At 41.8% G+C, this 234079-nt stretch overlaps 1 protein-coding gene across 19 annotated transcripts; it reads left to right on the plus strand.

The window, feature by feature from the left end:
* Positions 1 to 71233: 71233 nt before the first annotated feature.
* ENAH (ENAH actin regulator) lies at positions 71234 to 215289 on the plus strand. 19 transcript variants are annotated; one of them, XM_070602464.1, is made up of 16 exons: positions 71473 to 71773; positions 141234 to 141399; positions 149620 to 149797; positions 151831 to 151938; positions 174677 to 174761; positions 191309 to 191622; positions 192851 to 193645; positions 195911 to 196215; positions 197418 to 197563; positions 197723 to 197780; positions 198558 to 198606; positions 202624 to 202690; positions 205423 to 205485; positions 208888 to 208966; positions 211710 to 211767; positions 212323 to 215289. In XM_070602464.1, exons 1-16 carry the CDS (start codon positions 71769 to 71771, stop codon positions 212358 to 212360), a joined length of 2514 nt encoding a protein of 837 aa, XP_070458565.1. In that variant the 5' UTR covers positions 71473 to 71768; the 3' UTR covers positions 212361 to 215289. The 19 variants fall into 19 exon arrangements, with proteins under 19 accessions (XP_070458584.1, XP_070458580.1, XP_070458565.1 ...); XM_070602473.1 differs by lacking the exon at positions 71473 to 71773 and adding an exon at positions 71849 to 72134; XM_070602465.1 differs by lacking the exons at positions 71473 to 71773; positions 151831 to 151938 and adding exons at positions 71850 to 72134; positions 169785 to 169841.
* The last annotated feature ends 18790 nt before the right edge of the window (positions 215290 to 234079 follow it).

The raw sequence follows: 234079 nt of genomic DNA on the forward strand, positions 1-234079 counted from the left end.
GGGTGGTGTGAGATAAGGACAGGAGACAGACGAAGGTCGGGTTCTAAATCAGTGACACCAAAGTGCTTTTGGAGATGTGAGGGAAGAGGGATCAGTATGGGCTGCACTTTTGGGAGAAGCTTCCTGAAGAGAATGGGGCTTGAGTGCTCTCTTTTTTCGCCTTCTCAGCAGAATTAGAACATTTCTCTCTGGAGTCGCAGTGTCTAGAAAGATGCTAATGCGTATTGTTTGTGGGAAAAGGGGCGTGGAGGAAGGACAAATCAAGGTCAAATCTGGGACCTGCTGCATACACTGTCTTGAACTGATTCCTAGTGCCCTTCGGCTCTTGAAGCCTCTACAATAAAGACACCTGCCCACGTTGTATACTTTGAACTCACACAGTGTTATATGTCCTTCACATCTCAATAAAAAAAAAAAGAAACCTGCGTGTCTCCTGAATGTTTCTGGCCATAGAACACTCTTTTCATTGAACTTGTGACAAATTCATAGACTTCAAGTTTGGAAACCACTGATGTAAAGGAAAGCACCTCATTGGAAATAGAAATAGTTTCTAATCTTCAAGCAACTTAAAACCAAACTCCCTGAACGTCCAAAGTAACTTTCGCCTTTGCAAAGCCGGCGTTCATCACTATTGCTCTTTTGACGTGTGTGGTTTTTTCCTGTGGTACCATGTTACTACCCTAGCCAGCCTACGAATATCTCAGATGCAAACACTTGGCTGGTGTATCTTTTGATGCCCCAGGGCTCCTAGCCCACATCTTCTCTAAAGAAGGTCAATCAATATATGTTGATTTAAAAACAGAGACGGAGAGCAGAGAGAAGAAAATGAAGAAGAAAAAAACCCACCGTTGAAATGACGGCAATTATTGGCAATTTACAACTGACGACTTCGTTGTTAATTGCTACTCATCAATCAGTCGTCTTTGCAAGAAGAGTCAATTGCTTAAAATGCAAAATAATGCAAATTTTTGTCTTGGCCTGGGTTGGAGCTGGATCTGTAGTTAAAGGGTGCCAGCTTTGGGGCGTGGCCTCTAAAATACGTCTTCCTCTATTAGCTTTGGCTGCCTTCTGCTGAACTGGGAGTGCCTGCGGTGGCTCCAGCCATGGGAGCTTTGATGCCTGAACCTAGCTTCGGATAAAGCCCTGAGGACCCCCGGGTCAGTATGGCAGCAGGTGGCAACCGAATGGCTGCTTGTGATGCCACTACTGGTGGAACAAGTAACCTGAGGGTGGTAGGGAGCCTGCAATTAAAAGTGCAGGTGACACTTTCGGTCTCAGGCATGGTCCCCAGTCTGAACATGCCTCCCTTCCCCACTCTTCGGACCCAGCGCCCATGGCTGGAGAGGGCATTATCTGAGAGGTTCGTGACTTTTAGTCTCTTAAGACCTGTCAGTCTTAAAGGTTCTTCCCACCCTAACTCCCTAACCCACACCAAGTTTTGAAACTAACCCCCCCTGGGAGAGGGAATTCATAAATCATTTGTTACTGATGCCTCAGAGGGGTTTCCGTGGGACTGGACAGGGGCTTCTCTCTTTTTGCCAGAAGGGAGAAAAGAAGAGGGCTCCTGAGCGGGACCTGCACAGGATAAAGATGTCTCTGGACGTTGGTGGCTTTGGCTTACAAAAATTCTGGTTCCTGTGGGTGGAGAATTGATCTTGTTTGTTCTTTTTCTTCTTCTTGGTTGAATTCCCAGCGTGGATCTTGCAGGTTTTGTCCTTGGTGTCAGAGTCACCCAGGCTTGGTCCTCACTGGGCCTGGAGACTCTCTCAGATTCCTCCGTCTCCCTGCACCGAGGAAAGCCAGGGCTGCCCCCTTGGCACAGACAGCAGGAGCTGGGTGGGGGGCTTGGCAAGATTCCTGTGGGGCACTGTGGGGGCCTGTGGCCACTTCCCCTCTAGGGGGCTCCAGTTCTTGCAGCTATTTAGAAAAGACTGGAAGGAGGGGGTGGAGAGACTCAAAGCCTTGAAATAGGATCTGTGGTTGTTTTTCCGCTAAAACCAAATGGATCCCTGCCCACCACCTGGCCTGCCAGTGCCCTTCAAGTCAGTGAGCCCTGAGGAATTGCTGCTGGTGGCGGTGCAGGATGACCACATCCAGGCTCCATCCTCTTTGCTTCGGAAGCACTCATGGGCCAGTCTGGAGCCAATGCGTCCTCGTGACTTCCTCCCTCGCTGGCTTGTGCTGTGGATCAAAAGGAGGCCTCCACGGCCAAGGTGGAAACCTGTCTTCAGTTTTCCATTTAACCTGCCACTGATTCCCACAGGCCTTTGCACACAGTGGGCCTTCAGTGAATGCTGCTGGGGGAGCATCACTCCAATGGCGGACGTGGGGAAGGGTTGGGAGTTAGGAGGCCGTTTTTAAATCCATTGTTGAGGGGCAGCTGTCAGAATCCCCATCCCTATCCTTAATTTCTCTGATGCCTGCTAAGGAGCCAGGGTGTCCACAGTTCTTAGGCGCATTGCCAACTGTCACACCCACTGGAGCAAAGAAGAGCTGCCCTCAGCAAGGTGTGTTTGGACGGCTTGGCCTATGAGGCTTTGGCCCCACCCATCTGGCCACAGGCTCTCTTTCTTGTGACTCTACTCATCACTACCCCTCCAACCATCTGGTCACCCCCACTTCTCCTACCTGAAGGGGAACCCCTATCTGGCAGAGGCAGCCTCTCCCTACATTAAAGCTTGAGGTCAAGGGGCAGGGGAAGCCGGGAGCCGAATTGGCAGGGTTCAAACAGCACCATCAGTCTGCTGGAGGGGCCTGGCTTTCCCCACAGGAGCCCCACGGTGATGGGACCATGCAACTTGCAGTCAGCTGTTATAGCCACACACTTCCAGAGACTTTCCAGGCTGAGCAAAAACTTTTGACCACTGCCTCGTCTTGGAATTCCAACAGTTCCAACTTTGGTAGTGTAGTTAACTGGATGTCTTTCTCTGAATTCCTTTATTCCTAGCATACACAGAGGCCAACATTTACTATGATCTTCCTACGCGCCCAGCACTACGCCAAGTGCTTTCCATGTGTTATCTCATTTAATCCTCACGACAACTTGACAAGGGAGTTCACTTATCACCCCAAGTTTACTGATGTGCTAACTGAGGATAGAGAGGGTAAGTACCTTGTCTGCGATCATAGAGCCGGTACGTGGCAGGGCTGGAAGTCTGACAGAGGCGCCAGTCTCAACAACCACACTACCGTCTCATGTGTGTGATGACTTTCCTGTGTCCTGCAGGGAAGTCTTTCCATCTCACCAAATCTGGGTCTTGTGTATATTGGTCTAGCACGGGGATCAGCAGACTGTGTTCCATGGGCCAAGTCTAGCCTCGCCTGTTTTTGTAAGGCCTGCGCACTGAGAATGCGTGTTTTTTTTTTTAACATTTTTAAAGCAATGTTAAAAACACAAACACACTGAATTGTACACTTAAAATAGGTAAGATAGTAAATTTTTTTTCTGGCTGGGTCTTTAAAGCCTTTTTAAAAAGATTGTAGTAAAAACACACAACATAAAATTTACCATCTTAACCCTTTTTAAGTGTACGGTTCAACAGTAAGTGTATTCACGTCGTTGTGAAACAGATCTCCAGAATATTTGTCTTGCAAAACTGAAACTCTATATCCATTAAACAGCATCTCTCCGTTTCTCCCTCCCCCTAGTCCCTGGAAACCACCATTCTACTTTCTGTTTTTATAAATTTGACTACTTTAGACACCTCATATAAGTGGAATCTACCTATATTTGTCTTTTTGTGACTGGCTTATTTCACTTAGCATAATGTCCTCATGTTTCTACCATGTTGTTACATGTGACTGGATTTCCTTCCTTTTTAAGGCTGAATAATATTCCACTGTAGGTACATACCACATTTTGTCTATCTATTTATCCATCAGCAGACATTTGGGTTGCTTCCACCTGTCGGTTATTGTGAATAATACTGCTATGAGCGTGAGTGTGCACCTATCTCTTCAAGGTCCTACTTCAGTTCTTTCGGGTGTGCACCCAGAAGTGAGATTGCTGGATTTATTTTTAATTTTTTGAGGAACCACCATATTGTTTTTCATAGTAGTTGCACCATTTTACAATCCTACCAACAGAGAACAATGGTTCCAGTTTCTCCACATCCTCGCCAATGCCTGTTATTTTCTAGGTTTTTTTTTAATAGTGTGAGGTGATATCTCATTACGGTTTTGATTTGCATTTCTCTTATAATTAGTGATGTTGAACATCTTATCGTATGCTTGTTGGCCATTTGTGTATCTTCTCTGGAGAAATGTCTATTCAAGTCTTTTGCGTATTTTTTAATTGGGTTATTTGATTGTTGTTGAGTTGTAAGAGTTTTTTTATATATTCTGGATTTTTTTTTAATTTTTTTTTTTTTTTTTTGAGGAAGATTAGCCCTGAGCTAACTACTGCCAGTCCTCCTCTTTTTGCTGAGGAAGCCTGGCCCTGAGCTAACATCCATGCCCATCTTCCTCTGCTTTATGTGTGGGATGCCTGCCACAGCATGGCTTTCCAAGCAGTGCCATGTCCGTACCCGGGATCCGAACCGGTGAACCCTGGGCCACCAAAGCGGAACGTGTGAACTTAACCACTGCGCCATCGGGCCAGCCCCTATATTCTGGGTTTTTAACCCCTTATCAGATATGTGACTTGGAAATATTTTCTCGTATTTCGTAGGTTGCTTTTTAATCTGTTGATTGTGTTCTTTGATCCACAAAAGTTTTGAAGTTTGATATAGTCCCATTGTCTGCTTTTGCTTTTGTTGCGTGTGCTTTCAGTGTTATATCCAAGAACTCATTGCAAATCCAATGACGTGAAGCATTTCCCTATGTTTTCTTCTGGGAGTTTTACAGTTTTGGGTCTCATGTTTAGGTTTTTAATCCGTTTTGAGTTAATGGTACAAGGTAAGCATCCAACTTCATTCTTTTGCATGTAGATATCCAGTTTTCCCAGCACCATTTTTTGAAGCGACTGTCCTTTCCCCATTGAGAAGATAAATTTTATGTTATGTATATTTTAAGAAAAAAAATTTTTAAGTGAAAAAAAAGCATATGCAACAGAGGTGGTATTTGGACCATAAAAACCTAAAATATTTTCTATTATCTTTCTGGCCCTTTACAAAAAAGTGTGTTCTCCTCTGAGCTAGCACAGCACAGCATCCTACCGCACCAATGTGGTCTGTGCTGCCGGTGAGCCCCCGCAGGGCGTCCGCCGTTCTGTAATTCTCTGATTCACTTTGGACTAGGCCTGTTCCAAGAGTGTGCTTAACAGCTAAAAACTCAATGGATTTGTTCTGTACATGAAGATGGAGGTGCCAGTGGGGATTTTAAAACCCTCAGCTGCCCCTTTGAGTCTGTGTAAACCTGAGGCCCGTTGCCTGGCAGGCCGGCCTATAGCCTGTTTCTGGACCTGCCTGGTTGTAAAATAAGGATGAGAAATTTCGGCCTTGGGATGCAGGGAAACCAATGAGGGGAATCTGACCAAGGCTCACCGAGATATTGACGCGGAGCTCTGAAGCCTTCTTAGAAGGAAGAACCAGTATGAAGCATGGGCAACATTATTACCTTAGCAAGTCTTTGAGCTCCTCATCTAAATGTGTAAGATAATCTGCCTAGGCTCAAGGAAATATCATTTCTCCTTTCACACTGGATGTGTGAACGCACGGCCAACAGGGGCTCTCTAATTTAATATCTTCTCTTGTCTTGCCTCTCCGCCGGGTGCGAATCCCCGAGGCCTGGTCTGGGTCTCATGTATTTTACTTGGATCTTCCCTGCACGGAGCAGCACACAGCAGCTCTTTCTACTTGTTTACTGCCTGACTCATGTTCTGAAAAGACCCTAAATGGAAGCAGACCTCCAGGAAGAGTCTCTGAGCAAACAGGGCTTTCTCTCTGTCCCCCTAGAACTATCTGGAGGCCCAGAGAGCAGGTCTGAGCCGGCTAGGAGGGCCCCACTGCCCCAGGTGAGGGGTGCCCGTGGCCCAGGCCTGGCTGCCCCGGTGTTCCCTCCCTGCCCCGTCAGAAGCCACGGCTCCAGCACTCCCTGCTCTTCAGCATTCAGCTCTCCTCCGTGCTCCAGGAAACATCATGAGGGTTAATTATTTCTCGGGGCTGACTCAGACAGCGTTTTCCTGCCAAAGAATTCTGTCAGCCAAGCACCGTCCTGCTGCAACCCCCAGCGAGGGAGCCTTTGTAAGCGTGTCAGGGAGGAAGCCCCACTGTCAGGGAGACCCACAGCCCTGCAGCTTGGAGGGGGGGTCCAGACCTGAGCTCCCAGGGTGGGTCTGGCTGCCAGGGAGGGGGCTGTTGCTGGGGGACTGTGGGAGGCCCTGTGTGAGAAGCCAGCTCCAGAACACTCTCACCACCAGGCTGCCTTTCAGCCAGTCCCTGTGGGGCCACTGCTCACCTTTCAATTTGTTGATTGGAGATTGTGTCCCTGAATACAGCTTAATGTCCTTTAGAAATTATCTGTTCTTTTTTTCTCTTGTTAAAATTTCTCCTGCTTTCTCCATGTGGTTTAGATTGTCACTGTGTCCCTAACGGCTGAAGGTGGATAATGGGACATCCGGAGAATAGGGATGATCTTCCAACACAAATGGTCTGCCCTGTGAGGCCAAACTGGGGGTGTGTGGAGGCAGGGAGGGAGAGTCTCTGGGGGACCGAGCCTGGGAGACATTGTCTCAGGGTGGTGTTGGATGGGAAGGGGATGAGCCCTGGGGGAGTGGGGGCAGGGCCTCAAAACCAGAGCAGAAGAGGTGGCGGGCCTTGGAAGCAGGTGAGCCAGGAATGGCAGGCTGAAAGGATGGGGACGGCTTGGGTGGCGGAGGCGGGAGAAGGGGAATTCAAAGAGGCTGAACTGTGCTTCGGAAATCTGGGACCAGAAGCCAGGTGAGGAGGAGGCAGATGAACGAGGTCAAGGACTCCGGCCACGGGGGCCATCACCTTCCACCTGCCCTCTGACCAGGAGGATGTGGGCAGGAAGGTATCCGCAGGGAGGAGCAGACGAATTGTCCCCTCAACCAGCCTGTGCTGTGTGTATGGTTCCTGCTGATGGGCCAAAGCTTTGCCTTCATACAGAAAGAAGAGTACTTTGAACAAAAGGATCCAGGTGAAGGCAGGGCTGTTCTTGTGTGAGAAATGATAATTATACTAGTCAATTCCATCTCCTCTAAGAACCCAAGACCTGCAGTAAATTACATGGTTACAGTTCGACCCTATTCCCCCGCACCCCAAAACGACAGAAAACCCAACAACCACGGTTTTCAAGAGTCAATAGATATTTACAGAACAGCTACTACATACAGGGAAGTATTTAATATATTACATCGTTTAATCTTCTCAATAATTTTGTGATCATATTTAACAATAAATAAGTGAAGACTTCAGAGATGCTAAAAGGTAGCCAGGAATCACGGGACCGGACGGGTATTAAACCTAAGCCTGTCGATGCTGAGAATGCGGCGGGCTTGGCGTCTGATGAGCGCTCTATAAACCCTTGTTGAATGAATGGACGCGTCTGCTCGGCTCCAAGCTCGGGGCTTGCCTACTGCTCCATGAGCATGTCCAGGGCCCAGAACCTGGGTCGGTCAGTGCCTACAAATATGTCTCAGGGATGTATTTTTAAGATTCTCTTCTTATCTCCTCTCTTGTGCCCTCCACTCTGCAGCTGTCATCCTGTCCCCCTGCCCTTTCCAAGAAAGCATAGAATGGGAAAGTTAATTTCATTATTTGATGTACCAAGTAGGTGAGTGCCTACCATGGCGCCAAGCCTTGTTCTAGATGCTGGGGTTAAGAGCGAGCAGAACAGATAAAAATCTCTCCCCTTGTGGAGCTCGCATTCCAGCCAGGGTACAGACATGTGTCTGAGAGAGGTTCTTCCGTGACTTGTCAGTCCATGCAGGGATCCGGGAAGCTTTGGGGGAGATAGGCCAGAGTTCTGGGACTCCTGGGCTGCTGTGCACAGACTGGAGTAGGCACCTGCTGGGCTGCCTGCCGACCCTCCCTCCCCAACACTGCCTACTGCCATCATCATGGTTGCGGGCGTGGGCTCCACAGCTCCATCTCTGCTGTAGTCCCCTTCCTGGGCCATGGTTTTCATCTCAGGACGGGCCTCTAAACCAAGCTGGGCTAATTAGTGCCACCACATCTGGAATTCAGACTAAAACGTTCAGTCTGGGCTGATCTCTTTTTTTCTTTCTTTTTTTTTGGTGAAGATTGGCCCTGACCTAACATGTGTTGCTATTCTTCCTCTTTTTGCTTGAGGAAGATTGTCCCTGAGCTAACATATGTACCAATCTTCCTCTATTTTGTATACGGAATGCCACCCAGCATGGCTTGATGAGCAGCGTGTAGGTCTGTGCCCGGGATCCGAACCTGGGAGCCGTAGGCCACCAAAGCAGAGCACACGAACTTAACCACTGTGCCACCAGGACGGCCCCTTGGCTGATCTCTTGAACATGTGAAAAACCAGAAACAGAGGCACAGCCTTTCGTTTATTTTTTCTTATTTTATTTTATTTTTCTTACCATGTATGAAGACATCGACATAGAGATGAGACATGGAAAGACGCTCCTGAGAGCTTCTAGTCTCTGATTTGGGGATCTTCCTGAGACACAACTGCTTTCCCGACAGTGGGTGCAGAAAGAAACCCTCTGCCCGTTCAGTGATTGATCCTTTGTGCGTAAGCTGGCTTGAGTTGGTTTCGGCTACTTCCAACGAATCCAGTCTCATCTTCAACATAAACAAAAGCAGAAGCAGGAGCCCCGGAGCTGCCTCGATACTATCAGGTCCGGGAGTGACAGTCAAACCGGGTCCCTAGAGACCACTGATGACGGGGACGCTCCCCTGCCCTGCCACCACCTCCCTGCCAGGGCCAAGGCCTCAGAGCACACGGTGAGTGTGCAAATTGATCTGGATACAGCCAGAGTCCCACTTTCGCTCAGATCTACTCCCGGTACAGGATCAGAGTTTCTGATGCACATGCATTTTTTTCCCTTGCTCTAGGCCCTAGAAGGGAGTAAAGACTGTGTTGTAAAAAAAAAAAAAACAAGAAGAAGAAGGAAAAAGATGAACTACCTTCTAAACTGTGGGGACAGTGCTGGAGTGGCTGTCCACATTGATCATGGCAAGATCATTGCAAGCTTAGCAAGAACCAGCTGCCGGGTCACGGCCTGTTTGGAAAGACAAATGCAGTCCATTAAAGGGGATTGTGTATCAGCTACAGAAAGCTCCTCCTTTGACTGCCTTTATTCAGCACCTGACTGGCTCCCACGTGCCCTGCAGGCCCCAGTTTTTCCTGGGAAGCCTTCCCCAAGGTCAGCTTAGGGAACTCCTCTCCATGATGGACCTCCTTACTACACATGTCACTCTGTTTAAATTGCCTGTGAACGTCCTAAGAGTAGAGACCAGCATCCAGTTCAGTCGCTGGCACATGGTAGATGTTCAATATTTATTTATTCAACAAAGGATTGAATTTCGGCATTAATTTAGCACTACCTAAAAAGTCCCCATACCTAAACTTCTGCAGATGACCATATACTTGGCGCTTCATCACACTATAAGGTAGACTCAGGTATGTGTGTTTAGGAGGCAGAGAGAGCACATAGGGCTCAGGTGCCCTTGACTAGTGAGAAATTGCGGGACCCTCTATCAAATAGAATCTATCACTTAGGATTAATGGAGACTTTATACAACAGAAAGCAAGGGTTTATTCTCTCATGTCAAAGAAGTCCAGGGGAATTCAGTCCTGGACGGGAAGGCGGACCCCATAAAGTTATCAGGAGCCCCAAGCTGCTCTGGCTTTCCAGCACTATGCTTAGCACTGGCCTCCATCCCCAAGGTCACCTCATGGTCCAAGAGGGCTGTGGCATGCCAGCCATCACATCTGAATTTCACACAGCAGGACAGAGGAAGAAAGGCAAATGGGCAACAAAAGGGTGACCTGTCCATCTGAGTCTAAGCAGACTTCTTGAAAATTGCACATATAACATCCTCTTATATCTCATTGGCCAGGAAAGCTTGAAAATGTAGACTGTAGCTGGGTACACTGCTACCTCAAATAAACCTGGAGTTTTATAAGTAAGGGGGAAGAGAAGAACAGGTGTTATGCAGGAACCTGCCGTCTCTGCCCTACTCCCTGAGCAAAACTCTCAGAAAGAGCCTTTTTTTAAATAAGTTAAAAAATCAATAGGTCTATAGCCAGCTCCACTTAGCTGTACGTCTCAGCTCCCTTTGCTGGAGGGGATGGTAGTCAGTACTTCCATCTCTACACAGAGAACTAGGGAAGTGTGGGGGGCCACTGCCCGTGTCTGCTTCTCCTTTGCGCTCATCGCTTGCACTCAGTCAAGGCGGGACCACAGGAAGAGCGCATCCTAAAAAAGCTGCGGAGGTGCCAGCTGCACCGAGGCTCTTCAGCAAGTGAGCCTCTCTCACGAGGCTGGAGGAGTTAGCTGAAATGGGGCTGACGGCAACCTTGAAAGAAACCTAGTACCCTGGGGCCCTGCTAGAGAATGGACAGCCTGGATGCTCTGCATTTCGATCCACAGCTTGCAGGAAAAGCCCTGACAGCCCGCAGGCCTGTGTGCTGGTCTCCAGGACCAGGAGAAGGAGGAGGGACCCCTTTTCTTTCATCCTCATCCCCTAGGGCAGATGGTCCCCAGTAGTCACACTTACAGCATCTTCTGCATGACATGGCAGATGCCTCCACGACCTCAGGCCAGTTAGTACTTTCTCACACTGCAACCTGATTCTCTCTTAAATTGGGTCTGTCTGAATGTAGGATGACTAGGCTAAGGGAAACGTGGGAGAGGAATGATGAGCCCTGGGTTGGAATCTGGGGCCTGACCCTTGATTTCTGTGTTGCCTTCCTGGCTTGTTCAACTCCCCCAAGGGTCCATTTCCTCGGTTAAAATAGGAATGGTAATGACAGAGCTGCTCAGAGGATTAAACAAGATAATGTTGGTGAATGCATTTAGCATAGTGCCTGGAGAAAAATGGGTTCTCAATGAAAGATAGCCAAGTTTACATCTGAGAAAACAGAATGGAGATAGACGGCCAAAGCCGTTGTCAAGACTCAACCCCTAAACAAAGCTTCCTCTGAAATTAGAGAAATTTGCAACCTTGGCACCTTGGCTGGAATCCCGGGAAGGGATGGGTACTTACAGCAGCCAAACCACCCCAGCCTGAGACGCCAGGCTCCAGAGGGCAAGGGCCACTCCCCATCCCAGGGCAGGCCCAGCTCAGCGAGCGGATTCACGTTTTGTCCTGTGGACACTGCACTTGGAAAAACATTATTGATTCTGTGGTTCAGGTTGCAAAGAGAGGAAGAAAGACTAAATTTCATTACAGAAAGCATTTATGCCTCCCTGTACTTTCTATTGAGAGGGACTTGGCAATCATTTTCATTAGTGTCTCTTCTTAAAACAATCTCAGAGATAGCTTATCCCCATTTTACAAAGGCAGGACAGACAAGTAACTGAAGAGTGTGCAGCCAAAAAGCAACAGTTGGCGTTCATGACTCCAAAATTTCTCGCATGTTGTGTACCGAGCCAGCTCCAGCAATCGGCTCCGTGAATGCCTGTGGGGGCCTCTCCAGTCCTGTACTTACTGCTCAAATCGGTCCCTCGTAATCACCAGAGAAATGCAGACACGTAAATCTAGGGCATGACTGTTTTCCCTTGCAGCTTAGGACAAGAGGTAAAAAGTGATTTTTCTTCCCAAATCACAAATGGGTCTGACTGCCAGCGAGTTGTGGAGCAGGGATGTTGAAACTCTTTCAGGACAAACATCACACTATAACCTCTGGAGATGGGAGTGTTGGGGGGGAGGGTGGGGTAAGACAACCCGATGCCTCCCCTGTTTCCAGCACCTGAAAGAAATCATGCCTGGAGTGTGGCCCCAGTGGGGCTGAGAGGGAGGTTGAGGCATGGAATAGAGGTGAATCCAGGTGTCAAGGTAAAAGCAGCTCACACTCACGCTGTACCTCCCCTGTGCGGGGCTCTGTTCTAAGATTTGCATCTATTAGCATATTTCTTCTTTGCAAAGACTCTGTGAGATGGGTTTGATCATTCTCCCCTTTTACAGAGGCTTCAACTTGAACTCAGTCTGGCTCCTGATTCCGGAATCTCCACCGTTCTCCCCTAAGCTGCCTCCCAGGACAGTATGAAGTGTGAGTCCATCTAGTTGCCTGTTGGGCCAGCCTCTGGGGACCAGCATCCCCTCACGGAGGAGGCCTGGCCAGCTCCCAGGGTGGCTCTCACGCCTCCAATCACAGCAGCATGGCAATCTGTGCCCGCTACCAGAAGGAAAAGCGCTCTTGGCACTTGCCCTCCTGAAGGGGTCAGTTTTCAGAGGACGAGACATTTGGTGAGCTTGTCTTGAACTGCACAGAGCACATGGCGAACCGACCAGGGCTGCTCACCGAGGGGAGTCAGGAGGGCGGCTGGCTGACTCTCCTCCTTTGCTGAAGCCACTGGGCATCTGGAACCAGCCCCAAAGCTCAGGCCTGACTTCGGCCTTCCTTGTCCGGCGAACAGGGTTTATCGATTTCAAAGCATGTATTTCATTCCCTTTTCATTCCAGCACTAAAGCGGCTCCCTTTGCTCGTTGAGGCAGAGCCCCTTCCTCTCTTCCAGAAAAATCCTGAGTCACAACTGTCTTGGATTATTTAGTTGATCCAGCATGGAAGCTGCTTGTGTGGCCCCATTTCATAGGGGCATTCAGACAAGGAGACCACCTGACCCGGAGCCTTCGGGAGGATTACGGGGGGGTCGCAGGTATGCATCCACTGCATGGTCATTAACTGCTAGGGAAAAACCGGCTAGTCACAACTGTCTACTGTCAGTTTTCAAAGCAAGTCTCAGCAAGCAAGTGGCTTGGTGGGAGGCGTCCTTAGTCAGCTAGGAAAGTGAAGCTGACGTGCTGCCCGACCCAAGTAAGGCATGGGTCATACTCTTTCTGTTTTCTGGTATTCTCTGGTTCTTCCTAAGGCCTTTTCTCACTCAGGTGGTTCATGCAATGCAGACAGCAAAAAGACAGGAGGATGAGAGCCACTGAGCAGAGCTGGCAGTGGTCACTCACTCCCTAACGTCGCACCCGCTGGCTTCCAAGTCCAGACGCAGGTGCCTGCGCCCCGCTGGGGCTCTGCCACATCTTTTGTAACATTTTAAAACAGGCTTTGAAATGCCAGATGACAAAATGTCCCTTGGAGATGGAGAAAGTACCATTTGGGTGATGACAGAATTCTGGGACTTGTGACAGATATGCCTCCCAGGGGCCAGAGCAAGAGGTCAAGGCTCCAGGCCCCCATCCCAGTTGAACCAAACGACCTCGTCTTTTTCTGGTTTTATATATTCAGGTTGGGTACAGATTTCACTTGAAAAAGAGTTCTATTTCTTCAAAAATGTTTACGCAGCCCCCACCTGCATTCTCCTTATCGTGTCCATTAGCAGCTGTAAAGAGTTTTGAAGAAGGAAAAATCGGAGAGGGTGAGGTCATTATTCCTCGGGTGTTAGAAAAGTCTACTGAAGTCATCTGGGCCTCGGCAGGACATCCGTGAATAGATCTCTACAGCAGTAACACCACCTGCTGGGTTCCACAAGAGCCAGATCCTGGCCTCCTGGGTTCCTCAAGCTCTCTTCTTTGGGATGTGAGAAGATCACAATTCAATATGTTAATCCGAGGTAATAATCACATATAGGAGATTCCTACATAATCCAGAACTAAAAAAATGTGAAAGTAAGTCCTGAGTTGCCTTCAACATAGGAAGATGCTTCTAACCTCTTCCAGTCCTGGAAGATGTCACCAAATGCCGCTTCAGAGTCAAGGCCAAGAGTAACCAGACGCTAATAAGGCTGATCCGCCCTTTCCTCTCCTCTCCCGGGCAGTGTGAATCTCTGACTACAGAGACCCTCTCAACCCATCGGGGGATGGCCTCTTTTAGATGAAACATGAGGCCAGGGCTCCAACCTGCTGCCGTCCTGAGAGGCCCTGGGAAGGAAGCCTTCTGTGCTGTACCCTGGAGGCCCGGCCAGATTGCCCCGGCTGGTGCCCACACTGCCTCTCCCTCCCTAAGGGTCCTGCCGCTATCAACTCACTGCTCACATTTCCTGTCACTGCCTTTTTCAAACTGCTGAGTGACGCCAAGTACTCGCTTTGCAGGGTTCCCTCACCCGGGGCTGGGAGCTCTCCAGCAGTGTGGGAAGGTCATGTGTTCACAACCCAAATCAGCATAGTAGGGCAGAGTGATTTGGAAGCCGGTTCATTTTTTTAGTTCATCAAACTCCTACTCACCGGGAAACTCTAAACCCGAGGCATAAACCCTCTCCGGAGTTGTGACACCCTATTGTCACTCATTTTACTTCATCAAACACCCACCCCTCTTAAAAATGCCATGAGGCATGTATTTATTTTTAAGATGAAAGTGAAGTAAAATTGGAAAATTACCTGAGAATTTCCTGGCACTCTAGCAAAAAGGAGATTTACCAGGGATGTTTGGAAATCAGAAGGAGAGATCAGTACTCCACGCAGGGAAGACGTTTGACCAAATCGAGAAGCAGGAGGGAGTTTCCTTTGTTGCCTCCCCCATCCGGCCACACGGTGCCTTTCCCCATGGACATCCCTGCCCCTGGCAATTCTGTCCTGTACGTCCCCTCAGAGTACCTCACACAGGACGGGCCCTCACCAATGGCCCTCGGCTGCTGCTCTGGACCTGTCTCCTTCCAACGTCCCTGGTAACTCTTATCCCAGGCCAACCCCTTCTGCAGGTGGCCCTTGTGGGTAGCTGTTGCTTTGGAAAGGAGCTAATGACTTCTAAGTTCCCTTCCAGCACAAAAATTTTAGTATGCTTAACTGTGGTGAAAATACCTTAAAGACTCGCTCCTTCCCGGGGCTATTTCTAATTTAACCAGAAGTAATATCGTACCCGGAAGAATTAATTTCCAATGGAAATTCAGCAGGTAGCAGAAACGGCTGCTGGGGAGTTGGTAGATTAGCCCATTCTGCCTCATGGTAGCTTCCATCCTAGCTGTGCAAGCCTTTGCTTTGGGACAGTGTAAAAAGGCCTGGATAAGAGTCGGGTGACCTGAATCTATTTGTGACTCAATCTAATTCAACCAGTATTTACTGAGCGCTATATGCCTGGCATTGGCTGAGGTCCTAGGAAAGATAAATGAGACACATTCCAGGTCCTCAGTGAACTCCTAGGCTATTAGGAGGCAGCTAAGACCGTGAGAAACGCTTTCCCCGCAGTATCGACAAAAGGTTATGGAAACACAGAAGAGAGGATGATTCATTCTGCCTGGAGAAAGCTGCAGAGAATTAATATTTGCGTTGGGCCTTTAAGGATGAGAAGGACTCAGCAGACTGAAAACAGAGTGAAGACGGTGAGGGACCCAACACTGGAATGAAAGCATATGGAGGCGATTGCTGGGGAGGTCCACGTATCTGGAATACAGGGAGGGAGGTGGCAGGGAGGAAGCTGAAAAGCAAGGATGGGGCCAGATTTTGGAATGGCTGTCAATGCCTTACCGAGGAAGGGAAACGTTACCCAGCAGACTGTGTGGAGCCACGAGGAGTTTTCAAATCTTTATGGAAAGACACATTCAGGAGACTGCCGCCTCCTTGCAGGCAAAAGGCAATGGAAGATGGAAGTTTCCCCTAGGGCTGTGAAGATGGAAAGGAGGGGATGGACAGAAGAGACACTCTGAGGATAGAATAGATGCAAATGATCAGCTGCTTAGATGTTAAAGGAGAGGGAGAAGTCCTGAGCGACAAATGAGTTTTCTTGCATAGGCTGCTAAGTAACGGTGGTGCCGTTAATTGAAGATAGGGGTTATGGGTAATATATACTGCACAGGAAGTAATAATGAGCTTGGTCTGGGACCTGTTGGGTTAAGAGACTAGGGTATGACATGAAGGTGGTTGTTGATGTTTCTGCAGAGGATTCTTCTGCTGTTTACGGTTTCGGTCTTTTTAAGAGGATACCAAGTGCCCGCCACATGTCCATCTCTGATCTGGCCCTTCTTTCAGGGCCATCATTTCTTCTGCCGGCCAGCAGGGTGAAAATGTAGACAGAGCATAAACAAGAGCCTTGGGGAACCTCCAGACTGTTTTCCATACTGGCTGCATGAGTTAACATTCCCACCAGCAGTGGATGAGGGTTCCCTTTTCTACACTTCCTCCCCAACACTTGCTATTTTTTGTCTTGTTAATTATAGCCGTTCTGACCAGCACAGAGGTGATATTTCACTGTGGTTTTGATTTGCATTTCCCTAATAATTAGTGATGTTGAACATCTTTTCATGTGCCTGTTGGCCATCTGTATATCTTCTTTGGAAAAATGTCTGTTCATATCCTCTGCCCATTTTTTAATTGCGTTGTTTGTTTTTTATCGTTGAGTTGCATGAGTTCTTTATATATTCCTGACATTAACCCCTTATTAGGTGTATGATTTGCAAATATCTTCTCCCAATTGGTAAGTTGTCTTTTCGTTTTGTTCATGGTTTCTTTTGCTGTGCAGAAGCTTTTTAGTTTGATGTAGTCCCATTTGTTTATTTTTCTTTTGTTTCCCTTGCCTGAGGAGATGTATTAAAAAAAAACTTCTGCTAAAACCAGTGTCAAAGGATGTACTACCTACGTTTTCTAGGAGTTTTGCTGTTTCACATCTTACATTCAAGTCTTTAGTCCACTTTGACTTAATTTTTGTATCTGGTGTAAGATAGTGGTCTACTTTTATTCCTTTGCATGTGGCTGCACAGTCTTTCCAACACCACTTATTGAAGAGACTTTCCTTTCTCCATTGTGTGTTCTTGGCTTCTGTGAAAAACAGTATGGAAATTCTCAAAAAATTAAAAACAGAACTATCATATGATCCAACTATTTCACTTCTGGATATTTAACCAAAGAACATGAAAACACCAATTCAAAAAGATATGTGCACCCCTATGTTCATTGCAGCAATAGTCACAGTAGCCAAGACTTGGGAACAACCCAAGTGTCCATTGATAGATGAACGGATAAAGATGTGGTGTATATATATATATATATATATATATATATAAAATGGAATACTGCTCAGCCATAAAAAAGATGAAATCTTGCCATTGTGACAACATGGATGGACTTCAAGAGTATTATGCTAAGGAAATAAGTCAGGCAGAGAAAGCCAAATATCGTATGATTTCACTCATATGCGGAAGATAAAACAACAACAACAACCACCCAACATAAATACAGAGAACAGACTGGTGGTTACCAGAGGGGAAAGGGGTAGGGAGAGGGCAAAAGGGGTAAAGGGGCACATGTGTATGGCGATAGACAGCAACTAGACTTTTGGTGGCAAACACGACGTAAGCTATCCGGAAGCTGTAATATAATGATGTGCACCTGGAACTTACATAATGTTATAAGCCAATGTAATCTTGATTAAAAAAGAGAGAGAGAGAGAGAGAAAAGAGCTGTGGGACTACCGCCACCATTAACCAGAGGCAAAGCCAACTGGAAGATTCTGGAAGCTTAGGTCCTTCTTATGTACAGGTTTACTTCTTCACTTTCTAAGTGTTAAGCTATCCTTCCTCCATTTGTCTCTTGTTTTCACTGTGTCTTTCTCAAGTAATATCCTTGCGTAGGGAATGAATTATTTTTCCAAAGCGAACTTGGGTCTTCCTTCTTGCTTATTTTAGCATAAACATTGTTAAGTGAAAGAAAAGCAGTGTTCACTTATGAACTAGAACCCTGTTGTGGAGAGAAAGTGGTTTGGGAAATGTTTGGAAAATTAGGGGTACATCCCCCAAACCCTAAAAATCCATGCTCTTTGACCTGTAACCTCACTACTTAGAGTGTATCCTTGAGGAATAGTGGACAAGTGCACAAATATGTATGCACAACATTGTTGATCTTATCATAGTAAAAAACTAAGAAATAACCTAAAAGTCCAAAGATAAAGGATTTAGTAAATTAATTAAAATTATTCTTACAATAGAATTTTATGAAAATTAATCCATTAAAAATGACAATGTAGATCAACATTGACTGACAACTAGAAGCTAGAAAGACGTTAGAGATTTATTAACTGAAAATAATAGCTTATATAAATGCATTATGTAGAATTTTTAATAAAAATATCTGGAGCCCAAAATCAGCAAAATGTAAATCACAATTATCTGAGAGCACAGTGGGAGGAATTTCTGTGGGTTTAATTATTTTTCTTTCTGCTTGTCTTTATTTCCTAGTCCTTCTGCAACAACTATGTATTACTGGCATGACTACATATCTATACTTCTTTCAAATGTGCCAGGGCGAGTTTACCAGCTGTCCTCCAGATTAAGCAGAGGAAGACAGAAAAATTGTTGAAAAAAAAGCTATTGGAGGGGCTGGCCTGGTGGTGTAGTGGTTAAGCTCACGTGCTCGGCTTCGGTGGCCCAGGGTTCATGGGTTTGGATCCTGGGCACAGACCTACTCACAGCTCATCAAGCCATGCTGTAGTGGCATCTCACAACAAAGTGAAGGAAAGTTGGCACAGATGTTAGTTCAGTGACAATCTTCCTCAAGCAAAAAGAGGAAGATTGGCAACAGATGTTAGATCAGGGCCAATCTTCCTCACACACACACAAAAAAAAGCTATTGGAAAAAACAGTAGCTAAGTTGAAAATTATGACCCACAAGGTATATTTTACAAGGGGACGTCCATCTACACTCCCATCTTCATGGTCTCATCCAGTTTTAAGACATTCAGTAATGTCTGGATGCAGATGATTCTAATGCGTCCAGACCTCGCCTCTGAAATCCAGACTGGTATTTCCAACTGACTACTCAACATCTTTATTTGCTGTCTCCCAGGCATCTCAAAATTAACATCCTTATTTTCACTCCCCCATTTGCTCCCCACATAGCATTCCCATCTCAACTCCATTCTTCAAGTTGTTCAGAACAAAAACCTTAGAGTCATCCTCGCCTCCTTTCTTCCTGTCGTACCCACACCCACTCTCTCAGGAAGTCTGTTGCCTCCACCTGCAGAATATATCCAGGAGCAGATCAGTTTTCACCACCTTCACCACTACCAGCCTGATCTGAGCCACCATCCCGTCTCGCCTGGATTACTGAAATAGTCTCCAGACTAGCCTGCCTCTGACCATCCTTGCCCCCCACCACTCTTTTCCCAAGATGGCAGCTTGACTGATTCTTTCACATTTTGAGTTATAGTATGTCACTTTTCTTCTCAAAACCCTGCTATGGTGCCTACTTGGAGAGAAGAGCCAGATCTCAACGATGGCTTTCAAGGTCCTACGCCATCTGGTTTCCTGTATCGCTCTGGTCTCCTCGTCCCCCACTCTCCCCGCTCACTCCCTCCACTACAGCCACTCCGGCTTTTTTACTGTTTCTTGACCACACAGACGTTCTTGCCTTAGGGCTTTTGGACTAGCTGCGCTTTTGCCTGGAATGATCTTCCTTCTTATGCCCTTCAAGTCTGCTCAAATATCCCTGTGACAGATTGGGTGTCCCAGGCAGCAGCCTTGGAGCTGGCAACTGGCATGCGGAAAGTTTCAGGTGTGCTCTTGGGGTCAACTCCTACAGCAGGGAAAAGGAAGCGAGATCGGTCTGTGAAGCGGTCTCAACAAAGTGGTCAGCCAACCCCACGAGGAGCTCTGCAGCTGGCAGGCCTTTCAGAGCCGTGCTGAGTTACGGTGGGGGGCCCCTGCCGTCCTATCGCTGTTTTGACCAGTCGTAGGATGAGGCAGCCCCACGGGAGGGGCTTCAACGGAGGCAATTCTAAAGGCAGGCTGAGCCGAGGGCTGTCGGCTGGCAGCACTCCCAAGCACTTGGGGAAAGAAGTCCATCCGTCGTGATGGGAATCACAGATGGAGCATTACAGCATCCACTGCGATCCATCTCTTGTGTGCGCGGATCTGCTGCCTCATATCGGTTCGGGGAGCAGCTCCTTTAGAATTCCAGGGGGCTTCTTTCTTGCGAGAAACTTGTAAGAGGAAGGTGAAGAGGATGAACCACAGCCCCCGACATTGCAGACTGTTTGGGGGCTACAACTGATATTCATTTTCCCCCCTTACCCCTATTTTCCACTCTGGATTCCCCTCACACACAAATGGCACCTCTACTGGCACAGGTGGCTTACCTGGCCAGGCGACCCAGACCCTCCTCTCTGAGGGATCTGTTCCCTGGTCACCATGCCCTTCTCAGACACGGCGGTTGTACTTGCCCATTAGCTGTCAAAATTGGGGGAGGGAGTACCAGGAGTCACCCAAACAGATCACCAGCATGCCAAACATGTTCCTTCTTGCCCCCAGTGTGTAATAGCAGTCCCACCTTCTCTGACTGCCCAGGGTCCATTACCCCTGCCAAAATGGTGACTCTTTCTCTTGTCTGCTGGTCATTTAGCACAAACAGCCTGAAGTACCCAAGTGGCAGCCATAGCTTATAGTTCAGTGAGTCTTTTGCTGTGGCCTCTGGTGGAAGCATTTCTCCTTTTGTAACCGGGACCTCTAACCCCGCGGAGCCCCGAGTTGCAGAGACAGGAAGCACAGATTCCCCAAGTGGATCGTTGAGAGCAATGGTAAGTGGAGTTATTCATGCTTCCACCTCTTGGTGCCCAGATGGAAAAAGTTTGTTGTCATTCTTGAAATGCCTCGGAGTTGATGCTTCGACAGGCTATTCCACCCCTCTCTCTGACTAGAGAGTGTGGTGTATGTATCGTGCTCACGGGCCTCCTCTTGTACCTCTTGCTGTGCCATGAGCCACTTGGTCTAACGCAATGTGACATGGGATCCTACGCTGGCGGGTTGTACACTCTGTAAGCACTTGGATTGTGGCACTGGTTGAGGCCCTGCACAGCGAAGAGGCAAAGCCACCCCTGGAATATCTGTCTCGTTCTTGCAAAATTAATCGCAGAAAACCAAACCAAAATGAAACAAAACCTTAGTTAAGTAAAATAGGGCTGTACTTTCTCACCAACAAAATACTTTGCAACCACTGAAAACTAAGTTTTAGAAGACTAGTTAGTAACGTAGTCTGTGCTGTTATGTGAGAAAAGCTGTTTACAAGACGTTCTGTACACAAAACCATCAGTGCAATCTGATTTTGTAAATCTATGTGGCATTGAAAAATAGTCAATAAATGCTAGCTGTTATAGTCCATTTCTATTAGGGTCCCAGCTCTTTTCTTATACATTGAGGGAGCTATATATCACAATCATAACACATGTTAATCACTTATGTGACACAAATTTAGCGCAAACTTTCCGAGTCTGTTGACGCTTCATTTGCATAGAAGTTTTAAATTTTAAAATATTCAAATCTGTTCATCTTTTCCTCACTGGTAGCTTCTCTTGCTTTAAGGCCATGAAAACTGTCATTCCTGCACAGACCTAATAAATGTTATATTTGCTACTAGTTTTTCTATTAAAAATTTTTGGTCGCTACTCTGTGCAAGGTGGCTGGTTGGTCTCCTCAAGGGACGACACCAAAGAAAGGACTCAGAGTCGGTCTCTGTTGCTGGCAGGCTGGAGGTGCAGTGGCAGGAGCTGGGTCAGTCTCGGCCAGTGGGAGCCCATGTTGGCGCATCCATAGCCTCCATCCCTCCCGCCATGGCTATTCCACTCATGCACCCGTCATACTGGCATTTGACGGCCAATGACAGAGGCGGGTTGACTTCACCTGGCCGAGTCATTTTTGTCTACCTGGTTGTTTACGATTTCTTCTTCAGTGGGCACTATCTCACAGGCATTATCATGATAACCAACTGTCTTTACACTGCTCGCCCAGTTCCCTATGTCCATCCAAGTGCCCCTACCGCAGACTTCTTTGTCCCAATCTTCAAATCTTTCTCTTTCAAGGCCATTGACCAAGCCATTCACTGGTACCCGTAAGTCTTTGTTTAATCTAAACCCAAGCCACTTCCTTTTTCACACGAACTAGATGACAGATTTGCTGCCTGAAGGTCTAGCCATTGAGAGGATTTCTGCTTACCACTGTCTTTCGAGGTCACCCAGAGTGATACGGTAGTGCAGCTGCCATCCACTTTCCGTCTGCACCCACATATCAAGACAACCCATCCAGGAGCCACACTTAGGATTTTCCCTCTTCTGTTAATTGGTCATAACTAGTTATCCAGGGGTGCACACGGAGCCATAGGAGTGAGCTGAGAGAGAGGCACTGGTGTTACAGCGATGGGTGGCAGGTGTGTCTGGGCTACCAAATTGTGCAGATCGCTTATGCACTTCAGCCCTGCTTGTGGTTGATCCTGGATGTACCATTTCCATCTTATGGTGGACTACTTCTGGGGCAGCCTGACCTTATTCCAACAGATCTGACAGAACCCAGCTCATGACAAGCAGTTCTGGCAGCCTAGTCATTTGCTGTCCCACGGTCAGTGTTCTGTCTCTATTAGGGCCTAACAGCATGCCAAGAGCTTTCTAGAAAGGTATTTAATTCTCTGCTGCAGATGGCATGGCCTTGTTCCAGAACCCTGGAGATTTGCATTGTGCTTCTCCCAGTGGGACTTGTCATGCATTCCACACAACGTCTTTTCCTACCACTGATACCTCTAGTAACATGGAGTCTGCCAGATCATATGGTCCAAGCAGCAGGACTGCTTGCACTGCAGCCTGGACATTCTCGGCACAGCCCTTCCTGCTCTTGGCCCTGCTTAAAGTTGACAGACTTTCATGTCACTGGGTGTAGGGGTCAAAGTGATATTCCCAGGTTTGGAATATGCTGCCTCTAGAATCCAAAGAGACCCACAAGTGTTGGGCATCCTTCTTTGTGGTGGGAAATGCAAGAGCCAACAATGTATCTTTTACTTTGGGGGGCTATCTCAGTATGCCCCAGACCACTGGACCCCCAGAAACCTTACTGACGTGGCAGATCTCTGAATCTTTTTTCTCCCACTCTCTGGAATGCATGTGTTAACACAGGACTGGAATGCACTAGTGACTTCTTTCTCAGCTGATCCAATTAGCATGATGTCATCAATATCCAGCCAGTCCAGGTCTCTTAGGAGCATTAACATAGTCCTGGGGCAAGACTGTAAATGTGTATGTTGTCTGTTCCAAGTGAATCAACTGTTCTGATCCTCTTTTCGGTGGGATAGAAAAGAATGCATTCATTGGCTCAGAGGCCACGTATTATGCACCTGAGGACACATTAATTTGCTCTAGCAAAGTTATCACCCCTGGCACAGCAGCTGCAGATGGACTACTGCTTGCTTGACCGTAATCTATTGTCATCCTCCAGGATCTGTCTGACTTTTGCAGGGTGCAAACTGGTGATTAAATGGAGACATGAAGACCACCAGCCCTTAGAATTCTGAATTACTTTTGTAATTACTTTGTATGAATTGCTGTCATTCCCCCTGGGATGTGCTATTGTCTTTTATTTACTATCTTGGCTGCTGGAGCAGGAGCGATGAAGGAAAGGAAGTATCAAAGCCTTCCACTTGGCCTTCCCACTAAATAGCTTTTATTCTCCAGGCCAAGAAACCAGGATATGTCCATTCTAATTACACCTTCAGGGACTGGGGAAATGACCACCTCATGGGCCTGTGAACATGGTGGACACACTGGGGGCCAGACCCAGGCCAGCCTCCCTTAACTAACTGGCCCCCATACGCACTCACTCTAACAGGGGTCTCATGATGATGCTTCGGGTCTCAGGGTCTCAACTCGGACTCCAGGCCCAACAGGCCTTGAAAGAGCATTCCTTTTCCCAGTGTATGGCTACCCAAATAAAGGGGCACGGTTCCCTCTGGGGAAAGACCTGGGAAATGCCGACTGTGTACAGCAACGTGGTATTACAGGGTACTTCCTACTGGGGCCCTTACCTCTCTTTCAATCCATGGGTTCTGGGTCTGAAAACGACCTCGTTTCTGGAAACTGACAAGAGCTCATGGAGTTTTATTGGGGTGGCTATCCTTGGCCTCCTGATCGGCCATTCTTGATCTGTTGTGTTTGTTGTTGGACAGACTGAGCAGAACCCTTTTGCCCAGTTACTTTTGTGTGCAACTCTCTGTGTCCCAGTCCCCCGGCTGCCACTCCAACCTTGCTGCTTATTATGATAACTGCATCTACCTGACTTCCGAGAGTTAACGGCCACATCTGCTCCCTGCCGTTTCAGGGTCCAATCATGCCCATTGTCATTAATGAGACTAGTTCTGTAACGGCATCTCCTACCATTGGCTCTGGCCTATGGACTCTTAGTGACCCTGGCGCCCCTCTCATACCCGCCATACACTCACTGCTTCGGGGTATTCTCCAGGCCCTTCTACTGAATATAGTCATCCGGCAGGCTTTTCTGCTGCACAGAGTACATCAATTCTAGGATGGCCACTTCTCCAGGCCTTTTATCCCCTTCTTCCATCACCTGCCGTGGTGATTCTGGCATTTCCACCTCACACAGTGTAGACTGTCCTTTTTTCATGCTTCTAAGAGCCAGCCTAGCAGTGTGTTCACACGGTCACTCTGGAATCTTGCCATGGTGTTAAATCCTCTGTCCCGAAAGCCAGCTCCCAAATTGGGAATCTCTTCCTCTTCCAGCTGTACGTTTTGCCCCTGTTGATCCCACACTTTCAGAATGGGTCCCCTGTGGACTCTCCCAGCAGTTCCTGGTGTCTGTGTTGGTGGGCTTGGCAGCTCTTTGGGGATAGAAGTTCTTTCTCCCTTATCAGGCCCAGCATGTCCTGGCCAGGTTATACTGTGACGTCACCCTAGTTATTGGCCTAGTGGTCGGAAGGCAGATGGCGGCAGCTTCTACAGGGGTGTGTGTTGTCTTGTAGAGGCGAGTCCTCTGTATCATCTCTAAGCAAGGAGGCGGTGCTAGCCCTTCACAGGGAGAGCTGGGCCACTTCTGCAGGCTCAGAGGGCTCAAGTAATCTGGAAATTCAAGATTTGGGGGAACGTCAACTCAGATATTCATATTGCCTGTGTCAGGGCCCCATTTTTTCCCAGTCAGGGCCCCGTCCTTGACATAGCAGGCCTGTCCAGGTTGGGAGTTTAACCATCTTTGTCTCTCTGCTACTCTTGTGGTCCAGCCGTGTGACTGCTCCTCAGCTTTCCCAGCCTCCAGGTACAGGCGATGAGTGTCTCCTTAAATGCTCCCAAGGAGGTCCTCTGCCTTTCACAGGAAGTTTTAAATGGCTGATTAACCCTTCTCAATATTTCAAAGGGCTAATTATTCCTAGCAAAAGCCACCCAGTTCCACTGTCCTCATGGTTATCATTTCCCCCGTATTTCTCAAATGCCTGATATACTGCACCCACTCGTGCATTCCCTTCCACCAATTCCAGTTCACCATCAGTGAAAGTTTTAACAATTTCATGGTCACCTCGTACAGGGACTATCTGTACGCCACCGGCTACCATCAATGGGGTCCTCATTGCCGGCTGGAAGGCAGGTGATCTAACGTCAAAATCCCACCTCCACATCTGCTTTCTTGGCCCACTGCTGGTGCCAACAGGCCTGGTTGAATTCCCAGGGAAGCAGACGCTGAGGCAGATATTAGCACAAGAGAAGTCTCTTAGGAAGGGCTCTTGATGTCAACACCTGTGGAAGGGAAGTGACGAGGGCAAGACTGCATTCAGGGAGAAGCTGGTGGACCACAGTGCAGTTGCAATGAGGCCTCAGCCTTGCCCATGCGAAGATCTGAAGCTGGGATGACCCTTCGGACTAGTGTCAAGATGGGGCAAGGGAGCAGGCCCTCGAATCTCCACATTGACCAATCATCGGATGTGGGCTGCCCCAGCAGCCAAAGTGATCTTAGGCAAAGTGCCCTTCTTCATCCAAAGAGGACTGACTGCTGAGGGCTGTCAACACTTCCAGCAGCTGGGGGAATAGTCTTCAGTCCTGAAGGGGTAGCCAGACAGCGTCAGAGCATCTACTGTTATCATGATAAACAGACAAATAGACCCGACTATCTACTACTCAATGAGTAGCAAACCTCTTCTCCAATAGATAGCACTTATCATCTTCTAACATAGTATATCATTAACCTACTTATCACATTTATTGTTTAGTATTGATTCCCCTTGCTTAAAAATATAATTCTAAGAAGATAGAGACTTTTGTTGATTTTTTTTTACTAACATATTCTAAGCACCTAGATAAGGACCAAATGACCACATGACAGGGGCAGAAAAAATATTTGTTGAATAAATGAACAAATAAATAAATACCTAACTCATTGGGTTATTGAGAGGGTTTAATTGAGTTGATGAATGTGAAGTATTTAAACAGACCAGACGCACAGTAACCGCCATGTTACTGTTATTATCGTAGAGTTCAGAGTCTTAGACCGACATGGTAATAGTGATTGTCTCTGACTAGTGGGATGATGGGTAATTTTAATTTTGTTCTTTGGAATTTTGTATTTTCCAAACTTTGTATGATGAGCACATTTAACTTTGGAATCAGGAAAAAAATGGTAATTATTAAATTAAAAGAATGTTTAGTTGGGATTTTCTAGACAGTAAAGAGAATGAAGGTCCCCAATGGACATCATCTCTCTGCATCAGAAAGAACAATTGATGGGACAGCAAGTTTCCAACGGTCTTTCCACTGGACCTTTGCATTGCTGGGTGCCTAGGACTGTGCTGGCCCGGAGCAAGCCCTCAGTAAATGCTTGATTGAAAATTAAAGACAGGGACGGAGATTGGCATGATGAGAGTCAGGAGGTATCTATGCTACTGTTGAAATCAGAATTGTCAGACCAAAGGGGATTAAAAATGAACTGTTCTAGTCTCAGTTTTATCTATATCTGGTCTCAGTTTATATCTCTGCCAAACAGATAATAAATACCTTTTCAGGAACCCTCATCCACTGCTGGTAGAAATGCAAACTGGTGCAGCCACTATGGAAAACAGTATGGAGATTTCTTAAAAAATTCAGCTATCTCACTACTGGGTATTTATCCAAAGGACATGAAATCAACAATACAAAGAGATCTATGCTTCCCTATGTTGATTGCAGCATTATTCACAATAGCTAAGACGTGGAAGCAACCCAAGTGCCAACCAAATGATGAATGGATAAAGAAGACGTGGTATATATATATATACAATGGAATACTACTCAGGCATTACAAAAAAGACAAAATTATTCCATTTGCAACAACGTGGATGGAGCTTGAGGGTGTTATTTTAAGCAAAATAAGCCAAAGACAGACACTCATATGTGGAAGATAAACAAATACATGGATAAAAGAGAACAGATTAGTGCTTCCCAGGGGGAAGGGAGTGGTGGGGAGGGAAGAGGTAAAAGGGCACATATATATGGAGATGGATAAAAACTAAGACAACTGGTGGTGAGCACAACGCAGTCTATACAGAAACTGATATATAATAATGTACCCCTGAAATTACACAATGTTGTAAGCCGATATGACCTCAATAAAATAATAAAAATAAATAAATAAAAATAAAAATTTTAAAAACCTGAAAAAAAAAGGATAATAAATACCTTCTCCCCACTCTGAGCTGTTAGTGACCTCATAGAACTGCTTCAAGAGAAAATGACTTCAGTGCTATCAAAATCCCAGCTGCCTTTTTCATGGACGTTAACAAGCTGATCCTAAAATACACATGGAAATCCAAGGGACCCAGAACAGCCAAAACAATCCTGAAAAAGAACGAGGTTGGAGGACTCACACATCTGGACTTCCAAACTTACTGCAAAGGTACAGTAGTCAAGACAGCGTGGCACTGGCATAAGGATAGATGTATAGATTGATGGAATAGAATCAAGAGCCCAGAAATACACCCTCACATATGGTTAACTGATTTTCCAGAAGGGTGCCAAGAATTCAATGGGGAGCAAAATAGTTTTTCCAACAAATGATGTAGGGACAACTAGATATCCTCAAGCAAAAGAATGGAGAGTCAACCATATAAAAATTACTTCAAAGTCGATCATAGACCTGAATGTAAAAGCTAAACTATAAAACTCTTAGAAGAAAACATAGGGATAAATCTTCGTGACCTTGGATTAAGCAATGGTTTCTTAAATATGACAACCAAGCACAAGCGACAAAGCAAAAAAATAGATAAATTAGACTTCATCAAAATTAAAAACTTTTGTGCCTCGAAGGATGCCATCAACAAAGGGAAAGGACAACCCACAGAATGGGAGAAAATACAGTTGGCCCTCCATATCCCCAGGTTTTGTTTACCCAGATTCAACCAGTTTCAATCTGGGTTGGTTCAATTCACGGAGGTGAAACCTGTGGCTGCGAAACCCGCAGACATGGAGGGTCAGCTGTATTCATCGTACTACACCATTTATGTAAGAGACTGGAGCACCTGTAGTTTCGATATCCGCAGGGGTTCCTGGAACCAATCCCCCAAGGTTACTGGGGATGACCGTATTTACAGATCATATATCTGGTAAGGGGCTTATATCTAGAACATGTAGAGAACTCTTACAACTCCACAATAAGAAGACAATCCAATTTAAAACGGGGCACGGGATTTGAATAGACGTTTCTCCGAAGAACATATACAAATAGTCAACAAGCACAGGAAAAGATCTCAACATCATTGGTCTCAAGGGAGATGCAAACCGAAACCATAATGAGGTCCTTCTTCCCCCCGCCCCCCCCCAGGATAGCTCCAATGAAAACGAGAAACAAAAACAAGTATTGGGGAGGATGTGGAGAAATCAGAATCCTCACACACTGCTGGTGGCAACGTAAGATGGGTCAACTGCTTTGGGAAACAATTTGACAGATCCTCAAACCGTCAAACATAGAATTACCACATGACCCAGAAATTCTACTCATGTAAACACCCAAGAAAATTGAAAACCTATGTTTACACAAAAACTTATACACAAATGTTCATAGTGATATGATTCCTAATATCCAAAAGGTAGAAACAACCCAGGGGCCAGCCTGGTGGCATGGTGCTTAAGTTTGCGTGCTCTGCTGCACCCCAGGGATTCACGAGTTCAGATCCTGGGCGTGGACCTACACAGTGCTCATCAAGCCATGCTGTGGCAGCACCCCATAGACAAAATAGAGGAAGATTGGCAACAGATGTTAGCTCAGGGCCAATCTTCCTCATGAAAAAGAAAAGAAAAGACAAGAAACAACCCAAATACCCACCAACTAACAATTGGATACATAAAATGGATTAAGAAAAAATTTATACAATGGAATATTATTCAGCCATCAAAAGGAATGAAGTACTGATAGCTACTGCAACATGGATGAACCTTGAAAACACGCTAAGTGAAAGAAGCCAGACACAAAGGCCACATGTGGTATGACTCCGTTTACATGAAATATCCAGAATAGGCAAATTCATAGAGATAGGAAGTAGATTGACAGTCGCCAGGGATGGGGGAGAGGGATGAGGATAGCGGTGGAGGGGAAGGGGTAGTGACTCCTGTAGGGTTCCAGTTTCTTCCCAGAGTGATGAAAATGTCCTAAAATTAGACAGTAGTGATGGTTACACAACTCTGTGAATATAGTAAAAGCCGGTGAATTGTACCCTTTTGAAAGGGTGTATTTTAGGGTATATGAATTTCATGTAAATAAAGCTTTTTTTTTTTTTTTAAAGTTAATGACATAGAGCTGTCTCTTGAACCAGAGCATTGGAGGCTGGACTAGTGCAAACCTTCAGGGGGCCAGGAAGTCCCTGCAGGGCCATGGGGCAGCCGAGCCTTTTCCTTCCTCACAGTGCTGGTGCTCACGTCCCGTTTCCCCACATGACATTCTTGCCTCTGTGCCCTCTATCAGGTTGCTAAATGGCTTTCAGAGCCTGAATTAGCCCGCAGCCAGAAGACCTGCCAGCCACGCTGAGTGACTCTTCAGAAAGGGCCCGGCTCCTCCATTCCAACAGCCCGTCCAGGAGGCCTCTATTCTCTTGCCTGGAGTGTCTCCTCCACCCACCGCAGTCCTCAGCGCCTCCTTCTCCTGCTGCCTCCACGTAGGAACTTCCCGGTTCCTGCAGGCCCCTCTGTCCCCCACAGAATTACAAACGTTATCCACTTCACCAAATCTCATTCATCAAAAATACCACGCTGGGTGATTTTCTTTAAGAACAGATTCCTGAGGTTCACCTGCTGAAATTCTGAGTCAGTGGGTCTGGGGCGGGCCTGGGAAGCTCAAAGTGCCCTCAGGTGATTCTGATGAGCAGCCAGATTTGGGAACTTTTGATCCAGTTCACCCTACAGCATCCCCGCCGAGCAGTTGACTCAGCTTTGCCAAGGGATGTTCCCTGACTCACAGAGCCTGAGTTAGGTGCTCCACCCAAGGGCGTGGAAAATGCTGTGCTCATCACTACCCCCATCACCAGGCGAATCACGGGTCATCATCGCCTGTTTAAACGTCTCACTCCCCCACTAGACTAAAAGCTCTTTAAAGAAGGGGACTGTGTCTTGTTTAATGTTTTACCCCCAATGCCTGACTCATAGCAAGGAGTCAATACATTTGTTGAATGAATGAATGAACACCACCAGCAATCTACTAATATAGTCATTATCTAAGGTGTAACGATTGTGCTTGTAAAGCATTTGGTACAAAGAATTTTGCAGGGACAATATTTATTTGGATATGATATAAAGGGAATCAGAAATTGATGGATATATCAGCTCTGAAGATCTGACCGAAAGCAAGCTGCCCTTTGGAGAGAATGATCCAGCTATTCTCTCAAGAGCATCATTTAGGAAGACGGACCATTTACTACAAGGGTTTGAAGTGTTTCCTACGACCGAGAGCAAGCTGTGAACTGGACTCTGTTGCCTGTAGGTGCCAGGAGAAAGGAGAGTAGGAGCGGATCGTTCCCCAACCCTGAGAGGCCGCAGATTCAGCCATCCATCTGGTGAAACGGAGGTTCAAGTTTTGAGGGGCCTGAAGCTTACACAATTTTAGAGGGCCTCTTAAAGAAAGATCTTTTTTCTCTATCACTCACAAACATCCAGTGCCAGGACCCAGGACATGCTCATTTTTATGGTGCCACATCTGACCCTGATCTTTTGTGACGTGCCAGGTGAGTCTTCACAGAGGGTAGCAGGGGTATTCCCGGGAGTGAGTCCTATACTGGGACAGCCAGCGATAACTTAGCTCTACACTTCAATGACAGCGTGCCCCATAAACATGTCCCCCACACCCCATACTAAATGTATTTCCCATGCAACTTCCTCTTAGCTGGATCCCCAAATGCCCAGGGCCACTTCGATGTCACTTGATGTGAGGGGAAGATGATGGAGGGAAAGTTTGGGTAGAGACAGAGATCTTAACTAGTTAAAATATCTCACTTTTGAAACTTTATAAAAACATTTAACCATGAAAGCACATAGTAGGGCCCTTCCCAAAGCCTTGAAAGGGGCAAGTGAAGCCCCAGGGAAAATGGGTGTATTGGCCACCAATGCCTAACTCTCAATAAATGTTTGTAGAATGGATCAATGAATGATAGAGTGAACGAAATATTTTAGAACCAAAAACTGTTATGCTACTGAGATTTGCTAATCAAAATGAAATTCAATGCAAATTATAAAGTTGCTCCAAAAGCGAATGAAAAATTACAGGGATGTTAATGACATGGGTGTTGCACCACAATTTTCCGGGATCCAGCAGGAGGACTATTGTTCTGACATGTATTAGCATTGGCAGGTAACCAGAGATTCCTCCTCCTTTCTGGAACTAAACTGGCACTCCAGCCAGTACACCTCCAAGGCAGGCCCTTCCTCAGGTCTGAAAGGTGAGAACAGGGAGAGACAAGCGAGAACTAGTCCCCAGCTCTGTGTCACCACCTCCTCTGCTTCTGCTCCCTGGCTCCCAGGAGCTGCTGGGGAGGTGACTTATCATGGGCTCATTTGTCACACCGTCCCTCGTGGTGGGCAATCTCTTCCTTGCCTCTAGCCCCTCCGGTGCCACCCCCATCTCCTAATTCACAGAGATAGAAGACCATGCCCAGTTTCCCATCACCAAATCTGCAGAGTTCCCTGCATCTGAGTCCATCGTCTCTTCCTCTGTTCCTGTTGAGATGAACAAGTCCCAGCTCCACCATTTACCAGCTCTGTGACACCAAGAAACTGAGGCAACTGTCTGGGCCTCAGTTAAAAATCGACCCCTATTTGCTGGCCCCGTGGCCGAGTGGTTAAGTTCACGCACTCCGCTGTAGGCGGCCCAGTGTTTCATTAGTTCGAATCCTGGGTGCGGACATGGCACTGCTCATCAGACCACGCTGAGGCAGCGTCCCACATGCCGCAACTAGAAGAACCCACAACGAAGAATACACAACTATGTACCGGGGGGCTTTGGGGAGAAAAAGGAAAAAATAAAACAAATAAAAAATAAATAAATAAATTAAAAAATCGACCCCTATTTAAAAATGGGAATAACTGTATCTACTTGTTTAGAATGTTGTGGGCATTAAATGAGAGGGACAACAGAGGGCCTGACACGAGAAACTTTCTGGAACTGTATTACTGTTATTATTTAGTCCAGGTTCTTCCTGAGTGTTCTGAATTCTATCCCATCTTGCCTAGTCAGGAACTCCATTCCTGTCAGTTATTCGCTCTCCCTATTTCTTCAACCTTTCTCCTATAGGCTCCTACACATTGACATTTAAGGAAATTCAATTTACTCCAATTTTTAAAAATGACGATGCAATTAAAAGCTTTCCTTGACCCCACCTGCCCCTCTATCTGTCATTCTATTTTCTCCTCTACTTAGTCTTCCTTAAAGAGTGGTCCAGTCTCATGGTCTCTCCTTCCTCCCTTCCTTTCTATACTCACCCACCACTCCTCTGAGCCAGTCTTATCGAGATCCCTAAAATCTCCCTGTGGCTGCCAGAGCCAACGGACAATCTTGAGTCTTTTCTTCCCTGATGTCTCAGCTGCTTCTGACATTGCCGATTGTCCCTTCCTTGAAATGCGTTTTCTTCCCTTGACTTCCATAGCATCACGCTCCTTAGTCTTTACTTCACACTTTTTTGGAGCCCCCTCCTGGGTCTCGCGGATGAGTCCCTCTTCCTCTGCGGGTTCTTCAGCCTCTGCCGTTCCCTAAGTGGTCATATTCTCTCCTGTTCTAGCCTCAGTCTGGCTCTTTTCTTTCTCTCCCCTCTCCCTTGGTTCACCCCTGTGACTCCAGGGCTGCCATTATTATCCAATGCTGGAGACCAAGAATTCAGTGCCTGCAGCCCAGATCTCTCATCTGGGCTCCAGACGCTGCATCCAGCTGTCTCCTTCCTTCTCCACTTACATTCCCCACAGGCCCCTCGAAGTCTAATCTTCAGAGATAGGCTTATCGTCATTCCCCATAAACTAGTTCGTCCTCCCGTTTCCCTCTTTTGGAGAATGGCACCACTCTTTACCCAGTTGCCCAAACTAGAAACTTGAGAGTCTCCCTTCACTTCTCTCTCCAATCAATTAAGGAGCCTTGTCAATTATTCCTCCTAGAAGTTCCTCAAATCCATTAACTTCTGTTCTTTTCCACTGTCACTACTCTCCTAATTGACCTCTTTGTTTCCAAACTCCCTCCCTCCCCACAGGATAAAACCCAGGCGTGGAGCGTGTTGGGTGGGGTCTGGAGGGACGGGCTGGGCTCCTTGTGGTCTGGCCCCTGCTTACCTCTCCCTCCTCCAGTCTTTCCCACTCCTGGCCACCTTCTCTTCCCTCTCACCGTACGGCTCCACTTTCAGTTTCCAAAAACGCTGAGCTCTTTCTTGCCCTTGGGCCTTTGATCCTGTCACTCGCCCTGAATGGAATGACCTTTGCAGCCTTTCGTTCCTGACTAGGGTTGGAGCCATCTCTGACAGCCCCCATATGTACCCCCATTATAACACTCCGTTTGTTGTGTTCGAACTGCCTGTTTGCCTGTCTGTCTCCCCTCCCCTTTACAAACTCCTCGAGGAGGGGACAGAAGCTCTCTTGTTCACTGCCGTATCCCCAAGGCTTTAAGAAAAGCCTGGCACACGGGAGGTGTTGGACACCTAATTGCCTGATGACCTGATGACCTGTTGGGTCTGCTGTGCGTCCGGGCAGCCGTTCAAAGGAGAGTCCTCAGAGTTGCTGAGTAACCTTTTTAGGCACGTCTTTGCTGATATCTCAGCACTTGCCCCAAACTTTCTTTCCACTATTATCAAGGCTCAAATTCTGACACGGAAACCCTGGGTATTCTGCCTCATCTTCCCCATCCTCCAATAAGTTTATTGAGGACCCAGTCTGTGTGCAGCCCTGTGCTGGGGGAGGAGAGGTGACCAAAAAGTCTAAGATGTGGTCCCTCAACTCAGAGATCCGATGAAAAGAAACACACATGAAACAGTACGGAAGAGTGGATGGCGGAATACAAGTAAGTACCGAATTACATGGCACAGGCTAGACTTCCTGTCAGGGAAGTGGGAGAACACCGAGGCTGGACAGCCAAGGGAATGTTCAAGTTTAAGGTATGAGCTGAGCTAAACTGTGTATAATGGGCAAGATTTTAGGGGGGACGTGAGGTTAGGGAGCAAGTGCCAGGTTAGAGTAAGACATGAGCAAGGGCTCCCATCTAAGCTCCCTTCAGATTTTTTTTCACACTAAAGTGTAAGTGACTGACAAGAGCTTAAAATGTAGCCTAGAAACTGTACTTCCATTTTACATCAGGGTCTTCAACTTAGAAGATGTAGTCCTAATGACAGAATTTCAGGCATCTACCCCGAGCTGGAGAAGAGTATTAGAGTAAAAAAATGATATACTCATTCCTCCCTCTCTATTTGGTTTGCAAGTTTTCCTATATAAGAACCAGGCACGAATACGCCAGCTCTGCTGTGCAAATATTTTCCTTGATATGAGGTCAGAGTGCGGTCTCAGCCTGCCTCAGGCACACGCAACCTCGCATCCTCCCCACGGGCCGTTTGTTCTCAGTGTTGTTCCACGTCAATCTCTGTTCAGAGTGCTTTTATATCCCAAGTGTTATTTTAATCAAAACCATGTTTCATTTTTTTTTTAAATCCTCTCTTATTTGGCACAGAAATGGCTCTCTTGTGTATTGTGAGTGATACTCCCAGATACCATATAGTGTCTCAAAATGCTTCGCATAGAGTCGCCCTGCTTAACCTTTCACAACAACATGGTGAGGTAGGTTCCACTATTGTCCGCATTTACTTAAACACAAGGACGCTGAGGCACAGACAAATTAAATAACGCACCCACGTTAAATAACTTGCTGTGAAGTTAGGGCGAGAGGATTCCGCTGCCAGCCTCTGCCAGTGGCTGGCGGCGGTGGGGCTCCTGCAGCTTTGGAGATGCTCGCGTTTGATTAGCCTAACGACAGTTTGTGGTATCGAACCTACAGCCATGCTTCTCCAACTGTCTGCATTGAAGGACAAGTTTTATTTTAATTTTTTGAGTTTCCAAACCATTGAGTGACAACACTTTCAAAACTGCTATAAAAGTTTCTAAATGCGCACTTGCAATTTCTATACTTATCTTGTTGCACGTTAACAACAGACAATTTGCAGATTTGCAGACTAGCACCAGTTTGAGGAATACGTTTTAGTAACACAAATGCATATTATCAGCAAAATTGGTTTCAAGCTTTTAAAATTTCATTTCATTCACTCAGTGAATATTTGTGAAGTGCTGACTACACAGCGTGCAGTAGGGCAATAAACCAGGTACAGTAAACAAGAACATTAGGGCCTGGACAAAGCTAACATTCCAGCAGGGGAAGCCAACTTGAAACAATTCACTGAAAATCAATTAACTTTTTAGATAAATGCTAAGAAGTTTAGAATACTTGGAGTTCTTATCAGGGGGCCCCAAGCTTGTCTGACAGGTCAGAGGATGTGGCTCAAAGGAATCTTTAATCTTAGAGCTGAACAATAAGTAGAGGGTGCTAGGCCCAGAGTGGGGAAAGAGGCTTCTGGGCAGAAGGAAGGGTATGTGCAAAGGCCCTGAGGCAGAGAGACAGATAGGAAATAAACAGGGACGGTGGCCTGCAGGTTTGTAAAGCCATGCATGCCAAGGGCTTTATATTTTGTCTTAAGAGCTATTGAAAGATTCTGGAGGATTTTGAGCAGGGGGGTGAAATGATCAGATTTACCTTTTAAAAATAACAGTCTTACTTTCCCATTAATTTAAACATGACAAGTTTCGTAACAATTGTAATGGGGAATAACAATCCATTTCAGACATTTTTACATTTGAACAAGAAGTTTGGAACTGCTCTCATGTAGCAAGGGTTCTTTGTGGTGACTGTACCTCTAAAAACACACGGAGACAGCCACTTACTTCTCCAAAGGGGTCAGTGTGTTCGACCTCTGTGCCCTTCCCTCAGCCCCGCCATCCTCACAGGAGCATCTTAAGGAGAGCAGCTTTGTGATGTGTCACTAAATGGCACCCATTCCTCCCTCTTCTGCACTAACAGAACCACTCTTTTGTTCAAGCCGGCGTACTCCCAGTTCAAATGCATTTTTCAAGCCTATTGAGAGTGATCATATGACACAGCTCTGGCCAATGAGAAGACAGCGGAAATCTGCTGTGGGTTCAGCGAAACCTTTTGCTTTCTGGATGAAAGTAACCCCATCTGGCCAGTATGGCCCTGTCCCCTTCTTCCTACCTTAAAAATGAGTCCCAGAGGTGCTGCAGACACTTTGCCACCACGAGGTGACAAGCACAAGGAAGAAATCCAACATGGTAAGGTTGGAGGAACAGAAAGGACCTGAGTCTCTGATGACTCGGCCTGGACTGCCCACTTCCTGTCCTCTTGTTATGCGAGAAAAATAAATCTCTGTGTATGGAAGACACTGTGCATCTGGTTTTCTGATTCTTGCAGTTGAAAATAATTGAGCTTTCCAATTGGAAATGGATGGTCCACAAAATCAGATCAAAGTGCAAAGCACAGTGTTCTCCCCCTGTGGCTGTTCCCATCTTTGGACATTCAGATATTTCAAAGGAAAAAGGTTTCTCTTTTATTTCTGACATCCCGCCACCCTTCTCATCGGGAGCTGTAACGGAATAAGTCACTCCGCCTTATATCCTTTGTTTCCTCAAAGGGGAAGGGCAGGCAAGGAGGCTTCGGGTGGAAAAGACTGATATACTACACCACATCAGAATGTGCTGTTCTCATTTATTTTTTAAGACAAACCCATCTTTGCATGTGGGCACTGGCAAAGAATTGATGGTTACGAAACAGTGGGCGACAGCGGTAATATAGGAGGTAAGTGACACACAGCAAAGGAATCTTGCGTTCCAATTACACAGAACGCAAAACCATTGTGGTTCATGACATAGCTCCCACATTTTTTCCCTATTTACCCAACAGGGCTCCCGTGAATAGATAGTGCACTCCGTTTGTCAAGTGAATATGTAAAAATACTGGGCTGGGTTGCATGAAGCAGCATGTAAAAGCCATAGGAGGAAAGGTACCAGGAAGGGCTCCTGCTGCCTGTTGGTCGTTCCCCTTGGCACCACTGAGTGCTGTTGAGAACCCATAAAAATGTTCTGTGCAGCATTCAGGGCTGAAGCTCGGGAAGTGGCTGTCCAAATTGATGCATGCCGCAGTTACTATATTCAGCGCCAAAGCAATGCGTCTACCTTCATGAACATAGACGAGCAGAAAGAGTGAATTCAAAGGTCATTCTCTAGGCAGAGAAGACATTGCAATTCCAGACACACACTGTCGAGAAGCCCATGCGCCTACAGTGTAAAGGGCTTTTTAAGATTATAAGCCGTCTTTCAAGCAAAGCAGCCTCTACTAAAAATAATTCCATTTGATCAAAGTAGGAAGAATGCTACTGGTTGGTATCTCAGGGGCAGAGATGGAATCAAAACACAGCGTGAGCTCTCCTCCCACGCAGGACCTCATGAGGGGCCATCTATCAAAGGAGAGACGTTTTAAAGGAGCGCATGCACTATTGGGGCGGCCAAATGAAAATATGAAATACTAAGACATACGCGTAATGAAGCCTCCTTGGTTTCTAATGAGGGGGACATCCCACTGACGGGGGCGGGCTGAAACTCTGAACTGGGAGAATGAGGCTGAAATCCCCATGACCTTGAGGCAGCTGCTGAAGACTTTAATGTATGTTCATTTTCAGTCACTAAATTTTTGTTAACTTCCGGAGCGTGATTAATGCCTAAAGAGGTTTAAGAACTTCTAATGACGCTAATAGCCACTGGTTACCACTGAAAAGCGGTCCTGCTGCCAGAACAACAAATGGCCAGGCACTTAAAGCCTCTAGCAGGGTGGAAAAAACATCTTGCCAAATTTAGTCCCCTCCTAGAAACAGCGTGGTCAGTTTTCTGAACTACACTTGAACTCCAGAAGTCCATAGATGCTTCATTGGATGAAATAATCTTCCCAGTACTTCAAGGAAATTTGAAAATCTTTGGAAAGTCTAAAAAGTTGCAAGATCCTAATTTTAGAAAAAGAGGAATATTAGAGGGACCGGCCCAGTGGCGCAGAGGTTAAGTGCGCACGTTCCACTTCGGTGGCCTGGGGTTCGCCAGTTCAGATCCCAGGTGTGGACATGGCACCGATTGGCAAGCCATGCTGTGGCAGGCGTCCCACATATAAAGTTGAGGAAGATGGGCATGGGTGTTAGCTCAGGGCCAGGCTTCCTCAGCAAAAAGAGGAGGATTGGCAGCAGATGTTAGCTCAGGGCTAATCTTCCTCAAAAGAAAAAAGAAAAAAAGAAGAATATTAGAAATATATACACAGTAAAATGCATTAGGAAAAATTTTTGACGTTAACAGCAGTTATATGAGGCAGTAGAATTGCTACTATTTTATGCACCTCATATTTTCTGAATTTGCAAATCTGAACATATATTATTTTTTTATTTAGACCATACGGTTTATAACTGTGAAATTTCAGGTGTACATTATTATTTATCAGTTTCTGTATAGACAGCATAGTGCTTGCCACCAATTGTCTAATTTTTATCCATCACCATATATATGTGCCCCTTTACCCCTTTCATCCACCCCACCCCCACCCCCTTCCCTTCTGGTAACCACTAATCTGTTCTCTTTGTCCACATGTTTGATTATCTTCCACATATGAGTGAAATTATATGGTGTTTGCCTTTCGCTATCTGGCTTATTTCACTTAACATAATACCCTCAAGGTCCATCCATGCTGTTGCAAATGGGACGGTTTTGTCTTTTTTATGGCTGAGTAGTATTCCACTGTATATATATATATATACTGCCTCTTCTTTATGCCTTGATCTGTTGATGGGCACTTGGGTTGCTTCCATGTCTTGGCTATAATGAATAATGCTGCATGGACACACACTATTTTTATAACCAGAAAAGTTTGTAAACCATTTTTTTTTAAAGATTTTATTTTTTTCCTTTATTCTCCCCAAAGGCCCCTGGTGCATAGTTGTATATTCTTCGTTGTGGCTTCTTCTAGTTGTGGCATGTGGGACGCTGCCTCAGCGTGGTTTGATGAGCAGTGCCATGTCCGCGCCCAGGATTCGAACCAACGAAACACTGGGCCGCCTGCAGCGGAGAGCGCGAACTTAACCACTCGGCCACGGGGCCAGCCCCCTTTGTAAACCATTTTTAAGAAGAAAAAAAATGCTTCAAGAGACTCATTGAAAAACCAGGCAGCCTTTTACAGAGGAGAAAGGTGAGTGGGTTTCCCCCCTGCCCATCACTAGCTGTGTAACCTTGGTATTGGAGATATACTTTGTAAGATTAAATGAGGTAATATACGAAAAGCACCCATAATACGTGGCAGTTTGCATCATTATTCCTGCTCAAATGATGTTCTGTGTTCAAAACCATATTCAGATAGCACCAGGTAGAAAATTCTATTTTGATGAGAAATTTACCTGAATTTCAAAGGGAAAGAAAACTGCCCTGCGAACAGGATAAAAGAACAGTCCCGCCCTAGCTGCAAAGCATGGGAATCCTCCCTTCCTGCCTCAGCCCCCGTGGGCTCCAGAGAGAGAAACAACAGGAGGGGACACGATCGTGTTGGCCGGGCGCCACCGTCGGGCATCAGAATCGGGCTCCCTTTCACCTCCGTGGGCTTCCAGACGGATAAAATGTGGGAGGCTCTCAAGACCATTTGTCAGGGCCCCCCACGCCTGGGGTCAGGTGCCGTGACGTGGGTCACAGCAACTGCCGTTGCCGCAGCTGTTGGCCATCAGCCCTGGCAGGGGCTATTTTAGGTTTCACTGAGTGTTCCTTGCCCCACAAGCGAAGCTTCTGAGAAATGCTTTGAACTATTCAAGGACCAAAAGGCCCTCAGGGCCTCCATTCCTGGGAGGCCAGCTTTCTGCGGAACTCGGCCACAGCGAGGGTCGAGTTTCTCTCCTGGGCTGGGAGACTGTCTTCGCCCCGGGCCAGAGCTTTCGGGGAACAGAACCATAACCATCCTTCCTCGGAGCCAAAGTCCTTGTGGAGATTTTCTGCTCAGTTTTTCTAGTCGTTCCAGCTGAATATGTCTCGAATGAACTCTTCCCTTGCAGTGCAGGTCGGGAGGCAGTGCCCCAAAGATACAGAAACAACGACAACAGCGAACATTAGTTACCACTGCCTTTGCGCCCAAAGTTGTGCTAAGCAACTTCTGCATTGTTGTATTTATTTCTCCCACCAACCTTGTGAGGTAACTACAGTTGTGACTATTTTATATATCACTGGCCTGGAATTACTATGAGCCCACAGCCACCTTGCAATGCATACAAGCTTAGGAGCGTCCTCTGCTTACCGTCTCTCTCTGTAAAATTCTCAAATGAGCCCCAGTTTAAAATGTGCACATTTGAGTCTTTATATATTCAAAGGAATAACCCTCATTAGATTCTTCTCTTTCTCCACATTCCTACCTCACTGACCCCAGATACTTCTCTAGAAGACCCTGCATCCAGGTTTCAAGTGTGCTTTCTTTGTATCCTGTCCCTCAAGACTAGTGCTCTGAGCTCCTGGCCTCAATTCTCTCCTAGAAGCTGTGATACTCTTTTTTAAGGCCTGAGAAACAAATGTACTTCCACAACGACCAAAAGATAGGATGGGATAGAGAACCGGCCAGGACCATATGCACTGAATTTTTTAGTGTAAGAAGAGCCCATGGAGCCCATTATTCATTTATTACGCAGGCGTCCGCTGGGCAACAGCTGACAAGTGCAAAATGATGCTCTGTGCGTTACCAGACTGTCGGGATTCTCAGCGCAGCCCAGCCGCGGCAGCCCCTTCCTCTGTTTTTCCTTCCAGCCACCTCTCAGGGCCCGCTCTCGGCAAACATATGGGAGCCATTCGGGCTTCCTCCTTCTTTTCCGATGTCCAAGTCACGTTGACAACGGGGGATTTACAACTGCCCAAAATGGAGTGTTTTGCTTTCGTTTGGATTATTCCAAGATTGGGGCCTGTTAAAAGTTTTGTAACTACGTAAATATTTACCCAGAGTTTTTGGTTACTATATAAACATAACAGACACGACCCGGGACCCAAATGCTGTAAGTTGCATAAAAGTCTTCCAATTAAGAAAGGGAGAAGCTAATAAAGGCCTTCGGAACTGATTATTTTTATCATGAAATATTTTACTGCTATTTTTATTCCAGGCTTTTAAAGTACCAAAATATGTTCATCCTTGACTCTGTATAAATATTCAGACCTCACACACCGACCATCAGCCGACGTGTTTCAGCATGTTCCGGATCACAGAGACATGGGGGAGAGAGTGGATGGTGCAACCCAGGACTTCACCTTTACACAAAACCTCATAACAACAGTGGGAAGCCGTGCGTGAAAGATGCTGCTTGGAGCCGTGTCACCTTTGAAGGCGAGAGATGTTACTTTCTGTTCAAATGTCACGTGTTTACATTTGTTGGAGGGTTCTGGTTGACACTTATGGGTGCTGGGTAGAAAGAGCTGAAATGTTTAGTGCCCCAGATGGTAATTACCAAGCATAGACATTGAAGTCCTCAGACCTAGGAAGGCACATGTTCACGAAAAATGTGGGGGAACATATTACTGCGCCTTCTTTTCTTAACCCCTCTGCTTGCCATGAAGTTAACCCTCCACATCCACGGTGAAGTTTCTGTTTGATGTTCTTCAGAGCTGTGGTCTCAGAAGGAGGTCACCGGCAGAGCTCCCTACTCTTCTGAGGAAAGCAGTTGGTCCCGGGGAAGGCGCATCTGCTCTGGTGAGACCTGCTTCCTCTGCCCTGGCCTGCATCCATCTCCTCCATCTTTCTTCGGCTCCCTGTCATCACTTCCAGTGGACAAGCAAGGCAGGTCCTTCTTCATTGCTTTGCAGCTGGTCGGACTGGACCCAGGAAGCGGATTGTGTTTCTGCGCTTGATGGTCCATCATTAAGGGAAACAAACCCTGTAGCTTCAGCTCCAGGTGAAATGGAGCAGCTTTGCCGGCTTCATAAACTCTGGCATGATCTTATCTGTTGTCCAAGAAGGAGATAAGAGAGCAGGCCCTGGAAACCTTGTAGAACCCTGCTCTGGGGAAGCTCACAGCTGCTCTGCGGGGGGCTTCATTTCTTTAAGGGACTTAGCTAGTGGGCAATCACTGTTGTGGGAATGTTCTTATCCCCACTCTGTATACGAGTGAACGTTCACAGCAAATGGTTTAATGACCTGCTCCAAATTTCCTAGCACACCAAGATTATAGTTAGAGAGGAAAATAGCTAGAATTTCTGACTTTCAAACCCATGCTTTAGCCGGGAGGCAGCTCTAAACCGACATACCTTAAATGCACTGTAGGTTAATCTGAGAGAAATAATGAAGCTTTGGATGGAAGTTATCAAAGCTCGCTGCTAACAGTTGAACTCCCTCACCTCTGCATGGACCTTCATGGAGCTGAGCAGCATTGTTCTCTTTCTCCCTCTGCGGACTTGTGGTTCAGAGAGGTTAAGCTACTTAGCCAAGAACACGTTTTTAGACGTGGAGCATGACCAGGGCTCCTAGGTCTCCTGACTCCAGATGAGGGCTTTTCCCGTGATGCCAGAAACTGACCGGCAGAGGTCTGAGCAACAGTTACATACCTGCAATGATTTTGTATTGTCCTGTGTCAGCTTGGGTTAGCAGGTATTATGTTTCCCAGAATTCCCTTCTTTGTAGACTCTAGGTTAGAGGTGGCCAAAAGAGAAATAGGGGCAAGATTTGGAAGGTGGAAGTAAAGGAGTAGCCACTACTCTGTGAAGGTCACTGTGGTTTCATGTGGTGACAGACAGATGCAGAAGTGCTGGTGGGTCCCAGCTTCCATTCCACGTCCAGAAATTCTTTCTTTCTTTTTGGAACCACTTTATTGGGGTATGATTGATATACAAAATGCTGTACATATTTAATGTATACAACTTGATGAGTTTGGAGATAAGTATAAACCCATGTATAATCACCACAATCTATGCCATTAACATATTCATCACTTCCAAAAGTTTCCTCCCACCCTCTTTACTGATTTATTATTATTATTATTTTGTGTGTGTGTTAAGAACACTAAATTAAGATCTACTCTCTAGGTCTCTATACTCTAGCAAATTTCTGAGTATTCAATATAGTGTTGTTAACTATAGGCACTATGCTGTACGGGAGATCTCTAGGACTTATCATCTTGTATAACTTAGACTTTGTATCTTTTGACTAATATCTCCCCGTTTTCCTCTCCCCCCAGGCCCTGGCAGCCACCACTCTACTCTATCCAGCAGTTCTTTCTGACTGCTGGTCCTGTGACCAACAGTGGCCCCAGACCCAACACCAGATGCAAAGGCTATAGCTTTCCATGGACTTCTCTAGAAGCTCTGCTTTCAGTCCCACTCCAGCAACTGGATGTGCCCGGCTTCCCATATTCCTTGGCAAGCTTTGACTGGTCCATTGACACCAGCGCTTTGGGAGGGCTGGTTAGTGACAGGTCCTCCAACTCCCCCGCGGACACCCCTACTTCCTCAGCTTCTCCCACAACTGCCTAACATACCCTGTAAGGCTTACAGTGGATCTGCTTTCCCAGGTTGAACTCTGACTGATAGAATAGCCAACATGGTAAAAGTATGGGACCTGCCGAAGAAATACAAAGGCGTCCCTGCCCTCGAGGGGCTCCCAGCCCATTGGGGAGATGGAGCATTTAAACACAGCCAGCTGGGGACTCCTGGCAGCTTATGGATCAAGTGACAAATGCACAATGTGGTCATTGCCTTGTAGTCCTTGCAGCCCGAGGTGTCCAGTGTCTTTTAGTGCAAGGCGTGAGGAGCTAAATGGGATAGGACACAGTCAGCATTCTCCACAACTGGTATCCACATTTAGTCCCAGGTGGATACAGACTTTTTCCTCCTCTGTTCCATCCAGCCTCTGGACTCCTTATCGACACAAGAATGGAAAGTTACTTACATGTTGGATGGAAATGTGGAGTGCAATTCAATGCAAATGCTGACATTGAAGATTTCCCATCCAACCAACAGAAATTCCCCTGGCCCACCACACTTGGGTAACTCGAGTTCTGGAATTCCAGCCTCGGTTAACCCAAATCCACAAATTTGCTGGAGTTATGAAACTTAGTGAGAGTACTCTTTTTCTATTATTCATTCCCAATATGTTGTGTCCTGACCCGACACCACGGAATTTATTTTCCCCACATGTTTAACCCTCTGCATGTTGATTACCTTTTGGTATCTGCCAAAGGAAAAACAGATAAAAGCATGCATTCTTGGTCTTTTTGCAAAATAAATTTTATTTCTAATTTGGCTGGAAACTTCTCCAGTCACTCGGTCTGTTGCCTCATTTCGTTGGCCTCAGTTTCCTTCTGTTAAAAACAGAGTTATGAATACCTGCGTCCTCGGGGAGGGGCGAGCATCAGTGCTTGGCTACCAGTCTAGGGAAGATCTCTGGATGAAAGGTGATATGGAAGGAAAGCAGCAACCTGGATGAATATCAGCTGAAAAAGTCCAGTACTCCGGCCACAGCAATGCCACAAGCTTCCGGAGGCTGCTTGTGAACTGACGCTTTATTTTGCAAGTGTGTATCTACGTGCCTGTGTGTCTGGAGTGTTCACTCTGGAGACCTCAGGATACAGTAAATGACATCATAGGTAGCTCAAGGAAAATGAGGATTTATTTTTAGCTGTTACGCTTGTCTGTTAAATGATCTGAATTTTAAAAGAAAGAGGAAAGGGGAGAAGGGAAAGAAATATAGAGGGCCATGAAAGAATGTGAGATTTCCGCTTGATCTTAAAAAGCACCAGAGTGAAACTCAAGCACAGCTTTCTTATTTCTTTTCAACCAGAAAGGTGTTGACAGGAAAAATGTATGAACAGTGGAGGATATGCCCTCTCATGAGAATTTGGTTCCTTCTCCAGATCATTCATTTTGAGAACGTGGCTCCAGGTGTCCACAGTGGAGGTGGCGGTCTTTGTCAGATATCGAGCCTTTGGCTTGTTACTCGTTTATTCCTGGACATTGTAAGATGGTACTTCCAAGCCATCTGTCCTGTTTGTCTTGCTGTCTTATGCGCTGACATCCGAAAGGTTCCTGCCCGCTCTTCGTTTCCGTGCTGTGCCGAGACCTGGCAAAGAGAGAAAGGCAGCCAAGGAGTGAGGTCAGATAGAAAGCTGGGTCTGCTAAGCAAAAAGAGGGGAGGAGTAGAGAGTGCTGGAGGATGGAGAAAGAGGACTCAGACAAGGACGGTGCTCTAGGGAAGAGAGTCTGGAAGGAAAGCAGGAATCTGAACAGTGGCACGAAAATAGACAGGAGACCAAGATCAAGAGACACAAGCGTTCGTTTCTGTACGAGCATGGTTGACTTAGACTATGTCGTGAAATGTGGTCAAACACTTTGTCCTGGTGCCCTGACATAGCTTATACTTCAGGAACATCTGGATTCTACTCCCAGCTTTGTTGCTAAATCAATGCGTGGCTTTGGACAAGTCACTTGGGCTCAGTTTTCTTCTCTATGAGCAGAAGAGGTTGAACCAGGATAGGGGTTCCCAAAGAGGAGATCTCAATCAGAAGAGATCTGACTCCCGCAGAGGAGTCAGAAGAGATCTCAGACTTGTTAGAGGACTTAAGCTGGTTGCTTCCAGCCAGCCACGCCTGGCCTGGGCCCCTCCTCCTGCCCTTCGGACACCCACAGAGTCGGCCGCGAAGCCTGGCAGTAGCCTTCTGCCCTGCCCCGCCTCCCAACTCCCTGTGACCTCAAGACCTCAGAAAGCCAAAACTAACTTCTCTACCCAAGTCCTAGAACTACTTTCAACCCCTTGAGACTTCTTTCAACTCTAAAATTCTTGCATTCACTGATTCTATTACAGAATAGCATTGCAGGCCACTTACATGGCAACTGACTATGGACTCTTAGAGCAGTCTGGAGGTGAGCTGTCCCAACTGGTGGGCAACTGAGCTTCAGGGACCCAGGCCTTTTCTACCTTGTTGCTCTTCCTTACCCCAGAGTTGTCCCTTGTCTGCATCGTGGACGCAGGGTCATTACCACATGAGTGCTCAGCTTGTGGGAGAGCGGAAGGGTGAAAGAAAAGTCCTGGATAAGCAGTTTCTTTTTAAGCAAGTCATGTGGGAATTACACACATCGCTGGCGCTTACGGTCCGTTGGTGAGAACACAGTCAAATAGGCATACTGAACCATAAGGGGGCTGGGAAATGCAGCCTCTGGCTGGGTGGGGATATGTGGGCTGAAACTCCATCACTGTGGAAGAAGGGGAGACATCCGCAGTCTGCTACAATAAGGAACCAGAAGACTACACCAATAGGGATGGGAGGAATTGCGGACCCTTGACTAGCCATCAAAAATGTCATGGGAAGGGGAAAGGAAAAAAAAGCTATCCTTGTTAGGAGCTGCGTGTCTGTTTGAAGGAAAATAAACCATCAGCAAACCCCAGCCTGGCCTTCCTCTTTAGCTACAGCCCGCTCTTCTAAGGACCTTTGCTTTAAGGTGAGTTGTTGTAGGGTATTCAAACTTTTTAAAAAAGAACTTGCATTTATAAAAATAAATTCTTACATCGGAATCTATTTGTAAAAAAGAAAACAAAAGCATTGCTCTGGTTGAAACAGAGGAGAGGGCTCAGAGCTCTGGCTCCCCCTTCATCCTCCCTGCTCTTGCTGTCTTGGCATCCTAGAGGCTGACACTCAAGGGATGTGATGTCAACTCAGAAGTCTTCCCCCAGAACAGCGGGGCTCCAAGAACCCAATCTGAGAACCCCTGAGCTATGGGAACCCCGAAGCTGCTACCAAGGATAATGTCGTCCACGTCAAACTAGGACTATCATGAACCTCGTATTGACGCTCCAGGTCATATAAGTGGCAAACGTGAAGTTTACTCATTTTCTGGGTCATAACTTTGTTATTATGGAGACGTGTATTATTTGATTTTTGTTTTATGATATTAGGTGGCTATATTTATGATTGATTTAGTTAATAACACAAACCCCAGTTTAACATGGTTACCATGGAAAAATATCACCCACTTTATAACGTGGTTTCATAGATGGCACAACTGCCAAAAGCCCTCCTGGGACAAGGCCCATCTTGACCCCAAGACAGCTCCAGGACAGCACCACGCAGACCTGGGCAGAAGACACAGACAGGGGCTCCCTGCTGACAGCGCCGTTACTACCAGCACCCAGGGACCAGCGACTCTCTACCTCTTATGGTGAAATATCGAGAGAGGGGCATGTGAAAGAAAAGACCTAGAAGTCCAACTCAAGATTAAATTATGGATGACATCAAAAGAAGCCTCTGGACAGTGAGGAGCCCATAATCCCAATGTCACATGAACAGAGGAGCAAGATGTTTGACTGGGCTAGAAGAGATATGGGCTGGGGAAGGGGGAGGCGGGCTGCTGTTCCTCAAGCAGCATCAGCGAGGGATGATTGACAACCCCTCAGACTGTCTTCAACAGCTACTACACTTTCAAGAAAGAAAAAAAAAGGCACTGGACCTGGCTGAGAGAGACACTGTTCCTGACGCAGGTTTATTCCTGACAAGGGTAAGCAGAAGGCTTCGGAAGTAAAAACAAAAACTGAGGTGCCAGTTTTCCTCTTACACCCCTCAGAGCAGATCAAGTTGCTTGACTCCCAATCCAGCCCAAATGGAGGAATGTCCCCATTTAAGCCCTGGGTTAAATGAGCAAAACGCTACATGATGCAAATTGTTCAGTAAGTGCCTTGTTAAAAAAAAAAAAAAACCTAACAGAAAAATGGGAAAAAGACATGAATAGGCATTTCACAGAGAAGGTGAATAAACAATCCCAAAGATATCAAGCTGATCATTCCTCAGGGACTCACCAACACAGTGAGATGTCATTTGACACCTACCAGCTTAGCGAGAATTAAGAACTCTGACAATACCAAGCGTGGAAAAGGAGGCAAAGCGACAGGCATCCATTCACATTCCTAGTGGGAGTGTAAATTGGTATAATCACTTTGGAAAACAATTGGGTATTTTGTTGTAAAGCTGAATGTGCATATAATTAGGACCCAGCAGTTTCACTCCTGCATAGATATTCCAGATCAGGTTTTTCCAAACACGTATCTATTAGTGAGTCATGAAGCCAATTTAGCGATACACAACCAACATTTTTAACAAACAAAGGAGAATGCAGCAGAGTAGAAAAACTTAAAAGGACACTGTCTGTAGTAAGGATAAGTTTGTTTCATAAATCGTCTCACGTATGTGTATGCTCCCACCTGTGTGCAGGTTGTGATGTAAAATTTTTATCGTACCTGTAAAATGCATTTATTATGTGTAGATAAAATATTACTTTTTTTTTTGAGGAAGATTAGCCCTGAGCTAACTACTGCCAGTCCTCCTCTTTTTGCTGAGGAAGACTGGCCCTGAGCTAACATCTGTGCCCATCTTCCTCTACTTTATGTGTGGGACGCCTACCACAGCATGGCGTGCCAAGTGGTTCCATGTCCTCACCTGGGATCTGAACCATCAAACCCTGGGCCACTGAGAAGCAGAACGTGGGCACTTAACCACTGTGCCACTGGGCCAGGCCCAAAATATTACATTTTTTATAAGTGTGGAAACCAATGCCCTAGGAAACCTTTTTGACATATGTACCAAGAGATATGTAGAATGTTCATTATTCACAAGAGCAAGAAATTGCAGACAACTCAAGTATTCATCACCAGGAAGATGGATACATAAGTTGTAGAGCATGAACACAATGAACTATTGCATAGCAATGAAAAGGAATGAGCTCTAGCTACACGCAACAATATGGGAAGATCTCAGAAGTACGATATCAAAAAAAAAAAGAGGGCCGGCCCCGTGGCCGAGTGGTTAAGTTGGTGCGCTCTGCTTTGGTGGCCCAGGTTTTCACCAGTTCGGATCCTGGGCGTGGACCCAGCACCAGTCATCAGGCCACGCTGAGGCAGCATCCCACATGCCACAACTAGAAGGACCCACAACTAAGAAATACAACTATGTACTGGGGGGATTTGGGGAAAAAAAGCAGAAAAGAAAAAAAAGAAATATGATAACAAGAGAAAAAAGCTGTGCAGAGAAGACTGTATCTAGTGTGTTCTTTTTATAAAGCCCTAAAACAGCAAAACAAAACAAACCGTATTACATACATGGCAAAATTGCTTTTTTGAAGCAAAGAAATCCCAAATTTAAGATAGTGGTTACCGCCGGAGGGGAGGGAAGGAGAGAGTTACTGGTAAGGTTCTGGTTCTTAAGTTGGGTGGTGGGTTTCACATGTGTTTATTTATTATTATAGTTCAGAATTTATAGATCGGTTTCATATATGTATACATGTATGTAATATACGAATGTGTGCAATGTTACGTAAAACCAAAATCAATGTAGCCATAAAAATGTCTAATCCGCTAACTCAAAAAACATCTGTTTCCAGTAAGCAAATATACCTTTCCCCCTCAAAATAGAGATTTCTATCAAAACCAACAAAAAATGGACTAAACAGAAGAAGAAAAAGAATAATCCCTTCAGGCAGTCTTCACCAATCGCTTTAAAGCATTGACCACACAAATCCGTCCTTATTTTCATAGTTGGTAAATGAATCAGGCCAGACTCTTGTTAAGGAGTAGAATGTTTTCTCCTGAGATCAGCCTTTGAATGTTAAAGCAGAAAAGGTTTCCAGAATAAATCCACTGAAGTTAGTCACAGACCATGTTCCCTGCCTACTTTTCTTGACTACAATAGATTATTTTCTTCAAACTGTACTTTTGCACAAACTCATTTTGCCAGTGGGAGTACAGTACGCCCCAGACTGGAGCCGGCTCTTTAGTGGATCCAATTCATTTACTGCTCTCACTCTCAAAACACAATTGAAATGGCTGTATCCTTTAAACTGAACACAGGCAATGGCTTCTAGGCACGCATTTGACTCAATAATTCATGAAGTATTCATGATTGCTTATTACTGAGAATAGAGGAAAATTAGCCGCAGAGCAGCCCAGGAAATGGATCCGCCCTAAAGTATTAAGTGTCACTACATTATGGCAAACTTTGCTGTTTTAAAAACCATCCATAGTCCCAAGGACCTACTGGAGTAAAAGCATCAATTATGAATTGTTGGGCTTGCAAAGGTGGAACAAGCTTTCATATCTTTGTGTTATGGGGTGGATTGTTTCTCCTCAAAATTCAGGTGCTTAACCCCCAGGACCTTAGAATGTGATCTTATATGGAAACAGAGTCATTGTACATGGAATTTTTTTACAACAAAGTCGTACCAGAGTAGAGTGGGCCCTTAATGCAATATAACTGCTCTCATAAAAAGGAGAAATTTGGATAAGGACATGTGCACAGGGAGAATGCCATGTGAAGAATGAAGGCAGGCTGGAGTGACGCAGCAGAAACCAAGGAATGCCAAAAATGCCAGAAAACCACCAGAAGCTGGGCAAGAGGGGTGGAATAGATCCCCCTTACAACCTCCAGAAGGAATCAACCCCACTAACACCTTGATCCGGGGACTTCTGGTCTCCAGAACTGTAAGGCAACGGTGTCTGTTGTTCTAAGCCACGCAATTTTTGGTACTTTGTTACAATAGTCCTAGCAAACTAGTACACTTTGGTTCTTTAAGATTTAGAAAACATTTTATCTCCTATTTAAATGCTGAATATTGTAATTATGACCTCTGTAGGCTTACAGTTAGCATTTGAAATCAGGAGACCTGGAATAAAGACTCTGCTCTGCCTTTTAATTGGCTGTTTAACCTCAAACAAATCATTTACCCTCTTTAGTTTGTGTTCTCGTGTGTGAAATGGTCGTGATCCCAATATTTACCCTACTCACCTCTCACAGTGGTAAATGGACCCAGTGAGATAACACATGGGAAAGTGTTTTGTAAATTGTGAAGCATCCGATTACTGTGTAAAATATTCTGGTTTTCATCCATTAAAGTGACGGTAGTGATTATTGACCAACTTTGTAAAGTATTGTGTGTGTTAGTATGTCATATGCTGGCTTCCCAAATAACGCCAGCAAACCTGTTGATAAGACATAGCTGAGTTTATTGCTTACTGCGGGAAGGGAGAACACCACCTCGACCGAACTTTGGTAGTGTCTTAGTGACAAGGTTGGAGTTTATTAAGAATTTGAAGTTTGGTTTAAGGCAGGTCTTTCCATATGGGGGCTTGAGTACGATTGGTAAAGACTGTCAGATAATGGTGCGAATAGCAAGGCAAGGATTTTGAGACAGGGTTTCAAAGAGTCTTTGGACGTAAACTGTTGATGCTTTCTGTTGAAAGAGTTGAAAGTTCCTGTGATGAACAATAAGGTTACTTGCCTGTGAAAGTGTCTCCTGGAGCAGTAGTGCAATTCTGGTAAACACAATGGAATAATAAAGTGATGCTAGTGTAGACAGTAGATGGTTTTGGTCCTCACGTCCAAACTGGATGGGAGTGGGGAGAGAGAGTTTCAGTTCTCAGGCACAAAATGTGGGCAAAGTGCTTGAGTTAGTGGCTAGTGTCGGCCCGTTCTCTCTCTTTTGGGCAGGCTTATCTTGCTGTTCTCCATCCGTGTTCTTTCTCCCAATTTATTCAAATTGGCTCTCTGCCAGAATTGTCCCTCATCATTACCCCAAAACTCATTTCTTCCTACCTTAAAACCCAATGCTAATTTTGGTTAATAAGACTCTATAATACTACAGATTTCTCATTGTTATAAGAGATCCCCGAAGAGAGTTGTTTTATTTTAAGAAGAATTCAACCCAGATGAACAATGCTGGGTAGACAATTCTGCAGCAAGAATTATCTTCTGAGGAGCATCAGTGAGGGCTTTCCTCCTTCCAACACCTCTGTGTCTGTCTCCACCGCAGCCTCAAGGCAGAAGGCAGAGGGCACTTGGCCCACTCAGCTTCTGCCCCTTCTGCTGTGCTGATCAGAGAGACTCCATTAGCATCAGCTGTGTTCAGTATGATGCCCATTTCTTTGCATTAAAAACAGGAGCAAGGCCCAGGGTTTAGAACTCAGATAAAAGATCTCAGTTTGAAACTGGCTTCTAGGTCCTGGGTGGCCCAGGTTGAATTAATCTAGACCCCATTTCCTACCCCCTACCTGTTTCCCAGACTTCCTCACCCCCACCAAGCTAATTTCTTGTTTTAAAAAGCTACTGTGAAGAACTGGTAATTCTCTCCTTCTGGTGCAATCACGAGCGAATGAATGGTTCATTGTTAGAGAAGTCATTCCGCTGAGCAAGGCAACCTCTCCTTCGAACAAGGTTAGGAATGCCGGACCCAACCTTCTAATTAAGGCGAGGATTTGTGTACATTTCTCGTTCTGTAGCCCAATGTATCATAGGCATTTCAAATCACTGAATTTTGGGCGTTGCATGAATGTTATTTGTCTACAAATGAATTCATAGATGGGTATATCTTACTTTTCTAAAAGGGTTCAAAGACGTGAGATTTTTGAAAACAGACATTTTACAGGGAGCGAGAAACGTAGCTAGCAGTTTGCTGGTGGCTAAGAGTGTTTGTGAGAGTTCAGGTTACCAAGACAATTATACTTTCACTAGATGCCCAAATCCTACTTATCCGCTTATAATTCCTGTTGATTTACGAGTGAGAAATGAAGATACAATTTACTGGCTAAGCCAGTACTATAATGAGTGGAACAAAACAGGATATTCTAGAAGAGTAATAAGCACTCATCTTTGATTTCTAGCACCGTGGTCAGGGAATTTGAATTGGTTGTGAGTTAGATCTTTCGGAAAAAAAAGTGTCACTAGGTGGTCCCTAAAATTTCTGCTGGGAGATGTTACTTTTTAAAAAATGTGGTAAAATATACATTACATAAATTTTACCATCTTAATGATTTGTAAGTGACAGTTTAGTGGCATTAAATACATTCATTCACATTGTTGTGCAACCATCCCCACCAGCCATCTACAAAACTTTTTCATGTTGCAAAACTGAAACTCTATGCTCATTAAACACTAACCCCCCATCCCCTCCCGCTCCAGTCCCTGGTAACCACTATTCTAGATTCTATGTCTATGAATTTGGCCACTCTAGCTATCTCACATATTTGATCTCTAGGTATCCCAATATTCGTCCTTTTGTGACTGGCTTATTTCACTTAGCATAATGCCTTCAAGGTTCATTCATGCTATAGCATGTGTCAGAATTTTTTTCCTTTTTAAGGGTGAAGAATATTCCATTGTATCTACATACCACATTTTGCTTCTGCGTTCATCTGTTGGTGGACACTGGGGTTGCTTCCACCTGAGATGTTACTTTTCACATCTGTTCATTTTCTGACATCTCCCATCCCTGGCTCACTAGAGAGAGCCGGCCACAATCGGGGAGTAGGGGTGGGGGGCGGGTTGGAGGTGAGGCAGGTGAGGGGGGAAAGATGAGGCAAGTGGGGAGCCAAGCACATGTGCAGAGCGAGGCAGAGAGGGCCGCGCCGGCTTCCCTGGAGGCCAGGCAGACAGCAGCAAGACCTCCCAGGAAAGTTCTACCAGCAGCCATTCTTCACAGTTTTAGGTGTCCTTTGACCCTATGTTTGGAACCCCCTGGTCAGGTGCAGCCTCTGGTAAGTGACTGTAGAATTATACTAACATTTCTACATAAACGTTCACTGAAGCCTGCTAGAAAGACATTTACCAGAAGCAAGCCAGTGATCATTTTGACCCAGTCCAGAGGAGCAGTCAGGACGTGTGAGTTCCAACCCCCCTATTACCTCCGGACAGCAGTGTGTTAAACCTGAGTTTTCAATTTGACCAAAATGGAATCATCTTACAAGTTCTTCCTGAATTAAAAAAAAAAAAAAAAAAAAAGGAGGCCTCTGGCCTTGGGAAAATTAGGCTGTAAGACATTCTGTAAGTAAAAATATTGATAATTTCAGTACTTCAACACATTGGACATAAATATTTTAAAATCAATTTGAACACAAAAGCTGGGTCATTTCATTTGATTTTCACAATAACCCTGAGGTGGAGGTTGGGGCAAGTATTAAGAAACATTTTACATGTGAGAAAAGTAAATTTCAGAAAAGCCATGTGACATAGCTAAGGTTACACTCCTAACAAGTGACAGCTTTGGAACTGGAAACCAGGTCTTCTGAGTTTCAACGCTATGCCCTTTCTTTAAGTCAGGTGTATTTACTCCTGGGAAAAGAGACAAAAGGAGACCGAGTTGCACTGGGACTGGGTGAACTATGGATAATTTGCAAGCTGTGAGCCCTGGCTTTGCCACCAACGAGTTCTCTCACGTAGCTAAATAACCTTATCACAGCCTCTCCTCGGAAACTACGACTCAACGGCTGACTAGCCCGGGGACCAGCCAGTGCAGGATTTTAGCCAAACGGTCTCATTTGAACAGTCCTCAAATTTGACCTCCATTCTAGATCAGAAACATGTCTTTATTTTTGATTATGATTTTCCAGAGAAAAGTGCACTCAGAGTTTAAAATGAATGAAGGCAAAGCTGCGCCGATTGAAGCGGGTGGGGGTCCAGAAGCTCCCCTCAGGAGAGTGTCCACAGGTCAGCCTGAGGAATCCTGGGGGGAATCAGCTGCCAGTCAGTTTGACCAGAACTTTTCAAACCTTTACAGGCCTTCCTGAAGCACACCTTGACATCTCGCTCTCCTCCAGCCAGAACTGTGGCATTTACACTGTGTGAGGTAAAGCTGGGCGTTTCTCCCCCAAGACTTCAAAACCGATTTCTCTAAGACAGTCACCCAACCCTGAATGGGGTGGCCTCTCTCTGCTACTGGTGATGGCTGTGGGACCAGCCAAAAGGGATGAGGAGGGCTTCTTAATGGAGAGAAAGGAGAAAGGACAGGACTCCCTTTCAAGGAGAAGCTGAGAGGTGGCCTATGCAGTTTGCCGTCTCCGCACGTCCGCGGATCCCCCCCAAGGGCCGGCGCTGTCAGCGGACGTCCCAGACCCGCCCCGCGGCTGCAGCCTCCGCCCTCCAGAGAGGCCGCGTTGTTGCGGGGAGAGCGTGTGTGTAACCGGTCCGAGGCCGAGATGTGCGCGCAGAGGCACCCGCCTGGCGGGAAGGCGGCGTGGGCGAGCGCTAATGAGTGAAGCTGGGCCCGAGAGACTGTCACCAAGGCGATCGCCAGGCCGGCCTGGGTGTGAGGTCACTCAGATGACTGCAAACATATGGGCAAATAACACCTCCTTTGTCTAGCACTGGGGAGGAGAGTGAACTCCTAGATACTGGAGCATGTTGGTAAATTTTCCAGGTGACCGGAACTTAGAGGAACCCAAACTGCAAATTTTAAACATTTATTGCTGTTGTTTTTTGAAACTTTCTGAATGTATTCGTTTTAATGGGTCCTCATTACTAGGACTCCCTTAATGTTCCCCGTTTAGGACCCCCGAGGTTCGTGGGTTTCCTATTCTGCCCCAACAAGTTCCCACCACCCTCACCTCTGTTATGAGCCTATAAGGTGCCTGCCTGCTGTCACACCCGTCCCTGCCTTGAGGCCTCTTTCATTTTTTGTTAACTTTAATTTGTATATGGTTGGGGGAGCCAGAATGTCAAACTCAGAACCGGTTAATACATAATAAATAAGACTGAAATCATTCTCATATGAATTAAGTGCCCTAGCTTTTGTACATTGATTTTGTTTTTTGAGGAAGATTAGCCCTGAGCTAACATCCACTGCCAATCTTCCTCTTTTTGCTGAGGAAGACTGGCCCTGAGCTAACATCCGTGCCCATCTTGCTCTACTTTGTATGTGGGACGCCTGCCACAGTGTGGCTTGATAGAAGGTGCGTAGGTCCTCGCCCGGATCTGGGCCAGTGAACCCCAGGCCACCGCAGCAGAGTGCACAGACTTAACCACTGTGCCACCCGGCTGGCCCCAGTACCTTGATTTTTAAAACAACACAAATGTGTTTTTTTAATTATTCTTTTCAGTTGTGGTGAAACACACATAACATGAAATTTACCATCTTAATCAATTTTCACTGTCCAGTTCAGTGGCATTAAGTACATTCACATTGTTGTGCAACCATCACCACCATCCATCTCCAGAACTCTTTTCACCTTCCCAAACTGAAACTCTGTACCCATTAAACAGTAACTCCCCTTTTCCCCTTCCTTCCAGCCCTTGGCAACCACCGTTCTATTTTTCTGTCTCTATGAATTTGTCTACTCTAGGTACCTCATATAAGTGGAATCATACAGTATTTGGCCCTTTATGACTGGCTTATGTCACTAAGCATAATATCCTCGAGGTTCATGCATGTTGAAGCATGTGTCAGAACTTCTTTACTTTTTAAGGCTAAATAGTATTCCTTTGTATGTGTCTACCACAATGTGTCCATCCATTCGTCTGTTGATAGACACGTGGGTTGCTCCCACGTTTTGGCTTTTGTGAATAATGCTGCTATGAACATGGGTGTAAAAATATCTCTTTGACTCCTTGCTTTCAATTCTTTTGAGTATATACTGGATTGCTGGAACACGTAGTAATTGTATTCTTAATTTTTTGAGGAACTTCCATACTGTTTTCCATAGCAGTAGCACCATTTTATATTCCCACCAACAGCGCACAAAAGTTCCAATTTCTCCACATCCCCGCCAGCACTTGTTACGTTCTGTCAAATGCCTTTTTTGCTTGCTTATTGGTTCTTGGTTGTCTTTTAGATAATGAAAACTACCAGCTTTCAGACCTCTGCATCAGTGGGGTGTTTCCTGTAGGAAGCAATAACAAGTTAAGTTTGTCTCCTTTTGCACAGCAGTTGTAATAATAAAAATCATATTTTAAATATATAGAGGAGCTAACCACTAAAAAGAAGCCTATAATCAATTATTTTAAACAGATCTTTCCTAAAATACATTTTTTATTATAAAGTAATATATATTCACTGTAGAAAAGTTAGAAAGTATAGAAAAGTAAATAAAGGAAAATAATGCCAGTGTCTAAAGATAATTTCAGTTAACATTTTTGTGCATATCCTTCCTTTCTATACATCCCCACACACCTGTAGATACAAGTATTTATGTACATACATATATTTCCTGCCACTTTTCTTCCCTACATTTTCTCCCATGACCTGCACATCCCCCACACTTGCACCTTAGGCTGTTGAGCATTCCCTAATCCTGCCATACATGCAAATGGGTTTGTGGCTTTTCTACTCTTCTTTAAGAACATTGGCCTCATTCTATTCTTACAGTTTGGTAGCCTGGTTTTCTCACTTTATAATATATTAAGAGCATTTTCCCATGTCATCATATCTTTAAATCATCTTCAGATATAAACTTTTTAATAGCAGTATGGTAAGAATCCTTAAAAAAAATAGTCACCTCTTCTCATCTATTTGGGAGGTTTTCATGTTCTGGACTTTCTTGGGGATGCTATAGAGTTTAAAAAAAATAATTAGGGGCCAGCCCCGCGGCCGTGTGGTTGGGTTCACGCACTCTGCTTCGGTGGCCCAGGGTTTTGCTGGTTCAGATCCTGGGCGCGGACATGGCACCGCTCGTCAGGCCACGTTGAGGGGGCGTCCCACATGCCACAACCAGAAGGACCTACAACTAGTATATACAACTATGTACTGGGGTGTTTGGGGGAGAAGAAGAAGAAGAAAAAGATTGGCAACAGATGTTAGCTCAGGTGCAGTCTTTAAAAGAAAAAAAAAATAATTAAACCTGTTTTTACCGGAAACTCTCTGGGAAGACTCTTTCTTGAGATTGTTACTCCCATTTTATAGATGGTGAAAGACAGACACCCAGAGAGGTATTTTTGGTCTGGTATTTTTTCCTAAATGGCAGGAATATTGACCTGTTGCATATGGGAAAGAAGTATGCAGAATGGGCCAATTCAATCAGGCACTCAGACTGTCAGGGGAGGAAGAAAATCCCTAATTTGGACAAAAACTCCTAAAAAATACGAAGGAGTTCTGGAAGATTATTGTTGTGTGATTCTGTGAGCAGCTTCGCCTCAGAGTTAATTGACAGTCAACAGTAATCCCGGTGATGCTCTGGCATTGTCAGAAGTTTGCGGCTCATGCCTCCATGTGTCTTTTTAAAGAGCAATTAATAAACGTTGGCAGTGTGTTTGTGATTCTTCTGAAATGCTTGGGAAGGATATTGTTGCTGCTGTAGCTTTGTGTATTTTGGGTCTTACAAATGATTTACCACTTACTAAATTTGAATTCCAATTTGTGGATTTGGCTCTGGCTGTTGCCAGCCAACAAATGTTATAACACTGGGAAGAAGTTAAGAAGCTATCATAGATGGCTTCAATTTCTAACTTTTTCCAGTGTAATCATGTGGAAAAGAAACTTGTGGATTTATAGGTCAAAAAATATGACAGAGAATTTGCATTATTTAAAAAGATATTTGTGATATCCTATATGGGAAAAATTTCTTTGTCACATATTTTTAACCTGATATACTTGAGTAAACAACTTTTTTTAGATTATGAATAAATGCTACAAGTTAGAATTTAAGTAATAATTACTAGATTGCTTTAATTGTGACTATTCTGCTAAATAGTAGACTGTATTTTCCTAAGTATTTATCATTCTTCTTCCTTTTGTCTTCCCTCATGGTGTAAAAGAAGGAAAAACACGACATATAGAAACATAAAGGCAGAAATTTATAGGAAAATCTTAGAAGGTGCTGTTGTTGCTGCATTGTAGATTTCCATTAATATAGTGCAATTCTTCATTATCACATCTGGCAGCAAAGTTAATTGAGACAAGACCCACTATTTTCACCTTATCACTTCATAGTGAACACGATGTTGCTCCTCAAAGCAACAAAGTTGACAATAATGCAGCGTTATCTAATTAGCACCATTTGCTCTGTCATCCGGTTTTGGAATATGTTGAAATATACTAATTTACGGGATTTCAAATAATAAATATAGAATTTTAAAAACATTAGAACTGGAAAGATACTCTAAATCAGCTATTCTCACTCTCTATTTACAGATAAGGAAATGGAGATCTGGAGAGGGTAAACAATTTGGCAGGTTCTTTTTCATTTATCCACTCAGTCATCCATCCACATAGTTAGTCAACCAATTTACCAAGCAGGAGTTAATGCGAGGCCCTCAGTAGGCAGGAAGCTGTAAGACACCATCACTGTTCTGGAGGAGTTGAACTCCAGCGAGGAGAGGCCGGCAGGCAGAGCCCCACCCACCCACTACAGCAGATTATGACGAGACCTCGTTGGCAGCATGGGCTGAGTGCTACCAAAGCACAGACATAGCTGTTAATTCTACCCGAGGAGGTCAGGAAGGCTTCCCAGAAGAGGAGACTTTTGAGCTGGACCCTAAGGAATGAACATTTTATGTATTCATGTGGAGAAGTGCAAAGGGCAGCCGAGGCGGAATATACAGCAGAAGCAAAGCCATAAAGCCCTGGGCGTGCACGGCAGGATCAGGGAACGGCCAACAGGCTAAGGTGCAAGGGTGTGGGGTAAGGGAATGAGAAGAGGTAGGGAAGAAAAACGGCAGAAGGTTGGTCTTAAAAAGTCTAGTGTGGCTAAACTGGTAAAAGCTTTGAATGCCATGCTGAGAAATGTGAACCTTATTCTGAGAAAACAGGGCTCCGAGGAAGGCTTCTAAATAGGGCTAGGATGTGGTCAGACTTTGGTTTACACTGGAGATGAGTTAGAAATTTACATTCTAAACAGGAGGTGATGAGAGCTTAAACGTGGAAGAGTGGCAATAATGAGGAACAAGGAAGATAGATGGATGGCCAATAAGCACATGAAAAGATATTCAATATATTGGTCATCAGGGGATGCAAATTCAAACCACAATGAGATAACACTACATGTCCACTAGAATGGTTAAAACTAAAATGGCTGACCATACTAAGTGTTGGCAAGGATGTGGAGCAAATGGAACTCTCATATTCTGCTGGTGGGAATGTAAAATGGTACAATTTTGGAAAACAGCTTGGCAGTTTTCTATAAAGTTAAATATATACTAACCATGTGATCCAGCCATTCCAAATCTAATTATTCACCCAAGAGAAATGAAAACGTATGTCCACACAAAGACTTGTACATGAATGTTCATATCAGCTGTATGCCTAATAGCCTAAAAACTGGAAACAACCCAAATGTCTATCAACAGATAAATGGATAAACATATTTAAACAAATTGTGGTATATCCATACAGTGGAATACTACTTAGCAATAAAAAGGAATGAACTATTGATAGCTATAACATGGAGGAATCACAAATAAATTATGCTGAGTGAAAGAAGTTCACACAAGAGCACATACTGCTTGATTACATTTATATGAAACTCTAGACAGGACTAATCTAATCCATAATGACACAAAGCAGACCAGCAGCTGCCTGGGGCTGAGAGTGGGGGGCAGATTGATTAGGAAGGGTCACAAGGGAACTTTTCAGGGTGATGGGGTTGTTCTATACCTTGATTGTGATGGTGGTCACACGGGTGCATAAATTTGCCAAAGCTCATTGAAGTAATGTAAACTTTAAGTGGATGCATTTTATTATATATAAATTGTACAATAAACTTCATTTAAAAATACTAAATTGAACTTGGTGAATGAAATAAATGAAAAACATGCTAGTTGATCTGATTTTAAAGGCTTATCTCTTGGTTCTACTTAATTATGAATTGATGTCTTAAAATAATCTAAACAGACACAGAAACAAATACAGAAGGGACCTCTCATTCCATCCGGCCAATCAAAGGGAGAGACTTACACAGTAAAATTCAGTAGCCAGTATGATACAGAGACCCAGTTCCACACGTTAACAAAAAGCAACTCAACTAGATATTAATGGAGTATTAATAAACTCCACTAGAATTGGAAATAATGTATTTTAAGGATTCCTGCACCACCTTTCATCCATTTGAAAAGTTACGTTCTTCTATGTTTTAAATGCATCTCTGCTCTATTTATGTATTCAGGCTTAATAAAATAATTGAGTTATCTTTAATACTGCTGGTTTTAAAAATTCCTTTATTCCTTTGTATTTTCATTTTTATTCTAATTAATTTTTAATTAAAATCTTTTTCATTTTATTGCGGTCACATTGGTTTATAACATTATGGAAATTTCAGGTGCACTTCATTATATTTCAGCTTCTGTATAGACGGCATCGTGTTCACCACCAAAAGTCTAGTTTTCATCTGTCACCGAACACATGTGCCCCCTTTACCCCTTTCACCCTCCGGCTGTCCCCTTCGCCTCTGGTAACCACCAATCTGTTCTCTGTGTCTACGTGTTCATATTTACCCTTATCTTCACATATTTTATTATACATCCAGGGGAAAAGAAATGTGGAGAAGTAAAATACGGAGGGAGGTAAAGTGAAAGAGGCATTGTCCAGAACTTGTTCCATAGCTGCTACGTCATTGTTTAGACTTTACTCTTTTCCATCTTACTCCTTAAAGGAGTGATCCACTGGGAAGCAGCAGAACTTCGTAGGGAAGCCACATGAATTTAGAACTGTCTTATCTCCGTCTTCGGGGGGGGGGGGGGAGGGGGGGGAGGGGGGAAGGGGGAATTCCCTCCCTTCTTTTGCGGAGCCTCTCTTCCCTCCCTCCGGGGGCGTGATTCCAGGAGGGCACTCACGCTGGGTGGGGGACAGAGCTACATCCATCAAAGTACTTTATCCAGCTGGCCGGCGTTCTGGTCAGGTAGGGGCACGTGACCCAAGAGGGTCAATCCGAGCTTTTCTCCGTTTTCCCCACCTACAGTTTATTGGGGTAGAGCATGTCCTTCTCTGATAGCCAAGTAAGAGGTGAGCCAAGAGCAGCTGGCAGCTGCAGTTACAGCCTTGTGAAGAAGCCAATCTGAGAGAAAGAGAGAGATACAAATAAAAGAGAGAGAGAGAATCTTGACCATTTGAGACGCTGGTCATCCCTGTCTTTCCAGAGGTTTTATTACATGAGGAATAACTCCCTTAGTTCAGGCTGGTTTCTGTCCATTACAAGCTTTCAAAAAAAAAAAAGAGATTAATATATGTCTCTTGTCCTCCCGTATGGACGACAATACAATCAGCCTTTCCAGGGCAGCAGAGAGTGGTGTGGGGTGCTAATGAAAAAAACATTGAGGGGTCCTCCAGCGAGGGCATATGTATATTGACATGCAACCTAATTGGTTTCTAGGACCCCTTCCAGACCACTGCACCCCAGGTATTTGTAAAAGGCTTCCCCTCCCGCTACCGTCCATTCCTCTTCCCGACTCAGACGTCCACTTCCACTCAGACCTAAGTGTCTCAAGCTCTAAGTTCCCTTCTTGGAGCCTTCTGGATCTTTCATACACTCTAGCTTCCCTGCACTTCTTCCTCTGGACCGCTGCCTAGTAAGTCTGGAGGCCAAGATCTAAAATATGGCTCTGAGACCTCCAAGAATATCTGCTCCTCCTCTCTTCCCTCCTTTGAGAGAAAGGCCTTCTTGAACTTCTGAGGGATGACCTCGGTGTCTTTTTCAAATTGGAGACACATGGGTTTCATCCCAGCTCATGCCTGGCTCCTCAGCCATGACATCCAGACAATGGTCCCTCACTGAGAACTTTGCCGGAGAGCTGATTCCTAAGAGTTTAGTGGATTAGGGGAGTATCTTCCTCATATTTACCTCTGCCACCAACTTGATGGCCTAAGAGGGGTGCTGTTCCTTCTAGAAACTTGAACTTGAACATGGACAAAGACTCTTAATATGTGGTGGAACAACTGAGAGCAGTTTGGAGCATTCAAACAGGACTTTACTAAAGATTTGTGGATAAAAAAAGGAAAATAAGCAGAGAGGGAAGCAAGAATGTAGATCACTGGGTTGTAAGTTACAGTTCTTGCTCATGACCTCAAGAGCTCCTGTCTTATCTGCATGTAATGTGGTGCCCTAAGAGGTTCTGCCTTCTTATCATTCTGCGCATCCTTCCCCATCTTGCATTTCCTGCCCTCTTCTGGAGGAGGAAGAACTCCAAAGTACATTAACCAACCAACCAGTGAGGAGTTGTGGTGCAGCAAGGCACACGGACTCTGAGAAGTTCTCAGAGCATCCCTTGATACGAGAACCTAGGTGAAAGTGGACCAAAAGCTTCAACCACAGATTTCCCCCTCAGTGCAGCAGCCATTGCTCTACTCAAAGACTGTGGGAACTTCTTGAAGGAGAGAATTGGTTTATTAGTTAATTTTGCTGTATAACAAACTACCCCATAACTTTAATGGCCTTAAAACAATATCCGTTATTTCTCATGATTCTGTTGGTTGACTGGGCAGTTATTTTGGTCTGGATCAGCTCAGCTGGGGTTGGATGGTCTCGAACTCTCATTCACAACTGGGGGTTCACAAGCTGTTGGTCCAGGACCTCAGCTTGGACAACTCTCTTTTATCCATGTGGTCTCCCATTCTTTGGCAAACCAGACTAGGCTTCCTGACATGGCCATCTCATTTTCGGTTTCCAAGGAGCGGCAAGTAAGGGCAGGCCCCAATGTGGAAACCATTACAAGTCTCTGCTTTTGCTATTTGCTATTGTCTCATTGGCCAAAACAAGTCACATGACCAAACTCAGAGTCAACTAAAAGGCATGAATATTGAGAGAATATTTATTATAACCATTTTGTAAAAACTGACCACGGGGTAGGCCCCTGACTTGGTCCTGGCCAATTAGAGAACCTCTTCACTCTGGTTCAGGATGGTCATGTGGCTCAAGCTGGTCCAGTCAGAGTCCTTGCTGGTTGCATGGGATTGTTCAGCTTTGGGATCACCGTGCTGGTAGAATGTGAAATTGGAACTATGTATAGTAGGAGAGAAGAGGTCAAAACACAAAGGCAAAGATAAGCAGAACTCTGAGATGGAGATGGTGACGTTGTTTGCACCCCTGAATCTAGCTAGTCTGAAGATCATACTTGAAATATACAGATAAGTTCCCTTTTTTTTTTTTGCTTAAGCTACTTTGAATTGGGTTTCCATGAGCTGCAACCAGAATCCTTATGAAAAGACTTGGTTAGACGGTCGAAGCAAGAAAATCTCCTTTTCTTTGACAGGTTAATGGTCATGGTGGGAGTAGTTACGTTAGGTTTAGCTTCAGGGCCCCTTGTTACAATATTCCTCTTAGTGTCCTCCCACTAGAAACCCTATCATGACGAGAGGGTTAAATGCCTTATATTCTATGGATTGACGCCAAATGAGTGGGAGTTAACCAAAAGATCAAATTGCCCCATGTCAATAACTTTTATGCATTTACGCTCACTGCCTAGACTGCTTTAATGCTCCCTTCCCTACTTGTATCCTCACATCCAGTCTTAGAACAGAGTCACTATGGAAAGCATCATTGAGTCAAACCTGATATAAACTATGAACTTAGCTGGTTACATCAACTTTCAAAATTAAACAGACCGTTCAGTGCTTGGGATACCAGAAAAACATGAAGAATCACAGGCCAGCTTTCTTAGGAATTGTTTCTTAACTTAATTTGGGCATCATTCAGTAGGAAAGGAATGCCAAACCAGCCTTGATATTAGACAGAGGCCTGAAGATATAAATAACTCATATAAAGCAAATCAAGATCACCATCTCATTAGTAACAGGAGAGAAAATAAAGGGAAAAATAAGAAAAAGACCAGACCGTGAAATTTTGAAGGGAAATATTATTTGCAAGTGAGACACACTGAATAAAATCAAGTACAATGAGATGCTTGGTGAAGGCAACATTACAGAAAACACACAAAATAGGAGCTATTTAAAGAAAAATTAATTATGAGATGCTTGACAGATATAAAATGCCACCTGGCTTAGACAAGAAAGCCTGAATGGGAAGCTAAGAGACTAGGGTTCTATTCAACGTCTTTCCCTGAAATATTGTAACCATATGCATTGGTGATAAATTTCCAATGAGTACTTAATACCTAAAAAAGTCCTTCACAAGAAGATAAGTGAAGAAATAAATGAATCTTTTCCAAAGATTTTTGTTAAGTTTCATCCTACACTAAGACTTTTATGTCCAATTGCTTTGCAAACAACCAAAGCTCAAGATAGCATGGGGTCACCTAGGGGCTATGATGTTCCCTATTTAGTCTCTCTGATACTAATCAGAACATTAATAAAGAGAATATAGACATTTTTCTAAACACCTTTGGGCTTGGCTTCGTTTTGTTTATTGACCTGTATTCAACAAAAAATGTTAGCTAATACACTCCAACCATTTGTATACGCGTTTTTGGTTCACTGAGTTGCTTTAAGAAACTCTACCCCTATAAGGTCTAGAAACCCCTGCTAGCTGTATGCCTGGCATCTCTAAGGTGAAGGAGTGGTGAATGACTGAATTACCATTGGTCACTTCCCGGTAGCATTATCATCCTGGAGAAAAACCCAACATTAATTGGAGTTCCCTAGTTTGGAGACTCATTTAACTCATTTATTGAGTCCCTACATTGCACAAGGTACCAGCCTGGGCACCCAAGATACAAATCTCCACTCAGGGGTGGGGTTTATTTATAGCTCGGGTGATCCGAATGTCATGATTTATTGGATACACTATTGTTCCAGCTACCTGTGGCAGAATCACGAGTTAAATGCCTTGACGGTGTTTTGCTTTCAACTATGCGAGTTCCATTTCCTAAGTGGAACTTGAGTCTCTTTTTCTTTTTTTCTTTCTTTTTTTAACCAGAGGAAGTAAAGTGAAGTAGAAGAGGCCATCTGGTGCAGATGTTAAGAGTGTGGCCTGTGGAACCGGCCTTTCTGGCTTTCTCAGTTACTAGTTGTGTGGCTTTGGGTAAGTCTCTTAACCTTTCTGTGCCTCACCTTCATGAGCTACATGTGTATCAAGGATGACCATAACGGTACCCACTTCCTAGGAATGTTGTGAGGATTAACTGAGTCAATGTATGTTAGTGCCTAGCAGGTTAGCAAATATCATTACTGGCTAGTCAATTACTTAGCTACATTCATCTCTTACATTCCTGTGACTCAAAGAACACTACGTTTCTCAATGTAAAGCTTATCTACGTTGGCTACCATCTAAAGCAGGGATTAGTGCAGAGAGGAGATGGGAATGGGAGACTAAATTCTGCCGTTAATTATCTTAATTTTTGATTTGCACTTCATTTCACTTTAGACCAAATAAGAGTATTTAACCACTGACTACCTTGATCAAAGGACTCATTCTCTTCATATACAAGATGAGTACGATATCACCATTTTATTTCATTATAAGTTGGTACTAATGATAAATGAGTTAAGAATATTAAAATGTTTGGAGGCCAAATGGAAGTATTACCACTAATGACACATAATGGAATCTTTTTTCTGATAATTGCTGCTTTTCTTTCGACTTTAGGAAGGCTTGATTAGAGATTGAATTTTGACGTTAAAGCCAAGAAAATGAAGATTTGAAGATAATTTCTCAAACTAGAATCTGGCCAGGTCACCATGCTTAGCAACGGTTTCAGAGAGAAAGATAATTGGGATTTTTAATGAACTTTGAAACTTACCTGAGCAGTGGGGAAAAAAGCTAGAAAAGACGTGGTGTTAAGCAGTGTGAATTAATTTTAGCTTGTTCAGGATACATCCTAGTGGTAATTTCTTTCTTCTCTACTGTGATTAGCCGAAAATAATCTTTTCTTTATTAACTTTTCTCCTGATTTCCTTTGAGGAAAGACTCCAAATTCAGTTGTCACCTGATCATAATGTCCCTAAAAGAAAAGACTGGTATTCTCAAGTTTGATTACAGTAAATGGGGTTAGTAAATCAATCCGGTGGAAGAAAAAGGGCAACTACTCGTTTTTCTTCCCAAGCTACCAGCTTGATTTTATAAAATAAAAGATGAAGAGTTCAGAATTAGATTATGGTGATGCTTCTTTTCAATCCAATTTCTAAAGGACCATGATTTGATTGCTGTCTAGAATTGGGGCCCACCTGCTGAATTCTTTAAATGGCAGCCATGGCTGAATTTTGTGGAAATAATGCATTGCATTTTATAGAATATGGCCTCTACCGACTAATGTTACTTCAATGCTGTTCAGGCTTTATGAATCTTCTGCCAAGTTTAAACAGGGTAGTGCTAAGAAAAGAAAGAGACACTGGGGAAGAGGAAATGAAATTAACTGAATAAATCCTAATTTGGAAGGGAGAAAAATGACAAATGGAAGAAAAATGCAAATGGCAGAGGCAAATAGTTTCCTCTAATGTCTCTGTCTCTTGATAATATTTTAGAACCGAGGTTATATATGGGCAGCTAAAGCTGAAAGACGAGTAATAAAAATATCTTGAATCCTACTGGAATATCATGTTCTACATTATTTTTCTTCCATTCTTGGAGAGACAAAGAAAAATTACACTGTGAATTAATTGCCACAAAAGAAAACAGGTACTGTTACAGATAAGTAGAAAATGTATAATCACATTCGCTCCAAACTACCTTCTCTTCCTCACCCATCCCTAAGCAACTCCTCATTTTTCAAGGGAGAATCCTTTTTTGGGTGATGGGGGAGATAGTGCCTACAATCCTTAGCAATGATTTCCTGACTGCTGAGTAGCATTAGTCATGCATCCTTCTCACGCCCATAAATGGAGGACAAGCCCACACTGATGCTATCAGACGAATTTAAACAAGGCATGTTCTGAGAGAACCCTGAGAGCCAGACTGACAACACTCCTGCAGCAAACCCATCTTCAACAGAGCACGTTTTGTTTCTTCTTATGCCTGGGTGCACACAGCTAATAGATGCGCAGGTCAACTTGGGATGGCTGCGCGTACCCAGGGCGTGGAGCAGGCCTACTATTGTGGTGTTAAGCTGGGCTTGTACTGTGAGGGAAGATTGAGGTCCATATGCTTAGTGTTAAGGAGAGTGTATTTCTTTTGATTAATTGTTTCCTCATCATCTTAGAGCAGTCATTCGTTGATTCATTCATTCACCTTTCAATCATCCAGGTACCTACATGAGGGCCGGGTATGGGGCTTCAGGTGGGGCAACCCCTATGAGAGAACAGTTCAGTGATTTTTACCATTCAGCCAAGCCAACACAATCTCAGCTAATTTTTTTTTCCTTTTTGTGAGGAAGATTAGCCCTGAGCTAACATCTGTGCCAATCTTCCTCTATTTTTTGTATGTGGGATGCCTCCACAGCATGGCTGATGAGCCAAGTATGTCCGCACCCGTGACCCGAACTGGTGAACCCTGGCCGCCAAGCTGAGCGGGTGGAACTTTAACCACTCAGCCACGGGACCAGCCCCTCAGGTAATTTTCAAGCAGAGTTTATGAGAAGAAAATCAGCTTAAATTTTTACTGCCTTAACCCACTCTTACTTATGTCATAGGAAGGTAGCATGGTGTGGTAGAAGGGGCAATGGACCAATCATTGGAAATCCTAGGTTTAAGTTCCGGTTCCACCACAAAGGGAACGCATGGCTGTGGATAACTCATTGAACCTCTCTGGGCCTCACTTTCCTTTTTTGAAAAAATGAGGGGGTTGGACTTGAGATTCCTTCCATCTCTAAAATTCTTTTATTCTATATGGCAACACATTCCACAAAGTTTCCTTTGTGACCAGAATTAGTCTGTGATTTCCTAGCTCACATTTCCCTTTTGCCCTCCTTGACTGTTAAACCAAATATGAACAAGAAGCAATAACATTTGGTCACAGCCAACAAATTGCCCTTCCACAGAATGACCTTTGGCGGTCAGGCCACCCATTGCAGTATCTAAATCCAAAGGCAAGGGTATGACCAACTTGTGAGCTGGCGGGCTGCCATCCAGAAGGATGGAAATGGTTGTAGGCAGCCAAAATTCTTGGCTGGTACATTCTTAATAAACATAGAAAATAAGAACAGCATTTTCCACTTGGATTGCTTAATTTGGTACCCATACCACTGGAACATTTGCTGTTAGGATAAAGATGATGTGATATATCACTTATTTAGTGCAGGATGGATTAACTTTCACGAATGAGAAGTAGGTTATGGAGTCATCTGTAAGGAATTCTTACCCTTGCCTCTTGTCTCTGGCAGGAGATAGTTTGAGTCATTACAGCAAACTCTCCACCCCTTTTGGCCCTTTGTAAGAGTTTTCCCTGAAACACAAGCTCTGCTGGATTTACTGTATTGCTATGAATGGACTAAGGCAAATTGGTGTGAATTCTTTGTGGTCGAATATGTCTTATTAACACTTTTCCAAGATGGTTCCATATGTCCTTATTACTTTTCCAAGAAAAAAGCCTCCACAGCAAATGTTCTTTGATTAACTTGGAAAATAATATTTGAGGTGCCTGTGTTTTACTTACATAAATGACAGTGTTTATGACAAGACAATGAACCTCCTAGTTAGTAGCTATGATTTTTAATCATGCCTATTGCACTAACTCATCCATTCTTCAGCTCTTATATTCCGTCTTTACTTGTAAGATGGCAACAAGGCCATTTGACTGGCAAGGGTGTTTTGTCTCTAGTGCTTGGAGATCCTTGAATAAAATACTCTCTGTGACGGTGAGCTGTAATTAGATATGTGGGTGGAAATTAGTGTTCTTCAAGTACACCATGTTTAAGCAGAGGTACTGTGCTTTTTACTACCTGAGGCCACCCTGGTCCTGTGCCATAGCTCCAGGTCACTTGCTCCCACAGGGCTGTGGGTTTGAGACTTCAGGTTCCAAAAAGAAAATAACTGGGTATTGAGTCTGAAACCGGGGAGCTTTTTATAGTTAAACTGGGCCACACCGTTCTATTACAGACAAGTCAGGCATTGACCAAATATGACTATAACTTGTCCACTTTTGTTTTGGAAGTGTAAATGATCTCAACTGTCGCAACCATACGTAATTCGAATTGTACTTCCATCTTAAAATAAAACAGCCAAACTTATGAATAGATTCCTGGAGTCACAGTCGGTCCTCCATTTTGGATTAGATCCTCTAGTAATAGCAGCCCAGAAGCAACAGACCTTTTCCATCCTAGTCATCTTTTATAGAGAAAATACATCCCCTACCTCGAGACTACAGGAGGCCTGCAATTTGTCCAGTTTAAATTTTTGATTATTGGATTTGCTTCTGGATACCGAAAAACTCCCCCAACTCTAAATTCTGGCTTCCTCGATGACCCCCGTACGCCCCCACCCCCCAGTGAGTTTGCTTCGCCAGCATTTCACAATTACCTTTTAAAGGAGGTGATTTCAAGACCGTGTGAATGACGGAAAATTTAAAACCACCATTAGTTCGCAGCCCTCCCCGCCCGCCGGCCGGAATTCCCTTTTTGCTAATGACGAGAGAAAGCGGCTTCACTGGCTGCGTTTCTCTCCTCCACTCCCGCGGCTGCACACGTTTGAGCGCGCGTTTCCCGGCGACTGCGTTTCCCCGCGAGCTGGCTGCGTTCGTTTGGGGATGAAGTCATCCCTAAACATAGCGTGTGCATATCTGCTCGTTAAATCGGTCCAGCAAGCTGGGATTCCTGGGGAAGAACGGGAGCGCAGCGAACAATGATGACCATATTTTACATTTGCACGCCACCCCCTCCCCCCTTCCCGGAGGACTGGCTGGGAGCCGCCGCGCGGCGGGGGCGGGCGGTGGGGCCGGCCGGGATGCCCACCGACTCGCGGTCCCGGGCCTGAGACAGCAACGGGGCGAGCTGAGGACAAGCCCCGCGCGAGGGCACCCGGCCGCCAGCAGCTCCGGAGTCCCCCGGCCCGGCCCCGTGCCCAGTCACGCATCCCGCTCGCCGCCTCCCGCTCCCCACGCCGGTGCCCGCGCGTCCCGCGCCCGGGAGGTCCCGCGGGTCCCCGTGCGGGAGGCCCGGGAGCTCCCCCAGCTTCAGGGGAGCGGGAGGCAACGGGGAGGGGGCCGACGGCCAAGGACAACCCGGGGCGAGGACCCCCCCGCGGGCAGCGGGCCGGGGGTAGGGGGGCGCCCCGATCCCAGGGGGCTGGAGGGGGCGGGGCGGGGAGGCAACAAAGAGCTTCCACGGCCCCGCCGCCGCCGCGCCCGCGCCCGCCCCGCCCCGCCCCGCTCTCCGCAGTCCGGCGGGGGCCCGGGCCGCCCGCGGGGGGTGCGCGCCCGCCCCCGCCTCCCCTCCCCCCGCGCCGCCCCCTCGGCCCCGGGGGAGGCGGGAGGAGGGCGGCGCCTGCGTGCTCCTCCGCGCGCCCCGCCTCCTCCGGGCTCCGCGCGGCGCTCCGGCTCTCCGCCCGGCTCTGCTCCGGCTGCCGCAGCTGCCGCTTGCACACGGCCTCGGGCGGGCGCGGCGGCGCGGGCCTGCGGAGCGGCGGCGGCGCGGGCCGGCGGCACCCCCGAGGGCGGCCGAGGAGCTCCGGGCGGCGGCGGCGGCGGACTCGCTCGGCCGGCTGTGCGCGCCCTCCCCGGCCCTGGTCTCGCCCGCTCGGCCGTTAGGGCCGGCGCCGCGGCTTTGTGCGCGGGCATGGTGTAGCCCCCGCCGCCGCGCGGAGGAGCCGGCGCGTGGCTCCGTCTCCGGCTGCGTCCCCGCCCCCGGAGGAGCGAACCCCTCGGCTCGGCGTCTCCCGGCTGCTGGGGACCCCTCGGCGCCGCCGGCACCATGAGGTGAGGGGCGCGCGGGGCGGGGGCCGGCGGGCCATTGTGCCGCGATCCCCGCGTTCCCCGACCCCGCCTTCCCCCGCCCGGCCCGGCGCGGCGCCCCGGCTCAGCGAGCTCTTCTCCCCCTCCCCCTTTTGTCCCTTCCAATTTCTCTTTCTTTCTTGTCCCCCTCCCCTGGCAGCCCCTCTTATGGGGGGGCTCTCTTTTCGACGGTCTCCCAATTTTCCTCAACTGCTCTCCTTTCGTCCTGGATTTCCCTTCCGAAATTTCGTTTGCTCCTGGCTCCCTCCCCCCCAACCTTGGCGAGCCAAACCTGGGAGATGGGGAGGGGTTCGAGAATGGAAGCGTGCATGTTGCTGGGAAACAGGTATTTTTCTGGAGATCTGTGAAAATGTCGTGCGCTTTTATGACAAAACTCTCGCGTTTCATGAAAAAAGGAAGAAAAGTTTGAAAGATCTGAAATCTGTGCGGGTCATCGAGTGCTCTGGGAGTGGGAGGGGAGGGAGCTCTGAAAGGTGAAATTTCACGATGGTGGGGGAAGGGAAAGGATTTATTAGGTTTATATTTGGGGGGACAATAAAGGGTGGGATAAGTAAGTTGTTTGGGGTGTGTAGACGGGAACGGGGGCGGGATGTGTTTGGAAAACCCTTTTCTCTCCTTCCTCTGTTGCAGCCCTCTGTTGCATTGCAGCATCTGGCTTTCCCCTTTCCTCTGTAATCAATAAAACAGAAGCTAAATTATCTTTTCAGTCCCAAAGAAAAGGATTGAATGTACTGTCGTAAAATATTTTTTTAATTGATACGCTGGAACATATGGTGTGATATTTTTCTTTGTCGTTTCTCCAATTGTGTAAGAGAATAAACCATGATGTGGTGTGTCATTCATTGGGAATTTTTTTCAGCCTTCCCTAAGCCTGTTTTGTGTCCATAACCTTCTCTTTTCGGATTGGTGCAAGACTTCGTGAGAACTGGGACTCGGGAGACGGAAGGCTGGTCCGTTCTGCGGTATCATCCTTGTGGGCCTTCCTTTTAGGTTAAACAATTGTAAATAAAGTAAATTACTCCATTTCTGTCTCCTGGAAGAGATAGTCTTACACTTACTTCTTTTGGATTTGAATCTCCTTTGTGTTAAAGATTAATGGCCAACTATTGCCAAGACCTTTATAATATAGCACAATGAGATTTGAATGATATAATCTTCAAATTCCTTCGCTTTGGCGAGAAAATGTCATGTCATTGGAATTCTTTCTCAATTTAAGTAGTTTCCATTTTAAACTTCAGGGTTTTTTTTTTTTTTCCTAACAAGGAAATTTTGTTGATTTATGTATTTTTTTTTGTTATGTAGCTGTGTGGGATTTTCACTTCAGCTTACTGTGAATTTGCATTATGTTTTTCTCTGATTCCAAGTTACAGACCTTTATTTTGATGGCCTAAAAAAACTGTGTTCAATGCTGTTTCTCTAAGTGACCCTTTTCCTTGGTGATTTCACACAAGTTACTTTCAATGTAGTGGATCAGTTTAAAATGTAATTATGGCATACAAAAACCATAATCTTTGTAAAATATGGCTTGAAAAACTTAAGCCAAGTGTTTGAGCATGGTTTTTTATTGTTACTAATGTCCTTGAAAACTCAGAAGATAGAATAAAATATTCGTAGTGTTATATCTTGTAATATTATGTATTGTGGATTTCTGCTTTAAAGATTTAATGCTGTATAGGGGTCTTGCAGACCAGAAATTACCAGTTTTTTCCAAACTTCGGGTAAATTTATCTCAACACTGAGAAATGTAAAACCGTGAAAGTGGGATATTTTTAAATGAAATGATAGTAAAGTTGTCTGATTCAGAGGTGACGAACCAAAAAAAAAAGTAGTTTTGGGTATTCACTGAAGGTTGATCACTATCATGTATAGTTGTCAGTCTGTCACAGGCATATTATGTCTTCACTTAAATCTTCACTGAAAAGTTCCTTTTCTAATGAAAAGTAGCTTGTGATTTTTAAGGTATTTTCCTGCTCTATTCCTTCTTAAACCCTGGGAGGGAGGAGTCACACTGATGCTTCCCAGCAACGTAAATGCAGAATGTGGCCCACGGGTCTGCAAAGTTCGTTCAAGTAGTCTGCAGTAATTCTTTGTAGGCTAATTTTGAATAATTTAAGAGCAGAAAAGAGGATCAGCTTCTCACTCTGGAAGGCATCGGGTCATTTGGGAGGTGGCGTGTGCAGCTCGTGCACGCCAGTTCCTGAGACACCTGTAAAAGCAGGGTGGTCTCCTGGGGGGTAAAAGGTTCTTGTGCTGGTTGCAAAAAGCTTTGGGATATTTTGGTGCTTAAGAAAAGGCTTTTCAGGTTATATTAATATTTGACTTAGTGATGCTTTCAAGTACTGTAGGATATAAATGTTATACAATTAAACTGAGTCTTTTAGTTATCTTAAGGAGTAGTTCTCATGTCTTCAAGGCCGTCCAGAAAGAGGAATTTCCACTTAAGTTAGTCCAAATTCTGAGGAGAGGATATGATGAATATGTTGCGGTTTAAGTATTTGCGATAAGATCTCTCACATGACTTTAATTTTAGGCATAGCATGCTCATTGTGCTATAATGTAATAATCCCTATGCAGAGGGAACTGAATAATACTTTACATTCCTGAAACAATCTTCAGGGCATTCTACACCTGTAAAAAGCTGTATGTAGAATTACTTGCTAATACTTGGCTTAAAGATGAGAATTAAAAAAATGAAAAAGTGTATTTCTTATACGAGACAGTGAAAGGGCTGACTCACAAAAAATTGGTAGTTTTATTAGTGTAATGTCCAACTTTTTGGTTCTATTCTTTTCATTTATGTAAATTTTCAAAAGTATATGATGATTTGTGATTGAGGTAGGTGTAATATTATAGAGTGTATGCCTTTTAAATAGTTGCTTTTTTTTTTTTTTTTTTTACTAGTTGGTTAGTTACTTAAGATCTTTCTTTATAGAAAGAGGAGCTTATCTGATCTAAAATAGTTGCATGTAGCCTAGTGGCTAAGAAGAGCTCAGAAGATTTTGGATTGACATTCTTGGGTGGATATTAAATATCCAGGTTCCACTCACCACTCTGTGGCTTTCTCATGTAAAAAGGGGTCGTGAGGTTGTGGGGATTCGTCCAAGCCACTTACTAGCTGGATGACCTTGACCTAATCACATTATTTCACAGGTCCATATTTCAAACTATGTAAATATAGGGATAATTCTTTCCTGGGTAGTGAGGGTCAAATGGTAATGGAAGAGAGGGTGCTTTGTATCCTTGTAAGCGTTACGCGGTTATGTTACCCTTGTTTCAAGGCTTAGTGCTCTCTTTAGACTAGTTACGTAAAACTTTTGGGTAGTTTGCTTCACCTTTCTGGGCCTTTTATCTGGTTCAAGGATGGCGAGTAGGTTACGTTTTGCTCATCTGCCTCCATAAAGGAAGCCATAGGCCTGAGTCTGAAGAAGCTGAGAAGGGCTGTTGAGGACGGGACATTGTAGACATCACTCATTCATAGGGTGGCCAGGAGTCGGAGCTGACTGGACAGCATGTGACAGCAAGCTCCAGCTGGTAGTGGCCGCCATGTTGGTAAGGACATGGATGCATTTCTGGGCTTGGTGAGAAAGCGTGCTCTGATTTGTAATGTTTGATTGGGATGTGGGTCCCAGAGAGGGGCAGTGGAGAGTGTTTCCTGGAATGCTACTTATTTACCCATCTCTGATCTCGTCCAGCCTTCCTGTTTTATAGATGAGGAAACCCATCTTTAATTTCCTTTCTGTGTGTATATTTAGAGTCTTCGTAAGACTTGTGATTTTGTTACTTTCATCTATGGTAATGCTAAGTTTAATATATATTTTAGAGTCTGGTCCTGTCAAAGCCCAGAAGATCCAGGTTTTATATGCTGGCTCGTTAATTGAGCAAACTGGTAAAAATGGAGATAATTCTATTATTTCACAAGATTGTTGTGTCAAGAGAGATATCTATGAATGGATACAACTAGTAGTCTCTGTTCCCATGTGGCTTCATTTCTACTTATGGCTGTTGGATGTGTGACTTTCCCACAGAGGTTCTTTTTAGGGACAGGAGCCAAATTTGCATTTTTTTGGAATGTCAGTGCCTTGTAATTAGGCGTTGTTTGGCATTGTAGGTATTTATTAAGTGAATAAATGTTGAATTAGTGAGGCTTAATGGAGAAAATCTCCTGAAATTTATGCAGTATTCAAGGTTTTGGATACCTTCTTGGCCCAGTTGGAATAAGCAAAATGACTCGGCAGGCCCCATTTGGCTGTTATGGAGGAAATTACCTACTGGACTGATGGTTTTGGTTACTTACCTACACCCAGCTTAAATCTGGGGTGATTGTATAACTTGTAGAGCGCCCAGTCTCTATCATAAGTGTAAGGAGGATTTGGAAACATGTGATTTCCATTTTTATGTGGTTGTGGGGGAGGGAGAGAATCTTAGAGTCTACCTGTGCCAACTTAAAATCTCCTTTTCCTTTACCCACCTCCCCTTTCTTTGAAATCGGTGGATGGACTTGAGTGGAAGTAAAAGTTCAGAGACTGAACTGAGGCTGTACCTCAGTGGATGCTTCCCCAAATAAGGGCATATGAAGTTTTCTGGAATAGAAAGCAGGAAGGGAATTCCTTGTTAGACCTTCTGGGAAGTAGTCTCTGATCTATTTACCTCCCAGCTATTCCTGTGTTCCTATGCACTCTGCGTATTTCTTTGCTGTTGCATTTATTACATTGTTTTATAATTATCTGGATCTGTCTGTCCCTCTTCATTGTAATTCCTTGAGGGCAGGGACTACGTTTTTATATTCATGGTACGAGCAAAATATTTGGCAAACAGTGGGTGCTCATATAAATTTCTGACTTTGACTGGAGCGTTCTTTTCCAGAATCTGTTCACTGACAATCACAGCCACCATTTTTGGAGCACCTGTAATGTTCTAGAAGCTCTGCTGGGTACTATAGGGTGTAATATAGTATTTCGCATATAGTAAATATTAAAAAAGTTATTTAATTTCAACAGCCAAACAAAAACCAGCATCCTGACCAGAGCAATAGATGTAGGGTTTGTTTCTTACTCAAACAAAGCACAGAAGTGGCCCAAAAGAGTCAGACTCAGGTTTGTCTAACTCCACAGCCCCTTGGAGGGTACCATGTTTCTGTAACTTTCTTGTTAAATCCTGAATTAATGAAGGGGCCATCCTTCTGTGCTTTAGTCTCTTTGATCATGGGACTTGTAAGTATTTTTGAGCAGCAAGTGTATGCATGTCTATTGGTTTAGCTTATTTCTGCTCCATCGAATGCCGCCTTTGTTTTGATTCTTATCAGTGTTTAAAATACCAATAATTTTTTCCCTAATTTTTTGCAATTATAAATTCTGAAGGCTGGAAGTCTGAGATCAGGGTGCCAGCATGGTTGGGTTTTGGCAGGGCTCTCTTCTGGCTTGTAGACTGCCATCTCGCTGTGTCCTCACACGGCAGAGAGAGAGAGAGAGACAGAGATCTCTCTGTTCCTTCTTAGAAGCTCACCAATCCTGTCAGATTAGGGCCTCACCATTATGATCTCATTTAACCTTTTTATTATTAGTTATTTAAAGATTTTGTTTTTCCTTTTTCTCCCCAAAGCCCCCCAGTGCATAGTTGTATATTTTAAGTTGTGGATCCTTCTAGTTGTGGCATGTGGGACGCTGCCTCAGCATGGCCTGATGAGCGGTGCCATGTCTGCACCCAGGATCCAAACTGGCAAAACCCTGGGCCACCGAAGTGGAGGGCGTGAACTTAACCCCTCGGCCATGGGGCCGGCCCCTCATTTAACCTTAATTACCTCCTAGAAGCTCTATTTCCAAATACAGCCACATTGGGGGTTAGGGCTTTGACATGCGGATTTTGGGGGGACGCAATTTAGTCCATAGCAGAAGATAGCCAGATTTTGTTGTCAGTGCATACCACTTTGATGGGAAAAGCTAATCTCTGTAATGCTTAGGTGAGTTATAGATAGGTTTTGTTTTAAGTAACCCTACAGGTAGAAATCATTTACTAAAGAAAATAAATGAGGGGGCTGACTTATGCAAGAAATCTCATTTTCTAGAAATTTCTCTACCATGGGAAGCTTCTTTTTTTTTTTTAATAATTCTAATAAATTTAATTAATGGGTAACTGTTCCAAAGAATCCCTCTGGTGTGAAGCAGTGTGCATACATCTGAGTGTGAAGGTTGCACGGTATGGAGGGTACAGCTGTGAAGTCAGCCTGAGTTTGAATTCTGTTTTGACATTTACTAACTAATTGATTTTTGAGTAGGTTACACTTTTTGAGATTTGAATTCCTTCTGTAAAATGGAGATAATTTTTGCGTTACAGAATTGTTGGGAAAATTAAATCAGAAATTACATAAAACCCTGGCATAACACTTGGCACGTAAAATGGTCTTGATAAGAGGAAATCCTTTACTTCTATGGAAGTCTGACATCTCTTAAGTTTATGTTAAGAATGTGAAAAATCATGTAAAGTGGCGCAGCTGCTTTAGAAGACAGTTTGGCAGTTCCTCAGAAAGTTAAACATAGAGTTACTGTGTGACCTAGCAGTTCCACTCTTAGGTGCTGCCCAAGGGAAATGAAAACATATGTCCACACAAAAACTTGTACACAAATGCTTATAGCAGCAATATTCTCAATAGACAAAGAGTGGAAACAACCCAAATGCCCAGTGACTGGTCAGTGGATGATCAAACCGTGATCTGTCACTACAGTGGAGTGATGTTTGACCGTTGAAAGGAGTGGAGAGCTGGTGCATGCCACAGCGTGGATGGAAACAGTATGCTGAGTGAAGAAAGTCAGATGTGAAAGGCCACGTGTTGTATGGTTCCGTTGATGTGAAATGTCCACAATGGGCATATCTATAGACAGAAAGGAGACTCGTGGTTGCCGGAGTCTGGGGAGAGTGAAGGAGGAATGGAAAGTGACTGTTTTTATGAGGATAGGTGCTTGCTTTCTGGGGAGGTGAAAATATTCTGGAATTAAACAGTGGTGATAGTTGTATAACCTCGTGAATAGACTAAAAACCATTGAATTTTATGCTTTAAAATGGTGAATTTTATGTTACGTGAATTGTATCTCAACCTCCACTGCCCCATCCTTGGTTTGTTATTTTCACTAGAATAGATAATATCAGAAGAGGCTCTCATTTGCTTTACATTGTTTCTGACATTTTTATTACTTTGCCTTAATGTTTTAAATTGACGTCTTCTTGTTTTCTGAAGAAGAGACTGAAGACAGAGCCACTGGGCTTTTCTCTGGAGGGAACCAGGAGATGGCAGTGCCCCAGGGGCAGCACTGACCCTGGTGCCTTTGAGAGGCCTGGACAGACTTTGGAGCCCTGTTGTCCTGCCAGGGTCGCAGCCATCTCTCTGGGAGCCCTGTTCTAAGTAAGGATGTCTAAGGTCGCTGATCAAGCCAACAAAGCAAATCCATCAGAATCTTCAGAAAACTGTTTACTCTGAGTGGTGATTTTTCTTGGGTCTGTTTACAATAATCTCAAATACCAAAGAAAGTTTCGTCTTTGGGGGATGAAGTGGCCTTGATGGCATTTTTAAACGGACTGAGTACTTTTCCAGTGGGTAAAGGCCTTCTAGAACATCTGGTCTTGGTAACCAGCACATCTGATGAGATGAAGTCAGAATGACTACCTTTAACTCTGGCTTCCAAGGTTCTCAGTCGCCTTTTTTTTTGGTGTCTGCGTTATATGTGTCAACGTGGTAGGGAAGAAGCTTCATAAAGGACCCTGGACATAAGTGAAATAAGATGAGTCGCTCTTGAGGGCAGGTCTCAGAGAGTCCGTATTGCTGGTTTCACAGGGAAGTGAAGGGGTCTTTCTGTGCAGGTTTTAGTAAATATTGGTTGTATTTGAGTGTCTGCTCTGTTCTGCAACCCTGAGATGTCCCTTCTTCTCCTCCTCCAGATTCTCATCTCCCGTTAGACTGGTATTACAAGCAAAATTGTGACTGGTCAATTTTTAACAATTTACGATTTAGGAATTAGAAGTTTTCATTTAAAACTTAGAGTTTTTATTTCTCTGTAGTCTCTTTAATCTTTGTATTTGTAGCATTTTACGAGAATGAACCAATTACTGTTGTCTGAAGAAATGTCTGGTCAATGTTTTGTCTTTTACTTTTTTCCTTCTATTATAAAGTGGTACAGGTTTTGCATAGATTTTAGAAAGAATGGATGGTCTAAAGATGTTAATAACTCAAATCCAAACCGTCTAGAGTTTTGACATTTTGATGAATAGCTTTCTAGACTTTTTATAATGCGTATATACAGCCGTAAATGTGCTTGTGTGTGTGTGTATGAATGTGTTTTAAATAAAAGTGAGATCGTACTCGGTAAAGCTGCAGTTATATATTTTGTAACTGGCCCCTTTCCACGTAATTCTTGTCACTAGACACAGATCTGTATAATTTTATGTAGACTGCACAGTATTTTCACTATGCTTTGGATGGCCTTAATCTACTTAATCATCTCTTAGGCATGGACTGGTAGATTTTTTTCCCATTATTGTGCTTATTATAAAAAACACTGCTGTGAACATCTTTGGATATATGTTTTTTGTGCACATATCTGATATTTTATATCTGCACATGTACTTAGATTTTAGGATAAATTCCCCCAAGTAAAATCAAGGAGTAGCATTTATTTCCTTCCTTTCTCTTAGTTTTCTCTGTCAGCAGGTCCTCTCAGGCCGACCTCCATTGCTTCTCTCCATCTCACTGCCACTGCTCAAGTCCAGGCCACTGTCACTCACCTGAACAGTTAGTGTCTCCTCATTTCCATTCTTGTCCCCCGTTTTCCATGCATCAGCTAGAATGATCTTAAAGAGGAAATTAGATAATTGTTATTCCCCCTGCTAAAGCCTTCAATGGCATCTTTGTACATTTAGGATAAAACCCAAATTAATAATAAAACCAAAATTATTAAAGTCCTGGCTGATCTGGCTATATTCCTAGCTCCCAGCACCAGTGTCTGTGAGTACACAATAAGTATTTGAGAGAATAATAAATGAAATTACCAGACCAAAGGGAATTTTATCAGTTTCTGATACATATAACCAAGGTAGCAGCCCTAGGTGAGTGTGCCAGTATCTTCACGTTCTGGCCAGCTCAGGACATTATCAGCCTTTTTAATCTTTACCAATCCGATAGGCAAAAGGTGTTATCTTGTCATATTAATTTATATTTCTTGGATTACTAGTAGAGTTGAATCATTTCTTCATGTGTTTATTGTACATCTCTATTTTTGTGTGAATCAGTCTGTTCGTGTGCTTTGATTTCTTGATGGGATGTTTAGTTTTCTTGTAATGATTTATAATATGTTTTAATAAGTGACCCTTTATAAAGTGCAGACGTAGTGTGTCAGTTCTCTAATGCCGTGTAACGAACCACCTCAGGACCTAGTAAAACGTGTGTGAGTTGGTTGGGCAGTTCTTCTGCTGGTCTGCCCTGGACGCACTCATGTTTTTGTTCCTTGGTTGGGTCCATGTGGTGTGTCTGTCTCTTACTTTGTCATAGCAGCCTTCCACGAGATTGTGCCCCACTGTGCAAGCTCTTCTTAGACCTCTGCCTGTGTCCCGTCCCCTTATGTCTTCTTGGCCAGAGCAAGTCACATGGTCAAGCCTAGGGTCAGCGTGGGAGGAGACAATACACGGATGTATCAGGAGGTGTGATTCATCGGGGGCCGTGATGTAAAATCTACCACATGTATCTCCTAAATTCGTCACTTTTACGTCTGTTTGTTTTGGTATAGACGTTTTAAAATTTCTTGTCAGATCTGTCAGTCTTTACCTTTATAGCTTCTGCCTTTCTTGTCATGTGTTCCCCAACCTAAAGTTATGTGCATATTAATCTACATTTTCTTCTTTTACTTTTATGGTTTCATTTATGTTAAAATTTAAGCCACTTGGAATTTATTTTGGTGTAAGGGGAAAGGTTAGTATCTAACTGAATATCAGATAGTCGTTTGTCAGTGTCATTGTTCAATAATCCATCCTTTCCCGTTGATTTGAAATGTCACGTTCATTGTGTAGTGAATTCCCATAAATACTTAGTTCTGTTTCTGGACTCTTTAATTATTTGTCTAAGTCTATGCTAGTACCTCACTATTTTAATTACTCAAACTTTATAACTTTTTAAATATCTAGTAAGGGAAGTTACTGTTCATTTTCTTATTTTTCAAAACCATATTTGCTATTTCATTAAATATATTCTTTTCATTTAATGTATTCTCTATTTTAATATATTCGTTTTAGGTTCATTTTGTCAATTAAAACAAATCAAGATGAAATAAAAAGGAAATTTACACCCTCATGCCTGTTGAAGTTTTAATTAGAATTGTGTTAAACTAATGGATTAATGTGAGTGGAGGAAGAATTGAGCCTTTTATAATACCAAGTTTTCCATTCTTTTTTTCTCTCCATATATCCGCATGTTTTCTTTGATCTTTAGTCAAGTGCTGCAACACAGTTTCTGGTTTAATAGGTTTGATATGATACTTTTAAAAAAGTTCTTACGTATTTAGAGATTAAACTTTTGGCTCATTTTCACTATGAGTACATCTGTTTTCACTTTTAATTTTATTTAAAATGCATGTGCTTGTAGTTAAACATAAAGCTTGTGTTTTTTTAAAAAAATTTTCCTTCACTAATGAGCTTAATTCCAATGTTGGCGTTTATATTCCTAAGTTTTCTTAGATTTTGAAATGTAATACCTAACAGTTACTGAGTACTTACTGCCTGAAGTATTTTGCATATCAACCATTTAACACTCCTCTGACAGCTTATAAGGGAGGAACTGTTGTAATCTCCGTTTTATAGGTGAGGAAACTGAGTCACAGAGGGTTAAGTGACTTACCCAGGGTCACCAGCTGGTTAGCAGTCAAACTGGGATCCCATCCCTGGTGGTCTGGATGTGAGCCCCATGCTTTTAGCCGTTGCACTTTAGGGCCCCTCTGTGATGGTTAACTTTTATGAACTGAGGTCTATATTTGAATTTTCTAATTGTTGACGTATGAGCAAATAGTTTATTTTTGTTTGTGATTTCATCATGTAAGAGTTCTTTATTTTCTGAAAATAATTAGCACAAGAACAAGGCCATCTAGAGTGAATTGAACTAGAATAGGAGCAACATTTCAGAGAAGCAGGGGTAGGGAGAAAAGGCTGATTTGGGTTTAATCTTGAAAAAGGAAACAAAATTATGAAAACATTCATGACATGGTGGCAACTATGTATTAAATTCTTAGAATGGAAGAATGAATCAACTGTTGGTTGCTTTCGTTTTTGCATAATTTTTCTTGAAAAAATGGCAAGATAGCATGAAACTATGTCCTTCATATTATGATGGACTTTTCCAGCATGATCCTTGCGAAAGTCATTTTTGCCAAAATATTCAAGGGCTTCATTCATAAAGCCCAGGGCTTTCCTTAGATTTTCAGATAATTTTCTTTTGACCTCCTGTTCTCTTGTCTTTGTTAGCTGTCTCCATTTTATTAGCTGATTGTATCCGTTAAAACGCTTTCAGCTGCAAGGAACAGACTTAAAGTGCCTAAACATTGAGAAAATTGACTATCATGTAATTGGAAGTCCAGAGGAAGAGTGGGCTACGCCACTCAGTGGCTCGCCGATGTCTTGAGAACTCAGGTACGTTTTGCTGTCTTTAGTGTCCGCTTCGTCTTCACACTGGTAGCAAGCAGGCCTTGGGATTTCTATGCTTCACATTCAGGAGCAGTCATTCTTTGAGAAAAGAGGACTATCTCTTCTTGTGTTCCTCCTCCCCACTTCGGGTACAATTTCCATACAGCTAAATGCATAAATCGTAAATGCATACAGCTTGATGAGTTTTTGCTATATATACACACCTGTGTAGCCACCAACCGGGTCAGGATACAGAACGTATTTATCACCCCATTAAATTCCCTCCTCCCTCGTGTTCCTTCCTGTCGGGGGCCCTCTCAAGTCTTCATTTTTGTCAGTGGCTTTGCCGGTGGTTGGAAACTGTTCTCATCATTTTCAGTGATTTCATAGAGACCTGCATCTTTTGGGAGGTTTGCACTTTTGCTTTGTAGATGATTTGCGTTGTGGTGCTTTGTGATTGAAATACCTGCCAGTCGTGGAGGAGAGACTGACAGGGCAAAGGTGAAATGGACCGACAGAGGCTAATGCTACCTTGGGAAGGATGTTGGACAGGAACTAATTTTCTAAGTGGTTAGTTCACTAGTGGATATTTTTATGGTGGGATTACTTCTGCTTCCCTGGGCAATCTGGCAGCTTATGGGAGTCTGGCAACGAATCATATTAGGACCGCTGAACCTATTTTGTCTTTATTGTATTTTTATGTGTGTGTTCTGGATTCTCTTAATTTATTGCGTTGGTTTATTACTCCATCCAATCTGTTGTCCATGCAGCAGTCAGAGAGATCTTTCTGAAGTTCAGATTTGAATGCTAAGTCTCACGTCTGAAGCACTTCCGTGGCTTCCCATTGCTCTTAGGGTTAACACCAAACTCCTTATCATGGCCTACTTCCTGCATGTTCTTCTTGTTCCGTGATTCCAGAGTTAGTAAAATGGCCCAAAAAGATAAATTTTCAAAAACCACTGATAAAAAAGTAAAGATGTGCATAGACACATGCCATTCCCTTATGCTCAGCGTTTAGTGGTGGAGGAGGCATCAGTCAATTTGCAAGAGCCGTGAAGAGCGCTACCTGGTCTCCTGAGGCTAGAGGCTATTTCATATATTTTTGTTTGATTCTTTTCTAAATAATGTCGTCTGCAAATAAGATTTAAAAATTTCCTCTGGTATGTGTGCCTTTTGGTCACAGCAGATTGCCAGCGTTCTTTTGTATTGCTTTAGTGTTGTTCTTTTCATCTACTATGTTGTTCAGATCATCTGCTTTAAGGGAAATCCCTCTCAATGTCACCTTTTTATGTTTCTCTGGATGTGGAAGTTTTTCTAGGTGCTTTTATTTTGGGAGGAGATAAGTTTAATAGAATCATCATTGGCTTCAAAGTCATTCTGCCATTTACTGGCTCTGAGGCCTTGGCTGTCGCAGCTCTCAGTTTCTTTCTCTGCAAAACAGGATCCATAATCCATTGCCTTGTTGTGCGGTTTGCCATAATGCATTTAGAGGATTTATGGGTTTGGTGTATTCTGTTTATTGTTTTCCTTTGTTGCGCCGTAAATAACTTTTTTTTAAAGTGAGTTCAAGCTCCTGAATGTTCTTTTGCCTTTTTTTCTTTAACTTTTAATATGAAAGGTGTCTTTTCTGTTTTAAAATTTAAGATGAACCTTTGCATTAAAAAGCAGACCCCCTGACCTGTGGAACCGTCATTTGCATCACGAGGAAGAAGTCCCCTTTCTCGCCCTGCGGCCACCCCAGTTCTCTCACTCTACTGTCCCTTCATGATGCTTGGTCCTGGCTTGGTCAGCTGTTGCTAGCCTTCCTCCTAAAAAGCCTGTGCCCCGTGGCACACAGAAGAGATGTCTCAGCTGGGCATTCAGGGCCCACAGAACATTCCAGCCTTGCCTTTCAGTACTGCCCACGTGAATTCATTTCAGATGGTGTTTATTGTTCCCCAAAGGCACTGAGGGATTTTGGTCTCGTTACTTTTGTTCTGTTTTCTGGAAAGCTGCCTTCTTTTTGCTCGCTCAGTCTCACTTTTGCTTTAATTTCCCCTTCTAGTTTATGTCTTTAGTGAGCACTCCAGGCTAATTCTCTGTCTTAGGGAACTCACAGCATCTGTTGACTGTCCAGTTCATTTGGTACTTCAGAGTAAATTTCCCCTCAAAACATGAAGTGTAAGCTGCTTTTACTCATGGCCCTTTTCCCTGAGCACTTTGTAACATATTGGGTACAATCAGGGACTTCCAATAGCTTTTTAAAAATAAATTAAGAAACTAAAGTGGACGGCCTAGTTGCAGAGTGGTTCAGTGTGCACAGTCCACCTCGGCAGCCCAGGGTTCGCAGGTTCGAATCCCGGATATGGACCTACACGCTGCTCATCAAGCCATGCCGTGGTGGCGTTCCACATACAAAATAGAGGAAGACTGGCACAGATGTTAGCTCAGGGCCGACTTTCCTCACCAAAAAAAAAACACGAAACTCATGATTATTGATTGTTTTAGCCCTTCCCATTTTAATTCTGTAGGTAAATCATCTAATTTTCAAACATATTAGGACAGTATTTTGAACGATTTTATATTAAACACAGTATGTTTTTATACCCCTTTAATGAAGTTATATAAAGGTATGAATAAATGAGAAAATGAAGATGTCATGGTGTAAAATCAGATTAAAAATTTTAGTATGTGCTTGAAAGTATAAGAAAAACACATCAAGTGTGTGTCTCTGTGTGTGTCTGTCTGTGTGTATGTATGTTTTTTCTCTGCCTGGAAATCTTGTACAAAATAAGTATCCTGTCACCCGATCAGCAATCCTGTTTCCCTTTAACACATTAACTGTTTTAGTTCTTTCTGTCTGAGTCTATAAAAAGTACTAAAATTAAAAGCTAATTCAGTAAGGTTTTTATACACATCATGGGTATACAGATTATGAAGTAGGCAGTTTATTTTTTGTGACCTCCACATTTACTCTTTTCCTGCCTCTGTTTTCCCAAATGCTCCCATAATTTCTGGCAGTCAAGGTCCTCCAGAGAAATAGAACCAACACTTATTTATTTATGTAAAGGAATCGACTCTCACAATGGTGGGGCCAGGAAGTCTGAAGTTTGTGAGGCAGGCCGGCAGCCTGGAGACTCGGACAGGATTTTTGTTACAGTTTTGAGGCAGAATTCCTTCCTTGCCTCTCTGGCTTCTGATGTTTGCTGGCAGTCCTTGGTGTTCCTTGGCTTGTAGATTCCTCAGTCCAGTCTCGGCTTCTGTGGTCACATGGCTGTCCTCTCCCTGTGTGTCTCAGTCTTCCCATGCTCTTCTAAGGAGACCGGTCATATTGAATTAAGGGCCCAACCTGCTCCAGTATGACTCATCTTAACTAATTACATCTGCAGTGACCCCGTTTCCAAGTAAGGTCCCATTCTGAGATCCTGGGGGGTTAGGACTTCTACGTTAACTCTTGCTTGAGTTTCTCATTGGAGTGTGGATCACAACTTTGGCCTCATTCACCTCTCACTTTAATCAGATGGACTAACTGCCCCAGGTGACAGATACAGAGGGAGATATGCATATGCATATATTAAATATAAATATATGCAAAAAAAATCTATGATAAAGCTACTGGAACTAATAAGTGAATTTAGCAAAATTGCACAGTACAAGATCAACACATAAAAATCAGTTGTCTTTCTATATACCAGCAATAAACAATCTGAAAAGGAAATTAAGCAGTTCCATTTATAGTAGCATCTAAAAGAATAAAATACCTAGGAATAAGTTTAACCAAGGAGGCAAAAGATTTGTATACTGAAAATTATAAAATATTGCTGAAAGAAATTAAAGAAGACCTAAATAAATGAAAACACCTGTGCTCATGGATTGGCAGACATAATATTCTTAAGATGACAGTATTACCCAAAGTGATCTGCAGATTTTTAATACAATCTCTGTCAACATCCCAAAGGCAATTTTTTGCGGAAGTAGAAAAACCCATCCTAAAATCGTGTGGAATTTCAAGGGACCCCAAATAGCCAAAACAATCTTGAAAAAGAACAAAGTTGGAGGACTCACACTTCCTGATTTCAGAACTTATTGCAGAGGTACAGTAATCAAAACAGTGTGATACTGTTTTGTGTGGCGCTATAGACCAATGGAATAGAGAGCCCAGAAGTAAGCTCTCACATGTATGATCGCTCGATTTTTGACAAGGGTGCCAAGACCATTCTCAGTGAAAGGATGATCTTTTCAACAAATGATGCTGGGAAAACTGGATATTGCTAGTTCTTTTGAAAGAGAGTTTAGCATTTCTTCCTACAAGCCTCCTTCTAAATCAGGGTTTCTCACCCTTGGGACTGTTGATATTTGGGGCCGGATAATTCTGTGTGTGGGGCTGTTCTGTGCATTGTAGGGTCTTCAGCAGTATCCTGGCCTCTGTCCACCAGATGCTAGCAGCTCACTCCTAACCGTTCCCTCTAGTATGACAACCAGATGTCTCTAGACGTTGCCAAAGGTTGCATTGGGGGAAAATCACCCCAGTTGAGAACCACTACGCTAAATTCTATGATTCAGGAACTACAGGATAACTTTTGTAAGTTTAAAAAATATGTTCAAATACTTAAAACATTTAAATGTTTGATGTTTAAATGAAAAAGGTGACACTTGTGCTGTTTCCTACTTTTATTACAAGAATCTTGTATCTTTTTGGTTACTTTGACTTTAGCCTGGTAACCCAACCACGATTTATAAACAGTGTTTCAGAAAAGAAAATCCTCCCTGAAAATCAGTGGATATTAGCCCATTTGTAAGTTAGGAACTACCTGAAGATGAAAAATACCGGCTTTTGCATTTTAACAAGTGAAATAAAAAAAAAAACACTTTCAAAGAAATTGTTGTATTTCATTGTTAGTTCAGTGTAAATATTTAAAATAAATTTAACTCATTGCTTTTAAAGATATTTTTGTGATTAACTTTTGTGTCACAAAGACCCTATAAATTTTCCTCATTGCTCCAGAGGCCCAATGCTTGAAGATCCCACACATGCCTGGCTTTCAGTCCCAGCATCTCTGATCAGGGCTAACCTTTGGGTAACCTTTGCGCACACTGGATACAAACCAAGTGGGCTAGCCAATTGCATATGACAACTTTTAATATGCTCTATTTATGTAAAATAAGTAGACATTTGATAAATAATAGCTGTTATTTGTTCTGCATTTAAAGACAGGCCAGGCAACTTGCTGAGTGCTTCACATGAGTCATTTCATTTAGTGGATTAGAATAAGCTGGGAGATTGGTGTCTTCATTGCTCTTTTCCACTGGGGTAAACCAAGACTTAGAATGCTTAAGTGACTTGGCTCCAGTCGCAGAGTTGGTTAATGACAGCTGAGATACAAAGTCCTGCATAATTCCAAAGGCCTCACTCTTAGAAGTCTGTCCGGCCTCTAATTGCTTTACCTTTCAGTGCTGTTCTCAGATTTCATCTTCCGTTCTCAGCATCGGTCACATCCAATGTTATCTCCACTCTCATCTTGGAGTTTGTACTGGAAGTGGTAGGAAAGGCTGCAGATTGGGCTGCATTGTGTAAGGCTTTGAATGACAGGTAAAGTAATGAAACTAATGTGCTATGTACTTCTTTACATTATTTTTTTCCAATCCTTACAGCTACTCTGCAGGGGGCCTGTTATTATCCTCATAAACGACCTTCCTTGAGAGTATGTGGCTAGTAAGTGATGGGCCCTGGACCTGAACCTAGCACTGTCTTGCTTCCATACCTCTGTGTGTTTTTGTCTTCAAAATGATTCAGCCTTTTCCGGTAGATTAATGACTTCCAGTTTGTGGGCTCTGGAGGCAGCTGTGGGATTATTTTAAAGAGTACTTGAACCCATGTGGGTTCATCAAGCTTTGTAATCCACAAACGCCAGCCTTCATATGCATTATATGTCAAGTATATGTAGATGCTGTTATGATAATGTACAGATTAATTTAAAAGTGCTTTTAAACCACTTTTTCTCAGTCAACCTATATTGAAAGTAGAATTCATGAATTTAAAGGGCCTTCTCATCTTCGAAAAGGTTGAGAACCGCTGTTGTAAATTGATCTTATCTCTGTTTAATCTATTTCTTAGGTGGGGCTTGGCAGTCATTTAACTTTCTCAAAAGAAAGGAGGAAATCTCAAAACAGTGAAAGCATTTAAAGCTATCACAGGAATAACTGCCAACTTTAATTTTTTGTTCTTTACATGAAGTAGAATTCTGTAAAAAAGAAAAGACAAAATTTGTGAACTGTTACTAGTTGCCTATATAGGCAATCCATAAAAATAGTAAATAAATTTTAAGTAGCAGAGAATTTAAATTGTTAGGAAATTATAGCCCTTGCTTATGAATTATGATTTTTAGAAAATAAACTGAAAGGATCCAATTACTTCTTTTAAATTATGAAACAAAAGATGTGTGGGTATGCTATTACCTAGGAGTTCTAAAAAACCAACTCTTGCAGATGATGCTTCTAAAAGTAATGTGTCCAAATTGAGTAGCGGTTTTTTGCTAGTACATAGAGAAACACTGAGAAAAGGCATACCTGTACCATTCAAGTTGTAAATAGGCTGGAATTTGGGCTTGTGATTTTATAGTTTTAGAATTTATATCGTTAGACTTCTGACGGTGGTGGTAGCCCATGGGAATTTGTTTTTGCTTACTTTCTCAGCCTTGATGGGGTTAATTGAGCCTTGGCGAATCAAGAAAAGGAGTTCTGGGCTGTTTTCAGACTGCAGAATCTTGTTGCTATGCAACAAACATTGTCAGTCAGTATAGGGTATAGTAAATTGGTATTCTCTGTCCCTTTTTACCACATGCTCATTTTGTAATCTGAGAAAAGTGGTTTTGGGCTATTTTGCAAGGTTTTATTTTAAAACAGGCATTTTAAAGATTTTTGTTGCTTTTTGTATTTGGTTACATTTAGTCTGTGGAGTCTCTCTGTTCTTCTGTAGAAGATAAACTAAAATGCTTGTGTTCAAAGAAAGGGTTTTATAGATCTGTTTCCAGGTTGTTTCAGGTTAGAGCAGTATTTTTGTTTTGTGACTGGAAGTGGGGTGATACTGCCAATTTCCAATGAGTGAACTTTTGCTAGAAAATTCAAGTTGAGTAACTTGAACATCAGAGCTTTACCGTAGTGCTACAGATTGTTTTGAAATTTCCTTTTGAAAAGCGTGGACCCAGAAGTTGCTATCAGTATCCCTTGTTTGATAAGATTATTTTTAGAGGAGTTCTGAACTTGTATGGCGTCTCATTTAGAATCTGGTAGTTTGTTTTCTTTCAGGAGAAATTAAAATGTTTTAATAGCAAATGGGTGTGGATAATAGCCCTTTTCTAAAAAATTGTGGTAAAATGTATAACGTAGAATTTACCAGCTGAACCCCTGTTGTGTGTGCAGTTCCGTGGCACACGTTGCGCGACTGTCAGCTCTTTCCATCTCCAGAACTGAGTAACAGCTCTTTGTATCCACTGAGTAGCCCAGCCCAGGCTGTCTTCTAAACGCTTTAGAGAAATGAACTCATTTGATCTGCATAACAGCGCTGTGAGGTAAGCACTTCTCTTCTGTCCAGATGAGGAGACTGAGGCACAGAGAGGAGCACACGCTGGTTGCGAGTGGAGCCAGAATTCAACCCCGGCCTTCCCGCTCTTCTGTGCTCCCAGCCACTTATGTTGTGTTGCCCTCTTTTGGAATTAATTACTTTCTTTTCTGTTTGGTAGTAAGAGCAACAATTAAAAAAATTTTGGGGGGTAGCTTTTTCAAGTAATGTTAATATACTTTAACAGTGTTGAACTGTTAATGAATTTAGTTTGGCCATAAATCCCTGTAATATTTTGGATATTTTTTCCCTAAGTATTTTAAAAGGATACAGTGTGTATTATTTAGTTTTATGCTTAATTGTACATAAAATGATATATGTTATGGTAAATCATATGAAAAGGATTTAATTCCCCTTTCAGTTTGTTTCTGGACCGTTTTCCACGTTGGTCCTTCCAGTAGAGTGTACAGAGAATGTAAGTTATTTTCTGACAGTTTCATATAAGTAGATAGTAGGGCACATTGTTATTAGAGAATTCTAAAGTGATGCCATCGAATGTCCAGAGCCCACTGGCATTGGATCATCTGCTTCTTCGTATGTTCTGAATTCATGCCGTCTTTTTCATGGATAGTCTGGAGTTAATTGTGGTATTGGCACTCCAGAATAAGGAGCAGTGGGCAGGAATGAAAAGGGAGAAAAGCAGTGCACGGTGTCATTTGAACTTTGAGTTGACGCAAAGGGATGGCTTTTTGCGAACTCCGCTTTCTTTCTGCTGGGTACCATATCCCTGTTCTCATTTTTAACTAGAGAACTTATGTTTCCCTCGACCCTCCCCTTCTCCCTGAATATTCTGGTAGATCTGCGGTGAGAACCCTGGACCTTGATCCTCCCTGAGTTTTCATGTTCCCATCCTGATCAAACAGATTTACTTTACAGTCAGTTTGCTTTTCATTTCTCTTCCCAGTTGTACCATCTTTTAAAAAAATTTCCTCTTTTTATTTTTGTGCGTTTGTATACACGTTTGATTATACTCCACACAGTTTTTGCTTTGTTCACTTGATATGTTTTGCATTTTCTATGCTTTGAAAAAACTCAGAATTTTATTAGTTGCATATTTCACTGTAATTTACCTATTTCCTTTTAAATGGCTATTTACATGGTCTGAAGTGATTTTGTATAATGAATAATGTTTCATGAACCCAAAGGGTTTTTTTCCTCCTAATTGCAGACTAATTTCTTAAGATAGATTTCCAGAAATAGTGTTAGATCTCTGAAGAAATAGAAACAGTTTTAAGAGCTCTTGAATCATATTGCCAAATGCTTTCCAAAAGTGTTGTACCAGTTTTCATGCCAGCTAGCAAATATATGGAGTGTCCGTTTCCCCACAGCCGGCAGCAGCAGTGAATGTTTTCACATTGACCTTTCAGTCTAAGACTTGCCTTGTGGCTGTGTTGAGCTTTATCTTGAATTACACCTAGAATTGTCATCCTGGTCGGGATGGGAGTGGAGAGAAGGGAGGCCTGGCTACTACGTTCTGCTCCTTAAACTGCTTTTCCAGTTCGGTTTTGGGACAGCCGCCGCCCAGGTAAGGTTTCACGAAACGCTCTACTCTTTTGGGTGCATGAAGTGACTTCCCTCCTCTGCATTTCAACCCCCTAAATTATTTGGTAAGTTGAATGGTACGGGACAAAGGAGAGTGTGTTTCAAATGACATTTCCCTTGAAAGTTGGGGCAGGAAAAGCATTGGCTCCCTCCTTCAGCCTGCCAGTGGGCTCCATGGGTCAGTAGAGGTGTCTGAAAGCAGGTCAGTGGCCACCTTGTCCAGGGCGTGCCTCTCACCTGTAGCCTGGGTTACTGCTGCTGCTTTAGCTAGAAAATCATTGTTTAGCTAGAAAATCATTAACAACTCTGGGGGTAAAGAGGCTTCTCCGTAAAGACTTGTCGTGGAATTCAGATAGACTGAGTACTGGTAGAAATTTTTTCCACCGAATAGAAGAGAGGTCAAGGGAGAGCATCCCAGAAAGGCGATAGTCTGGAGGCTTATCTGGCTGCCTCTGACCTCACACAGCCGTTCAACACTGGTCACCATCCTGGCCTCCAACCACTTTGACTTGAGTGGTTTGTGCTCTCCGGGTTCTCTCCTTATCTCATTGGCTGCATTGCTTGGTCCTTCCCTGCCTTTTCTTTCTTTTTTCCCCTCTGACTTTCATTCCCCCCCCCCCCCCACCCCGTCTGACTGAGCCCCTGGGCTTTCCCTGCTGTGCACTCCTGATTCCCGCATTTCCATTTCTGGCCAGCACTCTTAGGAGCTCCAACTTAATTAATTTTGTGTAACTCGTAGGCCCCTTATATATCCATGTCCAAATCTGAGTGTGTGATATGTTCATACAAATTTATGCTTACGATAAATAGGTATTTCAGTGAGAAGGTTCCCTCAGATTTTCAACTATAAAAATAACGTAAGGGGCTAAATGATAAATAATACCAATATAAGATTTTGTAATATTGAAATGAATGTCCTCTGCTCTCATTTTGTGACCTTTAGATGCCATTATTTTTATTCTGGTAAGCCAAAAGAAAGTTTACCTATTTCCTTCTGAATAACTGAGTGTGAAAATTATTGTTAAAAGATTTTACTCGTGTGAGCTCGTCTGTGGTATATATCTGTGCCATGAAATACCTCTCCTTTTCCTCAGTTGAGTATTTTGTATTCAGTAATTTGAACTATTGCATGGCGTACAGCCTGCTCAATCAGCAGTTGAATTTTGTCAGTATTGATGCCTTTGTAGAGCATTGCCTGCTTATTTGACTATTATTGTATTTTTGCCCTTGTAAAAATGAGGGGAAGAGTAGAAGAAATTTCATGTTAATAACACAGTTGGGTAGATATGGAAGTCTCTCGCTATTCCAGAAGAGGTATTTCTTCAGTCTCAGTGGGACTGGACCCTATTTGTGCGTAAGCCAGTTGTCTGTATCTTGTATCAGACGAGATAATTTTGTTATCACTGACGGAAACTCAAGTTAGCTTAAGAAGGACCCTTTTATAGCTTCCGTCATCAGAGTGAGCGCTCCCAGGGCCAGGGCAGCTCCAGGACCTCAGGGTCGACAGGAGAGCGAGCCAGTTTGGTTCACTAGGAGTTACTCTCTCTCTCATCTTTGCTCAGCTTTATTTGTTGTCCCTGCAGTCTTTCTTCAGATGGTTTTTCTATTCTTCCAGTTTTTGTAAATTGAAGTCAAAGACTGTTTTCTGTAGTCTTCAGGTAGAAAAATCCTGGATTACGACTGGTGACCAGCCCTGGTTGGGTCATTGTCCCTTCTTCCCCAGTGGGCGATGGGGGGTACTGTGATGAGCCCCAGTGGGTGGTGGGGAATGAACACTTTTCTGAAGTGAGGGAAGGAATGTTGGCAACAGATATCCGTTATGATATCCAACTAACAAGGACAGTAGCAAAATTAAGTTAAATACACAACATACAGGAAACATCTCTAAAAGGTGAACTCTGATGATGGAAGAAGTTGGAGATTAATGTTTTAGTGATCTGTTGGACTTATAGGACAGGATTCTAGAGCTTGTTAAGGGACGTAACTTGCAACACTCCTTTCCTTTACACTAATAAGAGAAGGCTGGGGTTCACCTTCATCCTAAGAAAATTGGTAGGACAGCGTCTCACTTCTTGTGAAGTCTCTGAGCAATTAAAAAAAAATCACTTCTGTCTACTAAATATTGCTGTAGGTAAAAACTAGAATTGGAGGCGAGAATTATTTAGAAAATTAATTTTATCTACACTTTATATTTACTTTATCTTGTTTTAAGTGATTGCTTGTACCTTAGTTTTTAAAACTAAACATTCATCCCCTAAGTAGGCATTTCATATTTTTTGGCTCTTGGAATGAACCCTAATTTTTAAATTAAGACTACTGCTCAGCTCCTCCACCTTCTGCTTTCAGGAACGGGTTCTGTGTGAGAGTAGGGACACTGGAATTGCACGTCTGAGTGTTCCACGTCCACATTGCTGACCAGAGTGCTCCCCCATCACATATCAGCCTAAGGGAGGAGCCACTGCACGTCCCTCCGGGTTAGGGGGCACTTACATCTCAGCTTTCTCCCTTATTTGGTGATGCAGAGCCATACACACCACGTAAGATTGTGGCCTGGGAACAATCGACCCTGTGACAGCTGTCACAAGTATCAGGATCCCAGAGTATTTCCTCTTCAGGGGACCTTAGTCTTGGCCTTTTCATTCCCTATAGCAGGGTCCAAATGTTGAGGAAAATAGAGCATCCTTTCATTGCTAGGACAGATTGTCTAACCTCCACTAAATTATGAAGATTTTTTAACATTTAAAGTTTCTGTATTTTCCAAGAGATTTGTTAATGGAAGTATCCTTGTCCTTTGGATTTACCGGTAAAATTTTGGGGTTTTGATTGCTGATAAAAAGACTTGTTATTTCCTTTCTTTTTTCAATTGTGGGTTAATAATACAGGTGTTCTTTAGAAAAGCTAACCAACTCAAAAGAGTTAACCCCCAGACTGAGCCCTTGAGGAAGTATTTTACTAATATGAAACAAAACAAAGAGAAACTGGGAAAGATAGTTTAGAAAACAAATCAAAGGGACTAACTTACTTTGCTAATTATAGGTAAAATATGAAAAAACTTTGGGCAATAGAATATAAATACTAAACACAAGAAGCATATGTCCCTAAAAACAGATAGAAAACCCCTCCCTTTTTGTTTTATCTTGTTCCTTTCTCTAAGCCTGTTTTTTCAGGAATCTCTTAAATCCATCCTAAGACCTCTAGTGTCTTGAAAGTTCTGGGCTGCTTTTCTTTCGGATTTTCATGTAATCCAGAATCTTTTCTGTAATATAAAAGTTCTTCTACTTCTAAAACTTAACTCGCAAGGTTTTTTGCTTCAAGTAGAGAAGACTTCCGTAAACTGGATGTGTGTTTGGGATTTCTCTTTAAAAGTGTATCTTTTTTTTTTTTTCCTCCTTTTTGTGGTTTCTTGCGTTTAAATTCACCCTTTGAGTGACTTTATGGAGCAGATTACTCTCGGTGTCCCTCAGCCTCCAGCCTTTTCCTAAAGGCTCTCCTTGCATGTTTGAGGCTTGTAGTTATGTCATTCTGCCATAGTTTCTCAAACATGGCATACAACTTAGACATTTTAACAGCTTCATTGAGGTATAATTAACATACAATAAATGTCACATGTTTAAAGTGTATAATTGGACAAGTTTTGACATGTATGTGCTCATGAAGCCATCATCACAATCAAGTTAGTGAACCTATCCATCACCCCCGATTTAAAATGTAATATACACATGTCAACAAAAATTTGGAATGTAGGGGAAAAAAGGGAAGTCACCCATAAACCCTAACACTTAATTTGCATAATTTTCGGTGTCCTTTTTCATTTAACGTGGTATCATGAACACTTTTCCCTGTTGTTACGGGGTCTTAATAATAGCAAGACTTTTTAAAGAGTTGACCAATGGCATGTTGAAACACCCTCTTTACACATCTAACATGACAGTACACAGAATGTTTCATGTTGGGGATAGAAACAGATTTTCAGCTGCTTTTGAAGTAAGAGAGAGGAAGAAGGTGGCAAGGAGAGCTTAAGTGGTTCTGGGTGTTCTGCTCTTTTCCAAAGCAAGTACTCCTGTCCCCAAGGGCTGGGAGTGGGGTACAGGTATGCCACCGAGAGCTTGTACGTTGTAATTGAGTGAAACTGAAGCTGTGGGTAAGGGACATGGTAAATGAGAGTGCCTAGTTGGGATATATTCAGTTGTTAAAGGCCCATGTAGCTTATGGGAGAAGTTTGAATTTTGAAATTCAATTTAATTCAAATGAAATAATTTAGGAAAAAACAATGAAGAATTTGGTAGGTGGAGTGTCAGGAGCCTCATGGTATATATGTAATCTCAATGATTGATGGAGATAGATTTACTTATTTTTTACATATGCACATTTCTTTCTTTTTTCCCAGCTTTATTGAGATACTGTTGGCGTATATGTAACTTTAAGAGGTACACTGTGATGATGTGATGCATGTGTGTATTGTGTGAAATGAATACCACAATAAAGTTGGTTAACACCTACATCCCCTCACATAAGTACCTTTTTTTGTGTGTGTAGTGAGAACATTTAAAATCTGTTCTCTCAACAGCTTTCAAGTATGTAATACAGTGTTGTTAATTATAGTCACCATGCTGTACATTAGATCCCCAGACCTTATGCATCTTATGGCTGGAAGTTTGTCCCTTTTGACCAACATCTCCCCATTTCCCCCACTCCACAGCCCCTGGCAACCACCATTCCACTCTCTGTTTCTGAGGACAGCCTTTTTAGATTCCACGGATTAAGTGAGAAGATACAGTATATTTGTCTTTCTCTGTCTGGCTTATTTTACTTAGCATAGTGCTAAGAGGTAGATTTAAAGAGATAATGCTCATGGCCATACCAGGAGGGTCAGAACGGTGATAAATGTAATGAGAATGGTTACTAGGACAAGTTTAGATAATTGGTAGGAATACGAAGAAATGTTTGGGAAGATGTTTTTTTTGAGGAAGATTAGCCCTGAGCTAACTTCTGCCACTCCTCTTTTTGCTGAGGAAGACTGGCCCTGAGCTAACATCCGTGCCCATTTTCCTCTACTTTATATGTGGGACGCCTACCACAGCATGGCTTGCCAAGCGGTGCCATGTCCGCACCCGGGATCTGAACTGACGAATCCGGGGCCGCCGAAGCGGAACGTGAGCACTTAACCGCTGCACCACCGGGCCAGCCCCTGGGAAGATGTTTTTGTGAGTAAAGTAGCATTAGTCTGGTGATGACTCCAGTATGGTGAGATGAAAGACCGTGAGGTGTGAAGGTTGCACCAGCGTTCTGGAATTGGTAATAGGATGATGGCCTTGTCACCCTCCAGAAGAAGATTTTAGGCAAGTTGAAATGCGGCAGGGATTTTCTGGAGAAGATTGGTTTTAATTCAGGACACATTTTATTGTTTGATAGTAAGAGACTGTGCGGAGAAGTGGATTTCCAACAATTAAAAAGGATTGTCCCCACCAGTAGGGAGCTTATCATCTGTTGGCTTAAACCCAACGCACTTTCAGAAAATGAGATAGGGCTGATGGGGGAGTGGGCAGGGGTGGAGGCTCCAGATGGGTAACTGTGAAAACAAGAATGAACCAGGATCCCAGGTTGCATGGGAGGGTCGTGGGTTTTTAATAGGGGCCTGGGACTTTTCTGGTGGGTAAGAGGAGAAACCAGGAATGGTCACACTGAAAAAGCTTTCAGAGATAGTAGATCCCATCACAGCTTAATTTCAGACGGTCCCAGCTTTTGAAATCACTTGTTTGTTAGGAGCTCAGCACATGCCTTTCAGTGGAAACTGTGGTTTTATGAAGGCTGATTAGGTCCTCAAGCCTCAGGCCATTCAATGCATCGTGTCCTTGAGGTGTGTATTATCTTATTAGGTTAACTATATGAAACGTGCTGGTTTTGGAGGTCAAAAAATCATCAGGTATTGGCGATTTAATATGGTTTAACCCAGTACATTTGCTTATCACCAGACTCTTTTATGCTTTTTTTTTTTTTTGGTGAGGAGGATTGGCCCTGAGCTAACATCTGTTGCCAGTCTTACTCTTGTTTTTTTCTCCTCAAAGCCCCAGTGCATAGTTGTGTATCCTAGTTGCAAGTCCTTCTGGTTCTTCAATGTGGGATGCTGCCACAGCATGGCTTGATGAGTGGTGTGTAGGTCTGCACCCAGGATCCGAACTGGCGAACCCTGGGCTGCCGAAGCAGAGTGCGTGAACTTAACCTCTACGCCACTGGGCCGGCCCCTCACCAGACATTTTTGATGTCTATAATTTGTTTGCTTAACAGTAACAATATTGTGCTACAAAATTGACCTGATGGATGTGTCTTACAAACATTCCTCTGGGACCACCCATTCAGTGTTTCAAATTGGGATGCCCAAGTTTGAAGATTCCCCCCTCCCCTGGGTGTTGCTCCCTAATCTGCTTTGGGAACAGGGTTTCTCCTAAGTCTCAAGGTTCTGATGGGTCTTCTAACAGTCGTGCTCCTTTCCTCTGTCCCCAGAATAAAACTTACGGAGTGCGGGAGGAAGAGAGGCAAGGCGGGGAGCTGTTTTAGGGTGGTTGTCTTCAAACTGTGCATTTTTAACAGCATTTATCAAAATCGAAAGAATAGAATAGAAAACATCAGAATGTGTTGCACATGGCAATGGCAAGTACTGTTCCATGAAACTTTCAGGTCTTTGTGTGCATGTGCACTGGGTTGCAGTATATGCGGTGTGTTTATCACCAGACTCAAAACTTTGACGAATGCTGTTGTGGGGGATGAATTGGTTTGGGTCGGGCATCTCAGGGATTCACAGTATGCCATTGTAGGGGTCCTGGGACTTCCTTCTCCTTCTCCCTTTCTACTGGGGGCCGGAATGATAGGCCTTCTCTCCTTCCACTGGTGCCCCAAGCTCCCCCAGACTCCGGCTCACGTCCCTCCTTTACCTGCTATGTGATGAAATATCGTGTAGCACAAGGGCAGAATCCTTTGTTTGTTAGTTTTTAAGGGGCTTCCTAGTATTTGCTGGGGTAAAGGTAGTTAAAAATAGAAAACGTAAGGCACAGAGGCACCTTTCTCGTTTTTCATTTCAGTGTTGTGAATAGAACATAGAACTTCCTAAGTTGAGTTTTTGTCCAGAAATCCCTGAGGATTCGTCTGTGATTCAGAGAAAACAAGATGGAACAGTGCCTGACATTTAGTAGGCACTCAGTAAATATTTGTGGACTGGATGAAGGAATGGAGAGAGTCCTGAGTACTCGTCTAGGATCCGTGAACTGCTGCTGGTGAGTGAGGATGGTAGGAACAGAGAGGCGATCATCTTCCCCTTATTTCTGTGCTGTGCTCTCTTGGAAGGAGAGCGATAAGGAGAAAGGAATCCCAAATTGGCAACTGGTTGATTAACAGCAGTCCCTGTGGCCGGCTTTGTATCTGGATGGCCATTCGTTTTTAGGAGAGCTGGGTAAGCCATTCATACAGAGCTGCTGCTGGTTTTGTTTTTTAGGGATATTGGCCCATGATTCACTTTTTCTTTCTCCCTAGTTACCGGGGAAGTTGATTGCTGGGGAGGCTGATTGCTTTCAGGGAGCTGTCGTTTTCCTCCTGGGGGATGTTTGGATGAGCGTGAGGCTGCTTTGGCAGGGCAGCAGCTGCTCAACAGTCTGTTTGGGGATTAGGTGCAAGTTGGTATGTCGTTGAAATCTGCCTCCTGGTTCCCGAAGTTATGTTCCTTTGCCTCAAGGATAAATGTTTTCCTGCCCAATCCAGTCATAGTCGCTTAGTTTTGTCTGGTAATGTTTCTAACTAATAACCTTTCGCTTTAAGGGAGCTTCCTTGAAAGAGCATTTGATAGCTACTCTGAGCGAATTGAAAATGTTGCTTCTGCCTTCCCTTAGTTTTTGCTCAGAATTTAAGCAGAAGTTGGTGGTAGCAGGATGTTTGAGTTAAAAAGTTAGCTGTTTATTATCTAACCACTTTGGTAATGGCGGAGACTGAAGATGCCTTCTGAATGTTTCGATGGCAGTACCTAGCGAGATTTGTCCATGCCTTGTAGTGGAATTGAAGTTCGAACAACCTTTCGAAGTGTTAGTAGTAGAGTTTACTTACCTGGTTGAATCCTAAGCTTGCTAGTGGGTTGGGGTTGCATACATGGGTCCCTGTCTGACCGGTTCTGGTGGTACTAATTACGCCAAGAGATTACAGAAGAGACTCAATTAATTGCCAGCCTCTGACCATTGCCCACTTAGCGCTGTTCTGTTAAGATTGCTCTGATTATCTGAGTGAATACTTATTTAATACTACAGAAATAAGAACCTGCAGTATGTGCTTTTAATTTGGGTGTATGCTGACCTTTATGTATCAGATAATGTGTCTCAATCCTGAGCCAGGATCTTAACAACCCCAATCTCTATTTAGGCTTTGCTTTCAAGCTCAGTATGCTCGAAGGTCTTTTGTTTTATCTGGAAGGTTTTTTGTGATATCTCTGAGCCTGGAAGAGTAAGGTCCAAGGATTCGGAGGTGTATTTGCATGTTAAGTTTGGTGGTATCTTTGTGAGTAGAATTTAAATTCATTTTTAGAGTTGGTGACACAGTCGTCAGTGGACTGGTAAATTTCATCTAACTAGAGAATCACAGACGCAAATGTCCTTTTGTTTCTGATGTCCCAGGTTGCATTTGGTGGCCTGAGCTCAGCGGATTTTCAGCACTTAAGCTGGGCAGTTTCAAACCTTGATGGAGTGGGTGGGCTCCGTTTTCCGAATCACTAGTAGAAATGTGACAGTAAACTTTGAGTGCTTGTATTTTATTGGAGTCTGGAATTATCTCCTCCAAAGAGTGGTATCACTTTTGATTCTTGAACATCTCAACCAACTCTTCTCTTCAGAAAAGGATATTTTTCTCTTCAATTTTTATATATGGATACCATGTAAATATAGCTGTAAATACTATATATAGTTATGTTCTTGTGAAACTGCATTTCAACTACAGATCAACAGAAGAGTAAATGTAGTTAGGCTGCTTTTCTAGTGTATTTTAATTTGAAATCACTTATATTGGTAAAATTAAATTTATTTAGTTTTTTTCTAAGTATTATTTAATATTGGCATACTGTTTCCAGTGAATTCTGAAATAATTCTCATGCCTTAGATGTGACTCTGTTAACATATTACAGGGTTTGTGTGTGGGGGGAAGGGCATGGGGTGATGGAAGGGGGGAAGGTTATTAACTATCTTATGGGAGCAGAAATTTGAGACAGGTGTCTAAGCTTCTGAAAATAGATAAGATGTGCCTCATAGGGTATCTTCACTTCGTAGTGGGCTGGAGCATTATCCTTTGTCAGGAAGGATTTATAATTAGTGATTTTTGTTGTTATGACTGAGAACCAGACCCTTGTCTTGACTTTAGGGAATACCCAGCAAAGTTCTATATTTTCTTTGGCTTGATAAGTGATATTTGCCCATTGAAGTAGTTTTATATTTAAAATAGCATTAAAAATATAAAAATGGATGTGCTTATTATAGAAAATTGACGAAGCATGGAAAAGAAGGAACAAGTGAATAGGTCAACTAGTATTTATTAACCTTACAAATACTTGTTATTACTGCCAGGCACAATTTTCTGGCCTGGGGCTCTGTAGGTCTCTGTACTCAGGAGGCCCACGTTCTGGTAGGGGATGGAGGGGAAAGATGTACCAATAAATCAGTAAGTCTGGTAGTATCAGGTTGCAATAAGTGCAAAGAAGATAAATGGGTGGTGGGAAAAGATGGGGGAGGGGGTGCCCCAAGACCTGACTTGATTGGCATGGTTAAGGAAGTCCCTTCTTGGGGATGAGGTCTGAGTTGACCAGAAAGATGAGGAGGTAGTCATGTGGAGATAAGGAGGAAGAGCATTCCAGATAGAAGGTACAGCGGGTCCAAAGGCAGGGTGATGAGAACGAGCTTGGTTTGTCCAAAGGGGAAGGAAATAGAGCGTCCGTGGCAAACCCACAGTAAACATACTTTGAGTCTTTTTTGATGTATAGTTTGGCCTGTGTTCATAGAATTTGTATTCTGCATTTATCCCATTTGCTTCGTAATGTAAATGTTCCCCCATTTCACACTGAAGGCCTTTAGTATACGGTTTTAGTTTTGGCATAATTGATTTTGTAATTGTGTCATGATTTACTTACCCATTCCCTGATAGTTTGGCATTTAGATTTTCTCTTTCTTTCTTTTTTTTTTTTTGTTATTATAAATGTTATAATTTGAGCACTTTTGGATCTAAAGCCTTTTTTTTCTTAGGGTTGGTTCTCAGAAGGAGAAATATGAACTGGGGCAAAGATATGAATATTTATTATTTATTGCCAAAATAGTTTGCAAAATGGATTGTTTTTAGTTTGTGTTTCAGTTACCAATGAATGCTTGCTGTATCCTGACCTGCATTATCATCTTTTTCTTTTGAAAACTTTTTTTTTATTGTGGTAAAGTACATACAACATAAAATTTACCATGGTAACCATTTTAAAGTGTACAATTCAGCGGTGTTAAGTACATTCACTGTGTTGTGCGCCTACTACCACTGTTTGGTTCCAGAACTTCTTCATCACCTGGAATGGAAGCCTGTGCCTGTAAGCAGTCACTTCCCCCTCCCTCCTCAGCCTCTCAGCCCCGCAGCCCCCAGCCCCTGGCAACCACTAATCTGCTTTCTGTCTCTATGGATTTGTCTATTCTGGGCATTTCATATAAATGGAATCACGGCCGATGTGGCCTTTTGTGTGTGGCTTCTTTTGTTTAGCTGAGGTTTCAAGGTTCACCCATGTTGTAGCAAGTGTTAGTACTTCATTCCTTTTTATAGCTTCGCCCTTTCTATTCCATTGTTTGGTGTGTCTGTATTTGCCACATTTTGATGATCCGTTCATTTGTAGGTGGCCATTTGGGTTGCTTCTTCCTGTTGGCTATTGCGAATAGAGCTGCTATGAACATCGATGCCCAAGTACCTGTTTGAGTGCCTGTTTTCATTTTCTCTGGGCGTTTACCTAGGAGTGGAATTGCTGGGTCATGTGGTAGTTCTCTGTTTAACTTACTGGTGACCCACCAAACTGGTTTCCACAGCTGCACCATTTTACACTCCCGCCAGCAATGTATGAAGGTTCCAGGTTCTCCACATCCTCTGCCAACACTTGTTATTTTTGTTTTTCCTGAGTGAAGTGGTATCTTATTGTGGTTTTTGATTTGCATTTCCCTAATCACTGATGATGGGCATCTTTTCATGTGCTTGTTGACCATTTGAGTATTATCTTTTTTCAATTTGAAATTTTTGTTGAATATTACATGTATAACAGGTACAGAAGAGTACCCCTGTCGTAAGCGTTCCCCTCAGTTTTCACTAACTCAGTAGACCGGTGTAACCACCACCGACACCAAGAAACAGAATCCAGCTCCTCTCGTGCCCTCCTACGGTCTCAGCCTCTCCCCGAACGGTAACCACAGCGCACTTTTAGAAACATAGTTGAGTTAGTTTTGTCTGTTTTTGCACTTAGATAAATAGAATCACACAGTATGTATTCTATAGCAAGCTGCTTTGGCTCAACGCTGGGTTTGTCCTGTTCGTGCACGTCGTTCCTGTTATTCCATCGTATGAACTGCTAGTTTGCTGATGTAGTCGGCTGTTGGTGAATATTTGCATTGTGTGCAGTTTTGGGATCTTGGAATCTTATGAACATTCTCGTATTTGTTTTTTTCTTGAGTATATGTGTGGGGGTCAGATTTGGCTTTTGTAGTGGTTATACCAGCTTCAGTTTTAGTCTTATTTTTACAACGTTGCCATTGGTCTAAGTATTTCCTCTACTTTGTTGGTTGGTTCTTTTTTTCTTTTCAGTTCTCTTTTGGATATAGAGAAGTTTTAAGTGGTTTTGTTTTTCCATTCTTTGGTTTCTTTCAAGTTTAGAAAATGACTCCTCCATCTAGAGTTTTGAAATTGGAAGGTAGCTCTCTGAGCCAGATAATCTTGGTATAAAGTTGAAGACTAATGAAATGTAAGCATACTTGAAAAGAATGAGAATATTTTCTGACCCAGGGACCTGGGGTTGTTTTGTTTTCTTATTAGATTTTAAGAATGTCCTCCAGTGTTTTTATAGTAATTGTAAAAATCACAGATTTATTTTTAATCCCACAGTGGCACCGAAGTGACTTATTGGGGCAGGAATCAATATTACTTTAATTCTTTGGTCTTTGAGCTCTACTAATGTTCTACTCCTTGAATTACTTTCTTTTAAAATTACAACATAATGCATATATGTTATACAAAATTTGAAAAATACAAAAAATTACAGTTACGAATCGCTTAATGTTGTTCTGAGAAATGCGTTGTTAGGCGATTTTGTCGTTGTGCGAACATCACAGAGTGACTTACACAAACCTAGATGGTACACCCTACTGCACACCTGGGCTCTATGGTACTAATCTTAGGGGGCCGTTGTGTCTACGTGTTGTATGTTGATGGAAATGTGGTGCATGACTGTAACACCTCTACTCCAGAAAAACCACTTTTGGTGTGTTTACTTTCTATTTTTTTTTTAAGCAATATTGGTTTTCTGTTAAACATAATCTTCTGTGGTGTGATTTCCCCCTCAATAATGTACTGTGAATACTTTCCTCTGTAATGAAATACTATTCTAAAGCATGATTTTTTAAAATAAAAGCATGATTTTAAAATTTAATTTTGATCAAAGTAGTACAGAGTTTATAAAGTCAAATAGTTCTGCAAGGCTTAGAATTAAAAAAAAGAAAAGTCCCCAGCCGTGTTCCTTTCCCTTGTAGAATCCAACTGTCCAGAGGGACCACTGTCCCCTTTTACTGGTTTCTTCTGCAGTCTTTTGGTCTTCCCAGATAGTGTGCTTAAACCAACATTTCTTGACTTGCTCCAATTTTTAGACTTTGTCTCTTGACTTCCCATTATGGAAGATACAGGATTAGTTTGTTAACGTTGCCTCCTTCCCCATCATGCGTACTTTTCATCTTCTGGATGTGGTTATATGACAAATTTTGGTTAACCAAGTTTGCATTATTATGATGACATAAATATTATTTACATCAGAGGCACGTTGCGTACCATGACTGCATTTTCTCTTGAAACAACTTTTTATTTTATCTAGATTTTATGAATCTTTATGTTCATTTACTTAGTTTTCCATGCGTTCGTCACTTATTCAGTTCCAAACTCTCCTAGTGATGTTTAGCTTTAATTTTGCTTTCAAAATAGTCAAACACATCAGGTAATCTTTCACTGTCTTTACATTTTTTCTTGGATTCCTTTTAATCTTCTGTTCCAGTTTGGACTGGTTGCTTCCCTGGCCAGCTTCTTGTAGTGAAATTTTCTCCATCATTATGGGAATTCTCTGCCTTTTTTCTGTGTTGCTTGTAGCTTCCTTGTAAATGAAGGATGGGAAGCAAATTCTTTTAGACCTAGAGTATTTAAGAATATCTTTATTCGAGCTTCCTCTTGGTGGATAATTTGGTTGTGGTTAGAAGCCAAGGTTGGAAATTATTTTTCCTCAGAATTTTGAAGCCACTGCTCTTGTGTCTTTGAGTTTCCAGTGTTGCTGTGAAAAATCTGATATGATTCTCATCCCCAGGCCTTTGTAAGAAACCTATTTCTTCTTTCTGGGAGCCTTTAGGATCTTCTCTTTATTCCTGGTGCTCTGAAACTTTATAGTGATGTGTCTTAGTGTGAATCTGTAAAAAGATTCATTGTGCTAGGCCCTAGATGGACCCTTTCAATCTAGAAACATGCCTTCAATGCTAAGAAATTTGTATTTTTTTTGGTAATGGACTCCAAAAAGGAGGAACTCTTCTTACGGGGTTTTCAGTCCTTCTGAACCAATTCTTTTCTTCTCTTTCCTTTCCCATTTTCTATCTGTTGTTGTTTTTCTTTATGTTTCAACTCAACTCCAATAAATAAATCCAATAAAGGGTTTAAAGTTTTTACTGTCTTTGTGTGTGCGTGTGTGTGTGTGAGGAAGATTGTTGCTGAGCTAATGTCTCTTGCCAGTCTTCCTCTGTTTTATGTGGGTCGCTACCACAGCGTGGCTTGACACTTGGTGCTAGGTCCACACCCAGGATCTGAACCTGCGAACCGCGGGCTGCCGAAGCAGAGTGCATGAACTTAACCACTACACCACCAGGCCAGCCCCTACTATCTTTTTTTTTTTTTTTAACTTCAAAAGTTTTCTTTTTTAATGAATCTTCCTTTTAATAACATTGTTTAGCTTATTTATTTTTTAAAGCTGTATTTGTTTATTTATTTTCCTCCCCAAAGCCCAGTACCTAGTTGTATATTCTAGTTGAAAGTCCTTCTAGGTCTCTGTGAGCCACTGCCACAGCATGGCTACTGACAGATGGGTGGAGGGGTTCTGCAGCCAGGAGCCAATCCTGGGCCAAAGTGGAGAGTGCCGAACTTTAACCAGTAGGCCATCAGGGCTGGCTCAGTAACGTTCTTATCTCACCAGTGAATATCTCTTTTTTTCTTTGAGGGTGTTAATCACTTATAGTTTGAAATTTTTTTCTGTTCCTGTGTTGTCTGTTTTGGTTTTGTTTTTAAAAATTTTCCCCTCTCCCTTTGTTTTACTTCTTACTTTCGGGTTAAAGGATTTCACAAATATTTGATGATCCTTGGCTGTCTGTTCAGATTTAAGCATAAGGCTTTTTTTTTTTTTTTTTCTTTTAAAGTGAATTGGAAGGTGTGCTTTCATGAGCTGAGCTCGTAGAATGGTGTTCCTCTTTGAAGGTGAACTGGTGGATCTGATCTTCCTTCTGAGATCTTCAGCCATCAGTGTCTGTATAGGTCTTTTTCTTTCAGGCATTTTGTTTTCCATAGAGGTATTTTCCTGCCTAAGAGAATAAGCTTGACTGCCAAGCCTCTGTGGCTGAGTTGGGGAAGAGGAGGGTAGTAGGTGGTTGGTAGTTTCCATTCAGTATTTAGACTTGCGCTTAATTCCATTCTTTGTCTGCAGTCCTGCTATTATAAACTTTCCAGAGTGAAGGGCTAAGTGTGTGGTTGGGTTACTTGGGTTATGGGATCTGGGAGTTTGATGAATGGCTCCTTATACAGCATTTCAACCGCTTCTTTTTAGCTTCCCCCACTGCTGATTCTGGAACCTTTCTAGGCTTTCTTCCTGGTACCCACCCTCAGCAACTCCACTGGACACTTTCTGTTTTCTTCAGCCTGCTACACTAATCCATCTCCTGGCCAGCTTTCAAAATTGTACTGGCGTCTGTAGTCTGCTATAGTCCTCTTCTGTTTCTTTTTATTTTGTTCATGGTCTTTGCCTTTAAAAAAATTACGTATTATTTAGCGTTGGACTTGTAAGAAACACCGCTACTCCATTCTGCCAAGGAAAGAGTGAGGTCTTCTCAGATCTTTGTGCTTGGTACTGTCAGCTGCATTATTCAGGACCTTAGTGTATGCTTAGTTAGTTTATTAGGTAAGTGTAAGAAGGGCTAGTTTTGTGATTGGTTAGGCCGTTAAAGTTTACTTATTTTGAATGGGCTGCCAATGCTTTTCAACTAATTTCTTAAAATATGGTAATTCTAGGGGCTGGCCCCGTGGCTGAGTGGTTAAGTTCACGCGCTCCGCTGCAGGCGGCCCAGTGTTTCGTTGGTTCGAATCCTGGGCGCGGACATGGCACTGCTCATCAAACCACGCTGAGGCAGCGTCCCACATGCCACAACTAGAAAGACCCACAACGAAGAATATACAACTATGTACCAGGGGGCTTTGGGGAGAAAAAGGAAAAAAATAAAATCTTTAAAAAAAAAAATATGGTAATTCTAGTAGGTTAAATTTAGATGTGTATATATATATATATATATGTATTTTTTTTAAAGATTTTATTTTTTCCCTTTTCTCCCCGAAGCTTCCCAGTACATAGTTGTGTATTCTTCATTGTGGGTCCTTCTAGTTGTGGTGTGTGGGACGCTGCCTCAGTGTGGCTTGATGAGCAGTGCCATGTCTGCGCCCAGGATTCGAACCAACGAAACCCTGGGGCGCCTGCAGCGGAGCCTGCGAACTTAACCACTCGGCCATGGGGCCAGCCCCTTAGGTATATATTTTGAAGGATCTAATATTGCATCAAAAGTATTTGTAAGAAATTCTCTGATGGTGCTTTATGAATAATCTATCTAAAAGGAGCATATTCTTTAATACAAGGGGGCTATGAGGTTTAGGTTTTTAAGATGTTGAATATTTTTAGAGTAAGAGTATTGTATTAGTTTGCTATGGCTGCCATAAAAACATACCACAGACTGGGGGGCTTAAAGAACAGGAGTTTATTTTCTCACAGCTGTGAAGGCTGGAAGTCCAAGATCAAGGTGTTGGCGTGTTTGGTTTCTTCTGAGCTGGCTCTCTTTGGCTTCCAGATGGCTGCCTTCTTGCTGAGTCCTCACATGGTCGTCCCGTTGTCTGTGTTCTAATCTCTTTTCTTATAAGAAGTCTACTTCTTATATTAAATCATATTGGATTAGGGCCCACGTATATGACCTCATTTTACCTTAATTACCTCTTTACAGATCCCATCTCCAAATAGTCAACATTCTGAGGCATTAGGGGTTACGACTTCAACATATAAATTTGAATGGGGACACAGTTCAGCCTTAACAAGGATTTTCATGATCACTTATGCTTTAAAAGCAGTATTATTTCTAATACACTTGAGAAAGGAATGTATTAGTGTGACCTCGCAGAAGTAGTCTGGGCTTTGTAGTCAGATCTATAGGCTTGATTGAATCTTAGCCTTACCTCCTAATCGTTCCCTAAGTTATTTAGCTTCTCTGAGCCTTGCTCCCAAATCTGTGAACTGAGAGTAACAGTACATCACAGATTGTAAAATATGAGACTGTATGTTAAAGTGCCTGACGTAGAGGTGATGCTCACATATTCTCATTGTTCTTTCTTTTTTCCTAAAGTAGTGTGTTTTGTATCCTTTTTTTTCCTATTTAATATCAAGTCAATTTCAAATATAGATATGTATTATAAAAATAACTGTATGCTTTTCTATTCACAAGTGATTGAATGTTGGCAGTTTCATAAGGTTTAACCTAAAAGTGTGTTTACCCAGCAAGTCCCTTGTTGGAATTTCCCATCATCACAAGTAGTTGCTGGTTTAGCATCCTTATACATATGTAACACTCTTCCTTATTTCCCTAAGTGAAACCTGCAGAAATGTAATCTGCTCCATCACTGGATATCTACATTTTGAAGACTTGTGATGCATAACGCCTGTACCTTTCAAAATGCTTATACCATTTCACTGTTATCAATAAGATAGGATGATGCTCTTTTCCTACTCTGACATTCTCATGGTTGAAAAGGATCTCTTGTTTTAACTTGCATTTCTTTGCCATTTCTTTGAGCTTCAGTATTTTTCATACCTTTGTCAGCCTTCTCTAAATTTTTTGTGTGGATTGTTCATTTTTATATTGAGGTGTTTCTGTTTTCCTTACTGATTTTAAAGATCTCTTTTCCTTTGTCTCTAGATTGTCTTGTTTAAAAGTTGAAAACTCTTTTACTGTTTTCCCATTTGTTAATTAAATTAAAGAGAATAGAACCTTTTCATCTCATGGATGAAGAAGCTGAAACCAGAAAGACCAAATGCATACACACTTGGTAGTTAAGGGAAGGGTCAGTTCTGGGCCCAGACTGCTCAAGTTTGAATCCTGGTTTTATGGATTAGTACCTTTATACTTTAGGCAAGCTCTTTAATATATAAGCCACAATTTCCTCATCTGCAAAACCGGAAGTAACAACGTACCTATTTCACATGATTATTGCAAGGATCAAATGAGACAGCGGTTGTAAAGCTCCTATCCAGTGCGTGTCACGTTGTAAGTACCATTGAAGGTTAGCTGTCAGCAGTAAGATTAGATAATGGCTGTGGGAGTAGAACTTCTGATTCTGTGCCCTTTGTTTTTTGGCATTCCCAACCTTTTCACTAGAAACCTCATCAGCATTTAATAGAAAGCAAGTATTTATTTTAAATAGTATTTATCATTTTTCATTTTAAGACAGAGTGTGTTCCCAGCTGATTGTAATTAGTCTTAAAAATGATTTCTTGAATATGTCTATTTAGTTGCTTTTGTTTTTCTGATTATGTGATGATGGTTTGAAAACAGTATAGGACATAATACGCCATATTTAAGAGGGATTCTGATTGTCCACAGCAGTGGTTTGCAGCAGAGGTCAGTAACTGACCCTGTTCATGACAGCACATGAGTTTTGCTTCTACCTGGTCATGTTAGAACACAAACTCACACCCTCCATGTATCTTGATTTTTGGGAGAGTTAAAGCTTGCACGTGACAAGAACCGTTTGACCAAAAGGCTAGTTTTAACTGTTAGATGTTGCTTGGCTAAATGCTAAGAAAAATTGGTGACTTTTTTCTTTTACAATAAAATTTAAAAGCTAGACCTGTGTATCCAGTCTGCTTTTCAGTTAGACACATTTCACTGCTTGTTTGCCCGTCATTGGTACTTCTTTTTGTGCTATAACAGGACTGGTGAAAGGGCAGATGTAGTGCTTTGTTTTTACATGTTTTAAGCTTTATTTTGTAATGTTCTTATTGTCTTTTCAAAGTAATTTGTTTGCTTTTTTTTTTTAGATTTTTAATTTGGTATTTCCTGTTTGTGTTTCAGAGAATAACAAGCAATCTGATTGCTCTAGGTTTGGGTTTTTGGATCTGTTTTTCTGTCATGCAGATTTTCTTTCGTAAGCCCTGTGAGAAATCAGCACTATACGCTGACATCATCCCTATTGGGTATAAACTGGTGAGCCCTTCACAACCTACTGTAATGTCTAATTAGTGTTGACTAGAGTGCGCTTGCAGCCATCCTTAATCTTGTCTCTTAGGGCTTACTGAAACACTCTGAGTTATGTTTATTTTCAAATCTTGTTTTTTCTCCATTTACAAATATTTGTTGCTGAATATTTAGCTGAATAAAAAAGGAGAATTTATGCTGTTTGGTCTTTCGCCTACTGTTATTAATATATTCCAGTATTTTATGTTAAGACATATAATTTTTAAACTTTGAAACTTATTTCCAGTGGTTAAGTCACTCCCTCAGTGTATAGTCCCCCTTTGTTTAATAGCCATTCAGTGCATGTTTTCCCACCTACCTAATGCCCCCCCACCCCCCACATCCCCGTTATATTAAGCCCTTATTTTCCCCTTTATCTGTTTGCCCATTCTCCCTCAAGTACTTGACATTATCCAAAGAAAAAAAGAAACAGTAGTAACTTCACTGGCCAAAAATGGTGGAGTCTGGACTTTAATTGTTCCTGGAAAACCCGTAAGAGTTTGGTTTTTTCAAAATGCAAGAGACAAGGAATTCCGGTTTTTATGTCTGCAACTAAAAATAGCTTATTTAAGTTTCTGAGTTTTAGTGGAATGACAGTGTTATTATTTTACTCATCATGTCTACTGTTACTGAAGATTTTTTGGCATAGGAGTTTTTGCTTATTAGAAGTTTCTAGCAGAAATTAACTACTCACAAAAAGTTTTACATTGTATTATGGTTGAATAAATAAGATTTACAATAAGATTGACCCATTAAAACCTGATATTTGAAAGGCTATTAGCTCCTATTTTCATCTGTTTTATATAACACATTTCTGATTTCACCATGATCTTTTTTTCTTTGCAATCCTAAGTGATCAACAATTTTTATTTTGACCATTTACAGCCATAGCCATATGCTACTTAAATTTGTGAACTTTTATATAAAATGATTTCAGTTTTATGATTTTGTATATTGGCTGATGCTCTGATTTTTAAAATTTTACATTTGGTTAAATAGTAACGTTTTCCTTCATGTACTTTTTCACTGACTTTTTCACTGTCTGTCTGATTGGTACTCCCTAAGTTTGTCTTTGAAAATAAACGTGGCTCACAGCGCTCAGGTAGCTGGAGCAGGCCTGTAATGAATGCTTCTCTGTCCATTTCGGGCTGTGGTAGAATAAACATGGCAATTCCTTTCCTTTTTGAAACTGAAGCTTGATACTATGTAATATTTAAAGACTAACAGAACAGCTGTTTGAAGAAAGAGAAAAGCAAAGTTATATTTGAAGGCATACTTTTTTCCAGTTTTCTCTGAGTATTAATGTAGAATTAAAAATAATTTTTGACTTTTGTGTAGCCTAAAATTGAAATATGATGTACACCTGAAATTTATATAATGATATAAACCAATGTTACCTGAGTAAAAAAATGAAGAAAAATACAATTTTATAGGAGCTGCAAATTACCGTATCTTAACTTATTTCAGGGGTTATTCTTTTGGTAATTCACTAGCTTTTAAACATGTGCCTTGAACTCTAATAGAGATATATGTAGTTAAAAAAAATTCTTCGGAAGTTTCAAAAAGTTCCACATCTAATTTTAAATGTATGTTCATTAAATTATTTACTTGTTTTTACTTAGAGAAAATGACCTGTTTTAAGGTGGAGTCTTCATTTTGGATGGTCAAGAACCATTGATTAAAGGATCTATTTTTTTGGCCATTGATTTGTGGTGCTCTTTTATCCTTTATTTAAAGTTGTTGTTTAATTTTGTGTGTCCTGGAGAAATTCGCCTTAGTTCTGTTTGGCCATCTGTTCTTGTGTGCATCCTTGCTGTTCTCACTATTGTGGCTGTAATTTATAGTATGTCAGTATCTGAGAGTGCCGGTTTACTCTTTTTAAGGTTGACTTAGCTATTGATTAACCTTTATTTTTCATAAACATTTTTTGAGGGGGGATTTTCACTATTTATTTATGCAACCTCGGCCACCTTCATCTGGATGGACGTATGGTCCCCAGTGCTGATGACGCTGTTGCTGGCGGAGCATCCCCGCGGCGCGCACAGGTCCGCGCATGTCGAGGTCGCGTCTGGTCCGCCCCCCCTCCCCAGAAAGCAGAAAGCTGCGTAAACGTTTTAGGCGAAGTTTATTGAGTTCCTTAAAGAATCCAAGTAGAATTTGAGATTGCATTAAGTTTATAGATTAATTTTGGTAGAGAAATGCTGTTCTGATATTTGGGGATTGTATTGGTTCTTTTAGGTAGACGATGATGTCATCAGCAACAACGCCAGTTCCATCTCTTCCTTTCTAACTGTTGCACTCTTTCTTTTTCTTTTCTGACTGTGTTGGCCAGGGACTCTAGCGTTGTGCTAGACTGCATGATAACATCCTTCTTTGACTTAAGGGGAGTGCACCTGAAGTTTCTCTATTTTATATTTGTTAGGAATTTTTGGTATACATACATAACCTTTCCAAATTAAGGAAACTCCCTTCTGTTCCTAGTTTGCTAAGATTAAAAAAAAGTTCAATTAAATAGATGCTGATGTCTTCCAGTTTTTCTCCTTCTGTTGAGATAATCATATGTTTTTCTTTTTTTAGCCTTTAATAATGGACAATCTTTGTTTTTTTAAGCACACTTTTAGATCTGGTTAGTCAGTATTTTATTCAGGGTATTTTTAATTCCTACTTTTGTAAGTGAATTAGCCTATAACTTCATACTGTTATCTAGTTTTAGAGTCAAGATTGTACTGGCCTGATAAAATGAACTAGGCAACTTTTGCCCTTTTTTCCCTTTTTGAAACAACTTGTTTAAGATAAAAATAAACTGTTTGTTAAAAGCTTGATAGAATTTGCCTATTAAAAAAATCTCAGCCAGGAGAGTTTTTTTGGGGAGAGAAGCATTGCCATTTCAGTTTCTTTAATCTTTTGATCTGTTTTTCAATCTGTTTTTCTTTCAGTCTATCCCAGTTCTCTGTATTTTTGTGATAATTTTGACATTTCATCTAGATTACACATTCGTTAGTGTTTAGTTAAAAGGAAAAAATCTGTTTAGCTACTTCCCTTTTCTTGGGTTTTCTTCCTCTTTTTCTTGATCAGACTTTTAAACTAGAGTTTTATCTGGTTTATTAATATTTGCCGAGAAGCAGCTTTTGGCTTTTGTTATCTTCTCACTTGTTCCTTTGGTCTAGATTTTTCGTTGATTTCTCCCTTTGTCTGTATGAAGTCCTCTTTCTTTGGCTTTTTCTGTTGGTTTTAATTTTTTTTTGGAGGAAAATTAGCCCTGAGCTAACATCTACCACCAGTCCTTCTCTTTTTGCTGAGGAAGACTGACCCTGAGCTCACATCCGTGCCCATCTTCCTCTACTTTATGTGTGCGACGCCTACCACAGCATGGCTTGCCAAGCAGTGCCATGTCCGCACCCGGGATCCGAACCGGCGAACCAGGGCCGCCGAAGCGGAACATGGGATCTTAACTGCTGCACCACCAGGCCAGCCCCTTCTGTTGGTTTTTAAGTTTTAAACCTTTTCTATTTCTATTTTCTATTTCTGATAAATGTGTTTAAACCTATGTATTTTCCTCCTAAGTTCTGCCTTTGCAGAACTTTTTATTTCCTTTTTAACCTAAGGGTTGTTTAATTATACTTTTTCTTTGGTTTCCAAATTTGAGATTTTTTTGTTGTTTTGTTATTGGTTTCTAATTTTATCGCATTGTTATCAGAACATAATTTGTAAATAGACTCTTTGGAATTTAATGAGGCTTCCTTTATGCCTAATACATAGTTTATTTATGTAAGTGTTTCCGATAGCCTAGAAAAAATATGTATTTTCTCTTCCGTTGGGGCCGAGTTCTGTGTATTTCTAATTTGAGCCTTCTAATTGTATTGCTCCAGACTTCAGTGTTTTTGTTTATATTTTGTCTGCTTGATCTATCAGGTCTGAACAGAGTAGATTAAGTTAAGAATAATTGTTGATTTTTCCCTGCAGTTCTTTTAGTCGTTAGGTATATTTTGAGGCATATTATTTAGAGTGAATTTGTTTATGGTGGATAGATCTTATTCTCCTGTCGTTTTCATCAGTATATAACTTCTTCTTTATGTCTCTTTAATTTCCTTTTTTGGGAAAAATTTCAAACCCTTAGGAAAGTTATGAGAGTATTACAAAGGAAATTAATGTGCTCTTCATGTAGATTCACCAATTGTTACTATTTTCCGTATTTGCTTTCTTACTAATTTTTCTTTGTGTATCTGTGTGTTTGGCGCACCAATTGAGAGTTCCACACGGCACTTTACCCCCTAAATGTAAACAACATGGGCATACTCCTCCGTAATCACAAAACAGTGATCATAGTCTAGATATTTAACAGCGGTACCATGTTGTTATCTAATATGCTGTGCGCCCAGATTTTCTTCAGTTTCTCAATGATACTCTTCATCGCCCTTCTCCCCCCTCCCTGCATTCATTCATTACATTGAGTCATCCTCTCTCTTTAGTCTCCTTTAATCTAGATTCTAGAATGGTTCTTCAGCCTTTTTTTTCTTTCTTGACTTTGCCATTTTGAGGAGGCCAAGCCAGTTGCTTTGTAGAATGTCCGTTATTTTGGATATATTTGATTGTTTCTGCGTGAGTAGATTCAGGCTAACCATTTTGAGGCAAGAGTATTATTTTAAACAGCTATGTTGTGTTCTTCTCAATCCATCATCTGGAGGCCTTTCGTGGCTGTTTTCCCTCATACTGTGATGTTGTTTGATTGTTTTGTTAAGATGGTGTCCGCCAGATCTCTCCATGGTAAAAGCATCTGTGTCTTTATAATTACCACGTGGTCTGTGGAGTGATGCTTTGAGACTGAGTCAATATCCAACAACTTCTAACCCAGTGTTGAGCATCTGTTGATTTTTACTTTAATCGAATAGTAGTTTAATAGTGACTTTTCTCTATTATTCTGTTAACTGCCATTCTTCTATAGTTTTGCCTTACTTTATACTTTATTACGTGTTAAGGTTGCTCTTATCAACTTTCTTTTATATCTTCTACCATCCTTTTATTCTTTCTTGTCCCTCCCTACCCCTTCCTGCTTTCCACTGGATAGGTGGAATTTTCTTCAGTTGGTTTAAAAGTTATCCATTCTTTTTGTGTGTGTGTTTAGCCATTTGCTCTTAACTTAAAACATATATATGTTTATTTGCTTTTATTAGTTTAAAAAGTTTATCACTGTCTGTATCTTCTCTAATAAGACAAGGACTTTATGACACTTCCGTGTTCTTGGGAGAGGTGTTTCCCCCACCCAGTCAAGTTGATATTATCTAGGGTTTTTGTTTTCTTTAATTGTGGGTATACTTTCTGTATTTCCCTTTATTTCTTTTTTCCTTTTTCTTACTCCCTCTCTCCCTCCTTCTCCTTCATTCCTCCTCCTCACTTTGTTTCCTGTTCTCTGTACTCTTGTGTAGGGTTCTTTCTTGTAGATGACAGCAGGATATTGTATAATTTATATTATCTTTCCAATGATTAAAGTAGTAATTAAAAATAAAATTTTGATGCTTAGAGTATAGAAATACTCTTGTAAGTTGAACAACTTAATTCCCTTCCACTTTACTCCATGAGACATTAGTGCATGAAACACTGTTTGAAAGATGGAACGCTTTTGGTTCAGCTGGGTGCTCCTAGGTAGCTTCCTTCAGTTCTTTGCAGCTGTTTCCTTACCTTCAAAAAGGAAATTAAGACTACTGACCTGGCAGAGGTTTTGTGAAGTTTGAGGTCGTATAGAAGCATATGACTAAATAATAATGTTAATAATTATAAAAAACATTAAGCAGAGGGAAATTCTGAAAATGCCACTGATTAAAAAGATTTAAATAAAAAGTTAGGTTGATTTCAGATCCAGGTCTCAGTAGAATATGATCTTAGAATATGTCTAGTAGACCTTATGTATTATCTGCTAATATTTCGTGCGGTTTTACTGTAGCAAAAAAATATATATATAAATATTTTTCTGGTCTAGGGATAAATTCAGATGGCGTGTTGTGTTTCGTTGTCACATCTCTTTTAATAGTGGACAGTTCCTCAGTCTTTATTAACCATGACCGTTTTGATGAGTAAAGATTATTTATTTGGTGTAATGTCCTCCGGTTCAGGTTGTATTTTGTTTCAGTATTAACCTTGTTCCAAGGCACTACCATCATTACAAAACATGGAGTTTCTATGGGTAATGATTTAACTTGCTGTTTTTTCGTTGTTGTTAAGGAAGATTTGCCCTGAACTAACATCTGTTGCTAATCTTCCTCTTTTTTTGCTTGAGGAAGATTAGCCCTGGGCTAACACCTGTGCTGATCTTCCTCTATTTTGTATGTGGGTCACTGCCGCAGAATGGCCACTGACCAGTAGTGTAGGTCTGTGCCTGGGAACCGAACCCTGGCAGCCAAAGTGGAGCATGCTGAACTTAACCACTGGGCCACACTGCTGGCCCCTTAACTTGGTTTTAATGTTTAAATTGTTATCCATCACCACTGGTAGGATGCTTGCTTCTTGGCAGAATGGAAACAGAAACTGGTTACTTTGGGCATGTGTCCCAGGTGTAGGAATGGTGTCTAGCATTTGACTGGACCACTTCCATGGTCCTTTTCAAGAGTATAGGAGAAAGGAGAGGAGAGATGAGAAGGGGGTTGAATGAAGTCTTCTGTCTAGACCTCTCATCAGAATGACAGAAACAGTGCAACTGACAGCTGGGACCACTTGTTCAACTGATTTACCATTTTTATCTTACTCGTCAGATGTTTTATTTTGGTTTTCATTTGAACATCTAGAGAAAGATTGAAGTCTTCAGAAGGCAGCTGTGTGTGAGGAATAGCCTATCCAACTGCAAGATAAAGGGGAATCTTTAACCTTTTGCTGTCCAATCACTTAATTATGATGATTTTCTTTGGCGGCTTTTGAAATGGAATTGCTCTCTGTAAGATCAGGCTTTCAACTATGTTCCTAGACCAAATAAGTTAAATTTCCTACAAGCTGTTACAATTGATTTAGAGCCAAATACATAAGCCGAATCACTCCTTCCAGGCTTAATAATTGGAGAATATTCATCGTCTGTTTCTGTATAATTTAAGTGCTATTGGATGAATATAAACAGTTAAACAGTGTATTAAAGATAGCATGAGCCTTGTGCAGCTAAGTGGCTTATGAGGTCAGTCAGGGAAGACAGAGTAAGCCAGTTTCAGAAGACTGTGTCAGTCACAGTTGTGGGAGGGCACAGTTACGTCAGGATATCGAGAAACCTGTGGTCTCTAAATTTTTAGCCGAGAAGAATATCCTCTTTAGCAGTAGGGAAAGAGTAATAAAAAAGAATACTTTAAGTACAGTCGCAGCTATTACATATCTTGAGGAAAAAAGGGAGCGCTTCTAAAATTAAAGTGCAGCCCATAAACATTTTAATTTTTTATGAATTGGATTACTCATCATTTTGAATGTTGCCTTCTGCTAAATTACTCCTTTAACATGAATTGAGTTGACTGTGTTTCTCGTTCAGTCATATTCCTAAATGTTAGATGAAACTCGCTGAATGTTTTGAACTTTATATTTTTAGACGTACTATAAAAATTACACAGCTGTTGCCTGGAGATGTATGTGAATTGCTTTGAGAAATAGGATCGGGATTTAGAGCCTATGCCAGCTGATAGTCAGCTGCTGCAAAGTTAAAAGATTAAGCTAACACTTGGGAATATGGGTATAAACATCGTACTGGAGAATGTTCTGAGTAGTGCCTGCCTTGTTTTAGGTTCCTGCTTGTCACGACAGGGTGCATTTCATGATTAGGTGACTGGCTTTGGGTTTTCTGTTGGAAAGCTGGGAGCATTTTCTCCTCATTTTGTTAGGAATTGGAGTAAGTGTGACCAACTACTTATGTCAAAGTGTATTTCATTAAATCAACTTCATTTTCACACTTCATCCGATTAAAATTAATTGATGAGGAGAAATATTTAGTTTGAACCTTGGTGCTGTGATTAATTCGGTAGTTTTAAGACTGAGGTGCTCTCAAGCTTCAGTTCAATAAATCGACACCGTATGTGTTGTTTTCTATATGCTTATTTTCTCTCAATTATATCAATTCTCTGTTTATTTAGTACATATATAGTTTCTAACATTCACTGATTATAAGCTTTTAGCAAAGCTGTCTATAAAGTAAGGGAAATTTTCCCATTGACTTCAAATACAAAATTGCCTGTTATTTTTGTGGGAGGTGATCTCTAATAAAAAAAAGTTTAAGATGGTTAAAATAGTGGTTGTCCGTGTTTCATGCTGGGCAGTGTAATCCATTGGTTCGTTTACATTCAGCAACTACTTGAATCTGCTTCAGTGTTAACACTGTAGACAGAGGTGCTGCAGCCGTCTGCACTAGGACTGCACGTGGTGGGAGCATACCTGGAGGGCTGTGGGGCCTCCCGGAGGGGTGGTGTGGAAGAGGCCAGTCCCGGGAGACTCCTTGGATGGAAGCTGTGAGATGCGGATTGAGCAGTAACAGTTGACAAGAGGGTGGGGCAAAGAAGGCTTTCCGGACGTTCAGGAATCGCAATTAAAGGAACGGAGAGAAGACAGACTGTTGCCCCAGTGGGAACGACAAGATGTAGTAGATTTTAATGATGTAATTTCATTGAAGCAGTCCCAGAAACTGAGACTTTGTGCACTGCTTGAAGATGTCCTCACTCAAAAAAATAAATATTTCGTATGCTTATCACTTTTCACAACCATTTAAGAACAGATTGCTGTTAAACTTTGAATCCAGCAGGCTGCCAGGGAGGCAGTGTAGTTGGTTCTCGAGGTGAAATCACGTCGGCATTTCCAGGCTCATCTTGGCTTTTCTTGCACGTCCACTCTTTGAGCTGCTGCTTCAGGTGGTTGGAGAAGAGAGTCTTCACAGCTGATACAACGTGAGCACAATAGGTGGACTCTCAGGGCACGTTAGTTTGGTTACTTCTTCTCTAGGTCCCAGCAGACAGCCTCTTCCGCAACCATTGCTTGTTCATAACTGCGCTTTGTTGGTATTATCAGAAAAGCACAGCACTAAGGCCTTCTAGGCACGCAGCATTAAAAAAAAAAAAAGTGTAATAATTACCATTACACCTTATTTGAACATTTTGTAGAAGTACAGGACAAGAAATTCCAAAATTTGTTGAAGGTCATGCAGTTTGTGTTTGTCTGAAGACGAATGATAAAGCTGGCCCCAGTTTTTCAGATTACGGCCAGGAATTCTCTTTGATTATGCTGTGCTGTTATTACTTCCTGAGCACGCTGCCAGAGTGTGTGAACAGAACATCATATGCTAGGGATTCCTAAGTCACTCTTAGCTTTTATCATGTGTATGCTGTTGTCAGTGGCAATCACACGACTGCTGACTTTGCAGCTATGCAATTTCTTCCACCTCCCAGTGTCTCCATGTAGGTTTGGTATTCACCTTGAAATTCAGGCTTCCTCTTTAGCACTTAATGGCACTCTTTGGTGCTTCCATCTTCTCATACTGCTCGGGTACTTAGACCCGCCTCAGGGACATGCCGTGTGTCCTAGTGTGTGGAGCAGACCATAGACAATTGCAGCGTATCTACCCAGAACGTCAGTTTTACTAAAAACCTTTTGGGGACAACATGATATGAAAACAGGCTGTATAGTGGAGTGAATTGCAAAATACTCGTTAAATTTTAATATGAAACAGGAACCTTCTAAGAAATTTGTTTGCTGTAGGCTCTTTAGAGTTGCTAGATGTCTTTAGGGTATGCGTATTGAAGTCTACTCGGCTGTCGTGTAAAATCTTCATAGACTTTTTCTGGAATTCTTGTTTTGTGGTGGTCATCACAGTCTAGTCCTCAGAGCTAAGGTATGCTGACCTTGTTTGATTTAGCGAATTTGTGCCAAGGGTGATGGGATAAATCGTCCTTAGGGGCTGAATTCCTGGTCTGAATGGAAGAACTAGATATGGAGAAAGAGGAGAGAAGTGTGCTTTCCCAGCTGTAGTGGACAGGCTGTTTTTCAGGACAGAATTTCACAACTTATAAAGTAGTTTTGAGCAGGAGTTGGCAGTTGGTGAATGTTGGAAGTTTTTGCCAAACTTTATAAATATCTGGTCTGGAACCATGAATGTCCAAGAAATGCTCTTGGAAAATTAAGAGTTTGCTTAGGAAAATAGAAAAACCAGGCTTTCCTCAAGTGGTTATTTTTAAGCATGAGAAACATGAGTTTATAATCAGTTTGACTAAGTATCCAATGTACCTGAATATCGTATTCATATATATCTTACTTTAAGTTGACTTTTAATTCAGATGTTAAAAATTAACAAATAGCATCTTCTTAGGACTTGAAGAGTCCATAATTCTTAAGTTACATGCAGTAGCGGTTAACTTAAATTCAAACAAGAAGTTAGAAGTGTATTCCAGTCCCGTAGAGATGTGCCAAGCAGCAGCCATTTGTAGCAGTATGCTGGCGACATTTCAAGGCCATTGTGAATCCCCAGATCCGTAAATACCCACTGTAGCCTGTAATAGCTACCAAATAAAATGAATACCCAAGGATGAGTAGAAATGAAGAAAGCCCCATTGGCATGTAGATGACAGGAACTTGATCAAGCTCACTCTCCACGTACCAGTCTCCCAAGTGTGAAGTTCCAGTTCTTTTTTTTTTTGAGGAAGATTAGCTCTGAGCTAACTACTGCCAATCCTCCTCGCCCTGAGCTAACATCCACACCCATTTTCCTCTACTTTATATGTGGGATGCTTATCACAGCATGGCTTATTGCCAGGCGGTGCCATGTTTGCACCCTGGATCTGAACCGGCGAACCCCAGGCTGCTGAGAAGCGGAATGTGCACACTTAACTGCTGCGCCACCGGGCTGGCCTCAAAGTTCCAGTTCTTGAATTTGTCAAAAGATGACTCCATGCATACTGTGGATCAGTAGGCTTGTTGTCGACACATCAGATGTTATGTTTGTTGGTGGTGCGCTCACTTGTGGTTCTGGGACCCCATTTATTTGCTGTGCCCATTTACCAAAATACTGCTGCTGCTGCTACTAACGATGGCTGACATGACTGAGTGCCCATCAGGTGCCAGATACTTGAAGTGCTTTTTGTAGTACATGGTTTATTCTCACAACAGTTCTGGGAGGTAGGTACTGTTATTATTCCGCTTAGACATCAGGAAACTGAGGCTTAGGGAGGCTAAATACCAACGTGTTTAAGGTCACACGGATGTGTGCATGGAAAGGAGAGAGCTGGAATTGAAATTCTCTCAGGTTTAATGCTGGACTCCCAGGCTCCAGCACTTCTAAGGATACCCACTCTGTGCCTTATGGAACCTAGTACTGATGTTCAGATCTCAGAGAGAAATGTGAAGCCTTGTTGAATTACAGGCTGTGTGAGTGGAAAAAGGTATAGTCCATGTATCAATGATTTCCATAACATACGTATGCTTAGCAACAGTTCTATAATGAAATCTAAGATTATCATTGTCACCTGGCGTTAACTACAAAAGTGATGTGGTAATGTGGATAAACTGTCTTTATCAGTTTACCTGAAAATGAGATTAGTGAAGCCAGCAGAAATGTACATCTATTTTGTAAAAGGTCCTGATTAAAATATTCTCAACTAGAGTCTCCTGTGCAGAAACAGTAGGACATATTTTCTAGATAATATTAAGATGCTTGCTTATCCTTGATCAGGAAGTGCTAATTATGGGGCTCCTAGCTGGAGTGGTGGAGGTAGGAAGACTATTTTGGAGGCCCCGATAGTAATCCGGGAAAGTATATATTAATGCAGCGGCTGTGGGACAGAATGGAGGGGTTTTAGTGGCGATTTGGTTGGTTGATTGACAGGGCTTGGTGACTGATGTGGGGATGACTGCAGAGGAGCAGTCTAGAGTGACACTCAGGTTTCTAGCTGGGGCCAGACAGTAGGGTTTTTTCAGATCCTTCACTTGGGATGGAAAATAGGGAGGGAGGAGCAGATAGGGTGAGGGAGGAAAATAGGTTGCATTTTGAGGTTCATTTGTTATATTTAGGTAGAAAAATATACTAGGCAGTTGTCTATGTGGGTTTGGAGCTAAGGAGAGAAGTCTGGAATTTAAATACCTTTTGGGCACTTTTTAACAGGTATTAGTGTTAAATATGAGTATGGGCTCTGTTTAAGCCGGTGGTGGTGGTGGTCCTGCCGGTGGTGGTGTGTGTTTTGAGTGACAAGGAGAGGAGGTTAGTCACTACACAACTTGCCAAACATTTTCATCTACACGTTGTGTCTCAACTCATTCAGTTCAAAATTTTTAGAGTTCTTACTTGAATGAACATGCAGAAATAAAACATGCCAGTCTTTTGTCTTTCCTTTTTATTAATGAAGATATAAAAATGTACTATATTATGTAATTTTTATTAGGCATGTGAAATCTGTGTATAATTAGCTCCTTTATCGAGAAGGCTGCACAGGAATGAACATTTGGTTAATATCCCCCACCCCCAACAATTTATTATGAAAAATTCCAAACATGCAGAAAAGTTGAAAGAATTATTCAGTAAAAATCTGTAGACCCACAATCTAGATTCTACCATTAACATTTTACTGTACTTGTTTTATCAATCTGTCTATCCATCTATATATAATTTATTTATTTTGGTGCATTTCAAAAAAGTGAGTTAGTCATCAGTGCACTATTTCCCAAATATTTCAATACGTGTATCATTTAAGTAGGGTTCAGTAATACAGTATTTTTTCCTTTTGTAGTAAATGTCTACAGTGAAATGCACAGAGCATTGGGTGAGTTTTGACAGACTCACACACCCATGGAACCCAAACCTTTCAGGATATGGGACATTCTGGGGTGATGGCAACATTCCCTGAAGCTCCTTCCCATGCCATCTCACTGTCGCCCCTCTCCCCCACAGACAACTGCTGTTCTGATTGGTTTCCACTGTAAGTTAGTGTTTCCTGTTGCCAAACTTCATCTGTTAGGAATCGTAAAATAGATACTCCTGTGTAAGGCTTCCTTCACAGTGTAATGTTTGTGTATTTCTTCTGGTGTGGCACATAGCAGTTGTTTGTTTTTCTTGCTCTGTAATGTACCATTGTGTGAATATACCACAAATTGTGTGTGCATTCTGTTGATGGATCCCTGGGCTCTTTCCAGTTTTTGGCAATACCCAGCATTGGGATTGACGGGTCAGAGGGCGAATGTATGTTTAGTTCTGTTCAAGTGCCAAATCGTCTTTCAGAGTTGAACCATTTTACTGTATGCTCCACTGACAGTGTATGGACGTTACCGTTGTGCCACATTCTAGCCTTTCTGGTGGGTGTGTGGTGGCGTCTCACTGTGGTTTTAATTTGTTTTTACCTGATGATTAATGATGTGTAGCACTTTCGCATGGATTTACCGACATTTATATATCATGTTTTGTGACATCTGTTCAAATTATTTGCCCAGTGTTTTATTGGTTGTCTGTCTTTTAGTTCTTTAGTTGCGGGAGTTTTTAAAATACGTCTTGGATACATGTCGGATTTATGTTTTGCAGATTTTTTTTTCTCATCTGTGCCCTGCCCATGTATTCCCTCCCTTCCTTCCTCTCTGTCGCAGCTTTACTGAGATGTGACTCATGTACCATACGTATGCATTTTCTTAAAGGTATTTTTTAATGAGAGAACATTTTAACTTGCCTACGTTTTGCTTCTATGATTATTGCTGAAACCTTTGCCTACCTTCAGCTCATGAAGATATTCTCCTGCGTTTCCTTCTAAAAGTTTTATGAGTCTAGCTTTTATGTTTAAGTATATCTTAATTTTTTTGTATGGTGTGAGGTAGGGGTTGAGATTCACATTTTGCTATATGCTTGTTCAGTTTTACCAGTACCATTTATTGAAAAGGCTATCTTTTCTCCACTAATATGCCTTTCTACCTTCGCAAAAAATCAGTTGTCCATATATGTGTCAGTCTTTTTCTGGACTTTATTTTGTTTCATTGATATATCTGTCTGTCTTGAAGCCAGTACCATACTCTCCCAATTAATTGTAGCTTTATAATGTCTTGAAATTGTATAGTGTTAGCCTTCCAACATTATTCTTCTTTTTCAAAGTTGTTGTGGATATTCTGTGTTCTTTGCATTTCCGTATGAATTTTAGACTCAGTATGTCAATTTCTAGAAAAACACCTCTTGGGATTTTCTTTGGAATTGCATTTAATCCATAGATTAATTTGAGGGAGACTTGACATTTTAATGATATTGAGCCTTCCAATATGTGAACATGGTATATATTTTTATTTAGGTTTTCTTTGATTTCTCTTACCAGTGTTTTCTAATTTTCAGCATAGAGATTTTGCACATCTGGTATTAAGTTTATTCCTACGTATTTAACTTTTTGGGTACTGTTTTAAACGGAATTAAAAAAATTTTGCTTTTTAATTGGTTGCTGCTACTATATAAAAAATGCAATTAATTTTTATTAAACTTGAATCTTGCGACCTTGCTAAATTTACTTATTAGTTGTAGTAGCTGCTTCGTAGATTCATTAGGATTTTCTATATAAATAATTTGTCATCTGTAATTAGAGGCCATTACTTTTTCTGATATGTCTTTTGTTTCTTTCTTTTCTTTTTTTTTTTCCTTAGTGCGAAGGCTAGGACTGCTACTACCATGTTGACTAGAAGTGGTGATGGGCCTCCTTGCCTTGTACCTGATTTTAAGGGGACGGAGTTCACTGTTTCACAATTAAGTGTGATGTTAGCTATAGCTGTTTCTGTAGATATTCTTTATCACATTAAGGAAATTCCCTTCTGTTCCTGGTTTGCCGAGAGTTCTTGTCATGACAGATACTACATTTTATCCAGTGCCTTTTCTGCGTCTTTTGCAATGCACAGTTTTCCTATTTTATTCTGTTAGTATGGTGACTTACTTTGGTTTTCAAATGTTATACTAGCCTTGCATTCCTGGGATAAAGTCTACTTCGTCATGATACATTATTATTTAAATATGTTGCTAATTTTGATGTGACAGTATTTTAATAATTTTTCACATCTGGGTTATTGAAGGATAATGTAGTTTTCTTTATTTGCAATATCTTTGTCGGGTGTTGGCATTAGAGCCATGCTGGTCTCATAAAACAAGTTAGAAATGTTTCCTTCTCCATTTTCTGAGTTTGTATAAAATCGATGCTGTGTTTTCCTTAAATGTTTGATACAATTCAGTAGTGCAATTATGTGCCTGGAGTTTTATTTGTGGGAAGCTCTATAATTTCTTTAATAGATAAAATTGTTTAGATTTTGTTTTATCTTGTATCCATTTATTTTTGCAAGGAATTTTTTCATTTCATCAAATTTGTTAAATTTAGTGGCATAAAGTTGTTTATCATATTCCCTTACTAGTCTTTTAATATTTTTATAGGATCTGTAGTGATAAGGGCTCTTTCATTCCGTTAGATAATTTGTGTTCTCTCCTTTTCTTGAGCAGTTTAGCCAGGAATTTTAATTTTTCTTACTGTTTTTTATTTCACTGATTCCTGTTCTTTATTATTTTCTTCTACTTCCTTTGGGCTTCCTTTGCTCTTTTCTCACCTCCTAAGAGAGGGAAGCTTAGACAATTGGTTTGGAGCTTTCTTTTTAAAACAAGCATTTACAACTATCAGTTTCCCAGTTAACATTGCTTTAGCTGCATCTCATGATTTTTCTTGATCATATTTTCATAATGGTTTAATTTGAAATATTTCCTAATTTCCTTGTGGTTTCTTCTTTGACTCATGCATTACTTAGAAGTATGTTTTAAACGTTCCACATTTATTTTTTTGGTTGTCCTATGTGGTTAATTTCAAGTTTAATTCCATTGTGATCAGAGAACATAGTGTGTATGCTTTCAGTTATTTTGAATTTATGAGAATTTTTTATGGGCCAGCATATCATCTGTCTTGGTGATCATACTATGTGTACTTGCAAAGAATGTGTATGCTGCATTGTTGGGTATAATGTTTTTAAAATATCAATTAAATCAAAGTGGTTGAGTTTTCAGATCTGTGTGTACTATTTTTTTGTGTGTCCTTCTATTAATTGTCTAGTTTTATCACTTACTGAGAGGGAGTGTTAAAATTGGCAACTAATACTGTGGAAATGTCATTCTTCCTTAAATTTTGTCAGTTTTTTTTCCCGCTCTATTGAGAAATAATTGACATATAAGATCGTAGAAGTTTAAGGTGTTGACTTGATAGGCTTATATGTTGCAGAAATGATAATTCTGTCAATTTTTGCTTCATGTATTCTGAAACTGTAATTAGGTGCATGCACATTTATGATTGTTCTTTCTAATGAATCTACCCTTTTATAATTTTTACAAGTCCTTTATCTCTGCTTTTTGTTTTAAAGTCTACTTTTTCTGATATTACTATATAAATTCCAGCTTTCTTATGCTTATTGTTTTCTTGACGTACAATTTTCTACTCATTTACTTTCAACCTATCTGTAGCCTTACATATTTAAAGTGCCTCTCTTAAAGAGAGCGTATAATAGGATCCTTAATAAAGAATCCATTTTTTTAATCAGTATTTAGTCATTAACATTTAATATAATTATCGATATGGTTGGGCTCCTGTCTGCCATTTTAATATTTGTTTTCTGAGTGTCGCCTCTGTTTTTACTCCTTTCCTGCCCTCTTTTGGGTAAATGGAATCCCTTTAGAATTCCATATGATGCTGGCTTTTTAGCTGTACCTCTTTGCATTTCTTTTCCTTCAGGGATTGCTCTAGTTCTTAGAGTGTATGTCCGTAACTTTTCACCATTTACTTAGAGTTAATGTTGTAGCCTTCACATAAAGTGTGGAAACCTTGCGGCTGTCTAGCTGTCTTCCCCCAGCCTGCTTTGCTGTAGTTGTCGTGTGTATTCTGTCGGCACAGTTTGAAAGGCCATAAGATGATATTACAATTTCTGCTTTCAACAGTCACAATCTAATTTATATTTACCATTTTCAATGCTTTCCTTCCATACTGAGTGTGAGTTTCCATCTAGTACCATTTCCTTTCATCTTGAAGAATTTTCTTTTATCTGAAAATGTCTTTATTTGCCTTCTTTTTTTAAAGAATATTTTCCTTTATGCTTCACTTCTTTTTTTTGGTCTCAGACTCTTCCACGTATGTTAGATTTGTTGGTATCGATCTGCAGATCCCTGAGCCACAGTTCATTTTTCCCACATTTTATTCTCTCTCATCTTTAGACTGGATAATTTCTATTGATAAATCGTAAAGTTTACCAATTGTTTCCCCTGCTATCTCCATTCTGCTGTTAAGCCCATCCGGGGGATTTTTAATTTTAATAATAAGGAAAAGTAAATATCGGTGGTAAAATTTTCATTTGGTATTTCAAAAAGCTATTCTGGCGACATTTCCTGTCTTTTCACTGTAAATATATTTTACTTTATATTAATGAACGTGGTTACTGTAGCCGCTTTCAAGCCTGGCATGGCATCATCGTCATCCTGTGGGTGGGTTCCATTAACTGTCTTTTCTCTTGGGAGTGTTGAGTGATTTTCATTGTATTCTGGACCTTGTAAATGGTGTATTGTGCTCTGGTTCTGTTATGGTGCTCTGAAGAGGCTGGATATTTTTGTTATAATAGGCAAATAACTTGGTTGGACTTAAACTGAAAATTCTATCTTTTGGGCAGCGGGTCAGGTTTTAATTCAGTTCTTTTGGCCTTAGCTAAGTTGCTTAGAAAGCACTCCGCATGTGCATCGTTCAGGGGTCATCAGATGTTTAGGCAGAGTTTGTACACAGAGTTTAACCTGTGTTCCCTCCCCCCTCCCATTCTCCCTTAGAATTGTCCTCCAGTTTTCCAGCATCTATGGATTGCCCAGAACTCTCTTCTTTGGTTCTGTTTTTTTAAGTTTATTTATTTGTTTTTTCCTTCTTCTCCCCAAATCCCCCTAGTACATAGTTGTATGTTTTAGTTGTGGGTCCTTCTAGTTGTGGCATGTGGGACACCGCCTCAGCGTGTCCTGATGAGTGGTGCCGTGTCCGCGCCCAGGATCCGAACTGGCAAAACCCTGGGCTGCCAAAGCAGAGTGTGCAAACTTAGCCTCTCGGCCATGGGCTGACCCCTCTTCTTTGGTTCTTTAAGTAGAAAGACTAGCTTAAAGAGGTTTTCTGTTGAAGTTTTAGCTCTCCCATGTAGCACAGACTGGGACCTGTCCTCAGTCTAAAAGCTGTAAAAATCAGATAATTCTCCCCACATCATTTGTTTCCTACAAAAGTTGACTTCCTTCCCATCGTTCTTCAGTACTCTCGCATAGTTGTTCTGTTAATTTTATCCAGAGTTTACAGTTTTATCTATGGGAGGGTCATTCGGGAAGGAGCTCATGTGGCCCTTACTTGACCAGAAGCAGAACCCTGCCTGCGTAGATTTCTGAGAAAAACAAGTTAAGATCCTGCAGTAATCTGCTTCAGTTTTCTTTCTTGATCTCATATGGTGCTTGTCTTTTGCCTTATTGCCCGCACATGGTCATTGAATTATGATCTCAGGAAGTTAATAATCTCGCAAAGTGCGAATATAAAGGAAAAGAAAAGAAACCCCACTCCCCACTGTGCCTGTTTTTCCTTCCACGTCTGTCCTAACCTGGCCCTGTCTGCTGTCTTTATAGCTAAAATCAGCCACACTCGGTATGTTTAACTCAGCAATGCTTGGAAGTACTTTGGGCTGCTTTGCTGTATAACCTGATAAAACTATCATGAGGCAAAAAACTTCAGGAAACAGGTGAAATAATCTCTAATCAGTTGCTCTGAGAAAAATTTCTTGTTGGGAGGATTATGCCAGGTGAAATGTTTCCCCATGTTTTTTCCTTTGTGACTAATTCTAAATGTGTATACTTTTTGTGAGCTGTCATGCTATTAATGAGAGTTTGGGTTAGCTAGTGCATTGCAAATTAATCTTTGAAAACTGCAAACCCAGTGGAAAAAAAGATGGATGGCTAGATCAAGAATCTGAGCCCTATGTGTCTGTTGTTTGCTAAGTGCTGTGGGGCATGTGAAATCTGAGATTATCTTGGCTTTTAAGAAGTTTACTTAAAATACTGTATTTCATATTCGAAAGTTGCTAAGAGAGTAGATCTTGAAAGTTTTCTGTAAACCAATGTGACCTCAAAAAAAAAGCTTCTCGTCACAAGAAAAAAAATTTATAACTGTGAGGTGGTGAATGTTTACTAGCCTTACTGTGGTGATCATTTCACAATATATACAAACATCAAATCCTTATATTGTGCACCTGAAACTAATATAATGGGGGGAAAAAAGAAGTTTAAGGTCTTGGGGACAGTCAAGAGTATGTGTGTGTGGGGGGGATGTATTAGTTATTTATGACCGCACAATAAAATTACAGCAAAACTTAGTGGCTTAAGACAACACACACAGGTTTATCATCGCACAGTTTCTGTGATCAGGAATCTGAGGATGGCTTAGCTGGGTCCTCTGGCTCAGGGTTTCTTAAGTGCAGTTAAGATGTTGGCCAGGGCTGCACTCTCAACTGAAGTCACTAGACGGGAGGATCTGATTCTAGGCTCATTCACCTAGTTATTGGTTGGATTCAGTTGCTTTCGGGCAGTTGGACTGAAGGTCTCTGTTACCCTACAGTCAGTCTTGTCATGTGGGCCTTTCCCACAAGATGGAAGCCACAGTCTTTTTGTAAATTTGCCTTAAAGTGACATTCCATAACTTTTGCTGTAGAAGAGAAGCAAGTTGCTAGGTCCAGCTCACACACAGGGGAGGAGATTACACAAAGGCATGGATACCAGGAGATAGAGATCATTGGGAGCCATCTTTTTTGTTGTTATTGGGAGGAAGGAAGAAGTCGATTTAAGTTATTTCTTATGGTGTATACTTAAAGTAGGAGCCAGGAACATAGAGCAGTGAGAAATTTTAAAACAAAGTTTACAGCTAGGAAGCTATGGGTTATCAGTAACAACCCAAAGAGATGTCTTATAGGAAGAAGTAAGAGTAGCAAAACATCTGAAATAAAAGGATGTAGCAAAACTTTCTATATTCATGTTATAACAAGTTGAATCAATTCTAGAAAATGTCATTGTCTATGTTTTCTTTATTAATATTAATTTTTAAAAACTTGTGTTAAGATACAACCTTCAAATGCGAGTGAGATTTAATAAATATAGTTTTATTCTTTGGAGGACAAAAATACTTTCTTAGATTTTCTTACTATTTGAAGCTATTATATATATTTTTTATTATGGTAAAATATAAAAAATACACAGAATTTACTATTTTAACCATTTTTAGTACAGTTCGTTGGCCGTAAGCACATTCACATTGTTGTGTAGCCATCACCGCCATCCTCCTCGAGAACTTTTTCATCTTCCCAAACGGAAACTCTCCCCATAAACAGTTGCTCCCCACCCTTCCCTTCCCACAGCCCTGGCACCCACCCTTCTTCTCTGTCTCTATGAATCTACTACTCTAGGTTCCTCGTATAAGTGGAATCATACAATATTTGTATTTTTGTGTCTGGCTATTTCCCTTGGCATAATATCTTGAAGGTTCTTTTATGTCATAGCACATGTCAGGATTCTTTCCTTTTTAAGACTGAATAATATTCCGCTGTATGTATAGACCCCATTTTATTTATCCATTCATTGGTCCATGGACATTCAGGTGGTTTTGACCTCTGGGCTGTTCTGAGAAATGCTGCTGTGGACATTAGTGTGCAGATGTCTGAGTCCCCACTCTGGGCGTTATTGTAGAGGCTTCCTGGTACAGGTGCACATAGGAAGGAGTTGGCTTTAAGTTTAATTGTCTTGAAAAAGAGATCTATATCAGACGAGAGAGGTTTCTACTGTTTTAAAAAGGCAAATGGTAGATACCTAAGTAGTTAATTGTTTCGTTAAACTTTACCAAGTTATATTGTTTTTTAGCCTTTTTGTGGAAGACCAAAGTTTTTATGAAGAATCTTGTTTCAGTGACTGCTTTAAGGAAGAGTTAACTCTGATGCAGTGTTGTAGTTTAAGATGCTGGGACGTTATGGTGTTTAAAAAGATAAACAAGCTGCCACACCAGATTTCACTGGGTCTGCCGCCCTTTCACATTTTCTACAATAATTTTAGATTCAGATTGTAATATAGGTGTGCCCAATTTTAGAAAATTAGAGACACTAAAATAGCCACTTATCTAAAGGTGAGATTTCTGGCAACTTTAACCATCTAGAACTTGGCCACAAAATGGAGCTTTCTTATACTGTATATATATATTTTTATTCATCACTTCACTCTACACAAAGTATTTGATTCAGGAGAAATTTAGTGAGCTGAACACCCAGCTAAGGTAAATATTTTAGTAATACATGGTCCCTGCCCTCCCAATCTAGTTGGGGAGACTTTAGTAAATAATTACAGTGTCATCCCTTAGTTCGATCCATACTCATATTCAACCCTCTTCGTTTTCGTTTATGTGGAAGGATCTTTTTTTCTGTAGCTTAGGTTGAAATTTTATCTTAATTTTCTAGCTGATACTTTCCTACACTGACTTGGATGAAAATAAAGTTTCTTATATTGTTTCTTTTTACTTATTCTTTTTGAAAAATGGGAGTTGTATTCCTCAAATTGGCTAATTTATTTTAAAGTTCATGTACTCCCTGTAATGCTAAACTGATACGTTGTGTAGTAACAAAATCAGAGTAGTTTAAAATAATGAAATGTGGGGTGCTGTTCTACCATGTGACTTGTTTTAAAAATCGTGTTATATTTATATACTCTTCATTTGTGTGTGTGTGTGTGTGTGTGTGTGTGTGTAGTTTGGTGCCTAAAATGCTTCCCAGAGATTTTGCTTTCATGTAATTCTTTGAAGAAGGTTGCGATTCTACTTGAAGGAAACTTCCCCCGAAGTATTAATGTTGTGCATATGTTTTGCACTATCTTTAAAAAAAAGCTGTGATAGTCTAGACATGTTTTTGTTATAGTATAACATGATATTTTCCCAAGTGAAATCTTCAGAAGAACCCATGCTTATTTCTGCAAGAATGTCAATTTCAGCAAATACACAGATTCCCTTCCCTTAGCTTTAAATATAGCATAAAGTATAATGTGGAAATAATATAAAACTTAGGAGGAGATAATTTTGTGGAACTAATAGAGTCGACAGACGGACTCTAACTCTCATTCAAGTAGAGTGGTCACGAGTCCGGACTCTGAAGTGGACTGGCTGCTCTGAATCTGCCACTTCCTGTAGTATGTCCTTGGTCAGATTAATTCACTTCTTATTCTCAACTTCCTACCTGTAAAATGGGAATATTAACAGGTATCTACCAAATCAAGTTATTGAATAATGAATTAATAAAGGCAAAGCACACAGAACAGTGTGTGGCACTTATCAAGTACTATATTCCTATTAGTATTTATTTTTATAATTCATATGATTATTATCCCATCACTGGCTCAGTCATTAATTACCTACGTCACTTAATTGTCTCTGGGTTTCAGGTCTTTCGTAACGTGAGGAGATTTGGATTCTTTATGACTGTGACTGGGGAGATGTCAGTCTGTACTAGATACTGTAGACAGTAATCCATTAATACATTTTCTCTCATTGATTTTGTTATGATTTTTGTGTTTGCAGTTAAGCGACACTTTGAAACGTAGGCTGTGAAAATATTTACCTATGGATAGTTGTAGAGTGCAGTCTCCCGAAACAGTTGGTTTCAATTTTTAAAAAAATAACATTTGCTTTACTTTTGTTACCGTCTTCTTTCTCCCAGCAAAGGAGGAGGGCTTGCGTTTGCCCGTGCTCCTCAGCGGCAGGCCGGGTCTGCTCCAGCAGGGCTGCGCGGGAGCAGGCTCCCCTCCGGGGTCTTTCCAGTCTTACTAGTTTCTTCTGTCTTTTTTTACTCCCTGCTCAATATGATTTCACTTATTTTCTCTCCACAAACTTTTATGAACTCCAGTCTAGTTTTCTTCTCTCTATTGTGGTTCTAAGAATATTGGATTTGTGCGTTTTTATTTTCTATATTGTTCCTCTCTCTCCAGGTATATTGTTGACAGAGACAGGTTCTTTTTCTTGGCCGTCACATTTATAGAATTTTGTGCATTCTCTACTTATTCAAGTAAGGGGTGTTCATAATTCAAGTCAAATGGTACCGTAAAGATCTTAAAATGAATACTCTCATTATTCTGAAACACGCATGACTGCTAGTAGCAGGTGCCTCCTTTAAGGCACTTTTTCTACATTTTACTTAACCTAATGATTTTTCTCTATTTTAAGAGATTTTTTTCCTCCTAAAGGGTAACCCAACAGGTTTGCTGAAATGTTTTCTAAAACATGCTATCCTGCGTTAGATATGCTGATCATTTTCTCTGGTAACTGTGGATCAGTTGTCATACTAGATTGCATTTATACTTTGTACATGAATATGGATATTGTGGGATAAAGAGTTTAGCAGGGAGATTATGATAGTTTTGCTCTTTTTTTAATCGTGGAATTTCTTAGAAGGATGAATGATAACAAGTGTGTGGTCTTGACGGAGTTTTGCCTTTCTGCATATTTGGAGCTGCGACCTCCCAGCCGGTTTTCCTGCCTTGCAAGAAATGAGTTTGTTTGCTGCCATTATTTGTGCCTGCCGTTTATCAGGGGCATTCACGGTGTTTTCCCTGTATCCCTCAGTCAGTGAGCCGGGACAGCAAGCACCTAATTGTTACTAAAAGCAGCTTTAACCCATCCTGAATCTTAGCAAGTTTTTTTTTCTTTTTGGATGGAATACAAAAGGAGAAAGCTATTTAGTATTTCATGAATGTACCCGTCGTAGAAGCTCTCATCTCTAATGTGATCTGTGTTGGTCATAGTGGTTGGTTAACTGAACTAGTTCACGTTTAGTATCCTTAAAAACAACATATACCTTTAAACACTTTAGTCTACTTTATAACGTACTTGTTAATTCTGTAGCCTTTTTCAGTAAAGCTTTTAGTGTTGGTCTGGTGATGAGAGTTCTACATTATTTTTCTTTCCTAAGGCGTGCCCATGTTTTACTCTAAAGTTTCAGCTTTGGCTTCTTTAAAGTGGAGAGAGAACCTGGAGCTAAGCAAAGCGTTCTGAGCACAGAATTCTCCCAGACTTGATTGATGCCCCATCTTTTACATATGTCTTACACCTTGATAGAAATTTTCCAAAACTGTCGACCTAATTTCACAGAATTTCTGTAATTTTGCATTGTACCCGTTTATATGGTATTTAAATTGCATAGTTACGAGTACAGTTGGGATGAATACATTTGGTGGCAGACACAGCTGCCTGTTGGTAAGTAGACAGCTGCTGGGAGTGGACCGTGCAGGGCGGTTAGAGCTTACTAGCTCTGAGTTTTATAAGCGCTAATGGTGTGTTTTGTAGACAGAAGGGAGAGAATTTGACGCATTGTCCATTTGGGCATTGGAAGTCAGAAAAGGGAACTTTTGCTGGCATATTTTGGGGCTCTTACTCAAAGCTTACAGATTTTTACTTTTTACAGTTAATATCTCTTACTACGTTTCAAGTTGCTGCTTTAACAGATCTTAATTAGGAGAGATGAAAAGACACAACGGCAACCAGAGATGATATGCATAGAGTGTTGCAAGAGGACAGGGAATGAGTTCCTGTTTTGGACGGGAGAGGAAAAGCTTTCAAGAAGATGTGACACTTGTGTCTAAATTTTGAAGGACGGTCAGTATTAGAAGGTGTTTGGAAAGAGGACGTGTTCCGATGGGTCAGGCAGAGAGAAAGGCTTGTGCAGAGGTGTAGGAATATGGGCAGGTATAGCATAGTTGTTATGGCTCTAGTGTTGGGGTTTTGGACTATTTTGAACACTTATGTGCCCCCAGCAATAGGATGGTGGAATGGTGTCTGCCACACCATTTGAAAGAAACAAACAAAGAACGTCAAGGAAGACAGAGGTGAGTTCACTGGGGACCTTGTATGCTATGCTATGAAGCCAGAGTTTATCCTGACGTGAGCCTTTGGGGTGTCTTAACCAGAACAGAAGAGTGATCTGATCAGAGGTGATTTCGTAAAGTGTCCCTCTGGAAGCAATGAGAGGAGGGAGTAAGATTGCAGTCAGAAATACCAGTTAGGAGATTGTCGAAATAATCCGGTTGAGAAACTAGGGAGTGCCCAAATTAAAGCTTTTGAGCATTGTGAACAGAGGGACCTAATGAGTTTAGATGTCTTTAGGAGCAGAATTGATGGGCCTTGGTGTCTGAGCGCACGGGCAAGTGATGGGCTGGGAGGGTTCTGGAGTCTGCAGGATGAGTAGAGTCCAGAGTGGTAAACTGAGAGAAAAAGCACTCTGTTCGTGACTCTGCTAGTGCTTATCACAATATAGGACGTGCTGTTTATTGTTTACTTTCCTTTTTGAGAAAAATGCACGTTTATTATTCTGGTTTGGGTGCATAGTCTTTTATAATTGGAGATGACCTACCTCAATTTTACTGTCCCCTAGGAGCTGTGGAACAATATTTGTGGAACTGAATTGAAATCCAACATTGTCTTTACTCTGAGCCTTTTTAATGCTTCAAGTGTTATAAAATTGCAGCCTTGAGCAAAAAATTTGACATCAGAGAATAAGTTGGAAATCCTGTGTTTAAAACTCCCAACTTTTTTGTGTAATTTCTTCCTTAATATTTTATCTTCTGAGTAACTGACATCTTAGGTCATCGAGTGACTCAGTATCAAAACAGACGAGGTGCTAATTCTCTTTCTCAGGGCAAACTTTCTAAGTGGTTGGTAGTAGAGTAGAGGTTATTGTGCAGACCTTAATAACTTACCACAGACCAGGCTCTGTGTTGCATATTGGGGATTTGAAGATGAATGACATTCTCCTTTTTCAAAGATGGTGAGACATGTTTGTGTGGATGTAAGAATAAATGAACTGGAACCACGACTTTGAGTAGTGATGTATGTTACAACATGTCATGTACTACTTTGGGAGTATCAGTAAGATGCCAGATGTCATCCATAATTCTTTTCCTGCCTTTGCTTGTCCCCTCTCCTCCCCTCCTCTTTCATCTTCTGTTAGCAAAGCCTGTCTGCCGTCCTTCCAGTATTTATCCCACAGGCTTCCCTCTTTGTTTCTAGTCTAGTCCGAGTCTCACCATAAGTCCATCTCACACTGATCTTCATGCTTCCTTTCTTGATTTCCATGCCTCCGTCTTGAATCCCTTCTCCACAGTCGCTAGAGTCATATTTTAAAAATGGAAGTCATGTTCTGCTTAAAGCCATCGAGTGGCTTCCCAGTGCCCTTGGAGTAAGTTCCCAACACCCTCCCATGGCTCAAATATTATGTGCTCCGAGAGTCCTCCTTGTTGAAAGTTGAGGAGGAGTATGGGAACTTAGAGGAGGGAGCAGTTAATTCTGGCTTTGGGGCATCCAGAAAGGTTTAACAGAAGGAGTGGTATTTGATCCAGGTCTTGATGAGTAGGATTTTGTTAGGTGAAATTATGCACTGAACAAGCATTTGAAGAGTGCCTACTATGTACTAGGCACTGTCATATTTGTACCTTGACAAGTGGTGTCTTTGTAAGGCAGTTGCTATTTTCAAAGACCTGGCTTTATTGCAACCTCAGTAAATAGCATATTCAAGAATAGCCGAGCAATCCTCCGTCAGCTTCAACACCAGGAAACACTTCGTTCACTGGTACCCGTGAGAGTAGAATTTGGCAAGCGTTCTCTGCCATCGTGTATACCTGTTTAGGAAATTTGACTGTGTTCAGACATGAACTACCTGATAAAGCCACAAAAATTGTAATGTAGTGTCATGATTTTTAGACCTTTTAACCAGCTTTTCTAGCCTTCTAATGCCATATTTCATTTTAAAATACCAAAATGAACATCGGGAAGATGAAGTATAATCAACTACAAATACCAGTTGCATTTGGTGATAAAATGAAATTTTCGTTTAGAACTGATTTAGTGCCTCTTTTCCCAATAGCTTAGTAATTTACTAATTACTTGACACCAAGGGGATTCCAAGTATTTTAGGAGCTCTGTGCCAGGAACTGAGGCGAAGCCTAAATATTTTTTCCTGTACCACAAGACGTCTGCCTCCAGGGAGGAGAGGTCCTCAGATGCTGTGGGCAGGAACGTGAAGATTTGATTTGCATTTGTCACTGAGAACCCCAGTGGGCAGTGCCATCCCTTCCTGGCTGGGCCTTGATGTGGCTTACTCTGAGTGCCTGAGGTCTCCCAGGACCACGGAGTTATTTTGGCTTAACCTGTGCCTTCACAGCTTGCCACATACCCACGTGGCGGTTCCCGCTTCTCCAGTAACACCTCAGCTCTTAGCCACATCTTATTATTTCTTTCCTTGATCTTGGCTTCTCGGCTTATTTCAGAGTTGGATGTGTATCCTTAACATGTCATTTTGAAGATTTCATTTCATTAGAAAACGAATCAACTAATCACCTAATTTTTGCAGTTTTGGCCTTTCTTGGCTACTTAGATATGTTTATTTGGGGGTGTCTTTGTTTCCATGGCTATAGCCTTCCCAGGGAAATCGAAGTGGGCAGACGTTTGATTGCTGACCAGGTGGTTTGTATATAGCTTGATTGATTAAACACTAGTCAAAGCTTAATTAACTCTGTGCTTCACTATTTGGAATGGCTCCAGCAACCCACCCTACAGCAATGGAGAAAAAAAGGATGGAGGGAAAAGTTGGGACATTATGTCTAATTCTCCGGGTTTTAGACTTTCTCTCTCTCTATTTTTTTTAACTTTTTTTTCTGAGGCACAGAAAGACCTAATTTATAAAATAGGGGTTCAACTATTGCTTTAGCTTGTCTGATCCCACTGGGACTTCCTGAAGAGACATTATTTCTTGAACCTTGGGAAACAGTGTATGTCCCAAAACGCTAACTTTTGAAAACTGGAAAAGACTGTTCTATATTAATATACCGATTTGTTTATTGAATTGTTATTTACAAGTAGTAGTAAATTTGTTTTGTGGATTGTATGCTGTAAGAGGCACTTTGCCTCGGCTTGTTTCGTGTAATCTTTCTATCGGGTTATGTAAATGTTGTCACTTAACAAGAATTTCTGTTGTGAGTGATGAAGAGATTTCAACTGCTGTGCTGACAAATGCTCTTTAATGAAGCTTTTAAAAATAATTCAAGCTTTAGTCATGGGCTTGTTTTTATTCCCTTTCCCCCAGAACTATTTTACCAAAAAATTTCGCTGCAGCCTAAAGATTTAGTCGGTACCACTGGGTTTATTTCAGGGTTTGCGCTGCGCAAATATTGTTACAAGTTAGTTTTTGTGTAATTTCTGTAATGGGAAATTATGTACAGTTAGAACCCCACTAATCTGAAGGGATTTCAAGGCTTCCTCTTGTGACCTCTTTAGGTCTCCCACCATCTTCTGTCATCAAGTCACCTGACAAGTCGAGTAAAACACTTAGGTGTACTGTTGAGAGATGGGGCAGAGGGTGAGTAAGAGGGGAGGGCGTGGAAGTGACTTCTTGTTTCTGAGAATATTGAGGAAGAACCCACATGATTTACTGTGTAAGGTCGTTGGGGCTCACGTTGGTGGAATGAGCAACGCTTTTGTTAAAGATGGGGTTGGATGAGCTGCTTAGCAGCATCTTTGTTCACTACGCTCAGGCGTCAGAGAAGTCTTCTGTATGGAGACTGAGTTCTTTTAATTGTTAATAGCATAGAGTTAATGTATGTTTTCTTCTGTTGCTCAATTTTGGTATTTGATTTTTTAAAAATAAAATATGGTATGAAATAAAGTAAAATTCAAATCAGTCTTTTTTTCCCTGGTAGTAGTATGGAATATTTGAAAACTGAAAATATTGCTTAATATGAAATTAAGATCATCTCTACATTCTATTTATTTGTGTATCTCAGTCTCACTTGTTAACAAATAATTGAGATGAAGCTGAGATTTAAAGATTCTGTCATGGAATTGATCTTTTCTTCTTTAATATTTGTGAAGGTTAGAACTTAAAATCTAGAAAGATCCTTAGAAATCATCTCATTTTACTTTTTCTTTTCTTTCTTTTTTTTTTTTTTTGAGGAAGATTAGCCCTGAGCTAGTGTCTGCCTCCAGTCTTCCTCTTTTTGCTGAGGAAGATTAGCCCTGAGCTAACATCTGTGCCAGTCTTCCTCTATTTTCTGTGTGGGATGCTGCCACAGCATGGCTTGATGAGCAGTGCGTAGGTCTGCATGCGGGATCCAAACCAGTGAATCCCGGGCCACCAAAGCGGAGCGCGTGAATTTAACCATTACACCACTGGGCCAGCCCCACTTTTTCATTTTTAAATGAAGAAATGTGCAGCATGGGATGTTACCTTGCCCAGATGGAATCAAGGACTTAGTTACAGTGCCATCCATTGATTGTCACTGGCCACTCCGTATCTCAAGGAGCAGATAGAGCTTAGGAGAATTTGTTATATAGGCCTTGAAGCAAGCCTGATGATAAAAATAATTTTGCAAGTAAAGAGAGGTCATCACTACCAGGTCACCAATGTTATAATTGTATATGCAATTAGATTATACTTGATTTATAACTGTAAGATTAATTTACACTTGCAGTTGTGCTCAGTTTATTGAACGTATTAGATTCTCAGATTTAGAAGAAAACACCTCATGTTGCTTGTCTAAGTGCTCTTTGTGGCTCCTGAGCTCTGCTGCTCCCTTATTACACTTGATTTTCTGGTCTGTCTTCCCCATTAGACTGTACCCATAAGGGCGGGAAGCCTCTCTCTTGTTCACTGTTGTTTCCAGCACCCAGTAAAGCACTAATTGTTGACTGACTGTTAGTTTGGCAAACTTGGGCTTATCTGGCTTTGTGGGAAACTTAGCGTATTTTAAATATCTTGTTTACCTTTTTTTTTTTTTTTTTTTTTTTTACAGTGAACAGAGTATCTGTCAGGCAAGAGCTGCTGTGATGGTTTATGATGATGCCAATAAGAAGTGGGTGCCAGCTGGTGGCTCAACTGGGTTCAGCAGAGTTCATATATATCACCATACAGGCAACAACACATTCAGAGTGGTGGGCAGGAAGATTCAGGACCATCAGGTAAGGGTCTGTTAAATTCTCAAAGTTACCCAGTATTACAAAGGACTTGGTATACTCAGCAAAATAAAGTAGTGCTTTAAAACTATAGTTGGAACAGTCTCTCTAGGAAAAACTGGTTATAGGTTTGCCTGCCCAGCCTTTTCACCTTTCATGAAGCCTGAATTTAGATGAAGATTTAGAACCGATTGTACAAAACTATGAATACCAGTGTTTGAATTGTGAATATTCCTTAGATCCTCTGGCCTTACAGCTAGTTAGCTAGCTTTTGGAATCTAAAGTAAAATTAGGACAAACGAGAATGTGAAACACCACTTAAGTAGCAGATTGTGTGTTTAAGGAATTCATTTCCTGTCAAAGGAATTTGGAATGGGGCTAGAGGGAGGAATTGAAAGTGCGAATAGTTTCAGAAAATATTGTTAAATTCATCTCTGATAGAAAAATTGTAGGTATAATGATTGCTAGAATAGTTAGGCTTTTGTAATTCACGTTTGGGATGACAACTAAGCTTTTACTAATTCCCTGCTCTGGATTTGTTGGAAAGGTGACTGGATTATCTGATTACTTGATTTCTTGGGCCTTAACCGATCAGGAGCAGTAGATGGAGGAAGCGTAGATAGGGTCTTACCAGCATTAAGCATATAATAATAGCAGTGAGAACTTTTATAAGGAATAGATTGACAGGATACTTTTGGTTCTGGCAAGATGGTGGAATCAACCAGCATTGAGGATATGCAGGGAAAAATGTAACACGTTTCCGGCTGAGCTCTTTCTAAAGAAAGGTAGAGCCCTGGGTTTCCACTAGGAAACAGGGTGCTGTGTAAACAGCTGCTGCCCAGCCCTGCGCTTTTAGGATGGAGATGATGAACTGGCCGTAGCTAGGGAGTTAGGTTTGTCATATGTGCATGTAGAGACTGGGCCTCTGAGGTTGGGCTTTGAAACTGGTGTCTCTGCATAAAGCTGGGACTCTTAGAGAGGCTGCGCACTGTAAAAAAGAACTAAGAAAAGTCCTTCTATTGGCACAGGTAAGCAGAGGAGTTCTTTTCTGTCTGAGCTGGGTTAGGGGCTCCCCTGAAGAGTGGGAACCTCCAACTTCACTTACACAACTCCAGTCAAGGAATGAACGCATACTGGTTGCAGGCCAGTGAAACTCTTGGGGCACCTGGCAGAAACAAGTACAGTGCTCTTCTGGAGACAACTTCATAGACCTGAGTCAATTTGCAGAAAGAGCAGTTCACTGAGTTTAGCAAATCTGCCTTTTGCTCCATGTACTGTTGCACAGCCTGCTTTGGTCTCCCCAGTCTCTGTAGCAGGAACCCTCTCTGCCCCGTTGGTAGTCCTGCTTGTCCTGTGTGCTTTCTTTGCTCTTTTATCTTTCGTCCAGCAAAGTGTCCCAGCAGTGAGTTAGGCCAGGGACAAATCAAATACTACTATTAGAGAGAACAAATGAAAACTGGACAATTAAAACTTTGTAGAGGTTGTTGAACGTTCTTAACATTCTAACCGAGTAGCTGTAAAATAAACACATTTTTGGTAAGTTTGGTGAATTGATAAACAATCCTAAAAATATCTAAATATTGGTAAAAAGGAAAATGAGTATTTAAAAAGAATTAGAAAGAAATCTTGTGTAAGTCAGGACATTTCCATATGAAGCACTGAAATTTTTATTCATAAGAGAAGTAAGCTCTCCTCTAGCTTTTGAAAAATGGAGTGTTTCTTAAAATGGTTGGACATTTGAAAACATACTTATGAATAATTCATGAGACTAAGATGAAAACGTTATGAAGATTAGAAAATGTTTATAAAATAAGAAAATGCTTAGACCTGAGTGACAAGATATTACATATAGAAACCCATAGGACGTCTAAGCTGTCCTTAGATGGACAAATCTTAATGGCATATAATGAGCTTAACCCAATGAAAGCAGAGGGAAATACTAAAAATAAAAGAAGAAACTAATTAAATAAAAAGAAATAGGGGCTGGCCCTGTGACCAAAGGGTTAAGTTCACATGCTCTGCTTCGACGGCCCACGGTTCTCCGGTTCAAATCCTGGGCACGGACCTAGCACTGCTCCTCAAGGCATGCTGTGCTGGCGTCCCACATAAGAGAACTAGAATCACCTACAACTAGGATACACAACTGCGGCTTTGGGGAGAAAAAGAAATAGAAATTATTAACACAAAAGTTGCTCCACCGAATAGAAAAAAATGACAGTCTAATAAAAAAAGTTACAAATAAACAATATTAAGATTGGAAAAGAGATATTGCTATAATTATACTAAGGAAATAAATTATAAGATAATATTATGAACAGCTTTATGCCAGTAAATGGGCCATTTTGTAGAAAAATATGATTGACCAAAATTGGCAAAAAAGTAGAAAAGCATAATAGATCTCCAGTCATAAAATATATCAATAGTTAATAATCTAGCCCCAAAATTTAAAAAAATACAAGGGAGCATCCATAGCATTTACAGACAAAATCTAAAAACTTTCAAGATAATTGCTTGTTTTATGCAACCTATTCTAAAGAATAGATTTTTGAGGCTGGTATAATTTTGGTATCTAAAACATAGATCAGTTTGAAAGATGAAAATTATAAGCCAGTCTCAATTCTGAATATTAACATAGATATAAAGGTCCTCAGTAAGATATTAGCAGACCAAATGCAGCAATGGATATGAAAAAAAAACCAGACTTCCTCTTGACCAAATAGGGTTTCTCTCTCTTTATCTCTGTAGTGTAAGGATAGTTTAACATTAGATAACCTGCTAATGTAATTTACCAGGGGAAAATGTACAAGAAACAAGATTCAAGAAAAGAATTTGATAAAATTAAAATTCTTACATAATTCTCAGCATGTTTAGCATAAGAATGATTTTCTCAAGCTGATAAGGATGGATAATATAAATATATAGCAAACATCTTATAGGACAGTACGGTGTTGGGAGGATCTCCATTAAACTCAGGAATAAATTGAGGATTTCAGCTTTAACCATTTTCATTTAGCATTGCAGAAGAGGTAACATATTAAGATAAAGAAGTGGAAGCTATCAGGATTGAAAAGAAGAAACAGCTGACTTTGCTCACTGATGATATAATTGTCTACATAAAAAATCCCGAAAATATCTGCAGATAAAATATTAGAACTAACAAGGTTGTTCATCAGAGTTGCTGGATACAAGATCAGTATATAAAAATCAGTAGGAGTTTTGTATAACTAGCAATAAACAATTAGAAAATATAATTCTATGAAGATACTACTTAAAGTAACAAAAATGATAATATACCTAAGAATAAATCTAATAAATAATTGGTTTCCTCTCATTCCAGAGTACCTTGTTACACTTCTTAATGGATGTCAGTCAGTTCTGAGTGGAAACATGTTATAATTTATTAAATCAAATCTAAACTTTGTGTAGAAAGAAAGCACTGTAGAGCCATTAAAAAAAACCTCACCATTTATTTGTAAAATTGAATATGTACAAATTATATAAATATATATTAAAATATTTCATTTTTTTGCGTAACACTTAGCTGCTTATTATGTTCTGGGCACTGTGTTTAGGTTTTATGTATGTAATAAAATTCCCGACCTTGAAAGAAAGATACAGGAGAGAGTGTGGATGTTCAGAAGGTGAGGAAAGAAGTGCAGTAAATTGTTTCAGTAATGATAAATGTAAATCATAGCACACTGAGAGCAGAGATGAATTTGATCTGGGTCTTTAAGCACGAGTAGGAGTTCTCACAGTGGCTGATATGAGAAAGGGGCAGATGGACCCCTTGTACAAAGGCCCACAATGTCCACCTGAAGTTTGCATTATCCTTCAAGCAGAGGAAGCAGTTGGAGATGGATGGAGGCTAGCATGCCTGGTGGGGATGGAGGGAAGTAAGACTGAAAATAGTTTAGAGCAAGATGTTTGATGAGCATTGCTTTTCATCTTGCGGTCCAAATAAACTGTTAGGGGAGTGTTGGGAGAGATGGGAATGGCCACGGGCAGAGTCAAGACTTGAACTCAGGTCACAGACCTTGAATCCTGCGTTTTCCAGGATGGGTAGTATCTGAAAAAAGGAACTAGGGATATTTAGTCTGCAAAATCATATCATCAGTCAGTTGACAAATGCAGGCCATTCATCAAAAATACAAAATTCAAAGTGACATTCAGTATTAAAAAAAAAAAAACAGAAAGAATCATCAGTTTGTTGAGAAGATGGGGAAGAGGATCGTGGATGACTTCATAGACAAGGTAAGATATTGAACCAAGTCACAGGGAGGAGTAAATGTTTACTGCGTGATTTTCTGTGTTATGATCAGGCCAAAATGGATGGGCGTGTGGAGGATGGAGCAGCGCCTCTAATCTAGACTGAAGCTCATTGGGTCTGAAGTGCAGAATTTAGGATTATGAGGAAGTCCAAACCTGATGACATGCTTATGAAAATCCAGTTGTTAAAGCTGTAAAAGCCTTTAAAGCTTTTTGAGATTATTTACAGGATTGTCTATCCTTGAAAGTTAGAAATGAATGAAATAATTGATTCAAATTGTAAAATTCCTTATATTGGAAGTTTAAAATTCATTTAGCTTATTTCACGTAGCATAATGTCTTTAAGAGGTCGTCATAGTTTTAAAATAATTTCAAATTTGAGTGTTGCTGGGATGAGGTAATTTAGATAGAGCCTTTCTCTGAGAACTAAAACAATTGGATAAAATAATTAAAAAGAAAAAAATCTATTTCAAGGGCTCACATGACTGTGAAGAATTATGGGTCCATGATCTGAAACCAGAAAGAACCAGAGAAGTGAGCCCAGATTGGACCTCTCTGCCTAGAGGCATGTGTCAGATTTGAAAGGGGGGCTGAGGAGCTGAGCAAAGCTTTTGGCAGACTCATGGAGCTAATAGAACAAAAATTAGAAGTTAAGGCCTTCTAATGAGGGGAGGGTTGTCTTGGTAATCCCCCAGGCCGTGATTTGAGACCCAGGAGCCCCAAACCCTGGGAAGAAGTTTGAGTCAGAATTAGACTGACCTTTGAAGGAACTGAAACCCAGCCTCTAATCATTCCAATCGCTTTTGGATTAAAGTGATGTGAGATTGTTAGTTTCCCTAGCTGCTTGCCAAAAGCAGATGTAAATCTTCCCTGGAAAAATATAACATCATTGTAGGCTTCAGAATTTCCATACAACTGTCCATGCACAGTGTCTGGCACTCAGTCAGAATAGCCAGCCATACGAGGCGACAGGAGGAACAGCGCTAGAACAGACCCTCTGGGAAGACAGTTAATGGAATTATCAGAAATTGATTTTAAAAGAATGTACTTAATATACTCAAGGAAATAAAAGACAACATAGGGAATTTCAGCAGAGCTGGAAACTTGAAAAGAGAACCAAATGAAAATTTTAGAATTGAAAAATAACTGCTATTAACAGTAACAACTCAGTGACGGGTTTTACAACAGATTATAAAGAGCTGAAAAGAATTAGTAAACTGGAATATAGATCAGAAGAAAATATTCAGACTGACACTAAGCTAATCTGAGAGAGAAGAATATAGATACATAAAAAAAGCTTAAGAGACTTAGGGAATACAGTAAAAATAACTCATAATGTGTGTGTAATTAGAATCCCAGAGTAGAGGACAGATTGAGGCAGAAACAATAATGGAAGAGAGAATGAACAAAAATTTTCAGAAGTGATCAAAGAACCATAAACTTAGAAATGCTATAAACCTTAAGTGGGATAAACACAAAACCATATATAAACCCATCATATTAAGATTACTAAACTAAATACAAGTGCAAAAAAACTATTTTAAATAAGCTACAATAAACTTTTAGCTGATTTCTCAATAGAAACAACAAAAGCTAGAAGCCAGTGGATTTCAGAGTACTGAAGGAAAATAATGACCACTTAAAATTCCATATCTAATAAAAGTATTCTTCAGAAATGAAGGTGAAATAAAGACATTTCCTGACAAAGAAAAATGGAGAGAATCCATCACCAGGAGATCTGCATTGAAAGAAATGCTAAAGTGCGTTCTTTAAGATCAAAAATGGTCCCAACAGAAGTTTGGAGAAGGCAGAAGGAATAAAAAGCAACAGAAAGTGTAAATATAGAGTAAATCCTAAGTGATCGTCAACTGTATAAAACTACTAATGTGTTTTGTGGGGTTAAAAATACATGTAGAATTTTAAAACCTGGTAGAAATAGCATAGGAGTCCTGAGATGGACGTGGGAGATGGAGTGCTGTTGGAGAAAACGTATGGTGAAGTTTTTGTGTTGAGGGAAAGGGAAAACTACTAGTTTTTATCTGCTTTTGATAAGTTTAAGATGCCTGTTGTCGTCTCCAGGGCAACCACTGAAATAACAGTAAAAACACGTATAATTCATGAAGTAACAGAGGGTGCAATAATAATAAACTCTAAAGGAAAGTATGCTAGATTTAGACCCAAATGTATTTACATTAAATGTAAAGGGACTGAGTACTCTGATTAAAAGCAGAGACTGCAGATTGGATGAATAACACAAAATTGATAATCTGATATAAAATTGTAGCCACACACTAAGGACTGAGCCTGGCCAGAGCACTGTAGGAGGATGTTTTCTGTGGCTCTCAAGACTTAGCATAAAGCAGCAATAATTAAGACACTGTGATGTTGGCTCAGAGATAGGCCTGTTGACCAGCAGAACAAAAGAGAGCCATTTAGACACTTGATTTATGAAAACGGTAAACCTACAGCACAGTTAATAAATAGTGCTGATCAGTTGGAGAACCATATTGAACCTTATTTCACACCGTAGGCATAAGTCGATTCCAGTTGGATGGGAGATGCAAATATGAAAGTTAAAACAATAAAGCTTCTCTAAAATAATATGGGATAATATTTTCATGACCTTGGGGTTGAGAAACATTTCTTAAACAGGTTACAAAAAGCATTAACTATTAAGGGAAAGATTGCTCATTTGGACTGAATAAAAGTTAAAAACTTCTGTTCATCAAAAGACACCCATTAAGGGGCTGGCCCCGTGGCCGAGTGGTTAAGTTCACACGCTCCGCTGCAGGCGGCCCAGTGTTTCATTAGTTCCAATCCTGGGCGCGGACATGGCACTGCTCATCAGACCACGCTGAGGCAGCGTCCCACATGCCACAACTAGAAGGACCCACAACGAAGAATACACAACTATGTACCGGGGGGCTTTGGGGAGAAAAAGGAAAAAATAAAAAAATCTAAAAAAAAAAAAAAAAAAGACACCCATTAAGAGAGTGAAAAGACAAGCCAAAGAAACGGAGAAGATATTTGCAACCCAGATAACCAACAGTGGGATCATATCCAGAATGTATAAAGGACTCTTACAAATCAATAAAGAAAAAGATGGACAACTCAGTATGTGTAGTTGTGCAAGCTGTTGTATGGTGCTGTGGAAGTGAAAATTGACGGAACCAATTTGGAAAGCTACTTGGAGTTTTCCGCTAAAGTTAAACATATATATGGCTTGTGACAGTTCTGCTCCGGGGTAAATGCCCAACAGAAATGTGTGCTCATGTGTACCAAAAGACCTTTAGTATTTAGTAGGATGTTCATGACATCACTATTTTTAATAGCCTCAAACTGCAGATAATCCAAATGTCTATTAATGAGAGGCTGGATAAACAAACATGATTTATACAACGGAATACCATAGAGCAATGCGAAAGAATAAACCACAATTACCTGCAGCAAATAGAGGACTGTAAACAATTTTGCAGGAAAGAAGGCAATTACAGTATATATTGTGTAACTCCATTTATGTAAAAACCAAAAACCTACAAAAGTAATCTATGGTGTTAGAAGTGTGGCTAGTGCTTTTCCGGAGGTGGGAGGAGTTACAAAGGAGGTTCCTGATGTTAACGTCCTATTTCTTGAGCAGGTTTTGGCTACACAGGAATGTTCGCTGAGATACATGCTTATGTTTTTCTGAGTTTATCGTACTTCAGTAAACATGTTAAAATATATTTAATGAGGGATATAGATTGATTTTGCTGATTTGCAGACCTTTGTAACCATCAGGCAGCTGAACTTCCATCTCATGGTTATTTCTGCACCTGATTTTACCTTAGGTAACTGCTTTAACTATTTTTTGCCAAAGTTTGTCAGGAACATGTTTGAATGAATATGTCCAGTCAGGACTTGTTGACTTTGTTGGTTTTACCAGTTACTAGCTTGACTTTATGAAGAATTCCTGTCTTTTAGGTCGTGATAAACTGTGCCATTCCTAAAGGGTTGAAGTACAATCAGGCTACACAGACCTTCCACCAGTGGCGAGATGCTAGACAGGTGTATGGTCTCAACTTTGGCAGCAAAGAGGATGCCAATGTCTTCGCAAGTGCCATGATGCATGCCTTAGAGGTGTTGAATTCCCAGGAAACAGGTAAGGTGCCCGTGGTTTCCTTGTTTCCTTGACTTGGAGTGCCATGTATGTGTTAAAGCTAATCTTTTCTGACCAACTTTTAAATCATAGAAGTATTTTAAGTATTTCTTAAATTTCTATTGTTTTCTACAAAAATGTGAACTTCTGTTTGTTGATGATAAACATAGTCTAGAAGGGTCATCTTATGAGATTGATTAGTTAGTGATTTTTTAACCCTCTCATTTGAAGTTATTTAGGTAAAATGTTCATCGTGCTCTAGAACCTCAACTTGTTGCAAGGACGTGAGGCCCAGAGACTATGCAGTGGATAGAAATTATGCATATTTATTATCGTCTCACTCTTTATGAAGAAACGCATTTTCTGAAACACCTTTTTTAAGCCAGTACCCAGCCCATGAACTGCAAGTAGCACTAGATTTCTTCATCCTAGTAGATAAAAATTTGATTCTAAAAGTTGTTGAAAGATTTTAGGAGTGCCCTCGGGTGGTACAAGCCATGAATTGCATGTCCTCTGACACTGCGTGGTGGTTAGAAAGACATGTAGAAATAATTCACTTTTAAATTACTGTTTTAAAAAACAGTCTGATGTGTATGTGTCAGAGATGAGCTCTGTTTTTGTTTTTGTTTAAAAACTAGGCAAAGAAATACACGGATGTGTGGCTATCTCTTTAGGGTGATAGATTTTATAACCAGAAAATAAATATTATATATAAGATAATATAAATATGATTACTCATTACTCTTGCCTTTGTTGTGTTTTTAGTAGTGACCTTGATGCAAATGTGCTATAAACAAGTTTTATTTATGTATTTTAAGCGGAAGGACTTACATAGTGAGATTAAAATTTGCTATCTTGTTGAAGGTATGGAATTTTAAAACCTATTATAGATATGTTAAATTTTATTTATACTTTGCCTTGCTCTAAAAAGAATCGAAACATCTAGCCCATGTGTTAGTCTATTTCAAATATGAATTTGAGAGCAAGAAGACGTTTTGGCATCCAGAACTACATTATTACTCCTATAGATGGTTTATGTTAGATCTTCTTTTGAGGAAATTAATACCTCTATAAATAATTTGTGCATAGCTTTCATATCTTATCTATTTTGAGAAAGTAACCACTGGCGCTTCTCCTGGTTTGTCAGTAAGTCCAGAAAATAGCGAAGGAAGGTCTGCCTGTATGTACAGTCTTGTATGTAGGTCATCTTTCTGAGTCACTGTGTTTTCCTCGCAGGCACCCAGTATTTTATTGGCATTCTATTGTAGGTATAGAATTGTTGTGTCACCATCATTTTACCATAGGGAAGAAGCTAGGGTTTTGGTTCTTGATATCTTATTAAATAGATAACCACGTGATAGATAAGTAAAGGACCAAGTTTAGAGAGTGTGTGTATGACAGAAACATTTGGCTTCCCTATGTTTGGAACAAACTCGCATTATTTTTATTTCTAAACCTTCAGAAGAGTATCCATTGATGTTAGGAATGAAATGATACTAATTTAAAGTGATTAAAATTATTGTTCATCTGGCATCAATTTTTTTTAACCAAATGGAAAGGATTATTTTTTATCAGTGTGTAGTCGTATAGTTTGCTTTCAAAATGCAAATGCTAATTAATGTTTTTTTCTCCTGATCTTGATCTTTTGAAATTAATGAGTCAATGTGGAGAGACTTAGTTACATTCTCTGTTGTAATTTCCACATTATAAAAAGTTTGGCAAATGGGAAACTCGCTCATCATCTCACTAGCTACTCAAGCATTTTGCTGAGGGGAAAAAATGATGATTTTGAAACTTTATCCTCTTCTCTGTCACAGTCTTAGCTGAGGAAAGAGAAAGAATGGTGGAAGTTGGTCCATGCTAGCCATCTCCTTTATCATGGCCAAGTCATTGGCAAAGAAGCTTTTAGTTCTGTAGCTTTTTCATCAGAGAAAACAAGCATATAAAATGGTTGATGTTCTTTATAGTCTGATTTTTTTTAGAAAATGACTTTTCATAAGTTACTGTAAACACTAATTTCTGATTTTTGATGGCAGTTATTAATCAGCTTAGAAGTGGCGGCATAGGAGAATTTAGATGCCAAGAATCAGAAGTGTCCTTGGGAAAGGATATGATTCTTTCTAGAGATCTCCAAAGTCGGAAAGGTGTGTACCCCACCCCAATATTATTTAGTGGGTCCCCTCCCATCCACCTAAACAAACATACCCCATAATGTCGCCTCTCATCTTGAACATATCTTCCCCTTCCACAGCTGTTTGCCTGGGGTTCACAGCCAATTCCTTGTTAAAACCATCTATTGTCTTCCTGCCAAAACCAGGTTGAAAAAGCTTAACTTGCATGTTCCCCTCCCTAAGCAAACAATGTACCCAATAAATCTCTGATCAGAAGTAAAAGAAACAAACATTCATAAAGGTAAAGCAACTATGGATGTTAGTCTTTCCTATTCTTAATGTTTTACCACATTTTAAAACCATTTTTTGTGTATTGAATACTTCCTGTTTATCTTTTTGTTTATTAGATGTTGATACCAATATTATCCATTGAGTATTGGTTAAATCTTCTTAGTGATTTTCAGACTTTTTAAAGCTATGGACACTGTTCTTGTTCAAACAACATCTTTTTCAGAAGCTCAGTCCATAAACGGACAAAGAAATGGACTTTCTCTGATTAATGTAGGGGTCGAGAGCCCCCAGCGACTGAGGCCCCTATGTGGTTCTCCAGAGCAGGACTTGAAAATTACTAACCCATCTTTTTTGCTAAAACCAATAATCACACAATTCTCCTGTCTTGTCTCCCTTGCCCCCCAAGTCCTCTAAATCCTCAAACAAATTTTTTAAATTAAGAAAAAACAGCTTTCTTTGGGGCTAGTCATACTGACCTTTACAAGGTGCTCTGTGTGTGTTTAATATTTCCATTTGTTTTATGAAAAGGGTGGGTGGCAGGAATGTTTTCCTTTATTTTGTTTTTAACTTGGTGTGCAATTATCTAATATACTGGAAAGTACAGGAGGTGCTAAATACAGTGAGTTATATTTGGAATTTAAAAAGCACAAATCGCATGTTCTAGTATTTTTGAAAAAGAGTTGATTAGTGCTCTTCCTTTTATACTAAATGCTACAGTTTATCTGTTTCCTTTGTCTAATGGAAAGGGACTCAATTTTAAACAAGTACGTTCAAGGCACATTATCCAGACTGGTATTTTTGATTTCTGTATTATTTATCAAGTACATTTATAGCAATTCTGCAGATAGTATTTATAGATTATATAAAATATAAAGTCAATCCTTGTGATGATTGATAGTGTAAATTTACACAATCTGTTTCATTTTTGAAAAAAATTTCAGTCATTTGAAAATAGGAGATAACTTTTTAAATCTCTTTTTTAAAAATGAAAATCATATGCATACCAGTAAGATTTTGTTCTACTCAACCAAGATAAAAATATTTTACCGTTAACTAAGACAGCTTTTGCTAGATTTTCTTTTATATCTTTTGAAAATGAGAACATAGTCAAGGATTCCTCATGTTTGAAATTTTCTTTAGATTTTATGGATAAATATTTATAAATATTTAGATCCCATACATTTTTTTCCTTAGATAATTTGGCCTGATATACTTTCCAATATGAGCATTTGCATGAATTTTATCTCAGCATTTTTTAATCTTTTTGAGATGTTTTAGAATTAATTGGATTTTTTAAAAAATCTCAAAAAGTTTCTAGAAATATTTTATGTTCACAGTGCCACTTTTATTTTTCAATTTTCTAGATTGCCAGTATTCATGGGAACAATGTTAAGGGGATATCACAAAAACCATCAAACATGTTTTCAGCACAGGTGCTATGCTAGGCACTGGAGATAATACGAACATGAAAAGGCCCATCCCTTGCCTTCCAGGACATCACAACTGGGCCTGAGCTACTAGAAACAAGGTCAGCAAAATTAGAATGGTTCGTGAATGAAGTATGCAGAAGGACCTTTGGAATACCAAGGAAAATTCTAGGGTCAAGGAAAGCTTTGAAGAAAAGATGGTGCTTGAGCTATGTATGTTCTGAGGAATGAGTAGACCTCATCATGATAGAACATTCTAGGGACGCTTGGAGGCATGAAAGCATGGAGCAATTGGGAAACAGCTGATAGGCAGTGTTGTGGCTTGGGCATGAGAATTTATGTGCGGGGGAGGGAAGTCACAAGAGCTAAGAGTGGAAAGGTTGAGAAGGGCCTTGCGTTCCTGCTGAGGAGCGTGCATATTGTGATGCAAGCAGTGGCACAGTCATTGAAGGGAGCTAAGAAATATTTGATGTAATTAGGTTTGTGCTTTAGGACACACGTGATGGATTGGTAAGCACGTGGTTACAAGCACGGAGATCAGTGTAGGATGCTGTTGTGATTTCGCTGAGAAAGACGAGGCCTGAAATGATACAGTAGAAAGAGGAAAGGAGTACAGTGAAGAGGAGGTGACAAACTTTTATTTGATGCCTGCTGTACCTGCCAAGACATTGTTTAGGCCTTCTCCTTATGTCCTCATTTAGTCCATAAAGCAGTTCTGAAGCAGGAATCGTGATCTGTTTATTGGGTACCGGCTGTGTGCCAGATCCTAACTGGGCGCATATGTTACTGATAATCTTTATACAACCCTGCAGAGTTGGTGGTATTATCCTTGTTTTAAAGAGGAGATTGGCTTACAGAGGGTCACTGGACTGGCCTGAGGCCCACACCTAGACAGTGGCCTAAGTGGGATTTGTATCCAGATCTAGTTTTAGAATTCAGCCTCTTTCCTGTGTAATAGACAGTGAGGTGTAGTAGACAGGCCCTGGTGTTATAACATGATTGCCAGATGTGTCAGTTTGGGTCACTGGGAAGATGGTACTGTTAGCCAGAGGTGGAGAGTAAGAGAATTGGACAGTGGATAACAAATCTGATTCTGAACATAATGCATTTGGGGTACTTTATTAATGCTTTCTTAAAATTAGATAAAATTGGACCTGGAAAGGATCCCAAAGGTAGTCTTGGACAGTGTTTTTCACTTTTAGATTTCCTACATCAACTAACCTGATTGGAGGAGTAACGTTTTGAAACCGATAAAGCATGAGCTGCTCGTCGGGCTTACAGGAGTGACAGGTTTGGGGGTTGGGTGGTGGGACGTTCTTTCGTGGGTGCTGTCGCGTGCTTCTTCACTCTCATCGATACTCTTCCACAGTCCTCCCCATTCATGGGCTCACCATCTCACAGTAATGTGAACTTAGTCTGTCGGTACTATCGCTCCCAGTTTCCAATTAGGAAGATTGACGTGGAGAGATGGGACTTCGCTGAAGTCGTATGTACGTAGAAAGGGGGGCACAGCTGGGACTGGGTCTTGTGACCTTTAGGCCATTTTTATTACATTTCTCTGTTTCTTAATTCAAGATCTTCAACGCATATTTTAAAAGGCTTTTGAGAGAAGTCACTTTAGGGTGAGAAGGTAGGAAAGAGAAGAACTTTCATTTTCTTTTTATGTTTTTTAGTAAAATTTTAAGGTCTTTTATTGTGATTTAGCGGAAAGAACTCATACTTGGAATCAGAAGACTCCAGTCTTCTCTCTCCCTCTGGTGACAGGTTGCCTTCTCTAAAGCTGTTTCCTTACGTATAAAATGTGGCTCATGAGGATACCTATGTTAGGATAGCGTTATGGGAATTAAATGAGATAGGGACATCAGTCTTATTAAACTATAAAATGTTATTTTTGAATGCCAGTATTTTAAAATACATAAAAAATTCTACTGTGTGGATTAATTTACTTAGAGAAGAAGTAGTAGAGAGACTTTCAAATTTTCTCCAACCTGTTTTTTGTCTTTACTGCCCATTAAAGAAGTATCTTATTATATTTTTTCCCCAAGGAAATTAGTTACTTCATTTATCATTTGAGTGCATCTGTATGCAAGGGGAAATTAGTCTCAAATCTTGTCCTCAAGGATTCTTCTGCTCTTGAAGGGGGGCTAAGACACAACCATAATCCAAAAGACAAAGTCATACTGGAGGTACAGAGAAAATCCTATATGGTTACAAGAAGAGGAATGAGATTTGTTTTCATTGGAGCAATTGGGGGAAGCATTGGTGAGGAGATGGCTTTTTGAGCTGATTTGGAAAGGTGGATAAAATGTAGGCATGGAGAGATGAGGGGGAGAGGCCTGTAAGGCCTGGGAAATAGCATCAGGGTGCAGAAGTGGGAAGCATGAGATGTGTTTGCAGAGCAGGGAGTTACGTGATTGGCCTTGTGGGAATAAAGTCAGAGAGGTAAGTCTGATCAGGAAGGGCCTTTGAGAGCTATGGCTGATAGCGGTTTCGTGTAAGGTTTTGAGCAAGTGGCATAATGTCAACAAAACTGTACTCGAGAAAGCTAGCAGCGGTTTGAAAAGGAGGCACTGGAGGCTGTGGTTCAAGCATTGATTGCTGAGTGGAGGCAGAAGTAGAGTAGAGAAGAAAATTCAAATAGGAGAGAGATTACAGTGGTAGAATCAGGTGAGTTTAAACAGGAAACCATGATTGAATTGGTTGTACTTCATCCCTTTAGGTAACTTTTTTCATTAAAAAAGAATTCTGGCTACCCATTTTCACATGACAACAGTAGAGATCTCTGGGACGGTATCATATTTGTTTGTAGATGATGTGGTACCTAAAATTATTTCTGCTATTTGAAGAAAATCAGTAGTTTGGGTGAAAGGTGAAAAATGAAAATATAGTTCAGCATCTTTGAATTCCTGCTGTGAACCTGAGTCCAGGTTTTAGTAAGAAAGGTACATAGATACAAGTTTGTTTTTAAAGAACTCACAGTAAGGCAGAAGAAACTTCATTAGTTTCTTAATTAGACAAAGTGAAATTAGAGTGTGAATATGTTAAGCCCCCAGCTTAGTAATTTATTAACAGAGTTGGCGTACAGGAGATCTACCAGCGTCCTTTTCCTGGGAGGTAATTCTGCTTGGATTAGAGCAGCGGTTTTCAGCTTGGTGCCTGAAAACCACGGAAGTGGTTCTGAGATCGTTCTCAGTGTTTCGGAAAGCTGAGTCAACAGTGTCCGTGCGTTCTGTGATAGCGTTGGTTATACCTCCTAACTCTGATATTAAGCTGCTTTGTTTGGGGCTAAAATTCACCAGCTCTTTGTAGAGATACTTAGCTGAAACCAGTCACAAGTTCTAATCAACTGTTGTTGACCTTTTTGGCATTTTTGGATCTTGTGATTGTGCCAGTGACTGATAAGAAAAGTTTAGATAGTCTCCGTGCCTGAATTGAAAATGGCCAATTATGTATCTTTGATTACTTGTGAAAGAACAAAGAGTAATGATAAATAGTTTCTTTGGACAGGCTCACTCTGGATATTGAGTCCAAGGAAGTTAGTTAAAATAATAAAAGGGTTGGAAAGGTTGGGAGCTGCTGGATTAGGCTTCTTGTTCGCACGCCCTACCCACTCACAGCCTCAATTTTCAGCCACTCTCTGCACCTTTCTCAACCAGGGTTCCATGAGGGAATTCAGCTCTATGGAAAGTGCTTTGGGTGACTGTCTTTTTGGGCACATTCTTTACCTACCCTGGATGCATTAGGGCCAGAATCTCTTGGAAGACCGCTTCTCTTCTGTTCTTTCCCTTGGCCTCTCTATATATATACCTCTGTTTTCACCTGCGAGAAGTACCTTGAAGTTCTGGGCTGGACTCGGGACCAGAAAATGACCATGGATTAATGGAAGTGAGAATTACTTAGCGATCAGCTTTCTTGTTTGTTCAGTACAGCTTTACCTGCTAATATTTCTATTGATCAGTACTTGAAATTATTCTGTATCTAATTCTTAGTCACTGAGGAAAGTTTGAATGAATGTTTAACGTAGCTGCTACTCTTAGTTTGCAGACCTCCTCGTCATTAGAGGGATTAATGCCTGGATTACTGTCTGCTTGAGTGTTCTCCATATTCTCATTTTCTTTTGGGCTGAACCGGATGCAGAATCAGAAATCTCGAGTTTAAAACGCTAACTCACAGATTCAGGAAGTATGCTCTAAGCCCCCATGAGGATCCTCTTCCAGACCCTCTGAGGGGGTCTGAAAGCACCCCCTGTTCTCCATTATACTTAACCAGAGCAGCATCCTGAAGGCAAGAGCGAATGAAACAGTCCACCTGTCTTCTGTTAAGCCGGACATTCAAGAGATTTGTAAAAATCTAAAACCATCATTCTAATCACTAATATTTTTTATTTGGAAAATAATTTTTTTGTTTTGGAAAATTATAATTTTTCATAAAAATGTTATTTATGTTAACATGTAACAGCTTTTTAATTATCTTTTAAATGAATGACTAAAAATTCAACGTGAAAAAATGTGGTTATTTAATACAGTAAATAATGATAGATACAATGCACATAAACAAAAGCTCTTCAGGGTCTTGAGTAATTTTATTTGAGAGTATGAGGGGATCCCATGCCAACAAGCTTTGAGAAATCCTGCCCTGACTTATCAGGGAGAGCTGTTGACTGAGAACAGAATTTTTAATGTCTTTTTATCTTTTCCAGACGGCCTAGCAAAGAAATCTTGTCTGTTGTCTGTTGGATCCGATTGTCTATTGGATGAGAATTTATTATTCCCTATTTCCTCTCTCTTCACTGTAAGCCTGGCTTTGCCTATAACAGAGAAACCTTTCTTCCTATCGTAATGATTTCCTCTCTTCCTGCTTTTCATCTTCTTTCCTCCCCTGTGAAGAAGGCTTCATGGAGGGCTGGGCATTTAAAAGTGGGGATTTGTCTAATTCCCATCATCATCATCTGTCAATGAAAGGGAAAATGGAGGTCTGGTGGTCTTTTTTTGTGCTTAATCTCTGAACACTGCCCGGTGATTAGATTTGTAACCATCATCTGTCCAGCAGCAGCAGTAACCAGTGTTGCTGTTTCTATCTCTGCTTCCTAAAAATTCAGGTTCTTCTGGTTTCTAGTTACTTGGTACATTTGTGGCTTCTCTGTGTGTGATTTTTCACAATTGTGTTACAATATAGGAATTATCATATATTCGAATATCATGTGAGTGATATATTCACGTAATATGTGAATTCTTATTTATAATAAAATAACTTTAAAATGTTTACTTCTGTGGGTTTTAAGTTCCTGATCTCTAGCTGTGTGGGAAAGCAGCTTTAGCTGGACGCAGCTCCGGTGTGATACTCCGTTTTTCATGAGCATGGCTTTAGTCTTAACGTTGTGGGACTTAGGATATCTTGTCCTGCTCCAAAGTGGGAATGATTAAGTGGCTAAAAGAGGCAGATAGGATTTTTGTGATAAATCTGCATTTTATAACCTTAGAGAAAGCTGTTTTAGCCTGGAGTTTGCTGTCAGACAGACGCTGTGTTCTGTCTGCCTCTTGTTCCTGTTCTCTGCTTCTCTGGCAGGTGGCCGTCTTAGAGTGTGTTGTCTGGTGCGCATCTGTCTGTGACTTCAGTTCTCTTCAGGCTTATTTTACAGTAAAGCTTGGAATTTAATTAATGGTGCTGTACGATCCCAGGAAGGATGTCATCTACTGTTATTTGCATGTTTTCCTGCATGAGAATAGTAATTTGAATACAGTTACTTTACTTGTGTTCCTGAATTTAATCCTGCGTGAGAATAGTAATTTGAATACAGTTACTTTACTTGTGTTCCTGAATTTTAATCATACTTGTTGCCCACAAATTGGAGAAGCATTTTCCCACAATAACTCGGATACTTTTTTTGTAGGATTTTTTTCATCTTTAAACAAGGATGCAGGGGAGAGGGAGAAGCTTGAATAGAGCAGATTCTATCTTGTGGTCTATTGATGATAAGAAATGGATTGCAGGAACCCCTTCTGTTCTGGTGAGCAATCACAGCACATGGTGGTGACCAGACCTGCACCTCAGTGTTGACAGCTTACTTCTGGGCGTGCTTTCATCGGTCTGTCATGTGGTGGTGTCTCATTGGGGTGTCCATGTTTTTATTCAGCAAACAGTGTGTGCACGTTGGTGCAATGCCTCTGAGTTAAGGTTGGGTATTCCTGCTTTTATGATCTAGGCAAGGTAGAAGAATTCTTAATCAGTCTTTTGAAGATGGTGTTAAATAGTGGTACCTTTGAAATCAGTATTTTATATAAAGAATTTTGTAACATTGTTTCATTAATCCATAAAACATTCTAAGAGGTAAATGATCTCATAATCTAAAAGAAGACAAGCCACGGTGAACGGAATTATTTGTACGCCTAATAAGGGACTGTGTTACATGCTATGAGAGAAACAAAAATGCATAATTCAAAATTATTGACCTTAGGGGCGTGTTAATTGTGTAGAGAGGATAAGACATGGTCAGAAATATCAGCAAGGCAGTATAAGTACCATGAATGGTACAGAGTGGTAATTAGGAAGTAGCATAAATAAATATGGCACGCTACTCATGTAAAGATGCCAAAAGCAATTTTTATAAGGTAGACCTGCTATTTCTATGGGTTTTTGCAATTTCTGAGATGATTCATACCAGAAAACAAATGACTTCTGTTTTCTGGAAATTTGCAGGGATATTTATTAAGGAGTTTTCTTTGCAAATACTGTCCTCATCTTTACTGTGGTAATACTATGATAAATACAAAGGATTACTTTTCTCATTCAGATTTAGAGTCACTGGTTCTCATGGACTTAAAATTTTCTTTAAGCATTAGAGTTATACATTCCCAATTTTAAGATATTGACTGGATTAGTGACATTAATTCTGGGAAAATGAGTCTCGTCTGTTCTGCAGATAATACTTGGGATCGACCTTACATTAATAGGAGATAGGGTGGATTTTTGCATACCTACTGTTCTGTGTACCAAAGAATCTTGCAGTGGCTTCCCAGTGCTCTTAGAATAACGTGTAGGCTCCTTAACCTGACTCTCGATTCCTTCATGAGCTGGCCCCCTCTGACTCTGCATTAAGCAAGCACACTCTGCTGCAGCCAGATCCTTGTACTTTCTGTGCCTTCTTTCACCACTATTGGACTTATTTTTTTCAAAATGATTTAAACTGTTAATTTCTGAACTGTATGAATAAATTTGGCAGAACCTAAGTTAGTGACAATGCTAATATAGTGACACCTCTAACAGATTTTATCTGCATATAGAGATCAAATTATTCAAAGTGTCTCTTTCTCTTTCTGCCAAAAGACATTACATCTATTTTTTAGTGTAGCCTACAGTCTGATTAATCTGGATTAAGATACAATATATAAACAGCTCTCAAGTATATTTAATGCAATAATAGTAATTTATGGTATTTACATGAATAGATGTTTAAGTCTCTAGAATTTTGTTCTTAGGAAGTTTCAAAGGGATACTATTGTTTTGGGAAATCAGCTTGAATTATATCTTCTCTCTCTTAAGAGGTACTTTTGCCTCAGTTTGGATAGTAACAGTTTTATTTTCAAGTATCACATCCCAGACAAGAACTAGGATTTCAGGATTCTGTGATATTTCCACATTCTCAATTAGCCCACCAATTATTTCTCTGCCAAAATCTACCCTTTCATCTTTAAGGTGTGAACTTGGACAGGTGTTATTTAAATCTTCCCACCAGTGTTTCTTCCATTTCATCTTCCTGTGAATAGTGATGATATGGTCCCCGTGGCTGGCTTGTAGTCTTGACTCGCTCAAAAACAAGTTCAGCATAAGACTGTTGCCAGAGGAGTTGCAGCCAGATTGCCTTTCTAAAGAACACCCCTGGTTTCTAAAGTCCCCTCCCTTTATCGTGGCTCTTGTACTGCCTTGTGATGGTTCTTGGTCATGAAGCTTGGGGAAGGAACTTGTCTTCACCTGAATTTCTTCACTCTGGGAAGTGGCTAAGAACCAGCCCTCTTCCTTGCTTTTTAAAGAGGTAATTTTTTCCTGGAAGCTTGTGGGATCCCAACCTTACAGTCCATTAAAAACTCCAGATATGGATTTTCTGGGGTTTTCTTTACATTATACTGAATTAGACTTTGAAGGGGGGACTTCCCCATCCACATAAATGTTGTTTTTTAGTTAAAGACAATTTTATTTCCCTGACTTTTGTTTAAATATTTCTGGTCTAGTATATTTCTCCTCCTTTATTATAAAATTATGTACAGATTCATTCATTCTCATAGTTGTTCTCTGCCGTGTGCATTACTTAGATGGATTGGTGTGTATAGAGGTACTTAGACTACAGCTAGCACATAGCATACCTCCGACAAATTCTATTTAAGTTGCATCAGTTCTGTAAAAAAAACAATGTAGTTAAGCAAATTTGTCAATTACTGTGTGCCCAGCACTGTTCTGGTTGCTGGTAATAGGAAGGTGAATATGGCACAGATGCCGCCTTTGAGCATCTTGAAGTCTAGTGAGGCAGACAGCTGACTCTCAGTAGGTAATGTAAAGTAATAATTCGTCAGTCACACAGTATGTTGGAAAGATCTTGGGCTCTACCAGTTGGTGCTGGGGTTTTATAATGTGCTTGCTTCTGGACTCTTGCCGATACTGAAGGGTTTTTCCCCCCTCCCTCTGTTTTGTTTTGTTTTTGAATAACAATGACTTGCTGTTGCTTTTATAGCTTATTTTCAGAGGGTATGAATAGTAAAAGACTAAGGTTTAACACGGAAAATGTCTAATGAAGAAAATAGAATAATATAAGCCTTTCTAGATTGAACTTAAATACTAAAAATATCATTTAAAATATGGTAATAGGTATTTTATGCACAGTTTTCCTGAAAAAGAAGTACTTTATTGAGTAACATATTAAGTCTTAAGAGTGGGAACATGAGACTCCTAATATAAAGTTTCCTTAATTTTTACAAGTTTGGCAACATAAATGATGGCTTTTTTCATTTTCTTTGTTTGCCTTAATGTACTGATGTTTCGTCTGAACCACATGCCATCATGTTTGAATTGGCATACCAGAATTTATGGCCTGCTATTTATGAGACAATATATTTTTTAGAGAGTAGTGAAATAAAGATACATATTCTTACTGATATAATTATATTTCACAGACTGAAGTTAATGATTTTTAGTTTATAAACAAGTTTATTTTAATGTCCTTGCTGACAGCCCACACCAATAACTTTACTTGTACTGAATTCTGTTTAATAAACTCCATGTGAGGTAAATAAACCCAGTTTATTTAATTTTTTATGTATTCAACAAAACGGTTCTTTCAATAAAATTTTACATATTTTTGAATTTCAGAAAGTAAGTTTGGACATCTTTGTCATTTAGATATTAGTTGTCCTGCACTGTTTTGGAGATAAGTTGCTTCCTGGTTTCAGTGATGAAGTATCATGAATTATTGTGCAGACAAAAGAAGAAGGGCCAGTGCAGTGGAGATCCCTGGAGAAGGCGACAGTCCTGGTTTGCCATGAACCATCCTGGATGGATGTGTGTTCAGAGTCAGGACCTAAGAAGCACCTTTGGTTTTAGATTCCTCCAGAAAAACAACCTGACGGCAGAGGAACTGCCGTGTGCCTTCCCAGACCAGCTCCGGTGTTTGGAAAGGGCGTCTGGGTCCCAGCCCTCGGTCCCCCCAGCCACTTGGGGTCACATTGGTGTTAGTAATCGAGTCACATCCTTCATTGTTTACATCCAATTCTCTTGTCAGAAACTAGAACCCGTTAGAGCTCCACCCGACTAAAGAGCTGTTTTGGGGAATAGAACTCTAATTTCCAGCACTGCATTTTGTTTTTCAAGTGAAAATAAGGTTTTTTTTCCTTGACTAAAAAGTCGTGTGCTTATTATAAAAATTGAAGCAGTACAGAACAGCATAAGGAAGAAAGTAATACCTAAAGTCCCACCACGCAGAGGTAATCACCTTCAATATTTTCCGTGATGGAAAAGGGGTAGGCATTGAGATATTTTTCTACTTTGTGTTGAAAAATAATAAACAATTCTGAGATGAAGAACACAGGCAGAACATGGCACTTTTCTTTCCGTCACGGCTTTATTGAGCTTTACTTGACATATCATAGTTTACTCATTTAAAGTGTACAATTCAGCGGTTTTTAGTATATTCACAAGGTTGTGCAGCTATCACCACGGTCAATTTTAGAACATTTTCATCACACCGAAAAGAAAGCATGCACCTTCAAACCATGGTCACCATCCCCACACCTCGCCCACCCCAGGTCCTCCATACCTCCCCGCTCCTGGCAACCGCTAACCTGCTTTCTGTCTCCAGGGATTTGCCTACTCTGGACAGTTCATGTAAATGGACTCATGCAGTTGATGCTCTTGTGACTGGTTTCTTTTGCTTAGTGTAACATTTTCAAGGTTCATACAGCTTATAGCATGTATCATACGTGGCAATTTGAAAAGTAAAGCATAATAGAAAGCATCTATTCTTATATGTAGGTGTGCTTTCTAAGTTTCAACAATTGACTTTCTTGTTTTAACAATTGATTCTCTTGTTTTAAAGTTGTATGAGTATGGTGTACAGTGAAAAAAATGACTAAAATCAACATTTTTTAGATAAAGAGATTAAAAGCAAAGCAAAAAGCCTTCCTCAGATTCTTTAGTTCAAAAAAAAGTGAGCATTTAAAAACCTGGTAGATTGTGTAAAGCAGAACTGTGTAGTAATTTTTATGCCAAACTCAACATAAATAGAATGAATACTTGACCAAATTTGTGAAATCTCTGAAGTTTATTCTTTTAGTCCCCAGGCTCAGTTTTATTGCCCAGAATTGTCCTGCCTTCATTTTTTTCCACACCCAAGTGCATTAGCTTAGAAACTTCATACTTTTTTGGTTCTCTTAATTCTTTTTCTCCTACAGAAATATGAAATAACAGATATGGTCTTTGAAAGTCTCTGTATTATATTTTTAGAATGAAAATACTATTCTTGATTAAGAGAGTTTCAGGTCTTTACATGTGGATGAGGGAGTGAAATTGCATGAGTTTCCTAAACATGATCTGAGGCACCCTCATGTCCTTGAATGCAGGCCCCCTCCTGCACATGAGCCTTGCCCATAGAATTGGATGCCTTGATCATTTTCTCTCCAAACTTTAAGTTTTTAGGCTGTTGCAGAGCTATTTTCTCTTGGTCTCCCACTTTCTTTCTTGTCTGGTATGTTTGGACCACTTTGCCCAGTTTTAACATTGCATTAAAACTTTTCTCAAGTCTTTAGACAGATTCTTGATATTTCTTAGAAAATTTGATACTATCTAATTTCATATTTGTGCTTATTATCTCCTTTCAAATTTTTTGAAATCACTAATAGGAAAAAATATAAAAGTAGAGAATAAGAATTCCCAGTGAAGGAGGGAGAAATAATTACCTTGGTTGTCTGGGGGCTAATAGCAAGTTGAGTGTTGACCACCAGAAAGTTCTAATTAGTAAAAAAATAAGCATCCCAGTTGACCAAGAAAAGAGTATCATGGGCAGAAGGCATGTGCATGTGCATATAAATAGCATGTGTGAAAAATTCGAAGACCAGTGTACCTGGAGCATAGAGAGTGACAAAGTATGAATTGGATGAGATAGGCACATTGCAGGAGAAAGCGCTGGATTTTAATATTTACCTTAGGAGCAGTGGGAAGCAATTGAAGAGATTTTCCTAAGGGAGATGATTTGCTTTGGTTTAGTTACTAAAGTATCATTGGCTGCTAGTGGGAAGGGGGGAGGTACCAAGATGAGAATGGGCAGCTTAATTAGATGATGCTATTGTAGGAGCCTAGGCTGGTAGTCTCTTAATTTTTGAACTTATCTCCTAATATGTGTGCCTTTATAGTTTATGTATTTCCCTTGGTAAATTATAGGCCCCTCAACTTCTGGTTGACTCTTGACATTTCTTTTGCTAGAAGCAGAGCCATCCATTCCACAACTGAAATAAATGGTTTACAGAATAGATGCTGGACCGAGGAGCATATTGAGACTATTGTCAGTCAAGCCTAGTAAATTACCAGCAGTTTATCGGCTGTTAGCCGTCATTTTCATATTTGCTTAGAACGGAATAAAATGCATTTGAGGCCATAAGTTGGGAGAGAATTAAAGAAACAGGGGGGTGGGGGAACCCAATCATGTGTATAGTTTTGCCTAAGATTCAATAAAACAAAAAAGAGAGGGAGAGGGTTCTATATGATGGTGTTTTTTCATATGTGGCTATGGATGCTCCATTTCCTGAGCTGTATAAGGATTTTCTTTTATTAAGAACGACTTCTATTTTAAAACAAAATTTGAAGTTCTTTTGAAAATATTTTCAAATACTAGTTTAAAGATGCCGTCCCTTTGAATAAAATTTACTATTTGTAAATCTCATGTCTCCTGGCACAGTGCACTGGGTACCTGTTTTTTCCCCCCAGCTTTATTGAGGTATAATTGACAAGTAAAATTAGGAGATATTTAAGGTGTGCATTGTGGTCATTTGCTATGTGTATACATTGTAAAGGGACTTCTCTCTTTAAGTTAATTAGCATATCTGTCACCTCACCTCACATATTCAGCTTTTTTTTGGGTAAGAATATTTAAGTTCTGCTCTCAGCAAATTTCACCTAGCTTTACGTTAGATCCTCAGACCTTATTCATCTTACTGCTGGAAGTCTGTACCCTTTTACCAGCCCCTCCCTGTTTCTGCCACCCCCAGCCCCTGGGAACCACTTTTCTACTCTGTTTCTATGGGTTTGACTTTTTTAGACTCCTCATACAAGTGATACCATGCAGTCCTTGTCTTTCTCTGTCTGGCTTATTTCACTTAGCCTAATGCCCTCAAGGTCTGTCCATGCTGTCACAAACAGTGGGATTTCCTTCTTTCTCATGGCTGAATATTATTCCATTGTGTATATATAAACTGCGTCTTCCTTATCCATTCATCTTAGATTGTTTACGTATCTTGACCATTGTGAATAATGCTGCAGTGAACGTGGGAGTGCAGATTATTCTTTGAGATCCAATTTTCACTTCCTTTGGATATAGTTCCGGAAGTGGTCTTGCTGGGTCGTATGGTAGCTCTATTCTTAACATTCTGAGGAACCTCCATACTGTTTTCCCTAGCGGCTACACCGATTTACATTTCCATGGTGCCTGTTGCTTTGAATGCAGGCAGCCATGGCACTGCAGGGTCTCCCTCCGTTCTGTTCCGGATACCTTAGAACAACACGCACACATTTGCTTTCGTGCCTTCATGTAATGTTTGTAGTAGATCTTTGCAGTCTTGGGGGTAATACCTGGGGGCCCATTGGTGGTCAGAGTGTGAACCCTGCTAATTTGGATGCTGATGCTGTGCTCACTCAACAGACCAGCTTTCCAGAGTGCCAATCAATTCAAAACCAACTTTAAGCAAGCATCTCGTTTAATCCTCAGAAAAAATGCTGAGATAGGTAATATCCCCATTACAAATTGCCTTGGGGTTAACGGCTAATCGTGGAAACTTCTAATGTTAAAACATAGGAATGCTAAGGGTCTGCTATAGTAATTATATGTAGAAATGAAATATTGTAATGCTGATCAAATCTAAACAGCCTGGCATTTTCTGCTGCTCACATCTCACCCAGGGTTTCTACATTTCCCTGCTCGTCCAAAAAAAACACCTAATGGTAGGGAATGTTAAAAGGCAGGGGGAAAGCCTGTGGGACAGCTGTTTTACAAACCACGTTAGAGATAAATGAACAACCATGACAAGATTGTTGTAAGGTCAGCATAGCTGATAAACTTGGCCATTTTTCTTCTCTGTAAGTCTGATATAGATGCTAAATTTTGCCTTTTTTTGATACGTGAACCTCCTCAGTTCATGCTTTCCTTTATGGCCCATCCTAATTTCTGTCAACCCAAAGCCTATTTTAATATGGCTAACTTAAAAGAGAAATGGCCTTTCATAGGCAAAATGTAAGATAGATGGAATATGACGCTAGTCCTAAAACTGATTATGCTGTAATCATCGTATTACTGAATTTACTCCATCTGGCCAATGACTGTTCTTTCCCATATTCACCCCTTCTTCCTTGACTGAGTGAAGAAAGAGTTAATAGCATCATATTAAGCAGGAAGTGCTGTTAGCCTTATGCATATGATGGATGAATAATTTAGTATCTTCAGGAAATGCAAACTGCAGTAGAATTCAAGCAACCTTATCAGAATTTAGATCAGTATTTTACGTGATGTTATGAAGTAAAAGTCTAGAAAGAGGAAATGCTTAAAGATACCAAGAGCAAGAATGTTGCATAATAGTTTAAACTGTGGCGAGATTGGGAGGTTTTGGTTGAAAACGTTTGTCTTACGCAATAATAACGGTTTACCTGCATTCTGACAATTGTCAGATGGCTTCTTGCCAAAATGATTGGTAATGGAATGTGGCAGTTTCTTTGCTGTCAGAGACGAGATAATTTCTCGGGTTTTTCTTGTAAGTTTTTATATTTTTCTTATTTGTTTCCCCTGTAAATATGAATTAAAGGAACTGAAAGGTAAAGCCTGAAAAGTAGGCATGTTTATTTAATAAAGGCTTTATAGAAGTAGTCATTGACAAACATCGGTAAGACAGATTTTTTTTTTGTTTAAACTTAAAATATACTTACTGAAAGTTTTCTAAACTGTTTATCTCCTTTGCAATGATCTAATTAGCTTGGTAGACAGTTTATATGTATGCCTGTGGTGTTTTTTATGTCATTACTGCAAATATTGTGCATGCGACTTTAAAAATAATAGATTGAGTGGTTAGCAGTACTTAGCAAAGGTGACATTTATCAGTCTTATCTATTCTGTTTGTGTTTAAAATATCTGCTGTATGTAATATTTTTAAAGCAAAGTTTAAACTTAAATGGGATATATTAAATCTAATTTCTAAATGTGATAAGAAATTTTCTTGATTATTTAAGACATTACCATTTTTAGATGTGCATTCTTTAAATATAAATTGGTTTGGTTCTGATTCTCTGCCAACTTTTTTAGTTAGCATAGACTGTGTTTTTAAAGAATCAGTTTTAGGGGAAATTCCAAATATTGTCTTGTTTGCCTTTATGTAGTCTTTCTTAAGTCAGTATATTTTTAACCTGTTCATTGTTTCTTGCTTAATACCCATTGGAAAAAGAAAATCTTTCCCATGCTGAAAAGAAGGTCTTGAGGATTTTATAGAAAATTATTGCTGTGAAGTTTTGAATGTCACTAATATACTACTAAAATTTTTTAAAATTTTGTTTCTTCCACCTTGATTTTGAGCGTCAGCTTGATTTTATATAAGCCCTTCCCCCTTTTCGTAAATTATCCCCTCCTTCTCATTGAGTTTTTCCTCTTAAAGAGAATTTACTTCATTAATACTTAAGGTAAATTTTGATGTAGATAACTTAAATATTAAATGGCTATTTTATGTGGCCACACATTTTTAATAAGATATTTCGTCAAATATGTACACATATATACGTATTGAGCAAAAAAGGAAGAATAAAATGTGGCTTGGTAAAACAATGATTAGTTTTGATGTTTTTCAAAGTGCAAAGCAAATGAAAATATTCGTATTTTACATCAATCAATATAAAACACTTTAATTGCTGTAGGCTGTTTAAAATGGCTTTGGGTCATTTTCAGCTAGTAGAAATGAGCTCATCTCATGTTTAGTTGACCTTAAGCATTTCCCCTAAAGTTTTCTCAGCCGCAAATGTTCCTTTCTGAGCAATTCTAAAAGAGGGTAGTTATCCTGAAATTAACACTAATGGCCGTAGATCTTGACTTCCTATACCTCAGCTCCATTTACTTTTTAAAATATAATTGTAAAACAGAAATCGATTGCACTCTCTGATTCTGTAACTCAGGAAATAGTTAAGCTATAAGTGCATCATTTGATCTGTGGCTTATTATAGGGTTTTTCCACAAATACGATGACACATAAATTTTTTTAAAGCTCATGTTAAAGAGGATACGTTTTTATTAAATTACAGAGCTTCCAGAACGAGGATCTAGATAGGACGTATGTCTAAATACATTTTGAACCTTTCAAAGCACCTGTTAGTTTATGTGCGTTCTTCAGATGGCCCCGCTGTCCTTTGACGTTTCTAACACCAAGGTGTCTGTTGCAGCCCAGAGCAAGGTTACTGCTACCCAGGACAGCACTAATTTGCGATGTATTTTCTGTGGTAAGCAACATTACGTTTACATTACTTTTTCAAGCTGTGGTACATACTACTTGCACATTTCCATGACTTTTGTTTCCTGAGGCCATGGTCTGGTTCGTGGTTTGGGGTATATGGCCAGCTGCTGTCTTATGTTGTGATATTTGTTGTGGTTCATGTAGGTGGTTTGGTCAGCTTTCGAGTTGGCTTCTTAGGATTTAGTTAATAGTAGGATCTTAAAAAAACTAAGTCTTGCCTGCTTCTTCCAACACGAATGAGGGGTTTTTGTTTGTTCGTTCGTTTTTGTTTTCAACTATTTTGTTTGAAAGCAATCTTTTAATTTAGCGTTTAAGTAAAACAATTATATCCATCTTTATACTATGATTTGGGGATGTCAATGTGCCTTATTGGAAGGGAGCTTTTACTTCACTTGAATGAATTTCTAGGTGTGCCTGTTGTGAGGCAGATGTAAGCTGTTCCTTCTTTCATGGTCTGATTTCCGACCGACAGCCTCCTTTAGTCAGTAGCTCAGATATGTGTGGCTTAAGAGTGAATCCAGGCTGATGTAATGTTTTCTTTCACACTCATGTACACGTGTGCACATATATATATTGTTTGCAGGGAGAAACCAGATATGTCACTTAGCCACCCCAAATTACAGTTAATCAGATACATCATATCCTTGTTCTTGAACAGGGATGTTTCTGTATGTTTGTACACACACACACAAACAGACGCACACACGCAGACACTCTTGTCTGAATTCTTCTTATCCTCCTTTGATTCTAAAACTTTGTTTTGAAAACCCAAGTTGAAAAAGTGACTTTTAAATCTTAGATTTTTTTTGACTCATATATGCCTTTCTGACTCCTGTATACCTTGGCTGACCAGCTTGTTTTATGAGAGAGAAAATTATAAAATGACGTACTGCTAAAAGTTTATATAAACAGTTCAGCTGTGTTATATGTACTTTATCCACGTGACTCAGAGTTTTTGACTTGATTCTTCAGTTGTACTGATACTGTTTCTTTACCTCCAAAGAAAATTATTTTAAAACATATGTGCTTGCTGGTTTAGGCAAAGAAGCATGTGTTAAAAATTTCCAAAAGTGAAAATTCTAATGTATTTCTCAATCACCGAAGCTTACATCTTACGATGGCCCCAGGTGACACAGTTAGAGCTGCCAGCCTATTGTACCGCTCTTTGCAGACCCCCTCTCCGTCCCAGATTCCAGTTATTCAGTGCAGATTAGGTGTCTCATCAGTAACTTTTGTGTCTGATTTTTCTGCCTCCTCCTGGGGGATCTCCAGGCCATCTTGTGAACTAGTCACGAGTCATTATTCATATTTGTTTTATGAGGACTCTCTTTAGTTCATTTTGAAAACCTACTTGATGTTCTATACTTGGCTACTTATACATTGAGTTCCACGTGCAGAATAAGAGACTCAGTTTACCCAATTGCAGAGAAAAGATTGGTTTGGCCTTCATCATGTGTTAATATGCAGATCTCTCCCCATTACTTACTACTACCTTTAATTGATTTAACTGTGTACAAATAATACCACATTACTAAGGTTAAACTTGATTGTATTGTGTATATTAACACCTATTTGTCTTTTTAGTCCTGTGTTTTTAAATAGTCTGTGGCTAAGTGTGGAATTTGTGGAAATTAAAATGTGGCAGTTAAGTGAAATAAGCTTTAGCCAAAGCTCAATATTGAAGTCAAGACTGAAATGCCATTCATTCCTGGTTGAGAGATACTCTATTCTGATTTCCGTCATTTATAAGACACCATGTCAGTGACATGGACACGTTTTCTCTGTTAGAAACAGTAATTCACGTACTTTGCTATATGAATTCTAGCCAGGACAAATTAAGATCAACCATTGTCTTTGGCTGTGGTAATAAAACAGAGAAAACTAGTCCTCAAATAGCTACTGTTCTTTATGATAATATAGTCGGAACAAAGCAGCTTCCCTTGTTTCTTCTCTTTTTTTCCAAAAGAGAACTGTTAACCACCATATGATGCTCATAAAATATTGTCATTTGCCCACTGGTTAGGAAAGTACCTTTTTTGCATTCTACGAGAACACAGATACTCACCTAGGAATATGGCCTATGTGGAGTAAGTAATAGTTATATTCCAGACAATACAGTGGCAGCTGACAGCCTTGCCTAATCTCAGTTGCTGCTTCATGTTGTATGTGATGCCTTCAGTATAATTTACCAATTGTATAACCCAGAAGAATGTTTGACGAGAAGGAAAAATGTAATTGTGTACCTGAAGTTTATAATTTACCTAGAATTCTTTTATTTGATGCTTACAGCATATTTATATTATTTTTTAAATGCACATGAATTTCAATGTGCTCGTTATTGTGACTTGACAATATTGATGAAGAGATGAACAAAACAGCCAGATTAAATATAGACGTGAGAAAATGCCAAGGGAAAGGCTTCTCCTCTCTTGCCTGCCATTTAAGAAATGTCTATGGAAAGACAAACAGGCCATTATCACAAAGAACCATGTAGAAAAGAATTTTAAGAGCTGTTCTTGGATCAAAATTCTCCCCACTTTAAAAAGCCCTTCCTTGAAGTTTTTCTATGCTTCTCAGCTGCATGAATAAAATGTAGTAAATTATTTTTATAATTAATGATATCAGCCAGAAAATATTGCCCATATTTTTAAAACAAGTTTTCTAAGTAAACTTTAACTTAAAATCCAAAATAGTTTCTGTAAAGTGCTAAGATACTTTTTTCTCATTCAGATTTTTTTGAGTTACATCCAACTTTTGTTAGTTTTTTTTTTAAAAAACCTCTTTAATAAAATCAATAGGATTGAGTTGAAATTTTGACATCTTTTTCTTGAATTTGTATATTTGAGTTAAAACTTACATTGGTCGATGTTAATTGGTGAATTCTGTTAACATGGTTGAGCTATAATGCCTGCCCTCGGTGTCGGTAGTGTGATTGCATTGTTCTTTGAGATGGATGGCAGGCAAGTCTAACCTGCTCACATCCAGCTGTTTAATTATTTGAGCAGCATGAGGTTTTCACTTAAATACACAAACATTATTTTAAGAAATAGTTAAACCATAATGGTCTTGTAAGTTGTCCATGCTAAATGCTCACATTTAGTATTTTTGGATAAACATACCTTTGGATACATAAAATACTTCACCCAAATACTTTATATTTTCTCAAATTTACCCTCTCACCTTGTCTGTCCCCCTCCTTCTGCCAGAAGACATATCTTTTCTCTGTAAAGTATTAAGCGTATGGCTTAATATGACAGTCTGTTTTGCATCATTGTGTTAATTTCTGGAAGAAGGAAAGCCTACCAGTCTGTTGACTAGACAAGTTATAGATTTTCATTTATGCAAACATTCAAGTGCATATTTAATTTTAATTTAAAAAGCTTTTTGATTTTGTTGTTGTTGTTGGTGTTACTGATTACATGGCATTAATATATTTTTATATTTCCTTTATGTGGTTCTCAAAATAGCAGTCTTTTAGGAAATCTAATGAGCTATATCACTGCATTTGTCATCTCATTTGTCTTTAGAGGACAAATTACATGATTGATTTAAAAACGTGTAAAGAGATGAGGAAAAAAATTAGTAGGTAAGTTCAGACCAGATTATTTATTTTTCTGCACTTGGGATATGCTAGTACTGTATTACATTCTAATGAACCGTATCCTACTAGTTGTGAAGACTGCTCCACTAGTATAAAATAGATACTTTGCGCTCTTAACTCATAGATTACAAGAATTTGCTGTAGTGCACAGAGCATTTATTTATTCACTGATTTTTATACTAGTGGTCTACAAAACACTTTCAGAATATCCGCTAGGGGCATTTGCTGGCACACTAGGATTCACAAATACGGACAGCATCATTACTCATATATTTCTCTCCAAGAGTGGAAGATAACTACCATTTCTTTATTCTCTTATTTACTGCATTAGATTTCAAGATTGTTCTATTGTAAGCCTAGGCATTGTACATTAGGTCTAGTATTTATTTATCTCATTTTATGATACATTTAATTTTTATATCCAGTGACATTAAAATGTCCCATAATTTAGTGGCATTCTTCATAAGATGCTAAAAATGGATCTGCATTGTACTTGATATGTGGGAATGGATGGTCATTAGTTTCTCATGACAGAATCATGTTGTTGGTTTGAATGTAGGGTTTTTTTTTTTAACCCCAAATGAAAAGTTATTAAGATTACCTCTGTTCCATTAAAAATTCAGATACGTAGGTTAATTATATATGGAAGTTTAGCAAATGTTTGTTTTCACCAGTGCTGGAAATGCCAGGCCGTTAAATAAGAATGGCAGCTTAAATTGGGCAAATTTGATAAATGCATTAGCAATCGTCAGTCTAGTAATAAGGTTCTCATGCTCTCTCTCTCCTGTTTTTCATTTCCAGTGTTCTATTTAGGTGAGTTTGAATTCTGATTTTTCATTTGAGTTCTCCCTCTCCACTCCATGAATAAGCCCCCCAAAGAGAATGTCTCATTGTCGTAGAAAATGTCGAGCTTAGGTGCCTATTCAAATGCTCATTGAACACTTGTTTGACTCAAGCTCTTCATATATAAATGTTTATTTTTCCTTTATTGTTGACGTTTTCCATTTGTTTCAAGTAAGCCTTCTGGAGATGATGATAATATTATGTTGCAGTCTTTCATTTGCTCTGTGTTATGTAAAGCTTCTATTTTATTTTGCTAAACAAAAAGAAGGAACATTTGTAAATATGTGATGGTTTTATGTTACTCTCATGATTTTATCTCCTCTGTCCAGCTAAATATAAAGATAATGTTCATCTATAATGTTTTCCTCCCTTTTTAGGGCCAACATTGCCTAGACAAAATTCACAACTGCCTGCCCAGGTTCAAAATGGCCCATCACAAGAAGAATTGGAAATTCAAAGAAGGTAAATTCACAAGTTGTCGTTGGCACTTTTTCTTTTACTCAAGACCAAACTGGGAACACCCTAATATTGAAAGTAGGTTATGTCTTGGCAAACATTTAAAAGTCAGAACTCTTACTGTTATATTATTAAGTTTTGGAATCACTGTTAATAAGAGAGCAGATTCTTGTTATGTTGGACAAGAGATGTTATGAAATTTCATATCTGCTTTTTGGGTAAAAATTGTACTAGTGTAGGTTTAACGTATTTTAAATACGCTCAACAGCATACAAACTGTCTTTACACTTCAAGGAGCCTTATTTTTATGGTAGTTATAAATTAATCTTGGATCATTATGGCTTTCACGTGACTAATTTAACTAGAAAGCTGAAATGGTCTTGGCTTTTCTATAAAGCATTGATCTTGGGATCTCACCGTGGGGTTTAGTAATGGAATACAGAATCATTCTCTTACGACTAAACTGCTGGATGAATGTGATCAGTAACATTATCTTCATTATTTCAGTGCAGTTTAGAAATAACATTTGAAATTATAATGCAGCCTCATTTAGGGGTAGTGTTTTCTGAATTAGCATATAATCTCTGAATTATAAGCTACTTTGTAACAATAGTTTTATAAAATTCAGGTTAAATTCAGGTAATTAAAATTGAGGTAGTTAAACCAGGTGTCCCATTTTAAACAAATGAAAACTTTTTGGGAGATGTTGATATTGCATTTTATCACTAGTAGATTACCCCTGCTTTGTTCTGGAGAATTCGTAACTATTATATAGATGGACGTTTCCAGTTGAGAAGCATTTGCTCCATGGCAAGCCAGCATTTCATCTTGTGACCTCTGATTTGGATCTGACGTTTGAAACAGTCTTCATATTCTCTGTGTTGTCTTAATATTTGTGTCATATTCCCCTGATGGACGGTCAAAGGGATCTCTTGCTATGGTTCCGTGTCGGCTGCTTTGGTGTCTAACTACTTAGCTCTTGAGGAAGGTCCTCTGGGAATCTCCCAAAATGAATTTTGTTTTTGCCATAGGCTATGTTTTCAGTAGATCGCTCTGGAAATAGCCTCCAAATTTGGTGAAAATCTGTCCAATTCTTTTGAGTGATGCTGTAACGGAAATAAATAAAATTAAGTTTCTGTGGAAATAGGAAAGCGTAGAAGATACAATTTCAGTTCCATGTGGAGAGTTTTAAACATACCCAAATAATTCCAAGAGTTAGAAATTATAATGATATTGTTGTCATACATAGAAAAACAGAGAAGTAATTAGTAAAAAATGATCATATATTATTGAGAGTGACACATCTTTAGAAAACTAGGAGGAACCAGGAGAGAACCCAGAACATAATAGATAATCTCTGGTAATACAGAATGGACAAGCAGGTATTTCCTGAGACGGTTGCTGGAGGTCAGGACAATACAGGATAGAAACAGACCGTCGGAGGTACTCCTGGCTTGTTAAGGGTCCCCGATGGCTGATCCACTGCACAGAGGGTTGTCAAGGACTTGCAGCTTGCAATTTTGGTGTAAGAGAGTATTGAGTGAATTTTTAGTAATTGTTATAAAAACTCCAAGCCTCACATATATGCTTTCTCCTATCAAAGTGCTCCCCTGTCAGTGCCCATCTGAACTTGAGGTTTTCCTGTTTGGATCTAAGTAGATACATAAGGGTTTGACAATTGACACTGTTGTTTATATTACTTATTTGTTTAGTTGAAGACTTGAACTCAGTCATTTTGAAGACTGAAATACAAGTTTCTGAAAAAGTGGTATGAATTTTTCAGTTATTTTCTTTCCGTAGCCATGCACAGACTCTTGTCGTGTTGATAAACCTTCCACGAGACAGCAATCAATTTCTTTCTCTTTCAGTATTAGTTTCATCTCCGTTTCTCTCTTTCCTCTCCTCCCATTTCCTCTTTAGTCTTGTGAAATCTGCTTTGCGTCTCCACAAGTCTGCTGGACACGTGGTTTCCCCTGTTGACTGGCTTCTGGTTTAAATGTCTCCTCTTAGTCCACGTCTGCCGCTTTTCTGTCTTCCTTTTGATGCTGTAGAGTCTCTTCTCTTTTGCTGACTCTTCTCTCTTTCTATCCTTTTCTGTACCTCTTCTTTTTCCTATATAGGGCCTTGCACTTAGCGATCTTTTTTCCTTTCTGTACGCAGTATGCTTTTTGACAAATTGATGATTTGGTTGGATGTTATTGTTTTCTCTTAACTTTTATGCTGGTGGCTTCCATATCCACAGTTCCCGCTGTGATCATCCACTACGGAGATCCAGACCCATATTTCCAGCTAAATGGAGTGTTGTGGATCCTTTAAGAATTTGGTGAGAGCAGTAGACTACTGCCCTCTTCCCCCTGACCCCCAGGTCCTTCAGATATGTGTGTGATGGTGCACATGTGCACGCACTTCAATGAAGAAACGTGTACCATTTCTGAGGGTCACAGAGCCCATACATTCCGACACTGGATCTTCAATGAGAATTCCTCTTGTAGAGCTCATCCATTTTGATGTCCTACTGACACCTCAATTTTAACTCTTTATGATTTTATTCTTAATGTATGTTCCTTCTTCTCTTTAACATTCCTCCCAAATTTTCAGCTTATAAAGTCTGTAATTATCTTCATTCACAATCTCTCTTCAGGTATACTTTATTATTTCTTTCTCTAAAAGCCTCTTAGATTTCCTCTTCTGACAGTCTCATTATTCCCTTATGTACTGCCATGGTTTTTAGTCAATTTTTCTTTTTTTAACCTCGATCCCTTTTGGTTATTTCTACTTTATTACTGCCCGATTCATTTTTCTTAAACAAAGAAAATCTTAAACACTACAGGAGGGCCAAAAATGGGTGAAGGTCCTCTGCTACACGGTTGTGCCCCTCCCGCATAGGAATCCCCAGAATTAATCACTTTTAACCATTTCTCCTTTCAGTACTTCTAATGACTTCCTCCACTAAATAATATGTTTATGTTTCTATTTCTTGGTTAATCAAGTTGTAGCTAGTAGCTATTGACTCTCCACTGTGAAAAATGGTGCATTCTTCGCTTCCCTTGCCAATTATCAGTAGTTATTATTTTTAGTTCCGCTGATGGTTTCTTTTCCAATCCTGTGTCTTAACTTTAGACACTTACCTCTTAGCTCCTCCCTCGGAAGAGGGCCCCAGTGGTGCTGGACATCTGCCTGTCCCTTTTCTTCCGTTCTCCAACCTGCTTTTGGCAGACATATCGTTTTTCTATTTTCAAGGTTTATACATTTGCAATGTTTCCATAAGTGTCATTAAATCTTTGTCTTTAGGTTTGTAAGTGATCTCCCCCACCTCAACTTCTAGAATCTTCTTAAACCTTCTGATTAACCATGGTGGTCTGACTAGATATGATTTGGGTTTTGGCCTTTTCCCCCCACTTACTTAGCTCAGTATTTAGTGTACCTTTTCCATTTGAAGACTTGGCCACAACTCTTAAAATTAAAAAAAAAATTATGTCTTTAACCATTTCCATCTCTCTGATTTCTCTGTTGTTTTTTGGGGGGCAACTCCTACTGGTCAAATGGTGGACCTCCCGGATTATTGTCTTATGATCCTTACCTTTTATCATTTTCTGCCTCCCTTTTTTTTGTTCTGTATTCTTGATGGGTTCTTTTTCTTGAGGAAGATTGGCCCTGAACCAGCATCTGTGCCCATCTTCCTCTACTTTACATGTGGGACGCCCCCACAGCATGGCTTGATAGGCGGTTTGTAGATCTGTGCCGGGATCTGAACTACTGAACTGTGGGCCACTGAAGGGGAGCATGCGAACTTAACTGCTGCGCCACCGGGCCGGCCCCTGTCATTGACGATATTTTTAACCGTAGATGCTAGACCAGCCCTATCTGGTAGAACTATGAGCCATGTATGTAATTAAATTTTTTCTAGTAGCCAATATTAGCAAAAGTAAAAGGAAACAGGTGAAATTAATTTTAATAATGTATTTTATTTAACCCAGTGTATCCAAAATATTATCATTTCAACATGAAATAAGTATAAAAATTATTAAGATATTTTACATTCTAATTTTCATCCCAAGTCTTCAAAATTCGATACTATTTTACACTTACTGCATTTTTCTGTTCTAGTCACATCACAAGTGCTCAGGAGCCGCTCGTAGCCACTCATGGCCACCTAATTGGAAAGCAGAGTAGTAGGCTTTTTATTGAAAATTTAATTTTAATTTTAATCTCCAACAGCTTTTTCTTTTTTGTAATTATTCCTTTATCGTAACAGCCTGTTGTAAATTCATGACCATATCTTAAGTCTCTCTTGTTTCTCTTTCTTTGCTTCAATTATCTGCCTCCTATAGAGTTGTATTGTTTATCTTAATGGTTTTACTCAAATATCTGGTGATCTTCACTCGTCATTTATTTCTATGAAAGAATTAGGTTGAATGAGATCAGTGCTTGTCTTGGGTTTCCTCTTCCATCGTGGAGTTTAGATCTCTCCTGGGCAGCGTCTTCCCTGACTGAGGGGGCTGCCAAGGAGGTCCGTGGAAGAAGGCAGAGCAGGTAGACTGACAGGCTCTCCTTCAGGACAAGAGTGGGGAGCAGACAGGCCTCAGGACCCCACAAATGCTTATCCACCAGACGCCCTAGCTCGCCTGAGTCAGCCTGTCCCGTTTCTTCAGAAAACTGTCTTCTGTGGCAGACGCCGTTCCTCCATTGAGCTGGGGTTGGAGAAGGGCTGGGCTGGGGCAGCTGTTCTTCAGACGAGGCGTGCCCCTTCCCGTTCTCTCTCCTTGCTGATCGCCAGTAGATATTTGCCAGGTTGCTCTTCTCGTGTCTGCTTCAGCCGTTTTCAGCGTGCATTCTGGACTGTGGCTGCCTCCAGTCTGTGGTCCAGTTATATTCCAGACACCGTTAGTTCTAAGGGCTTAGGACACCTAGGGGAAGGCATGCGACACAGGGAGGCAAAAGCCTTACCCTAGTCAGACAGTGAACAACAGACGTGACGTGGTGTATGAGAAGATGCTAAGTGCTGTGGGAAGAAATAGAGCCAAGTAAAGGGGAGTGTATGTGGCAGAGAGGGAGAGGAGGTGCTGGTTGTAATTTTAAGTAGGTCGTTCAGGGTAGATCTTACTGAGATGAAAGGATGGAGTTAGCTGAGTGGATGTCTGGGTAGGTGCACTGTGTGCAGAGGGAACAGTAATGCAAAGGCCCTAAGGCAGCATTGTGCTTGTGTTACGGGGAAAAACAAGGAGGCCGTTGAGCCTGGAGCAGAGAGAACGAGAGGAGGAAACAAGAAAGAGTAGTGGATGAGTTTGAAGATAATGGGGAGTCATATCTTGCAGGACCTTGCAGGGGGTTGTAAAGAATTTAGCTTTTATTCTGAGAGATGTGAGGAACCACTGGATGATTTTAATAGGAATGATCTAGATTAACATTTTAGCAGAATCAGTCTGGCTGCTCTGCTGAGGCTGGACTGCAGAGCAGCACGAGTGGAAGCTGCCCAGCAAGAAGCCAATTAAGGAATGATGTGGCGTCCGCCAGGTACTGGAGGTGGTGGGAAGTTAGCTTCTTAGATTTCCTGGTTGGTTGTCTGTGGGGTGTGAGAGAAGCGCAGGAGTTGTGGTTTTTAACCTAAGCCAGTGCGAAGGGTGGAGTTGACCTTAACCAAGATGTGAAAGACTGTGAGTAGAGGAGGTTTCATTGGGGGATCTCAGAGATGAATTTTGAAGATAGGAGGTTGAGATTTTCCCTGGACATCCAAGTGGAGACGTTGAGTAGGTAGGTGGATGTACTAGTCCGTAGGAACTAGGCAAGAGGTCTAGCCGGAAAGCTCCTCTCTACCCTTCCTGTCTTCTAGAAATTGCATGATAAATTTGGTTTACTAATAACCACTCTCCTCAATTTTCTACTTATAATGGTTTTGTGTACAGTTTTATGATTTTTCTGGAATTCCAGTAGAATCTTGGAGTAGGCGAAGATAGTCTGACTGCTCAAATCTGCCAGCTTGAGTAGGAGTCCACGTGCTCCGATGATGCTGTGTCCCTGCTCAGCATTCCTGATGGCCGCCTCTCCTCACCTCCAGTTTCATTCTTTGGCCTGACGTTTCAGAACCCACCCTTTGTATCTCTTTCATTTCTCCTGCCTGCCACTGTATCTATACTTGTTTTTTCCTCTTTACCTCTTCTGACACGCCTTTCTCATCTCTGTGTTGTCATTTTCTGTAAACTCTTCTTCAGGCCTAGTAATGGTTTTCTTTTCTGTACTCCTATCACTTAATCATACACTCATATTTTATTGTTTATTTTACATAGGAGTCTTAGCTCCACAGTGACCGTTATAGGCTGCTTGAGAGTAGAGACCTGAATAATAATAGAGACCTGAGGCAGCTTGCTTTTTAACACTGTAGTGTTTTCAAGTTATAAGAAAGGTATATGCCATTTTCCTTTGACCTTCATCCCATATAATCTGTTTTTGCCTATGGTTAAACCACACTTAGAAAAAGATACTACAAGCCCCCAAAATACCGATTAAATTCTGTTAGACAGTTAGTACTGGTCTTCACCTTTTCTCACCAGCAGCGGTTTCCCAGGTTAGGAAACACAATGGCAGAGGGATGTACAGCATGGTCTCGGGAGAAGTTTGCTTCCCAATAGAAATTCTATTTCCAAAATTTATTTCATGCCGTTATTCATATAAAAATAAATTTTCTTTTACTTGGTTTTATTTTCAGAGGTGTGATAAAATACCCTTGGGCGAACTTTTATTTCATAAGCTGAGTAACTTTGTCCTTTAACTTTGGCTGTGTAGCTGGCTCTTTTCTACCCCATTGCTAAGAATTGTAATGAAAAAGAATATTAATGTGCATCCTAGTATTCATGCATAAGTTTCAGTGGTTATATTTTTAGTATAAAGTTCATATTATAATCAGTAATGTTACATTTCTGTTACTACTTTCAGGTGAGCTCTTGGGGGGGTCTCATAAGTTGAATTTTGAAGACTGGTAAATGGTTTGTATTTGGCGAGCTAATAATAAGGAATGGGGTGGGAAGAGAAAGATGAACAAGGTGTTCCTCAGGCATGTGAACGCACGTATATGTTTCATATGCATAAAAAACTTTCTTGATAGGATTTTAGCTCAGAACCATAAATTATAACTGGATTATCTTAATAGCTAAAAATTCTTATTCTTCGAATTATTTTTCTTAGCTTTTGAATATAGTTACAAAAAAAGAAATTAATTGCTTAAAGAAAAGCGTAACAGCATATTTAGAGTCTGATTTTGTTTAGAGAAATCAGTTGCACTTTGAGGAACACCAGTGGCACTTCAGGCGCATCGGTTAGACAATGTGACAGACAAGAAATGGCCGTCCACTTTCTCGTTTACGCAATTTTGTTGAGGAGTGATGTTCTGGATTGAGTTGTGTCCTCCAAGAAAGATATGTCCTGGTCCCCAATACCTCAAAATGTGACCTTACTTGAAAATAGAGTCATTAGTTAAGATGAGGTCGTACTGGAGTAGGGTGGGCCCCCTTAATCCAACATGAGTGATAGCCCTTAAGAAGAGAAAGACACAGAAGCAGGACGGCCCTGTGAGGACACAGAGACACAGGGAGAGCACCAGTGAAGATGGAGGCAGACGGTGTAGCGACGCATCTATAAGCCAGGGAACGCCAGGAGTGTACCAGCCACGACCAGAAGCCAAAGAGAAGCGTGGACCAGATTCTGCCTGCGAGCCCTTAGAAGGAGCCAGCCCTGCCGACACCTCGATTTCAGGCTTCTAGACTCCAGTACCAAGAGAAGAAATTTCTGTTATTTTTAAGCCACCAAGTTTGTGGTTCTTTATTATGGCAGCTGTGAAATACTAATACAGGTGGCAGCTAACTTGGGAGACCAGCAAAAGTTAAAACAAGCCAAGACAGAGAAGAGAAGGGCTGAGTTGCTGTGGTGCCTGCCAATAGCAATCCCTTTCACAATGCTGCACCCCAGAGGGTTAGTTAAAAGTCTTCATAAGGAGTCTTCAGATATCCACATTTTCTCTGCCACACCCAAACAGGAGACTGGAGATTTATTCTCTCCCAGAGATGCTCTAGGCCGGTGCTGCTCCATGGGACTAGAATGCAAACTGTGTGTCATTTAAAAATTTTCTAGTGACCACATTTTTAGAGATTTAAAGGGAACAAGTGAAATTAATTTTAATAATAAAACTGTGCAGCTAAAATATGATTTCAATAGGTAATTGATACGAAAATTTTAGAGATATTTTACATTCTTTTTCTCATATAGGTATGAAAAATCTGGTGTTATGTTTTTATACTTAGAGCACATCTCAGTTCAGACAAGGAACATCTTCAGTGCTCAGTAGTGACAGATAGCTAGTAGCTACCATTTTGGACAGCACAGCAGTCTAGGCTGGAAGCTGGCAGACTGTAACTTGCTGGCCACATCGGCCCTGAGCCTGCTTTCGCATAGCCAAGAGCTGTGAATGGCTTTTACTTTTTTGCAGAGTTGTTTAAAAAAAAAAACAAAATTTAAAAAGAATATTCGACAGAGTACTTTGTGGCCCTTTGCAGAAAAAGTTTGGTGGCCGCTGGTCTAGACTGAGGTACACCAGCCCAGCTGTGAGGCAGGGTGAGGCGCCATAGTGGAAGGAGGGGTTAGTGAAAGTTAGCCAAGTTGATTTCTTTCCCTTGCTCAGTTCTTAGACATCGGCAGCCAGACCTGTGGAGGCCAGGCAAGAAACTTTGAGAGTCCCCTTTGGGAAAATTGGCTTGGCGGAGAGAAAAGACAAAGATGTTGGCACTCAGGGTCCCTCCCAGTGAAGCTCATTTATTTAAAGGCTTCTGATCAGCTTTCGTGCCCTTTTTAAGTATGAATGGACAGCCAAGGATCGTCAGACCATTAAGGACAACTTCTATAACATGAAGACAGATCAAAACAAACGAAAAATTGAAATTAGAGGAAATAATACAAGGAGCAAAAGAAAAATTAAAAATATGCTGTAATTACTTCAGAGAACCAAGAGAATATATTTTATTCATAAAGCAAAAACTTGTAAGTTATTTAAAAAGAAACTTACAGAGCGTAAGAAAATGTACTTACAAATTTAAAAAAAAAAAAACAGCATTAGTTTTAATAATAGGAGGTTTGAGAAATAAGGTTGAAGAAATTGCCCTGAAAATAACGTAAAAGATAGAGGTAGTATATGAGAAAGAAAATGGAAGAAGATCAGGTTAGCACGTCCAGCTTCCCAATGATAGGTGCTATGGGGGGAAAAGAACAAAAATGTGAGGAAACAGAATCTGTGAATACATAACAGAAGAAGATTTCCTGGAACTCAGTGGCTTGTTTGTGTAGGTCAGAGGACTGCAAACTTTTTCTGCAAAGGGCCAGATAGTAAATATTTTAGTTTGTGGGCCACAGGTTTCTATGGCAGCTGTTCAGCTCTTCCTTTGTAGCTTGCCACGACGATATGTAAATGATGGGCCTGGCCAGGTTTGGGCCTCCGACTGTCGTTTACCAGGCCCCCTGGTCTAGGGTGAAAAGACTCACCAAGTGTCCAGACCAGTAAGTAGGAAAAACATAAAAAGGCCCACCACCAAGACATATATCACTGTGGAATTTTAGAGTACTTGAATAGAGAGAAGATTTTAAAAGCTTGGAATGGGACAAGGGAGGGAACTTCAAATTCCTGAGAGACTTCCAATCTGAACTTCTTCCTCTGTACAGCTTCCTAGGAAGCTACTGGAAGATGGATTCTATTCAAATGAGAGTGTAAACCAAGAAGGATGAGACCACGGGAGGAGCCAGGTAGCCAGGGATCCGACTTCAGAAAGAGATGAGGGAATTCCCAGGGTGACTGAGGGGAAAGGAGAACCTAGGGAGCCGTCCGTCGGGAGCCAGGAGGGCCGAGGCTCCTGATGGCGTGTTTCCGGGGGGAAGAAAAGCAAAAGGAGCAAACAAAAGTAGAATACTCAGCTGATATGTTTGACCGTATTGAGAGGGTTTACAGTTCTATGGAGAGTTTGGGGTGAAATTGGAATAGAAAGAGAAACAAACGTCAAAAAGTAGTATTACTTTTAACACCAGAGTAAGAAATAAATTGTTGTGAAAGGTGACTGTAGTCAGCTATGAGTGAGTGAATGTTGACGTCTCCAAGGTGGTGGTAGGACTTTATTGGGACAATGAGGAAGGAGCGGTTTCAGGGGGTTGGAGGGTGTAGGGACTAAATAATTTGTTTGGTAGGAAATCAGTAGGTAATACCCACATCTGAAAAACTAAGAAATATTAGTTCTAAATGGTTTAACTATATTTAGAGATATGAGATAAATACCAAAGTGTCGAAAGTAGGTGCTTCTGGGGAGCGAAATCAGAAGTGGTGAGGATTGTTGTTATAAGCTTTGTAATACTATTTGACTTTTTAAGCTATGTGTATGTGTTTTATAAGTTTAATTTTAAAATTTTTAATAAAAAGGGTGAAATTAAGTTGATAAAGTGAGTATTTACTTTAGGTGTTAAGTCTTGTTAGTCCAATACCTTTACTCTAGGACCATGAATAGTGTAGTTTAGTTTTCTGTTCATTGTGCATCATTTGTTAATATCAGCTTTTGGTTCCTACTCGTATTATTAATAGTTGGCTCTCTTGGCTGATTGTGATGAAAAAACATATTCTAAGAAACATGAGTCAGTCCTGTGTTAGTCTCAACGTGGAACTTAATTATTTAACATCTATAAATAGTTTGCAAATCACCACCGCTACCTGGCGGTTATAAAAGGGGAACAATAACCCCAGCACAGAGCAGGGAGCTGGAGCCATGAAAGTGTATGGCCCTCCGGTTGGCCCGCAGAGGCAGGATGGACCCAGGGTGGACCGCCTTCTCCTGTAAGTGTTGTCTCTTGTCTCAGGAGCTTTATAATATTAAAACCTAATTATCTTGTTTAGTTTGATCTGTTTTTCGTTTATTTACTAATGGAGAGGTGAAATGCCCACATGATCTGATCAAAACGTATTTGTATAGTTTTATTTTCTGACAGTTGTCAGTATCATCAAAGTGTTACTATATGTTATGAACCCAGACCTTTTTCTTGGTCTGCCCTCCTACTTTATTATGTCAAAATTTAAATCACTTTTTATTTACCTAACACTTATTCATTATAGGAAAGTTGAATGAAATGTGTTTTTAAATTTTATTTATATCTTACTTAAAAAAATAAGTCGAATCAACATAAATTAAACGTGTTTGAATATATTAAAAAAACTATTTACCTCATTGTCGGCCAGTGCTTTGTGCATCTCTTCACTTGGGGAAAAACAGATATTTTGGTGGTGGAGGGAACTATTTCTGATATTTTTTAAATGTTCTTGAAGGCTATAATACTGGTCATTGGCACTGTAATTGTTTCTGAGAAAATATATATTTTCTCATTAACTTTAAAATTATTGTAAAATGCATATCCTAACTTAAAAGAAAAATCAGTCCACCAGAATTTTTCCATAGTTCAGAGTTAGGGCCTTTGGACTTCGAAACACAGTCTTCCGATGATTCTGTCAATGAGCGAGGAGAGCAGGAGGTTGTAGATAGACTCTAGGAAGAAGAGTCACGTGCGTTTCCGGGCTGAGTGTTGGCAGTGATATTTCTAAGAAAAGCAGAGTTTATAAGTTTGGAAACTGTTTCCCTAAAAAGATAAACAAATGTCCTGCTTTAGAGGTCAAAACATTGAAAGTTGGAAGATTTATATACTCTCCAGTTTAGGTGGGAATTATTCATGCCGCTAAAGATTTGTAAGCCTGGGATTTTTCTGTCTGACACACTACGTTGGGAAATATATGTAGCTGTGCGTCTTTTCAGTGAGCGGGCTAAATATTGTTGGGGACTTTTAACGCTTTCCTTTCTTACCTTCAAACCAAGAAAATAGACAGCAGATCTGCAGTTGTGTGAACTGCCTGCTTTAGTCATCTGTCAGTGAACTTGGGAGATCTCTCTGGCATTGTGCTCTCTTCCTGCCTCAGTAGATGCTCTTCGTCTTTTCTAGACAGAAAACCCTAGAATATTATGGTATGTGGAACCATCTTCCTAAGTTGGGACATCCTAGTTGTAAATGTCCTCGTTCGGTAATTCTCTGATTCACTTTACGCGTCCCTGGCCGTCTACCTGTGATTAAGCTTACTTTTTATGTTAAAAGCATTGTGTTGCTGAGAGAAGCAGACAGTAACTTAGGGGCAGAAAAACAAAGAACTTGGATAAGAAATGAAATGTAATCTTAGAAATACTGTGTTTCAGCTGTGAGCACTATTTAGATTATTATATTAATAACGTTAACTCTGAGTATTGACTTACCCAGAAATCTATAGTCTCTCATGACTCTATCGGAAGAAGCTTGTGCGTGAGGACGGGGTTGCAAGAGGCACCTTCTTATTAGAAAGTCAGTAAGTAATATCTAAAGTTTAAAACATGAGAAACAGCCAGAAGAGTTGACACTAATCGTCTCTGATGTGTTAGAAACGGGTGGGAGGGTCAGGGCAGTGAATTGCTGGTTTTTGTTACAAGCTTTAAAAACTGTGCTCATTCTATTTTGATCAAATAAAGTGAAACAGGTGGCACAGAATGTAAAAGGACTCAATAACGTGGATCTTTTTATCGTAGATTTCTTGGTGCAGCCACTGTCCTCGAAAGTTACATACTTTCCCTTAGCTTCTGTATTCAGGTGTATTCTAATTAGAGTAGTGTGGGTGTATCTTCTGCCTTTTGGACCCAATAGATAGAGTATTACGTTTAAAACGGCCTTATTTTTTGATGCATATTGTATGCTTTAAATTTAATACATATAATCCCCAGGTGAGTTTATTCATTAGATGCAGGTTATTAAAAAAGTAAGAACTGATTTTCTCTGTCTAGTTTATTATTAAAAAAATTCTTGTGAATGCACCTAATTTCTTGCCCTCTTCCCCCAGTGATATGTTGTCCCTCAGGAACGTTGGCAGCTAGTGGCTTATCAAATAGCGTAATGAAGTCGGTATTAGATTCTGAAAATCTGATTATTTTATTTAGCAGTCAGGATCTTAAACAGCTGCCACTCATAATAAGTGATACCTCGGTTTCTTGTGTTTTTCTCTTGCCATTATTAAGTATGGTGCTGTATCCAGAGAGAAGCTTTGTGTTTTTGTGAGAGAAGTGGGATTGATTTATTTAAGTGGGCTTCTTTGTTTGTTTTATAGTCAGTTTAGGAAACGTGAAGGGGAGACATTCTGGAAAGATCTTACTGGTTTACTGCTACTACCAGGAGGAACGAAGAAGGGTAGCAGACATGTTCTGTCATTCAGTGCTGCCACACGTGTTAGCCCAGAGAAAGTCCCATTGACGTTTCCAAATTATTATTATTATAGCTGACATTTATTGAGCATTCTTATGCTCTGGGTACTTTTTAAAGCGCTTTTAAGGCACTGACTACCTCATTTAATCTTCCCCACAGAGCTACGGAATGTATTACGTGTAAGGTGAAGAGTCCTTTTTTTTATTTAAGGGAGAGTTAGCTTGTACGGCAAGATGATCGTCTAGGCGCAGGTGTGGGTCCTGGAGACATTTTCATGCTCTTTCATACATATGTGTATGGAAGGTAAAAAGCAAACTTTTGTGTTTGATTTTTATGAGTGTTTTAGAGCCACATACTGTAAGCCTCTGTAGGTTTCAATACATGTAGTCAGCATTTGAAGTCCGAGAGTTAAAGAAGGTTTTTAATTGAATTGAATAAACACTGAGACATTCCGTATGTTCAAGATATGGAGATAAAAACATGTGAATGTTTTTCTAGTTTATCTTCAAATTTAATAAAACATTAATAGAATTGAGAGGATGAGACTTGGGAGAAAGCGTAAATTTAACAAAGTGATTCTAAAATTTACCTAGAAAAGCCAAATGTCTGAGAATTATCTAGAAAAACTCAAAAAGAGGAGCAATAAGCATCATCACTAATCATGAGGGAAATGCAAATCAAAACTACACTAAGATATCACCTTACACCTGTTAGAATGGCAAAAATAAAATAAAAAGTGACAAATGTTGGAGAGGTTGTGGAGAAAAAGGAACCCTCATACACTGTTGGTGGGAATGCAAACTAGTGCAGCCACTATGGAAAACAGTATGGAGATTTCTCAAAAATTAAAAATAGAACTACCATACGATCCAGCTATCCCACTACTGGGTATCTATCCAAAGAACTTGAAATCAGCAATTCCAAAAGTCCCATGCACCCCTAGGTTCATTGCAGCATTATTTACAACAGCCAAGACATGGAAGCAACCTAAGTACCCATCAACTGATGATTGGATAAAGAAGATATGGTATATATATATACAATGGAATACTATTCAGCCAAAAAAAAGGATAAAATAGTCCCGTTCACAACAGTATGGATGGACCTTGAGGGTATTATGTTAAGTGAAATAAGCCAGATAGAGAAAGACAAACTCTGTATGACTCCACTCATAGGTGGAAGTTAAACATGTAGACAAAGAGAACTGATTGGTGGTTACCAGGGGCAAGGAGGGGTGGGCACAAAGGGTGAAGTGGTGCACCTACAACATGACTGACCATAGTGTACAACTGAAATGTCACAAGGTTGTAAACTATCATAGTCTTAATAAAAAATAAACAAAAGGAGAGCAATAAGGATGGATGCACCCTGCTAGATGTTAAAGTATATAGTCATGCGCCACGTAATGACATTTCGAGCAACGATGGACCACATATATGATGGTAGTCCTCTGAGATAGTACCATGCAGCCTAGGTGTGTAGGAGGCTACACCGTCTAGATTTGTGTAAGTGCACTCTGTGTTGTTCGCACAACTACAGAATCGCATAACAACGCATTTCTCAGAACATGTGCCCGTCCTTAAATGACTATTTCAGACATCGAAATATCCAGATACTGGTGCATAGAAGGCAAACAGATCTGTGACCTGAAACATCCTGGAAGTTAGAAAGTCAACTCATGGAAAGGTGGCATCTTAAATCAGGGCTGTCGATAAACGGTGCTATGATGTAGATCACTACTTCCTGTCTCCAACCCAGGGTAAATTTCACAGGAAGTCAGGATCTTAGTAGAAAAGATACAAGTATTTAAAGAAAGTGTCAGTGATTATATAATCTTGCTATGGGGAAGGGCTGCCTTAGAAAGATATCAAGGGAGGATCACACAAAGGAATGTTATTCCTTGATCCTCTACATAAAAATAACAGCCGTATTGCAGAACAACTTCTAAAATCAAAGACATAAAAAAAAAGAGTAAAAGTTAAAATGCACATGCCTAACATGTGATAAAGGGTTATTATCTTCCATATAGAAAAGACCTCTTTCAAATGAATATGGAATATTATCTATCCCAAGAGAAAACTGGGGGAGACTGTGTGCCGTCATTTCACAGTACCCATGTGCAGAATCAGTGAACAGGTTCCAAGTACTTAACAATGCAAACTGTTATGTGGCATCAGTCATGTTAGCAGATTAAAACGACAGTCATGTTCGGTGTCAGTGAGGGAAAGGAAGGGGGCCTTCTCATATACTGCTGGGCTGCTGGGAGTATTAATTGGCACAGCTGTTCCTGAAGACAGTTTGGAACCGTGTATCAAAAATCTTGATATTTATACCTTTTCACCCAGCAAATCTGGTCATCAGTGGTGATCCTTAAGAAGCAGTTAGAAAGGGTCCAAAGATCAATGGAGATAAATGTTTGCTGCGGTGTTAGTAATGGTGTTAGGCTAGCTGACATCCTGCCGTAGGAGACTGCTTGCACACGGACAGCTTAGCCACAGAACACTATGCACTCCTGAAAAACCATGATGCGAAACTATGCTGAGTGCCTTGGAATAACCTTTTACAGTATCTTAAATGGCAGAGAAGAACGTAGATTTCAGAGCGATCGGGAAATAGTATTTTGTCTTATTTGGTTTTTAAAGTTTATATGTATATTTTTACGTGAGGAGAATCTGGAGGTATGAATGCCAAAATGTTGATTATAGTTAACCTTTGAATATGAGATGATTTCAGTTTGTTTCTTTCCGTCTTTCTTAACTGTGTATTTTTTTTCATTCAGCAAACTTTTATTGAGCTATTGCTGTGACCAGCCAGTGTATTTCCTAATATTATATAATAATAGTATATTACTTGTACAATGAAAATTTCATGTTATGTTTTAGGAAGGAAATGACAACTTAGAAATTTTTTTCAATAATTGATTAAACTAATGACTTGTTGTTAGTGCTATGTTCAGTTACTTGGAAAATGCATGAATTTGCAACACTTTATTCATGATAAGTACAGAATAAAGTGAGATTAGTGTAATGTGCTGAAGCATTCAGCCAAAAATGGTCTTGAGAAGAGGAATTGTTTTCATTTCTATGAAACGAATGTGTCATCTCTATCTAAAGTTGCCCTCCTCCGGTGGGAGGAGAGATGTTGACTGCATGCTCTCCAAAGCTTTGTGTTCGAGTCAGAGATAAGGTTCACATAGGTTCACTGTGAAAGGAATAGGTTTTTAATGATGAGTAGCCATAGATGCATATTTTTTTTGTTGTTTTCCATTTCAGGCAACTACAAGAACAGCAACGACAAAAGGAGCTGGAGCGGGAAAGGCTGGAGAGAGAAAGAATGGAAAGGGAGAGGTTGGAGAGGGAGAGGCTAGAAAGGGAAAGACTGGAGAGGGAGCGACTAGAGCAGGAGCAGCTGGAGAGAGAGAGACAGGAAAGGGAGCGGCAGGAGCGGCAGGAGCGCCTGGAGCGGGAGCGCCTGGAGCGCGAGCGGCTGGAGAGGCTGGACCGGGAGAGGCAGGAGAGAGAGCGGCAGGAGCAGCTAGAAAGGGAGCAGTTGGAATGGGAGCGAGAGCGAAGAGTATCGAATGCTGGTAAGAAGTTGACACGTTGTCCTGCGTTCTTGATGTCTGAGCTTGGTGGTGGCTGAGGGTTTGTGTATTCACATGTTAGAACATTTCCCATTGGAGATGCTTGGGATTAAGCGATACGATTGGAAATTAGGAAAAATATGCAAGCAGTTGAACATTTTATTTCTCTCTGTATTGCTTTTATTGCTTGGAGACTTGACGAAAGCTCTTAGAAATTTTTATTCTGCCATTCTAATTCTTCTGACTCCCTATAAATTGGCTATAAAGTGTAAAGTGTGTTTTTATGGGGAAATTTTTATATTGGATGAACTTGGAATATATTTCCCTTTTGAGATTGCTTAAAATTGTCTTGAATACTGTAGTATTACAGTATCATTCAGCAAGAAATTTTCTTCATTGTATTCCAAAGTTTTTGAAAGAGGAATTAAAGGCAGTAGGTGAAAATACCCTCTCTAAAACTGACTATTTACATTTATTTTCTAGTATTGCAAAAAATTAGAGAAAATTACTAGATCTGATGGATTTACTTATTTATATAATTTATTGAAGGACCCTAAGGGTTAAGATATAACTGAAAGTTTGAGATATTTTTACATTCATTAAAATTAACATTTATTATAGGATTTAAGAATTATTTTTTTATTCCATGTAGCTTATGTGAAAAGTCTCGATGTGGGTTGATTCAATATTGGTTGACTGGTCTGTTGTTTGAGTTAATGCATTTATTTTTAACTGCCTAACTATTTTCTGGTGTTATAGCCAGCAAAACAAAACTTTTCTGCAAATAAACACTGAATAGCGGGTTCCTAGCCTTTTATAATAAATATTTGCCAGTTTTGCTATTTGTTGTTTTGAAAAAAACAACTAAACTTCTTCTTCTGCTTGTGGTCCTATTCATGTAATCTTAACGTCCTCCTAGTGGACTAAATAATGAAAATTAAGACTACTGTCTTTTTCTTGTAAAGGTTAAACTAATCGATGTAATTTATCAATCTACTTGTTAGATAAAAACAAAACTTATTTCGTCCTCTTCTGGATCTCAAAATGTGTTTATAAGTTACAGTATTCTGGGGTGAGATTAGGTGTTTGCACTTTGTGGCTAATTCTCTGTACTAACTGTAGTGTGCGTTTGTACATTCCGTCTGAATGCTGGTTTCGTGGCTTCACTCGCTCCCTTTTTCTCTCTCCTTTTTTACCCTGTCTCTTGCTGCCGCTTCCCACCTCTGCCCAGCTCCATCTTCAGACAGCTCCCTGTATAGTGCTCCACTTCCTGAGTATGCCAGTTGCCAGCCTCCTTCAGCACCTCCTCCATCATATGCTAAAGTCATCTCAGCTCCAGTATCAGAGGCCACTCCTGACTATGCCGTAGTGACCGCTTTGCCACCTACTTCCACACCCCCCACACCACCACTTCGACACCCAGCGACCCGTTTTGCAACATCTCTAGGTTCAGCCTTCCACCCTGTTCTTCCCCATTACGCTACAGTTCCTCGTCCTCTGAACAGAAACTCTCGGCCTTCTTCTCCTGTGAACACACCCTCCTCTCAGCCTCCAGCTGCGAAGCCCTGTGCCTGGTCTCCTTCCAATTTCTCGCCCCTCCCTCCGTCTCCTCCAGTCATGATTAGCAGCCCCCCAGGCAAAGCTACGGGTCCAAGGCCTGTCCTCCCTGTTTGTGTTTCTTCTCCTGTGCCCCAAATGCCTCCATCACCAACCGCACCCAACGGGCTGCTTGACTCGGTAGCATACCCAGTGTCTCCACCGCCTACCTCGGGGCCCGCAGCGCCGCCTCCGCCACCTCCACTGCCTTCCCTCGCGCCACTCGCACACTGTGGATCTCAAGCCTCTCCTCCTCCGAGCACCCCCGTTGCCTCAACTCCCTCATCCAAGCCTAGTGTTCTCCCTTCTCCCCCTGCAGCTGCCCCCGCCTCTGTGGAGACTCCTCTAAACTCTGTGCTGGGAGACTCCTCTGCTTCTGAGCCAGGCTTGCAGGCAGCCTCTCAGCCGGCCGAGACTCCAGCCCAACAGGGTAAGGCTTCCGTCATTGCCGCTGACAGCTAACCACTTGAAAGTATTCCACATCGGCAACTTTAACTGCCTGGAAGAGTGGGGAGGATGGTTTTGATGATTGAACATCTTTATGCCGTAGTACCATATTTTTTGTAATTTAACAAGTTAAAGCAGGGCCAGCCCGGGGGTGTAGTGGTTAAGTTCACATGCTTCACTTCAGCAGCCCGGGGTTCTTGGGTTTGGATCCCGGGCACGGACCTACACACCACTCATCAAGCCATGCTGTGGCAGTGTCCTACATACAAAATAGAGGGAGATTGCACAGATGTTAGCTCAGGGCCCATCTTCCTCACCAAAAAAAAAAAAAAAAGAAAATGAATGTTTTTTTTTCTCTCTTGAATTAATTGCATTTAAAGGATCGATGTGAGGAATTTCCATATTGAACTAGATTTTGGTATCTTCTGTAGTATCATAATTGGAGGTGTTTTCCAGTATTTAAGGGCCTTCATAATACATTTTTTAAAAATTTCACTAGGAAAACATTACGTGACTCATTTGATCTGTGTAATAAATTTATGGCCTAACTTGTCTTCTTTTAATTTCTGGGAAACTTAGAGATTTAGTGCCCAACTGTAATCATCGTGTACATCTTCCTGGAGGCCCCTCTGGAACAGTTCTGATGGTGGACCTGTTTCATCTTGGGCTCTCCTGTGCTGGGCCTCCCATATTGGACTTTCCAGGGATTGGAGCAGCCTGACTGCAGGAGGGCTGGAGGGTGGCAGGCTTGACATATGTCCCAAAGGGTTCCATTTTTGAAACCCTCAAAATAGACCCTCCAGTTTTGAGGGTCCAGAATCATGAGAAGTAACAGGCTGAAGGGATCGTTGGGAGAGTAGCCTCCTCTGTAGTGTCCCTTCCCCATGCCTGAACCTCACTGTCATGGCAGCAGGGCAGGGAGGATGCAGTCCTCTAAGATGGATTATTTGTAAGCACAGAAGGACCTGGTTCTGTAAGTAAATAAGAAGATGTCCAGCGACCTCCTCCTCCTCCTCTTTTTTTTAATAGGATTTAGCAAGAATTACAGGAAGGAATACGACAACAAATTGGTACTTACAAAGAAACAGTGTCATAGTCTGGATTTAAACACACCTCTTTTAAAAAACCTTAGTTCTTAAGATAAAGTACCAAGGGTTGTTATTGCTGTGTATCTGTTTTTCCTGTTGACTGAGCGGATTTGCATATACCTTGAACCGTGCGCTTCAGTTATCGCTGTGACGGGACTGCTGGGCTGCAGAGGCACAGTCCGCTGATAGGTGAAGTGGCCTTCGTGCTCTGTCCTCAGAGCTCCAGGGACGCGGGGCAGATTGACAGCCTGGTGCCCCGTAGTACTCTTCGTTGAGCAATTTTTGTTTTCAGCTTGTGTAACTGCTCAAAGTTAGCAGCTTAAAAAAATTTTCCACTCAGTGTACAAATAGCATTTTATTTGTCCTAAAACGCCCATTTAAGCTTTTAAGGAAAAGAGTACCGGCTAGTTCAGTCTCCTGATAGTAAATAAGTTCTTGTTCACTCCCTTTGTGGACTGCACCAGATTTGGACATTTCTCTCTTACCACCCGTCTTCCAGGCTGAAAAAACTCTGCACTTCAAATTCCATGGCATTTAATTATTTCTGATAGTTAGCCTGAGGTTTTGCGTTGTACTAGTAGATTCCTTTACGTTGGTGATTCTCAGCTCTCGCCGCACATTGGATTTAGACGTGGAATGTTTTGAGAAATTGAAGCCTGGGACCCACCCCCACTTCGTATTCTCACTCCAGTCACTTTGGCTATCTATAAACAAGTAATATACGTGTTCACTATTGTGGGGTTTATTGTGTCCAGAATTAAGGTCTGCACAGATTACTTTGGCTCTCTTAGTTCAAATAGCACTAACTGCCGTCATGTACACTAGTTTACTTTTTACGGAGGCTGCCTCCCTCCCAAACTTTAGAAGGGTTTATTTTGTTTATTTAGCAAATCCCCATGAACAACAACCAAAAAATCTAATTAAATCTATTGCATAGTTCTATTAATAAAGTGTGTAAGTAGTTATACACTTCGGCTTTACATTTCAGTATCTTTTTAATACTGATCTAGACTTAAAACATTATGGTAAATGGAACTCGTTAACAGGTAGTAACGTTTGAGTGAGTTTAATTTAGCTTGGCATTCTGCATACCTTTCCTCATAAAATATTATCACTTAGCTCTAATGTTGATGGTCTTATTTAACGTTTCTATCTCTCAGGCATTGTCTTGGGACCACCTGCACCTCCACCCCCGCCTCCCCTCCCACCAGGTCCTGCCCAGGCTTCAGCCACACTCCCTCCACCCCCAGGACCCCCTCCACCCCCTCCTCTTCCATCCTCAGGGCCTCCGCCTCCACCTCCGCCACCCCCTCTTCCTAACCAAGTCCCCCCTCCGCCTCCACCACCGCCCGCTCCTCCTCTCCCTGCATCTGGATTTTTTGCGGCATCCATGTCGGAAGACAATCGCCCTTTAACTGGACTTGCAGCTGCAATTGCTGGAGCAAAGCTTAGGAAAGTGTCGCGGGTAAATGCATTTCCAAATGATTGTATTTTTTATATATGTCTTATCCTGTCTCAATATCTAAAATACTGAATTTATTGTATTCTAATTTTATGAAGCTTATTAACTTCATCGATTAAAAAATTTGAAATAATTTAAACTTACAGAAAAGTCCTAAGAATAATATAAAGAGTTTCTGTAAAACCACCAGCCAGATTCACCACTTAACATTTGACCACGTTTGCTTTATTCTTTCTTTGTCTACATTTGCTTCTCTATAAACGCTCTCTTTTTGTCTGAATTGAGAGGAAGTCAGACACTGTGCCCCATTTCCCTAAATGCCTCAGTGTGTATTTTGTAAGAACAAGGACAGTCACCTACATGACCACAGTATAATTATCAAAACCAAGAAATTTAGCATTGCTAGAATACTGTAATCTACAAATCTATTTAAAGTCCGTCTATTGTCCCATAATGTCTTTTATGGCAGATGTTTTTTTCATCTAAGATCACTCATTACATGTAGTTGTAATATGTCTTTATCTTACTTTAATCTGTTAGAATTCCTTAATCTTTCTTTCATGATATTGACATTTTTGAATACCATAAAGCAATTACTTTTTAGAATATCATTTAGTTTGGTTTGTCTGGTGTTTCCTCAAGATTAGATTTGGGTGATGCATTTTTTACCACCGAAGTAACATGTCCTCTTCAGTGTATCACACGAGACACCTGGTGATATTAGCATTTCGTCCCATTGTAATGTTACCTTTTATAAAACTGCCATTGATATAAAGTCAATGCTCTTTACTCCATTGGTTCTTAAGAAAATGTACAAAATGATATTTAGAGCCAGCCCTCATGGCCTAGTGGTTGAAGTTCGGTGCTCTCACCACTTTAGTGGCCTGGATTTGGTTCCCCATCTTGCAGCCACACCGCTTGCCTGTCAGTAGCCATGCTGTGGTGGCAGCGCACACAGAAGAACTAGAAGGAATTAGAACTGGAGCATACACCTATGTGCTGGGGCTTTGGGGAGGGGAAAAAAAAAGAGGAAGATTGGCAACAGATGTTAGCTCAGGGCAAGCCTTTCCCAGCAGAATAATAATAATATTTAACTGTGTTTATTGACGTTCATGCTGATGTCTCCTTCTGTTTTGAATGTAATCTATTAATAAATGTAGGATTGTCTAACATAGGAGTTTATGATGATGTATATTCTCATTAAGATGGAGGATGCCTCTGTCCCAAGCGGAGGGAGTACCATTGGCGTGAATTCGGCCTCATCTAAAACAGATTCAGGTCGTGGAAATGGACCCCTTCCTTTAGGGGGTAGTGGTTTAATGGAAGAAATGAGTGCCCTGCTGGCCAGGAGGTAAGTGAGAAATTGTGTGGATGTCTCCAGAATTGAGAGGATTTTGTTAATTTTATTCAAATATAATTTAACTAGATGCAATTCTTCCCTTTTGAAGAAGTAGTTTTAACACTAAGAGTTGGATGACTTTTTAAAAAATGCAGTTTACCTTCTTTCTAGGAGAAGAATTGCTGAAAAGGGATCAACAATAGACACAGATCAAAAAGAGGACAAAAATGTAAGTTATAGTCTACTACACGTAAAAATGTGAAATTCAGGAACACCTCATTCAGGAAATCGTGTCAAAGATTAGTGTGAATTTCATTAATTTGAGTTCACAATTACTTGTTTTTAACTCCTCAGATATTAAAAATCGCTTGTTTTGAGCAAATTTTTAATGGTCCTTTTAGTAAAATGGGTTGAATGTGTGGAGTTATGGGAAAAACACTCAAGTTCAAACCTGTAGAGTTTAGAACCATACCTAAGCCCACCAGTAAATGAGTACATGACCTGCTACCAGGTTTTTTTCTTTTTTACTCTTAGAGTTTCAGTTTCTTTGCATTTAAAGTGAAGGAATGAAGCGAAGTGAACGGTTTTCAGATATTTCCCCCAGGAGCCCTGTGGTCGTTAGCTTGAGTGTAACCTTCGTGCCCCCTCCCCAGTTCACCTGGGCAAACTGCTTTCTCTGTTCTATGTATGGGTGTTTGACAAATGATATAATTGTTTTCCCTGCTGTATTAGCCTTCTTTGGTCCATTCCTCAAGTCTGTCCCTTAGATCTGGCTCAGTAACATTGGCTGGTGCAGTGCTCCATGACAACACACGAGGAAGGAGCCGTGGGGAATGTAGGAGGGTAGGAGAAGAAAGAGCCTGAACTTGGAGAGAGGGAGAGAAGATTGATGAAGGGAAGGTGGGAGTGGCAGAAAGAAGGCTGGACATGGAAATTTAAACAGTAAATATGTACAACAGGCGTCTCCTTGATCTGATGTCATTAATACATATTTCTGTTCATTTAGGAAGACTCAGAGCCTGTGACTTCTAAGGCGTCTTCAACAAGTACACCTGGTAAGTTCAAGAGATGTGTTTTAACCTAAAAACTTTCTCTAAATATTACTACTCCCCAGTTAAAAATCCCAATTTCCCCACGTTTGGATCAAGTGACTGCGTGGTCACTGAAATGTTCAGGTTCTTTGTTCACGCTTGAAAGCACTGACGTTTTTCCCTCTGCCTTTCTGATCCCGGAAATAGCTATTAATTCCTTTCTGATTTTGGGAGACCCGGTAAAACCCAGAGTTCTTTCCTGATGACTGTGTCTTTGAAAATCATAATTTTTACAGATTCCATGTGTATTATTGTTAATGATTTGACATCGTTCAGTAAAACAAAGAAAAATACATTATCAGGTGAAAAGGGAAGTATTTTTAATAATTGATTCTTGAGGGTAAAGATTAAGTAAGTGTGTCAGCTAGCATTGAAGTCTATTTCAGAACATTCTCAAATTGAGAAGCTTGTCATTTTAACATTCATTTGGGTGATATTGATAATCAAGGAAATAAAGCTTCTAATTTGTAAGGTAGAAAAAAATCTCCTTAAAGCTTTTGGGAAATGTTCTTGAATTTGGTGAAATTTGTGACATTGACAACTCTTGGACATAGAATATATTACTTAGAATATTAACAAAATATATTTCACTGGAGGCACTTAGTACTGTATCTGTGATGAGAATATGAGATTGTTACAAATGTACATGTCATTTCTTCATATTTGACTGAAAGGCTAAGAGCTGGACTATCTATTCACCTCTTCATCCAATTTGGAATTAGATCACATAAATAAATTTGATGATTTTGATGAATTAATATCTAGAATGATCCATAGGTAACCATTTTAGAGAAATATCTGTATTAATTCCTACGTCGTGATTTGGAGACCCCCAGCTGCCTCCAGATTCCACTTTTTAGAAAAGATACTTCGGTTTTTGTGATTTTAACCCATTTGCAACGAAAAAGCCCCAACCTCTCATTCTCGTTATTGAATCGAGACTGTGGAGTAGTCTTTTGATTGCTGAATTATAGGTACATTGTGGATTTGTGAGCTATTTTTCCTCAGCTCTCCTTGTTTTTCCTCTGAAAAGGACTCAAGTCAGTTTACATTAATTTTCGTCAAAAATTCTCTAGTTTGTGACCCACTGATTTTAGCTTTATTTTTCTTCTATCAGCCAAAATTAATTATATATGCTGTTTTTAAGACCGCAGATATTTTGGAACTCAACTGTAATTTGGGGTCACAGAAGCCTTTAGGATTTGAAAAGAGCTGTGAATCCTCTCCCCAGGGAATATTTATATAAATTTGCTCATAATTTCAAAATGTTCATGAATTAATTAAAGGTTAGCCATGGACCCCAAGTTAAGAATTCCTTGCCTCATATATATCTCCTTATTTAAAAGACGGAAAACTAAAGCATGGATGGTGTGTGTGTGTTTGCATCGTGTGTGCCGTATGTATAAAATCAGGGATTCGTTCAGCACGACTGGGGGCTTCTTTTTTCACTTGTTTCATTCAGGTGTTTTTTTTTTTTTTTTTTTGTAATTGGCCTGTGTCAGACACTTGACAGGCCAAAAAGAAGTGAAATTGCTGCCCTGAGCACGAGAAACTCTAGAGTTCCTGGGAAGTCAAGACACAGACAAGTGAAAAGCTAATCTTTCATGACCACATGTTGAACGTTAAATAATGTGTCAAAGAGGGAGGGGGTCCTAGAGTTTGGAGTGGCCTCGGTCGTCTTTGGAGAGAAATAGGACATTTTGCTGTGGCTTGAAGAGTATGTAGTTTGGCTGAAAGCAGAGGAGGGGTGATACGTCAGGAAGTGGGCGTAGCGTGAGCAAAGAAGGGGGGCTGGAGAGGAGCAAGAAGAGACCAGGAAATGCTAAGTAGACTTGCCTGCCTAGAACAGAGAATTCTTTTTGAGGCGGATTGGGGGAAAAGGTTGGAAAAGTGAGTTAGAACCAAAACGTTGAAAGCCTTTTATGGGAGATCAGGAGCTTAGACTTTATCCTGAGAGGACCGAGTTGATGACCAGCTGAAGCTGTTTCAGGAACATTAAAATGGCAGCTGTGAGCAGGACCGAGATAGGGGAACTGGTGCCAGTAGGGATCCTGGTGGAGGTAGCCCAGCCTCTGTCCTTCCTCCTGAGAGCAGCCTGGAGCCCCGTGGAGAGAAGGGGACCGCTCTCCCTGTGGAGCTGAACTGACCTGCTCTTCCTCAAAACCAGAGCAGCTCTCTTAAGGTTAAATAGTTCTGGTTTGGCCGATTGAGAAGGGACCTCAGCCAGCCGTTAAACGGCAGCACTCGCTACCTCTTGGTGCCTTGGAGTTATTTCCTCATCTCGTCGCCTACCTCTTCTTTGGCGACGATGTCCTGATGACCATTCCCCTGCCTGTCCAGTTGTCCTTGAGTGTCGTTCAGGACTTCCCTCTTCGCCTCCTCTGGCTGGTGTTTTGTGGGTGTATTTCTGATTCTGTCTGTCCTGGACCTCCTCTGCTTAGCTGATGTCCCCTGGCCTGCTCTGTGGTGGTCACTGAGAGATGTGTTAGCGGTTAGAATACAAAAGAAGGAATGGCAAAGTGTAATTTGAAGGGGAGAGTTGATGATTGATTGAAGAGAGGAGTAAAGCAAGATCAGTGCCGACTAAGGTTTCACACCACGTGACTGAACTCGGCAGAAATCCACACCAAAGGCCGTGTTTCCTGGGCGGGTTTGAGTTTAGTTTTGCATCTGTGTAGACTGAAGAGAGGATGAGCTATGTCGGTGAGAACGTGCAGAAGCCAGCTGAGGGGCCACATTGGAACTCAGTGGAGAGTTTCCTGGTTAAAGCTGGGCAGTGACGGGCGTAGAGGTGAAGTTCACGCGCTCTGCTTCAGCAACCTGGGGTTCGCGCGTTCGGATCCCAGGCGGGGACCTACACCACTCATCAAGCCATGCTGTGGCAGCATCCCATACATAAAATAGAGGAAGATGGGCACAGATGTTAGCTCAGGGACAGTCTTTCTCAGGAAAAAAGAAAAGGAATGGAAAACTGGGCAGTGAGATCACTACTCAGACTTAGACTCGATTCCCATGTGGCCCAGATGCTTCCTTCCATGACAGGATGCCACTCCCAGTGTCACCCAGTCGTGAGTGAGGCCTGTGATGCCTCAGTGGGTCGGCCCAAATTAGAGCACCGGTTCACAGCACCGTAGACTGCTGACCAGTGCGTCACTGTGTAGGTCTTCTGTAATAAGAGCTTAGCCTGAGCTTATTTATATTTAGCTGGAGTTGTCCACTAAGTCCCGAGTATTGGTTGTTTGAGCATCAAGGAAGTACAGTAGAACTTGATTCTGAAGTTTGTGTTGAGTTGTTTGAATTTTTTTTTCAAGAGGGCTATTTGAATTTAGATTAAATACTGAAGTACATGAACATATTAAAGATTATACTTTTTGTTTTACCGCTGGCACTAAAAGTAGTTTAGTAAATAGTATAGTCAATACTACCCCATCTAACAAATTTAACTATCCTTATTAATTTCAAATAATTTATACTATTCCATTCCAATTAAAATTATCCTGTTCTTATTCCTATTATCGTATCTGTACTAGAGAATCTCTTACCCTCTGGTGTATAGATTTGGTTATTATTATTATTATTTTGCTGAGGAAGATTCGCCCTGAGCTAACATCTGTGCCAGTCTTCTTTGTGTATGTGGGACACCTCCACAGTGTGGACGCCGATGAGTGGCGTTGGAACCTGGGCGCACCGAACTGAGCCACGGGGCTGCCGGGGCTGGCCCTAGAATGATAGTACTTTAGACTTAATCTAAGTTTTTCCTAAGGAAGCTTGTCTCACTTGCTTATTTCTTTTCATTTTGAGGTCTGAAATTAATACAATTTAGAATCTGTATAGAGTTTAAAGTTCAGAATTAAAATTAAAAAATTTTTATCTATATTGCTACATTAACATGATATTGAGATTTAGTATTTTGTTATTTGTTTTACAATATCTCTGGGAACATATAAGATAGTTACTAACTTATGTTCTTTATTTTTAAAGAACCAACGAGAAAACCTTGGGAAAGAACAAACACAATGAATGGCAGCAAGTCGCCCGTCATCTCCAGGTATCAACTTTGTTACATTTGTGTCGAAAGAGAAATTAACATCTGCATCTTTATTGTAGAAAAAAATCAAACGGTAGATCGGAAATTGTACAAGGAGCAAAGAAGACACTATAATCCTATTGTTGGACAACCACTGAGCCCCATGATATTTTTACTAGTGATTGTCTTAAATTCTACCGTATGCTTATTATTATCTGACAGTTTCTCTCAAATTTTTAGATAGCTTTTATTCTTCCCAGTGTTTTAATTTTGAAAAATTCAAAACTACAGATAAGTTGAGAAAACAGCATCGTGAACACCCATGTACCCGTCACCTAGATCCACCAGTTATATTAACATTCTGCCACATTTGCTTGAACTCTTACCTATACATCCACACTTTTTTCCCTCTGAATAGTTGGGGAACACTTTACAAATATGTGCTGCATCAACCTGAATACTTGAACATTTTCCTAATAACCAGGGTGTTCTCCATGTGACCCCAAGAGCATTATCACTCTCAGGAAGTTTAACATTAAGCCATTATATTATGTAATGTATATATTCGCAGTTCCCCATTAATCTCCGTGACATCCTTCATTTTGTAAATGTAATTGTGGAGAGAAATTTTTATGTTTAAAACTGAAAAGCAGCTGGAGAGAAAAGACTACAGGGTTTAAGAGAGAGCAACGTAAAATCTAAAACTTTGAATTTGTAAAGTGGAAAGATTTATATCTCTCTCAGTTGACACTATATAATCAGGTTAGAGAAGTTAATACCCAGAAACAAGGCTAGTTAAGGTGTCTCTCTACAAGGGGCCACCTGGGCACGGTCAGCAAATCCAGCTCTCCTTAGCTAGGCATGCTTTATTATTGTAACTGAATGTAATGTCACCGGTCTTGAACATGGATAAAACCCTTTCTTGGTTTATGAGATAGTTTATAGGACTCATTTTTCCCAGAAAAAGTATGTATTCAGAGACTAAAAGGTTTTTTGCCTTTTCTCTCTGAGCTATTTGCCTGATAAAAAGCAAACTTGACTCTAATTATAGAAACCTAATAAAAATACAAGGAAGGGCCTCATATTGTCACAAATCTCTTCTGTCTTAGCCTGAATCTGAACATTTGGATTTGATTTTTGTGTGGTTCTTTCTGCTGGTAAGGGAAAGATTTGGTGATGACACAATTATTTAAGCTCCATGAGGAAACTGGGCCTTTTTGAATGTATAGACGCTTGGAGTTTCTAAGTGACTGAAAGATGAATGTATTTGACTTTAGAGGAAAATGCAGGAATTGCCCTTGGTGGACATGTTTCGATAGAGTAGAAAAATTTTTGTGTTTCCTAGATGCCTAACTGAGGTGGCCTTCTAATGCGTGTCTAATAGTTCTGGATGTTCTTCAGTAGCACGCTATGAGGCCTCGTTATCCAGGATGTGTCAGAGAACAGAACTGCGATGATTAGTCCTTTGAGATGTGAGTGGTGACGGGGAGGAGCTCTTTCTCCTCCTCGTCCGTCCCTGCCGCGTGGAGAGGAGTCCCACCGTGAGCCTGCCGAAAGCTAAAGCTGAGTTCACGGCAGAGGGTGCATCTTAGAAGGCTGCTCCAAATGGAATATGTCCCTTGATGTGTTTGGGTTCGTTTAGTGAAGGAAAAAATATTCTTTGAAAGATTTTTCAGACTTCCAAAGGAAATTTAATAAGTGTTCTAAAGGTCACCATTTAAAAACTATTTTTACATAGATTAATTGAATATTGGTTACTGTTATCTAGTAGTGCACTGAAATCATGTTCTGACTCTGGTGCATGGTTTTCCTCTCCTTTCCCCAAGTAGAAATTCTGAAATGCCCGATTATTTCCTGGCCACTCATACCTTTTGACAGGTTTGATCCAACCGCTGATATGTATGTCTTAAAATTTCACTGCGAACAGTTTTAGATGTTAAAAGATTTTTAAAATATGTTTAAAAGATTAAGAACGGTATTGCTTTTCTTTCCAAGTCATCTCCCCCGTTCCTTCTGAAAGGAGTACATTGGCCATTTTATGTTTTTATTGACATGTGCCTCATCCTCGTGCGGTACTGAAAGCCGCTGTTTCTCCTCCGAATGTCCATGTCAAAATTATGTTTGTGGTCAGACGGGTTAATCCTGTCATATAAATGACATGTTGCATTATGCTGTATATATTAAGTGACGATGTCAGATGGCAGAATAAAAGCAAGAATGTCATAGTTAAAAAATGCTTTAAACTATGACTGGAATGCAACATTGGAAAGTTTGTGAGCTCTTCCTGCGATTTTGTTAAGAGCTTAGAGATCTTATATTCAAGATCAGAAGTTCTTCACGTGCCTCATGAGAAGAGTTAAGTTTGTATACTCGAAGCTGCAGTGATTTTCATGGTGCTTTTCACTTGAGTCTGTAGCTTTACGTTCACTGATAGCACGTCTTTGATTGTGTTTTGATACTTGTTGAATCTGTGTGTGGGTAGGTTTCACTGTCATCAGTCTATAAAAGTAAGCATTGCATAATGATGTTTTTAATTCTCTGTAATTGTCAAGTAAACAGTATCCTCGCATAACTAGGGTTAGTCTCCAAATATCTTCTTTTTTTGTTGGAACATGGATCGTTTTAAGGTTTATGGACTCCTTCAGTTCTTACTTTGTTTGCTGTGGCTAAAACCCTATAAAACAGTAACATAATGAGAATTATTCTTAAAAGTTCTATTTTATACCCCTTTAAATGGTTTTTCCCCTTCATAGACGGGATTCTCCAAGGAAAAATCAGATTGTTTTTGACAACAGGTCCTATGATTCATTACACAGGTATCACCCTGCTGTGCCTTTGTGACTTGGGACTAAGTAACCTGCTGAGGGGAGGGCTGAGCTTTTCTGCGTGGATGGGTAATCACCACGGGGAGCCCATTAGGAACACTGAGTCTTTCATATTTAGCTTTATGTAGAACACTTAAGAAAATCCTAAGAGGTTTTAATTAGAAAAACTTCCTAGCATCCATTTCCCTGCCACGGTTTCTAGCCGGGTTAGGATGGATACAAGTGGTAAACGCCTCGGAAACACGCAGTGGGGCCCCAGGTGGACCCGGGCTGTTCGTAGCTCTTGCACTTTCTTTTAAAGGCTGTTCTCTTTGTGCGACGTGGCTTTTAAACAGTGGAGGAGCACACCGTGCGCTGGTCGTTACTGGAACGCCAGACGGTATTATAGCCACACTTGTGCATCCTTTTTCTTTGAGGAAAATCTGTTTCCGAGATACTTTGTAATAAATTATCTTTAACAACCCAACGTCTAACATCCTGAGCAGATGTTTTTTTTAATTGAGAAAACTTAAGATATGAACCATATATTTCTTTCTTAATTAAAAAAAAATTTGACAATTTTTAAAAATCCTCAAATACTTAAGATATTTTTAGAACTAATTTGGCAGAATAGGGACTTAAATATCATATTACAGTTATTTTATAGTCAGCTTCTAGGGGCAACATTCTCATGATAAAGTAATAAAAACTTCTGAAAAACCTTCATATTTTATGACCAATTATGTTGAAAACCCATAGGTTAGAAATAATCGAAGTATACCCAAGTTGTTATGTGCATGTATTCTTAAAAATGCACATCCAGTCTACTGGGAACATGAATTAAATAGTCTGTGGAGGGGGCGTCTATGGCAATGAGCAAGGAGTTCTGTAATCAGACTCTATTTGGCCAAATTGTTCTTTGCTAAAATTATTTTCATTTGCTAGTACATAGAGAGAAAAATAGCATTTGACAGTGAGATTTTCCATTGTAAATCTCTCAGTTGCCTTTCTGCTTTCACACATAGTAGCCCCGGGGGTAAGTTGTTGATAATCCTTTTTTTAAAAAGTGGTGATTACTTCTTTCCCTCAGTATGAAAAGTTCCCCCCTTTAGTTAATTACCGTGGTGGTGGTGGTGGTGGTGGCGGCGGTAATGGATTGCATGTTAGCATGAATTAAATTTTTTAAACATTGCATGTTTCCACAATTGTTTATTATATAACAACAATAATTTTTTGCATTGTTTGGTAAATATGGATATATTCATAACATACCACCCGGTTAAGTAGCAGACTATAGTTATTCACATGAATTTCGGAGGTATTCATTATGTAACTGAGGCGAAAATAATTAGCCAAGTGTACCACTTAAATATGAAAAGAAAAGCGGAGTAATGAAGACTGCCATCCGGGAGCACGGGAATAGAGAGCACAGTGTACGAAGTGCACAGTGTGTCACCTTCAAGGATATTTGCTCAGCCAGACTGCACAGAGCGCCGGGCCTTGCGTACGGTAGATCTCAGTAAATCTTCAGTGACTTTGGAACTAAACAGCCTTCCCAGCAAAGGATAAAGGTGTCTCCTCACAAGAGGAAGGGAAATGCGTCATAGAATCTTCATATCCCCCCAGTGCTTGGCTCAGTGCTTATTGAATGGAGCTTTCTGGAAGTTCTTAGTTTCCTTGTTCAGATAAGCAGAGCAGCAGATGTCTAATAAAGTGAAATTGGTTGACTTGCTTCGTAACAACCTTTTAAGCAGTAATGTGTTTTGATATTAAAGCAAATTAACTCAGTATTTCAACTTCACAAACTATGCCTGTGGGTTTGAAGTATAATATGCCTTATAAGAATTATGAAATTATAACTTTGAAAAAGTTATTATACCTGTTGAGTCTTGGTTCAGACTTCTAACCACGGGTACTCTGCAAAATGGAAAATATGTGACTTGACTGATGGTTTTCATTTGCATTGATTTATGGCCCCTAGAGAGTGGCTGCTTACTGTATTAACGCAGAAAATAGAGGAGTACTCATTCAAAACTCTAGATTTTCCACTTAGGATTTTCTCTTATTGCCAGAATTGGAGAGGGAGCCATGACTGATTTATTTGATATTGAAACTTTTGCTTAAAATGTACCCAATCCCAGGGGCTGGCCCCGTGGCCGAGTGGTTAAGTTCGCGCGCTCCGCTGCAGGCGGCCCAGTGTTTCGTTAGTTTGAATCCTGGGCGCGGACATGGCACTGCTCATCAGACCACGCTGAGGCGGCGTCCCACATGCCACAACTAGAAGAACCCACAACGAAGAATACACAACTATGTACCGGGGGGCTTTGGGGAGAAAAAGGAAAAAATAAAATCTTATTAAAAAAAAAAAAAAAAGTACCCAATCCCTAAGACTTATTTCTTCATGTAAAATTTTTAATAGCATCTAAACTTTTGAAAGTGTAATAATAATTGACAGTCTGCTTCTGTCTGGCATTCCTTTTTTTTTTAAACAAAATAATTTTAGGGAAATAGTTGGAAACACTATTCAGATGACATCTCCATAAAAACTTTATCTGGAACTGGCCACATAGCCAATTGGAGATGAATATAGGTTGTTTTGTTTTGTTGTTTTTGGTGAGGAAGATTGGCCCTAAGCTAACATCTGTGCTGGTCTTCCTCTATTTCTTATGTGGGACTCCGCCACAGCATGGCTTGATGAGTCGTGTGTGTAGGTCCGCACTCAGGACCCACACCCGCAATCCCTGGGCCACTGAAGCATAGTGTGAACACTCAATGGCTCTGCTGCCGGGCTGGCCCCAAGATAAATATACTTTTAATCTAATAATCACTTTTCCAACATTCTTATTTATTTTGATGCTTGAAATGGAATAAAGCATATACAGAGAAATCATGCTTACTAAAATGTCTTTTTCCTGAAAATTAAGGCCTAGAATTTGCAAACTGATCCATATTGGTGTAAAATATTCAAGTCTTTATATTTTCCCTTCCATTGGTTTTCCAGATATTTAGTAGACAATGCACAATTTCAAAAGAAGGAGAAAATGAGATTGTGTCCGTGGGCCTCGGGTATTCAGCTGGCCTTTCACCTCTGTCTTGATCAGCACGCTCACCTCTCCTGGTCACCTGCCTCGTGCCCAGAGGACACTATCTTCTACTCTTTACTGAAGGAGTCCCGTCATCTCATCGCCTCTTTCTGATTTCTTTACAAATAACTGAAAGTACTGAGAAAAGTGAAAAATATTTTCTGCTTTATGTTCTAATCAGTCCTGCAGCTTTGACAATTAACTTTTTAACACAGTGTGATTTAAGAAATGTACTTAAATCTGGTGTTGGTTTGGTAAATTTGCAGTTGTTCATGAACTCATTCAATATCCTAAGTGTTGTTTACCTGTCCTGAAAATCTCGTTTGTACAGACCCAAATCTGCACCCTCGTCCCAGCCCAGTGCCAACGGAGTCCAGACGGAGGGGCTGGACTACGACAGACTGAAGCAGGTGGGTGCTCCGTGGCAACTCCCCTTTGTTTGTTTCTTTTTAAGAAATGTACATGCGTATATTTGACAGATCATGAATGTACTTGAAAAGAATATAGAGTTAAGACATTTTTATACAAATTAAACATTAGTGGCGTTAGCACTGTATTGCCTTTTTCAGTCCTCATGTTTTGCGTCAGTGAGTTCACATAAAGTTCCAACAGTGGTGGAGGGTGGGCGCACTGGTTGAATGGTGCACTGTGAACTTTAAATGTGAGTGCCTGGTGTATAGTTGTGTAAAAAAAAAAAAGGCTTGCACTTTTCACTTATCATTGGCAAAAATGGGCACTTTGCAGTTTGGGAAAACATTCAAAAGCCTTAAAAATAAATGTCTTACCCTTGAACTCAGCAGTTTCACTTCCAAGAGTTGATGCTGAGACAAGACCATAGAAATATATGAATACACAGCGTGTGGGAGGGCCCTGCAGCGTTAGGGAATCGTGACTGAGAAGAGTGAACAGCGAATTGTGAACACTTTCTCGTGTTAGGGGAAACAGGTAACCAAACTATACGGACAATTATCTCAACTTTATAAGGAAGAAAAAAGGTGTTGTCCCTATTTTGGATACATATGCATTATATTTAATACCTGTGTACTCAGGGGAAAAAAGTGGAAGGAGTGATAGCTGATGAGATTGTGCAGCTTTTATTCCGAGAAGAGGTAAAATAATGTTTTTTAAAAAATTGGTAGTGTTAAAAAGATTTGAAATGGAAGGCAGTGCATCTTAGTAAAACGGCTCTCGGTTTTGCAGACCTGAGTACAGATGGGCCTGTAATGCAGAATTTAATCTCCATCTTGTCACCCTGCCCTTCAGGATGGCCTCTGAAAATAGGGGTTATTCTCATCACCAAAACAACCATTTATTGACTGTCTGGTGGACGTAAGTGCCAGGCATTTGCTGGGTTCTCACGTGACATTGTCTCCTAATCCTAATGGGAGTCGTGTCATGTTTCTACTCAATTTCTGCATGTCTAAGGTTCAGAGAAGTTAAATTTACTCAGTTCCACAGCTAAGTAAGTACTTGAGTCAGGATTAGAGCCCAAATCTTTCTTCAAAGCCCATTTTCCCCATTCCATCACTCATTGTTTAAAACACTAGCAGGTGTTTAATTGGAACTCAAAAAGGGACCAATAATTTTGTAGTAATGTGAGTTCAAAATACAAGTTAAATAGCAATTAAAAAGAGAAATACTAACAGTAATTTCAGATAAACCTAATTTTTATACTGCAAAACTATTTGAAAAATTAAGTTGAGTTATATAATTTGAAAAGGAACCGTGTGGTCATTGATGATCAAGCCCTTGTTTTCCTGTGTATTAAATATGGCTTTCTTTTCTTGCAAAATGTTTTAAAATAAAGCACTTGCACACACTTTAAAATATGGTCCGTTCTTGGCTATCTGAAGTAGTGGAGTAAAAGAGAGGATAGATTTGATTTTAGCACTGATTTTAAGATTAATCTTAATAAGTATATCTGTTAGTTCATGTATTAATTTCTGTGCCTCAGTTTCCTCACTGGTGAAATGGAGGGATTAAACTAATTGATAGTTTTCAACCTTATTTTAAACATGGAAAGTTTTTTTAAAAAAAATGAAGCTTAGCACAGAGCAATTTCATTTTACCTGAGACGTGCAATACTAAAGGAAGTCACGTAATTCGAACCTAACCCTCCGAAGGATAGATGTTCTTTTCACTCATTAAAATTTTGTCACCTTGTCATGTAGCCCTTTTAGCTTCCATATTATACAGTTCTTGATCATTTTTAATTGGAGAATGTCCATTATTTCAAATTGAACTTAGAGATTTTGCAAAAAATATGAAGATGGAGTGGTTTTCATGGAGGAAGGCGGGTCCAGAGCATCACTAATACATAGAAGTGTAACATGGGCCACAGAAGTATTTAAAATTTCTAGTAGCCACATGAAATAAGTACAGAGAAACAGGTGAAATTCATTTTAATATATTTTATTTAACCTAATATAACCAAAATAATATTTCAATATGTAATCAATATTTTAAAATTGCTAATGAGTTATTGTGCATTATTTTCTTCATACTAGATCTTTGAGATCTGGTGTATATTTCACACTTACAGAGCATCTCATTTCAGACGAGCCCCTTTCGAGTGCTCAGTAGCTACGTGTGGCTGGTGCCTGCCATATTGGACAGAGCGGGTCCAGGAGGATCCCATCCACCTAATCTCCATCTATTTGAGCAGCCCCTGAGGACCCTCCAGGGGAATCCTAGATTCCTGGAAACATAATCTGGCAGCTTTGGTGACCCCTAAGGAATCACCATACTTCAGTCCAGATGACAGATGTGCCAAGAGCTCATTGTCCAGTTGACTTGTCTTCCTTGAAAGTTCTTTCTGCATCACTTCTCAGTCTGCTCCCAGAAGACTAGATTAAAAGCAGAGCTATTGTCTTTTCCAGAAATTATCTGAATCATGCCTTTCATTGGATGGCAGAGTAATTATTTTAGTTTGAGAAACCATTCTGTTTCATATCTGGCTAGGCCAGAATAAGCAGAGATTGGGAAGGGAAGACTGTTAAATTTACCAAGGCTAGTCTTCTAGGACATAAGTGTGGCTCTGGAAACAAAAAACCCATGTCGTATTTCATACATTCTTAAAATTTTATATGAAGAAGAGTGTTTTTAGCAGTATTTTTTTTCCTGTATTCCTGATGTTTTTCTCTAATATTTTAGGACATTTTAGATGAAATGAGAAAAGAATTAACGAAGCTAAAAGAAGAACTCATTGATGGTGAGTGTTGAAAAAAATTCGCTGCCCCTAGAGTGATGTTTAAGAAATAGCCATTTTTAAGAAAATGCAGATAAGGAAGTGTCCAGTTGATTACTTGAGGGCATAAAACAATTACTTTGCCAGTGTCCTGCCCTTCGCTTGGCTGAGGGTGTGAGGGAGGATCTCTCGCTCCTTCATTTAATTGAAATCATTTGTAAAACTAGGGACCAACAAGATCCCTAAGTTCCAGGTGACGGAAAGCCAGGCAAACCAGCCTTTCTCTAGGTCACCTCCCCTCATCCATCCCACCCCACTGCCTCTTGGTTTTGAGCCCACAGAATCAGTGTTTTCGTTTTGTATACAAAAGGGAGAGAATAAATAAATACACACATAGAGAAATTAGTGTCATCTTTGTGGTAAGAAAACAAAGGTCTATGCAATGAAAGATGCAAGGTCAGAGTATCTTTTTATTACTGGGAGTTTGAGTGCAATCATGAACATTTCTTAAAAATGAATTACTCATTTATTTTACCTTATCATTATATTTGCTTTCAATACTTTTCCTTTTCCTACCAGCAATCAGGCAGGAACTGAGCAAGTCAAATACCGCGTAGAGCCACAAACTAAGGAGAAGAGAGGACTTTAATCTGGAGAAAGAAGAAAAAACCTACAAACAACAAACCCCTAGATTTTGTGAGCTGTAAGAAGAAAATGGAGACAAACAGTCAGAAGGAGGGAAAAACCAACGTGTTTGAAAGCCTTCAGACATTCTTACTCTGGTGATAAGCTATTTCCCTCCCAGTTTGCTGCTTTTTTCTGACCTTTTCAACAGGATGGAAGAGAGTCATGTAAGAGTTCCTACGACAGTTATGCAGAAAATACTAAACCCGTCAGACAGGATCACCGTGCATTGAAATATTTTCATGTCGAGAAAAAAATTGCACACTTCCCACAGTCCATTGCTAAAATAAAGAAGAAAAAGGCTTAAGAAGTGTTTTTCAGAGAGCGCTGATGAAGAATTTAGCAAGTTATGCTATTGTATTGTAAATGTTTCTCTCAGGTTTGTCTTCCTATCATATTTGATATTCCATGAATAATTGAGATGTAGGTTAAGATCATAAAATGTGGAACAAATGGAATTGTATGTGCTTTCCAAGGGTGATATTTATCAGAAAGTGTCCTAAAAATGACTTGTCCAGCTTGAGGAATTTTAGAATGATAGGAAGTCTCTCGAGTTAGCCTTCATGCAATTTTGTAGATTAAAACATAAAATTCGTCCAGAATTTAAAGATTTAGATGCCTTCCTAAATTGTTACAATGCTTTACCAAATCTATGACTCCTACATAACACAAACCAGTGGTCAAATGTAAAACAATATATTGTAGATTTACTGTAGGTTTTCAACCTTTTTTAGATTTATGCATGTGGACATTTTTATAACGTAATTACAACCACCACAAAGTTAGCTTTTTTAATTGCAGACAGTAATGCATGTCACACTAATACGTAGTGGCCTTTGCAAGGCCTAGTCCCAGGGAGATCGTTTTGTAGAGTATAGGGGAGTGGGAGGAAGGGAAGGAATAAGTTTTTATTTAAAGTTAACTTCTGCACTATCTTTTTTTCTCAATTACCTGCATGAATAATAATGAGGAATATTTTGTGACTTTAATTGGTAAATATGTTAACAGAACCAAGTACTTAATCTGTTACATCATGTCTTCAGCTATTTGTATTTTAACTTCAGTAATTTCGATGGTCTGAAACGTGACTCTGAGCTTCCCGAGTCCCCTCTCACTGTGGAGCTCAGAGGCTCGACCCCGGGTTTGGCGGTTGCCATCCCCTCGGGGCCCTGCAGTTGTACAGGTGTCCAGGTACATGTTCCTGACAACGAAGCTGCTTTTGAACTTTGTTATGTTGAAATACAAGAGTTAACAATGATGGCAGCCCTTAGGATCTCAGAAATCATTAGGTAAAGGGAAACCAATGAAGACTTCTTCATGATTTTCTTTGAATAAATAAAGCGAGACTTAGGTGGTGGGAAGAGGAATTAGACACCCAAGTTCTCATTGTGTGGGTGCGCACGTGTTTGTGTGCGCGTGCGTGTGGGTGTGCGCAGGCAGGCGTGTATGTAATCCACTCCCTTTTCTTCGAAACTCGTAAGATTAAAATAGGGGAGAAATCCTGTATGTTGCAATGATAGATTTCTTTTTGAAAATTTAGGAAATCAGAAATTCTCCAGGCTCTCCATCTTGATTTATGCTTGAGTTGTTATGTGCCATATTTGCTTTGAAATCTTTGATTATCAGAAGTTCTACTAAAATTTTGGAGACATAATCCATTTTCATCTGCTTTCTAGATTTCTTACCTCTCGGTTCATAAGGACAGAGCTTGTGGATAGCATAGTTTTCTAAATGCTGCCCTTCTGCAGCCACTACCACTGCAGAGAGGTTGGAATGAGGGAATTTTTTTTCCTTGTTAAAATAGTTCTTGTTTCTGTAGAAACTTCATTTTGAGATTAATCTGTGATGGATGAGCTATCATAATTCAATAATACAGTTCTTTTTTCTATAAACTATTCACCGTCATGCAATAGTAGTGAAGGCTTATAAGTACTATTTTCTAAAAGAAATAGGAGGCATTTTCATCTTTATTATTGTACTTTTGGTTATGCAAACACTTTAATGATACAAACGTTTATGTCCCCTATAAATCTGGTCAGAAATCACTTTCGATTTTGTTGGTTAAGTTAAATAGTCTATGGTAGGATAGAGTACTGGGTACAGTGGTCCAAAGTAAGGTAAAAGACTACAATAAATTGGTAGATCTTAAAAGAAACCGGTTTATGCACTAAACGTTTTGTGCCTTGGTCTAATATTGACACGATGTCTGTGTAAAATGACAAAAAGAACCAGTGTCGAATCACATTCTATTTTCCATCATTTTGCATTATCCCAGATTGCTAACTGTGTTCTTTCCAAGAGGTTTGATTGAATTACTCTATATATTTACTGTCAGGCGTGACAGTTTTGTCATTGTTAGAGATTTCAGTAATTAAAATGGGAAACAGAAGCTTAAGTTATTTTCCTCCTCAAAACTGTGTTCCTTGGAACCCCTTATTCCGATGGTTTCGTGCTCGTGTACATTGGATGTCTTACGCTGAGCGAAGTTCAGGGGCCCTTTTTCATTACAGGAAGGCACTTCTTCCCTCAACACTGTGATCTGACCTGTGACAAATCTGTACCATACGCTCTGTCAATGGCTAACCAGTCAATGCAAACCAACTGAATGTACAAATCTTAGTGCTGGTGCTGAAATCTCTTCAGAACAGACATCACGGTTTCAAAGTTTGTTTCGAAATTTGCGAGCATCAAGTGTCACTCAAAACTGAAGATGAAACACTAATGAATGTCGGATTCTCATGCTTTAGGTGTACTTCCTGTTTAGATCTTTCGGTTCTCTGCTATTTTTACCGTACTGTTTCATTTAAATTTCCTACACGCTAACTTCGTTTGTGCGATTGAAATAAAATTGCGGTATATACATGTTGCTTGTTTGTGACACTTAGATAATCATCTGAAATAATCTGTTGGTTCTCAAATAAGTTATATTGAATGTGAAGAACACTTTTTAAAGTCCACAACTTCATTACTTCAAAGTTTACGTATCACACCACTGTTCTTTAAAGATTTCATAAAAGTCTTAAATACTAAGTAATGTATACAAAGGGAATGTGTGTAATGTATCTACTTTTTGTTTGAAATAACTTTTGGGTGTTTCCTCTTGGTTCTTATTTTCTCTTGGCCCAGCTTGACACACTGTCTTACTCTTACAGTCAAGAGAATGATAAATATTTAATTTTGCTCTGCTTTGTTCTACAACATACTCAGATGCTTAAGCTCATTTACACAGTTCAAATCTTCCTTTATGTATTTGCAGGGTATAAAGGACATTGTGTGGTAAAGGGCCTTATCGAGTATGAACTTTAAATATAGTGAAATCTGTCTCTGTGGTGTTATTCATACATCATGCCAATTTCTGGAAATCTACGTATAAGCAACCGTACTTTTTATCTGACCCTTATGAAGGATTAATTTTGAGTTCCATTTTAAAATTCTGATGCCTTCATTAGAAATACAGTGGTCCTTGTCTTTTTTCCTTTTCCAGACCCGGATGTTCCCTCTGCCGTCCTCTCCACTCCTCATGGAGGGCGTGTTCTTGTCATTCGTTACACAGCCACAGTTCTAAAAATATCAACTGGTGTTTCTCTCTGTCCTGTCTCAGGTTCTTGCTTCCTTTCATATGTAAGTCAGAATGTTTGTCTGCAAACTAAAGTCACTTCTTCCCGTTCGAGAATGAATGAAGTAACAGATGGCCGCTTTTGCAGTTTGCCTTGCTGCAACTTTTGCGCCTCCTAAGTTTGTAGATCCTTTCAGTGCCATTGTGCAGAACTGGCCTTACATTCTAAGTAGTGCTGTCTGAGGAAGCACAGTTTACAAAGGAGGCTGTAGGATCTCTGTCCTTCTTTTTTGTAGCCATCGTAACTTCATAACCCCAGTACTCTTTAAATTCTATCGATTGTAAGCATAAAAATGACATCATATAAAGCATGCAGTGTGAAAGAACTCTCTAGGAGCTCTTAGTTCCTTTAAGTAGCTGTTATAAAATCCACTTTCCTAAAGACATTTATACTAGCGTTCACTCTGAAGCTCCAAACCTGATCCTGCTAGTTCCGTTTTTGTTTATAATAGAAAGATGAATTTGTATCTGTCCATCTCTTGAAAGCTCCAAGGAATGGGAATTTAACCCATGAGAATGTGGAAATTAGTGATGCTTAATACCTCTGACTTTTCCTGAAAAGCCATTTAATATTTCTACTTAAATGCTTTTGAAGTCAAAACTTGAAGTATGTATAAGGAATCTTTGTGAATCTGAGTGAATAAAATTGTCCTGGGCACCTTTGGCTACCTAGAGACGTGGAGAACGTTTGCTTTTAAGAAGCTAGAGTGGGTACCCCTCCAAGAAAGGCTGTTCAGACGAGCCAGTGCGTTGAGGTCTGTAGTGCAGGTTTCCTCTGTTCCCAGCATCCAAATAGGGTTGTGGATTAGGTTTGTTCCCTTTGGGTTGTCTCTAGGTAATTTTTGAGAATCAAAGAGATTTTTCTATGTTAATGATGCTGGAAAAGTGAAACCTTCCAGTTTGAAAGAAGTCTAAAATTGATTAGAAAAAACAATATTGAAAGAGTAAATTTAGGATGGTTTAGGGATATTCAGTGTCAACCTACACAGAGTTCTAGAGTAAATCTTTTGTTGAATGCTAATGACGAGTTCATGTAAGAGGCAGACGGATTCTTGGGGTAAGGAGGTATATTTGAAAACTGCTTAAATCTGAACTCTGTCCATTTATCTGTCTTTTTTTCTAAATAGTTTATAAAGTAACAATCCTTGTGAGAGGGTAAATAAATAACTTGGTCATAAACACTTAGGATGTTAAAAAAATTACTGCGACATTGATCAGTTCTTTCTGTTAAATCTATATACGTGAAGATTGAGAAAGCGAGAAAATGACTTTTCCTGTCAGTTGTTATACATGTTGTCCATTGCACATAAGCTCTATAAACAGAAATGTTACCCTCGTCCCAGGCATGTAGCAGGCCTCAAATACTTGCCAATTAATTTAACATAGAGAATAAAGCTGAAACTTGAGTGAAGTGTCTGAGCCCCAAGACCCTAGGCACTGAGCTGTGCCCCACTTCTACCAAGCATGTTGACTACTCAGAAATGGGGTGGAGGGCGGAGTCTCTGCAGGCGCCTGGTGTGGGCCTGTAGGGCGCAGGTGGGGGGCGGGTGGAGGAAGGAGAAAAAATACACGTCTGACAAGGGCTCCCCTTTCCCTCATTTTTTTAAAGGCCTGTGACTCCTGGTAGTTGAGAAACTCAAATATACCAGGGAACTGGCCACTAAATTCAGCCGTCTGTCACTAAAGTTAAGTTGTGAGTAAAAAATACAGCTTTCCATCTTAATAAAAATTATTAGAAAATCTTAGTATTTCATTAAAGGACTCACTTTGCATTTATTCCATTAAAAAAATCTGTATGTAAACAGCAACCTCATAGTTTATCATGTTATAAATTTGATTTAACTTTCTCTCTCCAGTTCCGAGAATGATTTCTTTAGCAGTAGATAACAGAATTTAAAATTATGTATAAAGAAGAAATCACTAATAAAGGCAGTGAAGAATGTTACGGGTTTGTTTAGTTAGTTGTTAGTAAATGGTTCTTCCAAGCAGGTTTAGGATATATAGAAAGCTAGCAGGCAGTCCTCTGAATTACACAGGAAATAGCACTTAGAAGAAAAGACATCGGCCTTGATAGAGGTTTACACTGAGGGATATTTAATGCTCCATCAGGTCCGAAAGTTTCCATTCAAATCCACAGAAACCGAGAAAATAGATTCTCGTCTTACACTTAAAATAGATGCTATTGTAACCAAAGAAAGAAATATGTCACAGAAGGCTTTTTAAAATGTGCTTCTTAAAAAGCCTTAATATCCGTGGGACCCCTAAGGGCCTTTTTTAAAGATGAAAGGCATTTTTTTTTAGAACGTCTATCAATTTGCTTCATTTAAATTTTAGGTGAGAAATATCGACTTGGGATTTCCATTGTCGGCCGTGGGTTGACCTCGGGTGTAAACTGGGTTGGTTCTGCCTGCCCTGGCTTTGGGTGTTTTAAATGTCGGGGTCTCCCTTGACTCCTTGAGTCTGAGGTTTGCCCCTTCTCTGTGGTGGACCCACTTAGCATGTAAAGAAACCTGAGCCCCGTTTGATGGCCGCAGGGCTGGCGGTTGAGCATTGATGAATTTGGGTAGACCCAAGCTCGTTCTGCACCTCGGAACAGCGCTCGAAGGGCTGGTACTAGGCACTGACTCGGTCACAAGCCTCAGAGAGAAGGAGTCCCTGCTCAGAAAAGCATTGGGAGGGTTTAGCTTTTCAGCAGAAAGCCACATTAAATCTGGCATCATTTTCTCTTATCCTTATTTATTGCCAAGGGGGTGGGAGTTTCAGGCCCGAGCCAAGAATTTACAGTTTGGTCTCCTTATCAGAGATACCTCATCTTTCTAAGTTTCAGTGGCTGAAAGTGAAGTCTGAGGGGTAGTATTTGGTCACGTGAAATAGCTTCGTTCCTGGAAGTCAACCTTCTTCCAGGACTCTGAGTTAATCCACTTCTTCAGCCCTTGCTGAGACTTGATGCTCTCTGTCCTCCGCTCTGCCGCCTTGCTCCTCCCGTTTTTGGAGCTGTGGGCCCGTCACTGGATGCACCCGGCTGCTGAGGCAGCTGTCAGAGCGCAGGGCAGGGCAGTTAACCTCGCCCAGCCTCGTCTCGACGGTCCCCTCCTCCTCTGACACTCAGTTCTGCGCCTCTTCATTCAGTGTCTCCCCTGCAGCTACTGGTTAGTTTATTTCTTCTTTCTGATCCAAGGGGAAAAAGGCCTGAGTTTTGCTCTCTGATCTTGATTATTTTGAAATCTTAGATCCCGTTCACTGAAAGACGTACCTCCTAGGAGTGAACAGTAAGGACAAGTCAATGAGTTGATGGCTGGAGGTCGTCAGTGTGGTAGGAAGTGTTGTTGATGTGGTGCGCTGCACGTGGTTGCTCTTGGCATCGTCTGTGCACCTTCCCAGGTTGGGATACAGGCGTCTGCTGCAATCTCCCGTCCACAGCCCTCCTGGCCTGGAAGCACAGCCTGCCGTTCAAATAGACTGACTGTAGTAATGTGACAGGATCCCAGGAGACATGAGACCCATGCTCCAACTGTGATATCTCAGTGACCGCAAGTCCTTTCAACTCTCCTGGCCCAGGAGCTGTTTGTAAGTAAACACCCTGCAGAGCTGGATGGCGGGAAGCAGCCCTGAGGAGGAACACACCTGGGCGGTTTCATATCCCCTGAACCTCCTGGGCTGTCGTCTGTTCTGTCACTGTTGTCTTCGAGGGAAAAAGGAACATTACCCTCCCCTCTCTGCCCTTCTTCTTATACAAGTTGTCGTTTTTTCCCAGTTCTTCATTTTAATCCAAAACACAGTCACAGCAGTTTCTTACACCAGGGCAGTCCTCTGTGGCGTTTGAGTGAACGTTGCTCTGAGCCATTGCTTGATCTTAAGAACATGGAGCTAATTGGCACGAGGTGAGAGGGTGAGCGGGAAGGTGGGGATCACTGTCCTGCAGCCCCTTCCGCTTCAGTTCTCGGTGGGCTTGGGGGGGGGGAGGGTGATGGGTTCCTTTTTAGTTAGCGGTAGGATGTGCTTTTTGTGATGTGTGTTTTTTTCTTTTTTTGGGAAAATGAAATGTTTCGAACAAAGTGAGTGAGCTAGAAAGAGAATTCTGTCTTGAGGCATCTGTAGTTGATGGGAAATATTCTATAATACTCAATTACACTATTTCCCTATTTTCAGAGAAATTCTTTTTTGGTTTGCTTGGTAAGACAGAGGAGGCCTCTGTGCGCCTGAAATTATGGAAACACACTGAAAGTGTCTGTCTCGTCTCTAGCCGGGGATGGAGAGAGAGGGGGAGGGAGGGCCAGCCGGACCTGCTGTGGCTGAGCAGGACTCAGGCCGAAGTCCACCCCGTAGTTCTAGTTTGAAGCTTTCTGTTGCCTTCTTTCCCTGACCTGAATGGGAAGCACGTCCGTGTGCTTTCTGCTGGCCCTTGGGGAGCCGGGATGCGCACAGGAGTGAGCGCACGGCAAGAAAGCTTTCTTGGTGCTTTTCCTTTGGTTTTTGAGGGTTGGGGAGTTACAATGAGCCCTTCTGGTCAGAGAGCCACAGACACCGTTTCCATTACGAGCTTTGCAATGGTAAATACATTGTCCTTTTCAGACCTACCAAGCTGGCAGGCCAAAAGCCTACAGTACAGCACAGTAGATAACATTTAAGGTGAATTTCTTCGGTCCAAATGGGTTAGTCTCTCATGTTATCTTGCTTTGCTATAAATGTTAAAAGTAGAAATGTGTGTTCGCGTCCTGAAAAGAGCCTGTAGAGCGCTCTTCTTTACTAAGGATGTCAACGCGTGCGTCCCATGAATCTGGGGCTTTGTAATCTGGGCACGATTCTCTTATGGCAGCGTGGACCGAAATAACACTTTTAAAGTTAAAGCTGACTTAAACACAGAAGGCCATATTTTAACTAGAATGAGAAATTATTTAATGTGCACATGGAACCTCGTGTGTCCTCGCTCGTGGAATTTCTGGCATACGGGCCTTGCTGAGTTTCAGGAGTAAAAGACACTGGTAGCAGTTTGTTTTAAAGCAACAAATAGTAAATTGCTCTTTGACTCAAGTCATCTGTAAATCCAATTAAAACAAGATCTTATTGTCAGGAAACAGCATCTTCTAAGCTTGGCGTCTACCTTTAAGGAGGGGAAGTGGGAGCGAGGGTGAGACGGGAAAGGAACAGAGTGGGCAGGGTAGGTCGGATTAAACAGCACCTGGGTTTTGCACCAAAGTTCCAAAAAGGAATAAATAAAAAGGAAGACCAGCCGCCAGACGACGTAGGAAAGACTTGCCAGGAAGCGGCAGCTTCTGCTGCCCAATCCAGTGCCTTCAAAATGACTCTGTGTGAACCGCATGCAATTTCATGTAACCACGAAGTGTAACCTGTACGTGCATGACGTGTGTCTAGACTGTGTACAGTTGAGAGGCAGCAGAAAGGGGCCTTGCTCCGTCACTTTGATGGGTCAGCGAGCCCGCTGACGTCACCGGACTCTGTGACAGGTGTGTGGCGTCCGACCCCTGCCTTGGCATTAAGCAACCGTATCATTGAAATCTGGTCCATTTCTCTTTCGATTTCTTTCCTACTTGGCAGCTTTGCTGGTTTTAACTGCTTCCCCCTTCTGCTTCTTGGTATCCTTCCTTCTTTTGAAATAAAAAGATGAAATACTTAATTCAAAGGAGACGTGTATTTATTTTACCAGTCGCTCTTAGTGTACCAAAGGTGGCTGACTTTGTGAAAAAGAGTTCTGGGTTGCGCTTCCAGTGTGAATCTGATCCTAAAATATGCTCCGTCAGAAAGCTTGGGGAGCTTTCTACAGGCATCCTTCTGCGTTGGCAGCCATTCGCAGAGGGTGTCAAGGAATCTGCTGTCGTGCCCCTGAGTGCTGCTCCTCACCTCTGCGGGTGTCCACGGAAACCTGGTCCGTCTGCGCTGGAGACACCCAGACCGGGGAGCGGCCTGTCGGACAAACGCACGGCTGCGTGCAGGTGCGCCTCCCCCATACCCGGTGCTTTCAGTGTCACCTGGGTTTAATTTGTAATCCAGGAGAGGGACCACTGCAGGTCCCCCGATGCCCGGAGCACGTTGGAGTTGAGAACCGAGGGCAAAGCAGACACCCCATGTCCTTGTGTCACCATCGTGCTCTCTCTGCATTTCTTAGAGCAGCTGCCTGTCAGCTAAGGACATCTGTGCACCTCTGGTTTGGAAGGAGCCTGCTCGTACGTTAGTGAGCAGAGTGTGACCTTTTAATGGCCCCCGTTTAATTTCTGCACAGTCCTCATTTTCATACTCTGAAGTCAGGGAAGCGAAAAGAAGGCTCCGGCCTCTTTCACAGACTGAACTGGAGCCACCTGAGTGGTTTCCTTTTCCACCAGCCTCGTTTCTAAGGAGGCTGGGTTTCTTTACCTCCCTCCCTGCTTTAATATCCGAGAAGCCTCCCGAGGCTCGCAGGGAAGGAGCTATGGGAGAAGGCGCTCGGCCATCGCAGCATCTCACGCTTCCTTGGCTCCTGCAGTCTTGGATGGTTTCATTCCAGGCTAAGAGACTCCATGTTACAAAGATTTCCCAGGCCCCTCAGTTCCAGGAAGAGCCTGTCTGGGAGCCTGTTATCCTGAGGTCTGATACCCTAAGATGCTGCATTAGCAGTTGTATGACAGCAAGACATCCAGGGGCTGCTGGGTGAGGTGCGGAGCTGAAGGCAGCCCCCGGCTGGGTGGCCCTGAGTTTTGGGAGTTCAGCGCTTCTGTTTTCTCCGCCAGAAAGTTTAGTGTTTGGGTCTTTGGGGGTGGCCTTTATCCCCGGCTGCAGACGGCTGAGGGTCCCTGTTACAGATGAGCCAGGCTGACAGTGACAATCAGTATCACAGAACTGGAGACAGCCTCTGACCTCGCAGACGGCTGCAGCCCTGGGCACGGAGAGGTCCTGCAGGTCAAGTTCAAGGCTCCTCTCTGTGAACTGGGTGGAAAGAACCACCATCCGTTCCTCCCTGGCCACAGGGCCATCCAGCAGAGGCTGGGGGGTCACGTAGCACTGAACTGATGTCGACGCTTGTAAAGCCACTCCTGTGGGGGAAGGCTGCGTTGCAGACCCCCCTTCAAGGCTGTTTGTGAACGTCCCTCAGGATGTGATAGCGATTTCTGTCCTTCTTGGATGATTATAGTGTAAGTCATCACTCCTGACCCCCAAACAAGAACCGTGTGAGAAGCCGGGAAGCTGAAATTAGGAGCAGAGTGCAGAGTTGTGTCTTTCTTGCCTCTGATGTGAGACTGGGTGGGGTGCCGGGACCCTGCAGATGGGCACTGTCACAGCCAGCCCGGGATAGGGTGCCCCACCCTGCTGTGGGACCGGATCCCAAGGCAAGGAGCAGGCTGCCGCTTCCCGGGACAGAGGGTTCCTGCTACGGGGCCGCCCAAGCCCCATGAAAGGGCTGCTGTCAGGGGTCCTCACAGCCAGGATTCCCCACCATTATGGCTCTCTCTCTTTTTTTTTTTTAACTTGAAGTAAAACACAGAAAAGTGCACATTCGTGTACAGCTCACCGTACTAAATACACCCATGTGACCCGCACCCAGATCAAGAAAGGACATTGCCGCAACCCCAGAAGCCCCCCTCGTGTTCCCTTCCAGCCAGCGTCCACACCCAGGAGAAACACTCCTGACTTCTAAGCCCATCGATGAGTTTTGGTGGGTTTTGTGCTTTATAGAAATGGAATCGTGCTTTTTTGTGTCTGGCTCCTTTCCCTCAAGTTTACAAGTGAGATTCATCCACAGCGTGGGTCGTGGTAGGTTATCCATCCTCACTGTGATGGAGTCGTTCCCAGCTTGGGGCTGTTATGGGTAGATGCTGTGAATATCCTAGCAGGTGTCTTTGGTGACATATGAATGCGTTTCTTCTGGGTGTGTAACTGGAATAGAATTGTTGGGTCATGGTGTGTGCCTGAGTTCAAGTAGCTACTGACCCACCTTTTTTTTTTTTTGAGAAGGATCAGCCCTGAGCTAACATCTGCTGCCAATCCTCCTCTTTTTGCTGAGGAAGCCTGGCCCTGAGCTAACATCTGTGCCCATCTTCCTCTACTTTCTATGTGGGACGCCTACCACAGCATGGCTTGCCAAGCAGTGCCATGTCCGCACCCGGGATCCAAACCAGCGAACCCTGGGCCACCAAAGCGGAACGTGTGCACTTAACCGCTGTGCCATCAGGCCGGCCCCTCTACTGACCCACTTTTAAAGACGCTCCTGATGGTGATGGAGCTACTGTACGTGTGAGGGCACGTTGGCTGGAAGGGCCTGTGGGCCTCTGTTGCCCTGAACAGGCTCTCCCCTGAAACCCAGCATATGCTGGGACTGTGTGAGGTTTGCAGAAACATATGTGACACGGTCCCTGTCTGCTGGAGTCCACAGTGGTTTCTGGGTTGGCATTCTCCCACACGTTTAGACCCCATGTGGAGAATCTAATGCGGCTCTTTAAGACATGTTCTATCTAAATTGGTTGAACGTGTCCAGGGGGAAAGTAAGAAGCAGTGGCCCCCTCAGGAAACAAGCTGGCCTCCCGTTTCCCGGATGGTGGCAGGGGGTGGTTAGGCTGGTGCTACCGGATTCGTTGGCAATGCTGTGAGCAGTCAGCTCAGGTGATCAGTCACCCGCTGGCCCCAGGAAATGAGGAGCCATGGGCGTGGTGCTTTCCCCAGGCTGGTTTAAGCGAGAGTGAGTGGGAGACATTCAAGACAGGGGACGTTGGGTATTATGGGAGGGCCTGGGCTCATGCGACAGGATGCTCCCAGCCACAAGCAACAGAGCTCCCACTGAAAAGCAGCTTCCCTCATGGGAGCTTTGCTGTAACTGCCTCCGAGCCACCCTGTTGGGGACGCCGGGCTTTCCACCCAGGGCGATGGGAATGGCCAACCACGACCCCACACATGGGACAGACGAGGCTGGCAGCCGTTCAGTAACCACTGGTCCTCACAGCTCGGGAGGGCACCGCACACCACGTGGAGGGAAGAGAGGGAACAGCAGGGGCTATGGGAGGTGGGCTTGGTAGTACCAAGAGGGTGGGGTGCCCCCTACTTCCCACCAGGGGATGTGATTGACAGAAAGGGAAACCCACCACTCAGGGATCAGCAGGAGCTGCGCCCGGCCCCTCAGGGAGGGCTGTTGCCTGGGGACCTTATCCGAGGGAGCAGAGTCGGGAGGGGCACCTGCAGGTGGGCCAGAGGAGGCCGTCCCGACTTCACCAGACGTCAAGGCAGCACGTGATATTGGGTCTTAGTTTTAGGGCCCAGCCCACGTGACAATGAATTCTGAGGCAGAACAGCCCAGGTTGGTTAATTCCATGGCTTTTGATGTCACAGCTTCGTACCAGCCTTTCTCTCCGTCACTGTCACAGCCACAGCTCCAGGGAGGAGGTGTTCTCCTTGTGCATCCCTCCTTTTTCCCTCAGGGAGGGAAATCTTTCCATGGGCCCTGGTGACTTCCCTCCGACCCCAGCAGAGCTGGTCCATGCCCACCGCTCTCCATCTGCAGACAGCAGTGAGATTCCCTTACTTGGCTCCGACCAGTTACCACTCATCTCTCAGGTCCCATCACCTTTCCGGGCACCTGGCTGCCCGGCAAGGAAAGAGTGGGCGTGGCTGGGGAGAGGCGGTTTCTAGAAGGGAAACTGAGGCACATCACATCTCTGTGCAGACCTTGTTTCCTGTGCCCAAAGTCAGCTCCTGTGGTCTGAGAGGTAGCAATGCATTTGTGTGGGCCACACGTTGGAGGATTTTAATCCAAAAACCGAATGGCTGTGTCTGTGGATTTATGTGGATTCAAGCTTTTGTCAAATAGAGCTGAGGAGAAACAGAAAGAAACTCCTCTCTGGACTCGATGATGGTTCGTTCTGGTCCGTACAGTGAAATGAATGACGGTGCACCTTCTCTGCATTCTGTATGCGGCACACAACGAAGAGCCTTGGTCAAACAGTCTCGGGGAAGGAACTGCAGGGGACGGGGGGCAGTTTTTGCAACACAGAAGGAGGGCGGGTACTGAGATTAGTGTCCCCCTGTGAGGACTGAGCGACGGTTTGTTACGAAGGTCCGAGGTGTGCGCCATACGGCACGGATCGGGAGCTGCGGGTCACGAGAGAGGCAGCTGCAACATCCCCTGTGGGTGCCTCGTTCGATCCAGACAGCTGCACGTGGAGCGAAATGTCGTCACTTTGGGGTTTACCTGAGGTTCCTGGAGACCAAAGATTAGAGGCCGCGGAACCCGTGAGTTACAGAGAAGAGGTCATGTCAGGCGTTTCCTTGGCGCCGTCCTGTCCTGGCTCCTTCCTCAGCATCTTCAGTCCCACTTTCTCTCTGCTGGGGCTGTTGAAGGTTTGGTCCTGTGTCTACCTCTGTGTCTTCCGGGGAGAGCCGTCTTCTGAGTCTCCACAGGCCAGTGTCCCATCGACACACCTGTGGCTCTGAGTAGGGTCTCAGCCCCGTCCTCTCCGGAGCCCCAGACCCTCTACCCACCTGTCTGCTGGACGAGACCTCAGAGCGACCTTCTGGCACCTCAGATTCCAGATGCCCCACCGAGCTCATCGCACGCCTCCCCCATTCCCATCCTCCAGGGCTTCTGTTTGACTTCTCTCCTGGGCTCACCTCCCCTGCGAATAGATGCACCCGTCCCATGGTTTCCCTCCTGAATGTGCCTCCCGCAGCTGCACCTGCTTCCATCCTGGTCCAGGCTCGCCGTAGGGCCTCCCGCTGGACCCTAAATCAGCCTCCTTCCCTTTCTCCCTTCTTGCCCTGCAGACAGTCCACGGCAGCCTCACCACATGCGGATCAGAGCACGTCCCTTCTGCTCGAAGCTGTCCGCAGGATGGAGCCTGGACCCCTAACAAGCCCTCTCATGGCCTGGCCCCATCCTCCGGGGGAAGGGGAGGGAAACGACTGGCACTGTGAGAGAACCGTCCAGTGCCTCCTCAAACCTCCCCCAACGCCGAGAGCAGAGGCAAGGGCAAAGTGGGACGGCCCCAAACTAAAAAGCTTCCGCACAGCAAAGGAAACCATCAAAGAAGTGAAAAGGCAGGGGAGGAGATCCTGCAGACCACCTATCTGACAAAGGGCTAATATGCAAAACATCTAAAGAACGCATGCCACTAATAGCAAAAAACAAACAATCCGTGTAAGAAACAGGCAGAGGATCTGAACACACATTTTTCCAAAGAGACGTACAGATGGCCACCAGGTACATGAAAAGATGCTCAGCATCACTAATTATCAGGGAAATGCAAATCAAAACCTCAATGAGCTACCACTTCACATCTGTTAGAATGGCTGTCATCAAAAAGACGAGAGATAACAAATGTTGGCGAGGATGTGGAGAAAAGGGAACCCTGTGCACAGTTGGTGGGAATGTAAATTGGTGAAGTCACTATGGAAAGCAGTATGGAGGGTCCTCCAAAAATTAAAAATGGACGGGGCTGGCCCAGTGGTGTAGTGGTTAAGTTTGCATGCTCCACTTAAGCAGCCTGGTATTTGTGGGTTTGGATCCCAGGCGTGGGCCTAGCACCACTCATCAGCCATGCTGTGACAGTGACCCACATACAAAACAGAGGAAGATTGGCACCGATGTTAGTTCAGGGTGAATCTTCCTCAAGCAAAAAAAGAAAGAAAGAAGATTGGCAACATATATTAGCTCAGGGTGAATCTTCCTCACCAAAAAACAAAAAAACTTAAAAATAGAAATACCATATGATCCAGCAATTCCACTGCTGAATATATATTCAAAGGAGATGAAATCAGGATCTCAAAGAGGTATCTGCACCCCCATGTTACTGCAGCATTATTCACAATGGCCAAGGTATGGAAGCAACCCAAGTGTCCACCAAAGGATAAATGGATAAAGAAGTTGTGGTACATATACTATGGAATATTATTCAACCATAAAAAAGGATGAAATCTTGCCATTCACAACAACATGGATGGACCTTGAGAGCACTATGCTAAGTGAAATAAACCAGAGAAAGACAAATACTGTATGATCTCACTTACATGGCATCTAAAAAAACCACAAAAAGCAAAAAACCAAGCTCACGGACACAGAGAACAGATTGGTGGTTGCCAGAGGTGAGGGTGAGGAGTGGGCAAAATGGGTGAAGGGGGACAAAGGAACAAAAAAAAGTGTGCCTTTTCCCCTCCTTTCTTCCCTCCTGACATGACCCCTTTCCGTTCCCATCTCAATCAAGTTCGGGTCTCAATCAAGTTGATCTCAGGGACGTAGGTCCACTGTGGTCTGAGGGGGGCCTGGTGGCCCCGTTCTAGACAATGAGCTATAGGAGGATGCCTGCTGGAAACTCCTGGGGAAGTTTTTTTCCTCCCAGATAAGAGGACGGTAAATGAGGAAAAATGTTCTACCCTGCTCGGCCCTTCACTTCTCTTCCTTGAATGTGATGTGAGGATATGATGTCCCGAGCAGCTGCAGCCGTCTTGTAGTCATGAGGGGCAGGTCAAGAGAATCTCAGAGACACTAGCTCTGACTTTACTGAGCCACTGAACTGATGTCAGCAACCACCTCCCTCCTTAAAGGAAAAATAAACCACTATTTGTTTAGGCCACTGCTCGCCAGAGTTTCTGTTACTTGTGGCTGAAAGGATTCCCAAGAGACACAAGCAGGGTGCTGTGGGAGAGCAGAGGAAGCCGTCATGGCAGAGGTGGTGTCTGAGTTTAACACTGGAGGGTAGATGGGTGAAGGGTATTCCAGGCCGAGAGTACTGGAGGAGCCAAGGCGTAGACGTCACAGAAGAAATCCCAGCCTTGGGAACGAGGACTAAAGCTGCTGCAAACATCCACATGCCAGTTTTTGTGTGACCGTAAGTTCATCTCCTTTGGGTAAATACAGGAGTGGGATTGCTGGATTGTACGGGGAGAGTTTGTTTAGTTTTGTAAGAAGCTGCCAAACTGTCTTCCAAAGTGGCTGCACCATTCTGCATTCCCACCAGCAACGCACGAGAGTTCTTGTTGCTCCGTGTCCTCACTGGCCTTCGGTGTTCTGGATTTTGGCTGTTCTAATAGGTATGCAGTTAAGTGGCCATTTTGACACAGGGACATTCGAAACACTCTAAAAAACAAATTATCAAATATTCTCATTTTCCAAAATGAAAGTGATAATTTTTTATTCTGATTATAAAAGCGAAAAATTTGTCGGCCCGGTGGCACAGTGGTCAAGTGCACACATTCCACTTCTAGGCAGCCCAGGGTTCGCTGGTTCGGATCCCAGGTGCGGACATGGCACCGCTTGACAAGCCATGCTGTGGTAGGCGTCCCACATATAAAGTAGAGGAAGATGGGCATGGCTGTTAGCTCAGGGCCAGTCTTCCTCAGCAAAAAGAGAAGGATGGGCAGCAGTTAGCTCATGGTTAATCTTCCAAAAAAAAAAATTTTTTTTAAATAAAAAAAATTTAGAAAGTAAACAATTAGCATTGAAGGATAATAAGACAACACTAAATGTATAAAAAAATTTACAATTCTACCACTTAGAAGTAACCGTGGGTAAGATGTTTGCTATTTATTCTCCCAGATTATATGCTGTTGCTGTTTTATAACCTTTTAAAAAACTTAATACTATAACGTGGACCAGTTTCTGTGCCTACAAATACAGATCTACATCCTCTTGTCTAATTGCTGTAAAGCATTTTATTAGGATCCTGGACAGTTATTTGATCAACTTACCGTTGCGGCCATTTCAATGACCTGTTTGCCACTGTTACAGCAGTGCAGCCCTGTCGAATCAGTCAGAATTGTAGAAACACAAGCTACACTTGCTGAATCAAACAAGAGAAATTACTGCTTATGGAAATGAAACACCCAGGGGAAGTCTCCGGCTTGGGGCATGAGTGGCTCTCAGACTTTCCTGCGTGCTTTGGAAATTCTCAGGCCGGCTATTCCCCTCATGGTGACAAGATGGCTGCCAGAAGCCTCAGTGGATAACTATCTTCTCAGAAGAAAAAGCAAACACTTTTTTTTTTTAAAGTCAGTTCCTACAAATTGCCAGAATAAAATCTCATTTACCCTAATTGACCTGGCTTGGCCCAACCTGAGCCAATCCCCTGGCCAGGAGACTGCTCTGACTGACCAGGCATTGAAGCCCCTTTACCAGGAGGGCAGTGGGCGCTGGGTGGGGGAGCGTCCTTCCCAACATCCTTATGTGCACAAGACACCCCACCACGTGCAGTTGGTTCCCAAGGACGGACTCCAAAGACAGCATGTTGACTCGACAGACTTGCACACGTTCGATTTCCTCCATACACCTGAAGGACTTGTCTTTGCTGATGTGAGAGGAGAGGAGAATGATACCATGTTGCTCTGTCGATTAGGCCAGTGAATGGCCAGGGTTCTCCAGAGGGGTAGAACCAAGAGGGTATGGAATTGCTCAGGTAACTACAGAGGCTGACAAGCCCCAAGATCTGCAGTCAGCAAGCGGGAGACCCAGGAGGGCTGATGATGTTCCAGTCTGAAGGCAGGCAGGCTCAAGACCCAAGAGAAACCGATGTTTCAGCTCAAGTCTGAAGACAGGAAAAAGCTGATGTCCCAGCTGGAAATCAGTCAGGCAGGAGGAGTTCCCTCTTACTCGTGGGAGCCTCGGCCTTTTTGTTCTCTTCAGGCCTTCAACTGATTGGGTGAGGCCCACCTACACCAGGGAGGGCAATCTGCTTTACTCAGTCTCTTGATTTAAATGTCAATCTCTTTCAAAAACTCCCTCACAGACACATCCAGAATAATATTTGACCAAATTTCTGGGCCCAGTCAACTTGACACATAAAATTAACCATCCTAGATACGTTGTCCTGATCTTACCTTGGATGCCAAACCCTTGGCAGACCTTGGAGACAGGACTTTTTCTCTACTGTGGGCCAGATCAAAATGCTGCCCTTGGCTTCCTCCTCCAGGAACCATGTATGCCCTTCCCCACCCTGAACAGAGGAGGTTTTCTCCCATTTCATGGCCAAGGGGAGGAAGTAGATTTCAGTTCCGTATCCCATCCGTGACTCCCCAGATCCTTCTAATTCACCTGTCTGGACACCTGGACACAGCAAGCGCACCCCATGCAGGGTGGAGAGGTCCAGGGTGGGGGCCAGGGGGAGGATGTGACGACCCGAGGCAGCGCGGGTCTCAGGAGCGGGTGAGCAGCCCTATCCTGTTCTCGGATGTGGCCGGGTCCCGGGGGTGTGTCCTGCGCCTCTGGGCGGTGTCACTGCCGCTCTTTCAAAGGCTTTGCGTCACTGGGGTCACACATCCCCCCGATTCCCCCCGAGCCTCGCTCCCCTTTGCACCTGCTTGGCGGCCACAGCGCCTGCGATTTGGCTCCGCATCAGGTGTGCGGAGGTTGCAGTAAACTGCTCCGAGTCTTCCAGAAGGGCGGGGTGAGGCGCAGGCAAGGGGCGGCCAGTCCAGGGTCGGCGCAGCCTCCCCCCTCCCCCCTCGTGGGTACCAGTCGGGTGGTGCAGGCGCGGCCCGGCCAGGGGTCTCCTCGGTCCGCCGCGGCGCTCGGGCGACCCCTGGCGGCCGCGTCCGGCAGCGCATCCCGTCCAAGGCGGGCGTGCAGCGCCCTCTGCCGGCCGACGGCCGCCCGGCTCTTTTCCCGCGTCTTGGCTTGGGGTGGGGGAGAGGGGGTGCCGTTATGACCCTATTTTACAGTTAAGTAAACTGAGGTACAGAGAAGCTAAATAATTTACCCAAGGTGGAACTGGCTGAGAAGGGACATGAATCGGGGCATTGTGACTGCAGAGTCTGCGTGGGGTCCGCGACAGCTGATAGGACCTCAAGTTGGGTCAACAAAACGTGTCCGCAGAGCCTTCCCCGGGCCGGCTGACCTGACCGCTCCCGGGAGCGTATTGAGCCCTGGGAACCCCACTTTCGGAAAGTCATCAGCAAACCACATTCCAGACTGTGTGGCCAGGATGGTGGGAGGGCTCAAAATCCAGTCACATGAGGAGGAATGGGAAGAGTGGCGTGTTTTAGCTCAGAGAAGGGGCCTCGGGGACTCCCGCACCTGAAGGGCTGCGTGGGGAAGAGGGTCCGGAGCGCCTTGGATTCCGTGGTGGAGGCTGTAGGCAGGAGATCTCTGCAGTCCAGAACCTTCCATGGGCCAGGGCTGTGCTCTCCCTGCGGGCCCAGGGCAGGCCCCCAGGCCGCGTGCTGGCAGGCGTGGGGTGGGATGGATGCGGGGAGACCCTCGGCGGCGCTGACCGCTTGTGCAGGGTATGCGGGCGCTGGGATTGGGAGCAGGGCCGGCACAGGCCGGCTGCTCTCTCCTCCTGGGGGGGCGGGGGTGGGGGGGGGCCCACGGGGTCGGAGCGCTCCGGGGGTGGGCGTGCACGGGGCCGGCTCGGCGGGGGAACGTGTCACCTCGGCATCACGAGGGGAGCTGCAGACCTGGGGCAAGCAGGGATGGGGAGCAGAGCGTGGTCCCAGCCGCAGGCGGTGACTGGGGAGCGTCCTAAAGTCCGAGGGGGCCCCTTCTGCCAGCCCGCAGGGGAGCGGGGAGGGGGCGCCCCGGAGAACAGCCAGCCTTCGGTTCCCCCGCTTTCTCTGGGTCTTGTGATGTCGTGTTTTGTTTTTAGTGGCAGCCCCTTGGTGGGGTGGGCGCTGAGGCCACCAGAGGCGGGCGCCCCCTTCTCCACTGCGCGTGCCCTGCCGGCTGGGTGCGGGGGGGTGTTTCGGGTACTGAGGAAACAGGTCATCCTCCTGTTCGTGCAGTGTTGAACCCGAAGCACAGGTACCACCCCACGAGGGGAAACTGAGGCACAAGGGCGCGGAAGAGGGTGCTGCAGGTTAGGTTCTCCAGGAGGCCAACCCTGAGCCAGAGTCAGGGGAGCAAAAGATTTATTGGGGAGCAGCACCGGTGGAGAGAAGGGACGAGCAGGGGTGGGTAGGAGGGGTTGGTAAACTGATGTTCGGATCTGCTGCGCGCGCCTCCGACAGCCCGGTGGAGCTCCGAGCCATCGCTGCCCGTCGGAGGAGCCCGCGTGGGGCGGAAGGGGCTGGGCCCTCGCACCCTCCCTCACTCTGGCTGCAGGGCCCGAGAAGATGACCTTGACCTTGGCAGCCAAGGCAGACCCCGTCCTCGGGTTAGCCATCCGCTGACCCCCCCCTCCCTGCAGCTGGGTAGCCTCTTGCTCCTGAGGAGCTCAGCTCTGAGTCTGCCCTAGCGCGGGGTGGACCTCGTGCCTCAGGGCCCAGGGCTCCCCTAGAGGCCACCCCGATGGGGTCGTCAAGCTCCTCCCCATTGCCCAGGGAGGAGGGGTGGTCTCCCAACTGCTGGGCCCTGGACCCCCAGTGAGGCCGGGGTTGACTTCTTAGGGTCGTCCTGTCCCTGGTGGCTCACGTCTGGCAGATGTGGCTTCACCAGGGGCCTGAGCACAGAGTGCGTGTGGCCTGCAGGCACAGCTCAGAGTGGCAGTGGCCCAACAGGAAGGCCACCTGCCTTCTTCAGGGCGACAGTGTCGGACCTGAGCATCTCGCTCACTCCAGCCCTGTCCTTGACCCCTGCCTGGACCCAGTGTGCAGGTCGCCTGCTGGCCTCGGGGTCTCTCTGCCCCTGTGGGTGTCTGTCCACTCTTCCTCCTGGGCCAGCAGTGATGGCAGGTCACAGGCCAGGGGTGCTGGGGCCTCCCCTCAGGACACCCAGCCCCCCACCAGGAGCAGAGCTCTGGACCTCCCACCCCTCTGCTCTCATCCCCTTTCCTCCGGCCCAGGGGTCCCCAGGCCACCCAGGGAGGGGCCCAGCCCACTTACTGGTGTTGCCAGATGCAGTGGGTGACGATGTGGCCCTCTGGAGCCCCTCCCCCCATGCCTCTCTCCCACGCCCTGCTGCTCCTTGTCCAGGGGCAGGTGCAAGGTGACAGTCACTCAAAACTGGCATTCATTTCCCTAAAACGCTAAAAACAAGCCAAGTCTGCCCCTGTCTTAGACCATATAGGAAAATACTGCAGCCTGGCCCTTAAACCACAAACACTTATTTCTCACACTTCCCGATGCTCAGAGTCCAATCTCAAGGGCTGGGCAGACGCGGGGTCTGGAGTGAGCCGGCTCCCTGGCGCACAGACG

The sequence above is a fragment of the Equus przewalskii genome, chromosome 31 (genome assembly GCF_037783145.1).
Source record: "Equus przewalskii isolate Varuska chromosome 31, EquPr2, whole genome shotgun sequence".
NCBI lineage: Eukaryota > Metazoa > Chordata > Mammalia > Perissodactyla > Equidae > Equus > Equus przewalskii.

Coding starts and splice junctions, on each gene's coding strand:
- ENAH (XM_070602473.1), top strand. CDS start 72,088: ATGGGGAGGGGTTCGAGAATGGAAGCGTGCATGTTGCTGGGAAACAG. Junction 149,798..151,830: donor GTTGAATTCCCAGGAAACAG/GTAAGGTGCCCG, acceptor TTTTGATGGCAG/TTATTAATCAGCTTAGAAGT. Junction 174,762..191,308: donor GAATTGGAAATTCAAAGAAG/GTAAATTCACAA, acceptor TTTCCATTTCAG/GCAACTACAAGAACAGCAAC.